The sequence below is a fragment of the Rhipicephalus microplus genome, chromosome 1, assembly GCF_043290135.1.
Source record: "Rhipicephalus microplus isolate Deutch F79 chromosome 1, USDA_Rmic, whole genome shotgun sequence".
Lineage (NCBI taxonomy): Eukaryota > Metazoa > Arthropoda > Arachnida > Ixodida > Ixodidae > Rhipicephalus > Rhipicephalus microplus.
In genome coordinates this window covers 150,073,894-150,291,266 of record NC_134700.1, presented here as the reverse complement: position 1 = coordinate 150,291,266, position 217,373 = coordinate 150,073,894, and the positions used below count along the sequence as shown (strand labels likewise).

The window sequence follows — 217,373 nt, the reverse complement described above, 5'->3', positions numbered from 1 at the left end:
TGCTGTGAATGTGCTTCCACATAATGAGTTGACTTTCATATATGTGCGCACCACACGCGGCTTTCGAATAGTGCCCGCAGCCCACCTTATCCAATCACCTCACTGGTATATACACAAGAAGCCTACCGAATCGTTTTGTATGCGACTATGTATATCTTGTACCTCCGTCCCCTTCTTTCTTTTCAGGCTTTTTTTTTTCGGTTTGTCTTCTATACCTGTTGTTCTGTTAGTGACGCATGAAGAGAGTTTCCGAAGTGAAATAAAAAAGAGAAAGACCTCATTAATTTTTGCAAGCTCTACTTCGTGTTTAATTTATTTGTGTGTGTGTAAGATCCACAATCTCTTGCAAGTAGTTCAAGGTGAAATCAATACATGTCAAATCATGTCAAATGCTGGAGGTTGTGGCACACAGTCAACTGTAAAAAAAAAGAAAAATTGCCAGGCCCCTGGCTTGGGCTTCTTCTCCGACCTTGCCACGTCGAGTGCTAAAAAAAATCAAAGAACGCATGCAGACACGCAAGCTACGAATCTGCATCGTCCACTTTTTATTTGATGTGGTCAAGTGAGTGAGTGAGTCAGTCAGTGAGACTGCTTCACTCACAGGACCACAACAGATGCGAGTAATTTCTACGTCACCTGGCTTTACGCCGATTAGATCTCAACAGCGTGTGTATCATCTGTGCGTTCTGCTGCCACGTTCAACCTGTTTCTAGCTATGTTTGCTCTGCAAAAAACGTACACCATCTCCCACTAAAGGGAACCACGGGTATCATGCGAAGCAGCACATGGGCCACCTCATAGTTCCGTTCATCACGGGCACCTTGCCCGATGTTAAAGCGTCCTTGCAAGTGGAGCCCACCATGAATTCACTGTAGTTTTTGATGGTGTTACTCGGCCCCAACTCTTGTTGAGCACGCCCCGCGGTCTCATCGCCACGCCACGTGGGTTCATCACGCGTCTGCAGAAACTCGTTTACCGACGCTATCACGTGATATCTGAGATTGTAAGGGGGAGGGGCGACAGCGCTTCACCCAGCCCCTTACACAGGCCCGAACGCGCTAGTGCGAGAGCGTGTTGTGGCAGTACTTGGACCAGCTGTTGCACATGCGCAGTGAGGGCGGTCACGCCGCACACCGGATGGAACTCCGCCATAAGCTGCTTCGCATTCTAAAACGCGAACCCAGAAAAAGTATGCTCGCGCGCATATGTCGTAGAATGCTGCAATAAGATCATTACTAAAGAAGAGCCAGAGTAAGTCAGCCCTGCCGCAATGCGAAAATATTATGTGGCGAAACACAGCAAACGTCACAAGGGTTTTTTTTACGCGACATAATGTGCCTCGAAAAAAAAAAACACCGTTTTTTTTCTTCTATGAGTTTCACGGATCCCATTGGACTCCACCGGCTATTTCCGCTGGTTAAAAAAGTTACTTGTTTTATTTCCTGTAATTGCTGTCGCAAGTATTGTTCCTGCGCATGTGAAGGTGTTTTGTTCCGTGCACAGTAATGGGAACGGCGCAGGTAGCGCATGGGTGCCTTCTTTCTATAGCTTCTGAATATTGTTCGACACATTTCATGAAACACCCTTTATACCTTAGGGGAAACATACACGTTGTTCGCTTTCTTTGAAACTGTTCGACCATATGTATGAACAACTGCACGGCATTCCAGCTTAACGGACAACTGAGTAGCCTCCGTGCACGCATATATATATATATATATATATATATATATATATATATATATATATATATATATATATATATATATATATATATATATATATATATATATATATACGGGAAAGAAGTGTATACCTAAGGGCTCGTTTTTCCGTGTTTTGACACCTATATTGATGAGATCGGACAGACAATAATGCCAAGAATGTATAGGAGTGGTTATTAAAACCAATGCAAAGTAAATAAGAAGAAAGAAAAGTGGGTGAAAAGATAACTTGCCGTGAGCAGGAACCGAACGTGCGACCTTCGAATAACGTGTTCGATGCTCTACCACTGAGCTACCACGGCGGCCATTCTCCCAGCCACTTTATTGGTTTTTATATGTGAATTTAAACGTAGGAGTGTCAGTCAGCGCCACCAGTAGCCATGGCCGCGAGTGTGGCACACTCTTTTGAGCCTGTTTGGCGTCATGTAGCTATCACAGGTCCTGTTAATTTGGGAGGCGATCGCCGGGCTAATTCCAAGGGCCGAAGTATCAGCCCCCCGAACCGCACCATGAAAGCGTGGACAATTTAGAAGTGGTCCTTTTTGGCGCGCCAGCGGAAGCCGGCTGTGGCCAAAAGAACAAGTCAGAGACGAGAGTTGATAAACAAAACAAAACTATATTCTCAATAATGGCAGATCAAAAACAATACACAAGTATGCAGACTCCACAATGGTTGAGTACAATATGTCACCAATCAAACAACGCACTACACAGTACAATCAGCCACACTCGAAACAATGGACACAGACAACAATACGCACTACAATGCAGTCGCATGCATTGAACAACCAAGACACTTAAAGACTAAAGAGATAGAAAACCTATTCAGTCCGAAGTTCTTGGAACAAAAGTCTGGATGATACTCTTCCGAGAATCACTCACTCAAAGTTCAGCATTGTTGTCGTTACGCTGCCCCCGAAGTTTCTCTTCCAGGAAACCTCGCGTCTTCACTTGGCCACTCTCCAAGCTTCAAACTTCTTCGCCGGAAACACGTCGGCTTCACACACGCAGCTGTTGCCACGCGTCTTCGCTCGATAGTGGTAGACACACACTCTTGCCTGTAGCTCGAGCCTTCACCCCTCAGGTGGAAATCCTCTTCTTCTCCTCCTTTGTCACGGAAGACAAAAGGCTTCGCCCACAAGGCGGTACACCCCACGCACTCTAGCACATATTTTCTTCTTCTCCTGCTTTGTCACTAAGGACAAAACCTTCACCGACAGACGCGGCGGGGTACCCTACGCACTCTGGCGTTAACTTCCTTCTTCTGCTGATCTCCCATCTCGGCTGCTCGATTAAATACCTTCCGCTCGAGATTCCAGAAAGTTCTCATCATTTCGTCGGCGTGATACGCAGCGAAGGCTAGGGGAAAGGGCGAGACGACAAGGGGGCCGTCCGCGACGGATGACTCAACCCGGCATCACCACGCCCCTTTCTATCGAGAAATTTCCAGGGCTTGCTCGGCCGCCGATGCGAGGAGGTTTCGTCGGCGAACCTACGCTTCCAACGGGAGAAGGACGCGCGCTTGGGGAGTCTTTGGATGCTTGTTTTCTTTTTTTTATCATTGACATCTCGGCGCTTCGTCGCGAGAATTTGGCGGCGCGCCCTTTTTTGAGCGCTCGTTTTGTGACAGTAGCACGTGAACTTATAGCGGGCAGCTGACCAATAGTTTTTCGTATACAACCTAAAGGCACCAAGTGTGCCAGTACGAGACCCTTATTAATAAAATAAGGAAAATAGTAAATGCTTAAGTGCTCGTTTTTTGTATTTTACACAATATTGTTACGTGAGTAACGAGAGGTACTGGGATCGTTACCCAGCACCTCCACCAAATATGTTACGTGAGTAACGAGACAACGTATTGCGAATATATTCGAAAAATATATTTGCAAGAGCGGTTGCAGCACTGGCCAGTCTGGCTCCGAGCTCGAGCAGCCAGCGAGCCTCATCTTCCTCGTCGGGCGCACACGCGCATTCGCACTATGGTTTGTGGCAGCCTACAGGTAGCAATATTATCATGATCTAACAGACAATAGACAGAAATAGGATGAAATAAAGGCAGGGAGGTTAACCATGGCTGAGCCTGGTAGGCTACCTTGCACTGGGGAGAGGGTAATGGGAATAAAAGTTAGAGAGAGAGAGAGAAAGGGAGACAACTGTCACTTATGCCGTCGACAAAACGGCAGTTATGGCTTAACATCACAGATGGTGAGTCACATTCATGTCTTAATCAATTGAGCAAATTCGTTGCATTAACTTGTATACGCGGTTCTATGCACCCAAAATCTTGCCGATGGTGAAGCCATGATGGTGCCGCTTGCTTTCTCAAGCAGCAGACATCTGAAAGCTTGCGAGAAGAGGAGTGATGGTGTCAAGCAGTTGCAACACGCTTTGAGCTGTCGGTGTCTGTATCTTGCTCAGCAGCACGCGCGTAGCACTGACCGGGGTGCTAACCATGGCGATAAGTTGTTTTTCGTCTGTCAAGTTATGAAGTACCGATGAAGTGGCCCTCACTGTCGAAGTCTGGTACTTCTCATCAGGCGCATGTATATTTAGGAGTTCGGGCCAAGCGTCACCTGCATTCCAGGTATAAAGGCATCATTTTCCTTTAAAACGGCTACGTTTTGACTGGGTAGTAAGGATGAAGCGTCAGCTGCACTGCTAGCAGAAGCGCCTTTGTTCTTCGAACCGACAGCGCTAGGCCAGAGTTGGGGAGGTGGAGATGGTTTTGGACGTGCTTCGCGAGGTGACGAGGTTTTGGTGGCTTTGGTGCAGCACCGGTGACGCGATGGCCGTCGTGTAATGGATGCAGCTGCTTCTCGGTATGAAATGTCCTCTCTGGCCCTTTTATTGAGTATTGTTAGCTCCTTTCGAATAAAAGGGTAGTCCTTCGAAGAGACATCATGTGGACCATTGCAATTTCAGCACTTGAGAGTCGTGGCCTGGCACGTGTCCTTGTTGTGATGCCCAGTGCATCGGTAACAGATAGTAGAGTTCGTGCACACACCACATACGTGACTTAACTTCATGCACTTCCAGAACTGAAGTGGTTTCGGTATAAAAGGGTGAACTGCGTGTCGGAAGTGACCCACTTTTACATGTGACGGAAGTGATTCGCCCTTAAATGTAATTCTTACGCATCGTGGTGTCCCGATACGACATATACATGTAGTAATGGACTCTTCCGAAGCTGGCTTAATTAAAACAGGTAGGTTCGAGTTTGTAATGGCTTCGGCAACGTCATATATCACCCCAGTGCTCATTTCTTTGCCCAGCGGTATATGAGAGCGGACCTTCGTCCTATTTAGTTCCGTTACTTCACGCAATCTGTCAAGCGCAGCCACATGATTGACGTCAATCGCTATCATATTCTTGCGGCTATTCACTCTTACTTCCCGTACTTCATTCGGCACCAGTGCCTCTAGCTGTACAGACACGGCTTGCCGGTTAAGGCCTCTCATGTTGTCTCCCGCGAGAACTGGCATGAAAAGGATGGTTAATACCTCGGTATTCCGCGAAGATCGTATGGTGGGCTCACTCGAATTGGGTGACGTGCTCAGAAATCGTCTCTTTCGCTTGTGGTTTCTGACGAGCTCGAAGTTGTCGTCCCCTGATTCATCACTGCGGACGTTGTAAGGTTTGGTGTCATCACTGTCAGTGCCACTGTCGGAGCTGTAGCGCTTCCTGGAAGCAACACTCGCGGTCATTTCGGAGTCCGGTATAGTCTTCCGTAGGGCTCTACCTCCATCGCACACCTGCAGGAAACCGTGTTTGAGAGGCGGAGTGAAAACTATTCACAAAAAAACCATGGAACTAAAACATTCGGCATTTTGCCACACCGGCACTTCGTCGTCGTCCTAACAGACAATGATGCCAAAGAAAGTATAGGGGAAGATATTTGACCGAATAGTAATGTATAAATATGAGGGAAAAGAAGTGGGTGAAAAGATAAGTTGCCGTGGGCACGAATTGGCTGGTGGGTTAGCTGCCGTGGTAGTTCAGTGGTAGAGCATCGAGCGCTTTATTCGAAGGTCGCTGGTTCGGTTCCTGCCCACGGCAAGTTATCTACACAACTGTGGTAAATATATACGCAACTGTGGTAAATATTGACCACGATGTAGCAATTAAGTACTAGTAATCAAATCCCCATTAGCATCTGTCACAAATCCCGTGATAGGGAAAGTAATCACCGGTCTAGTTTCAAGGTTTGATGTATCGGCCCCCCTACACGCACCACGAAAGCGCGGACAATTTAGTGTTGGTCTCTTTGGTGCTCCTGCAAACGCCGGTTGAGCTCCAAAGGTTAAATCATAGCCGAGAGTTGATAACAAACCAGAATACATTTTCGGATAAGGCAATACAAACAACTGAGAAGCATTTACATTCGGCAGTTGTCAAATACTATACCGCTAACACTGTCACACGGTACGCTTATACATTCAAAGTCACGGCCTCAAACAACTCGCACCGGAATGCAATCTCATGCATCAACTATGCGAGAATACTTAAAGACTAGAATATTTATTGAACGTAGTCAGTCCAAGGTTTTTCAAACTACACTTGAATGCTTCTCTCCCACGTAACACTTACTCAAAACCCAGCACCGGTTGTCGACCCGCTGCGTCCGAGGTTTCTCTTCCAGGAAACGCTCTTCAAAACTTCCCCACACCTAAACAACTGAACGCGCTTCAATAACAAAGCTTCTTCGCCGGCATGACCATCGTCCACTGGCGCGCCACCACTGCAGGACTCGCCTTCATCCTCTGGCGGTATCACACACGGACTTTATGACCTCCTCGTCTCCCTCCACCGCCATCCGCGCTCTTCATCACCGCACAGCACTGCCGAAGCGGGGGAAAGAGCGATATCTTTTAGGGGCGAAGCTCCTTATAGCGGCACCCATTCGTCCCTCATAGTCGTAGTAGTAGTAGTGTGTAACCAGTCTTACATTTTGACCTCCAAGGTGGTGTCGGTGGGAGATTTCTTATGTGCATTGTTGAACAATAAAAAGTTCGCAGCGTTCGCGCTAACTAAAAGCCGAATTCTCGTGTCTCTCATTCCCCCTTAGCAGCCATTGGCATGTACATTGAGCACTATCCGACAAGCAAGGGTTGCTACGTTATACTCGCTGGGCGTAACCTCCTTGGTTTTAGAAAGGCTTAGTGAGCGTTGGGCCACAGTGCCATGAATACAGTGAACTAGTATATACCATGAACTCGAGGTGGTTAAAGGTGGTAAGTAGACACGAAGCGCAAGCCGTAAGAAAGTGTGCGTGTGCCTCCTCTTGTTCAGTCCTTGGAATGTCCGCTGGATGGCGGGGCTTCTATATGAGGAATATATGATGAAAAGATGCGAGATGATGGTACTTGGAGTGTTGAATAGGTGGACGAACGGACACACAGACAGATGCATAGAAGGACGCACGGATGGCTGCATGGACGGATGGACGCATGGACGGACGCAGGGGCGGATGCATGGACGAAAGTAGGGACGGACGAACAGATGGACGTGTGGACGCACGAACAGACGCACGCACGGACGGGCGGATGGACGCACGGGTGGCCATGCAGACGCACACATGGACGGACAGAAGCAAGAACGCATTGACGGACGAATGCTTCACCCCACTCACCGTCATTCACTCCGTGGATGTGCTGTCATTTTTTTTTTCGTACTTTCCGCGCCTCGCGACGCAATCCGGGAGTGAGTCACTCTTACGTTTCTGAAAATCACTCGGCGTTTGATCCCAGACAATTGTCGGTGGGCTGCGAAGCATGTTGTGGGGGCTGTAGCTGCGGCCTTTCAATGGGGACATGAGCGTGTGCGCAGCGTCTTTTGACGTTGCGCCGGCTTCTGTCGCGTCTGCTCGGCGCTGTTACAATCAGCGCCTGGGCCGATGGGGCAGCGGTGTTCTTTTTCCTCCAAAGAAGTTGCCGAAGGGCTGCATATATGCCAGCCTATGTCCGCCTTCTATTCTCCTTCCTAGCCGGGATGTGAGGCGCCATGCAGTCAGATGCCGCAAACTGTTCCACGAGACGACGGCAATGGCTTCCGTGGTCGCATCTTCCTGGGAGAGACAGCGGCGTTAGCCATGAGAGCTTGCCCCACTAATTGACTGATGAGTTAGGCGGATCCTGTTCATGCACCCTGTCGCCCGTGCGTTCGACCAGTCACCCAGCGGCATTCACCTGACTAGGAGAGCCCCCTTGGTGCGACTTGTGCAGTGGAGGGCCACGCCCTAATAGTGGACGTTCACCTTGGTGGCTGTGGGCGTCACCGTTGGAAGTGATATGCGTGTGTTCTGCGATGGGCAGCACAATCTGGACCCTTTCGCCAATCTAGGGATTTGGGGAGAACGTACCATTTAAAATGAGCCGCGTACCCAGCTCTTTCGGGAGCACTTGCCATGTACGTAATGTAAATAAATCATCTGTTAGGTTCACCTTCCTGCAGCCTTGGTATCTTCATCCCGGGTCTCCGGTGGCTGCAAAGGCTGGTCGCAACAGCGCCAGGTTTTGACGTAGCCGTTGGAAATCGGAGGCATGGTTTTTCCAGCACTCGTTTATGACAGGATCAGTCATAACACATTGCTCAGCATTCTAGCATGGTTCCAGAATTTTCGCGTTACTATCGAAACTGTCCGAAAGTCTACTACTGAAAAGGTTTTATAGATTATGTCGAATAGGTGAAAGGTGCCCATTTATGGCGGTTAATCTTTCGCTGGACGCTTCATTGATTATTCAACTACTTATCAATGTTACTTTTGACCACACTTTCGGGGAATGTTGAGACAGGGGAAATTGGTCGGGACCCGGAGCCATCCAAGGGTCAGGGCAAAGACGAACGGAGTATACCGAGCTGGAACGTTTATTTATCGTATTTACATGATTAGGTAGCGTCATACTACATGCACAAGAGGAAAAGTGTGGTGTGATTAAGTTTCTGTTCCATGGTAGCCAGTTTCGGTTTCATGTAAAGTATTTTCGCCATCAGAAGGCGCTACCCTGTGTATGTATATAATCTTTTAAAGGATATCTATAAAAGTAACAAGATAGTTATAAAGTCGGAAAAACAGGCATCCAAGCCCACGGAGGTAAAACGGGGGCTTAGGCCGGGGTGTCCTCTGTCACCCTTGTTATTCATGATGTACCTACAGAACCGGTACTCGGTTCTTAGTGAGGAAACCAACCTTAACGTAGATACAATGAATTACAATCTGACGAGAATCATTACGGAGTGTGCTGTGGAAGCTGGAGGCAGAGTAGTTAGACAGGACACTGGCAAGCTTTCCCAGGAAACGAAGAATCTCATTAAGAAGCGTCAAATCATGAGAGTCTCAAGTACAACAGACAAAATAGAACTGGCAGAGCTTTCGAAGTTGATTAATAGGCGTAAGGTATGCGATGTAAGAAGGTATAACATGGAGAGAATTGAACACGCTTTGAAAAACGGAAGGAGCGTCAAAGCATCAAAGAGGAAACTTGAGATAGGCAAAAATCGGATGTATGCACTAAGGGACAAAGAACGCAAAATAACTACCAATATGGACAGGATAGTTAAAATAGAGAAGTTTTACAGAGATCTGTACAGAAGCTGGGACAACCACGACCTTAATACTATAAGAACTAGCAGCAACCCAGATGACACCCCACCAGTAATGATAGAAGTCAGAAAAGCTTTGGAGAGCATGCAGAGAGGCAAAGCTGCTGGTGAGGATCAGGTAACATCAGATCTGCTGATAGATGGAGGACAGATTGTGTTACAAAAACTAGCCACCCTGTTTACGAGGTGTCTCCTGACGCGAAAAGTACCAGAGTCTTGGAAGAACGCTGTATAACACCATCCTAATACATAAGAGAGGAGATGACAAGGACTTGAAGAATCACAGGCCAATCAGCTTGCTCTCTGTAGTACATAAGTTATTTACAAAGGTAATTGCTAACAGAGTAAATAAAACATTAGAGTTCAATCACTCAAATGAACAAGCAGGATTTCATGCAGACTACTTAACAATCGACCAATTCATACTATTCGTCAGGCTATAGAGAAATGCTCAGAATATAACCAACCACTATACATTGCCTTCATAGATTACGAAAAGGTGTTTGATTCAGTAGAAATATCAGCCGTCATGCAGACACTGCGGAATAAGGGCGCCGATGGAGTATATATAAACATTCTATCTTCAATGCTATTTACCGCGTGCTTACAGGAAGTTTTCAGAAGCCTAGAAAGGGAACAGTTAGGGATAAGAGTTAACGGAGAGTACCTTAGTAACCTGCGCTTCACCGATGACATTGCATTGCTGAGTAACTCAGGAGACGAATTGCAACTCATGATTACAGAGTTAGACAAGAAGAGCAGGAAGGTGGGTCTTAAAATTAATCTGCAGAAAACGAAAGTGATCTACAACAACCTCGGAAGAGAGCAGCGCTTCGAGATAGGTAATAGTGCACTTCAAGTTGTAAAAGACTATGTCTATATTTAGAGCAGGTAATAACCGCGGAGCCAAACGACGAGATTGAAGTAACTAGAAGAATAAGAATGGGGTGGAGCACATTTGGCAAGCACTCTCAAACTATGACAGGTAGATTGCCACCATCTTTCAAGAGGAAGGTATATAACAGCTTTATCTTGCCGGTACTTATCTACGGAGCAGAAACCTGGAGACTTACAAAGAGGGTTCAGCCTAAATTGAGAACGACGCAGCGACCAATGGAAAGAAAAATGGTAGGTGTAACCTTAGGAGACAAAAAAAAAGAGCAGAGTGGATTAGGGAACAAACGGGGGTTAAGGATATCATAGTTGAAATCAAGAAGAGAAAATGGACATGGGCCGGACATGTAGCGCGTAGGCAGGATAACCGCTGGTCATTAAGGGTAGCTAACTGGATTCCCAGAGAATGCAAGCGGGTTAGGGGGAGACAGAAGGTTAGGTGGGCAGATGAGATTGGTTAGTTTGCGGGTATTAATTGGCAGCAGCAAGCACAGGACCGGGTTAACTGGCGGAACATGAGAGGCCTTTGTCCTGCAGTGGACGTAGTCAGGCTGATGATGACGATGATGATGAGGATGATGATGATGATGATGACCTACAAGGATTAGAGGCCAAATTAGAGGGAAGTGGACTGGGCTTCAACCTCTCTTTCGTCAAACAAGGAAAACTCATTGAACAGGCACTATCAGCATTGATGTACGCAGATGATATAGTGCTAATGGCCGACAGCAAGGAAGATTTGCAGATTGGTGGACATCTGCGCTAATGAGGGAGATATGCTAGATTTCTGATTCAGTAAGAAAAAATCAGCAGTCATGATATTTAATGATAATGAAGGTAGTGAGCTTAGGATACAGGAGGTCACGCTAGATATAAGAGATAAATACAAATATCTGTGTGTATTGATAACCAGTAGGACCGAGTACTTAAGGGAACACGAAATATACCTAACGACTAGAGGTATTGTCTGTGTCCTCTTTGAGTGTGTGTATTTTCGCGCTTGTTTCATCACGAACTAAATGTAACAGAAATGCAGCAGTGATGAAAAATAGGGCACTGTGGAATTACAATAGGTATGATATTGTGAGACTAATATGGAAAGGGGTCATGGTTCCTGGTCTGACGTTTGGCAATGCGGTCTTGTGCATGAGATCAGAAGTTCACGCAAGATTAGAAGTTAAGCAACGTGGAATAGCTAAGCTTGCTTTAGGAGCTCACGGGAATACACCAAATCAAGGAGTAGAAGGTGATATGGCATCGACATCATTTTAGGCCAGGGAAGCTAGCAGCAAGATAAAACTTGAGGAGCGATTGAGAGAAATGGGGGACGAACGTTGGGCTAGGAAGGTTTTCAGCTACTTGTACATGAAGCATGTCGATACCGAATGGAGGAAGCGGACCAGAAAATCGACGGGTAAATATTTAGAAAGCAGCACGGGGCCAAACCGAAAAGAACTATTGGTTAAGAAGGTGAAGGCAACGGAGATCGATATGTGGATTGAGTGGAGGAGCGATTGAGTGTCCTTCCTAACACTAATGGACATGCTTCCGAACCTTCAGGTTCTCATGTTTCGCGTCAGGGTTCTCCATCCGCAGCTGCAGCTCAGGGACGCTTAAGCGAGTCGTCGGACTCCTCAATGCTTTCAGCTGTGCCTGAGCAGCGCGTAAGCGAGCCAGTATACGCTCATCCTCACATACCGAACTTGCTGCTCCACAAGGGAGCGCTTCAGAGCGCAATGAGCTTAGGCGTTCTAAGCGTTCGCGTAAGAAACTGTCCAGGTTTAAAGACTTCGTGTCCTAAATTCTTCTTTATTACTGGTATGTTGGAGCCTGTACTATGCATGTGCATTGTTGTGTGTATGCTGTGTATTTATTTATTGTATAAAGGTATAAGGGATATACTGTTATGCTGTAATTTTTGTTGTATGTTGACTGTATAAGTGTTTTCAGCCTTGGTGTACAGTTATGCTTGCGAGTCCACACCGAACCTCCATGCCTCTGAAAAAGAATATCTGTGCCAAGGCCAGCACGCGAGCCCGTCTGACGCGAACAACTCAACGCCGTCATCACGCGGCGGTGCCTTTCTGTCGCCCACGCACAGCGAGCCCGTCGAAGCAATCGGCGCCTTCCTGTCTGGTGAGTATGACGCAATGCGTGGCGACGTCACTCGTCCTTGGGTGCAGCCACGTGCAGCGCAGCGGCTCCGGATTCGATGAGAATGACACGGCCCAGCGGCGACCCCATTGGAGGATTCGGACCTCACGGCCAGCGGTGCTTCTGGTTGGACATTTGGTTACTCAAAGAATCCACCCGGTGTATATAAAGAAAGCCCTGCAGTGCGTCGCGAGCAGTAGACCGATGTGTCAGAGGAGAAGAGCTCGGTTGTCCGAGTCTCTAAGCTGTCGGCCCCAGTGCCGAATTTGTAACGCCTCGGTATATATGCTGTACATAAACCTTGTTTAACTCATCGTCGTCTCGTTTGCCCGTCTATCAGCTCTGCGCAGAACCAGTCGCGATCTGAGAAACTTACGCTACCAAACGGCTGGTGACCTTCCCGGCGGAGTTCGAAGCAGTGGCACCTTCGGGACCGTGTTGGCGTCGCCGTCTTTCGCAACAGTGGTTGCAGTGGTGAGATTTCATGGCGCCTTTTGTGACGTCGTCGGAGGCGCGCTTCGTAACAGTGGTTGGCAGCTGCGGGATCGGCCGGCGTCAGCGACATCGATGCGGTGAGTGCCTGATGTTTTCCCCTCCGTTCACCAGACTACTCTAGCACAGGTTAGAGTAGTTTAGACAAGGGCTGTGTGAAGCATTAGAGTAAGCTTTGATCGTTTCAAGCCAAGTCGAAGTGCTTTGAAAGCAAAGTTAATGCGGTGGGGGTAAACATGGTAGTGTTAAAAATTGCTTGCGCGTCTTGCTAGTAGGCTTATTGTGGGTCCGGCAAGTAGATTCTTAACAGGGGCAAACAGCAAGAGGCTGGTGTGAACGATGGAGAACCTTAAAGTGAAGGAACTCATCGAAATGTGTGAGGAACTCGGCATTACCTTGGGCCGTGAGAAACGAAAGCAAGCGATCCTTGAGATCGTGAAGGATGAATGAGTGCCGGCTGCGGAAGTCGATGAGGCCTGGGTGGATATCAAAGCACGCCGCGAGGAGGCTGAAAGGCGAGAAGTTCGTGAACGTGAAGAGGCTGAAAGGCGAGAAGTTCGCGAACGTGAAGAAGCTGAAAGGCGAGAACGCCGTAAGGAGGCCGAAACAGGAGCGCCTTGAGTTGAAACGAATAGAATTGGCAATCCTACAGTGTTCGCAGGCGCCTAGCGTAGCTTCTGCGACAGTTCAGGTCAGCGGTCAGGGAATTCGCGATCAACTGCCACCGTTCGTAGTAGGTGAGGACATGGCGAAGTATCTCGTCAAGTTTGAACACGTCTGTGAGCGAAATGCTTTGGAGCGGTCTCTTTGGGCGCAGAACCTGTTGGCTCTTCTTCCCGGCGAAGTGTCCGACGCGATAACTTGCTTGTCGAGGGAAGCATTTGAGAGCTATGACGAGGTTAAGGAAGTGCTATTGAGGCGTTATACGTTGTCACCCGAGGCTTTCAGGCAAAAGTTCCGGTATTCTATAAAGGGGAATGAGTCACACGTTGACTTCGCGTTTCGTCTTAAAGCCAATTTAATTGAATGGCTCAAGGGCGAAGGTGTTTATGACAACCGCGATAAAGTGGTGGAATGCGTTGCATTGGAGCAATTCTACCGCTGCAATCAAGGAGGATGTCAAACTTTGGCTGTAGGACAAACTTGGTGAAGTACAGCTAAACAAGGCAGCAGAGTTAGCTGGGGAGTATTATACCCTCCGAAAGTTGCATAGCAGGGCAGTGCGCGTTGAAAAGAATGAAAGGAAAGAGTGCTTTTCAAAGAAACCTGATCAATGGAAACCCGCTCCGCACCGTAAATTCAAGAAGCACCCGTCTCTTACGAAGGACACTGTAGGGGAAGGGCAAACGGAAGAGGAGAAATTGAGTGAGGTTCCTAAACAACGCACTGATACCACAAGGGCGTTTGAATCACGGAAGCCGCTAATCTGCTACAACTGCAAAAAGGAAGGGCACATCGCGATAAACTGTAAGCAAAAGTTTGCTTTCGCAACAATTCGAGAATCGGTAAAGAACATGCGGCTTTTGGAGCCGTATCTCCAAGAAATTATTGTGAATGGGAAAACGTGTCGAGCACTTCGAGACTCGGCGGCAACCAAGGACGCTGTCCATCCTTCGTTGGTGTCTCCGGATGACTTTACAGGAGAATGCGCGTGGATTAGGCAAGTCACCGAGGAGCAGAGTGCTTGCTTACCAATCGCTACGGTTGTCATTGAAGGCCCGTTCGGTAAGCCTCGCACCGAAGCGGCTGTGTCTGCCGCACTTCCCAATGGTTTTACTTATATTTTCTCTAACAACTCAGAGCAGCTTCTCAAAGAGCAGGGTAAATCGTTCTTCTCCAACTTAGCGTACATGGCCCTCACGCCATCACAAGCGCGGAATCTTTCGCAGGAGCTTGATCTTGTTCAATGTAGTGAAGCATCAAATGACCTTGGCGGCGAGTCGACGGAACCTCAGACACGAAATTCTCCGTGTGAGTCATTTGAGCAGTCACTCGAGCGGCCCATCGCCGAAGCGACTGGCGCGGTTTCCGTAGCAGGAGGAGAGGACATGGCGCCATGGAGTCAGATGGAGAGGGGTGCAACGCTCTCGCCTGTGGCGGAAAGTTGCAGCGAGCTGCGGAGGGTTCATCGAGAGACGCTCATTCGAGAACAGCGTGAGGACCTCTCGAATAAAGCGCTAGTGGAAATCCACATGAAAGCGGCACAAGTGTTGTTGAAGGAGTACTACGACAAGTCGGCGAAGAAGCGAGCTTTTGAAGTAGGAAGTCAGGTAATGCTGCAGCGGCCGTCCAAAAAGAACAAGCTTTAGGTTCATTGGGAAGGGCCCGCCAAAGTAATATCGAAGCTTTCTGATATCAATTATGAAGTGAAATCAGGAAGGCGGCCGAACAAAATTTACCACAGTAACTTGATGAAACCATACGTTCAACGTCATGCGGTCGTAAATCTGCTGTTGAATGCTTCAGAGGAAGAGGGAGCAAAAATTTTAAATTCTAGTGATGTAATCGAAAAAGGATCGGAGATAATCTTGAGCAGTTGAACCTAGAGCCTAGGTTAAGTGAAGTCCAGAAGGAGGACCTGAGAAGGAATGTTTCTTTTTATGAGAAATCTGGACTCCCATATTGTAATTACACAGCTGTGCAACGTCGGAGGTATGAGCAGCTGTTGTACCACATAGGTGTCGTCGCCTAAAGGTGGCCTGTTACTGAGGTGGAGCATGATACTCCAACAGCACAACTTTGACGTTCGCAACAAACAAAGGAAGGCTAAACGCTAATGCAGACGCATTGAGCCGTGCGTGTTAGTACCTTCTCCACCTTTCGGTTTCTCGCTGGCGATTTGGGGCAAAATTTTGTCCTCATCACGGCCTTAGCTGAGCGCTCTCGTCCAGAATGAGCTCAAGGAGCCAACTTTATGTTCTATTCTATTTCGTTACGTTGTTGTACGTGTAAAAAATGAGTTTTCATTTTAAGAGTCTTGTGTCCCACATGTGCCTCTTGATGTAGAGGGAACGAAATTCCGATAGACACCTAGCTAGGTATATGCTGTAATATACTTTGTCTATTGTTCTGTCGGGTGACCGAGGGCACTTGCTTGTGTCGTGTGTTGTCTGTTGTCAAACCGTTCTTGACAAGTTGCAGAACCATCGACAAGTGCTGAGACCAAAGATCGTCAGAAAAGACGAGCGAAACTGGCCGACAAGTGGCGACAAGCCACTGGAGCTGGGATCCGTCCTCAAAAATGGCATGTGTTCCCGGAACAGAGTCTGGAGCTGCATTCTCCCCATGGCCCTGGAGGCGAACCTGGAGGGACCTGGCGAATGAGCGCGCCTGACATCCGAGCCACGTGGAAGAAGCTCGTCTTTCCGGCGCATTTTCTGGCGACGGGGGGGCTGTTATGCCTGCGAGTCCACACCGAACGTGCATACCTCTGAAAAAGACAATCTGTGTCAAGGCCAGCACGCGAGCCCGTCTGACGCGAACAACTCAACGGCGTCATCACGTGGCGGTGCCTTTCTGCCACGCACGCACAGGGAGCCCGTCGAACCAATCAGCGCCTTCCTGTCTGGCGAGTCTGACGCAATGCGTGGCGACATCACTCGTCCTTGGGTGCAGCCATGTGCAGCGCAGCGGCTCCGGATTCGATGAGAATGACACGGCCCAGCGGCGACCCCATTGGAGGATTCGGACCTCACGGCCAGCGGCGCTTCTGGTTGGACATTTGGTTACTCAAAGAATCCACCCGGTGTATATAAAGAAAGCCCTGCGGCGTGTCGCGAGCAGTATACCTATGTGTCAGAGGAGAAGAGCTCGGCTGTCCGAGTCTCTAAGCTGTCGGCCCCAGTGCCGAATTTGTAACGCCTCTGTATACCGGGTGTTCAAAATTAAGCTTTATGATTTTTTTAAAATTAGGCGCTCGAAGGCACGTGAGAACCACTTGTGCAAATAAGTTAAGCGGCCAGGGGGACAGAAAGTTAGATGATAATTATCGCTGTCAGCAGCCCAATTAACTAAAATTTAATAATTAACTTTTTACTGGCTGCGGTAAGTTGGCATGTTTATATTGAAAAAATGTAGGCAGTGGTGTTTGTACACAGTTTCAGTTGGAAGATTTTTTCTAGCACGCCTGTGTTCCGAGATATCCGGCTCCAAAGTTTAATTGTCTTTCGCACGATTACGCATGCAAGAGGGTGAGGGTCCGCGCAAAGCTCCTCCCTAAAGTGACGCATCTGTTGCGTGTGGTGTTTAGTGTGTGAAGAGGGTGGAAGCGTAGGCATAGGTGATAGCAATTACCCTTGCCCTCTTCGGCCGTCGAAATCAAAAATCGAAGAACGCTTGCAACCAGTGTCGTAACACGCAACTGCAGAGCCTCTAACGATAGTGGCAGATACCATGCCGAGATAATGGTGCGAGCGGAGAATCTGGATGCCAGTGCGCGTGCGTAATAATCACTAGAGAAGCATGCGTGGTCGTTGCCTGGGCTACGCGAATAGCGTGACTGCTGATGTCCGAGTACTGTAACTTTTATTGAAACAAGAGCAACAACTCCACCAATAATAACTGAAACAGTTTTATCCTTGCTAACGCATATTTCCTGCTGCTACATAAGCATATTTCGGTCATGCACAAATCTCATCGAAACTCTTCACCTCTCAAGACGTCAATGCCCCAAAAAGTGTTCAAAATGCCTGCCTTCGGCAGCAACGCAAAGCATGAACCGCTGTCGCGTCGACTCGATGACTCGGCGCAGTACTTCTGCAGGAATACTCGCACAGGCAGATGTTATCCTGTCCTTCATGTCATTAACATCGCTGGGCTCTGTTACGTAAACTCGATCTTTAACGTAGCCCCAAAGGAAAAAGTCGAGCGGAGAAAGGTCAGGTGATCTTGGTGGCCAAAACATCGCTCCTGCGCGCCCAATCCACTGTTGTGGAAAACGTCTGTCCAACCAGTTCTTCGCCCTGGTAGAAAAATGTGGTGGTGCTCCATCGTGCTGAAACCATACTTGGCGCAGGTCATTCAGGGAAAGACTGCAGACAAGATCATCAATGACAACACCTAATATTTCTTCTGTGTACATCTTTCCGTTCAAGTTGTCCTCAAAAAAGTGAGGTCCGATGATCCTGTCCCCGAGTATGCCGCACCACACATTCACACTCCAGCGAACTTGATGCTTGTGCTGCCTCAGCCAGTGTGGGTTTTCTTGTGCCCAATAATGGGCGTTGTGAAGATTAACACTTCCATTTCGGCAAAACCGAGCTTCATCAGTCCAAATTATTCTGTGCAAAAAGTCATTTTCTTGATCAGTTTTGATGAGGCCCCAATTGCAGAAGTCAACTCGCCTTTCAAAGTCCGCCTCATTTAGGTCCTGATGAAGGTAAACGTGATATGGATGGAACTTGTGCTTTCTTAAAACATTTGTGACTGTTCCGATGCTGCGACCGCACTGATCGGCAATCTGTCGGATGCTGAGCTCTGGCATCGAGGTTACGCACGCGACAACGTCGATTTCAAAGTCTTCATCGACGATTGCCTTCCTGGTCCGTCTCGGAAGGTGGACAGAGCCTGTTGTGCAGAAGCGTCGAAACAGGTTTGTGAAAGTGGGCCTTGTTGGAAGGGGACGGTGTGGGTGGCGAGACGCGTAAAGCTCCATTGCTAACGAAGCGTTGCCATTCATTTCAGCCATTGCAAGCACCACGTCTACTTTTACTTTGGTAGAATACCTCACGCCAGAAGCAGCCATATTAGCTCGAAAGGACTCCACGTGGATTTCCTTGGTAGACCTTCAATGCAGAGACGCTGTGCTCTAACCGGAGGCACCCTAGTGCAGGACGGTCCTGCTAACGCGTTCACAAGAAGATGTCTCAGTGTGATCTAAAGTCACGAAAAAACGTCGCGAAAAATGGTCTCCTGTTATCGCGTTCATCAGGATCATGCGTAAGGCTCATGGCGCACCGCGCTGTCACATTTTGATTTCGCCGGCCGAAGAGGGCAAGGGTAATTGCTATCACCTATGCCTACGCTTCCACCCTCTTCACACACTAAACACCACACGCAACAGATGCGTCACTTTAGGGAGGAGCTTTGCGCGGACCCTCACCCTCTTGCATGCGTAATCGTGCGAAAGACAATTAAACTTTGGAGCCGGATATCTCGGAACACAGGCGTGCTAGAAAAAATCTTCCAACTGAAACTGTGTACAAACACCACTGCCTACATTTTTTCAATATAAACATGCCAACTTACCGCAGCCAGTAAAAAGTTAATTATTAAATTTTAGTTAATTGGGCTGCTGACAGCGATAATTATCATCTAACTTTCTGTCCCCCTGGCCGCTTAACTTATTTGCACAAGTGGTTCTCACGTGCCTTCGAGCGCCTAATTTTAAAAAAATCATAAAGCTTAATTTTGAACACCCGGTATAGGCTGTACATAAACCTTGTTTAACTCACCGTCGTTTCGTCCGATCGTCTATCAGCTCTGCGCAGAAGCAGTCGTGAGCAGAGAAACCTACGCTACCAAATGGCTGGTGGCCTTCCCGGTGGAGTTAGAAGCAGTGGCGCCTTCGGGACCGTGTTGGCGTCGCCGTCTTTCGTAACAGTGGAGGTCAGCGGTGGGATTCGTGGTGCCCTTCGTAACGTCGTCGGAGGCGCGCTTCGTAACAGTACATAGCTATGTTTTAAATGCGAAGCGTTTCTTAGCAAACTTCGGTGACCTTGAACGTGTATCTATCTATCTATCTATCTATCTATCTATCTATCTATCTATCTATCTATCTATCTATCTATCTATCTATCTATCTATCTACCTAGCTGCCTACGACTTTTAGCTCTCCTAGCAGTTTCGATAATGGTATCGATACCAAACTTCGTATGGCATAACGTGACTGTATGAAGAACATATTTGACTAGTCATGACATGAAAATCATGATACGTATGTTATGACTGTGTCACAGGTCCCGTTAATTCGGGAGGTGATCGCCGGGCTAATTCCAAGGGTCGAAGTATCGGCCCCCCGAACCGCACCACGAAAGCGTGGACAATTTAGAAGTGGTCCTTTTTGGCGCGCCAGCTGACACTGGCTGTGGCACAAAGAACAAGTCAGAGCCGAGAGTTGATAAAAAAACAAAATTATATTCTCAATAGTGGCAGATCAAAAACAATACGCAAGTAAGCACACTTCTCTATAGTTGAGTACAATAGGTCACCAATCAAACAACGTACTACACAGTACAATCAGCCACACTCGAAACAACGGATACAGACAACAATACGCACTACAATGCAGTCGCATGCATTGAACAACCAAGGCACATAAAGACTAAAGAGATAGAAAACCTATTCAGTCCAAAGTTCTTGTAACAAAAGTCTGGATGATACTCTTCCGAGAATCACTCACTCAAAGTCCAGCGTCGTTGTCGTTCCACTGCCCCCGAAGTTTCTCTTCCATGAAACCTCGACTGCGCCCCAAGTTTCTCTTCCAGGAAACCTCTGTCATTCCGCTGCCCCCGAAGTTTCTCTTCCAGGAAACCTCGCGCTGCTGCCTCCGAAGTTTCTCTTCCAGGAAACCTCGCTTCTGCACTTGACCGTCCTCCAGGCTCCAAACTTCTTCGCCGGAAACACGTCAGCTTCCCACACGCAGCTGTTGCCACGCATCTTCGCTCAATAGCGGTAAACACACACTCCTGCCTGTAGCTCGAGTCGTCACCCCTCAGGTGGAAATCATCTTCTTCTCCTGCTTTGTCTCTACGGACAAAACCTTCGCCGACTACACGGTGGAATCCCCACGCGCTCTGGCGCTTACTTCCGTCTTCTCCTGATCTCTCATCTCGGCTGCTCGATTAAATACCTTCCGCGCGAGATTCCAGAAGGTTCTCATCATTTCATCGGCGCGATACGTAGCGAAGGCTGGGGACAGGGCGAGACGGTTCGAAGGCCGTCCGCGACGGATGACTCAACCCGGCTTCACCACGCCCCTTTCCATCTAGAACATTCGAGGGCTTGCTCGGGCGCCGATGAGAGGAGGTTCGTCGGTGAACCCACGCTTCCGAGGGAGAGAGTCGCGCGCCCGGGGAGTCTTTGGATGTTTGTTTTCTTTTTTTCCGTTGACCTCGCAGCATCACTTCGGCGTTTCGTCGCGAGAATTTGGCGGCGCGCCCTTTTTGAGCGCTCGTTTTGTGACACTGCCCCCCACTTTAAGAATATTATCTCATAATATTCAAAACCACACAAACGAGCGCGAACAGTCCCCACACCCTCAGAGACTGTAACATACTCCGTCACTCATGACACGTCACATTCACAATAGATCACTCAATACAATTGTACATTACAATTCAATTTCACAACACACAGAATATAGACACAGGCACATGAATACAATACTCCATCACATACTTCAAGCAATACAAATGTACAAAGGTCTGTCATTACAATAATTGTACAATACTATACATCACGTCACAGCACAAACACTTCGACACTTGTGACCCAGGATAACATAATAACAACACAGCCAGACGCATTCCGATTTGACCTCAGCACCTATCCTAAGTACTTTAAGCTGCTCTTGTGCCCTTTCTTGCGGTGCTCGCTCGATCTTTTCTTGTTTTTCCTCGTTCTTTTCCGGCGAGCCCTTTCAAACGACGGTATCTGATGCGGCGTCTTAGCCATAGTTGTCACTTCCGACACCGTTAACGGGTAAGAACGTTCAACCGATCCTGTCTCCCGCTTGTTCGTGACACGACATTGCGCCTGGCTGGCCGACTCCGTCATCTTTACATTGTCGGTCAGTTGAGGACGTGCCGACGGAAGTCCAGCTGTCCAGCACGAGAACTCATTAACACGATGATGTTCTCATTCACTGTCTCTTGCGCCCAGGCTTCACCTTGGGCTCGAGTGAGATCCTTCACGGGATTTTTCTCCGCTGTATCTCGCAGCCCCTGTGTCGGCGGGGGCTCCATCTTCGGGTCTTCCCCCAAACGTTCTGGTTCGTTCGGCCCTCGCGCCCCATCGATGTTTCCGATGACGAGGTCATACAGGGGGGTCGTCATGCATAGAGCGTTAACCTTCCCGCTGAAGTACGGGGTTTCAACCTCAATCTCTGCTTCGGGAAGCATCCGAACCATACTGTCAAATAGGCAAACTGGTTTTGTTTTGCCTGTTAACTCACTTTCTCGTACCAAATTTCTCCGCATGATAACAGTGGAGCTGCTGGTATCTTTTAACACCGTAACCGTCTTGCCCGCAACTTTTCCAGGCAGCATTGGCATTCCCTTCGTAACACAGGTTGGCTGTTTTGTCATTACAGCACCCACAATAGGGATTTTCTCCCCATTTTTCAACTCTACGAATCCATCGGTGACGGCATCACCATCGGATTTCAGTGCTGCTAGCACACAAGATACCTGGTGAGTTTGACTCACTCCGTTACGACAAGCGTCTGCTTTGTGCCCAGTCTGACCACACTTGAAACATTTTACTACCGTAGGGCTCGTAAAGTTAGTACGACTGTTGTTCGCGCGATGACCCACTCGGTTACGAGAAAACATCGCTGAACACTCTCCGGTGCACGCTTCTTTTGTTCGGGTGCCGATTTCTTCGAATCTTCGGGACACTACTTCTTGACTCTGGCCAAATTTGTGCCACCTTGCGCTTCCAAGAATTGATCAGCTAATTTAAGCATGTCTTCAAGTGACTTAGCTCTCCTCTCTTTCAAGTACAGCGACAGGCTTGGGTGGCAACTAGTAAAAAATTGTTCTCTAATTAGGAGCTCTCTAAGTTCATCGTACCTGCGCTGTCCCTGAAAGTTCAATCCATCTGTCGAAATAATGGCAAAGTCGGGCGGCATACTGCGTATCCGTCTCACCATCAGCTGGCTTTCCTGTCCGAAATCTGTCCAGGAATCCTTCCACAGTAAATCTAAATCGCTTCAGCAAAGCAGCTTTCACCTTGGTATGGTTGGCTGCATCGGCCGGCGTCAGCCTACCGTACACACTGAGCGCTTCACCACTAGAGCAAGTACTCAAAGCAGTTGCCCATTGATGTCCGGCCAATTCTGGCTCCTTGCAATCGTCTCAAATCTGTGAAGGTACGCGTCAAGGTCGTCCTTCCTTTCATCAAACGCTACGAGCAGCTTGCTTGGGTTCAAGCGGAAGCCGTGGTCCTCCCGTTCGCTGCTTTCAACTCTAGCTTGAACCGGAGTTTCACTTCGCTGTTGCAAACGGAGCCGCTCGAGTTCCATTTCGTGCTGCCGCTGCCGTTCCCTTTCTGCCATCTCCGCTTCTCTTTCTTTTTTCAGCTGTCGCTCCTTTGCCTCTCTTTCTTCTTTCAGCTGTCGCTCCTTCGCTTCTCTTTCTTCTCTCACTCTTTCAGCTGCCAACTTTTCTCTCTCCAGCTCCAACTTCAATTGCCGCTCTCTTTCTTCTTTCGCTCTTTCAGCTGCCAACCTCTCTCTCTCCACCGCTTCTTTCTCCTTCTGGCTTACCCACTTCCGTAGTTTGGCGCCAGAAAGACCCATCTTCTCACAAAGAGCAACTAACTTTTCGAGATCCATGGTGTCTCGCAAATAAAGTCTTGCCACGAGTAAAAAGTATCTGCCTAAATCAGTCTATCGGAACACTCCCCTGCACTCGTTAACGAGAACACTGAACAACACAGAAAATCGTTCCGATAGCAGTATCAACAACTCGAGGCTCTTTCTCACTACTTTGGACACACTGCGCCCCAAAAGGGTCCTGTCGCGGACGCCAGATTAATTGTTACAGGTCCCGTTAATTCGGGAGGTGATCGCCGGGCTAATTCCAAGGGTCGAAGTATCGGCCCCCCGAACCGCACCACGAAAGCGTGGACAATTTAGAAATGGTCCTTTTTGGCGTGCCAGCTGACACCGGCTGTGGCACAAAGAACAAGTCAGAGCCGAGAGTTGATAAACAAAACAAAATTATATTCTCAATAATGGCAGATCAAAAACAATACGCAAGTATGCAGACTCCACAATAGTTGAGTACAATAGGTCACCAATCAAACAACGTACTACACAGTACGATCAGCCACACTCGAAACAACGGATACAGACAACAATACGCACTACAATGCAGTCGCATGCATTGAACAACCAAGACACATAAAGACTAAAGAGATAGAAAAACTATTCAGTCCAAAGTTCTTGGAACAAAAGTCTGGATGATACTCTTCCGAGAATCACTCACTCAAAGTCCAGCGTTGTTGTCGCTCCGCTGCCCCCGAAGTTTCTCTTCCAGGAAACCTCGACTGCGCCCGAAGTTTCTCTTCCAGGAAACCTCTGTCGTTCCGCTGCCCCCGAAGTTTCTCTTCCGGGAAACCTGGCGCTGCTGCATCCGAAGTTTCTCTTCCAGGAAACCTTGCTTCTTCACTTGACCGTCCTCCAGGCTCCAAACTTCTTCGCCGGAAACACGTCGGCTTCCCACACGCAGCTGTTGCCCCGCGTCTTCGCTCGATACCGGTAAGCACACACTCTTGCCTGTAGCTCGAGTCGTCACCCCTCAGGTGGAAATCATCTTCTTCTCCTGCTTTGTCTCTACGGACAAAACCTTCGCCGACTACACGGCGGAATCCCCACGCGCTCTGGCTCTAACTTCCGTCTTCTCCTGATGTCTCATCTCGGCTGCCCGATTAAATACTTTCCGCGCGAGATTCCAGAAGGTTCTCGTCATTTCGTCGGCGCGATACGCAGCGAAGGCTGGGGAGATGGCGAGACGGTTCGAAGGCCGTCCGCGACGGATGACTCAACCCGGCTTCACCACGCCCCTTTCCATCTAGAACATTCGAGGGCTTGCTCGGGCGCCGATGAGAGGAGGTTCGTCAGCGAACCCACGCTTCCGAGGGAGAGAGTCGCGCGCCCGGGGAGTCTGGATGTTTGTTTTCTTTTTTTCCGTTGACCTCGTGGCGTCACTCCGGCGTTTCGTCGCGAGAATTTGGTGGCACGCCCTTTTTGAGCGCTCGTTTTGTGACAGAATGTCATGATTTACATTTCATGGTCCTGCAGCTCTTGCTGCGGTTTCGTTCACATGGCATGTTTCAAAACTGGTATGGTATGACAAGATTGCATGGGGAACACAAGTGACAGACCCTAACATGAAAATCATGACTGGTGTGTCATGACTACAAGCCACGCTCATGATGCGCTCATGGCCGTTTTGCTAGCGTAACATATACCAAATTTGGTATTACAAACCTAAAAAGAAGTTAGTAAAAAGGTAGCAAATGCAAGCAAACATGTAGTAACTGCAGCGGTTACTACCTTACTTGGACCGTTACTACACTTTTGCTACCTGTTTACTACCTACATTAGTAACCTGTTACTAGCTGCTATCGTTACTAACTTTTTGCGACCTGTTTACTACCTACGTTAGTAAACAGTAAATGGAATGAAAGAAGTAGTAAATGCAGCCGTTACTACCTTTCTTGCTCCGTTACTACCTTTTTGCTACCCGGCTGTTGACTAATGCAAAATAGTGTGTGATTCCGATTCTGATTATTTATGAGAGAAATCGTCTCGACGTATTATCATTAAACTTAAAAATGATGCAGAGGATATCTATAGATCAAGAAAGTACATTTTGTTTTAAATAATGCAACTGAGACACGTAAACGTGATTCTGATATTGTTTAAATGCAGAAGTTCAAGTTAGCGAACCATAGGCAAATGTACACGCGTTACAATAGACAATTACAACAAACTTAGTAAATTACAGCGCATAGTAACAAGACCGGCGGATCAAAATAACCACACGGCCGCAATAAGCCCCGAAAACGGCCACAATCAATCCACTACAACGTGTCTCTAAACATTATCGTTGTTTTGGTGCGTCAAGCTCTAAAAACGAATATTACGTTGTAAACGCTGATATATTAGCCGTGTGAAGCATTCAAATGCACTGAGAAGTTCATAAGCTTGTTTCGGCCACTGTCCATAATGTTTTGTGACCCTTTTATAATAAATAAATATATCATACAATTTTTTATAAGTAAGCCTAATTAAAAGTATTGTGCTACGTCTTTTGAAATGCGTAACCAGATAGTATATTATAGTACCATAGACTCAGACTTGTTATAATTCATCCTGAAACACAAGTGCTTCCCTGTACCAAACATGCCCCTGCGAAGTAGGGACTATATATACCCCATGCTTACTTCATATTACGTGTATGCGTATAAAACCTGGATTCTGCTTCTGGACGCTGGTTCGTGCAGACGCAGGATGGAAAGCTCATCCCGAACAGCGACAGCGGCCGACGCCGGCCGCGGTACAGCGTCTCCCCTCGTTCCAAAGGACTACTGGATTATTCTGCCTTCGTTGCCATCAGGTGAAGCGATGCGTCGAGCAGTAGCTCTACACTGCGACGTCAGCGGCCGACCGTACCACATCGACGACTTCAGGAAACCTCTCAAAGATTTATGCGTCATAGAGCAAGTAAGTGGCATCGGAGCATATCAGATGTCGCACGTATGGCTATTGAACATGAAGACCGTGGAAGCAAAGAAAGCGCTGATAGACGCAGGCGTTCTCGAAGTTAAAGACCAGGTATGTCTTGTCATTGACCCGACGCGGCAAGAGGTTAAGATGAAACTGCACTGGCTAGTGGTCGATGTTAGAAAAGACGCTATTCGACGTGCCCTCTATGAATACGGCGACGTCAAGCAGGTGACCGATGACCGATGGAGAGTCGAGAACTTTGAAGGAGTTGAATCGACAACTCGTGTAATACGCATGCAACTACGAGACGGCGTTTCTGTGGATCAACTGCCCTATCAGGTGCGTATTGGCAGCAGTCCAGCACTGGTCGTGGTGCCGGGAAGACCGCCTTTGTGCTTGCGGTGCCGAAGCACGGGGCATATGCGACGCGATTGCAAGGTCCCAAGGTCATGAGCAGGACGAGTGCAACCGTTCATACGCACGAGCTGCAGGGCGACGACCAGAGACTCAACAGAATGAACTTCTCATGGATGAGGAGGAATCTGAACAAGCGTCTTTGCCTGCGACACCGCAGAAGCAGACGACGTCGGACGACACGCCGGTGCTGAACAAAAGCAAGCAAATTTCTTCAGCCCTGGACACGAACGCCGGGCGGAAGATGGGAAGTTCAGTGGCTCCAACGACTAACGAACAGACGCGTCCTGCGCCTGCGATGCACGCCGCGTCGCAGCTGCAAGCAATGTGCTCTGAAACGTGGGCGTCCCAGGCCAACGCTGCTTCGACTCCTCTAAACTCGGCTTCTCAGCAGCACTCTTTGGCGAACGAAACACACGAAAATGAGGATTTGCCTGGTGACCTGGATACCTTAAGCATGGAATTAGAATCGGCGTCTGCAAAACGCCGTCGCGACTCAGACGACGGCGCTCAAGTAGACGAAACGCAAGTAATGTCGGAAGTGCAGTGGAAGGTGGTCAGTGGAGGCAAGAAACGAAACGCTGCCCGACAACGGTCGTCGTCGCTAAAACGCGACGATGGCCGCTCAAACTAAAGGTGAACAACATGGATCCACCCTGGACGACGAGAGCCCAATAAGTGAACGTGCAGGGCTCCCAGCTTGGACCCGCTCACCGATCTCGTCGCTGAGCGGGTTCGTGAAAGCAGTGACGCTCAATGTACGAGGACTGGCTTCCAGAAAGAAACAGGCCCAGTTCTACAGACTAGCCATGGACCAAGACCTGGGCATTATTGCAGTTCAGGAAACCAAAGTGGAGAGCGTGGACATTCACCGAGAGCCTACTGCAACGTTTCACCGGACGCTACACCGCCAGCGTCAGTCATGCAGTTGGTAAGTCGGCAGGGTGTGTGACCTTTTTGCGGAATAGTTTAGGTGCCAGTGTTCAAAATGTCACGTCTGATTCATCCGGAAGGTTTGTTGTATGTGATTTGGCCTTCTTTTCTCTTAATTGGCGAGTGATTTGTTTATATGCACCTCTTAAAGTTGATGAACGGTGTGTAACATTCGGCGAAATTCGTACTTATTGTAAATGCGATCGCATAGTAATCCTTATGGGAGATTTTAATTGTGTGATCAGTGCCGATGATGAAACAAGTACATCCAATTTCAACGACTCAAGCACAGTCGCGTTAACAAATCTAATTTCCTACTTAGACCTTGAGGATGTTCCAGAATGTATTGGTAAAGGACCAACACTGTATACGCATTTCCAAGGCTCAGTCAAGCGTGCCTAGATAGGGCCTACGTGTCACTGGATTTAGTTCTGATTATCAGTGAGTACAATGTCATCCCTATTTCATTTAGTGATCATTGCTTAGTATCATTTGTAATAGGTTAAAGAAATAGACGTAGACCAGTATTTAACTGCGACACGTGGAAGCTAAATTCTGATCTCTTGGAAGACGAAATATTTATGGACAGTGTTTGAGAGGCGTTGATAAACATAGAAAGTGGAGACCAAAAATGTGTAGTGAAGTGGGAACAATTTAAACAGAATATAAAGTTGAAAGCTATAGAACGCTCATGCGTAATAAAACACGGAAAGAGTGCAGAAGAAAGAACCCTACGCTTAAATCTGAAAGAACTGCTAGCAGAGGAAAGCAAAACGCCAGGCTTATTCACAAATGATATAAGGTCAGTAAAGTCCAAATTGGAACCAATTGACGAGAAGAAGTATCGTGGCGCGCAAATAAGGGCAAGGGCAGAGCAAACGACCGTAGGAGAAAAACCGACCAAAAGAATGCTTGGTCTCGAAAAAAGAAACGCTCAGCGGAATGTTATACATCAGATTGAATACATAAGTAACGTTACAAGTGAACAGAGATATATAGAGGATGCTTTCAACGAGTACTACACCACTTTATTTGATAAATGTAAAGTAAATGTAGATAAAATCAAGAATGAATTTTGAAAATTAATGCCGAAGGTTGAGGACAGCAGGAAAGACAGCTTAGAATGTCCTATTTCTGAATCGGAAGTGACAAAAGCAATTATTGCCCTCCATTTGGGAAAGTCCCCAGGACCTGATGGGTTAACAGCCGCATTTTATAAGGAATTCAAACACGAACTAGCACCAATCCTGGCAGCGGTTTTTAACGAAGCCCTAGACATAAAGATTCGGCCACCTTCTTTTCTGCTATCTCATACTATATTAATTCCAAAAACTGAGGACGCAGTTAAATTACGTGAAGTGAAATCGTACAGGCCAACCAGTCTATCAAATATCTACTACAAGATATTGATGAAAGTTTTAGCAAGGAGACTGCAGACAGTTATCAATAACATTGTAGGCGACCACCAGACATGTGGGATTAAAAGGCGTACTATATTCACAAACATTCACAAGGCACGAAGTGTATTGGAGTGCTGCGATGCCACAAACGATCACATCGCGATGATCCAGATAGATTTAGAAAAAGCATTTGACCGAGTACTGCACGAAATTATTTTTCTGTTGTTAGACTGTGTCAATGTTGGCAAAGTAATTCGAGATACAGTTCGAATGGCATATACTGGATGTAAAACTCGGCTAATCATCAACCAAGTTCTTGGGAAACGAATTAATGTCAGACGCTCTGTACGACAAGGCTGCCATTTGTCTTCCCTCCTATTTTCAATTTATATAGAGTCATTTTGCCAAAAAGTCATGAAAAGCAGTAACATAGTGGGGTACAAACTACAAGAAGCTGAAGTATGGATACTGGCATACGCAGATGATATAGCTGTGTTTTGTAAAGATTATGATAGTATCGCTGAAACCATAAAAATTGTGAACCTTTATTATAATGCAAGCGGTAGTTTGGTAAACTGGAGCAAGTGCCTGGGTTACTGGCACGGCGAATGGCCTGTGACTCCACAATTTGTGGCTGGTATTTCATGGACTACTACTCCGGTACAATACCTAGGTGTGCCATTAGAATATTATTGTGATAGTGAACCATACTGGCGGCGTCAGACCGTGGAGCTACGAGAAAAAGCTGAACAACTCAATGGTTTCCAGCTATCGATTTTCGACAGAGCGACCTTTTGTAACGTATTTTTAGTCAGTAAGGTCTGGTATGTCCTTCAGGTATTGCATTGTTCACGTGTGAATCTACAGAAGCTTCATCAAATGTTTGCTGTTTTCTTGGGAGCGAACAAGTAGAACTAACTTATTCAGACGAGTTCGCTCTAGAGGACTTGGTCTTTGTCATTTGTACCTTGGTCAGTTAGTTAATCGGTTTATGTTTTTCCGAAATAATCGAGACCCATTCATACGTACTGTTATACAGCTTAGGCTTGGAAGACGGTTGCCAAAATTTGTGGTAGCGTCTGGTCACATGAAAGGAAGCATTAAAGGTTTTTTAAAAGAAGTTGTTGATTCATGTCTTTTTCTAAAAACGCTTTTTTCATTGGAATACATCAGTACGGTTTCGCGTAAAAAGTTGTACAAATATTTAGTAGAAACAGTTCTTCTGGTTCCCCTATATCGAACATTGTACCGTGTAGGCCCAGGCCAAAATCTCTTAAGCCATGTAAAAAAATGGAGGTATCACCTGGAGCGAAATCCTTTTTCTTTAAATTGCACACTGGGACCTTGCCCGTGAAAACATGGATGCAAGAAAAAGGCTTATTCGTTCCTTGGGGTGTTGACTGCCTTCTCTGCAAAAAGCCGGAAACAATCGAACATGTTTTCCTCCATGGACTGCTGGAATGCAGTCTTTTCTGGGACGTTCTCCAAAGGACTTTGAAAAAGGATCTGCCTCTCGATGCCTATGGCATCAGATTTCTACCAGTATCAAATGAAGAAGGAATACCTTTCGACCTAGTTATGTTACTGGGCCTGCACGGTACATGGAAATCTGGAATGGCGGTGCGCCATGCTGATGTTATTGCGCGTCCGGTTAGGCAATACTTCTTTCAATCTGTATGTTCGTTCGTGGAATCACAAAAGGTTCATCAAGAGGTGCCTGATTGGCTTCATCAAGTAGAAAGCCTTCTACAGATGAAGGAATTTTAAAAAGCCTGTTAAATATGAAGCTTTTAACCTCTTCTTTGTTTCATGTTTCTACTTTGTTTGATGTATATATATTTGCGAATGTTGTATGTACAAAGGCAATAAAGAAAGCAAAAAAGCGTATAAAACCTGAGACCATTGAACGTGTGTTTATTGATTGTAAGAACGCTATTTTCTTTTGGGACGTTTTACAGAGGACTTTAAAAAAAGATTTACCTCTTACTCCATATGGAATTCGTTTTTTGCCATGTGATAGTTCTGTGCAAAATTTGGATGTTGTATCTTTACTTTGTCTTCATTCGGTTTGGCGTAGTATGCTATCGTACAGACACTGTGATGTGAGAGTTCTATCCGTTAATGAGTGTTTCGTGGAAGCTGTTATGAAAGTGCGACATGGGTATAAGACTACCGACTGTGTTGAAGATGTAATATCTTTGTTTGACGCGTTATCACGCATGAAACACGTGTGATAGTGATTGTCATATTAACTTGACCTGTAGTGAAGAAGGCAATGAAGAAAAAAAAATGCGTATAAAATGGCGAACTTTTTAGGTGTAACTATTCTTCGCGTTCATGACACACCACACTTCATTGCCCAAAGTTTTCTAGTGTAAAATATTGATTTGCGAACATTAGCAGCGGAGAAATAATATGCCAAAATAAATAAACAAGGTACTCTCAGGCATTATTTTTTCCTCAAACCTTTGAAAGTTACTACCCATGGGTGGTAATGGCTTGGGTAGTAACATTTACTAAGTGCTGGTAGTAACAGCAAGGGTAGTAACTGTTGCCACCTCGCCGTTACTAACTGCGCTTACTACCAGAGTTGTAACATATGTGACAAACCATTACTACACCAAAGTTAGAAAGTACTACCACCTTTTTTCTAAGAGTGTACCGCACGTGAATGGATGGCGTAGGTATGTGACTGATGCAAACATGATAATCATCAGATGCGCGTCATGCTCATGGATGCGCTGGCGGCCGTTTCGCTAGCTTCATTTATGCCAAATTTGGTATTACGGAACGTGAACGGATGACTATGGTATGATACTGGTGCAAACATGATAAACATGAAATGCTTGTCTAGTAACAATATGACTACATGCTACGCTCATGATGCGCTTGCGGCCGTTTCGCTAGCATCACATGTACCAAACGTGGTATTACGCAACGCGAACGCACGACATAGGTAAATGACACGTCCAAACATGATAATCACGACATGCGTGTCATGTAACAACAGCATGACTACATGCCACACTGATGATGCGCTCGCGGCCGTTTCGCCTGCTTCACATATGCCAAATTTGGTATTACGTGACGCCAATGGATGACGAAAGTATGTGACCGGGGCAAACATGACAATCATCAGATTCGTGTCATGTGAGAACATGACTTCATGCCACAGTCAAGGCGCCAATAAATTTCGACGGGACGCGGTGCGTGTGCTCGCCGGCGTTCATTTCGTCGCGTTACGCCGGCGTTGCCACGCCAGGCGATGGTCCTGCCTGCCATGTACTCGCAGGCGCGCGTGCCGTGCTTCGTTGCTTTGACGCATGCGCGTTTCAGCGCGTTCGGCGTCCCTACGTCACGAAAAGAGGGAGATGCAGTGTTGTTTGGGTAACGCATCGGCACGAAATGCAGCATGTCGCATTTCGCGCTAGTTGTATAGAGCAACATAGTATATATGCCGGTTGCCGTCGAGCCGGCCGACGGACGTTGGTCGCGCCTGGCGTCAGACTATAGAGTTCTTGCGTTTTGCTAACGTAACGTCGCTGTGCCCAGCGTGCGTGCATGTCAACGCTACATTGGAGTATATTGCATGGGCCCTTCATGATGCGCTCGCGGCCGTTTTGATTGCTCCACATATACCAAATTTGGTGTTACGTGACGTCAATAGATGACAATTATATGACTGGTGCAAACATGATAATCCTGACACGCGTTTCATGTAAGAACATGACAGCATACCACGCTCACAGCGTACTCGTGGCTATTTCGCTAGCTCAACATGTACTAAATTTGGTATCCCGTCGCGTGAACATATGAAGAAGGTAAAAGACACATTGAAACATGATAATCATGACACGGAAGTCATGTACGGCATCATTTGCTTCCGCCTCGTAACGTTGTGCTGATTTTAAAGTGACATATCAACATTTCTCATTCGTGCTTCGCAAATCATCGATTACCACTGTACGCGGGATCTGCCAATTTTTTTTTGTCCTTCTCATGCTGCTTCTGTTATCTTCAATTGGTTACATTACGACAAAAGGAGGGGGGATGTCAAGGTTGTAAATACAGAAATTCTATGTGTCATAACATTCTTGTAAAATTGTATAAGGTTACAAAAGTTGTCTTATGTGTCAATAATTATTGTATAAGGATCTTATACCCACATGTCCTTTTCATTTTAGGGGGGATGACGTGGTGTGTTTCAGTTTCTGTTTCATGATTGCCAGTTTCGGTTTAATGTTAAGTATTTTCGCCCTCGGGAGGCGCCACCCTGTGTATATATAACGCTGAAGTGCCTAATGACGAAGGGAGCTAAACACCAGCAACGCACCGGCGCGCCAGTCAGACAGTGCGACAGATGTGACAGATGGTTATACCTCGACGAGGCTGGCTTCCCTGACCTCGCCACGGCCAGTGCGACTTACCCATTCACTTGCAAGCCATGCTTGACAGTAAAAGCCTTACAGACCAGGCTACATGCACTTGAGGCCATAGTAGCAGGTCTGGGGTAGTAAGTAACCGCCCGAGGTCAGGAGGTACCTGACCGGTCTGAGCAGGAACAAGATACCATTCCGTCCACATCAACACCCGAAACCAGGGCGATGAGAACCCCAACATCAGGCTCATCGGGACAGCCCGAGACTCAGCCCCTGGACGGAAAGAGCGCGCCTGTCAACTCTGACGACTCAGCACACGACGATCACAACGAGCCATGCAGACAGGAGGAAGGCAGGGCACCGCCCGAATGGCCTCGAATACACACGAATATGAAGGAGGTTGTAGACAGGTCGACGGGTGAATCACTTCAAGAGCTAGGTACTACACCAAACTCACCTGGGGAAACCCAGCAAGTTGGTGTGAGGCAAGAAGACAACCTCCCAGTCCCAGACAACACAATGGATCTATCTGCAATGGGCCCGGAGGCGCCCCCGAGGCCGAACGACGATGCGATGAAGCAGAAGCGTCGACACTCTAAAGGGTATGCGAAGTCAGCTCAGGCTTCCCGCAATACCCACTCGCAGATTTTGCTGGTGGGAGATGGGAACGTGCCACGTGTCGCAAGAGCACTCCAACGACAACTTGACCCCAAACAGAATCTGCAGACATGCTGGACGCAACATGCGACTGTGAAACGTGCACTGAAGTTGCTACACCAGTACATAGGAGAACCCCAAGGGGAAGCTGGCCGTTGTCGCCGGCTGTGGTGCTGTTGGTGGGAGCAACAGACGCAATTCGGGGGACCCGTCCGGAAGACGTCGTCCAAGTGATACGTGACAGCATGGCCCTGTACGCGGAGAGGCTGGTGATTTGCTCTGTTCCAGAGGTGACTACCCGAGAGAAGGTTACACTGGCTCGAGCTATTACATTGAATGCCCAGCTAAAAAAGATGTGTTCCATACTGAGAGCAACGTTCTTGGACAACAGCAAGCAGTTGGAAGAAGGATGGCTGGTCCGGGACAGCGCTCTCTATGTCGCAGACATAGCCACCCAAGTGGCGACCTGATTGGCAACCATTGCAAACAATTTTTTAGGGAATCGAAAAGGTCCTCGGAGACGCGACAAAAGGGGCCCGAAGAGAAAAAAGGAGAACGACACCGGTACCACTGGCCACGGAAGTCCGGGCGGGTTGACACCTACTGCCTTAGACGTTTGCGGACAGGGGAGCGAAGGTCATCCAGCTCGGCCCCAGGTGCAGCACCCCGTGCTTCTCCGGCATCCACAACCCGGCACCACCAAACACCCACAGGAGCCGACGGACCCCCAGAAAACAGAGCATTGGGCCAGGGTCCCCTGTGGGGCTACTATTCCCGGAGACGCGATCAAACGACGTGATACCACAAGCTGTCCAGCCCCAGCAGTCTCCATACCTAACCCAACCGATGGGAGCACTACCTATTGGACTAGACCTGGCTCGCATGATAGCCGACATGGTCCAGCACTACATGAGGCAACAACATCCCCAATGACATGCCCTCCGTGCCGAGCAGGACATGGGCAGGAGAGCTTTCACAGTGGGGAGTATGGGAGACACTGTGGTCCAGAGGACGTTCGGAAATGTCGATCAAAGTGCCATAGGTGCCGGGCGAAGTGGCAATGCTTCCGATTGGGTTTTCTTAACATGCACGGTGCCCGCCGGGAACAAAAGTGGGGAGAGCTGTATAATGTCCTGAGAGACGAAGAGTTCTCGCTATATGCAATGGGAGAGACCAATTTGCGAGATCTGGAAGAGCCACCAATTCAGCCAGACTGACACTGGACGGGTCAGAACAGATCTGGCCAGAGTCGCAAAGGGGATGGGTCGGTGTGTTATGGCGCCACGACCTCCATTGGCAACGTTTGGATGGGGAATGCAGAGACCACATGTGGGTAACAGGAAATGTGCTTAGTGTGAACACTGCGGTGTGTGGGACAGGGGTCATGAGCTTGATGGGTGGAGCCCTAAGTCCAGGGCTCCACTGGCTGCCGCCGCCTGCCGTCCTTCCTTCCTACTGCGGTGTGTGTTGTATACTTCTCTGTGCAAGGCCTACACGAAGGGAATGTAAGGCTTATTGAATGTGTACGCGAGGACGCACGACGACTGCAGGCAGACAATGAGCTCATCGGTATTGGCGACTTTAACGGGCACCTGAGTGAGCTGTACGGGCACCTGGATGCCAACGGGAAGCTGCTCCTGCAGTTGGCCGAAGACTTAGACCTAGTCATCATGAACCTCGAGCCACAGTGGGAGGGACAGTTGACATGGTGTGCTCGTGGCAGCGCCACAAATATTGATTATGCGCTGGTCTCTCTGCGTTTGCATGCAATGCTACAGAGGTGCGGTGTGGACGAAGAGGGAAAGTACAGTCCCGGCAGCGACCATAACCACCTCAGGCTCGACTTCGGACACTCCTGTCATAAAGGAAAAATAATTTCCAGAAGAAAGAAGATCAAGCGGTACCTACCACACCATTTCATCGAGGCTGTCGTTGAGGACTTCGAGGCTTGTGCCGAAATGCACGAGGCTACCACTTATGATGAGTACATGTTGGCCCTACGACAGGTGGTTGAACCACATATGGTCCCAGACAGACGGTCGACACGAGCGTTAAAGAGTCCGTGGTGGGATAGCGATGTTGAGGAAGCCTGGAAAAGGCGTCGAGAGGCAAACAGGGAGCATCGAAGGATGGTGCAGTCGTCGGATACAGAGGCATGCGCAGCCACCTGGCAGAGATACCTTGAACTGAAGCACGAGGTACAGGCATTGGTGCAGGAGAAAATTGACGAGTACAACAAGAAGCTATTTCAATCTCTGCGCGAAGAGGGCAAGAACGCAGCCCAGAAGTTCTGGCAATATGTGCAAACACTGGACAGGCGACAACAGAATTCGCCCCAATTGAGGGATGCTGACACCAACCAGCCAGTGGCACATGTGCGGCAGCACCTGACACGATACATCAGTGGCAGTGGACTGTTTGGCTCGACGGGAAATGACGGCGACAGGGATGCTTCCGCGGCCGCGACACTGCACCCTGCCCTCGGCGAAAGGCAAGAGGAAGCGGAACCGCGCTGGGCGGTGAGCAGTGTGACAGTCATCCGTGCCTTAGCGCGAATGAGCACTCGAACTGCAACGGGGCCCGACCAGGTGACAGCGCGCCTGGTGAAGTGCCTCCACCCACAGTCTAGGGAGAAGCTTGCAGACCAGCTGTCGAGCATCCTTTCTGGCGCTGAAATCCCGAAGGACTGGCGTCAGGGTCGGATAACATTGATCCTAAAGCAAGGCGGCGCGGCGGACCTGCTGCAGAGCTATCGCCCTATCACGGTCACTATAGCGTGATGTACCGAATGTTTGCCGGTATCCTAAGGGGATGGCTAAGTGGCTGGGCTGAGACGAAGAACTTGCTGACGGAACTACAAAATGGGTTTTGTTCGGGTCGTAGATTGGAGGATAATATTTTCACTCTGACCCAGTGTGCCGAAATAGCGAAGCTTGAAGGGCGATCTCTGCTATGCTGTTTTCTGGATGTACAGAAAGCATACGATAGTGTCCCACAGGCAGCATTGTTTGATTGCATGAACCACTTGGGCCTTCCAGAGATCCTCATCTCGACCGTGAGACGTATGTACAGAGTTACACTTCGGGGATGTTCAGTCTGACCCCGTTGTAGTAGTGAAAGGCCTGCGTCAGGGTTGCCCACTTTCACCATTACTGTATATTCTTTACGTCTCAAGCCTCGAGAGGAAGCTTCTTAGCTCCAGCCTTGGTTTTCGGCTCCACCACACGACCAGTGGTATCGACGAGAGGCGTCGTCTACCGGGCTTAACGTTCGCAGACGACATCGTGCTCATGGCAGAAAGCACCGAGGAAATGCAGGCACTGCTGGACATCTGCCAGGATGAAATCACCCGCCTGGGGCTCTGCTTCAACGTTAAGAAGACAGTCCTTCTCAGACTTGTGGGGGAGTGCACTAAGGAGAGTGTTGTGACCCTGGGAGATGCCGAAGTGAGCAGCTGCACCGACTACAGGTACCTGGGTGTAAAATTGTCAGCATCAATGGACATGTACAGCCTACATGAGGCGAAGACGCGTGAAGCTGGATTACGGGCTCAGAGCATCCTCAGGCGCTGCTGTTTGTGGGGCTGCAACCGGTATTTAATGGTACGTGACCTTTGGAAGCTCGTCCACGTGCCTGGGCTGACATTTGCGAACGCAGTCGTGATTATGTCAGCGGCCACCCAGGGGAATGGTTGGAGCGGCGACAGCGGGAAGTAGGGCGCATCGCTCTGGGCTGTCATGGCATGGTGGCGAACGAGGCGGTCCTGGGGGACACCGGCTGGTCGAGCTTCGAAGCGCGTGAGGCGGCCAGCAAACTGACGTTCCACTGCCGCCTGATGTACATGGCCCGCGAGAGGTGGTCTCGACGAGTTTTTGACTACCTCATGGCGACATGTATGCACACCAAGTGGGTACGACGAGTGTACCAACTTGAGAAAAAGTTTGGGTTTTTCCAGGCGCCACTGGCGGCCGAAAACCAACGGGGGCGCACTAAGGAAATTCGCCTACGTATTAAGGAGGCCGAGGAGGAGAAGTGGAGGCAGGCATAAGTGAACAAGTCAAGTCTCCTCCTCTACCACCAGCACAAGGACACCATTGCTCCAGTCCCACTGTACGACAATGGCCTTGGAAGTGTGCTGTTGTTTGAGGTGAGAGCTGGGGCCCTGCGTACTCTCGTCCGTAAGCAAGCCTACGACAGTGAACTCGTGAGTGTGGTGTGTCACGCGTGTGGTGGGGCTGACGAAACCATCGCACACATCGTGACCGAGTGCCCGCAACTGAGCCCATCCAGTTCGAACACAGATCTCGCTGCCGCACTGGGTTTTTTTGGGACACAGGTGATGTGGTGGACTACGCCGCAGTGAGGCGCAGCAAAACTCGCCTAGAACAATGGAGAAAAATAACTCTCCGGGGACTTCGGGAGGGTTCTTAACTCGGCAACCCGCCCAGTCTGTATTTTATTTTCTTATTTTCTTTGTTTTTTTACTATCGGCTAGGGTGCCAAAGTGTGCCCGCCCGTTACAAAGGGAATGGCCTCATTACCATCATCATCATCATCATCATGCGCGGCATTGTATATAATACCTGTGTCACACGGGCGCGCTAAAAGTCTTTTAAGTAAGCGGTCTTTTACGAAGTTGAAAGACTTTTAACAAAGAGGTGTTTGCGGCGCAGACACACGGCAGCAACGGTCTCCTTTTAGTGTTTTCGTTCGAAGACGCTAGCGAAAGCGTGGCGCTAGCAGTTAAAAAAGAAGCAATGAAAATTAAACGATGTATCACGATGTACAAATTAAAGACTTGTTGCACTGCTCGTTTCTTCAAATAAATTTAAGAATAAGAGATGAAGAAACACCAATGTGAATGTTTTTTGCACTAGATAAGGAAGCATTCCCATAACTAGCGACGTGCACAAGTCCGTCTGGCACCACTGTGCTTTTATTTACCGTATTTGTTTTTCGCTGCTCTCGACTGCTCTTGACACGTTATGGGCGACCGTACGGGAGAAAAAGCGAGGATCGCAAGCCTCACGGCCTGCCTTCTCGCTCTGGAAAGCGAGGCAGACGCTGCAAAAGCCGCCAAGGAGAGGATAAAGCAGCGCAAAACCGAGCGTCACCACGTGATATTGCCGACGCGTTGTAGCTGCTTACGAGACTAGAAAAGGAAATAACCATTAAAAGAGTTCATTACATCTTCTGCAGGATATGAAATTTCTTTTTACAAAGAGTTTTGATGACAGAAAAATAAGCATTCGCTCTTTTTTTCCCACCACTCGAAAATTGCTGGCGCCCACTGGTTTCGAGGCTACTCATTCAGAGCCGTAAAAGAGATCGACGAACGCCGTTTACGAAAAAGACCGCTTCTGAAAATGAGTTCGCTCTGTGCCGTGTGTCTGCTGTCAGGAACTCCTTTTCGGAAAAAGACCGCTTACTTAAAAGACTTTTAAGTGCCCGTGTGACGGGGGTATAATAAAAGAGTTTCTGCGTGGTTACCGGCTGCTGCGTACGACTTGTCGGCCGGCGCTTCAGCGCCATGCCCTGTGTTCTCCGTGTGGCGCGTCCACCCCACGATACTAGAAAAAGCTCACTCGAGCATCCCTGCACTCGTGTTTTTTTATATCCTCCGTCTTCCCAAGCTTTCCTGCGAGAGAAGACAATGGAGTCCAGGACCCTCCAACGGTAGTAAGACTTGTCGGTCGGCGCTTCAGCGCCTTGCCCTATGTTCTCCGTTCAGCGCGTCCGCTGCACGATACTAGAAAAAGCTCACTTGAGTGTCCCTGCACTCGTGTTTTATATCCTCCGTCTTCCCACGCGAGCAAGCGGTGCCAAGACACTGGGGCCATCAGGAAGAGGAAGAAAAAGTCATTTAGGATTCTTATTTTCAAGGAAGGGTGGTGCTTTATAAGTTGGCAGGGAAGCTCGATCACGTCCTGGAAGCATGCGAGTGCTAAGTTTTGGTTTGACTAATACGAACACACTGTAAAAATTATAATGGTAAATCTCTAAGAAACATACTATAAGGCACACAAGCTCCCGCTAGCGGCCGTGTGTTGGTACGTTTTCTCTGAGCCCTTTCTTCTCAGATCGAACGCCTTGCATTCTATGCATCTGGCTATACTTCCAGCTTCAAAGTGGTCCTGTGGCGGCCACGGTAACTATGCAGCTCACGATGCTCGCATCAGCCGATGACCGTGGATTTACGGTTCATGGAAAGACTTCTCGAGTGAAGGGGAATAGAAATCTAGCTGATTTTGAGGCTTGATTGTAAATTACAGGCTGCATGCTGCGGCCTCACTAGGTTCCCAGGAGCCTCGACCGTTCGGCAGCGTTTTGCGACCATGCTCGAAAAGTGTTATAGGGTCCCTTTCAATCGATTCTGCAGCACTCTATGAAATTATTCGATGGTCACCTTGAAAAGTGTTGCGGACCGGAATGTTCAAAAGTTAAATGTTCATGAGTACTGCAGAAAACATTAGGTCGGCAGGGCAACGATGCCAGAATTTCCGATGTTGCTTACCAAGACATTCAAGCTTCCAGCCTAAAACCGGCGCTGCCAACCTGTGTTTGGGAAAGTTATATATCTTGAAGAGTCCAAATCTTCTTATGTCAGAAACATGAGTAAGCTCAACTGGATAGAGTTTATGGACGTTCTCTCTGTTTAAGGAACCGCGATGACCGTGGTTGGAGCTGGTATGCTTTCTTAGGTTGATCACTCTACAAGAACATTGACGCGCAACAAATTTAACCTGGTCTCTCAATGTTCGACCAAATCTTTCTATTTGAAGCTGGGGTGTCTTTATGGTGATTCAACTGTTTCTATGGGGGCAGCCAAGATTGGAGCTGCAGAGTCCAAACCCCCAGAAAATTTTTAATTTTGCTTGCGGGTATACACACGCACGCAAACACACGCACGAACATACAGTATGGTTGAAACCTCCCCGAAAAACATTTCTGGTGATGCCCCTCGACAAATCTGGTGCTCTAAGGCTTCAAGGACTCCCAGTTTCACCATGCATGTGCACGAATGTGATTGGCGCCGAGCCCGTGCCATGAACTACGATGCAGTGCCTATATTCGTATGTGTAATGATTTCTCCTTCGAAACTAGTGGTCATGCGGATGCGTATCCCGAACTTCTCGCTCACACCCACCCTGCATTGAAGAGTAGAGTGTAGAGCCTTGGACAGTGGCACACACCCACGCGGGGGGATTGGCCAAGAACCAGGTAGTTTAGGAAAAAGTCTTCATTATTTGAATAAATGTCGTCCAGTTAAAGATGAAAGTAGCAGTATTGCATTGATTAAAATGTAGTGACCTCCTTTTTTTTTCAGTAGGGCGTAAAGATTTAGAGCACGACCACTAGCATAGCCAGATTTTCTTTTTCGGGAGGGGTTCTACTATACCTTATGTATGTTCGTGTGTGCGTTTATATATACGCAAGAAAAAATTTAAAAATTTGGGGTGGCGTTACAGTAGGTCCGTTCGATTCGCCTGCACCACGTGAACCAGTTCACGAGGTGCTGCACCTTACCATTCGTTTAAGCGGTGCAGCATTGACGACTGCTGAACCCTGCCATTCGTTTAGAAAGGTGCAGAAGAGGTGCAGCACCGGTTCACAACTTTCCTGCACCTCCTTCGCTGACGGTGCCGGCTTGGTGCAGGCGCGCGTGCAGCTGAGCAGACGACGCAGCACTTAGACGTAGGTGGCTTAGGCGCCGTACCCGCCTCTACAAATGCGGTGTGTTTTGCCAAGATGTTTTCGCCTCATAAACTGCCCGCATGTGCGTTTCGCCATAGGTCGGTGTTTGCTGAATGGTGTAAATTAACCGAAAAGAAATAAGGCCAACACCTTGTCGGCACATCGTCATTTTTTTCGGGTGTCGTGCTGTGCCTGCACCGCTGAACTCACGCTGCACGATTTCTGAACTTCGCGTGCACAGCCGTGAATCGGTTCCGACCGGTGCAGGTGAATCGAACGGACCTAGTGCACTAGTACACTCTATTGGCGTGCTGAAACCCACGCCTCCTGGCTACGGCCATGGCAAAGACAATACAATTTGCAAGAAGTGATGAAAACTGACAACAGTCTATGCGCAATCACGCGCAGGAGTTTCCAGAAATTATGGCAGAAAAGCGAACAGGGAAACGAATTCAATGCCTTTTTTATTTTCAGTCTACTGTTACCACTCTCATCCTTCAACAGCTAAGTTCACAGCGCCCGGCGGGTAATGCTTTCTTCATAGCGCCTAGATGGCGCCACATGTTCCATATTGTTTTGAAGCTTGGGAAGCGTTTGCTGTTTCAATGCGAACCGCAGAGACGCTAAAAAGGGGAAAGTGAAGTTTCGTATGCTCGAATTAATCAAAAGTCGAAATCACCGCTTTTGTCGGAGTCCCATCCCGACGTCTCGATCGCAGCTTCGACATCGAAGTCTTCCTCGACGTCGTACTGAAAGTCAGGATCGCCCGGTTTCTTACGACTCTTCTCGAATGATATGCTCATCATGTCTTTTTTCCTGCGCAACGTCTCGTCGTCCAGCTTGTTCAGGTCTTCATTCGGGTTCACCGTGAACTCTTGATTCACTTTGTCGAGACATTCTTGCAACGAGCCGGTGCCCTTCACGTTTTCCTGCAGAATGCGCAACATTTTCTCCACCTGTATGAGTGGAGCGGCGCTTAGAACCGCCGAATGGCGGTCGCGAAGCGCTTCGGCCACGCTATTGACGTCCGAGTTCTCGAACAGGCCCCTCACGGGCATCGTCCTCTTGTGAAGAGTGCCGCTGCCCGTTTCGTACACGACAACCACGGCAGGGCTGTTCAGTCGCACGCCTACGCTCTTGATGGTGATTTCAGTCGACGTCATGCCTAGCGAGTTCACCCTGCCATTGCTTTCGTAGAGAGAAAAGAAAGGCTTTCGCTGATACTGCGACTCTCAAGACTGATCAGTAACTCGCGCTAAAGAACTTACTGCTAGGCATTCAAGCCATTACATAACCTAAACTGAGAAAGAATAAATGCTACTGCGTTTTCGTGCCACTTCGTCACAGGTTGGTTGCGAAGCACAGGCTGGTTGCGAAGCAGACGATGATAGCGTCAACAAACAACGGTAGCGGCGCCTGTGAACCAAAATGAGCAAAATAGAATCCACGCGATAAGCACAAGTAAAATAAGTAAACTTTGTTCAACCATATAAACAGCGCCATATAAAAATTTATTAGAAGATGTTTTTTATTAATACAAAGCGCTTCAGAGTACTTTTTCAAAATGTAGGACACCGGTTGATCGGTTGCGTTTGCCTGGCAACTTCCTTCTATGCATGTCAAACATGGCGCGTGTCAAAGTAGCGAAAGACTGAAATGGTAAGTCGAAGCAATTGCGATTAGTAGACAACGGTACGTCAGGTGAGCGAGAAATCTCTCGCAAACATTCTTGGACAAAACGGCTTCCCGCGGGTGGCCAAAGCGTCGTTCGGGCAGCTGACCGAGGCGAACAAAGCGTTTCTTTTATCCCGTGACCGTAGGGCCTCTTCAAGTTCGTTCACTGTGTTTTGTCACTGGTGCACTCGTTTTTCGCGCTTTAAAAGGGTCTCCCGCTCGTCTCGACGCTTCTCGCGGCGTGCTCGGTTGCCGTGCTGTCCCGCTGTCCAGGAGCCGAGTGTCCTAGTCGTTTTTTCCCTCTCGAATTCGGCACAGCTTCGCTGCGAGCCGTGTCGCGAGAAGAGTTGACCGCGATAATTAGTCGCGTCTTGTTTGCTTCTGAAATGATCGTTAGGCGCTCGGTTCTCGTCGCTGCGAGGCACGGCCATGGACGTCGGCGACCCCAGAACTCGCCTAGGGCGTCGGATTGCGAGTTCCGAGTGCCTTGCGGCCAGGATTTTCGCTTCGTCCCCACCGAGACGACGTTCGGCGAGCCGTTGTTCTCGAACGGCCAGTCCGGTCGACAGCGCTTAGCTCCGAATCAAATCTGCGCACGGGTGCGATGATGTCTCGCACCGTGGTTTGCGCTCCTCTAGGAGGAGCACACCGCAGATGTTCGATTCGCGTTGTTTAGAGACGTGTACGTGAGACGGGAAGTCGCGACTGCTGCTGCACGCGTAGCCAGCCACCACCTCGCTTTCTTTTTTTTTCCCCTGCAGGAAGAAGCGAATTGTGGCGTGAACGAATTCCGCATGCAACGTTTTCTCCCCCTTTTCGGCTTTCACCACTTCGCTCGGCCACCACTCTTATTCGGACGCACGGTTATGCTGCTCCCGCCAATATCAGCATTTTTTGAGAGCTCATAACGGTTCCTTGACGGCCTTTTAGTCGGCTTCGTTTCTTTTTCACCGTAACTGCGATGAAATGTATCGTTACCGTTTGCGCATTATTCACGCGTCAGGTTTTCGTCTCTCCATTGAATAGGCCTTCTCGTGCACACATATCACACTGATATGGAGAGCGAGGAAGAAAAAAAAAAAAAAACCCCTCATTTTTCGGTATAAAGCGCCGCAGCTAACTGAGTATTCAAGGAAACCTATTAGCTGTGCAGCTAGCTTTCCACATGTATGGGATCCTGAGAGTAATCTCCTTTTGTATGTCTTATACCCTACATCATTTGCCGTACAGGTATTGCAGCTACATTTTATAATTAACTCAACACAGCAGTTTCGTTTGTGCTACAGTTCTATTGTTTTCAGTTTGTTCTCGCAACATATCAAAAGAAAGAAGCTATTTTTCAGCTTCATAACCAACAGACACAATGCAGGATTCTCAGTATGCTATAGGGAATGAAATGCCAATTTTCAAAATTCTGGCTTGCTTTAGTCAGACCGCTATACTTACATTATAAGGAAACACACTGTTATCATTCTAGTAATCCTCTTACTCCTCATGTAAATTCATATTGTTTTTGTAGCAAATAATGTAATCACACTGGTCATACGTCACATGCTTCGTGGTGCATAGGTAGTTGAACACATGTGTGTTACGAATCGGGGTTAGTGTACTCAGGTCTGGTGAGCAAAGGCCCCTCACGCCATCAACGTTTACCTTTAGGCCACTTCAGCCGAGCCCAACAGTGTGTGGTAAATCAGTCCTAATTTTTTTTAATGGCGCAGTTTTGTCACTCTTTACTGCTCACTGTCTCTGTCAAGTTAAAATGCTCATCGTTATTCGATCTAGTTTTTATCACTTTACACTTGACACATGCTCGCATATTGAAAATTTCTAGATTTCTTTATTTTCTCATCATTCACTTCATATTCTGCATTAATGTCAAGTTAGTAAATTTTGTACAACCTTGGCTTAGAACCCCATAATGAGCGAGAATGTATTTGTGAGTGTGATGGTTGTGCGGATTTTCATATCCTCTCTGTGTGCAGGCGGCGAATGTTGCAAAAGCCAGTGCAGCCTGGCATTTTATTCTAAAAGCTTTTTAAACAAAGTTTCCCACTTATGGCTGTCTTACTTTCAGTCATGGTTTGCATCTATCATTGAAGCCTTTGGCACCTTTGCCCACCGGCATTGTCCAGAGGAAAAAAAAACGTAAGTGCACTCATTACATAAACACGTCACCATGAAAACATTTTGCTATAGTGATGACGAACCATCTCACTGCCTGTGGTCCAATGAAATAACCTGGAAAACCACAATTACAAGCATTTTGTTAAGTAATATTTATTAAAACTGTGATTTGTTGCACGAATTCGACGAAAAATGAAGCATGAGCAAAAGCTCTAGGCTCCTTTAAGATAAGTATGCCTGCAACTTCAATTGATATGAGACATTTTGTAGGCATGAGAAATAATGGCAAAACGCTGTGAGTGTCTAGCTTACCTTAAAGGGATACTAAAAAGGAAAACAGTTTCTGCCTATTAGTAAAGTGCAATATAGAAATCCCGAAAACACCACTATTACGGCAACATGATGCTTGGGAAGCAGAAAAGCGTGCAAAAAGAAATGCGGGTGCGGAGGTTATCTTAAGATTCCCGCACCAATCACAGGTCTTGAAGGCATCTTCGGAGTCCTACGTAGCTTCTAATTAATAAAAATTAACTATATTATGATTTGTGTGTGTCATATACCTAGTATACAAACTTTCAGAAAGTTTCATCGGACCAGTGTCACGAAAATAGCAAAAATACATTTTGAAATTTCCGATGTCACATGCGATAATTTAGGCATGAAATTATAAATGAAACTTTACCATTAATTTTTTCCATAAATAATAAACTTATGATAATGAATCATATAATACTAGAGTTCTCAGAGTCAGAGTCAAGTTCAGTGTCAGTCTAAATCAAGACATTGTTTCTCTTTAGCATCCCTTTAATAAAGTTTTGCACTGCCCCTGAAAATGTACCACTTAGTGTAATAATAGAATCAGTGTTTTTCTGTACATGAGTAATGTGACAAGTGCTTCAAAGTGATTGAAGGAGCAAGAAAAGATCAAACTTTCTATTTCTAAAAGATGCCATGCATCACATGAAGTTCGAGGCAAAGTGAGTTCATTGGGGCAACTATACATAGTGTTCATCTGATGTCACTTCCGCCGCTGTCGCCATCTCCCGCCATGCCCGGGTACCTCGCTGGGTACCTACAGCAGTTCGCGTGCTGCAGCGTGGTTTGTTGGGCGCTCGTCATCTGTTGCTGTGTTTGATGTTGCAAAGGAAGCATTGTGGTTTTTTGTTGTACCTTAACGAGTTTGTCGGATCAAGAAGGCCTCGCTTGTTCCCTCGATATAAGATCAGAAAATCAAGATGTGCGACATGCATAACAGCCACCGCATACACCGGCTGCCCGCCACGACTTACGAGCGTCCATTAATTACCTCGCTTTCACTACAAATTGCCTGGCCCAAGAACAAGTGAAAACCCAAAGTCTCTCGAGCCGCAGTTGGAAAAGTAGATGAGCTAAGCAAAGCAGCTCCCATCGAAAACGAGTCGTGCAGAGCAAGGCAAGTTTACAAAAGATATAATATTAATATATTGCTGTGGCCCACGCCACAAAAGTAGCAGCACCTCCCCCCCTGCCAGTGTTTTAAACAGTGCTGATGTTGAGCCTCTTTGATTAAAATTTGTGGAAGCAGCCAAGGAAAATATTATGCGAGGCAGATAGAGACTTCGCGTGGTGCGTGCCGCGGTAATGCTGATCATCACTTTTTTTTTTTCCGCGCATGTTTGGACACCTTCTTCACTCTCTATTTTACTTTTATTGTGCACTAATGTTCAGTGGAGCCCCTGAAAATGATGGAGACTGCGTTAGAGAATTAATTGACAAATTTTTAAAAATCCTGACCCCGCAACTCGTATCGATCGGCTATACTTCAAAATAAACTAATATTGTTTTGCATCCATTTTCACAGTTTGTTTCAATACAATACTCGAATTTCCGCGACCGCCGTCACGATTTTAACCGCCCCCATGACACGCTAATTGTGCACGCGGTGGTCGCGGACATGTTTGTATGTACATTATCTTGGTAAACTATCTCTGTTTGCAGATATATAAGTGCTTGGCTATGGCACTTACTCGTAATTAAGTTGCACCTTAAGGCGCAAATATCACCGAGTTTTTTCAAGTAGTTTTTGTTAATCCGTGCCAGCCAAACACGCCAGTACTTTTCGGAAAATCGCAATGTGCGTTCTCAATTTTAGGTAATAACTTTCGGCGAAGAAACACCCCAAAGCTCTGTTCCCTCTTCATGGACTACTAAATCGACTTGCCTCACTAGCAGCTGATAATTCCTCAAACTTGCATCATGAGGCAAAACTAAATGGGCGCAAGCACGAGGAGATAACACGGCAGCGGTAGACGACAGAATCGGTAGGTACTCGGCCATGTCGGTGGCGCATTTCGGAAGTGATGAAGGGGCGCTGCGTGAAGCATGTGCACACTATGTATAGCCAGTCAACAAAGTTTGGCATTGCCACTTAAAAAAAAATCCCTGCAAAAATTGCTTTACAAAGTTTTACCTCTTCTAGCTTGAAGATTTTTGTTTTTCACCTGGTATAAATCATTTATATTGCAGTTAGAGGTGCTTGTGCATGAGCTAGGAATGTGCAAAACTGCTATCACACAATTTCCCTGTCCCAAGTGAGATTTATAGGATAGATTAAAAAAAATAAAACTGTTCTTTTGGCTCGAAACGATTTTGTACTTGAATGTTGTCACATGAAAAAAAAGCTCGGACATGCCACGTGAGCTGCTTTTTCATTTCAAGGCAGCATGTGAAACATTCAGAACTGCAGAGATGATGGTTTAAATGAACTCACCTTAACGAATATAACCACTGAAGTGTTTTGAATTACTCCCTTTTTTTTGGAAGCACAATGCGTGGTTTTTCTTTTTTTATGGAGTCATTAAATGGCTACAGGTTGACTAGTTATTACAAAATGATTGTACATGACACCCAGATTAAGATTTCTATATTGTGAGATCCCCTTTTTAGTTCATGATTTAGATTCTGTATATCAAGAAATTAGGATAGAAGACGTTATATAGTATAAAGTTGCCTTTGAAGAAACAGTTTCGCGCATGTTTTTACACTTACACTGAACTATTGCATACTGTTTTGCGGATGACAAACAATAGTTTGAAGGTGCATTTATTAGCATTGATGTGCCATATTTAGAAAATTGTAGTGTGTCATATGTTGTAATGCTCAGGTAACTTTGCATTAAGAAAATTGGAAAAAAAAAACACTTCCTGACATTCTCACTTTTGAGCTCGGTTATAATGCACAAACGTGTTTGAGGGCTACATCTTGGGAAAAATGAAAAAGGTGTGCATTATAATAGTCTAAATACTGTACATTTCTTGATGTCAAGCAGGATGCTATTCTCTGAAATCCTTATTTTATTTCGTTTTTTTTTCTGTTATTGACCTTACCATTAGTACTGCTATAACAGCATTTCTTCCATGCTCTAGTAAGCTTAGGCTGTTATTATTGGGAGTTATAAATGGCTTGGAGTATCTGTGAACTGAGAGCACATAAAGAGAGTTATACATGTACGTTTGGAGCGAAAAAATACTATGCAGAAAGTGCTACATCATTCAGTGTCCTCGTACTGTGACCCTCCTTGCTTTAACGCTGACTAATCTATGCTAAGTTTTGCACAGTGGTCTGAAGAATTCATAGCTGGGCTAGCTGGTAAGGATACATCTTTTGTTCAAACTGTGCTGCTTCTTTCAAACTGGGGATAGGGCGTGAGTAAAAAAAAGGAAGAGATGAGCGCAGTCTTGTAACCGAATTCATTTAATGTGCATTAGCGCCTTTAGATAGCACCTCTCCAGAATGACACGTTGCCATGCAGATTTGCGGGGAAAAGAACAAAAATATTGAGGAAACGATTTTAAGACATGCATGAATCTGAGCAGAGTGTAGCATCTGGAGCATAAGTACCGATTCATCTTGCAAGACATATTAACTTATAGGTGGCTAATCCACCTCTCTGACCTTTTCTTTATGTGCAACGATTCGATGATGTGCTAATTGAATTTGATCATTTATGACATGAGCGCTGCATTCTGAAAACCTGGCTCTACACATCATCTCGGCAAGGTGCCGCGGGACACCAGATGTAATCTTGGTATCCCAAAAAGACATTACTAGTGGGCCCCTAATTTTAGGTTGATTCACTTCCCTATTTCCCTGATGTACAATTTTCTGTGTGTGAAGGGTAAGTCGTGCAAATTGGCAACTTAGCATTCCGTACGCTGATCTTTATGTCGTATGAAATGCTCGCTATCATGTATCACATTTGCACTCGTTCTTGTTTTTCTTTGACTCATACGAGCACAAATGTTCCACAGCCCTGCACAGTAGTATTATTTTGTATGAAATGTAGTTTTTTGTGTAATGCCTTATTTACAGGCATGATTCTAACACTTTTTTCCACATTTGATTCAGCCTCCATATCTGCAATGATGACACTGCTCTGCTGCAGCATCAGTAGTTCATTACTCTTCAGTTGTGTTTTACAACACTTGTTATTGTACTTTTAGTTTTCACTTGTTTATAATGTCAGTTCCTAATGCTGCATAGTAGTACTTTTGCATTTTTATTGTCTATTGTCTTCTCGTAACAATATCTCCATTGGTCAAATTGTCATGGATGCTCGTCTCTCTTTTTTACTGGCGTCATAGATCTTTTTTACTATACGAACCATTTTTTCTCTTTTTGCATCTCCTTTCCTTGTGCTTTCTCACCACTCAATTGTTTTCGGCTTCTTAAAGGGGCCCTTCACACTTTTTGAGCATGGTCAGGAAACGCTGCTGATCGGTAGTACAGGGTTCCGAGAACACGCAAGCCAAATGTTATAGTGTAGCACGCGACCTGGAATTCTCAATAAATTATCCAAGTCAGCTAAAAATTGTTGTCTCTTCCCTCGCCAAATCACGGAATGTGCCCAAAAATCAAAACGTAGATGACCCATCTATCAGCGATTAGCTGATTTGAACATGGCGCGCTCGGTTGTTGCAGAAATCACGGCAAAAGGCCGTCACTTGTCCACGCATGCACGCACAATTGCACTGAAGAAGTTGTGTATTCGATGAAAAAAATAATAAAAAAGTGCTCAAGGTCACGAGGCGAGCGTGATGTTTTTTGTTTGCCCCCTCCCATCCCCCCCCCCCCTGCTTAGCTTCGAGTGCTTTCGTCGGAACGAGAGAACAGAATGTGATTGCAGCGTGTAACAAATTTTTGTAACTCTGCTGTTACTGAACAGATTGAAATAAGGTGCTCCCGCCTCTTCCATTAAACGTAAAATTTTCGACACCCACTGTATTTAATGCTTTAAAAATTCAAATATGCTTTGTTAGCGTTTGTGCTACTTGCCTCCATGTCTTTATGAATCATTCTATTGAATTTATGCTGTTTTGTATTATCATGAGCTCTGTGGCTAAACTTCACAACCTGGCTCTTGAACCTTTAGCGTGTATAGACAGGCATATGCACAACAGTGAGCCATTGCTTGTTGCTGCCTTTGTTGGCATGAAGACATGAACTGATCGTGCTAGCGATGGGCTGTTTCATGGGCTCATGGCAGATAAGTTTCTCATCATCTCGTTTTCCTTGCAGAAGTCAACAGCCATGTGGCCGATGGTGCTAGACTATACAAAAGATGAATGCCAAAGAATGCTTCGGAAACTGGGTGAGTATTTGCATTCGAACTTTTGTCCTTGCTCTAGTATTTCATTTGTGATGACGTTTATTGAACCGGAGAAGTCGCAACGATGTCGCAACGAAAAATGGCGGTACGACAAGTCTGGCAAAGGCGGCCCAGGTTCTCGTGCAATCAGAGCATGGGGTTTTTCCTTCTCTTTGTAAGGCGCATACACGTTAGTGCATATGCTCCACTACAATACCCCCCGGGTTGAAGAGTAGCCATCCTGGCGACTCAGGGAGTAGGCACAATGAGGGGGTCGTAGTAGGGCTTCAGACGGTCGATGTGTACTGTCTCGCGTCCTCGACGGCGCAAATCTGGCAATTGTGTTAGGTGCTCGATGATGTAATTCACCGGCGAGGTTGCGTCAATGACACGGTATGGACCATGGTACCGGGCTAGAAGCTTAGAAGAAAGGCCAGGAACGTGCGGGGGCACCCGAAGCCACACAAGAGAGCCAGGCCAGTACGAAACGTAGGCGCTATGTGATGAACGTCATCATGTCGGGTTTTTTGTAGACCTTGAGCCTCACTTGTCATAGACCGAGCCAACTGACGGCAGTCTTCAGCGTATCTGGCGACTTCCGAAAGCGGGGAGCACTCCGATGCATCAGGGCGGTACGGGAGTATGGTGTCGAGTGGGTGGGATGGTTCGCGGCCGTACAACAGAAAGAACGGGGAAAAACCGGTAGTCGCTTGCGTCGCGGTGTTGTAAGCGAAGGTAACAAAAGGCAAGACAGCGTCCCAGTTAGTGTGGTCGGAGGAGGTGTACATCCTCAGCATGTCGCCAAGTGTGCGGTTGAACCGTTCAGTGAGACCATTCGTCTGTGGATGGTATGCGGTAGATTTCCGGTGGATAATGTTGCATTCAGCGAGAATAGCTTGGATGACCTCCGACAGGAACACTCGACCCCTATCACTGAGTAATTCCCGTGGAGCCCCATGGCGGAGAAATGAAGCTGCGCAGAATGAAGAGTGCAACTTCGTGGGCGGTCGCTGCCGGTAGAGCTGCAGTCTCAGCGTAGCGTGTCAGATGATCGACGCCGACAATAATCCACCGGTTTCCAGAGCGACTATATGGGAGGGGGCCATAGAGATCGATACCCACGCGGTGGAATGGGCGAGCCGGGCATGGGAGCGGCTGTAACATGCCAGTAAGGTGCCGCGGAGGTGTCTTGTTCTGTTGGCAAGTGGTGCAAGACTGAACGTATTTCTGCACAAAGCGATACATTCCTCGCCAGTAATATCGTTGGCGCAGCCTTTCGTAGGTTTTCAGGACACCTGCGTGAGCACTTTGAGGGTCTGCATGGAAATTCATGCAGATGTCAGAGCGCATATGAGTTGGGACAGCAAGGAGCCACTTCCGACCATCAGGCATGTAGTTGCGGCGGTACATAATGCTGTCTCGCACGGAAAAGTGGGCTGCTTGTCCGCGTAGCACTCTCGTGGAAGGGACAGCAGACGGATCGGTAAGGTAGTCGAGTAACAATGCAAGGTATGGATCTTTACGCTGCTCCGAAAGCATGCCAGTGGTGTCTATTGGTGACAAGGTGGTAAAAAGTGGTGACAAAGAAGCCACATCTGGGGTTAATGGCGATCGCGAAAGTGCATCGGCATCCGCATGCTTGCGACCGGAACGATATACTACACGGATGTCGTATTCTTGCAATCGAAGTGCCCAACGTCCCAGGCGTCCGGACTGGTCTTTCAATGTGGACAGCCAACATAGAGCGTGGTGGTCTGTGACCACGTCGAAAGGGCGGCCGTAAAGGTACGGGCGAAACTTCGTCAAGGCCCAGATTATGGCCAAACACTCCTTCTCTGTCACGGAGTAATTCAATTCAGCCTTCTTGAGAGCGCGATTTGCATAGGCGTGACGATAGTTATAGCGCGAGAACAAAACGACGACACAGAGACAAGAAGGACACGTCTCTGTGTCGTCGTTTTGTTCTCGCGCTATAACTATCGTCATGCCGTACCAACTAGCCCAAGCTGCCACACTTCTAAGTTGCATAGGCGACTACGTATTCAGCTTGGGTGCCTTACCGTTGTGCCAGAACTGCACCAAGACCAATGCCACTTGCATCGGTGTGAATTTGTGTGGCAGCAGCGGGGTCGTAGTGACGAAAAATGGGTGGTGAGGTCAGCAGGCGCGCAGCTGTCGAAATGCGTCGTCACATGCAGGTGACCATGCAGATATACCTTTGCTGTTGGAAAGCAGACTCGTGAGAGGTGCGATGATGGACGCGAAGTTGCGCACGAAGCGACGAAAGTAGTAGCAGAGACCGACGAAACTTCTTAGGGCTTTCAGTGATGTGGGCAACGGGAAGTCAGCGACAGCCCGAAGCTTTTCGGGATCCGGAAGAACACCGTCTCTTGTGATGACATGTCTCAAGATGGTTAGTTTTCGTGCTGCAAAGTGGCACTTCTTGGAGTTAAGTTGGAGGCCCGCAGAAGTTAGACACGTCAGAATCTCGTGGAGGCGAACAAGATGTGTCGGGAAATCAGACGAAAAGACTACGATGTCGTCCAGGTAACACATGCAAGTTTTCCACTTATGGGCACGCAAGACGGTATCGATCATGCGCTCAAATGTGGCAGGTGCGTTGCAGAGCCCAAATGGCATCACTTTGAACTCATATAGGCCATCTGGCGTTACAAAGGCTGTTTTAGGGCGATCACATTCAGCCATTGGCACCTGCCAATACCCAGAACGCAGATCCAAGGATGTAAAGTACTCGGCGCCTTGTAAACAGTCAAGAGCATCATCTATTCGTGGTAGCGGGTAGACATCTTTCTTCGTAATCTTGTTTAAGCGGCGATAGTCCACGCAAAATTGAACGGTGCATCTTTTTTCTTTACCAGAACCACAGGTGATGACCAAGCGCTTTGAGAAGGCTGTATCACTCCACGTTTAACCATGTCGTCTACTTGCTCCGTAATGACGCGGCGCTCTTCGGCGGAAACGCGGTAAGGACGCTGTCGCAGAGGCGAATGTTAGCCGGTGTCAATAGTATGAGTGATAGTCGTGGTGCGGCCCAAAGCAGGTTCTTGAAAGTCGAAAGAAGAGTGAAACTTGTTAAGGAGAGCAACAAGTTGGCGGCGATACGTTAGGGGAAGGTCTGCGTCAATAGCATTGCCGAAGGCTGACAAACTTGATGGCTCAGACGCATGAGTTATTGCGGCAATGTGACATGGCGTTTCGTCGGGAAGAATAATATCATCGATATGGTCGACAGCTTGCACATATCCCAACGTTTCACCACGAAGTAAGCCAATGGGGTAGTTGCAGTGGTTGGTAACCAGCATTACGGTTAAATCAGACGCAATTGTAAAAACAGCAAATGGGAGAACGATGCCCTTGCGTTCAGTAAAAACAGGAGATGGCGTAAACACCACCGTGGCGTCAGGTTGCGCCACACATGAAAGGCTTATAGGGACTGAAGCTTCCGGGGGCAAGGTGATGTCGTCATCAGCAATGAGTTTGCAGAGCCGAGGAGACCGGTCGGGTGGTGGAAATTCATATGTTGGCACAAGGGACACTTCGGCACGGGAACAATCGATGATAGCTTCATGACGTGATAAGAAATCCCAACCGAGGATAAGGTCATGAGAGCAAGATGGCAGAACAAAAAACTGTACGACGTACAAAATGTCTTGGATGACGACGCGCGCCGTACACAGAGCCGAGGGATAAATGCGTTGCGCGCTAGCCGTGGACAGCACCATGCCACAGAGAGATGTGGTCACTTTCTTCAGTTTCCGACAAAATTTGGCGTCCATCACAGAAACAGCGGCCCCGGTATCAATTAACGCTAATGTGGCGACTCCCTCAACATCGACATCAACAACATTTTGCGGCGAAAACGGAGGCCTTGGGAATTGCGCATAAGTTGCAGTTCTTGCCTCCGGAACTGCACTGATTAGTTTCCCTCCTCAGGAGGTGGTCGACGATGCATAGGCGATAGCGATCGGCGACGAGGGGATGGGAAACGAGCAGTCGATGGGCGGCGATCCGAGTCTGAGTGCCTCTGTTCATATGCAGATGCGGTGGCTTGCTGCGGCGTGTAGGTAGGAGTTCCGAAGTATGCGTTTGTAGGTGTGGGGCGATGGCGGCAGAAGCGTGCAATGTGGCCAGCGATGCCACAGGCGAAGCAGATAGGACGATTGTCTTGGGTGCGCCACTCATTAGATCGACGGAAAAAGCGACGTGAGGGCCTTTAAACTGGAGGCAAGACCGGAGGAGGTGGAGCTGATAAGGCGACTGGATGCGGTGGGGGCCGCGCGACCACAGCTGCCTAGCTGAGAGGTGAAGGTGGTGCAGGTGGTGCGTAGCCCACAGCTGAGAGATTAGGTGCTACTGAAGTGCATGGGTAAGGGGCCTGCACTGTGGGGAGGACATCACAAATTTCAGTGCGTATGGTCTGCTGCAGTGTCGAAGGCAGGCTTGCGGTGGGCGCGTCGCTATGCGGCAGCAGGGAGAGCTGTCGGGCGACTTCCTCCCTGATGAAGTCTTTGATCTGGTTGGACAGACTTTCTTGGCAAACGTTGGCATTTGTGAGTGCGACGGCCGAGATCGAATACGGCGGTGGGACACTCTGTCGGGCGATGGAACGCTGACGGCGCAATTCATCAAAGCTCTGGCAGAGGCTTACGAGGGTTGCCACCGTGTTCGGGCTTTTCGCTAGCAACGTCTGGAATGCGCCATCCTCGATGCCCTTGAGAATCTGTCGAATTTTTTCTTCTTCTGGCATAGATGGATTCACACGCCTGCAGAGGTCGAGCACGTCCTCTATGTAACTTGTAAACGTCTCGCCAGGCTGCTGGGCTCGGTGGTGCAGGCGCTGGTCAGTCACGCTTCAGTCACGAGTGTCTTAAAGGAGGACCAGTTGGCGATGGTGGTTTCGCGGTTCGTAAACCAAAGTTTAGCTACGTCTGCCAAGTAAAAGATAACGTAGGTGAGCTTAGAGTCGTTGTCCCACTTGTTGCTGGCGCTTACGCGTTCGTACAAGGAGAGCCAGTGTTCGACGTCTTGCTCACCACTGCCGCTGAAGATTGGTGGGTCCCGTTGGCGAGTAGCGCCGGGGCAGGTAGAAGGGACAGCCGGTGGTGCTGGCTGGGCAGGGATGGGCTGGTTGGCGACTGCGTCAGTCATGTTTTGCAGTGGTCTCGTGGATAACTTGCGAGAGCGGAGCTCCAGGTCTGCTTGGGGATCTCAGCAGCCTCCACCAAATGTGATGACATTTATTGAATTGGAGAAGTCGCAACGATGTCGCAACGAAAAATGGCCGTACGACAAGTCTGGCAAAGGCGGCCCAGGTTCTCGTGCAATCAGAGCACGGGGTTTTTCCTTCTCTTTGGAAGGCGCATACACGTTAGTGCGTATGCTCCACTACACATTATAGTCTTTAGGTGAAGATCGGTTTTTATAGCTGAAGAATAGGACGCTGATTCTACGATTCAGCAATGATGTACTTATTCTACATTTGTTTGGGATACTCTCGTTGCTTTGTAGCCATCTTGCAAGGCTTCAAGTTAGAAGCTGCAATTCTGATTAAAAAAAAGGAAACACTGTTTCTGTGGTACACATACCAACAGACCAAGCAAAGCATGAACAGCTTTTTGCAGATTTATGCAGTTATTAAAGTCAACGACTATACAGCACATCAAACATAGCAGAGCAATAGTCAACACTATGCTTACATCACCGTGCTCGTTATCTTAGCTGAAAATGATACTAACTGAACCAATGCGTAAGCTAAAAAAGTTTTTTTCAAAATCTTTTTGTTTGTGAAAGCAAGTTTGTACATACGTATAAAATCGGTCTAGATAATGGTAAAGTGTGATTGCGAGCTACTGGATTGTAGCAGGAGTGTGATTGCAGCACAGAAACTCGAGAGGCATGATTGTGATTTCAAGCACACTGTGCCGCTTATGCTCAACTGTGGTGACTGTGAGCACAGTCATCGAACGCAATGTGGCTCAGGTTTATTTAGATTTGTTAATGTATCTCTGAGCTTACCTTAGCAATTTCAAAGAACTGTAATGAGAACCAACTTGTTCAAGCCATCTGGCAAAGAGGGATTTGACACATCACCAAAAAGCAGCAAGTTATATTTACTTTATCTTGTGTTCGGAAATAGGCTGTTCACACTTAAAACAGAATCCAAGCTGCGCTGCGAAGTTCAGCTGCACGGGCAAGATGGTGGCTACTGTTACAATAAGCTTGGCTAGGATAGCTGTTGATCAAGCTTTTCGCTTTAAAGTTTGTAGAATTGAAATGGCCATTGTCTGCGAGTGCTTGTCTTCTTGCTGGCATACCTATGTTTGCACCCTATGTCACAGTTATCTATTTACAGTCTTAGAATTGCAGTCTAACAATCTAGTTCGTGCTAATTTATTCCTTCTTAGTCCTCCCAGCACTGTCGAATCCTTTTAGCTACAGCATGATCATAGTAAAGGCTGGGCACTGTAGAATACACAGAAAAAGTGCCTACTCGCACCTCTTACTTTATTGTAAATAATATGATGTGGTCTCATTTGTGGCATTCTGCTGCAGAAACGATTGTTCAAGGGCAGCAGCAGTTTCCTTTTTTTTTTTCACGCACAGTGATGCAACAATTATCATGTGGTGTGTAAGCACTGACAGCTATTCTGTAACTTGAGACTTTCATTAGCTTGAAGAAACAGGAATCACATAAAAGTTATGGGAACAACATTTTTGTTGGACGTTTTGTTGGACGTTTTTGATTATTCAAGGGCAGCAGCAGTTTTCTTTTTTTTTTTTTCACGCACAGTGATGCAACAATTATCATGTGGTGTGTAAGCACTGACAGCTACTCTGTAACTTGAGACTTTCATTAGCTTGAAGAAACAGGAACCACATAAAAGTTATGGGAACAACATTTTTGTTGGACGGCAAGTAAAAGGTCTAATTTTCATCTGCATATGTACTTGCCAAACACGTCAAGCCATCGCACTGATTTTGGACTCTTTCAAGAGAGTGGTGAACTTAGTTAATTGGTCAGTGACATCCCTGAGTCCATCTTTCTACTAATCTTACCAAGTTTTAATTAACGTGTAACTCCTTGACAAACAGCATTAGTTTGGTCAATGGGGCAATTTTATGGCTGCAAGGCTTATACTACATTAGGTTGGGTGTAAAAAGCACTATTTTTGAAATCAGAAATCGAATAATAAAATCTGGTTTTATCAAGTTGGTGTCAGAAAGTGCTTCGCAAACTTCCCATGCAACTGGTTCAGTTATTTCTTGTCTTGCTGTTTGAGGTAGATGTACTGGTGGTGCCAGCTTTGCTCCGTCGGCTTGGTTTTAAAGGCACACAAGCACTCGCAAAGGCTCGCAACCCCTTCCAAGTCTGTAGATAGAAGAAGTTCACAGGTGCCACTTGCAACAGGGTCGGAGTTATACCCTCGCTCGGTAATGCAGTGGCGACAGCATGAGCAAGCTAAAAATAATGCATTCATTCTTGTTTAGTCCTTTTTGTTCGATTGTGTAACGTTTGGCAAGACTGGAGGCCCTTTTCTTAATTGTTTTTCCTCCCACATGACTGTTTCATGTGTATATGCTGACGGTTTCAAGTATTTAGAAGCACGTTTGCTGACTCTTAGCTTCACTTGAAAAGTTGTGCTATTCTGTGAAGTCTTATTGTTTGCATGTGCAGGGCTTCTTCAGGGCTTCCGGCAAATCAGAGGTCACTTACAAACAATTTTTGTTTGTTTAGTCATTATATGTGAATAGTGTTTAGTTTTCGTGCACAGTATTCACTACATTTATGATGCTCATCACTTTTTAATTTTGTCTATGTATACATGTGTGGGCATGGGTATGGCCCAATAATTTTGATACGAGCTCAACTCTTTTGGTTAAAGCATAATTTCTACATGTGAGTTCAATATTTACTTGACAGTTTTTTTTTTTCAAGTAAAAAAACCGGATATAGCTACAAGTTCTGAACATTCAAACTGCATAGCATTGTAGATGTTTGAAATTCAGTTGAAGGTGACTAATGGCGATAATTTGCAGATGCAACTTAAACACTTACATAAGCAGCAATTCTGGCATGCATGTTTTTAAGGTACAGAATAATACCCTATAGTAGGCACTTAAAAGGTGCTTTTCTCTTAATTTACACTTAATTTGAAGACAGTGTAATAATGATTTCTTTTTATTTCTATGAAGTTCAAGGGCCAAATAACACTTTCTTTGCGCAAAGGAGCTGCCCTTTACTTCTCCTCTCCTTTAACTGCGGTTTCTTATTGCGGTAATCATTTAATGTGCTCGTATGTCAAGGCACCGAGTTCCGATGGATAGGCCGCGGTGGCTAACTTCCTCGAGACAAGGGATGGCGTCTGCGTTGAACGAGAACTGATGCTGGGAGCGTCGCTTTTTTTATTTTTTGGCTAGTAGAACTGATTTCTTGCCACTTTGACCACTTCAACCTTTTGGCTGAACATCTGTTTTCCTGTGCCATGAGTATTCTCGCTGTAGAGGTGAAGTTAACAAGAATGAACGAATAAATGAATAGACTTTATTTAAAGTCCGGCAGTTTTACCAGGTGAGGTGGGGAAAGAGGGGATTAACCCCTGTCCCTTCAGACTCTCCTAGTTAACTAGAAGAAGATCTGAAAGAATGCAATTTGTGTCCTTGTACTAACAATATGCACTTGAAGCAGGATGTTAGGTTACTGCCATAAAAAGAAAAGTTAACTAGAAGAAAATTTTTATGGCAGTAACGTAACATCCTGCTTCAAGTTCACATTGTTAGTACAAGGGCAAAAATTGCATTCTTTCAGATCTTAAATTCCTTGATTAGCTTTCATATAGTGCATAAACCTGCACATGATGCTTCTATAATATAGCTTTTCACTTTGTGCATAATATAACTGTTCAAACACTACTGGAATTTCGAAGCTGCCTAAAGGTTGTTGCAACTTTGTTCTTTTTCTATTACGTATGAGTGTGTATACTCGGCAGCAGCCTACCCAGCCCATCCACTTTCCTTGGTTACCCCTCTCTCCCATGAGGGTGAAGGTGTTAAGCCTAGTTAGGTATTTCTGTGCCGAAACTTCGTGCTCATGTGTGCATTTGTCGTTTGTCCCGTACCAGAATTGGAGGCGTATGCTGCTGTGGTGTCAGCTTTTCGTGCTCAAGGGGAGCTGACCAAAGACAAGAAAAAGACACTGCAAGAACTGAGCAATATTCTCTGGTAAGATGGCATCTAAGAATGGAGCAGGAGCGGTCAAATTGGAGTTGTTGCCATGCAAACTCATGGCAGGGCCACACTTTTTTTTTTCCTCGTGGTTGTTGGTGTCCTGACGATGTGTGGCCTTGATACAAGGCTGGGCTACAAGTGCTATAGATTGCGCAGTAATCCACCATATTTTTTCATGGACCACCGCGAAAGTGAATGCTATAGTTTTTGTAATAAATTTATTCACTCATGCACGTTTTTCAATTGTATAAATGGCTGCCCCTGCTTCCTACCGCTCAGTTCACCATTGCAATCATACAAGTGCTATAGATTGCGCAGTAATCCACCATATTTTTTCATGGACCACCGCGAAAGTGAATGCTATAGTTTTTGTAATAAATTTATTCACTCATGCACGTTTTTCAATTGTATAAATGGCTGCCCCTGCTTCCTACCGCTCAGTTCACCATTGCAATCATTGGTTAAATGAAGTCATCTCCTATTCCACCCACGCCGTATTAGATTCCTGGTGGTTTAAAGCTTCCAACAATTGAAATATGTACTTTTGTTGGTGGATTTTTTTTTTCAGTTTTGTTTTTCGAAATCGAGCTTGTAGCTTTCGCGTGAGTCTCTACAGTATTTGACATGGTAGTTGCAGATTAGAGCTCTAGTTATGTAATTGCCATTACATATGATTATACTACATTTGAAGTTAATTGTCACGTAAGTTGAAGGGGTCTTGAATAACTCTGAGCAAAAAGATTTCCTTTAAGCTTCTGTTATTGGACCATTCCATCAGGAGCATTTCCTTGCCAAAATTTTAACGTGCTTGAAAGTTATTGTCGACTAACAGGATCCTGCTGGTGTCAGAGGAGCACATTCTTTCTCTTTTTCTTTTGTAAAATCAATAGAAGCTCTAAATATTTCAATATTCATAACATGTGGATAATAACAACACTGCATTCATTTGTTCACAATGTTATTCATTCAGATTTGGGCAGAGCATGTTAACTTTTATGTCTACTCTTCTGTTTCTTCGTCATTCCATCATTTGTCTGACACGAGAAACCGACAAAATATCTGACGCTGTTAACCCGTGCAGCTAGTTATTATTTTCGAGTTGTATAACCACGATGCTGTATATTACCATTCAGACTGTTTCTTACTGCAGAGAAATGGCAGGAAAAGACCAGCAATGCACACCCGCAAGTAAAGGATAGCAGAGAAAAGGTCGTGCGTGACATGGCTTTTGAGGTTGTGGGCTGTTCTGGTGTCGATTTGCGCAGGCTTGACTGGCCGTTCTGATCTCGGAGGTCACTGTGCCTGTAACTTTCCGCTGTTCTATTTTGCCACATATACGACATTCTGCACCACATGGAATAGGTAATCGTAGTGGCTAGTGTAGACTACAGAGAGATGCCGTGTTCCTGTTAGACATTGAGGCACAGTTTGCAGGCACACAAAGTATCTCGTCAAGATTAGCCACTGCTAGCCGCCCCAGGGGCCAAGCGTTTACGGCACCGAGCTGTTCACTCAAAAGAAGCAACTCAATTCCAGCCATGGCAGTCGCATTTTGATGGAGGCGATGTTCTGCGTTATTTCACTGCACGTTAAAAAATCCCAGGTGGTTGAAATTATGCAGAGCCCTCTGCGTCTCTCATAGCCTAAGTCGCTGTGGGATATGAAACCCCACAAGCCAACCCACCAGCCAGCAGTAGGCTGCCGTGTCTTTCTTGTTACAATAGTTTGCACTTCAGTTTTTGAAGTATCGTGAGTCATGGCACTGGGAGGCAGCTGGAAATGTTGGCCGCCTCGCTTTTGTTGTGTCTGTGCTGGCAAGGAAATTGGGGAAAGAAAATACTGTGAACTGACACTTAATGTTGACATGTTCACGTGTATCGTTTAATATTTCTGGCAATTCCAAGTTCTAGCTGCCGCTGGGGTCCTCTGGTTACGGTGCTTGGCTGAGCTGATGGTTGCGGGGTTTGATTACAGTCATGTCGTGCCAACCTCGGCAGTAATTAATAATTTAGACTCGACACCTGTGTACATTGTGTGACCATGGTTACACCTTCTGGACATCGTAATGCTGTTTTTAGGAGATGTTAAAGCCTCGTGTGCAATGTTTATTGCTAATTCGGGATTTGTCTTGTACAGCAGGCTTATAGAGTATTTGCACGTTTGATGATTGGGCAGCCATCATTGCATCTTCGTTTTGTTCATTATCTGCAGCATATCCTTAGAACGGCATCGTGCGGAGATACGGAGGGCTGTGAATGATGAACGACTGAACACCATTGCAGAGCGGTAAGCATGTTCTTTTTTATTTTCTCAATCACTGTGTTTTTTTCTCATAAAACCCACTCCTGCATATAATCCACCCCTGTGTATAACTGGCATTCATAATTTTCTCTGCGAAAAAAAAAAAAAAAAACGTTCATGTCACTCGCACGTTCACTTCATGAGTTCATTTCTACGTTTTTTTTTTTGTGGGTTGTATTTGAGAAATTACGGTGTAGTTCTTCTCTCTGTTTAGAAACTTTTTATAGTGAGATGCGAAATTGTGTTTTGCTAGAGAATGCAATGAAATTTCACACATGCTTTCTATTGACTGATGTTTGTACCTTGTGTTACATTGGGCACCCATTAACTTGAAGACAGTGCAGTAATGAATTTTTATTTATTTTTGTGAATTTTTGAAGGGCCAAATAGCACTTTCTTTGCGCATAGGAGCTGTCCTTTAAAAAAATGTAGTTCCACTGATTTTTCACTAAAATGAAAAGGTGTGACCAATATCATTAATAATGGACATAATTCAAATGTGGTATACTCAAACCTCGTTATACAGTGAAACCTCGATAAACCGTAGTTGGCCGGAGCTTGGAAAAAGTACGTACTAAACGATAGTACTGCTTAACCGAAATAGCGTCAGGTCGCTCACTTACCTGTCAAAAAGAAACCTTTAAGGAGTGCGATGAAAGAACAAAAAACGTGCAGTAATTTATTAACTTCGCCTGACAAAGTCTGTAATCTTCATTTGACGACGCGGCGGCCTAGCAGCAACGACAGTGGCCTCAAACTCATTTATGTTGTGAGCCGGCTTTCCCGCCAGCCCCCTGTTCTGGGCAAATACCCGCATGACGCTGACGCAATGCGCAGCTTCGGCCACTGTCGGACCTGGATCACCCGTGTTGTCGCTTTCCATGTCGTCCTCATCACTATCATTTGGCGACATTTCGACAACCAAGGCAACAATGGCTTCGTTGGACATGTCCGGAAATGTCTGCACATCGCTGTCTGCGTCTGAGAAGTCGGGGAAGGAAATGCCTTCCGTAACGCCTTGGCGCTCCAGCACTTCAGCTAGCAGAGTTTTGCAAGCTTCGTCTACGATGTCCGAAGTCTGGTCGGTGTCACTGGCGTCATCTGCGTCGCCCGCACACACAGTGAAGCCAGCACGCTTGAAGCGATTTTGAACTGTCGTTGCGTCAACCTGCCGCCACGAGTATTCGAGCAGCTGAATCGCGCCAATCAAGTCGAGGGAAAATAATTTGCCACATTCAATGGTGAGAAGAAATCTGTGCAGCAGATTCTTCTTGTAGAGCTGTTTTACAGCTCGAATGATGCCTTGGTCCAAGGGCTGGGCAATCGCTGTTGTGTTTGGTGGCAGAAACGCCAACTTCACAGCCGTCAGGTTGTCCAGGGCAACGTGCACCGAAGCGTTGTCCAAAATAATAACAACTCTTCTGTTCTTAGCCGCAAAACGACGATCGATGAGGTGCACATACTCCTCAAGGAGTTTTGCCGTCATCCATGCTTTGGTGTTGCTGCGATAGATGACCCCTGATGGCAACCGGGCGCCTTTGAAACATCTAGGCTTTGCCGACTTTCCAATCACGAGGAGCGGAGTTTTGTCGGTTCCAGTCAATTTTACGCAAAACACCACTGATACTCTGTCTTTTGCATGCTTGCCTCCGGTAACGTCTCGCCTTTGAATGCGAGCGTTTTGTCTGGTAGCAGCTTAAAGAATAGCGCCAATTCATCCATATTAAAGATGTCATCAGGTGCGTAGTCTTCCAAGATGTTCTTCAGCTGAGCATTTTGCCACTGCTCCGCGCCATCCACGTCAGCAGCAGCACCTTCTCTCGAAACAGTCCTCGTGGTAATGCTGTGCCTCGCCTTAAATCTGGCCAGCCAGCTATTGCTGCACACGAAGTTGTCATGGTTGAGCTGTGAGGCAAAAACCAGGGCCTTCTCCACAAGCAGGGGTCCACTGATAGGCAGATTTTTTGACTGTGCAGCTTTTAGCCACTTCACCAGCGCCTCCTTTACATCCCAAAACGCCGTAGCCGGCACCTTTTCGCAGTTGCAGCAGCACTGCCGAGCAACTTCTCTCTGGAATTCCAAATTCCACACACCGTGGTTAACGGCAGGTCTTTTTCGCGTGCCAGTGCCTATTTGTTCGTGCCACTTTCAATAGCACGGATTATGTCCAATTTCTCCTCTATTTTCAGCACACGATCCTTTTGTCCCAGCTTCAGCATGACACAAGTACGAAGCAGCACAAGCACACATACACAACACGTGAAAAATGACGCGAGAGCTGTGCGGCACGGATCAACCAGAGTACACCTTTGCACGGCGCCAAAGGAACAAAGAAAGCAAAGCAAGCACACACCGTGTTTGCGTGTTCGTGCAAAGCACCATCGCGTGGACAACACCAGAAGCCTAGCCGGCCGAGTGTTTCTTGTTGCAGAAATATCCAAGAGATGGCGCTCACCAATACAGCCGCCATCATCATCAACACGAACAAGCGAGGCGTGTTTGGATCTCTGGGGCTTGCTGTTCTGTCGGGACGCCCAGTGGGGAACGACATGCCGTGGCGATTGCGCAATGAAAATTGGAAAAACTACTTATTAACCGATACATAGGCGATAAGCTGGTACGGCTTATGCGGATACAAAATGTATCACGTTCAATGGCCGCCGAGTCGGGGATTTGACTTCACTACTTTTCAAATGAAAGTACTGTTTACGCGGGTACGGTTTAACGAGGTTTCACTGTAGCAAAGTTGCATCTCACACGAAAATAAGTTCGTAATATCCAAATATTTGTTATAAGGGGTTATTGCTAGCAATATATCTATTGCAAAGCTATTTTTTATTTACTTTGTTATAGCCAGTATTTCATTATATCCGGGTTCGCTATATAGAGGTTTGAGTGTAATTTTAATGCTTAGGCCACTGTATCCATGCAGCATGTATGAGGGTAATGGAGCTGTCAATTACTAAGTTGTGACCTTTATAGCTCTGATGCCTAATAAAGACTTAGGAATATAGATCTGATGCTTGAAGGGCCCGACAACACTTTAACAATGGTCACATAAAGCTACCGATCGGATGCTTGAAGGGCCCGACAACACTTCAACAATTGTCACATAATACTACCGATCGGTAGTCAAGGCTCCTGCACACTTGTGAGCCAGACATTATTGCCCAGTGCATGGTATCGACTTTAGGAGCCAAGGTAAAATTCAGCTAGAAATCGCTCGCTCTTCTCTTTGTGAATGGTGCTGTAAGTTAAACTTTTACTGCATCATAAGCTCGAAGACGTGGCCATTACCTGAATGGAGCATTGTGAACTGCCGCAACTGCTTCATGGTTTGAGGCTGAGTGAAAAAAGCTAATTTTTCTTAGATGTTGTTTTTTTGGTCTTTGGTTATGTTCATTGCACAATCTATTACCCATAATTTTGCTGCATAAAGTTTCCGTCTATGCAGTTTCTTTCAAAAAATGCAAGCAAGAACATTAGACCACTCATCACCACTGAAACCAAAAGTGAAAGTGCCAGTTTTGTGTGTATCATAAGATTAGCTTGAAAGTAGTGTTTTGTTAATTATTTAGCAATCATATCAAATGTGAACATGTCATAATGCTTTGAAAGCATTGTTATCACATCATTTTTAATGATAAATGTAATAAACTGCTCCCTTGCAATATGCATAAAGTGGTACATGTGTTGTCAGCCTGTGAAGTATCAAACTTGCTTTGTTTGACTACATTTGTCATTTAAATAATTTCAACGTAAGCATATTTGATATTTTTAGGGAATTCAGATTAAGGCTGGGCCCTACACCGGAAAAGAGTGCCTCGAAAATCATTAGCACCGCAGCGCGAAACCACCCCGTCATGGCACTGATGCTGCAAAACAAGCTAGAAAAAAAAAAAAGAGTTGCTGGTAGAAAAAAGGCTCGTAATAGTATGGTCCATGACAGAACTGGCTACAAATATTGTGGATTTTGCCCCTCCTTATTCCCTTGTGTAAGCACTGCACCTGTTTTGAATATTTTTTTGGTTGATTTTCACTGTACCTATATTCCTCGTATCTTTCTATATGCAAACAGCCCTAATTCTTTTGCTAATAAGCATTTTTTATTTAAACTTGGCACACTTACTCATCAAATTAGTAGGCATGATGTGAACCTCAATAAGCAAGATAGTGCTGTGCCACAAAATTTACCTAATATGGCTGCCTGTTTTACGAAGGTGCCGCTAGTGCTAGTGCATACCTTTTGGTTATCTATGTAAAATTTTTTTAATATTCATCATATCTCATTTGTTTTGGTTCATTGCACAGGTCAAAGCTTTTTACATGTCCCCGTAAAAAAGTAAATTTTTTTTAATGAGGGCAACTTTAGTTACGAGTGTTCGTGAAAGGCACACGTCTTTATGAAATTATAATGAAAAAAGAACAAAACATATGACTTGCTTTACAATGGTGACGTGTTCCTAAAAAATGTGTTTTATATTGCAGACTAATAATCTCTAGTGATTATTGCTTTTCAAAAAAAAAAATTCTGTTACTTGGCCTCATACCTTAAGGCCCCGCATTGCGCTCTATAAGGCTAAAATTACACCAGTGTGCTCATGATCACACTGAGAGTGAGCCACGCCTTCAAAGACATAAAAAATCACAGCATATTCGCGGCAGGAATGATGATTGGTAGAGCGAAGCGTTCATCAATCCGTCTGTGCTTCCGTCCGGCTATTCGTTTTTGCTTCCATCCGTTCATGCGTCCATCCATCCGTGTGACTGTCGGTGTGCCCATCCGTTTATGCATCCGTCTGTCCATATGTTCTTCCGTCTGTCCGTTCGTTCGTCTGTCTGTGTTCATCTGTCCTTGTGTCTGTTCGTGCGGCCGTCCCTCTGTCTGTCTTTCCATCCGCACGTCCGCCCCTCTATCTGTCTGTCTGTGCATCCGTTAGTCCGTCCGTCCACCTGTATGTCGGTCCGTCTATCTAGTGGACACTCCAAGTACAGCCATCTCACATCTTTTCATTTGCATTCATCATATAAAAGTGCCACCATCCAACGGACAAACTAAGGACCGCTCTTTTGGGTATGTGCCCCCGTTGGTTACACACTACAACAAGGGAAGCACAAGCCATGCCATAAGGAGCTTCGCCCCTAAAAGAAAGAAAAGATGGTGCTCAAGGTGATTGCGCTTGCTGGCATATAGACTTAGCTTCTCCTCCCCTTGGCATCTAATATGTAGCTTTCAGCATGCTCCCTGGGATGACAGGAGAAAGTGCTGAAAGGTTACGACAGATCCCTATAACTTCGCTTGTACTCGACGAATTCTAAAAATCTTTGTAGCATTCGTTACTTGGTAAAGTATGGCACAGCCCATGTGAGTGCTTTCTGATACCTTGATTAAAAAAAGAAGCTATTTACGAGACTGGTTTTCTGAGGGAAGACGAATGAATACTAAATGCTCTCTTGTTTCTTCCAGCATTGTGGGCCCCAACACGTCATCCAACTGGGCCATGGAAGGAAGACGCTTGGTGCCACTGATGCCCCGGCTAGTGCCGCAGACGGCCTTCAGTGCACTGGCCAATAGCGTCGCGAACAGTTTGGCGAGTGCTCAAGCGGCCAAGAGCGCCGCTGCCTCTCCCACCAGTTCCAGCGTCGCAGCCGCCCTTGAAAAGGAGCTGCTTCAATGTGAGTGGCGGCCATAGGCCAAAGGGGCCTGAAAATGTGGGCAGCTGTTTGGTGGTGGTTATATAGCATATTTGCTACATGTGTTCTTGAACATGTTCTGGTGTGGGCTAGTGATTGTGCACTGAGCCTTGGCATGCCCTTAAGCTACAGGTACCCACTACAAAGAAGAGAGTACACAGAATAACGTTCATATATTGAACCCAGAAAAAGAAAAATTACAAGAAAGTATTCACGCACTCCAGAACAGATACCTCTGAGCATTAAGTGACATTTGCTGTTGGCCACTAATGACCTTGTACAAGCCTCAATATTCCACTGGCTTCTTAGTATTGTTCTACTATACAGTACATCTTTACAACTTTTTACAGTCGAACTCCGCTACAACGAACCTCTCTTCAATGAAATTTCCTCTACAACGGAAAATTCACAATTCCCTGTCAGTAGTGCATAGGGGTCAATGCATAAATATTGTTGCCACAACGAACACTTTTTCATCGATCGTCCCGCTTCAACGAAATTTTACGATGCAATTCCTAACTCAGATACTTATTTCTATGCAGTAAACCCAATCTTTAACATTTCAATGCATTTACAGAGCCTGAAAATGCCTCAACGTAGTCTAAAACACACGTTGGCACCACCAGAAACAGCCGCTGTTCAGCAAGCAATGGGTGCCGCCATTGCTCAATAGTGATGGCAATGAGACTGCCCGACTGTCCTGCTTTTGCCACTGGCTTGCTTTTGAGCCGCAGACTATCCGAAACTGAAGCTCAGTCGCTCAGTTCATGTTTTCCTTCACGCAGCTGCTGGGGGCAACCGCGGAACGATGCCTTTTCTGATTCCGATGCTTATCATTATGTTCGCGCTTGGCCAGTGTGGTAACTAATCAGAGCAGCTGTTCGTCCGCATTATCACCAAAATCAGCTAGCCACGAGTGATAGATGATGAGAATGGCATAGAATAATGCAAAAGTCGCCGTTCCACGATATCATGCCTTCATCTCGGCGTTGTCAGATACCATTGACGGTGAACAGCTGGTGTTAACGTGTTAATGCAACGGTTTGGTTCGTTCACGAAGGCGGCTTTAGGAGTTGTTTCAGCGTTGCCTCGCTATGCATGGGTGAGAATCACGTCGTGACACTGCTGGGAACGAATAGGAAGCAGCGGACATTGTCTGAATTTTGAGAATAAACGTTCCTTTGTCTTGCTAGCTCATATCAGCTATATTTTTTCGATTTCGCTACAACAAAATTTTCGCTTCAAGGAAATTTTTTCCGCGCCCTGTCAGTTTCGTTGTAGCGGGGTTCGACTGTATTGCATGTAGGGATGCAGATTGGGCTGCAAGTTGAGGTGAAATCTCTTTCCAAGTTTCGTAGTGAATATGTGACAGATTGTATGCTGTATTCTTCTATGAGTGCTTCATTGTATGTAGTACATATTGTTACCTCTTTGAAATATTTTAGCTGCCCCATGGGCTGTGACAGCACTTTCAATACAGCATTCTGGAACTGGCTTTCTTTACCTCTTGTCCTTTTCAATATTAATTGATCCAAATCTCAACCTTGTAAGTACTGAAATTCCAATGAAATTTTTTTCAGTTAGTAAAATATTGATAAATTGCCTGGATTTCATATTGACGTCGGCACCACAGTACATAACACTGCAATATCAGAGGATAGAGATTATTCTGAGCCAGCATGAGCAGCACTGAGCACCCTAAAACCCTCGGCAAAGCTGGTGCTAAAAAATTTTTACAAGAGATTCCGGATTGTCGAAGTGCGAATTAGTGCAAGTAAGGCATTTCTCGAAACATTATTGTTTTGTGTCACAGTTACTGGGAACGGCCCCAGCGCTGCCACGCCATCATGTTCGGGGCTCAATGGTCCGACGACGTCGCCCCGGCCATTACAGGCAGCTGCAGTTGTGCGTCCAAGTGCGGCGTGGACGCCACCGACCGCCAGTGGCTCGATGCCTAAGGTGCCAAGCCCAGCTGTTGCAAAGGCAGAACCTCTGCCGAGTGAGTGTACTGCACTTTTGGTGCTCTCTTTGGTGCCCTTGGCATTAACATTTGGCTTTTTTCGATATTAGCAGCTGCTGAATCCACTCGTGATGTTGTGCGTGCAAGTGCACTAGTCTAGCACTTATTATTTTTGAAATACACTGTCTCACTAGGCTTTATCCACGCACTTTGTGTGATGGGGTTAATAAAAGAAGGGGAACCTTTTTTTTTAGGCACAACTGGTGAAAGGGACACTAAAGGAAACTATTAAAAAGATAATGATTGTGGAAGTAGCGGTCCAGTAGTGTTACTTTTGTGCCAAGGAAGGACTTATTTTGTAATAAAATGACGTTTTAGTGGCCCGCATCGAGTTAGCGCACTTCGAATTACCCACCTGAAGAAGCGGACCCTCCGATGTCACTGTTGCCTTACACAACGTTGCCCGGTTTACTGCCCGGCCAACGACACTAGTAGCAGCAGAACGAAAGCAGCGGAGCCACAGCAGCAACAACGGGCATTGATCAATTTCCTGCCATTAGGTTCAAGATGGCAGACGTGTTTTGGTTCAACTGGGCCCCGCTAGATGGCACAGCCTGCCCAGTTTAACCATGCGAAAATTGAATTTTTAAACCACTCGCGTCATTCCCCATAGTGACGTCCAGCGGTTCTTTATTCTATGAATCTAGCAGAAAAGAACAAGCGGCTTTTTATTGTCTCTTGATGCATGGGAGGTTCTTTATTTTGTGCAGCTGGATCGATTACTAGTGATTAATTGTAGGTGGTTCGTCTGACATCATAGGGATCATTTTGAGAATGTCCTAGTGCGGCGCATGTATTCTTGTGCATTTACCTTAATTTCTCAGTAAGTAGGGCACTGCTGCTGATAATATTGTCATTTTAGATATCATACATTGAGCTTTCACTCTGACGTAAATTGTTATTTGACTTTAGTGTCTCTTTAAGTCAATAGATAATGAAGCCAAGGAACTATAGGGTGCGCGGCTAATATACAGTCAACACAAAAAAAATTAGCAGATCCCACGTGCAGTGGGAATCGATGATATGCGAAGCACGAATGAGAAAGGTTCATATATCACTTTAAAGTCAGTAGAACGTTACGAGGTAGAGGTAAATGATGCCGTGCATGACTTCAGTGTCATGACTATCATGTTTGGATGTGTCGTTTATGGTGCATTCAGACGACGGACTGAATCCGGATTTGTCGTGGGCGCGGACAGCTAATTCGTGGATGATCCGTCGGCAGGTGCATCCACACGACAGACGGTGTTCTAGGAGAAAACAGCCGGATTACCCTCGACAGCAGATTCGGCGCTCACCTGCGCCTGCTGGCAGCAGACCGGTTTTAGAGTATTCAAGATGGATGCCCGCAAGAAGCGACGCTTGACTGCGATGTCTGTCGGGTTGTGACAAATGAACAAGGAGTTTTATTCTTTCAGGAGGAAAGAGAGTTGCTGGCAGAATGTTCTTTCAACTACACTGTTCCCCACTTGTAGAACTTCTGAACGCATCTCTAATCCTTTTTTAGAAGCGGCACGTCGCCGGTTGCAAAAATTAGAATATTTCACCACCATGACGGCTAAGAATCTCGCGTGTCAAACGAGGGCGGCGACATTTCCCGAACCACCAAATGCGATTTCTGCGTATTTAATCTCCTGAGAACAAAGCCTTCGGAAACTAAGTAAACCCTGCGCAAGCGTAGATGATGCCGACCAGTCATGCAGCTGTCCGCGAGCCATGGAGGACATGCCGCGAGCAGACGAACAGTGTACTGGTTGCCAGAAACCCCGAGCTAATCCGCTGAAGTATCGGCTTTCTCCCGCCAGAATCCCGATGTGAGGAACAGGTTGGGGTCATCTGTCCGCAAGCCGCGCGGACGAGTCGCGGACGAGGGGAATCGCTGATGTGAGGTCACGTGATGCGCCGTCTGTCCCGCCACATCCGGATTCGGTCCGTCGTCTGAATGCACCATTACCTTCGTGATATATTCACGTCCCGTGATACCAGATTTAGTATGTGTGGAGCTAGCGAAACGGCCGCCAGCACACTATGAGCCTGGTATGTTGTCATGTTCTTACATGACACGCGTGTCAGGATTATCATGTTTGCACCAGTTATATACTTTTGTCATTCATTGACGTCACGTAACACAAAAGTTGGTATACGTAGAGCTAGCAAAATGGCCGCGAGTGCATCATGAAGGGCCCAATATATTCCAATGTAGCGTGAATGCGCGCGCACACGGGGCACAGCGACACTACGTTAGCAAAACGCGAGAACTCTTTAGTCTGACGCTAGGCACGACCGGCACGACCAGCGTCTGTCGGCGCGGCCCAATGGCAACCGGCGCGAAATATGACATGCTGCATTTCGCGCCGATGCGTTACCCAGACAACACTGCGTCTCCCTCTTTTTGTGACGGAGGGACGCCGGATGCGCTGAAACGCGCATGCGTCAAAGCAACGCAGCGGGGGGCGCGCCTGCGAGTATATTGCAGGAACGTTGCCTGGCGTGGCAACACCGGCGTGATGCAACGAAATAACGCTGGCGAGCACGCTCACAGTGTCACGTCGAAATGTATTAACGTGACGCAGTAGTCGCGTGGCATGTAGTCATGTTCTCACATGACACGCATGTCATGATTATCATGTTTGCACCAGTCACATACCTTCGTCATCTATTGGCGTCAAGTAATACCAAATTCGGCATTTGTGAAGCTAGCGAAACGGCCGCGAGTGCATCATCAGTGTGGCATGTAGTCAGGTTGTGACATGACACGCATGTCATGGCTATCATGCTAGTATGTGTCATTTGGCTATGTGATCCGTTCGCGTCGCGTAACACCGATTTTGGTGCATGTGAAGCTAGCGAAACGGCCGCGAGCGCATCATGAGCATGGCATGTAGTCATGTTGTTATATGGCACGCATGTCATGATTTTCATGTTAGGGTCTGTCGCTTGTGACATGACATTCATGACACAAATGTCATGATTTTCATGTTATGACTAGTCAAATATGTTCATACAGTCATGTTATGCCATACCAAGTTTGGTATGGATACCATTATCGAAACGGCCAGGAGAGTTAAAAGTCGTAGGCGGCTAGATAGATAGATACGCACAATGTCGCCGAAGTTTGCTAAGAAATGCTTCACGTTTAAAAGCGTAAGGGGTGCTTACTTATTGTTGACTCTTTTTTTGCACTCTTTCTTTATTTTGATTGATATGTGGGGTTTAACGTCCCAAAACCACCATATGATTATGAGAGACGCCGTAGTGGAGGGCTTTGGTAATTTCGACCACCTGGGGTTCTTTAACGTGCACCCAAATCTGAGCACACGGGCCTACAACATTTCCGCCTCCATCGGGAATGCAGCCGCCGCAGCCGGGATTTGATCCCGCGACCTGCGGGTCCGCAGCCGAGTACCTTAGCCACCAGACCACCGCGGCGGGGCTCTTTCTTTATTTTTTCATTCCAAAAGCACATTATCGACTTTTTTTTTCCGAACACGCCCTTTGGGAAGGCGTACGTTGTTGCTGGCTTTATGTGATGTGTATTATTATAACTTGCCGTTGTGGAAGTAAAACGCTTGAACAGTTGGCTCACACCCACTTTGGGGGATAGGCCAGTCATCGGGTAATTAGAAATATTGTAATTTTCTCGGAATGAACTTGCAATGTATCTTACCTTGTCATCTATGGCATTGTCTAATTTAAATGTGCCTAGCAACAAAATCACTATAGCAAAGTAACTGATCAAATGTTGAATGGTATGAAGTTTGTTGCACTTTGGTCAGGAGCTTTGTGAAGGTCCAAGCTTCTGCTATACTAATAAGCTTTCTCTAAGCATTTGTCTTGGTCTTGACTGGATTATGTTGATATAATAGTGTTTCAACTGCACTTTCACTTTCTTTTTTTTTTCGCAGTTGTTCCTGATGTTTCTTCAGCAGATGAAGACAACACCTTGCGCAAGAGGAAGCGCTCCCTGAGTTTGGACTCCTTGCCATCAACCAGCAATGCAGCGGCTTCAGCGATCATGCCTACATCCCCTCCTACCACGGTCGCCCTCACAACCAACACGGCGGCTGCAGCTGTGCCTATCCCTGCCTCGGCTGCTCCTGCGCCCACTCCCACTGCCGCCCCACTTGCACGGGTTACCACCAACAGCCCTGTCGTAACGAAGGTGGTGGTTCCTACATCACTTCCCAGCACCTCCGTCTCGCCCAGTGTGACGACAAAGGTTGTTAGCCTTCCTGCAGCATCTACAACGCAGCTCAGGGTCCCTGTGGTGCCGCAAAGAACGACGAATGTGCCAACATGCTCTCAGAAGGTTAGCCATAAGTGTTCCTTTACTTGCGAGCTGATGTACCGTTTGTTATCACATAGCTTTGCTGGTCATTATCAATTGTTCTACCATTTGTTACATGCTTTGGGCAAGTTTGGGTCTGCAGTATCACAGGAAAGAGTTGAAAAAGCCTACTCCGTTGTGTGTTGTCTGAAAGCTAGTTTGGAGAATGAATTTTGCTTTGTACCGATGGTGCATCAAAAGAAATCGAGCTGTTTTTAATTGAGCCATCTCACAGTTTACTCTGGAAATAGTGTATACGTAAGGTATTGTCATAGCACGAAACTTCATTTCATTTAAAACAAAACTTAACAGCACAGGAAACCTGCTCATGGAACTTACGCAATGGCGAAGAAAGGTCTTCAAAAGGGTACGCAACTGTGAGGAAGGTTTTTGTGTCTGTAGAACCATCGCTAAAGATCGAAATGCTGTATTGGAATAGTTTATATAGAAATACACTGGAACCCTGCGATGTAAGACTCTTGAAAAGATTACGTCAAAGGATCCAACAATGGTCAAATAACATGAGCCTCAGGTGGCTGTATCTGCTGTTTCAAAAAGGGGAGTTGTTTCTGTCGGAACAAAACGTCGACTTCAGCAGAAGAATCATTTGTTCAAACACTTGGCTACAGGCGGACCCGGCTACGACGAAACTGATGGGGCGCGGAAAAAATTTCGTTGAAGCGAAAATTTCGTTCTAGTGAAATAAAAAAAATATTGTGATCTGAGCTAGGAAAACAAAGGAACGTTTATTCTCAAAATTCAAAAAATGTCCGCTGCTTCTTATTCTTTCCCACCAGCGTCGCGACGTGATTCTCACCCATGTATAGCAAGACCATGGTGAAAAGCACGCTGAAAGAACGCCTGAAACCGCTTTCGTGAACAAACCAAACAGTTGCATTAACACGTTAACACCAGCAGCTGTCTGCCATCAAAAGTATCCGGCAACGCCGAGATGGAGGCAGGGTATCGTGGAACGACGACTTTTGCATTATTCTATACCATTCTTATCATCCATCACTCGTGGCTAGCTGATTTTGTTGATAATGCGGACGAACAGCAGCTCTGATTAGTTAGTACCACACTGGCCAAGCGAGAACGTAATGATAAGCACCGGAATCGGAAAAGACATCGTTCCACGGTTGCACCCAGCAGCTGCATGAAGGAAGACATGAACTGAGCGACTGAGCTTCAGCTTAAGATCGTCTGCGGCTCAAAAGCAAGCCAGTGGCAAAAGCAGGGCAGTCGGGCAGTCTCGTTGCCATCACTATCGAGCAATGGTGACACCCATGCTGGCTGAACAGCGGCGGTATAGCGACAGTTTCTGGCGGTGCCAACGTGTGTTGTAGACTTTTTTGGCGCATTTGTCAGGCTCTGGAAATGCATCGAAATGTTAGAGATTCGGTTTCCTGCATAGCAATAAGTATCTGAGCATGGAATCGCATCGTAAAATTTCGTTGAAGCGGGACGATTGAAAAAAAAAGTGTTCGTTGTTGCGACAACATTTATGCATTGACTCCTATGGACCACTGATGGGAATCGTGAATTTTTCATTGTAGTGGAAATTTCGTTGAAGCGGCATTCGTTGTTGCGGAGTCCGACTGTACTTCATGACTACCTTTCTTTGATGCATCATATCTCTGCAGAGGGACCTCACTGAGGCTTCGTTCTTTCAGTAATAAAAAAGAAAACATCGATGATGCTTGTGAGAAACCTTTCCTGAATCTGTTCAGAAGTAGTAAGTTTGTGTGCATCGCTTGGGTTTCTGAGGTTCTGGCAGCACACCTCTCTTTAGCAATAAAGTACTTTTTATACAGCTTTCAAACACACTGGCTGCTTTCTTCATGACGAATATTGCAAAGCCATGCTGCGTGGTGTCATCAAAAAATGTCATTCTTTCCCTGATTCTGAAACGTGAATTTCTCGCTCGTGAGATCAGTGCCCTTTTATGTAGGGAGGGTGAAATGTAATGGCAATCTCCAAGGGAAGGACTATCTTATGTAATAATTGGTACGCTAACAAGAGCACACTTTCTTGACATTTGCGCACCAACTAGGCAGCAACGGAAGGCAGAACACATGAAGCGAGCATTCATATCATTACGGAAATGAAGTAAAGGAAGAGGAAGGACAGAATCAGCTGACAGGCGTGCGAGTGTGCCAATCAGCCATTGTGATTCTCGCCTGAGGTTGTTCCTCTGTAATTGCGTTTATACAGAAGTCACTGACCCCGTAACATATTGGTGGAGGTGCTGGGTAACCATCAGGCAATGGAGCTTCGCAGCGGACGCCGCATCGGTTTTCCAGCCATGGCCAATGCTGAGCCCTCCGCGTCAACGTCAGTGTCTCCGAAGAACACGGCGTCGCAACCATACGTTTTCACGCCACTTAAGGATTCTGGTACATTCTGCGGGACTGATGGCGTCGACGTTGACGATTGGTTGGCCATGTTCGAACGAGTGAGTGTGCCGAACAGATGGGATCCCACACTTCAGTTGGCTAATGTGCTGTTTTACTTGAGAGGCACGGCGAAGGTGCGGTACGAAAACAATGAAGAAGAACTCACTAGCTGGGACCAATGCAAAGAAAAGATGCGAGAGGTGTTTGGCGAAACCGCCAGTCGTAAGATCGCCGCCAAAAAGGAATTGGCCTGCCGTGCCGAATCCCCAACGGAATCATGCCTCGCATACATTAAAGACGTGCTGGCCTTCTGCCGAAAGGCCGAAAGCGACATGACAGAAGGTGACAAGGTAGAGCATGTCCTGAGAGGGATTGCGGACGACGCGTTCAATCTCCTGCTGTGCAGGCGCTGTTCCACCTTGGACGCGATCATCAAAAAGTGTCGTCAGTTTGAGCAAGTAAAAAGTCGCCGCATTCTGCAAACATTGACCGCAGTCAATGTTTGCAGAATGACCCAGTCCGCACCACAACACGGCGGCGACGGTCGTTGTGGTGCGGATTGGTCGTGGTGCGGACTGAGCGCAGAGTTATCCAAGCGGAAGTTGACAAAATGCTCGACAAAGGTGTCATAGAACCATCAAGTAGTCCTTGGTCCTCCCCTGTCGTCCTTGTGAAGAAAAAGGACGGTACCTGGCGCTTCTGCGTTGACTATCGTTACCTCAACAAGATCACGCGAAAAGATGTATACCCACTACCCCGCATCGATAACGCGTTGGGCTGCCTGCAGGGCGCTACGTACTTCTCGTCTATTGATCTTCGGTCCGGCTACTGGCGGATTTCTGTTGATGAGATGGACCGCGAGAAGACGGCCTTCATTACACCGGATGGTTTATACCAGTTTAAGGTGATGCCTTATGGACTGTGTAACGCCCCTGCCACATTCGAAAGAATGATGGACTCTCTCTTGCGTGGTTATAGGTGGTCTACTTGTCTCTGTTACCTAGACGATGTGATAGTCTGTTCATCTACTTTCGATAGCCACCTGATTCGTCTCGCTGCAATTCTCGCAGTCTTCAGAACAGCTGGGCTACAACTAAACTCCAAGAAATGTCAATTTAGCCGCCGTCAGATTACCATTCTGGGTCATCTTGTAAACGCCCATGGCGTCCAACCAGATCCCGAAAAGATCGGCGCCGTCCGTAGCTTTCCGGTGCCCTGTTCTACATCCGACGTCCAGAGCTTCATCCGCTTATGTTCCTACTTTCATCATTTTGTGAAAAACTTTGCCGACGATGCCAGGCCACTCACAGATTTGCTGAAGAAGGATACCACATTCTCATGGGGCCCTGAGCAGGAGTGTGCCTATCAGCCATTGTGATTCTCGCCTAAGGTTCCTCTGTGATTGCATTTATACAGAAGTCACTGACCCCATAAGAAAATTGTGTATTATTCTCTTCATTCGTGTGTAACTTTTATGTTATGCAAGCACTCATTAGCTCACCCAATTTAGCTTATTCCTATGCGTATCTTGATCCTGACCTTTCTCTTTCAAATTACACTCCAAAAGTCTTTCACCTTTTGGGATGCCTTTCCTTTTCCTGTCAATGTGCGCTCAGTACTTCCAGGTCATGAATGGCATGCTTGCTATTGGCTTGACATGGCATTTTGGATATGAAAGCAATCAGTGCAAGGTTTTTATGAAAGGAAATGTGCGTACACCAGAGGGCAATTATTCTTACTTGAAAGAAGGATATCTCATAGCGTGCAGTTTTTTTTAGTGTACTGAGAGATCAAACTCTTCGAGTGCAAACGATACAGAAACGTACTACACTTGTGCCGACATCTTTCGTGCTTACTGCAGGTGATCCTAGTGTCCACCACGGCAGCACCCAGCCCCATGTCTTCAGGCTTGCAACGTCCACACCTGAGTGTGCCCGTGGTGAAGACAGTCTCTGCACCGGGCACAGCACCACTTGTTCATCAGGGCAAGGCACCTGTGGTCATGGGCCTACAAGCTTCCTCAGCCGCTCATCCTTCTTCCCCTGCCGCCCTGACCAGTGTCACATCTGTTGTCACCACTCCAGGTGTGTGGCTTGCGATTTCGGCAGTTGGGATTTCAATGTGTGTTTTTCAATTATGCAGTCTATCGCTTAAGAAGGCAAGATCTTCATTCTGTGACAGAAGACTTGCACGTCTGATCGATGACTGGGGTAGTTAACTACCATATGAAATCTGGGCTTTTGCAAAAAGGCTACTTTCTGTCGGCAGTCCCCATTTGATACACGAATTGTGCCTGCTACTCTTGTTTTGGCATGCACAGGAACCCGGCACATGTCATTCTTGTTCTGCTCCAGGTTGCTTGTCATCACCGTCTACAATCGGCGAATCACACTGAAGTCAAAATCACCGATTTGGAAATCTTTGTAGTTAAGTGAAATGCGGGTAGCAGCATGTGTTTGCAGCACGTTTTGACATCAGCTACATAATAAGTCAAGTGGTGCAGTCAATCTCTATGTGACCAAAGATTATCACAATACATGCTAACCGGTATGTCTGAGACTAGACGCTACAGTTTAAGCAGTCAGCGAATACATAAGGATCTAAGGGACTTGGTTGGTGATTCACCACTACTACTTTTTAACCTTTAACTCGCTAACTAATACCAGGGCTGCTGTATTCTTTGCCAGAATCGAAACACATCAGTTCAACGAACTTCAACATAATGCTCTCCAATACCGGTGCAGTGCCATCAGCATCCGTGGCAATGACTGGCGAGCCGGGTGTGGTGCGCCTGCGACCACGGGCGGTGACCGTGAACCCCCGCATGCCTGTTCGAGTGCCACGCGTTCCTGCCCCGGTTCCTCCTTCGATGGGTGGTGGGGCTCCACAGCTGCCGTGTCCATCACCTTCATACGGCAAGGCCACCATCTCGGTGCCCAAGGGGGCCATCATGCAGTATCGCCACGAAGGCAGTGAGTGGCTGACCTTTGGCCATCTGCCACCTGCTGGTGGCCTGCGTGCAGACAACGTCGATTGGAACAGACAGAAAAGTGTGCAGTTGAGAGGAGTCCTTGACATTGCGTCTTTGCATTTAACCTCTTTCACCTCATTATGTTTGTGTAGATCGGGGGAACCATGCGTGGGGAAGAATGAAATGATGCAGGTGCTTTGAGGGTGTCCCTGTCGAAAAAAGGGAAAAAAAAGCATTGCTTCCGTAAGCAGCCAAAACTACCTTGTGAGCAGCCCGACAATAGAGCAAGAAGGGTAACGAACAATAGTTCTTGCTGGGTACCAATTGGGCGGTTGTGCACTGCCCATGAGTGTTCTCTGATGTCAACTACACTCACCTTACTCATGGAACGTCACACGGGGCCTCGGTGTACGTCATGCCTGTAGCAATGTCATGAGGAGCTGCCAACTCAGATGAGGACTCCCGCTTACTTCAAAACCAATATAAAATCTTAGAGCTAACTTCCAGCACTAATAATTGATAAGAAGTGCCTCCGTATGCAGGATAATCAAACAACACAAACATCTTGAGGTTTCAATTTTGGTGTCTGGGGTCCTTTAAATCCATAGTGGTAGAATAACCGGTTGCTGGAACTACCACATTTACTCGCGTATAGGACGCTTTTTTTTTTTCTCGAAAAATCGTAGCAAAGTTGTGGGTGCATATACTACACGGGGCAAATTTTATGAAAACTTTTTGAGGATGAGCGGAAAATGCGGTAGTCACACACAAAAAAAAAGGTAGGTCGCTTCGCCTTTTGAAATTAATTTACACTTGAACTTGATATAATGAACCCGGATACAACGAAATATCAATTATAGCAAAGTAACTGAAAAATAGTCTTGCAATAGATATAGTGTTACGAATAAACCTTTATAACGAATTTTGGATATAAAAAAGCTACCGTAATTACTCGCATAATCCTTGCACTTTTTTCGGCAAAAAAACAATGCAAAGTTGGGGAGGTGCGATAATTAAGCCGGAAAAACTTTCCACGAAAACGTACAGAGCGAAAAAGAAAACAAAGTGGCCACAAATCGGGATTCTCACACCAGCAACTAACAGCAAGCTTTGAGAAGTACTAATTAAAATTTACCTCAATAATAAAAGCTGAGGTTCAACATAAGGCAAGATTTATTTGATACACAAAAAGTGCAAGCAAATAGTGCAGAATGAGAATACCATACGCAAAGCTTGTGGGCATTGTGATAGCGTTCATCACTCAACTGGAGACCTCAAAAAGTAAGCATAGGATGTCAGTATTGGGCTGGTGGCTATTTAACAGAATTGTCCTCAGTTTCCTTCTGAAGAAATAAAGTTTACCATCAATCCCAGTCTTAGGCACACGGCAGGCCCAACCTGTCTTGGTGGCTTTCAGCTGCCGTCACCAGTAGCGAACACAAAACTCGTCGACTCCAAAGCGCCTACCGGCGGCCCTGTTGCCGTTGTTTAGTGCATAATCAATCACTTTCAACTTTAAAGCAGCCAGGTAGCTTCAGTATCGCCCCATAACGTGACAAGATTACCAACAAAACATACAAAGCACGCCGCAACGCGCACTTGCCGCTTTGGCTTGGCTCGAATTGGATATCTGTGCAATGATAGTACGCTTGATGCTTAAGAGAGACCGCCAGATGGCGCGTGCTATCATCATCAACGGCTGGAACGAGCAGACAACGTTATTGCGTCAATTTTTGGTGGTGCGATAATTACCCGAGGGAAAAAAATCATATTTTTGTTGGACAATGTGGGGAGTGCGAGAATTATGTGAGCGCGAGGATTATGCGAGTAAATATGGTAATTTTGTGTAAGATGCAACTTTGTTATAGCGACGTTTGAGTGCACGCATACACTGTTTGGAAACAGCTTCTTTGTTTCACTTAGCTCATCTTCGGTAATTGATGGCGCTATTTTTTGCAAGCTGTCTTTGCGCCCCCCCGTACACGTTATAAAAGCATTTCGTGCATATCTTTTCACTTAATTGTTGAATCGCAACAGTGGTATCTGCTGTTATCTCGAGGCGCACCTTTTCCCGTTAAGCGGGTTGATAAATCGCATGTGCGTTAGAATCGAGTACGAAAAAAAATGAATACGGTCATTCTATTGCCATCGGCATTTTCAAAATGGTTGCTCCCTAGGCGTTCGGCCATTTCTGCCCATGTGTTTCCCATGTGCGGCACTTCGTACGTGTGCTGAGGAGTTCGTCATCTTGTAGTGCATTACCATCGACGACATGGAAGGACTGACTCCAAAAACTCGAGTGCACCACGATGCTACTTTTAAAAGGGAAGTCATCGCGTGTGCAGAAACGGACGGAAATCGGGCCACATCGCGGTCGTTCGGAGTTTTTGAAATGTGCGTGCGGGACTGGCGGAAACAAAAGCAGAAGATTGTCGACAGCAAAGCTTCACGCAAAGGCTTCAGTGGACCACAGCAGGGTCGGTTTCCGCAAATTGAAGAGCTGCTCGGCGAGTATGTGCTTGAGCAGCGAGCGGCACAGCGGCCCGTGACGACAGAACTGCTCCAAGTGCGGGCTATGCAGTTAGCCTTAGAAAAAGGTGTAATGCGGAGCCAGTTTAAAGCGAGCAGTGCTGGCTAACTAACTTTAAGAAGAGGAAAGGCTTTTCCTTCCGAAAGTGAACGGGCATATGCGAAAAATTCTGCGGAGGAGTAGGATAAAAAGCTTCACAGTTTTCACAGGTTCGTCCTAAACTTGCGGCACAACAACGGCTACCTGCTTGGGCAAATCGGGAATGCCGATCAGGCGCCTCTTTACTTCGATATGCCTGGCACCGCAACCGTCGAGAAGAAGGGGGCGAAGCAAGTTCGCATGCTGACGTCGGTCCACGGTAAAACTACAGTGACGGCAACCCTCTGTTACACGTCAGATGAGCACAAGCTTCCCCCCGTACCTCATATTTAAATGGAAGACGCTCCCGAAAGGAGTTGTTTTTTCTAGTGGTGTGATCGTGCAAGCCGGCGAGAAAAATGGGTGCGCGTTGCAATCGATGTCATAATTTTTTTTTTTTCGTCGTGGAAATCGGGTGCGCGTTACAATCAAAGGCGCGGTAGAATCGAGTAAATACGGTAATAATGAAAAAAACTGAGGCGAAAGTTGTTTGTTTGCGGGACTGCAGCGGATGAATGTAGCTGGTGCGTTTATTATGTGGGGAAATAAAATTCAAATTTTGACAACTGTAGTTGGGGGTGTATCTATTATGCGAGTGCATTCATTATAAGTAAATACAGTATTTTCATCCGCTACTCAAAAACTACATGCAAGAAGTGCTAGCGTAGCTTTTGACGTAACCAAGAGAAAAAATAACAGCAGTACAGTCTTTGGTTAAAAAGTTTGTTTTCACTATGTGTTGTCAGTGAAATATACACAGAGCTCTGAAGTTTCTCAGTGGCGACTCTATTACCTTGTCCCACCCTGTTGCAGCAGTGAAGATAATTGCTCAAAGCCAGCTGCCCATCTCGGGTGCCAAGCTCGTGACCAAGGCAGGGCCTGGCTCCACCATTGCGACCTCCTCTTCCTCATCCTCCTCCACCTCCCTCAACGTTCCACCACGGGTTTCTACAGTCTCCATTACAAGTAGGTCGCGAGTAGCTGCTTTATATTGTCATGCCCCGAACAGAGTTTATTGAGACGCGCTCAGCTGTGGCGATCTCAAGGCACGTCCTCTTTTTCTTCACCTCTCTTAACCGTAGACCCACTACACACAGGTGCACATACCCAAACTACAATTGTAACATCTCTCTGCGCTCAGACAAAGCCCACCGGGCGAGTCAGTCAGTCTTTCTAAGAATGAACGGCTATAAACGGGCAATATGTGTAAGTTCTGTCTTTGCAGAACGTCGGCCATTGGCGTGAATGGGAGCAGCGCGGTACGTCATGTCACTTAATGCGGCCAACAATGACATAGGGTACAACATAATGCGCCAACAGTTTTTACATAATCGCCGTTTTCGCACTGGAGTCCAAAGCCACATCAATTCGCCGTGTTCAAATGTGATGTGTCGGCATTGTCTGTCGAACCGTACCTTCGTGCGTTGTTGGGAAGCAAGAGTGCACAAATGAGCAAGTTGTCTGGCCTCTTCCGTACGACAGATAGTCTCAGATATGCGGGATCATTGTGATCTAAAAAAAAATGGCAGTATATCCATGGAGTGAATGATGGAGAGTGGGGCGAAGCATCCGTCCGTTCATTCGTTCTTGCTTCCGTTCGTCCATGCGTGCGTCTGTGTGGTCGTCCGTGCATCCATCCGCCCGTCCGTGCGTGGGTCTGGTCGTGCGTCCACACGTCCATCTGTGCGTCCGTCCCTGCGCTCGTCCATGCATCTGCTCCTGCGTCCGTTCATGCATCCATCCGTCCGTGCAGCCATCCGTGCGTCCGTCCATGCATCTGTTTGTGTGTCCGTTCATCCACCTATTCAACACTCCAAGTACCACCATTTCGCATCTTTTCATCATATATTCCTCATATAGAAGCGCCACCATCCAGCGGACATTCCGAGGACTGATCGAGAGAAGGCACACGCACACTTTTTTATGGCTTGCGCTTCATGTCTACTTCCCACCTTTAACCACCTCGAGTTCATGGTATATACTAGTTCACTGTATTCATGGCACTGCGGCCCAACGCTTGCTAAACCTTTCTAAAACCAAGAAGGTTACGCCCAGCGAGTATAACGTAGCAACCCTTTCTTGTCAGATAGTGCTCAATGTACATGCCAATGGCTGCTATGGAGGAATGAGAGACAGGAGAATTCGTCTTTCAGTTAACGCACACGCTGCGAATGTTTTATTGTTCAACAATGCACAGAAGAAATCTCTCACCGGCACCACCTTGGAGGTCAAAATGTAAGACTGGTTACACACTACTACTACTACTGCTACTACGAGGGGCGAACGGTTGCCGCTATAAGGAGCTTCGCCCCTAAAACTGGAAAATTGTGACGAGTGTATAGCGTAGCGGTCTAGCATAAAGAAGAAAGAAGGGACTGTAGCCGGTAGTCTCACGCTGTGCGGTGTTGAAGGAATAAGCAATAAAAGGCAGAACATCGTCCTAATTTTTGTGATCTGATGACACATACCTAGAAAGCAGTTCATGAGAGTTCTGTTTGTGTGTTCAATGAGAACATTTGTTTGAGGGTGATAGAGCATAGAGGGTCGAAAACTTGAAGCACACAGACGAAGCATCTTTTCGGCGACTTCTGCCATGAACTGGAGTCCACGGCCACTAATAATGACTTTTGCAGATCCGTGTCAGAGAATCACTTAGCGTAGCATGAAGAAGCACAAGTCACGTGCAGTAGCCGATGGTATAGCGGCCATCTCATAGTATCGGGTCAGATGATCGGCATACAAAATGATTTAACGATATCCTTTGGAGGACCGGGGAAAGGGACCGAGTCGGTCGGTTCCAACTTGCTCAAATGGAGTTCTTGGAGGTGGCTTAGGACGTAGCCTTTCTGGAGGAGTACTTGTAGAACGCTTTCGTCTTTGACATTCATTGCAGCTAGACACATATTGCTGCATAGTCTGATGCATTTTAGGCAAGTAAATCCTTTCTTGAAGGCGGTAGAGAGTTCTCGTTGCTCTTAAATAGCCGGATGTTGGATCATCGTGCATGGCTTTCAAAATTGAAAAGTAGAGACTCTTGGGGACTACCAGAACATAGCGCGAACCTGTAGTACAATAGTTCTTGTATAGTAGCCCGTTGCGCATGCAAAAACGAGTGGCTGATGAATTCTGTCTGCTAGCAAGAAGTTACTGTAGAGCACTGTCCTTTTGCGGCTCCTAATTGCACTCTTGTCAGAGAATCCTTTCTCCAATGATGCAATGTACCCGTCGAAGTTGTCCACGTCACAGTCCATCGAAGGAAGTGGCAACCGCAAAAGGCAATCTACATCAGCGTGCCGGCGACCACTTTAATAAGCAACTCTAAAGTCGTACTCTTGTAGGCAGAGTGTCCAATATGCAAGTCTACTGGATGGGTCGTGCAGATTGACCAGCCAACACAGAGAATGTTGGTCTGTCATGACGGTGAAGGGGCGTCTGTAAAAGTACGACCAAAAGCGTTGTACTGCGAAGGCCACTGCAAGAGACTCCTGTTTCGTAACAGTGTAATTACACTCAGGCTTCTGAAGGAGTGACTCGCATATGCCACGGCATGTTCTTTAGTGCCGACACGCTGAACCAAAACAGCACTGACACCAACGTCACTAGCGTCCGAGAGCACTTCCGTCGGAGCCATAGGATCGAAGTGTCGGAGAATCGGGTGGGACATCAATCGGAACTTCAGCTCGCTAAAAGCGGACGCACATTCCGCGGTCCATTCCAACTGCACTTATTTTTAGAGCAGACACGTGAGTGGATGCGCGATATTAGCGAATGCAGGAATGAAGCGACGGAAGTTCGAACTTAGTCCCAGGAAGCTCTGTAGTTTTTTTACTGGGCGAGTCTGCTTGAAGGCTTCCACTGCTGCCATCTTCGCTAGATCAGGTCATATCCCCTCTTTGTTCACCAAGTGGCCTAGGATGAGTGTTTTACTCTCTCCGAAATGGCATTTTCTTTAGTTCAGTACCAAACATGACTTGCTTAAACAATTTAGCACAAGGTTGAGTCATGTGTTGTGCTCACAGAACATGCATTTAAAGATAACTACATCATCCGAATAGCACATGCAGATTTCCCATTTCAAATCACGCAAGATGTTGTCCATGAAGTGCTTGAATGTAGCTGGCGCATTACACAGCCCGAATGGCATCACATTAAATTCGAAAAGTCCATCGGTTGTTACAAATGCAGTTTTCCCCTTATCTTTCTTGTGCATCAGTATTTTCCAATATCCTACTCTTAGATCGACAGATGAAAAGTAGGAAGCTGATGAAAGGCAATCGACAGCATCATCGATCCGTGGAGAACGATATATGTCCTTTTTGGTGATGGCGTTGAGATGATGGTAATTCACGCAAAATCCCCATGAGCGCTCTTTCTTTTTAACCAAGATTACTGGCGCTGCCCATCGACTGCACGATTCCTGGACAACATTTTTTTTGGCATGTCACGAACTTGGTCATTGATTACCTTGTGCTCCGAAGGTGACCCATGGTATGGTTGCTGTCGGATAGGCGGATTACATCCCGCCTAAATGCGGTGTTGTATACGAAAAGGGGAAAATGATGGCGGATCGTCCTTCTGGGCAGTCGAACACTCTAAAGTGTTTCGTTAGGATACTCGCCAGTTCACGGCGCTGGGTTGTGCTTAGCGCTTTGTTGATCATAGTCATAATCAGAGTCTGTGGCGTGCGCATTGACTGAACTAGGCTCTTCTGGGGAATCGCGGCACTCTTCAAAGATTACAAGAGAAAATACTCGCTGTTCATGAATCACCGCTGGTTTCAGACCCTCCGGCAGTATCGTGGGTTCATTGGAACAGTTGATGGTCAATGAGCAAGTGCGCCCTTGAACAACTGGCAGCGTACAATAAAGTATCAGAACATTCTTTTTCATGCAACTAAGGTGTATCGGCTCTATCATGGCGTCAAATGTTTTTTTGGTGGAAGGGGAACATGTGATTGGGACACACTTTGCTGACAATGGTGGGACAACTGTATCCATGCGTACGCAAAAGGCACTTTCGGTACATGGTGCGTGTTCCATAAATGCCGACGAAATAACAGAATCTACAATAATTTCTCTCGTTCAACAATCGACATTGACATCACAAAGCTTTAGTAGATCTAGTCCCAGTACTACGTCATCCGTGGCAGGAGGTAGAACTGCGAACTCGGCGTTAAATAAATGACCACCCAAGCTAACTTCAACACTGCATACACCAACAAAATATAGGGGCTCATAATTCACTCCACGAAGCGTATCGGCGCAGTCCCAGCAAAACATCACTTTTCGCTTGAGAAGGCATTTGAACGCGAAACTCATCACTGTAATAATTGCTTCTATGTCCACTAAGGCCATAGTCGAAATGCTGTCTATACACACAGACAGCTTATTCTTAAACATACAAATGTATGGAGGTATTTTTGTAGAAATCGTGAGATGGTCCAGTGACCTCATTTCCAACGGCCGCGTCGACTACCGTATAAACCGGACTATAGGTCGAGTAGTAATATAGGTCGACCCCCCAAGTTCAGGCTACCGAAAAAGAAAAAAAAAAGAAGAAAACAACCCAAAACTGCCGAACCACATTTATTTGCGAATTGGGCGCACTGCATCCCGATCGTCGGAGCTCCCCTCTACCACCATCGCAACTGCTCCTATTCGTCCGACGAAGCACAACTGTCTTCTGAAGACGAGAGTTTGTCGCTGGCCGCCTCCCACAGTGCGTCGTCTTCAGTGCCATCCAGCGAGTTGCTGATGCAACCTTTCTTGAAAGAATTTTCCACCATGGAATCCGGCAAGGAGCGCCAGGCGGAAAGCACCCAGCCACAAACAGTCGCAAGCGGAGGCCTCTGTAGGCGCCCCGTCGGTGTCTTGGGGTTGTTGCCGGACATCCACTCTTGGTATTCCAGGTGCACTCGGTCCTTGAACGGCTTGTTTAGTACAACGTCGAGCGGCTGGAGGGTGGACGTCATACCACCTGGTATCACAGCTAGGTCCGTTTTCCCGTCGCCGAGTGCGCGTTTCACTGCGTCGGTCAAGTGGCCACGAAACACATCCAACACCAGCATGCTGCGAAGACGCAGCAGTGCACCTGGCCGACGGTTCCACACCACTCGTATCCATTCGAGCATCATGGCCTCGTCCATGTATCCCTTTTTGTTGACGCGAACGACAACACCGGGCGGGAACACTTCCTTCGGCATTGTCTTGCGTTTGAAAATGATGAAGGGCAAAAGCTTTCTACCATCTGCCGTGCCTGCCAGCAGGACGGTGAAGCGCGAGTGCTTGTTGCCAGTGGACAGCAGCTTCACATCCTTGGCGCCTCGCTGCGTGATCGTGGTCGACGAAGGCATGTCAAACCACACGGGGGTCTCATCAGCGTTGCCAATCTGCCCCATCATGTAGTCGTTCTGCTCCCGAAGCCGGTTTACGAAGCGCTGAAAGTTTATGAGCTTGTCCTCGAACTCCTCCGGCAAGTTTTGACAGATGGATGTGCGCCGCCGGAGAGAAAATCCTTTGCGTCGCATAAATCGACGCTCTCAAAGTTCGGTGCACGAAACTCTTCTCTCGTGAGCCCAGCTTCCCGAGCGAGTTCCACTGCTTTCTTGCGAATGGTATCCACGGTCACTGGCAGCGAGCGCGCACGAACTTCCCGCACAAAGTCCGCTAGCTTATCCTCCAGCTGCGGATGAACAGCACTTCGTCCACGAAACGACATTTTTCAAGGATTGCACATCTGCAGCTTCCCTTTCTGCGCCCTCCAATAGCGCACGCTTTTTTCTGATACACCAAAGCGGCGCTGAGCAGCCATATTCTCGTTCGCTTCTGCGAACTTAACATCTAGTTTAAACGCAGCTGAGTACTGCCTCCTCAAACCGCTAGACATATTCAGTGAACGAAAAAAATAAAGGCCACTAAAAATGCAGCGCAATGTCAAGCGGAGCGAAAACTCGGGACAGATCGGAAGCAAATCACGAACACAAAAAAAGAAAAAACAGAGTGCGATTGGATTTGGATGCGGATATGGCCGCGTCTGGCTTCACAAGCACATGCAAGCCATATGTTGCCAGACAGCGTCGCACTTTCGGCTAGACACCACTATATAAGACGAGGGGCAACTTTAGCTTATTATTTTATTGAAAATATCTCGACCTATATTCCGGTTTATACGGTAGTTCTCCTGATAGGGCGACGCATATCGGTGCCAACAAGATGGCGATCAGCTTTCACGAGGAGCAGGCGGAGGCGTCAAGCTGTGATTGGAGGCCGGAGAGGGGTTTCGCAGCATCCCTGATTTGTGGTTGGTTGATCTTTTTGTGAACATATAGCCACTTGAACCACAAGGTCGCTCAGATGTAGACTGGTGGTACCTCTGCCGCTGGCGGCGATGGCAGTATCTTGCAATGTGACCCTCGCTGCCACAGCTGCTGCACACGGGCAGAGGACATTCAAAGAAAAGCTGTTGCGAGCGCTCAGCCATGAAGGGTCGTCTCATGGATTGCGAAGGCTCTGTAGTCTGGACTGTAGCTGTCCGTAGCTGTGTGCCGCGGCTGAGACACGATAGTGGTGCCCATAGTGCTGCTCAGATGCGAACGTTTCTCAATGCGGCCACCTTCTTCCTGGTTTAGTGCGATCAGCAACCCACACTGACAGTGGCAAAGGAGCACATGGTGCTACTGGCGTTGAGTACTGCAGAGAATAGGTGACATCGTGCTGCCGGAGTTCTTCACGCACCATTTGCCGAGTAGTTGAAGCAAGGTCGGCGGGCGGACTCGCATGAATGCTAGCGACTGTAGTTACATTTGCCAATCGCCCAAATTTAAGTGCAATGCGGCGGCGGGTCTTCAACGTCTCAAAAGTACGGCAATGACAAAGAACATCCGAGACAGTGGTGAGATCTTCTCGACCTATCAGATAGTTATAAACATCTTCGGCGATACTCTTGAGAATATGTCCAACCTTACCTTCTTCCGACATCCGTGGGTTTATAATCTTGCACAGTCTGAGGACTTTCTCGATATACGTGGTGCAAGTCTCCACAGGAGTCTGAGCTTTTTGAGCAAGTGTCCTCTCAACGCATTTCTTCATGGAGTCCGAGTCGCTGAAACATTTCTTTACTTCTTGAACAAAAAGGTCACATGTTGTTAACGACTCTTCGTGATTTTCATACCACATGAGAGCGGTTTCCGTCAAAAAGAATGCTACATACTCAAGCTTGGAGTTAACGTTCCAGTGGTTGTAAAGGCTCATCCTGTCATAGTGCTTGAGCCACTCGTCCACATCTTCTCCTCCTCTTCCAGCGAACGGACGTGGTTCCATGTAGTGGCGAATAGGTGCATCCGGCATGGTCCTGGGCTCGGTAGCAGCAGGCCCTGTGTCTTCCCCTCGTTATGGAGCATAGAGAAAGTCGTCAGTGAAAGACCGGCAAGGTGACGGCTCTGGCGAAGTTGAAACGGTTGTGGCTCCGTGGTACGTTTACGTCGCGCACCCCTCACCTACACCTCTCTGTCATGCCCCGAATGGAGTTTATTGAGACGCAATGCAGCGGTAGCTTCAGCAATCTTCAGTTTGAACCGAGACTGTCACGATCGCAAGGCACATCCTTTTTCTCTTTTAACCATAGACCCCCTGCACACAGGTGCAAATACCCAAACTACAATTGTAACAATATTGTACTTACAAGTTCAAGAAGTGTTGTGCAATTATAGGCCATTACAAGCACAGTGCCTAAGCTGTGGCTAGACTGCAGGACTGCCAGAGACAAATGGAGCTCTCAGTTCTGGAACTTACTCAAGACGTGGAAAAAAAGCGGAATAGTGAGCACGATATGCTCTCGCATCTTGTGCAGCCAAAGGAAAACATCTGTTTGGAGCTGGTCACTTCTGAGACAACTGTGCTGTACCGTACGCACGCACTTGGCGTGAAAGTTTCAATGCAGTGGTTTTTCTCTGCATCTGCGAAGCACGACACTCAACTCAGCAAGTACAGAAAGTTGCTTTCTTTCTGCAAAGCGCCGTGTACCTCAATGTGGTCCTAAGCAACGAGGCAACTGCTCGGCAGCCTAGTGCATTCAGGTTGTCATTGTTGCCTATCCAAAGCACGCACTAAGCAGGCTTAAGGGGGCAGACTGGTCTTAGACATTTTTTGTTTATTTCTTCAGTGATCTTGATCAAACTGCACAGGATTATGCAGTTTTTTCTGCTGATTTCAAATATTTATTTAGTTTTCCTATAACGAATCTTGTTCCTGAGATAACTTAAGTTCACACCCTATTGTTTAAGGCCGCCATAGAAAAAAGGGCTTAATTAGAAGTGACACATAAGATATGCCAACATAGACTAATAACTATAGATTGAAACTATGGAAGAGTTTTCTGTTTTAAGGCCTTTCTTGGTTATTTTAGAGCAAAATGAACTAACCATTTTCAAAAGCAGTTAGATTTGTGTTACAATTTTGATGAATAATTAATTAAAAGGACTTGCGCTCTAAATTCTGCTCCCATACTTGCATTCTACACACATACAGGTTTCCATTGCAAAAAAAAAAAAAAAAATGCTGTACCGGTCCTAGCTGCAGAGATATTGAGGCCTCAAAATTGAACAGTTGTAAATTTACTTTTTTGAGAAAAATAGAAAAAACTAAAAGCACACAGCTTCTTCAAAAAGCAACAGTCATGGTGCGCATGTTTTGCAATCCTCATAAAGGTGCTCATAAATTCATAGCAGAGCTTCTAACACAGGTGCCGGCAAATTACAAGGAAGCCTCAAGGTCTATTCCTCATTATATTGCATGTTCTGCATGTTAACAGCGCCAAGAATCTGGACAGTTATAATGACATTACAAAAAATTACTACTTCCTGGTGTGTGAAAGTTTGCAGAGAGATAGAAAAATACTTGCAGATACCAAATATGTCAATTTTAAAAATGAATTTTTTGTCGCTTTTTGGTCCCAAAGACCAGTCTGTCCCCTTAAAGTAGCGCTAAGCCATACCTGTGCCCGAGCAGATAGATGACGGTTATAGAGTTGGTGATAAGTCATACCGGCGCACTTCGGTGACACATTCAACTTTTGTGGCACAAAAGCCGTACGCATGCTACGCACGTATTGATATGCCTAGGACCCAAACCACTCTAGGCGATCAGCAAATGCATTGGCTCTATGCGACTTGGTTGGGGATTCTCTGCTACTGCATTTTAATTGTTAGTATGTTTAAAACAGGTACGTGATAACGAGGTCTGACTGTACTTCTAATGAATCATAGCCAAGGCGATCTCTATCGTCAAGAACTGAGGTACTCGTCTATACAGTAGACACTCAGTAAATGGAAATCTGTTAATTAAATGGAACTACTGTTTAAATGGAACTATTTCCTCTGCTATGCTTGGTTTGAGCCTTGTATTCTGCACCTATGTTCTTCTCTCAGTAAGTGGAACTCCCGTTAAGTGGAACATATTTTTCCGGTCCCTTCAGGTTCCATTTAGTGAGAATTTACTGTACTTGGAATTCCTCTTTGCCAGCATTTCCTTCCAATTACAAGGGGGCATTAGCAGCTCCTTAACCCAGTCACAGCTGATAGAATAGCAACATACTTGACAACATGGCTTTCATCATCTGCATTGAATAGCACCCCTGGTCTGACACTTTTTAAATTACAGAGTTAAAAGATCCTTACATCTCTCGTTTATCTCATTTGTTGATGCTTCCGTTTCTAGCAAAGGCAGTACGCCTGTCATTCTATAGAATCCCTATCTGTCAGTTCAGCATGCCATCACCAATCTTGGGGGTAAATCTCCTTAGGACCTAGCGTTGCCCATGTCCGGGGGTGTGCACGCTCATAGCACTGATGTAAAAACATCTGTGAAAACAGCTGTGGTGGCCAACAAAAGTTTAAAAGAACAGAATACAAATGTCAAACAAAAAACAGAAGGCCACACCACCATAAAAGCACCGACATTTACCCACTCCTCAACATAGCTCGGCATACTCACTCATGAGTACACTTCACACTCATTCATACTCATTTGAACATGATGAGTGTGAGTATGAGTGAGTACTGATGAGTATGAGTAGGAGTGAGTAGAACGTGAGTGAGTACTCATGAGTATAAGTAAGAGTGAGTATGAGCGTGAGTGGGTGCTCATGAGTGTGAGTAGGAGTCAGTATGAACGTGAATGAGTATTCTTCGTGTAAATAGGAGTGAGTATGAACGTGAGTGACTACTCTGAGTGTGAGTATAAGTGAGTATGAATGTGAGTGAGTACTCTGAGCGTGAGTGGAATTGAGTATGAACGTGAGTGAGTATTGTGAGTGTGAGTAAGAGTGAGTATGAACTGAGTGAGTACTCATGAGTGCGAGTAAGAGTTTGAACATGAGTGAGTACTGATGAGTGTGAGTATTCGTTAGTATGAACGTGAGTGAGTACTCATCAGTGTGAGTATCCGTGAGTATGAATGTGAGTGAGTATTCATCAGTGTGAGTAGGAATGAGTGAGAGCTTGTGAGTGTGAGTAGGAGTGAGTATGAACGTGAGTGAGTACTCTGAGTGTGAGAAGGAGAGAGTGTGAACGTGAGTGAGTACTCATGAGTGCGAGTAAGAGTTTGAACATGAGTGAGTACTGATGAGTGTGAGTATTCGTTAGTATGAATATGAGTGAGTATTCATGAGTGTGATTAGGAGTGAGTGAGAGCTCATGAATGTGAGTAGGAGTAAGTACGAACGTGGGTGAGTACTCATGAGTGTGAGTAGAATTGACTGCAAAGGTGAGTGAGTTGCTGTGAGTGTGAGTAGCAACGAGTAGGAAAATGAGTGAGTTACTATGAGTGTGATAAATATTTGTAACCATCGCAACGGCGTCCTCAATACGTTGGAAATAACGGGCACTATGGCATGCGAGCTTCCTGTACGTAAAAGCCTTCAGTTACAGTTTGGAAACTGGAGGTGCCATCCTACATCAGATGGGGGGGGGGGGGGGCGAGGTGACCGCGCAAAACTCGAGTTGAGGGTAGCCGTTCATTTTATTGTAATTTGAATTTTCTAGGCTGAATAACTTTGAACTGCCTGTCCTTCCATTCTTGCCAGCTTCTATTCTTGCTGCACTTACTTCTTGCGCTTCAGTATACGCAATGCGCTGATTATACATGTAAAACGAGGTCTTGAGAAGCCCTTTAACGAAAATCACCGCGCGAGTCGGTTCAGAAAAAAGAAATGCTCTGCGCAAGCGACAAAAAAAAAAAAAAAAAAAGCGCTGAAATGGCCCGTGAGAGAAAGCACATTGTGTGCGCTACGCACATTGTGCGCTACGCACATTGTGCGCAGCGATTTTGCAGTTTCTATCTCTGCGTTGTCCCTCAAGTGAAGGTTGCCTTGAACGAAAACCTTAAATGATCTCATGACCTCTCAAGCGTGAAGTTGTGTGCAAACTTCGCCTTCTCAGTGCCCCATTAAGAAAAAAAAAAGGAAAGCTTGGAGGACAGTTGAGCTTCGCCGTCAACAGTATAGTATGCGATAGGGTAATCGGACCCTGTTCGCATTGCCGTTTCAATCTCTACCCTCGCTTCACTTTTCGCCGGTTTATTATGCCTTCAACAGTGCAGACACAATGTGCAATAAGCGCCCAATCACCCTTGATAATTTATTCTATCATTCACATAACGCGGGCTAGTACAAAAACACACATAACGCAACTCGTTAATTACCGTTTCATTCGGCTGTCCGCGATAACCCTGCGTACGCACACTTCCAATCAACCTTAACCGCATCCGCAGATCCATAAATAAGGCCCCCCTGCAATCGTCAGTGCGGGCACGGAGCCAACGAAGCCTCCGCGTGAGCGCGACCCACAGAGGAAGGAAAACATCTCCGAAGGTACGCACAATTTCTTGAATGCAAAACTGCCGTACGCGACGCATTCCATCCGAAGGCGAGGCAGAGAGGGGAGGCGCCGTCTCAACGGTCGCGCAGGGCCACAGAACACCTACCAGTGGCCGGGCGGCCGGGGTGGCCGCGGCGCCGACGTGGCGGCGAAGCCCCGGCGTCCGCCTGTCCCGCTAGTGCAGTCAGAAGGGGCTAGGGGCAGTGGAACGAACGAAGCGGCCGAGCCGGATGGCATGGCAACGTCCTGGGTTCTGGCGGGTAATCATAGCGGCGGCGGTGTAGTATACTGAAGCTGTCGAGATCGTCTATATTTCGCGCGCGTGCGTCGTAGCCTACGAAAGCTCATTTTGAGTGCTTGTAACGCATTACTGAGATTCTAAACGATGTCTCAGCGTCTCCTACGCGTCATGGCACACAAATGAATGTGCAGGTGCGTCGTAATTGCGCTGAGTCATTGCTTGTTTGTGGAGCCTACCGACCCCAAAAGAAAGCGACAATTGTTCAGCTCGATTGTTTCTTGAGTAAGCTGAGTACACGTAACGCAACCTCAATGTTAATATTGATCATCGGCCTGACAACGTCCACTGCAGGACAAAGGCCTCTCCCATGATCCGCCACTCAACTCGGTCCTGTGCTTGCTGCTGCCATTATGTACCCGCGAACTTCCTAATCTCATCTGCCCACCTAACTTACTGTCTCCGCCTAACCCGTTTGCTTTCTCTGGAAATCCGGTCAGTTATGCTTAATGACCAGCTGTCATCCTGCCTACGCGCTACATGCCCGCCCCATGTCCATTTCTTCTTTTTGATTTCAACTATGATATCCTTAACCCCGGTTTGTTTCCTGATCCACTCTATTCTCTTATTGACTCTTAAGGTTACAACTACTATTTTCCTTTCCATCGCTCTCTGCGTCGTCCTCAATTTAAGCTGAACCCTTTTTGTAAGCCTTCCAGGTTTCTGCTCATTAAGTAAGTACCGGCAAGATGCAGCTGTTATATACCTTCGTCTTGAGGAGATAGTGACAATCTACCAGCCATGAGCTGAGAATGCTTGCCAAATCTTCTCCACCCCACTCTTATTCTTCTAGTTAGTTCAGTCTCGTGGCTCGGCTCGCAGGTACTACCTGTCCTAAGTAGATGTATATACCTTTTCCAACTTCAAGTGCACTGCCACCTATCTCGAAGCGCTGTTTTCTTTCGAGGTTGCTGTTCATTACTTTCGTTTTCTGCCGGTTATTTTGTAGATTCCAAGAGAAGGAAAGTGGGAAAGGGGGAGACAAAGTTTGGTGGGCAGATGAGATTAGGAAGTTTGCGGGTATGAAGTGGCAACAGCAAGCAAAGGACCGAGTTGACTGGTGGAACAGGGGAGAGGCCTTTGTCCTGCTGTGATGATGATGAGTATGTGAATGTAAAAGTACGTGGGTGAGTGCGCCTGAGTATGGGTAGGCGTAAGTATGAAGGTGAATTCTTATGCGAGTGCAGAGGTGAGTACTGAGGGCTTATGATCTTGAGCAGGTGTGAGTATGAAGTTGAGTGAGTAACTATGAGTCTTAATTGAGGTGCACGAAAAATTGAAGTACAAAAAGGAGACACCTGGACACAGCGTGCTGTCTCGAGGTGTCTTCCTTTTGTACTTCAATTTTTCGCGCACCTCAGGTAATATGAATTACCAACTCGCCCAGCGGTCCGTGTTTCTCTAAGAGTGTGAGTAGTCGTGAGTATGAACGTGAGCCATGAACAATGAGTGTGAGTAGGCGTGAGTATGAACGTGAGTGACTGTGCATAGGTGTGAGTATGAACGTGAGTGACTGTGAGTAGGCGTGAGTATGAACATGAGTGAGTACTCATCAGTGTGAGTAGTCGTGAGTATGAACGTGAGTGAGGGCATATGAGTGCTAGCTGGCATGAGTGTGAACTCACACTTGTGAGTACTCACACTTGTGAGTACTCACAAGTGTGAGTAGTCGTGAGTATGAAATGAGTGAGTACTCATCAGTGTGAGTACTCGTGAGTATGAACGTGAGTGAGGGCCTAGAGTGTCAGTTGGCGTAAGTTTGAACGTGAGTGAGTACTCATGAGTATGAGTAAGAATGAGTATGAACGTGAATGAGTACTTTCAGTGTGAGTAGAAGTGAGTTTGAACGTGAGTGAGTACTCATGAGTGTGAGTAGGAGTGAGTGTGAGTAGGAGTGAGTAGTATGAATGTGAGTGAGTACTTTGAGTGTGAGAAGGAGTGAGTATGAACGTGAGTGAGTAGAAGTGAGTGTGAGTAGGCGTGAGTATGAACGTTAGTGAGTACTTTGAGTGTGAAAAGGAGTGAGTATGAACGTGAGTGAGTACTCTGAGTGTGACAAGGAGGGAGTATGAACGTTAGTGAGTACTCATGAGTGCGAGTAGGCGTGAGTATGAACGTGAGTGAGGGCCTATGAGTTGGAGTAGACGTGAGTATGAACGTGAGTGACTGTGAGTAGGCGTGAGTATGAACATGAGTGAGTACTCATCAGTGTGAGTAGTCGTGAGTATGAACGTGAGTGAGGGCCTAGAGTGTGAGTTGGCGTAACTTTGAACGTGAGTGAGTACTCATGAGTATGAGTAAGAGTGAGTATGAATGTGAATGAGTATTTTCAGTGTGAGTAGAAGTGAGTTTGAATGTGAGTGAGTACTCATGAGTGTGAGTATGAGTGAGTATGAACGTGAGTGAGTACTCTGAATGTGACAAGTGTGGAGAATGAACGTGAGTGAGTACTTTTAGTGTGAGAAGGAGTGAGTATGAATGTGAGTGAGTAGGAGTGAGTGTGAGTAGGCGTGAGTATGAACGTAAGTACTTTGAGTGTGAGAAGGAGTGAGTATGAACGTGAGTGAGTACTCTGAGTGTGACAAGGAGGGAGTATGAACGTTAGTGAGTACTCATGAGTGCGAGTAGGCGTGAGTGAGGGCCTATGAGTGGGAGTAGACGTGAGTATGAACGTGAGTGAGGGTGAAGGCTGAAAAAATTGGAGTGAGTGTGAGTGAGTAGTCTCTCAAAGTGCCGACCTATGCTCCTCAATCAAAGCATATGACAGAGGAAGAAGTTAACAAGTACAAAATAAAGTCTCTTAAGCAGAAAAAAAATAGGAAACCACAGCCTCATAAAAGTGACAAAGCAGCAATACCAACAACATGTAAACAAACCAAAACATCTGTGAACTACAACGTCATCAAAAGGCTGTTAACCATAACAAACAAAATAAAAAGCCACAGCACTGTAGAAGCACCGACATTTAACCAGCTATCAATCAAAGCATATAAGTTGATATAACAGAACAATACTAGGTTGGCAAAAACAAAATGGAAGGCTGTTTACCAGAGCAAAATAGACAGCTGCAAGTCATAATCTAATGCACATTGCTTCGCCCCTCCTCAACATTCACTTCGCGGATATGCGTGGATTTTTGTTTAGAAGTTATTGAAAGGTGCGACAGTCATTGAAGGTAATCAAACCTCCTCAGCCACCAGTGCTTTCCAACAGCAGCTGATAACATTGACATAGGGGTTAAAGACATAACGGCTCATTACGTACTGCTATAAAAAGTGGTCTTGTATCCACAGGCAGCCAGACCCGGGTGGTGAATGTGATCACTGCATCGCAGCCCGGGGTGGTTCGTACTCTGAGCCGGACTGTGACACCCGGCACGTCAGGTTTGAGCCAGCGCCCGAATGCCTTGGGACTGCGACCCACGCTGGGCTCCGGTGCAAAGCCCAACGTGATTGTTGTGCACAAGGCTCAAGTATGGCCACAAGCGCAGCCTGGAATGGCGTCATCGTCGTCTCATCTAAGCGGGTCTACGGTGCGTTAAGTCGCCTTTTGGTCAGATGTTTTGTCAGTTCAGTATTATGTGTATCGGTGGTAAGCTAACTGGGCAAGAAGCGACGCAGGAACACGCAGAGAAATAAGAGTGCTGCGTGCGTTTATTGTTTTTTTACGCTATTTCATGATCATGAATGACCAACCATGAGCTCATTGCGATGCCACTGCGAAGTCTATTGGTGTTTGCTGTGACATTTTACATGTCTCTTTGCACCTGCTTGAATTTCATGGTGTAGCTGAACTCTGTTTGAAAAGGACGCTAGATAACACTTTGCAGTTTTACCGTAAGTAATACCCGCCACTGAGTAAGCAGTACTTAAGAAGCGCATCAACCTACGTTGCCATGACGCATCTTGTTGTTAGTTATGAAAATTCTTGGAGACTTGCACATTGCACCCTTTCAGAGCTTCTTGTTTTCCTATTAGCTGGCGTGGTGTGTAGTGTCTTGACGTTCGCCCTCTCGCAGGACTCTGTTACATATCTGCAAAGGCAAGACCGACCCAAAACCACTGTGGGGGCCTGTGGCACAGTGACGGTCGTCAAGACGTCGGTTCCTGTTCCCCAGCCCTGCGTAGCACCTGTTGTAAGGATGCCCAGGGAAACCACTGTGAAGACTGTGCCACGCCTGTCCGTACCCACAAGAAAGGTGATGGGTTTTTTTGGTCTTCTTTATTTGGACTCTTCCCACCCCTTTTTTTTTCCAACCACCACATCTCTGGTCACAGTAATTGCATTACAATGGAGGCGAAGTGCCATGTTTTAACATCGGGAGCAGCCCGCTGCGGCATGTCTCATAGCCTGTGTCACTTTTGAATGTCAAACACCATAATTCACTCTTTTTTTTCCTTCTTCGTATAGTGTGTTGGTTTTTCGTATAAGAGATCATGGATCTGTCAGTGTGTGTGAAAGCATTCCTGGGAATCATCTTCCAATGGATTATTGCAGAGGCTGTCTCTTCCTCAGGAGCACTGTGCGAAGTGTCGGTGCCATACTACTGAAGGAAGCATGCACTAGTGAATGTGCATTTTTGAAATTTGATAATCTTGAAAAGTAACTGCCAAAAGATCTATCTAAAATAATGTAGAGAAAACTGCTTTGTAGAAGCATTTGTATCCTCAGGATCCTGCACATCAATTATTAAGGCTGCTTTGGATGAGGAAAAGCCACCTTTCAAGATGTCACGAAAGCTGCAAAAGGCAAAATAATAAGTTTGGTCAAACTTCTAGGACTGCATCGCACCACGAGTGCAGCAGCTGTCTTATCGCTGCCACTGGGGACTTATTCCAAAAGCTTCTTTCCTTGTGTGCAATTTCAATCATCTTAGCATGGCGGGGTTTCAATAGAACGAGAAGTCTGGCAACATTCCTGAAGGGTGATCCTGAAACATTGATTGGATAGGCCATGCTTGCATAAGGCAAGCTATTCGTTTTGTGCTTCCCATTGTGAGGTGCAACCTAACTTAGACGAACATTTTTTGTTTTGTATTTTTGTTGTGCTTACACCACCATTTTTGTTTTGCTGATGTTGTCTTCATTGTTGATCAGCTCAAGAAGTAAAAGTTGACATAGAGGTTAACGCTCTGGTTATGTAGTGTAGGTCTTAAATCAGCACAAAACACTGACGGAACTGAGGTTTAGTTAAGATTTAACCAAAGCATAAATAAGAATATACTAACCACTGTGATGAGTTAGTGGCTTCACTGTGACAGTGCTATGTTCTCGGCGTTGTGTTGTGGGGCCGCAAGTCCGGCACCTATGGGCGCACCCTTCTACAACTGCTGCGCTGACTCTCCTTCTCAACCGCTCCACAAGCGCCCTTGCCGTCAACGCAGCCACACGCCGAAAATTCCACACCTCGGCCATTGCAAGCGATGCAACAACCAGTGATAGTGACCCTTTCTTTGAACGGTCCGCACAACCTTAGAGTTAACGCATCGTTGATCGCCATAACTATAATGCGTTCATAACTTGTCTCTGTTTCACTTAGTTGTTCCTTTTCATCTTTTACCGTTGGTCATAAAGTTATATTTTTCCTGTGTTAAAAGTGGCTTTTCTTTTCCTGCCTTGAAGCTCTGCTTCTTTGAGAAGTACCTATAACACAAAACCTGCATAACACCAAGTCACCCCATTACAACCATTTCTATTTCTGACTGTTACAGCCACCGGAGCAGACGTCGAATTCCAGCAGCACTGGCGGCTCCACTCTTGGAAACAGCGGTAGCAACAACAACAATAGTAGCCTGCTTGCAGAGGTGATGCATGCTGCAGGCATCCTCCAAGGCGAAGGCGGCAGTGGGCAGCCACCGCCGTTGCTTGTTATTGGTGAAGATGCGGTGCCACCAGCTGAAGTTGAAGTTGCCATCGACACTGTGCCTGTGGATGACAACGCTGTGATATTGGACGACGGCCAGCTGTGTGAGTGCTTGAGATCTCTGGCCAAGTTCCTCGCTGCAATTGGTTCTGCAAGTTTCTGGCTGTGCCACTTTGTCCCCCAACATTTGACAATTATTTTTTACTTCCCACGTAGTTTCGCACATTGAGCCCATCGGCAAAGCAATAACAATGATGACTCCATTTGTTGTTTTGTGATGCAGTCATCATGTGAAATGGCACATCAACCTCTAGTCATTGTGTTTAAAAAGGCAGTCTCCAAATGAGTAGACTTGCAATAATTCGAACTCTGATAATTCTTACTTTCAGTTAATTCAAACAAAATTCAATTTTTTGGGTGGCCCTCTATTCTTTCGATGTATTTAGAAGCCTCTTAATTCGAACTCCCTCATTCGGTCAATTCATACTTTTAGCAGTTCTATACCAGAAAATATCTGCTGCTTTTCCACTACAATTTAAGAATTTGCGTGCATATATACAGTCGAGCCTACATATAACGGCCCCACTTAAAACGAACTTTCGCTTAAAATGAACAATATCCGCGTGACCGTCAAATTATACATTGGTTCAATGGCACAAAATCGCACTTATAACGAACGTCTCCGAGCGCTGCTGATCGGTTACAGCGAACGGAGTCAGCGGTCTGCCGACTTCCCAGGAAACCAATTTCGACCACCGATCAGGCATCGGCGAGGTGCCCATACATTCTTATTGCTAAACGCCGATTTCGCCTCCGCGCCCCTCTAGTTGCCACTCTCCCCGACTACTTTTTGTTATGCACCCCTCCGTCCTTTGTCCCCTCCGCTACCCTGGGTACCCCGCATCGCCAGACGAGGCTCGTGTTTTCACACTGCCACCAATCTTTCGAAGACCAGTCGGACATCTACCCAGTTTTTGATCGCTGGTACTGTCGTTGGCGTCGCCGGTTTGGAGTTACCAGACGATTTGCCAACATCGTAGGCCGCCGACTGTATCCGATAGTCTGCGTCTAGTGCACGCGCGTACGCTACCCCACTGACTCTGATAATTTGCGATTAGTTTCGTGTTTAGGACTTGTTTTCGCTCACTTTGCACTCAACTGAGCATGTCTTCCGCGCGCGCGTGTGGAAGCCGAAAACGGCAGTCAATTTGCGCGGAACGAATCGCGAAATATCGAAGTTCGTGAAGCCACGCAAACCCACCGGTGCAACGAAACGATTTTTTGACAACGACCGCCGATTCTTCGAACACCGCCGTGCGCACCGATTCATGCGGCCATGCACTCTTTCCAAGTTTTTCTACGTGTGAGTTTCGCGGACCTTTCAAGCCAGCTACCCAACCTGCCTCCTCTCTGTGTGTTTTGGTTTTCAAGGTCGCCCTCCCGCCGCATCCTCCCCTCTCTTTATCGCAACTCATTCCTCTTCTCTCGCAAGTCTGCTCACCTCTCTTGATCACAACCCCTTTGCCCGTCTCCGCCGCTCCGCGACACCCGCCACGCTGGCTCGAATCAGTTTCGTTTTCTGACTGGAAACGGGCCTAGAGCTGTTCCACCGGCTCTGGCATGTGTGTCGCGTGTGCGTGTCTTGCTCGCTCTTGGTGTGCGCGTGGTCATGATGGCCGACGGGAGGACTAGCACGCTTTTTTGTGCCGCTCTACAAAACGTCGAAAGTGTGACCGCTTGGCTTGAGCGTAATCAGCGCGTTAGGTGCCGCGTTGCGGAGCGCTTGCTCATAGCTATTGACCGCCTGGCAGCCAACTTGCCGCTTCGGGAATCCCTGTATTCAGCTGTGGAGATGGTGAATATTTCGTGGGCGGCGGTGACGACTACATGCGCGCGAAACTGTTTTCGCGAAGCCAAGTTCGTCGACGTCGGGCCCGATGCCGAGCCTGAACTTTACGAATTGCGGCGGCGATTTGTGGCCACGCGTCATCGCCTCCGACCTGGGAGAGCGGGTGGGACATCTGTTGCGATGATTTAATTACGGCCGATGATGATGCCGACACTGCGGAACCATGCACGGATTGGGGCATTGTGAATTAAGTACGTGGCGAAAGCGATTTGGAGGAATCGGATTGCAAGAATGACATAACTTTGGAGCCAGTGCCTCATGCAGATTATGCCGTGGGCCTTGGCGAATGAGCACCCTGCCGTTTTAAATGAACTCAAGACCACCCTTATCGCTTCTGCTCTTCGAAACACGTACATTGCGGACTTTTTGGGGAACAAAGAAAAGTTGTGTTTTCACTCGCAACTTTTTTAAAAGCTGTGTTTCATTTACTACGAACTTCGGGATACAGCGAACGGATGCCGCGTCACGCTCAGGTTCGTTATAAGCGGGCTCGACTGTAACCCTAAATGTCTAAAAAGGAAAAATAAGCACTTCAGCTCTTCAAGAAAAAAGGCGTTTGCTAGCAAACAAATGTTTGAAACAAAGCACACACACGGTAAACTGTGATGCTTCTCAGCTGGTATAGAGAGCTTTGTGCTGAAGGCACATGTAGCAAAGAAGCAGTTGGCAGTTCACGATTTCTTTAAAACGTCTGATCAGCAGTAAATGACCGATAAACTCATGGACCTTACACCTCTGCTTTCTGTTCATTGCGATTAAAAATATTTTATGTCTTATAAAATCGATGCCTAAGCGTAATATGTGATGTAATCTCACCCATAGTCATATATCTGAGAACTTCTGATAATTCAATTTTCTTGATAATTAGAACGAATTTCAGAGGTCTCTTCGAGTTCGAAATAATGAGAGCCGACTACAAAACTCGTGTAGAAGGATGCTTTGGAGTGTTAGTGTCACAGGGTTTTGCAGCTTTTTCTATTTGTCGTTGTAGTGGTTGACAGCGAGGTGGTCAACGTGGTGGAGAACATCCCAGGCGTGGTCGTGGAGGAGGCACCGTGCCTGCTGCAGGACCACTTGGTCTGCCACGAGGTGGAACTGGTAACCCAGCCTGGACCACAGCTGGAGGTAGGGATGCTAGCAAGCTCTGCCAACTACACTGTCATAATAGAACCAACATTTAACGAAGCCAAGGAAGGTGTGGGGCATAATAATTGTACTGTATTAAGTGCATCATAGTAATTACTAAGCTTGTGTGAATGTTTCAAATATTCGAACGAATAGTGCAGTATTCGAATTCGCTTCAAATCGAATTTAAATTATTCAAAATTTTGCATTATTCGAAACAAACGAATAAATGCATATTAATCCACATGTGTCATCCCGTAATGGTGGTTTCACTGCAGTGGAGTGGTGCTAAGCCGTAAAATCACTTATCAAGGTGTATACCATATTTACTCGCATAATGAACGCACTCGCATAATTAACGCACCCCCAACTTCAGTCGTCGAAATCTGGACTTTTTTTCTCCCAAGTACCGTATTTACTCGCGTAATCTTCGCACTCGCATAATTATAGCACCCCCAACATCGCCCAAGAAAAAATACGATTTTTTTTCCTCGAGTAATTATCGCACCCCAGAAAACTGTCGCAATATTGTGGTGTGCTCGTTCCAGCCATTAATGATGATAGCGCACACAATCTGGTGCCATCTCTTAAGGATCAAGCGTACTATTGCACGGAGATTCAATCCAGTTCAAGCCAAGCCGAAGTGGCCAGTGCGCGTTGCGGCGTGATTTGTATGTTGTGTCGATAATTTTGGCACGTTATGGGGCGATACTGAAGCCACACGGCTGCTCCAAGTTGCAAGTGATAGATGATGCGCTAAACAACGGCAACAGGGCCGTCGGTAGGCCCTTCGGAGCCTACGAGTTTTGTGTTCGCTACTGGTGACGACACCTGAAATCCACCAAGACGCGTTTTGCCTGCTGTGTGCCTAAAACTGGGATTGATGGTAAACTTTATTTCTTCAGAAGGAAACTGCGAATGATTCTGTTAAATAGCCATCAGCCCAACACTGACGTACTACGCTTACGTTTTGAGGGCTCCTGTTGAGCGCCGACCGCGACCGCTACGCCCGCAACGCCCACAAGCTTCGCGTATGGTATTCTAATTATCGACTATTTGCTTCCACAATTTGTATCTCAAATAAATCATGGCTTGTGTTGAACTTCTGCTTTTATTGTTGAGGTAAATTCAAATTACTACTTATTAAAGCTTGCTGTAAGTTGCTGGTGTGAGAATTCCGATTTGCGGCCACTTCGTTTGCTTTTTCGCTCTCTGGGTTTTCGTGGAAAGTTTTCCCCGCGTAATTCTCGCACCCCCCCAACTTTGCATCGATATTCTGGCAAAAAAAGTGCGAGGATTACGCGAGTAAATACGGTAACAGACGCAATCCCTACATTCGTCCATGGCAGTCCCGCTAATCGACACCTGGTTCCTCCTTGCCAGTTAGATTTATATGCGCCCAGCATTGCTGGCGACGCCCGTTTCAACTGTCTGGCAGGGATCACTTCTGGCCTTCGTTCACTCCTTATACATGCATTTGATGTGGTCTGTATATAATTTATTTGGGCCCACATCAAGCGGCCACAGCCAGGATGCCCTCTCGGGGCGATGACGAGCTCGTTGCGTGCAAGTCGTCCTGCAGTCACTTCTAGGAGGTGACACTGAAACACGTCAAACTTCAGGCGTTTGTTCAGGCGCTCCATCACTCCTGGACGAAGTCTGTCAATTCCCATTCACATCGGAAAATGTTACATTTTTCGACCCCCAGAAACTTCTCAGGCCTCTGCACATAAAGAGGTCTTCCATCTGTTTCCTCCAACCACAAATGTTTCACTCGTGTGCACCAAACTGCCATCTGAGATCTCTTCGCTTTTAAAGGCAGCCAAATACTGTTTTCATGGTCCTCACATGATGTAAAATCGTGGCCGTCAGGAAGTAGGACTAATGCCAGTGCTGCCTAAAATGCAGAGGCCTGATGAAGATATTGCTGCACAATGCCGAAACCACAACTGCCAACTCTCGGCTGAAAATTCTTGGGGTCTGCATATAGTCAGAGGCCGAAATTTCACATCATAAAAACAAGAAACCTTCGACTATGTGCGGGTTTTTACAGTAATCTTTTATTTGTTTCATTTTACGCTTTGTTCCCCTGGTGTTTGCTACTTTGTATAAATAAAGGCTGCTTGTTGTTTTAATTCCAGGTCGTGTCAGCGTTACCTTCGACTGAAAACAGTCTTGCTCAGTTGACCCAGAACGGCCAAGTTGCTACCAAAGAGCCAGTGAGCCATAAAGCTTTCCCAAGTAAGCCTCTTTGCTAGAATGAATCCTGTTTTGCCAAGAGTGTTTGTTCTTTTTTTTTAACCTTTCTAATCATTCAGACATCATAATCTTAGAATTTTCTATCTTTGCTTGAACTTTTTATACGGGCAAGAATCTCTAAGAAGTCGGCAGATGCACTTCTCAGCTGTTTTAGGAGATGTACATAAAGGACTGTGATAACATTAAAGATGGTATGATGTGTACGGAGAAGGAAATTAATGCCATGGACAACATATTGATAATACATGTCATTAGTAATAGTCCTTGCTTATTGCACTGTAAGGGTGGCCGAGAGAGGGAGTTACGTGACGGCATCATCATCATCATCGTTGGGACTTGGCCGAGAGAGGGCACTACATGATGGCACCATCATCATCATTGGAACTGGTAGTTGTGGGGGTTGCGTGTGTGGGGAAGGGGAGAGTTCGGCCTGGTTGGGGAGACTGGCAAGACGTAGCGGTGTGTTGTGTGCGATTTAGGGTTAGCGCGTGACAAGTAGGGGCTTGTCCGGGATGGCTTCAGGCCCGACAACAGCAGCGGATAACATGCCTAAGGTCCAAGGTGTCGTTAAAGAGCTGTTGCTGGGCACTGACGGCTCCGCCATAGTGCACGAACGAATCGCAGCGGTTGTGCGCGATCGAGTGATGGCGACGCCGCTGCCCACAGCTCTGCACGTGGGAGCATGGACTGTGATCGCTAACACTGGCGCGGTTTCTCAGGCCACCGACGACTGTGCACTTCAGCTCGCGGCTGCGCAACTCCCCCGCTACTCCGGTGTTAGAGATTTGCAGTCGCCGGAGGAGTTTCTTGAACGCCTGGAAAACTTCTGCCTTGTGATGGGGGTCGCCGCCGATAAGCAACTGACTCACGTGGCACCGGCTGCCCTTAAGGGCGGCACGAAGTTGTGGTGGTGGTTCATGCGCGGGTTCGACTCGTCGGAGCAATTCACTGCCGCCTTCCGCTTCAAGTTCTCGTCGATTGACGCGCGTCGCCTGAAGGCGGAGCTCGAACAGTGCACGCAGCACCCGGAAGAGAATCTGAAGGAGTTTATTTATGCGGTCGCTACGTTTTACAACCGCATCAGGGAAGAGGTCTCCAAGCCGAGAAGGTGCAGCGCGTACCGAGGCAGATGCACCCTCAGCTGCAAGATTTGGCGGAGGGGCATGCCTACAACGACCTCGCCGAGTTGGTGAAGGCAGTCGACAGCCTAATGGAGCGGGCTTGGCGTCGCCTCCAGTACAGACCATCGCCACTTCCGAGCAACCAAGTAGCCAGAGATCCGGCGTTCCGCCCTAGCCTGGATCTGTCTATCGCTCGCTGCCGCAGCCGAGCACTATGGAGACGGCGTTTTTTGCTTGGTTTGCTGCTGTCCCACCGGTGCCGTTGACTTATCACTGGCCATTGCATCCAGCTGCACTGGACCCGTCATACTGCCGGGACCGGCAGTACTCTTGCGACACAGCGCCTCCGTTCTCACCCTACGGGCCGGGACCGACGCCGCGGCAGGAGCCCACGAGTGGAGCAATGCGTGTGCAGTGCCATCGCTGTGGTGGATTCGGCCACATTTCTCGTAACTGTGCCACGGATCGACGAATGGGGCCACCCGTTTGCTTCCGGTGCCAGCGATCGGGTCACCTGCAAGCACAGTGCCCAGGAAACCAGTGGCGGTAGGTGCTGCCCGGCGGACACCTACGGCAGTGCCCACCAAGTAGCGACCACAGCCGATGGCAAAGGGCCCCTTATGGAGGTTCGTATCGGGTCGTCGATATTCAAGGCCCTGCTAAACACAGGCTCAAGTGTAAGGTTCTTCGGACCGCACGCTGCGGCGGCGGCCCAAGCTTCTGGAGCGAAACCTAAGGCAGACGTACGCGTGCTGCGTTTGGCATCAGGCTGGTCGCAGTCAACCATGTCTCTAAAGTGCCAGATCGAGTGGGCTGCCGGTTGCCGCAGACAGCAGTTTTTGTGCGTTCCTGACCTGTGCCGTGACGTTGTCCTTGGTAGGGATTTCCTGACGGTGAGTGGCATCTCGCTGCACGTGTCACTTGGTGGCTGGACTATCGGCACACAACCACAAAGAATTGTGCCCTTTGTCAAGGCCGTTAGGGAACAGCCAGAGGTAGTGGATGATTTTGGAGACAGTCTGCGCTGCATTTTTGCTGAGGGCGAGGCCAGTGTGTGTGCCAGTGTGCCGGAGGCGACTGAAGCCTGCAATGTGATTATTCCCGGCCACTCATCGGACCTAGACCCACGCATGAAACACGTTTTAGAAGAGTTTAGTGAAATCTTCACCACCACTCCGGGCTGCACAACCCTGGCAGAGCATCGCATAGACACGGGAGACAACCCACCTGTTTGATGCAAACTGCAACCAGTGAAGCCAAGAAGCAGGCCATCATGGACAACTGCATTCACGACCTGCTGGCACAGAACCTCATCCGCCCTAGCCAAAGTCAGCATGCCAGTGCTCCAGTCCTGGTTGAGAAGTCTGGTGGCTACCGCATGGCTGTGGATTACCGCCAGCTGAATGCACGCACTAAGGTGCCAGTCCACTCCATGCCCAGGACTGATTGGTTGCTGGCACAGCTGGGACGAGCCAGGTGGTTCTCAAGTTTTGATCTTTCACAGGTTTTTTTTCAAATCCCTGTTCAAGAGCAGGATATTCCAAAGACAGCGTTCATTTGCCATCGGGGAACCTTCGAGTTCTTGAGAATGCTCTTTGGAGTTGCCGGAGGTCCTTCCACGTTCCAGACCCTGATGGACCGACTACTGGAGGGAATCAATCACCAGTTTGCCATGGCCTTTCTCGATGATGTCCTGGTGTATTCGGAGACCCTAGAGGATCATCTCGAGCATGTTCGGGAGGTATTGAAGCGGATAAGTTCGGCACAGTTGACCATTAATTCAGAGAAGGTGCACGTGTGATGTCAATACCTGAAGTTTCTTGGCCATGAAATATTGCCCGGGCAGTGTAGGCCGGACAAGGAAAAAGTGCGTGTGGTGCTGGACTATCCTCAACAACACTCGGACAGCTGCAGGCCTTCCTGGGACTAGCAGGCTATTACAGAGGGTTCATACCTCAGTTTTCTATCGCTGCACGTCCACTCACAGAACTCCTTAAGGAAAACCAACGTTGGCGGTGGGAGCTGAAGCAAGAGGAAGCTTTTAGAGCACTTAAGCAGTTCCTGGCTGACGATGTCTAGTAAACTTGCTGGACCTCAACAGACCATTCGTGGTGGAAACAGACGCCAGTGGAGTCGGCATTGCAGCGGTGCTTCTGCAGGAAGCCAAGAGTGATGCTCAACTGCGTCCAGTAAGCTTCATTAGCAGGGTCCTCACTGAGGCAGAGCAGCTATACAGTGCAAGAATGGGAGTGTCTGGCTGTGGTGTGGGTGGTGGACAAGTTCCGACCATACCTTGAGTTCACCGACTTTGAGATACACTGTGATCACTCCTCACTGTCCTGGATGTTCACCACAGACCAGGCCTCACCACGTGTAAAGCGTTGGGTTTTGCGGCTGCAAGGTTTCAACTGCAGGATCAAGCACAGGCGGGGTCTTGCAAATGTGCCAGCCGACGCCTTGAGCACAGCTCCCCTTCAGCACCAGGAAGTTCCAGGCCAGAGTCTACACGAGACGCTGTTCCCTATGGCTGTTCCAGAGCCCAGCCCACAAATCAGCTTTGAGGCTGTTGCTGTAGCGTTTGAAGTGGACGACACTACTGTCTTGAATGATGCAGGGCTCCTTGACCAGGAACAAGAGCAGGACCCCATACTGTCAAAACTACGAACTGTGATGAAGGGAGGGAAGCTTCCGCCCACTGACAGTGATCAACCTTTGATCAAAGACCTGGCGGAGACGACCGAGATGGAAAAGAGTGGGTTGCTTGTACAGCACCAAGGGAACAGAAAAGTACCTTGGCTACCAAACCATCTCTGCAACTTGGTCCTGCGACTGTCCCATGACCACCCGATTAGCGGCCACTCCGGCTTTTTTAAGACCCTCAAACGCATTTCTCAGAATTTTGTGTGGTTGGGTATGCGCTCAGACATATCTAAGTATGTGCGATGCTGCCAGGTTTGTCAGCGCACCAAAGCCCACCGCCAGAAGCCAGAAGGGCTGATGAGCAGCCAATGAGCCACTGCCCCTATGGAACAGCTCAGCGTGGACATAATTGGGCCCTTGACTATGACGCCTCGACGTCACAAGTACCTTCTCGTGGTAATTGACAAGTTCATCAAGTTCATTGAACTTTTCCCATTACGGGCAGCAAACAGCAAGAGTGTGGTGGCCTGCATGATCCAGGTTTTTTGCAGGCATGGCACACCTGTCTCCATTTCATGTGATAATGGAAAGCCCTTTGTAAGCAGGTTGTGGAAGGGCCTCCTTGGGCACTGGGGCATACAAGACCGACACACTGTTCCGTACTGCCCTGCCGGGCAAATGGTGGAGTGCCACAATGGCACTACCAAGCAGTGCCTTAGGGCTTATTGTTCCAACCACAAAGACTGGGACCAGCACATCCCTAAAATTGCTCTGGCCATGCGCACGGCTGAAGGCGTTGTCACGGGCTACACGCCTGCCTTCCTCTGTTATGGCCGGGAGCTGAGAACCCCATGGACACAGGCTGAAGCCAAAGACGACGCGGAGCCTCTTGCGACAGCATACTGTGCATTTGCTACTGAGGTCTCCTAGTGTCTGCAGGAGGTGCTTGACTTCTCCAGGGCACACCAGGACCACATGTGGCGGGCCCAGAAGACTCGCTACGACCAGAACAGGCGGCCACTGACAATACAGGAGGGTGATCTTGTTCTGCTCGAAAGCCACTCCCTCAGCGATGCCACCAAGGGCTTCTCCTCAAAGCTTGCACCCTGGTGTTCCAGTCCCTTTCGGGCAGTGAGAGGTGTAGGACAGAATGACTTTGTTCTAGTGGACTCCAAAACGAGTCGTCGCCACGGTGTGAGACAGGCAGATCAGCTGACACTCTACCATGAAGCTGCAGGCGATGTGTAGTGGTGGCTTCACATTTTGAGGGGGGGGAGACCTGTGAGGGTGGCCGAGAGAAAGCGTTACGTGACGGCATCATCATCATCGGGACTTGGCCGAGAGAGGGCACTACATGATGGCACCATCATCATCATTGGGACTGGGAGCTGGGGGGGTTGCGTGCATGGGGAAGGGGAGAGTTCGGCCTGGTCGGGGAGAGTGGCAAGACGTAGCGGTGTGTTGTGCGCGATTTAGTGTTAGCGCGTGACAGCATAGATGATATAGCTTCACCCCAAAAGTATTTTATCCGAGATAAAATTTCTGAAGTGGCATTTCAGTTTATGGAATGTAACAGCATTTAAAATGTGGTAGCAGATAAACAAGGGCAGGCAAAAATAATATTTGCACTTAAATTTTTCTAATGATGCTGCAAGCTTATATGTAACTTCTTTTTGTGCTACAATGCAAAAAACAACACCGCACTGTCGTAATGCCATCAGTGTAGAGTGCAACTTTTTTCAGTGACAAAAAAAAAAAAGAAGAGAAAAAGAAGGTCTTACTGTACATTAGAAACTCCAAAATTATGAGTTCAAACAGTGGGGGCTCTAAAATGCATAGAGGCAAAAGGTGGGTAGCGGGACGAAGGTGTCTTTTCACTGTAGTCGGTAAGTGGTGTGAATGTTTGGCTGCAGCAGTAGTTCATTCAACGCTTCTTTTTGTTGTTTTCAGGTGCGTCATCATCAGCCGAACAGCCGAAATTAAAAAGCGCAAACAGCGATGGTGCGTTGCCAACACCGGCACCTAAAAAAAGTTCAGATAGGCCTCGCGGCTTGCAGGGGAAACGGCCAGGCTCTGGTGAGTGCAGTTGCTGTGGACATCACTGGGCAGTGCTAGAAGTAGAAGCAGAGTGGCCGCCAGAGGCTTTCCGTACCTTGTGCTTATTTTTATCATTTTTCAAATTGTTTTATCTGGTGATTCAGCATGCCTTTGACTTAAGCTCAGTTTTGTGCTTTTGGTAGAGCTGTTTTGACTGCCATTGGAATTATTTTCTGGATCTGCATTTAGAGCAGCGAACAGATTGGTCATTACTGCGGGTATTGGTGAAGATTGGCCTAGTGTGCGGGTGGTACCTCATGCACTCAACACGGTTATGGGCAGAGTACAGTGGCCTTTACTCCTTGTTATCACTGGCACATTTTCTGTTGCATTTGGTCGTGCTTATAAGAGCTGTATGTCCTAGGTAAGGGTTCTTCGCTTGGGCTCCTCAGGAAGGTTGTAAAGTCTCGTTCACAACACCTGTGATGACTATGTATCATTAGTCACACGACCAAGCTAGTCGCAAATGACTGCATTGGCTGTATAGCAACTGCTTCAGTCGAGTTACTTGCTGCTCGATTTTACAAGATGTCAGCTCGTATGGGGTGATGGCGATGGAAGAAGATGCTATCTGTGAGCATGTCACATGCAGATGTGATTGTCAGTCACGTAAAGTCGCTTCTTGGTCACCAGTCATGAATTGTCATGTGACCGTTGCTAGTTGCAGGTGTGGATGAGTTTTTATGCTGGGTTTATTACTCATTTTTTCTGCGGTAGGAATCAGAAGTGGCCACTAAGTTGTTCTCAGACTGTCGCAACAGTCACTTGATGCACCCTTCCATTAAATCAAGAGATCTTCTTTTTTTCTCATGTGTGTTTACTGTTGCCGAGCGCAGAATTCCTTGCTTGCAGTGACTGCACGCTGCGAACACACATAATGTCCGATGCTTGATGGCTATGTTGACGCTTGGTCAAGTGCCGCTAAACAGACGCAATTAGAGAGACACAGCAACGCAGTAACAACAGCCATGTCTCAGCTACATCTCAATTGCAGTAGCGGAGTAAAATTGGGAAAGGACTAGACATCTGCAACAGTGTGGCATGGTTAAGATATAGGTGCCAGTAGTAACTCTATTCACGAGGATGTATTCTAGAAATTGGGTTAAAAATTAGGAGGAAGGTTTTTTTTATACATATAGTCAATGTACACTTCTCATGAAAGCTACTACGAGCTTCCCTTTTATAGGGAAGTAATGTGGAGCAATATGAGCCATTGATAACTCATAACCACAAAAGTTAATGGCATAGAAGTTTGTCCAAAACGAACTATACTTTACACATTTTCATGGCGCAAAACGAAAACTGTGCAACTTACTATAAACTGACTACATATCTAAAATCAGCATCAAAGCCTATATATACAGCAAAAAAAAATTCATTACCCTAGGCTACAGATAAATGAAACTTTTACGATCGCATCTCCCCATGAGAAAAGGGTGCTGCTGTTAGCAAAAGGAAAGGGCTACCATGGAAGCAAGGTCTGCCAGTCAATGTGGGCAAGATCATGGGAGGCCCACTATGGTTGCCAAAGAAATAATAGCGACTAGAAGAAACATTGTGCTGATGAATTTTTGTCAGGAACTATCATTGTTGATAGGTAGATCGAGCACATTATGTGCGTGCCACAAACCATACATAGAATCATACATAGAATCTAACACCCTAATAAAGAGTCAATTAATAGCAAGGTAATTTTGAGAGCAGAGCAAATCCATCTGCACAATATGTTTATGCTGTCCATGCTAACATGACAAACTAAGGGTAAAAAAAATGTCCTGGCCCTCCTAAGTGGTCAAAGTAGATGTCACAAAGCATGCATTGGGAATCAACCTCCACAGTTTTGACACAGAGTAGATGTCTTCTATGGTGTGGATGGAGGTTCTGTCCTTCGGCTGGGCAACTGTGCCACAGGACGTTGCCTGTAGCTGACTGGGCTGACGGTGAAGCCAGATGACTGTGTGTGTGGCCTTGGGCAAAGGCAGGTGACTGACATAGGAACTGGAGCAGGCAGAAGTGGTGAGCCTTGTAGCCAAGGCTCGTGACCTGGAGGCATTCTTTGGCATCTCTACATTAGCCCCTCTCGTGTCTGCACTGCTGCAGCTCTTAATCAAGTGCTCAGTACGCAGCTGGAGATGTATGTGCCTACGTCCTAGTGCACGTCAGCAGTTCAGCTTTGTCATCCCATCAATTCCTCTACCTTGGTCTCCTTATTTGGTCTTCTTTATACATACTTTACAAGCGTCTTCTTATTGGCTTCTTTTATTCTTTTCCTTCCTCACTGTTCACGGGCTTGCATCACCTGCCTCTTTTGTTCATGATGATTTCACAAATATAATAATAGTATCTTCAATTTCGCATGCCGAAACCATGGTGTGATTTTATGAAGCACTCAGTGATAGAGTGCTCCAAAAATTTTCACCCTATAATGTACTGTAACAAGCACCTAAATCTAAGTACATTGTCCTCTAGCATTTTGCTTCAATCTAAATGTGATGGGCACGACCAGTGTCACACTGGCGACTTTTAGGTCAGCAGATGAACGCTATAACCAGTGTACCACCGAGGTGGACTTTCCACAAATAATTAACCATTTTAGGGAAGTTATTCAGTTAACTTGGCAAATGTAGTCAATGTTCTGCATGACATTTGCACCGTGACCTTGTTCTAAATTCAAAAATGTTAGTCATGTGTGATAAAGCAAGCACTTTCATCCAATGCTTACAGATGACGGAAAGGACGTTCCTGGTACCAGCAATGGTATTGTTGCCAGTGGAGTTGCTGAACGTCTGGGTCTAATGGTAGCGTAAAATTCTTACATACTTGTACTCTTGAAGACATTGTGCTCCTAGGCCACTTCCAGATTATTAAAGCTAGTCATAGAGTCCTATGAGATAGCTTTGTGAGACAGGTTTATTGTGAGCCCGGCATCTTGCTCATTTTTTCCTCCATGGCTTACCTGTTCTTTAGATGGAACACTCTGTCTTGCAGCTTTTGCCAAAACAGTGCGATTTCGTCAGCGGGAACATTTCTGATGTAAAAATGTTCTAGGCAGTTCGAAGAACACTTGCAGGGTCACAGTGTGACACAGCAGTCAATGGATTTAATGTAAAGATGAGTGGAACTTTCAGTATATGCATAATACAGCATTGTTGCGTGGAATTTTTCCTAGGGGACATTGCAACTGTTCCGTGGGGAGAATAGTATATTTTTTGATTTAATCAAAAGGAAGCTCAGAGCTACAAGCGATCTTATCACAGACAGGGAGTCCTTGTTGTCACCCTTTAGTTCAGTTTCTTCTCATCCAATTTATGGTAGTGGCAAAGATGACAATTTAGGTAACAAAAATACCATGTGTTGCAAAATACACTGTTACACTTATTGTAGGGTGTGTGTACGTGTTATTGTGTGTGTGATTTGCCTAATGCTTCTTTGCCGTGTAACCGTTGTCGCTGGTTTCAGATCATTCATTCTGTGTTGTTGCAGGTTTCAGGGGCCACTGGCATTCCAATTTCATCTACCAGCAAATTGCATACCACTGACACTGCCCCAGCTCTGAGACCTGGCACAAATTCAACAGCAATAGGTTCTACCCATGCTGCCCCACCTGCCTCGTTAGCACCTCTGAACGAAGCAAGTGGTCTGTTGAGGCGGACTGATGACTCTGATCTAGCTGTCCCTGGTCCTAGTAAAGTGTCTATTGTAGGTTTAACATGGAAGCACAGTACGAAAACACCACTTCCTGGTCCAAGTTCAGCAGCGGGGCAACACCAGTCTAACGGGCCTCAGCAGTCCGTCGTCTGCATTCAACCAGATCTGCCTGTCGGCATCAGTGAAGCACTGTCTACATCCAATGGACCTTCGAGGGTTTCGCCTGATGCTGATATACTTGGCAGTGTCAATGGAAACTCAAACACAGACATGAGTGACAGTCAAAGTATTAGGCAAGCAAGCAAACATTCGGGCACATCTTCAAATGGCAATGGTGGCCCGACCCAGAGCTCTGCAGAGAACATTGCTGAGGATTCGATGGAAAACTCTGTGGAGAACCTGGTAGAGAACTCCGAGGGCAATTCAGATGACAATACGAATGACAGTTCTCAGGGGAGCTCTGGCATGGTTGGTGGTGAAACTAATGAGGAGGACTCCGTGGGGCCCATCGACCTCCAGGACTCCATATCGAGCTCCTCATCAGCGGCGCTAGTCTACCCTCGCAATCCTGACGAAGAGCAGTCTGCCATAATCAGTTCGTCATCAAATGACCACAGTCGAAGAGACATCCACAAAGCTAAGCGTGCTTGCGATGTGACCAGCTCAACATCTGTGTCTGCGTCTCCATGTCCAGTGACACCAATGCCATCGACATCTGCTGTCTTTGGGGAGCAGAGCTTGCCAGTTGCAAGTTCGACACCATCTGCTCCCGAGCAAAACTCTCCGGACCAGACTAGTGAGGGCAGTTCCACAGCCCATTTTGAGCTGCCTTCGTGCTTCGGCGAGGGCAATGGCAGCAGCAGTTCTAACGTCACGTCAGCTGAGCTGGAGATCGCTGTGGTCTCCTCACCGACTCCGGATGCTCAAGAGTTGTCGGCAAACAGCGCGAGTGGTGAAAGAAATGTCGCTGGTAGCGCAGAGCGAAGGAGCAGTGCCGTCGAGTCGTCCGAGCAGGAGGGTCCGGCGGAAGTCAGCTCCGCGATCGCAACGCAGCAACCTGGCGCTTCGTTGTTGCCTGCTCAGCGTGAAGAGGTGACGTCTGCGCAGAACGGTAATGGCCCATCGTCTGCAGCGAACGGTGAAGTGACGTCAGCCGTTTCATGTCCAAATTTTGACAATGACGATGATGATGTTGATGGTAACGAGGCCGGATCACTAGTGAGTGAGCTTGTTGTCAGTAGTGAGGAAGAAGTGAGCACTGCTGAGGCTGTGTTAGTGCATTCCGAAGGTCTGGCCGAAATCACATGCTCAACTGTTGATGCAACGAGTGCTTCAATAGCTTCTGGTAGTTTGTTTCACCACAACGCACGGCCTTTGTCTGTGTCCAGCACAGAGGAGGCAGAATACCTTGGAGGTAAGTACTCATGCTAAAATTTGATATTATTGATCCTTTGGCACGCTTTTTTACTGTACGTATTCCAGCTTGTATTTAGTTGTTATTGCATTATAGTCATATTTTAAAAAATATAATGGAAAGAAGGCTCCTCAGAGCACCTCATTTCTAAGCATAATACTAATAGCATCCAAAACTAATATAAGATTATGATGCACGCTGTAGTGGAGGGTGTCCTGAAATTTCTACCTTATGATGTTCTTTAAAGTGCACTGACACAGCACTGTATAGAGACCTTTAGTATATTGCCTTCATCAAAATGTGGGTGTCACACTGCATGGGAAGGCAACAATAAGGGAAAAAGGAACATGTCCACCCCAATTCTCATTTTTTAGTGCCCATTGCCTGGTGGTGTAAACAACGGTTATGGCTTGCATCAGTCCTGCCTCCTTTCTTGCTGAAAGCACCTCACTTCATCCTAAATATAAATGCAGTTTCACAATGATATAGAAATTGATTGCACATTAGGTGCGATCTCCTGAAAATGAGCCGCCCAGCCAACAGTGGGCAAAGAAGCTTCTTCTAGTTGCCCCAGTATCACCCAAAACAAGTCTTCAAACGCAGAGCGGCTGTTACTTTAACATTCTCAACAAAGGTGGACGTACATCCCAAATGACAACTAAAGAAGGCAGCCTGAGCTAAATTCAACCTCGAGTGAAGGTGGTTTCGATATTGGGTGTTTTGAGGTTGGTGTTCAAGACTGTGAACAGCATTTCTTGCAGGTTCTCACGGTGGTTCAAAGAGATCACCAAAGTCCCTTTGGTAGACGCTCATGCAGGAAAGCACAGATTATTGTTGATTGATGTGCATTTTTCAACTGAATTTTTCGTCACACCAGCAAAATCCAAGGAACTCCTATACAAGCTATCACCATTTACAAATAATTACGGAAAATATTCAGCAAGCACGAGGAAGCATGTTATGTGTCGGTTGCAGCAACACGTGAATCATCATGGAATAGCAGTGGCATGAGTTCACCTGTCAGCCATTTGTGCTGGCTGGGGAGCGAAGTTGTGAAAACTAATTTTGTCTAGAAACGTTCCACATTAACTTAGGTTCAATTCCAGCCCACAAGGGCTGCTTTATTGCAAAAATGCCTGGGTATTTTTATTTAGAAGCGTGGAAGGAAAGCCCACATCATTAAGGTTAATAAGGGGTCCCTTCTATTGCGGCATACTGGGTTTTTTGTTAGGAAAAAGCACAAAGTTTTTTTTCACTGACATTGTAGCACCCCCATAGTAGGCCATGCATTTGCTCTAAACGTGGTGGAAGAAAGATTACAGATTTTTGTGGTTCTGCAGGATGTGCTGTATTTAGAAGTTAGGAAAGCATGCTTATAAGGCTATGAGACTCCCACATGCAGCTGCTGTCCAGCTGTTAAAATTGGCTTCTGCGCTTTCTCACACCATCCGCAGGGTCCGTGGAAGTAGACTCCCACGAGAACGTTCCAGATGCTCAAGCCTTCAATGATGTGGGCACAAGCAGCAGCTGTGGTGACGGGGGTGAAGCAACAGGAGCAGAGGCTACAGTGGGAAATTTGCCTCCGGTGCCTGACGAAGCATCGTCGGACTCGTACTCGGGTGTGGAGTCGTCCCGCACCGTGTCAACCGCCTGTGACAGCGCCCCTGCTGCCAGTGACCACGGGAATCCAAATGGCACGTCGGATCAGCCAAGCCAGTCCGAAACTGGAGGTGGCTTTTCGGCAGCGTCTGCAGCGGAGGAACCTGTGGAGTCTGGGAACAACGGGGAAGAAGTCTACGAATTGCTGATTTGTGATTCCGGTAAGATTGATCTTGGGCAGCGTGTGTGTTCTCACTTATACAGTTCATTTCGTTGTCTTTTTTAAGTCAAAAGGAAGATGAGGTAAGGTTCATGTGTCTGATAAAGGTCTCTGGCTCTACATATCTCAGTCAACGGTGAACATTGCTGAGAGCATATTGTTCTTATACATTCGGTTTAATCAGTAGTATAACCATGGCACCGTAAAAACTCATTTATATAGTGTATATCCAATATGTGCATACATGATAATATACATGCTTGTACTGTCGAATCTCATTAATTCGAACATACTTAATTCAAACTTCCGGTTAATTCTAACTCACGCTGAGGTCCCGTCAAAGCTATGTGTATTCTAATGGGCAAAAACGCCCTGTAATTTTAATGCGCAAGCACTCGCGACGATTGATTCGGACATACCGCGCTCCGAAAATGCTCTCGGCACCAGGCCTAATCACGCGACGGCACATCCCACATTTCAACGCTGCGCACGAAGGAAAAGAAAAGGAAAGAAAAGGCTGCAGTGGGATGTTTGCTCTATCTCAAATGCCGATCTGCGACGCTCCTGTGCCACACTTCTTCCCACTGTTCGCCACTTAGTGGAGATCAGTGGGAGAAGCGTGGCACAGGCGCGTTCCCTTTCGTCCCTTTTCGTCGAAAAAGGAGTGCTGCTCTCTTTTCCGTCCCTGCCACGTTATGACCTCCTTTTAAGGCCACGTGCGAAGAGAGAGAGAGGAAAAAAAAAGAAAGTTATCGCAGAGTGTTGGCTCTCTCTCACACGCCAGTGTCACGCTTCCCTCGTTCCCCTCCCTGCCACGTAGACCCTTATTCTTTCAACACGACGTGCGGGAAGAGAGCAAGAAAAAAAAAAAAAAAAAGCTGGCGTGGAGTGTTGGTTTTCTCTCTGAAATGCTGATCTGCTTCTTTCTGCCTGACGATGCTCCTCCTTTCTTGTCACGTGCTGGCCACACTGCGGCTGCGGCGGAGGGTAGTAGGTGAGATACTGTCGTTGTTGTCGTCGTCTTCAGAAAGTGTCGGCGCTGGACATTGCCGCGGACAACTTCTTTTGCCAGGAGAATGCGGAAGCTGAAGTAGAAATGCTTTGCAAGCTGCATGCGAAATTTATAAACGTCGGCAGACGTGCATCACCGATTACTTCAATTAATGACGGATGTCCTGTGATTTGTAAGTGTAAGTCTCCTGAAACTTCTCCCTCATGTGTTAGCTCAATGCACATGCGCCATTGCATGGTGAGCCCTCCGTTCATTTAGCTTTCACTAATCCGAACTTCTTTTCATTTGAACAAATTTTCAGGCAATTTAGAGTTCGAACTATCAAGATTCGACTGTATAACATTCACAACTCATCTGCTTTAAAGCACCTAAATAAGGCTGAACAGTGATTTGGGGCCTGTTAACTCAAGCTAAGCCCACATAATGACCACCCGTAGTTATACCACATAGAAAAGACCCCATATAAACATAACAAAAAACCAAATATAGTATCTCCATTCATTTACTTATATCTTAAGTAAGTGGAATAGTAAAGACAGTATAAATTGCATGACCTGTGTTGCTCTGCTGTGAGACAAGTTTCTACTACAGGACAGTGGTAAATTATGGTATTTTTGTAAAGAACAGCTCTCGGAATGGTGGTCGTCTCATCATTATCTGTTAGTCTACTTTGCTCATCTAGCTGCAGTCACTGAGCAAGCTTTTCTCTTTGTTTTGTTTCGACTTTGCAGAAGCGAGTGAGGGAATCACATCAGTCATGGTTGACTCAGTGTCCAGTACTGTGTTCGGAGCTCAGCGAGGAGCTGGCCCATCACCGTCCACATATCATTTAGTCTCCCTTCCATCATGCTCATCGTCTGGCCCTAGCACATCATGCTCTCCTCCCGCAATCGACGTGGCATCACTTACTCTGGCATACCACAGGACTGATGATGCGGCAAACCTCGATGCTTCATCGTCGTCTTCATTATCAAGCAGCAGCGGGCCGCCCATTGTGGCCGACTCTTCCGCCGGCCTGCCATCACACGACGGCACCCCTGCCTCAAATAGTGTTCCCGGCAGCACTTCTAGCAGCAGTCAGCCCTTACAAGTTGACAATGGGAATGCCAGCAATAATGGCAGTGGAAGCAGTAGCAGCAGTGGCACCAGCTCGGACCCTGCGACACCGCAGAATGTTGACGACTCCGAGACGTACGAAAATGGTGCGGCCTCGGCGGCCTCGTCTGCTTGCGATGTGATTCTTGTCGAAGCCCATGCAGCGGGAACATCATCCGAGATTGTGGTCTATGCAGAAGAAGAAGCGGCAGCTGGTGTGAGTGTTTCCTTGGACAACTGTGACAACGATTGCAGCAGTAACGCTGCCCCCGAAGACGTTGGGGGCAATTTGCTGATTGTCAGCTCGTCGGCATCCGTACATGGCCACGGCGGGCTAGCAAATGGAATGCCGGACGAGCATGCGTCGACATCAAGGCTCGCTTTGCACCAAGACGAGGACTCTGCAGCAAGTTCAGCCGTTTCAGACATTGATGCCGTGGTTGGCAACGTGGTGACCGTTGAGACAGTGAGGGACATTGTGGAACAGGTGGTGACCTCGTCAGCCTCTGTGACCCCTGCGTCACTGTCCCAGCCTAGCACGTCAAGAGGTGCAGCAGGGCCACAGCAGGTGCTCAAAAGGAAACGTCGTGTGAATGCACTTATTGACGAAGCTTTGTGTGCCGTGGGACATGTGTCTGGTTGGGCGCGAGCAGCATCAGGACTTCTGGATAGGGTGTGCAAATTTAGAGGTGCCAACAGGTCAAAAGGTGTGCCACCACCAGCGCACTGGTTTTTGGAACCAGGTAAGCACCTTGTTGCTTGTAAGATGATGACATCTGTGGGCTTGTTCACAGTGCGTATCTAGGCTCAAATGTTGTCTTGTGATGTAGCGAGGTATTAACTTCTAAAAGACAAAATATGCTCATCTCGCAGCATTTTGTAGCCTCCTAATGCGGTGTAGGTAGACGAATCTGTCTTGTTGTTAGCTTCAGTTCTTTGTCATACTGAAAACTAACGTTGACATAGACAAACTCTCCTACAAATCACTGCTGATGCTAAAATAAGAAGGGAAGCCAAAGGGTCTTACGTTTGCCAGTCATGGCCATATGAAGTTTGCAGATAAGAAATAAAGGATGCTGGTGTTTTTACCAGCCAGGTCTGTGATACCATTCACCACAGAATCCTTGGTCCACGTGACAGCACATTGAGTTATCATACAGTGCAGTGGTGATCCTACTGGGTAATTTGTGTCGTTTGGCTATTGTTTTACTTGCCTGCATCTTTCTGTATCCCTTCAAATGCAATGTGCGGGAAATGCCCTAAAATTTTCTATTTTTGCGTGCTTGCCGAGTAATAGAGTCGTTTTCGCCCTGATACCAAACGCTCTAACAGTTTTGCCAGGTTGTCGTGGAACTCCTGCCCTCTTTTAATTTCATATTTTTGCACTTTGCCTCGTTAATGTTTACAGTTTTAACCAGAATATCAGTGTGGCCACAGCTGCCTGCAGCCTCTCTTATTGACAGTTGTATAGGCTTTTTTCAGATTGGGAGATCATCGCTCTTGAAGAGGAGCATACTAGCAACTACAAATTTGCTGTTCAAGCCACTTTGCTAGTTAGTTGTAATCTAACACACGACGGCCGTACGACTGCCATTTTAAGCATCTTGAGCCATAAACGGTGCCTTCGAGTGAGGTGTGTGAGATGGCATGAGCTGAGAAATTATTAATGCTTGGAGCATTCATAGCCTCTATAAGCAAAAAGTATATGGAAAACATGTGCAAGTTTTCCATCGGAGATATCGGTGCCTGTGCCTTAAAGAAATAAACAAATATATATTAGAGGATCTGAAATTTTTTTTTTAACAAATAAAAAAAGTTAGACATGATTGTCTCATAGGATTTGAACTCACGACGTCTAGCACAGATGCCCAATACTGTAACCATACATCACAAATTCATGCATCAGTGGCACGATTAGATATGTGCTAGCTAATGAATTTAGATGCTTTAAGCCACTGCAAGGTACTTAACCTTTCTCGAGAAGGCGAAGACGTCTGAAGCCAGGCGGTATTTACAGCTCTAAAAGGCAATTGATGAAGACCGTGAGGCGATCGTCAGCGAAACGTTACAAGAGGCTACACCACAAGAACGCGACAAGACTTAAGGGGCCTTGCAACACAATTCCAAGTAGCCATGGAATGGTTTCTTTTTTAAAAAGCCATGTAATGTATTCTGTAAAGGAGCTTATTGCCTACGATTTGGCTGCCACAATAATTTACAGTATCTGTCTAGTACAAGTGGAGTTAGAAAGTTTGTCGCGCACTGCAATGGTTTTCTCTCTCTTCTCATTCCAATGAAAGCGCTGGAAGATAAGCAGGGAGGGATGGCAGGGGGAACAAGGTACAGTACGGTCGACTGTTAGGGAGAACATGCGAGCGTGCAACCGACGGTCCGCGGGGGGCTAAGTGCTGGCGAGATTTGAAAACGCGAAGCATGCGCACAAAATCGCAAGGGCGGTTCATGCTCTGCGTTGTCTGCTACTTCCTGCCCGAGCACTCGGCGCGCGCTAACGCCCTGCTATGTTTTATTGGTTGGAAGAAGCTGGCTATGCTCGTTGCATGAAACATCAATTTTCTTGTCTGTTATCAAAGGCAGCCGGCTGGTTCGGGCGTTGTGCAAAGCTTACGACTGACATTTCTGTGAGCATTGGCACTGTAGGTTATGCAAGTGATGGGGTTCGTTCTCACTTTCACAGAATTCCTCAGCTGCGGGCGTAATTCATCGCCAAACGAATTTTTTGTGGTGCCAGCTTTTATATGTGGCATGGCCAGGGCACCTGAGGATGAAAGTCTTCTCATAGTGAGCTCTACACTAAAAAACACAGTCAGCCTGCTGTCGCTGCCGTGGTAAACAGACCACTGAAGAGAGCGACGGTGCTAATGTGCCCCCTTGGGTGCTAATGTGCCCCCAGTCGCCTTACTTCAACGTAATCGGTGGTGTGCAATTTCAGAAGTAACATGCCGAGTCGTGCAGGTACTGCAGCTGTCCCTAGGGGTGCTGGCTCACACACGCACCACCTATGTCTGAATGATAAGCGACCTGTATGGCAGAAACAAAAATGAAGAGAAAAAAAAACTGCAGATATCTGAGGCCATGTACGTTTGGGAAGCACTTTGGCCCCTTGCCATTCCTCCTGTGCAGTTACGTTGTCAGCTTGGTTGGATAATGAAGGTACAGAAGCCCTCGTTTCATAAGATATTGCTGCTTGTTCTTTGAGCAGAAAATATTTTGCGGCGTAAGATTCAGGTGGCAACAGCATCCAACATTAAGGTCATCCCATGATAGCTTCAGTGTTGACTACCTTGTATCAGAGCCCTTTTAATATAACAGTTTCTCAAGTTTGGGTTTCATTATTGGATGGCACTGTGACAGAATCATATTGCTTCAGTTTTTAATGACTGCATTTTTTTTCTCTCTCTGCCAGTCGCATTGTTTCATGTTGACACAGGTAACATTATGTTGCCAAGTGACATTTCTAGAGGTACCTTTGACTCCAGTTATTGTGCCTGAAGTGAATCACTGGAGAGGCTACTTTATTGAACTTTTGTTTCTTTCCTGAAAAATTTCTTTCTGCATTCCTTATTCTCACTGTCAGTTTGATATGCTGGTAATTTCTCCCAAATTTCTTGCAGCCTCTGCATTAGTGTCTGCTTGCACTGTAGCACACCTGCTACTTGTAACACATTAAGGTATCATTATAAGTAACACAAACATTTTAGGGGGTGAAGCACCTCGGGGCCTAGTCTTGTTCATTGTGTGTTGTCCATTGTCCGGCACATCACATGCAAAATACCCACTATACGCCTACCATAACTTTAATGAAGTAGGGAAGCACCTACTATGCTATGACACTCGTCATTCTGCTGATAAGTGAAGTACCAACTACACATCTCTAAGCCATTATGCGCACTTTGTGCTGTGGCTGATGACGATGGAGAATAAGCGCGTTCTGAGTCCGCCTCGGTGGATCAGTGGCTAGGGCGCTCGGCTGCTGGCCCAAAGGTAGCAGGTACGACTACGGCCGCGGCAGTCGCATTTCGATGGAGGTGAAGTGGTAGAGGCCCTTGTACTGGTGCAATGTCAGTGCACATTAAAGAACACCAGATGGTTGAAATTTCCGGAGCCCTCCACTACAGCGTCCCTCATGATCAAATCGGGCTTTTGGGACTTAAAATTCCGCTTATTATCAATAAGTGGGTTTCTGACTGCACATTCTCTTTCTGTCATGGATGAAAATTAATATGCTCTCGCTGCGAAAGGCAATGCCGATGCAGAAAACAAGCTAGCCTGGAGGGAAGAATTCGGGAAGCAGCGGCAAAGTGGCAGCGCCAACAACAAGTTGCTACTCCAGGGGTGAGAGCTCGGGAAGCAGTGATCAATCGCTCCATGACTCCCATTCATGAGCATCATACGTTCAATGGTGGTATGTAATCAAAGGTCAAGTGGTCAATGTTCCTGTAGACGTTAAGAAAACAGGGCATTGTCTTCTTAGAAACATACCCGAAGATGCAGCCATCGACATGCTCATAAAGCAAAAGCTGAGAAGAAAGACCTTGTACAAATCTGGCCTAATCAATAAATGAAACATTCGCGTGTGGTTGAACTACCTAGAAGTCTCGCCCTTCTACAAACACCTAAATATTAAGAAAACTGGCATAGATCTCGTGTTTTCCCAACTTCACGCTAGAACCAATCGAAGAGTTATTGGTTGTACATTTTATGGTCTGGATAGCAGTAATAATGAAGGCGAAACAAAATGCAGAACTCAATACAACATGCGAGTTATGACCAACAAAACATTGTATATACTGTAGATACGCGTTGTCGCTCATTTACATGCGCAAGTGGGCGGGTGATGCCCCAGTTTTTTGCCCACCAGTCATTATTCACTCTGCGGAGGTGCGTACATTTTTTTTCATGAGCATTTGATTGTGGTGAAACCTGTGAAGGACCAAGTTTTTGTCTGGGATCATTTTACCTTTGGCAGCATGCCATTCACTCATTTTGTTTATTTCTGTAATCTCTAGCAACGTGAAAGGCTGGCTCTCTCTATGTTTCATTCTATAATAATATGATTTGCAGATGTATAATGGAATTTAATGTGACTGACTTAATTTTCTTGTCTATTCGCATAGTTGATCCTGAAGATGCTCCTGGTTACTATGACGTCATTGATCAGCCCATGGATTTCTCCACCATAAAGAAAAAACTGGAGGCAAGTGTTTGTTGTAGGTCTTGCACTATAGCAACCACAGGATTACATATTTTAAAGTGTAGATGCTACAGATCTCTTATGGAATGTCATCTGTACTTAATGTGAACCTTGTTGTTTTTTTTTATTTTCATGATTCTTGTTGGGTGCAGCTTTTGCATGCAAAAAGGCCTATAATAACTGTTCGCTGCAATCCTTTAGCAGTGTTTCATGCATGTTGTTCAGCGTTCTCGGCACAAGAACACTAAGCCACACAGTGAATAGAGCATACCTAACCACCATTTTACCCGAGTCCGACTCGGCGTTTTCACTAGTACACTCTGATCTCGATATAACGAATGTGGATATAGGGAAATATTAGTTATAACGAAGTGAATGAAGAATGGTCTTGCAATAAATACTGTCTAAGGAACATACATTTAGAACAAATTTTCGAATAAAACGAACCTATATTCGTGTCAGATGCAGCTTTGTTATGACGTCTGAGTGTATAAAAAGTGTTATTGTGGAATACCTACTCACCATATCACATGATCTTTCTAATCTATGTTGCCAGTGGCACTCAGGTAACGCTGCAAATTGAAAGGGACCCTAAAAAAGAAGAGCTCTGCCATTTTAAAAACGTTGTTGCTCTGAGAAATTTGGCATGATGGGAAACATGCAGGAAGAAAATGCAGGTGGGGATGCTGCTTTCAAGTTCTCACACCAATTTACCGTGACATGACAGTCGTTGCTATGCTCTTGGTAGCCCTTTATTGATAAAAATGAATTACATCGTGTTCTAAAAAAAGCCAGGTACTTAAGAATTAAAAGTTTACGGAGGTCTTGTTCATTCGATGAGGCCAATGTTCGAAAAGGGGCATTGAAATTCGTGGCATCACACTGGCACTCAGTGCCGGTGTTTTGGTGAAATTTTCAAAAATGGCACTTTGACTTTTTGTAGTCTAACAAGGAATGTATGGTAATGGAAATTATGACATCGTAGATTTCATATAGTAATTATTTGGTGTACAGGGATTTAGTTTTTCGGTTTAGTGGTCCTTTAACACCTTTATTCAAGTGGTATATATTGAGAACTTTTGTTCAGGAAGTGTTTGTTGTTTAAATTTTTATATTCAATATTTCTTTTTTCTAAAAAACTGTTTCGTTGGGCTCCGTGGTGGGTGGCCGCCAACGCTGCTGAACAACATACATTTAGCATGCATAAAGCATTCCCTTTACTTACTGATTGTGCCTCCTCAAAGCGTGTACGCACCGAAGATATCAATTTTTTCATCCGGCCAAGATAAATCTTTCCTCATTTTCACGTTATACACTGCGAGGAAACTAACAAGCAAGCCAGAACTGTATCTCCCTTTGTAGTGGCTAGGTGCTTAACCGAAACTCTCGGTGCCGGGTACAAGGTTACCAAAATGGCCAGCGGAGATCTACTCCTTGAGATGCGTGACAAAGACCAATTCGATAAACTGAACACCCTCACAACGTTTGGAGACACACTGTTACAAGCTGCCACTTTAGCGTCGCCAGCGCGAAGTCGGCGACGGGAATGACAGCAGGTTAGTTCGTTCCATACGCAAGCAGAGACAGTGAAGAGATCAGAGACGTGAGAAAACAAAACAAACTTTACTCTAGTGATATTGCAGCACACGGGATCTAGTACAACACTTCAATACAACTAACAAAATACATCAACACTTTATACAAAAAAATATATAAACAAAACAATAAATCAGCTTACGAGAAAGAACTATTACAAACTACACAAACTAACAATAGAACTACGGAGGAGAAAGTTCGAAGATATAAACAGGTGAAGGCATACGTGTGATGATCGGCAGCGTTGCGTCCCCGACGATCGGATGCGAGAAGACGAAGAGAGTTCTGACACGACTGCGATGTCGGCGGTGTTGCAACGCTGGTGGCTCCGGGAGGCTAGTGCTTGCAGGTGACTTCGGGCAGGTTGAGCTAAGTTGAGGCGAAGTCTCGATGTCTACGTTGCAGATCTTAATATCGCATCACAACTAGACGAACGGCTAAGTTTAGGTGGCCAGCCGATACAGAGCCACACTAAAAACTTCTAGAAGAGATGCTTGTTGATCTGTTTCTACACCATGTTGGTCAGCGACTAGTCTGCCTAGCAGGGCAAAACCCTGCGTTTAAATCCCCCCCGTGTCTCCTCGCTTGGGGACAAGAGACCTCTACATGGGTCCAATCATGCGCGTTTCCTTGATGGAAACTCCGCCCCAAAAAATATATTGACCCCACCCATTTTTAATTAGGAGAGGGCCCTCAACTAGCGAGAGTGACAGCCTGTTGGGATGTTGTCATACGGCTTGGCCACCAGAGGTTTTCCCACGGTTTCCCCCCGTGGGAAACGGTCAGACTGTTTGGCTCTCAGCCGGTGCGTCCCGTAGTCTAATCCTTGTTCGGGGTACATCGCGGCCTTCCACGATCTTGCAGATGCCGCCGCAGTTACAAAAGGATCAAACGTCAGCGGCGACGTTCCAAGAAGAGCACCCCATTCTGCACTTCTCGGCTCTCTTTTATGCGCCCGCCGTTCCCACGGTCAGTGGGGGAGTACGGCGCCCGTTAATTGCCGTGACGCGGGGCCGCCAAAAATGGCCGTTCGTGACACACACCCATCAGTATTACGCCATACAGGTCCATGAACTCAACTCGCGGGGTAGTATCGGACACAGATTTGCTTGACCTGACCGAAGCTGAACTTCTGGAAGGATGGAAGAGCCAAAACGTGACAAGCGTACAGCGTATTAAGATAAGAAGAGATCAAAAGGAAATACCAACCAAACACTTAGTACTGACCTTTGCTTCGAGTGATTTGCCGGAAACCATTCAGACTGGGTATACAAAGACATCCGTGAGGCCATATATTCCCAACCCCCGCCGTTGCTTCCAATGTCAGAGATATGGCCACGGCTCGCAAAGCTGTCGTGACCGGAAAACTTGTGCTCTGTGTGGAGTCGTGGGCCATGCGTCCGACAACTGCGAAGCACCTGCACACTGTGTGAACTGTGGCGATAATTATGCCCCGTACTCACGCTCCTGTTCTTTCTGGAAAAAAGAAAGAGATCATCAGTTTAAAGATAAAAGAAAACATTACATTTAAAGAAGCAAGAAGGAGAGTCTCGCCATTTTGTGGCCCCACATATGCTGATGCGGCGCGCCAGGGGGAAGCGTCGCACCAGCCCTCGCCACTCCTTCGGCCTGCACAGAGTGAGCCATTGGCGGTGGCGCCTGCCCCCAAGGCGGCAGTAGTTGAGTCTACTCCGCCTACTACTGAACAGAGACCACAGACTCCAGGCTCCTCGGGTCTCAAGGCCTCACCTCGCCAGGCGAGGCCCAAGCTTCGAAAAACCAGCTCGCATTAGCGGGCATCCAGTGCCTCCGAGGAGGCAATGGATACGGCGGCACCCCTGGTGCCAAAAGAGCGGCGCGGCTCTCTGGAGCGTGCCAAGAGAACTAAAAAGCTCATAACAGGGCCTGATAATAGCCCTGTTACTTGAGCTCGACCTTTCAGCTTAAACAAGTCACTCCCTTAACGTACACACAGCACTACTTTACTTCCAGTACGGAAACACAAATTATACATTGGAACGTCAGAGGACTGCTTAAAAACCTCGACGACGTCCAAGAGCTTTTATACAAACACTCACCTCAAGTGCTGTGTGTACAGGAAACACACCTAAAATCCTCCAATAAAAATTTTTTACGTGCTTTCATCATATACCGAAAGGACCGAGATGATGCTGTGGCGTCATCCGGTGGCGTAGCCATTATCATTAACCAAGGAGTTGCGTGTACACATTTACCACTCCAGACATCCCTTGAGGCGGTGGCTGTTCGAGCGGTACTTTTAAACAAACTCGTCACCATCTGCTCTTTGTACGTACCTCCCCACCACCGTCTTGAAAGACGTGAATTCCAGTCTTTAATAGACAAACTGCCTGAACCTTATTTGCTTCTTGGGGACCTAAATGCACATAGTGGACTGTGGGGCGATTCTCGCTGTGATGCACGAGGTCGTCTCATTGAACAATTTCTTTTCTCTTTCGGTGCCTGTTTGTTGAATAGGAAAGAGCCAACAAACTATAGCTTTGCCAACAAACCTTACTCATCTATAGACTTCAGCGTCGTATCACCTTCACTCCTACCCCTACTGAAATGGAAAATCATAAATAATCCATATGGAAGTGACCATTTTCCTATAGTTCTGAGTTCACAAACAACATATGAATGTCCTCTACATGTTCCCAAATGGCTGATAAACGAAGCAGACTGGGAACAGTTCCATAACACTACACATTTAAGTTGGACAGACATATGTAGGTTAAACATAGATGAAGCTGTGCAGTACTTCACAGCTTTTCTAACTGATGCAGCAGCCAAGTGCATACCGCAAACATCTGGAATGCCCGGCAAACAAACGACACGTCCCATGGTGGAACACAGAGTGTTGTAATGCGCGAAAGGAACAGAACAGGGCATGGAGGTTGCTTCGGACCGAAAATCTTGACACCTTCAAGAAAATAAAGTCTCAAGGCAGGAGAACGCATCAGCAGGCCAGAAGAGAAAGCTGGCAGAAGTTTTTGTCAGGGATCAATTCATACACACAGAAGGCTAAAGTCTGGAACATGGTCGGTAGGATAGCAGTGAAACAAGTTCACACACTTCCACTCGTAAACACTCTAGGTGATACCTTGGAAGATCAGGCAAACTTCCTCGGTGCACACTTTGAACGGGTATCCAGCTCGCCCACTATACTGACACTTTCCAAAAATACAGAACAAGAATAGAAAAGCAGAAGCTCGAACACAAATGCACTAGATACGAGGCATATAACCAAGCTTTCAGTCTAGCTGAGCTCCGAACATCTCTAAACTCCTGCAGTACTTCTGCCCCAGGTTCTGACCGTGTGGTGTATGAAATGTTAAAAAAACCTACCAGCCGAAACACGAAAAACCTTACTTTGTTTGTACAATGCTATCTGGTTTTCTGGCACTATCCCTACCTCCTGGAAAGAGGCTATTATTCCCATTTTGAAAGAGGGCAAGGACCCTTCTTTAGCTTCGAGTTATAGGCCTATTGCACTTACAAGCTGCTTGTGCAAAGTCTTCGAAGAAATGATAAACTGCCGACTTGTACATTTCCTTGAAACAAACAATTTGCTCGACCCATTTCAGTGCGGGTTTCGAGAGAGTAGATCCACCACAGACCACCTTGTTCGTATTGAGGCACAGATCAGAGACGCCTTCATCCATAAACAATATTTTCTCTCTGTGTTCCTCGATATCGAAAAGGCTTATGATACAACATGACGTTTTGGAATTCTAAGAGACCTGTCCCACCTTGGCGTGCGCGGAAGAATGTTTAACATAATCGAAAGTCACCTGTCAAACCGGACATTCCGTGTCCGAGTGGGCACGGTTCTTTCCCAAACATTTGTCCAGGAAACAGGCGTGCCACAAGGTGGTGTACTTACCTGCACACTTTTTCTCATCAAAATGAATTCCTTGCACTTGTCCATTCCTCGCAATATGTTTTATTGTACATATGTCGATGACGTCCAGCTTGGCTTTAGATCTTGCAATCTGGCAATGTGTGAGCGGCAGGTTCAGTGAGGCTTAAACAAGGTCTCCAAATGGGCAGAGGAAAACGGATTACGACTGAACCCACAAAAAAGCACGTGTGTCTTGTTCTCCCGAAAGGGAGACATGCACTCAGAACCCGACATTGAACTGAACGGTCAACGTCTGTCTGTTAATGCGGAGCATAAATTCTTAGGCTTAATCTTGGACAACAAGTTGACCTTCGTACTGCACATCAAGTATTTAAAAACAAAATGTTTAAAAGCCATGAATGTTTTAAAAGTGCTGTCACGTACTACGTGGGGTAGTGACAGGCAATGTCTCATGAATCTGTATAGAAGCCTCATTTGCACCCGCTCAGATTATGGGGCCGTTGTTTATCAGTCTGCGACTCAAAGTGCTTTGAAGATGCTGGACCCCGTGCACCATTTGGGCATCCGCCTTTCTACGGGTGCTTTTCGCACCACCCCCGTAGAAAGCCTTTACGTTGAGTCAAATGAGTGGTCGCTTCATCTGCAGAGAACTTACATGTCCTTAGTTTATTTCCTTAAGGTGAAAGCAGACAAGAAGCATCCCTCATACTCTACTATTAATGACTTGTCGAGCTCAATTCTGCTTCAAAACAGGCCTTCGATGAGGCAGCCCTTCTCAGTTCGCCTGAATGGTCTAGCTGAGGAAACTGGAGTGTCACTTGAACACAGTTTAATGGCTCCTGTAGCATACCCGCCACCGTGGCAGTGGCAGACTATAGACTGCAATGTGTCTTTTCTAGAAGTTACAAAACATGCGCCTATTGCCCATATTGGAACATACTTCCTGGAACTTCAACACATATACACACGTCCTGAGTTCTTTACAGATGCCTCCAAGTCTAACTCCTCTGTGTCCTACGCTGCTGTCGGCCCATCCTTTTCGGATGTTGGCCCTCTACATCCAGGCACAAGTATCTTCACAGCGGAAGCTTATGCGACACTTGTGGCGGCTAAACACATCAAGCAATTACAAATACAAAAAGCAGCAATTTATACAAACTCCCTCAGTGTGGTAATGGCTCTGCACACTCTTAAAAAACAAAAAAACCCAGTCCTTGTCTCACTTTACTCCATTTTGTGCACACTCTACACACTCAAACAACATGTTGTAGTGCGCTGGGTGCCAGGGCACCGTGAGATCCAAGGCAACGTGAGGGCGGATCAGCTCGCTGCATCCGTCCACAAAAGCACTGCCCCTACACCTATATCAATCCCGGCCCTTGATCTCAAGCCATCTCTCGAACGAAACCTCAGGGACTACTGGCAGAGCAAATGGGATACACACACACAAAACAAACTACACACCTTGGTCATTGGCTGCCAGTATCAAAATCGCGTCATACAGAGGTAACACTCACGAGACTCAGGATAGGACACACATACACACACATATCTTTTGTCCGGTGGCGATCCACCATTGTGTGACAGATGTGGTGAAGCATTAACAGTCCTTCACATGTTAATCCAGTGCAAAGACTTAGAAACTCTAAGAAAACAACATTTTCCATTACCCTACCGACAACATATACCTTTACACCCTGCAATGTTTGTCGGTAGGGAACCGCTTTTTAGTCATAAATCATTGTTAGCGGTTTTAAAAAGAAATTCATAATTTTCATATATACCCGGGCATTCCGTAGCACGACCTCTCCAGAGAGGTTTTTGCTGCGGTGGCTGCACAAGAAAGCACTTGCCTCACGGCCCTTGGACGCTAGGGTATGAACGAGTGAGGTACTTGTGCTAATGCCATACATGTCCACCATCGTTTTTCATTATCACCAATTTTTGTCACCTATTCACACCACACACACCTTTCACGGCATGGTCATGATTTTATTAGTCGTATGTTTTTACCCACCTTACCGCGAGGAATTTTATGGCCCTTATACAGCCGCTTATCACAATCATTGTCCATATTTTTAGTAAGATGAACTGGCACTCTTTGCCCGTGAAATGGCCCTTGCGCCACAAAACATCAAACATCATCATTTTTACTAAAAAGCTGAAGAAAATATTTGAAGAATGTACTAATCCAGTTTATTGATGCTCATGAGAGAAGTTCAGCTGCCTGCTGGCAATCAGCAGTAAAAAACATTAACAAGTGTTTGTGGGAAATTTTCAACATGATGATGGTTTCATTACACTGACAATTTTAATCACTCTGGCAACAATGAGCAGCTCTTCCATGACAATGGTTTAATAACGCACTCGTCGCTTTCACCATACACCATCTACAAAACATAAGTTGCCCCCTCTTCCTTCTTGTTTTCCTAAAAATTTGAAATGCCTGTTAAAAGAAAAAGAAGTGATCAGGTCAGTGCTGCCATCTGCAAAGCGATACACAAGCTAGCACGCGAACGAGCGTGTCTAGTTCAAAATGTTCGTAAGGAGATATTTCGAGCATAGGAGGTAAGCTTGTCCGTAGCAATTCAGGGACAGTGCAATGAGGGGGATCTAAAATTGTTAAAGGGTTAATGGCTGGTTTTTGCTGGCACATCTATTAACACAATGGAACAGCCGAGCTACACATTTGTAAGGTTTTACAGCATGCTGGAAGAATGTTACATCACAATCTTCTAGCACGCCTCGATGCTAGAAGATCGTAATGTAGACCTTCATGTGCTGTCCAGTTGTTTCTGAAAATTAAACAGCTGCCATGGTGAATTGAAAACCAATAACGATTAACCAGGTGCCCTTCGTAGTAAACAGCTGCTGCATGGTTACTTGACATTTTCTCTCCTTTCCTGCTAATTTATGACCCTCATGTGCACCATTTGTCTTAAACGAAACATAACAGAAGGTTGGAAAAGGGTGTGTTCAAGGTTTGTTCAGAAATAAGACGCAGCTCACATAAGTGTAGTCATGACAAAAAAGTACTATAAATGAAAGTGTAAATGTAGCAGCAGAGAGCAGTTGCACATTTATGCAAAACAGAACACGTGCTAAAGAGAAAGAAAAATGAAGGCGGAGGGACCCAGTTGTGTGGCTGAATGTTTAGTTCTCTTTCCCGATGAATGTGCTGCAGCCCACTAAACTGTGAGAACAGGAATTAGGCAAGTTTCAGACTCAAGCCTATGCAGTTTGAAGACTAGAGCATTGGTAAGCAGAGCTGTGGCAGACCTTTTCTTTTCCTGCAATCGCATGGTCTCTGGATTTTGTTACCTCGTGACTTACCGTATTTACTCGATTCTACCGCGCCCTCGATTGTAACGCGCACTCGGTTTTCACGACGAAAAAAAAAAAAAAGTAAGATATTGATTGCGACGCGCACCCATTTTTCTTGTTGGCCCGCATGATCACACTACTCGGGAAAACGACTCCTCTCGGGAGTGTCTTCCGTTTAAATATGAGGTACGGGGGAAGCTTGTGCCTATCTGACGTGCAACGGAGCATTGCCGTCACTCTTGCTTTACCGTGGCCCGATGTCAGCATGCAAACTTGCTTCGCCCCCTTCTTCTCGACGGTTGTGGTGCCAGGCATGTCGAAGAGGCGTCTGATCGGCATTCCCGATTTGCCCAAGCAGGTAGCCATTGTTGTGCCGCAAGTTTAGGACGAACCTCTGAAAACTGTGAAGCTTTTCTTCGTACTCTTCCGGCAAGTTTTGGCGCATGCCCGTTCGCTTTAGGAGGGAAAAGCCTTTCCTCTTCATAAAGTTAGCCAGCACCTGCTCGCTTTGAACAACTGGCTCTGCGTTAGCCCTTTTTCTAAAGCTAACTGCATAGCCCGCACTTAGAGCAGTTCTGTTGTCACGGGCCGCTGTGCCGCTCGCTGCTCGAGCACATACTCGGCGAGCAGCTCTTCAATTTGCGGAAACCAACCCTGCTGTGGTCCACTGAAGCCTTTGCATGAATCTTTGACAATCTTCTGCTTTTGTTTCCGCCAGTCCCACATGCACGTTTCGGGAACTCCGAACGACCGCGATGCGGCCCGATTTCCGTCTGTTTCGACACATGCGATGACTCTCCTTTTAAAAGCGGCATCCTGATGCACTCGTCGAGTTTCTGGAGTCGGCTCTTCTATGCCGTCGATGCTAATGAACTACAAGATGACGAACTCCTCAGCACACGTACGAAGTGCCGCACATGGGAAACACATAGGCAGAAATGGCCGATGCGCCATGCCGAAGCATGTAGGGGGCGGCCATTTTGGAAATGCCAATGGCAATAGAATGACCGTATTCATTTTTTTTTCACTCTCGATTTTAATGCGCATGCGATTTATGAACTCGCTTAACCGTAAAAAAGGTGCGCGTTAGATTCGAGTAATTACGGTAGGTGTGGTTTTTTTTTTATCATGGAAATACACAGTATTTCTATTTACTAGCCAATTCTGATTGACCAGGCTATCATTATCTCCATTTTTGCACCAGACATGACAAATGCACCACATGGCATTTTACGCATGCCAAGCCTTTTCGTGCACTCATCTTTTTTGGCTCTTTTTTTGGAGTGCTGCCCTTACGTAAAATTTACTGAAACGTACATTGTTTAACTTGAACAGCAGCTTGCATTTCAAAACTTTCAGAGTGGCCAGTACCGGGACATAACAGAATTTCACGAGGACATGATGCTCGTGAAGCGCAACTGTCAGACGTACAACCCCGCAGATCATGAGGCGTCGCAGGACTGTGAAGAAGTTTTTGCCTTCTACCTGCAGGAGTACAATCGGTTGGTCGAGAAGTGGCAAAAGGTGAGAAACTACAGCCACCTGTGAATCAAAACCACCTCTCTTTGCATGTCCAACGACTAGCTAACACATTCAGCTCTCAGCTTTTTGGGTAAGGGCCTAAAAGCACATGCAATTAAGTGTGTGTATATGTGTTTTCATTTTTTTGTGAAACGAAACCTCCAAGCTTAGAGGTTTTTCTGTGGTCGTGCCAGTAGAGAGTGCCAGCTTATTACTTTGATACATCGCACAAAAAAGTGTTTTCAACGAGTGTTTCCTAGCGACCCAGGAAAAACCCACAGCGCAATCAGAAATTCCGGGAGCCCTCCTAGCAGATCTGAAAGCCTTTGCTCCACCACATGTGAATCTTGGTATACTAAAGGAGCACCCACCCTGAATGCTACAAGAAGCACATTTTTCTTGCTTAAAGGGGCAGACTGCTCCTTGGGACCAAAAACTTACAAAAAATCATTTCTTAAAATTGACATATTTGGTATCTGCAAGTATTTTTCTATCTTTCTGCAAATTTTTACACACCAGGAAGTGGTAATTTTTTTGTAATGTCATTCTAACTGACCAGATTCTTGGTGCTGTTAACATGCAGAACCTGCAAAAAAATGGGGAACCAACTTCGAGGCCACTTTATAACTTGCCGGCACCTGTGTTAGAAGCTCTGCTACGAATTTATGAGCATTTTTATGAGGATTGCAAAACATGCACACCATGATTGTTGCTTTTTGAAGAAGCTGTGTGTTTTCAGTTTTTCCATTTTTCTCAAGAAAGTAAATTTACAACTGTTCAATTTTGAGGCCTCAATATCTCTGCAGCTAGGGCAGGTACAACAATAATTCTTTTTGCAATGGAAACCTGTATGTGTGTAGGGTGTAAGTATGGGAGCAAAATTTAGAAAACAAGCCTTTTAATTAATTACTCATCAAAATTTTAACACAATTTCAACTGCTTTTGAAAATGGATAGTTCATTTTGCTGTAAAATAATAAGAAAGGCTTAAAAACAAAAAACTTGCATTATTTCAATCTATAGTCATTATTCTATGTTAGGATATTATAAATATCACTTTTAATTAAGCGCTTTTTTTTCTATGGTGGCCTTAAACAATAGGGGGTGAACTTAAGTTATCTCAGGAATAAGATGAGTTGCAGAATAACTAATTAAATATTTGAAATCAGTAGAAAAACTGCATAATTCTGTGCAGTTTGATTAAGATCACTGAAGAAATAAATGAAAAATGTCTAAGAGCAGTCTGCCCCTTTAAAAAATTTACATCTTTGGTACTCTTCCAGGGTAGACTGTCATTTTTTTTTCAGAGTGGAGAGCTCGCAGACTAATATGTACCATAGAATATAGGCCGACCAGCTAAGCGCCTTAGCAGATAATCTTTAATCTCGTTTTAGTCATGGGAAACCATTCTACACGGCGACAAGCCCAACTAGGTGCAGTGGGGGGAACCAGGTGATGAATGAATTAGGCTGTCCTCCCATTCAATTTCTATAACTTACATGCGAAATACTAAAGTGTTTTCAATCGATCCAATCGGATGTTTCAAGAAAGTGGTGCTTTCAGCTGCTGTGTGCCAGTCATCTCGAAGAAGCCTGCACCCTACCTAAAACCCAGGTGTGCTGTGCAAGTTGTTCAGAAAGGTCTTCATTTCTTCTTCTTTTCAGAGCCACTTGATATCTTCGCCAAAGAGATCGAAGCAGAGCTGAAAGTAACCCAGCCATTTGTAGCAGAAAAACACTTGTTGCCACTACCCTGCCGTGCACCAAAGTGTTCTTCATCGCTGAACCCATCACCAGGCCGAACACTTTCCTGCCTTCTACTTACACGCGTGTGCTGTATATATGGGACCTGTGTGGAAGGAGTGCTACAACGATCATCTGTACATACGTTTCTCAGGCGTCATCGTCATCGTGGTGAAAGCCCCCTCCCCACTTCAACACCTTTATAGTTTTCCTTTTTTGGTGACCTTTCCCAAAGCCATACCCTTCCTTATTGAAGCTGTGTTCCGGTGTTGCGTCGTATATTACGCATGTACAGGAGTTTGTTTTTTATTCATATCTTACATTGGATGTGAATGTTGCTGTAGCATGCTGTTCTGCTCCTTTGTTTGTAATTTGTTGAATCGTTTTTATGATCATTTTATTATACTACGGTATATTGTTGTTATTGTTGACACCATTGCTTATTGCCAAAAGTAAACGCTTGCAGAAGCAGCACTTGGATCGAATATCGTTGTACCTTATACTTACGTGTATCATTATATATATATATATATATATGTGTGTGTGTGTGTGTGCACATTAACATACACAACTGGTGCTCAGAGCTTTGCGTATCATGAAGCAAGATCTTTTAAAATATGCACATAATTATGTGCAGTGCACATTGCAAGGCTGGTTGCAGTAGTCGCAACAGTCTGCCGGTCACATGGGCATAAATGGAGATACATTTTTGTTGATTTCTAGAGGTGGAAAAAAAGAAAAAAAAGGGGGTGGGGGGCTAGTTCGACCTGTGTAATGCAGAAGTTTTTAATTCTTGCTCTATTTTAATAACATGCAAAAGGCAATTTGCAGTTTTAGCTCCCAAGTCCATGCATTGTCCTATTGTTTTGTCTTGCCCTTCTCTCCGTTCCCCCCTTTGTGTGCAAACGAATGGTAATATTTACAAATCATGCCAGTTCACTTGAGAAATTTTGTACAATTAATTGTATTTAATTACTAAGCCATATTGGGGACAGATTGTGGTCCCGTGTGTAAGTTAAATCGACGTGTATATACTATGTACGATATCATGTAATTGTTAAGTTTGTGTGCTTCCCCCATCGTCATCATTACTGTACAGTGTATATATATATATATATATTGTAAGAAAAAGGATATTTTTAAGCCCTTGATTTGTAAATGAAGTTGTGATTCTGCATGGGCGAATTTTTTTTGTAATATTAATCTCTGTGAACCCAAGATGCAGCTGAAATACACTGGGCACCCGTCTTAGGCAAGGCGTTCTTTTAGAAATACTCATCGCATGTACAGATGATGCGATGGAGGCACACGGGGCCTGTACTATTTTTTTTCACTGGCACTAAAGAATCGAGTCTACTGATATCTCATGCTTGAGAAGAATGATAATAAAAACTTGCAATGTTGAATATGTGTGTTGCTTCATTTTACCAATCACATTCTCGTCAGACTGGAATAGTATGTCTGCCCAAGGTATGATGATCGTACTTCACAAACTCGCTGCGCTTTTTGCTTCTAGCCACAGGATGTTCCATTTGCAGTAAGTATGTATATTTTATTGGCAGTTGCTCTTCATTCAGAAGTGTAAACAATCACAGGTGTGAATTACTGGTGCAGGATAGTAAGCACACTGAAAAAGTAATTGATAGTACACATTAATGCCATGTTACTTTCTTCCCAACCATTATTAACATTGCATGAATACAGTTAAAAAAATAATTACTGGAATCAGCTGTCCCAGCTCGTTGTGAGTGAAGTGCGCGACTGTGGTGTGTTTTAAAGTTGGCGCGGCAAGATCGATGAAGACGGGCTACTTACAGCGTGCTACTTGTGAGAACACGGCGAGAAAGGGTGACTAAAAGAAAAAAAAAATGAAGAAAAAAAAAGACAGAATCAAGAACCACTGCACCGAAAAGGAAGAAGAAAAGTTTTGCTGGCGGTTGTAAGAATGCCACTATAGTGCGGCATGCGAGCTCACTGGGTACTTGTACCCGGACTTCAAGGCATCCACCTTGCCGCTGAAGACTTTCACTGGGTCCTGGTGACCATTTTACAACCGAGGCTACTGCAGAGTCTCCGGCATGGTGTCGCTCTGAGTGCCAGAGATGACGATGTCCACCGAGATCGGGAGCGAGCCGTCGGGCTAGGGGCCTGAGCTTGTGCACTCCGGTCACAACATCTTCCTTGCTGGACCGTTCATCTGCATGAACCACTGGTGAGCCGTGCCACTTTTCTTGCGCGTCCGGACTATCCCAACAACTTCAACAGGCGAACTCGAACAACAATTCAGAGTCTTAGAGATTTCCCCCTCGTTAATGAGTGCTGTATTTAGTTCTTGTCTTGTCGACGCATGTTGGATTACCTTTTGGTAACGTAGTGTTTCTTTTCCATGTTTTTTTGTTTGTGTGTGCAAATATATTTTTATGTCTATGCATATCGAACGCTCACCTTCTTCTTTTTTCAGAGAATAACATTTTATGGCAAGCCCGACTGGCTTTACTTAACGAACCTGTTACATTCGTGGAACGTGTCCTCTACAGCCCTTTATTTGCAGCGACTGTTTGCGTTTCTCGAAATTTTCGTTAGTCATCCTTCTTTATTTTTTCATGAAGGCATCTACTGTATTTCACTCAGTGTCACCACCAGTACTATAGATGGTTTTCCACTGCGGCAAACGGGCCCTGCCTTGTTTGAACACTTGATCTAATAGCTTTCTTCTTTCCACATCTTCACTGTTACTGATGGACTACCGATTTGCTGCTGCCACTCCTGGGTTTAAGGCCAGCAAAGGAGGCGCAACGCATAGTCCGCGCCGGCCATTTCTCTTTTTTTCTTTTTTTTTCTCTTAGACATTGCATCGTTTCGCCTTATGGCTGACAGAATATAGGTGCTTTTTTCCTTTTTCAAGAATCACTACCCCGTCCGTTTCTCACCGTAGGCTGCAGGGAAACGTCCACCACACGCCACATCGCAGCCGCGCCGCCGAGGAGAAAGCCGTGACCATGCCATGGTCATGGTCTCGGTCACAATGACATCCGCTCACATTCATACTCACCTGCTCCCGTGCACGCATTCATACGTGGGTCTACTTACAGCATCTGACACTCATTTGCATTCATATTCGTGTGCGCTTATTGTTAACAAGCATTCCCCTTAGCCTCTAGCAAATGCACTCGTTTGTAGTCTCATCTCTTCGTATTGATCAGTGCTCGCATTCCTGCTCAATATTGCTCTCACTAACAGGCACTCGTGTTGATGCTCACTTTAGCAGGTAGTCGCTCATGTTTGTACCAACTTCTCACACTTCTGGGTACTCACTCATGTTTATACTGGTACTCGTGCTTGTGCGTGTTTGTGCTTGTTGCCCTTTGTGGGTCTATGTGGCGTTAATCGGTGAAACATAGCACTGAAATGAGGGGCACAAATTTAGACGCAAGTTTGCAAGCTCTGTCCTCATGTTTAGCGCTGTAGCTTGTCAATTAAACTGTGACCAACCCATGAATGAATGTGCGAAGCTGTGGTGTGTACACTGAAACGAAGGAAAGTGTCGTAACGCATGAGCACCCCAAGCACAAGACTGCAAATGCTGAACTTTGCAGTGCTTGCGTCTGGGTGTACTCTAATGATTGCACGCTGATGCTCCAGTTTGAAGAATGCAGGGCCAGAGCAGTCAACTAAAAGATGAAAATGTTGACTGCAAGTGGTTTACGAAGTTGCTATTAGTACCATTTTAGTAGGAATTGCTATCAAGTCATATAGCAGTACTGACATACATCAGAGCTTTGATACGAACAAACGAATGCAAAGCTCACAGGCTACTCGAGCTGCTATGTGGCATGATAATGATTGTTCTACTGCAGTTCCTGCCAAATTCAGAATGCTCAAAACAGTGCCACCAGTTTCAACTCTTGCTGTCGGTAATTTAACTGGTTGCATGGAAGTGGTAATTACCTGTAATTATGCATAACCAATTTTTATAACACAATAAATCACCTACAATACCTACAAAATATTTAATACTTAATTGGTTTAACAGATTGGTAGCTTCATTGACCTGCCATTCGCATTGATCAGGTCCCAAAATTAAGTAAAGATAAACAAAGCTGTTGCTGAATGTTTGATATGTTGTAGAGCCAGGAGACTTCTTGCAAAATGGAAATGCATGCAAGCATTCGTAGACGTGTACTATGTATACATAATTTCATTGTTCATATAAACTGGTGCTGACCGATCATGATAGTTAACTTGTTGAAGGGGCCCTGCAACACTTTTTGAGCATGGCCAGAAAGCAAAGCTGATCGGAAGTCGAGGCTCCTGAGAACACGAGAGCCAAATGATATAGCGCAGCACGCAGCATGGAATTTACAATAAATTCTCAGTCAGCTATAAATTGCTTTCTAATTTCTTGACAAAGAATGATGCAATCCTAAAAGTTACTCGTAACAGCCATTGTATTAGCCATTGGCTGATTTGAGCATGGCATTGCGCGCTCACTACTGTAGCCACCGTGAAAGAGTGCAACTCGTCCAAGCGTGTGCATGTGATTGCTCTAAAAAGTCGCCTAAAGAGGTGCTCAAGGTCACAAGGCGCACGTGATGTATCTTTTTTCCTGTGTCATCCTTCCTTGCTTAGCTTCCAGCGCTTTCATTGAGACAAAATAAGAGAGAATAACATTGTGGTTTGCAAAAAAATTTTGTAATTCCCTTTGTACTGAACAGATTCTAAAAATTTTTGCGGTGGTGAATTTGTGAGGCAATAAATATCTTTAGTGAATCCATTCCATGACTACTTGAAAAGTGTTGCGGGGATCCTTTAGGTCAGTTATAAAAGTCTGCTTTTGGACTTTAGGTCAGCAGGTCGAGTCTTTTCTGTTTCAACAATTACATCATGCCTAATGTAGTACTTTTGTAGCAAATTGTTTTATTTCAATATTTGTTGTCCGTTGAGATGGGATGCACATTTATTAGAATGATGTGGCGAAGGTAAAAGATGAGCAATTGTCTTCAGTGATTGGGCTTTGCCTAACAGCCACCTTGATTAGATCCCCTACGCCTTCACGTCGCTTCCATTTGAGGCATGCAAGCCTCAAACGTGAAAGCTTAGCGGGTGACGTGCTGCTTGTGCAGGGCAGGCAGGTTGACGATGGTGATGGTGCACTCTTGGCCGCATCTTTCATTGTGTTCTCAACAGTAGTGGGCGAGGTTTGGGTGCAGGTTGCTAACTGGCCCAGTGCCGCAGCAGTGTCAGGGTCGTGAGAAGCAGCACGTACGGGGAGAAAATTGCCGACAGAACTCCAGCACAGTACATGCCTGCAAGTGTGACATGGTGAGCATGTAAACAAATTCACAATCATCCATTCGCTACACTGCTAAATAGGTATAGAAACGTATGGATTGGCAGTTGAACAAATAGAGAGATGCAGGGCACCGTATTGTATTCAGTTGTTGTTAGGTGCTCGCTAACCTAGATTCATGTGACATGTATTTGCTCTGCCTCTGAAGCATGTGTTACCACCTCTTTCTACCAGTGCTTCAGCTTCCTGTTACCAGCATAGGCTTTGCCTGCTTTTCATGGCTGCTTCGAATTACCAGTTATTCATCTGTTTGGAGCTGAGCTGGAGGGCACTGCACTGTATTTGGACATTGTAATTGGTTTCTCAGGCTTGAATACAACGGTGGCTAATGCAGCACCTACATTCTCGAGCTTCTGCTTATACTGCTTGGCACTATGTGCAGAGCTCCGAGTGGAACTTTGTGAAAATACATTTTTAGAAGGAGGAGGGTGACACATCATTAATAGCAAGAACAGATGCCCAAGCATTTACCTTTAAATTATCAGAAATGAATATTAAAGAAAAATGAAGTTTAATCATTTTTCTAGGTTTCTAGTTGTGACCCAACGCTTTAACCTAGCATTTTGCATCTGCAGTAGGTATTGTTACGTGGCAATAACACTAAGTCAGTCCCAAGCTGTACTGTGGCTTGCAACTGACTTAGCGTCATTGCCGCGTAACATTTTGGTAGAGGTGTGGAATACTTTTTTTTTGATAAAAGAGCTTCGCAGCAGACGCCTCCTGCAGTCTACTAGCATGGCTCCAGGTGAAGCTGCACCTTCGCCAACTACGTCAGCACCATCACCGGCAGCAACTTGGTACGTCGCCATAACACAACCCCTTGATTTCGGTACCTTTTCTGGGGAGAGCAACATTTATGTGGATAAGTGGCTCAGTATGTACAAGTGCGTAAGCGAGCAATATGGCTGGGACCCAACCGTTATGTTGGAAAACGTGGTACCTCGCCAAAGCTCCTTGTGTCTGGTTTAAGATCCATGAGCAAGAGGTTACAAGCTGGGACATGTTCAAACAGCTCCATGACCTTTTCGGCAACCCATGCAACAGTATTCTTGGAATCTTGATTTTTAGTATCGACATGTCTCATCACCGCTAGAGATGACTTCTGAAGGCGATCGAGCTTCAACCGATGAAAACTGCTGCACTGAAACTACCGGTTTCATTTCCTCTATAATCTGGGCATAACACCAAATAGCGGGAGCACTCATGCAATCGAGTGTATGTTGTATACTTTTTAGAGAATCTGGACTGTCTGAGACGGCTTCCGAGTTTTTCACAAACAGCTCGTGCTAAGAGATAACACAATAAAATAATCTATAATAAAAGAAAATGGTCATGACTCGAAATATAAAGATGCGGAAACCTACTAAGCTAGCTAGCTGTACAGACTGCCACACACAGCCTTCTTTCACAAACTTCCTCTACAGCTTTCTCCTTTCATTTTACAAGCACAAAGATCAAGCACTTACCATAGTAACTTTTTGGTGTGGTTGTTTTATGAACTCTAATGCACAAAATGCACTGAGGTGCATATCGTAGTCAGTGTTACAACATTCTACTTTTCATCTGTGGCTTTTTGTTGCATTCAATATGTATTATTTCACTTGGGCTAATTGTATAATATATTTGTGTTAGAAAAAACAAATTAGTGATTTACATAATAATAATTAAACATACTGATTTTTCCAAGCACAATTCAGAACATACACCAATCTACCCTGACTTAGGCAGCGTAATTGTACAGCAATAGTGCTTGTTGCAAAAAAGTGCCCTACGACCCTGGGATTTACATATTCCTCATCACTGTGGCGGTAAATTAGCGAACAGTTAAAGCTGACGTCTGGAGGTTGTATATGTGTCAACTGACACATGCAAATAGAAATAGTGTGAACACGCAAAACAATATGCCGATCCTTTTTACTTTCAGCCTTAATTTTGCAGCCTGGTAAACAGTTTAACTCTACCGACAGTGTGACAACATTTTGGTGGATCAGTATGATTTCATGGAAAGCTCTCACAAAGAATTGACTTGGTACAGTTTGTCTGCTTGTAAACATAAATGACAAAAATGCTGACATATGTGGAACTCATGAACCAAAGAGACATGGGTGTCCACATGTTTGCCCTGGTTTCCCTTTTCTACTTTCTCTTTAATCTTTTATAAGCTAGTAAAGTGCAACAAATAAAATCTATAAACTGATCTCACACTGTACCCAATTTCACTGTGGAAAGAAGTTAATATATGTATTTCATGCATGGTTACATCATTCATGAACAAAAATAAATGTTTAGTATCGCTAATTTCAAGTCAATGCAGGATGTTTTTGTTACTTTACCGAAGTCCTAAAAAAAATGAGGATTTTTAGTATTGAGACAACTCAGCTAGAAGTGTTTGCTTAATTCTTATGTTGAAAAATAATTATGTATTTAAAAGGTTTTAAGGCTGTCAGGTGCGACGAGGCTGTAAAGCAACTATCAAGATGTTTTTGTTTACGATTAAGAGTGACAAATAGACTTTTGTCAGGCAAGAAGCTGGGTGAGCTGAAATGCATGCATATTTTGAATCAGTGAGGGAAACAAAAGAAATTTGGGAAGAAGGGGCGTAGCAACTGTGCTTTGAGCAAACACACTTACAGTGTATGAGTATGCTTGAATGTGAGCAATGAGTCGATTATGCAGTCTCTTCATGACCGCCCCTGACAGAAAATCTTCCATGTCTAGCTGAATTACTGAACCGACAATCTTTCCAGCTGGAAAGATTTGTGGTTAGATAATTCAGCTCAAAGCGGATGGCTATCCAGCTGGATCTTTGTCAGTCCTTGGCTGCAATTTGGCCATATTCCAGCTGGATATTCATGAAGTATGAACCACGTTATTGAACGGGAAATTAGTCCAGCAAGAAAGGTTCAATAAACTAGCTGAAAACGAAACTTTCAGTGAACAGTATACAAAGGCCACAATGTTTCCAGAGGCAAACTTACCTTCGTGTTCGATTTCAAATTTTATTTGCTGGGGGTTTCTGCAAAAACCTGCATAAAGAGTGAGAAAAACCGTCTTAAGAAACAGCATTGAGTAGGAGTGAGACAACTGATAGTTAAGTTTGCAAGAGGTGTGTGGTGTGTGTCTTTTTTTAATTGGTACTTTTCGTGCATCTCATGACCACCAACATGAAAGTTGCCGACTCGTGACAATGTGGTGATTGGTCTGTGGAGTGTATATACAGGCATTCGTTAATCTGTGTAAATTTTGATGCAGGCTTCATTTGTTGCTGTACCAGAAATAACTGGAAATCTTTTGCCACAATTCAGTTCTCTGCATTGGTGTGCAAACGTATAGCCACTGGCAGGGCCAGGAATCATTCCTAATGTTTTTATAATGCTCTCCTTTTACAACAATAGTGCATTAACTTAGTGGAGGGTGGAAGAAGGGGTAGACAATTTATTAAATACTGGTCAATTAGTGGCCCTGTAAATCACTGTAAGGTTTATATGATAGTGCAACACAACATGTGCAGTTGTTTCTGCTTCGGATGTGGCTTTTTCCTTAAGCTAATATTTATGCACCTGTTTTGTCTAGCTTCATACTGCTGCTCAAATTGTGCAAGATACTGAAGCCACATTATCCTCATACTCTATAATTTTCAGTACTTGTAGTTGACATCAGAAAAAGCAGAAGACAATGAACACTGTTCCCTGTACAACTTCATGGCATTTGTGAGCTTATTTGCATACCTTTGCAGTTGGCCACATCGAAGTTGATTTGAGGTACATTTTCATCTTTTCCAATCACAGCGTATGTTAGTGGAGAGCAGCTCAGAGGTCCTTCTGCAATATTATTGAGGGAAAAAAATGTTTAAGCACAGCTTACGATCTTTTGTGCCGAAACATAGCTGGAGGACATATTTCTGCGGATTCTTACCCTATCTAGAAGCTCCCAATAGTTTTCAGCAATCGTTGATTTTATGCGAAAGCTGATTCTTGTTGCCGTTCTTGTAGCTATTCAAATATTTTTTTCTGGTTAACTAGTGTATGCTAAAAGCTATTTCTAGGCATCTCCTTAACCATTTTTATCATTCGTTCCGACTTCACCACACTTATAATATGTGTTTCCTCATAGTAAGCGCTTTCTGTGAAAACCTGGTGGCGCTAAAGGATGCAAGAATTGGTATTTGCACTATTGCTGTATATTCACCCAACTATGAGATGATTTGGGTGGAAACAGCACCTTAAAAAAAATTTGTTGTCCTGTCATTGCTTAAAGCTACTTCACCATTGATTCAATTCACCCGCTCTTAACTATAGATTATATTGAGCTGCATAAATTAATCATTATAGCCCTGAGAATATTTGATAATTCTATTACAGCTTGACTGCCACATTAGTGATTAGGTCTTCAAGAAAGCGAATTGGTGCTTGTTGAGTACCGAACGTGTTAAAACTCAGAACTGATAATAATACAGATAATAAGCCCTGCATCTTCAGTAGAGCTGTAGTGTGTCTGTGTTTGTCAGTGCACTTCATAGCATGTTACTGGTTGACCAAGAAGTGTGCAGCGGCAATAATACTAGTAGCGTCATATGGCGTGATGTCTAACCAGAGGTGCACAAACTCGATAAGATAGAGGCATCTATGCTCTATTTAACTGCAGTTGTGAAGTGCTTGTAGTGACATAATCGTTAAGTTCTAGCATTTCATGATTTTTTTTATGTGTATTAGTATGACTGACATAGCATCAATATCTTTTAATCACATTGTAGTTGTGCAAAACATCTATGAGTATCAATACTAGGTTTGCTGCTACCATTCTGAATCTCAATAAGCCAATAATATACATGTATGGTTAGAATTCTATGGACAAAATAAAAGTCTTATGATTAAAGAAAAGTGAAATGCATTGATAAAGAACTTACTTTTGCAAGGTCTTGTGTAGTTGAATGATAGCGTCTTAACTGTATTCAAAACAAAAAAAAAACTGATTAGAGGTAGTGGACTAGGACATCAAGTGATAAACAGAACAGGCGTTTTAATGTTTTTTATAGACTGATGATAGGTTTCTTCTCGACATGATCCGGCAAACGGGTGATTCTGCAGAAATATGCTGTTAAAAATTTACTATGAATTTCGCTGTCGTATGAAGTGACTGATGCAATAAACTTGAGTGAATTCATAGTGCAGTTACAGGTTCTTTTTATGTAGACCATAAACATTGATTTAATGAATAATTCAAAAAACATTTATTTTGATTAAGAGATTGATTTAGACATATTCGATTACACTTTGTTTTTTTATATGGAACACAGTAGAATATATATACAGCTTCATTTGATATAATTTTGCTTTGCGAGATATTCTTTGTAATTAGTAGAGTAGGTTACTCTATGGCCAAAATAGGCCTTAGCATTATATATAGAATTGCATGACAGATACTTCTGTATTTCTTACATCGTGCTTGCCGTGAAAGCAGAGAAAAAAAAAAACTCTAGTCTTATTAGTATTGCCTGCTATATATAAAACGGGGGTATTGACACATTTTTCACTAACATGAAAATGTAATACAGTGTAGTTTCATGTAAATTTATATATTGTTGAGCAACTACACTATTGTGCCGCAACATATTGTGATCAAGTATCTCTGGAGATATAAAAATATCCATTCCCTTGAAACGGGTAGCTGGAGTGCCCATACTTACATTGTGCATTGGTTTCATAGCATCTCAAACCTGCGAGGCTGTCACCAATAACACGGCCAGTGACATCACAGACCCTGAGGTTTCCTCGGTCATTTGTGGTGAACTGAAATAATAAACACAGTTCGGCAATAATAAACATAGTTGGTGCGTATAACTGGGGCAATTTTTTTACCATAAGACATACTCCAGCATGCATGTCTAGTGGTGCGTGTACCGATGGAAGAATTATCTTTTTATGGAAGAGCGCGTGTAATCTTCCCTCGAAAGAAATCTTGTCAAGCTTTATATTTTTTTCATGTTTTTCTGTATATATTTTCCTTTCCTATTGAATAAAAATTCAGTTGCTAGGCAGCACTTGTCTGAGTCTCTTCTTATGTTCCCGTGTTGAATTTACGCTGTTCGTACTTCATTTGGCAATGGAACCAGTAGGTTGTTAGCATTAGCATCCGTGCGTTTCTTGCTTGCATCGGCAATGTGAGAAGGAGACAACACATTCCCTCAAATAAGAACAGTATTTAAATATGGTTGTGCTGATTTCTAGGCCATTTTACGTAACTTGGAAGCATGAAAATTGCATTGCAAGTTGGCGTGTATAAGTGGGGCAGTTCTTTTATCGAAGACATACTCCAACATGCATGTCTTGTGGTGCGTGTACCGCTGGCATGCATGTCTAACGTCTGGGTATGTCATGCACAGACATGCAGAGTCCAGGATTCTGTAAGCAGGATACAGTAAATAAAAAGAGCATGTTTATGCCACGGGGTACATCTAACTGACCTGGACGGGAACAAACAGTAGGTACTGTTTCTTCACAGTCCCATGTCAAGCGCTGTTTGTTCCCATCTTAAATTTTACACAATTTTTTTTTACATGTATGGATATTGGAATTGGAATTTTATCGCTGACAATTATTTGGTAAAATTTGTACACACTGTGTGGACCCTTAGTCATGCTTTCTTTCATTTCTTTTTTTAGTGCTACTGATAGCCATAGCCACTGGCAGGCCTTAGCCAGGAATTCTTTTCCGGAGGAGGGGGGGGGGGGGGGCACTTGTCGAACTCTCCCCTTGAAAAATATCTATGCCTATTAACACCATCCTTCATCCCAATTTCGGAGGGTAGGAGGTGTCCAGACTCCTAGCCCTCCCCCCCCCCCCCCCTCCAGTTACGGGCTTGGCCACAGAATGCTCAATGTCAAATTGAATTAAAAACTACTATGCATATTTTTTTTCTGAGCTATCTTGTCCTGAAAATTGTGAAATAAAGTACAGTACAACAAATAACGAAACTGTAAGTCATGAAAAAATTCGTAAACAGCGGTTGGGTGCTCAAGCCGACAGTTCGACAAGTAGAGTTGTCTTCCAGGCTAGAATATACAGCCTTGAAGGCAAGTCCATTTACTGAAATGTTCCTTCAATCACACAATCCCTGTTTACGAGTTTTTTCACCGCAAGCTTCCATCTTCCCCTTTCTGACGTTTTTTGGATTTCAATTGTCAGGGTTATGATAGCCAGCCATAGTCTCTGAAATTGAGTTGCTGTTTTTACTTTGACTTAGTACCCTCAGTCAAAGTGTGCCAGTAGTTTGATTATACTCATAGGCATGCATACAGGGAGACAGGGAGAGGCAGTGGAATTGCCCCCTTCTGCCGTCCCCCCTGTTGATATAAGAGAATGCCAAGTCAGCTCTATACTTTTACTCCATTGTGCTCTTTCTATCGTTGTTTCAAATGCAGGGTTAAGGCCATGCAGGTTTCTGGTGACAATGGTGGCCAAGGTCACTTAATGTTACATTCAAGAATTTCTTACTTTGCACTTCTACTCCTGGAAAAAAGCTGGGGACCAAATGCAGGCCACTGTGGGAAGCACACCACTGGCTCGTTTTAATTTTTGCATCTGTTGTGAAACTTGTTTTATTTGGGCTCAAACAATTCGGGAACAAGGTCGCTGCAACGATACCTTGCTTCCCCACTAAAGAACCCTGTGCACGCTTCCGAACATAATTCATCCTTGTCAAGATTGAGACTGTTATGCAAGAGACAGGTGCAGCCATTGCTGTGAGGAAAGAGATGCAGACAAAGTCGCACCTTGATTTGGAGGTTGTTGCTTGCAGAGAACGTGCTAGTGCTGTATGACCAATACTGCACCGCTCCGGGGGTCACTGCGCCTTGGAACTTGGTCAGGGCAGAGGACTGCTGTCGAGGATTCCGTTGACTGCAGTACTTGTGCCTCAGGCTGGCTGGCACTGTTAGGCCAAAGAGTGAACGAATCTTGACGATTTCATTTGCGTTTTACTGGTCGTGAATTGTGACATTCGTCAAACCTTGCAACGTGTCTCGCTAAGAGTGTTGTTTCTTATAGCTACAGCTGATGAGAAAACGGTCTATTATCATCATTGATCAGAAGGGGGGGGGGGGGGGTTTGAAGTTTCCATTGTTCAGTTCTTGTTCTGTTCCTTCAAATTCTTTGTTCCATTCAATGATAACTAACTTTTTACAGTGTTTACCATTCAGTAATGCAGCATTGATTGAACAAACTAACAACCAAATTACCTCCAAAATGTAATAATGGGAAAAAGTTTTGCTTTGAATTATACAGTAATACATATATCACAGCGAAACCTCGATAAGTTTAATATTCATGGCCTTATATACATAGCAGTACACATAAAGAAAGCAAGGGAGCACACTGCTTATAGCGCCAGATTTCATCAGCTGACCCACAATTACTTGTACCTTCCAAAGAGTCCTTATATCTTCAATTTTTTTTCTGTGATCTGTTTATGCCTTTGAGAACAAAGGCTTCAGAACATGCAGTGTTATGATGAAAAATGTATGATGCTACGAATTCTTGGATCTAAACATTACTTTACAGTAACAGCAAGAACATTAGATTATTTATCTAGTATTAAAGTTTTATTTCATTCAGTATACTTCTAGCATTATTTTATTTGTACTTAACAGTGTTTACAAAATGTACTCCTTTGCCCATAATTCGACCTTGGTTCAAGGAGAGTCGACCCGCCACTGCGGTCTAGTGGCTAAGGAACTTGGCTGCTGACCCGCAAGCCGGGGGATCGAATGCCGGACATGGCGGCTGCATTTTCGATGGAGGCAATAATGCTCGAGGTCCGTCTGCTTAGATTTAGGTGCATGTTAAAGAATCCCAGGTGGTCGAGATTTCTGGAGTCCTCCATGACGGTGTCTCTCATAATCATATATTGGTTTTGGGACGTTAAACCCCAACAATTAGATTAATATTAAGAAAAATCAGCATAAAATCAATGCACCTCAAGGATGAGGTGTGAAACAAATACCTTGCCTGCTACTCAATGATTATGTGAACAGACACTGATAACTAGGAAAGTATAGGGGATGTTATTAAAGTAATTTAAATGGAAATGTGAAAAAAGTGGACGCAAGGATAACTTGCTGCCGGCGGGTACAGAACTGCAATCTTCGAAGAGCGTGGGCAATGCTCTACTAACTGAGCTATGATGGTGCTCATCTCTCAGTTCACTTTATCGGGCACATATGTGCATTTCAATGTGGGAGTGCAACCCAGCATCACCAGTAGCCATTACGGCAAGTGTGGAACACATTTCTTGCCTGTTAGCGTCACTACTGCATTCTTACTATGTTTTTTCTACTGATAATATCCCCAATACTTTCCTTGGCACCTTTTTCTGTTCGTGAAAATATACTCGTGCATAATGTGATGAGATGGCAGAAGAAATGGTGCATGTCACACATTCTTGAAAGGTGACGTGTTTGTATAACATTAAGATGCATGCTAAATAAAACAGTAGATGGGTATGTATTTGTCCTTGCTTTTCAAATGACAAAGAATTTTTTCACTGTTTAAACAAGAGGAACAAGCAGAAATAGCTCACGCACCTCGACATATTTTCTTTGGAAGGTGAAGGAGGTCCTGGGCTGTTCGCAGTTTTTCAATGTCAGGATCCTCATCCGCAAGGACATTGGTAATGTCCACCAGCGTCAAAGCTCCAGATCTGGTATTCAGTGCATCGATGACATCCTTGGAGCCGATGGCGAAGATGGGCACATCTGAAATGAAATTTATGAATGTAATATCGTACTCAAACATTCAATGTTTAAGAGCTTTGGCTTGTTAAGTGCTTGGTGGTGTCTGATGATTCAAAATAGAAGGCGCAAAGAAGACGACGGACGAAAAGTGAGATGTTTTTCACCTTCTTTTTTGGCATCTTCTTAGCACTTCCTATTTTGAATCGTGCATTACCAACACACCCAGTTGTTCACTCTCACATCATAGAATATTACTACATTTTGACACTTTTAAGCAATGCATAGATATAGAAAAAATTCCATGGGATAACAAAAGTGCATTCCATGATGGTATCAGTATATTTTTGTAGTTAGATGGTTGAACTACACTTTGCGCTTCAAGTATTTCAGAAGCACACATAAAAACATTAGTTCGTGCTTTTCTTGTGCTTTGCTAGCATGCAATTGAACACGTATTATATTTCAGTCCATGCTCACATAATTACATTTACAAAAAGTACTCATTCATAAACCCATATTGGCACAGCCTGACAGGGTTGCCAACTATATGCTAAATGCCGTACTTGCAGGGTATTCTCGGAATTTTTTGGTCAGCGTATGGTAGTAGGGCTGTGGCATAGGGTAGCTTCAACGTTTCGCTCGTCGTTGATTAGGGGAAAATGTAGAAGATCCGCACAACCTATCTGACGTTACAGTTATGGAGTGATATGAATTGATTGATGATGATGATTTGTGGGGTTTAACGTCCCGAAACCACGATCAGATTATGAGAAACGCCGTGGTGGAACGCCGAAAATTTTGACCACCTGGGGTGCTTTAACTTACGTGCACCCAAATCAGCACACGGGCCTACAACTTTTCCACCTCCATCGAAAATGCAGCCACCGCAGCCGGGATTCGATCCCACGACCTGCAGGTCATGAGCCGAGTACCATAGCCACTAGACCACTGCGGCAGTGGCGGAGACTAAAGATAATACATCAAACATCCTTGTGCTAGTTTTTTAAATGTGAAGCATTTCTTAGAGAACTTCGGTGGCTTTGAGCGTATCTATCTATCCATCTATCTAGCCGCCTATGACCTTTAGGTCTTCTGGCTGTTTTGTTAGTTGTATCGATAAACAAATTTGGTATGGCATAACATGACTGTATGACGACCATAATTGACTAGTCATAACATGATTTTCATGACTTGTATGTCAAAAATGTCACGATTTACATCTCATGGTCTTGCTGCTCTTGCGGTGGTTTCATTCACATTAAATGTTGAAAAATTGGTATGATATGACATGACTGCATGGTTAACACAAGTGACAGACCATAACATAAAAAACATTACATGTATGTCATGTAAGTCATAAGTCATGACTACATGTCACACTCATGGTGCGCTCACGGTCGTTTCACTAGCTTCACATGTACCAAATTTCGTATTATGGGACACGAAAGCATGACGAAGGTATATAACTGGTGCAAACATGATATAGTCAGGAGATGCGTGTCATGTTAGAACATGACTACATGCCACACTCATAATGCACTCACGGCAGTTTGGCTAGCTTAACATGTACCGAATTCGGTTTACTTGACATGATAATCAGGACATGCATGTCATGTAAGAACATGACTACATACCACGCTCATGAGTTGCTCGCGGCCGTTTCGCTAGCTTCACATACACCAAATTTGGTGTTCATGACGTGAATAGACGATGAAGGTAAATGACTGGTACAAACATGATAATCATGACATGCGTGTCATGTAAGAACATGACAACATGCCTCGTCCATGATGCACTCGCGGCTGTTTCGCCAGCTCCGCATATACCAAATGTATCACGTGGCGTAAATAGACGACCAAGGTAAATGACACATCCAAACTTGATAATCATGATATGCGTGCCATGTAGAGCATGACTCCATGGTACACTCATAGTGTGCTCACGGCCGTTTCACGAGCTCCATTTATACCAAATTTGGTATTACGTGACGTAAATGGATGAGAAATGTATATGACTGGTCCAAACATAATGATCATGATATGCATGTCATGTAAAACATGCTTACATGTTACGCTCATAATGCACTCGCTGTGGTTTTCCTAGCTCAACATATACCATAGTTGGTATTACGTGACGCGAATAGACGACGAAGGCAAATGACACGTCCAAACATGGAAGTCATGTACAGTGTAATTCGCCTCTGCCTCGTAACCTTGTGCTGAATTTAAAGTGACATATCAACCTTGCCCATTCGTGCTTCACATATCATCGATTCCCACTGTATGTGGGATCTGCCAATTTTTTTGGGGGGGGGGGAGGGGGGGTGCAATTTTCTCTCTGTGTTGTCTCCCATCTGTTCACTGCATGGAGGGGCTTGGTGATGTCTGATGATGGTCAGCTTTAGTTTCCGAGGTGAAAGCTTCAAATGCACATCATACGCGAAAAATGATGGTTGGCCTCTATGGGATCGTTGCACGAAATCATCATGATATAGCAACGCCGTCTCGTGACGTCATTGTGGCAGGACATATTGCCGGAATTCGTAAAGGCATTGTGACGTCACTGTGGCATCACAATGTGACCTGAAGTAATGGTGTCATCAGATATCGTTGTCGCACGGTAATATGTGGCCGATCTGGATGGCACCCCATACAACAGAATGTTGTATAGTGTATGTTATCAGTACGCTATCATTGTTACAAGGCACTTTTTCTAGATATAGGGTAAAACGCAGGGTAATAAAAAAAGCTGCGTAGTGTAAAGTAGGGTAATTTTGACCTTGGTGTAGGGTATTTTCCAAAAAAATTATTTGGAAACACTGCGTGGCCGCTGCTTGTAACTGCTCCAAGTGCAGTCGTAATGAGGCCATCACATTGTTGACTAGTTACAAGTGCCGCTTGTGTAAAAAGTAAAATGATTTTCAAACTGTCATTGGGCATTGCTTTATGCTTGTTCATTCTTACATGCACTTTGCAAAGCAGGGGTGAAGAGTATGTTTACGAATTGCTAGGCCATTTTACTCATACGTGAAAACGTGAACTTGCATCCCTAGAACTATAATAAATGCTTGGACAATGGTAACAATAACAACGTTAATGATAATAATGTCTACAGTCACACTGCTGCATAACAAACACTTGTCAGTGTAATTACTCGAGACTTAGGGAGGGAGGACAGGTGGTGTTAAACATGAAAGAAGACTCGAGTCACGAATGAGAATTAACTGATATATGCGGATTGATAGATAGTTGGGAAATTATTCAAATGCCAATTTTCGGATGGGAAAATTGCTAAGCGGCAGGTTTCGTTTTCAGCTGTTCAATGGAAAATTATAATGCTAAAGAAATTGGGAAAGATAGTACACCTCAAGGGCAACATCAAGCATTGCAGGTAAGGACTGTGCAGTTAAACTTGCAGATAGTTTAACAAACTGATAAGTTTAATGTTGAAATACTATTCTATGCTTACTTTTTTCTAAAGTACACCGTACCTGGATGCGTCACCCTGAACTTGTTGAGAGCCTCCTCAACCTGGCGTCCATTTGAATGCACTCCACCAGCAGCTTTCTTCCTCAGGTTGAGGTACAGCACCACCTGAAGCCCAATAATTGGAAATAGCAGATGGGACATATACATGACCAGAACTGCGGCCTTTTCTTTCTAGATTCGATTACTGGGCAGTCGTGACTTGTATTTAATATGACCTTGCATTAGCTGAATAAAAAAAAGTGACCCTTATGTTTATACAGATGCCAGATAACCTGCAAAGCCAACAGCTGCTCCCCCACCCTCCATGCTATGCCATAAGTGCTGCTTATTCATAATTGGGTAAAAGAAAAGAAATAATTTACATTTCCAATTCTGTGCCGCTGTTGAAAAATCTTTTTTTCGATTTTGCACCTTCGCTGTCATTATATAGCTCTTTCGACCTAGACATTTAACTTGGCCACAATCACCATTAAGCACATACCCTGCTAGCAACACCAGGTCGTTCGTCCATGGTTGAAATGTGATTAGTGACGAGAGTGTTGAGCATGTTGAACACATCCTGGTCACTGTCTGTACCAACAGCATCTGAATCAAAAAGAAAGCACATAAGAAAATGTCATATGAACTGGTTGCTGAAGTTGGGGCTTCAAATAATTGTGTTTGTGCTCGCAGCTTTTCAAGGATATGGTTCTGAAGTTATGATGGCCAGCTGAACTTGTTTGACAGGCTATTCAATGTGTGACACTACATTGTCACGTTATGGAGTTACAGTCAAGTTCAAAACTTCAGTTTCAGGCATATGGGAACTGAATTCCTTTCTTGCACTCGCCACACAGCTAGTCCTTTTGTGACAGAAAAATTTGTTGCACCAATCTACAAATATGCTGTTGGTCCTAGAACAATAGAACGATAATATAATACCAAGAATTGTGCTACAATGCTAGTGTTATTTGCTGTGCTTTTTACCATTAGTGCATGCTGCAAAAAGCATGTTTGGTTATGTGATATTGCTTTTTTTTACATTACATAGTTGTCTTGCTTTCCCATGCACTGGTATGACTTGTCCAATTCATTCAAGTGAAAAATAAGGCTGACAAAGCTATGGTTGACCCATGAAGTATCAATGATGCACGCACTTGTATCTGCATACAGCCTTGGCACGGTGTTGCCCAAGAAGTTTTTAAACAGCCACTGAATCATTTTGGGACAAAAATGCTGGACAAAGCTGAATTCACTGCATGTCACACAACCTGTTGTTTTTAAATGTTTCCACAATAACATTGTTCATTATTTCTTACCATGGTTATTAACTGCTTTGTTCATGCATTATGTATATGGCACGCTTATGTTCAATCGCTTTAACTGCTCTGTGCATGAGGTGGCCATGTTCCTCTTAAGCTGCTCAACGCAGATTTTTCACCTGGTTTTTTTGCAACTTTGTTGCAAAATAAACTCAACTCAACTCAACCTGTACAACTGAGTGCTTAACTGAATCAATTTCCATATTATTTTGTGTTTGTGTTATGAGAATGTAGCACTGCAGAAACTAGTTTATGAAAAATTATACGTCATAGCTTGCTGAAAATACAGGTGCTCACTGCAGCCGACATGTAAAAAAATTCCTACCATATAATAGACATATATTGTCGGACGTTCAAAACAGTTGCACTCTTTTCAGCCATAATCTCAGCAAAACATGGTTGCTTTTTGTCACCAAAAATCTTCCAGTGAAAGACGCAAATGCATAATGAAGTGAAACAGCATGGCACACCACGCATCAATTCAACTTGTATGCCCTGCCAACTCATGAAAAATTTGGGCAGCTTTTCTGTTTTGATCGATGACAGGGACAGTTCTCTGAGCGTCTCTTTTATGAATTCTTTACGAGATTGGCGTGCATGCTGTGGCATGCATGAGAATTGCAGCTCGAAATGACTCACTGATATCGCCTAGGTCGTGCAGATACAGGGCGGCACATCCAGCACATCCTCCAGCACCGCTGTCCTTGATGATGTCACGCAACACATCGCTTTGACGCTTGCTGGCAAACAGGCTTACGGTGCTGATTCCTGTTTGGAACTTCAGCGTCCTTGTGACCATTCTGCAAGAACAAGTGTTGAATGCAGCTTATTATTGTACTTGGACAGATGCACAAGAATTTCTATAAGTTGTCGGTAAAAAAGTTATTTGTGCTAAACCGTTCCTAACGTTTCCCTTAAGGAGAAATGGCATAAGCAATGAGCCGTGTGAGTTGACACAGTATGAAACCAAATGCATAAGTTAGCAGTCAACCGCTGCTGCCAATAAAAAGCACTGGGAAGCTAGGGACTTCTTTAAAATGGCACGCAGATAAAAAAAAATTAAATGGTCAATGATAGGTGCTCCTTTAATACATTACCTTCTTCAACACAGGGATGGCCGTGCCATCTATGATTACATGCAAAACAATTGGAATAAACTTTGTCGCAAACCTGCAAGCAGGCTTGGTGGTAAAGTAATGGTTAGAATTTTAGTTTAGGTGCCAGTTTGCCGTAGATTGCTCAAGTTTTACTGAATAGTAGCAGCATGTAGAGGGATTTGTCTCTTGACACAGGCTGGTGCAGCTTGACAGCTTTCACGTCACTGAGTGAGACTGTACCATTTTGCACTACGTCTATAGTTTTTGAGGAATCTGGTTGGCCCTAAAAGTAAAATAAATAATGAAATATATCAGTATAGTACCACAAAGATTAGACAATCTGTCATCTTTCTGCAAGGTGTATCTGTATGACAGACTTTTTTTCCATTGAAAGTGTACCGTATCACAGATGCTCTGTCTACAATTTATACCTTGCAGTTTATGCACTATACAATAGAAAATGAAAGCATTTTTTTACAGATAGTAAATATGCAGTATAAATTATATTAGATATTAGAAGACTTCTGCAGAGGCCTTACCCATGGATGGACGTATATAAATCAAGCACTTAGATGCATACTCCATGCACAGTTGTCACTCAGGATGCGGTGCTTTAAAGTCTGTCACTGACTGAGGTCACAAATTTTTGATCATTCGTTAAATATTGTTGCTCGCTTTGGAATCTATAGTCTGCTCCTGTCATGCATTTATATGAATAGGTAAAGGACATACACATGTACTCATTTTAAGAAAATGCCTAGGAGCAACTATACAAAAAAAATACTAAAGCTTGTAAGAGGGGACAGACACACTATTGGACGAATTACAACTGCCTGAGCAGCCAAATTTAATAAACAGAAGAAAACTGTTGCTGTTTCATTACTACAATGGCAGGAATATTAAAGAAGCAGCTAGTGCCTGAATACAAAGTTAACTTTGTAACTTTTTAAAGTTTCACAAGTTCAGCTACCCAGGTTTTCTGCCATTACACGGTTATCTTTATGAAAAATTTAAAAAATGAAACATGGCGATGGAAAATATCTTGCAGCAACGGAAGAGTGCAGTCATCAAAACAAGTCTGTGAAGGCGAATTGGGTTGAAATGTGCCTCTGGAACACGATTGAAGGCTCCTAAGCACTACTAAGTCAAGGCTTATTCATTGCCAGCAAGTTTGCTTAGATGTTGCTTATTTGCAGGTTTGTTTATAATATTTTGTATTATTTTATTATCTTTCATGCCTGCATCGTTCGATACTTGTATGTAATTTATAGTGGTGCTACACCTCATACAGTGGAATCTTCTCCTTAAATAACAAAAATATTAAACTGATAAAAAGACTATTCTACAAGCAAGGCCGGTGGTGTTTACACAACCGATATGTTGTCAGTGTCCTCTCAAAAATCCTGAGGCAAAAAGATAAGTAGTATAAGAGCGCTGAGTAAGAAAAAAGCCACAGGCCTGCACGGCTCAGTTGCTGTTTGTGACCGAACATGATGCTGGTTGTGGTTCCCTGTTACCTTATAAGGGGGTGAAATGAAAAGTCACTTGTGCACTGAGGCTGAGATTCACGGTAAAGGGAATTTCAGTACAAATTTGGGAAGACAAAAAGGAAAGGGTTGAGTGACGAAGTTGCCTAAGAGAGCCTTCGATGTTGAGAAGTTTACACACTCAGAGATCAGCCAGGCGATATTTTACTACCAGGTTGCTAACAGAGAGGTCTAAAGTTTAAAATTGGCACATATAGCAGCATTAAGGGCAATTTATTCCAGCAACTGGGCCCATGTGTTGGTCTGCACAAAAATGAGAATGGCGTGCATCTCAGTTGAGACAATGAACTGGCATTCACCTTATGAACAAGTCGTACTGTCATTCACGAGTATTGTGATTGCGTTTCTTAGTTTTCTATCACTTCCAGGAGAACAGCAGACAGGACAACCTTGTGGCATCAGGCAGTCAGGCTGGTAAAGTGTTGTACTTCCACTGTTCAAAAATTTTGCATATTGTCTGTTTCTCTTGGATTCTTATTTTGTCTCTGCATATTACAAGTACAGTCAACTCTCGTTAATTCAAACTCGGAGGGACCTCTGAATTTAGTTTGAATAATCAGAAGTTCTCAGATAGTATATGGCTCTAAGCAAGGTGACACATTGATTTCATCACATTTTTAAATTTTTTAAGCAATTTTAAACCCTAATTTTACCCAATAAACACAAAGCAGAGGTGTAAGGTCCACAAGTTTATTGGCCATTTATTACTAATCAGACCTATTAAAGAAATCGTTAATTGCCAACCGCTTTTTCGCTATATGTGTCTTCAGTACAAAGCTCTCTATACCAGTTGAGAAGTATCACATGTATGTGCATCATTTATAACATTTATTTACTAGCAAAGCCTTTTTTCTTGATGCCTGGGGAGCTTATTTTTTGTTTTTAGACTTTTAGGATTATAAAGCATACAAACTTTGAAGTAGTAGTAGGAAAGCAGCTAATATTTTCCGGTATAGAACCACAAAACAAATGAATTAACAAAGTGATGAAGTTTGAATTAAGGGGCTTTTAAATACATTGAAAAGATAGAGGGCCAATCAAAAAATTGAATTTTGTTTTAATTAACCAATAGTATGAATTATCAGAGTTTTAATTATTACAACTATACTGTAAATATACTTTGTTTTTTTATTGACCATTTCAGAACTGCCTGCCTGTAGCTTATCCACTCCTAAAATGAATGGATGACGTCTCTAGTAGGGTTTTATTGACGCTGCAGTCATCTTTTTCTCTTTGTATGATTGCATTGTGAAGACAGGCTTCTTGTAATAAGTTTTAATTTGTTAAATATACACAGCTCCAAATAGCTGGAAGTGTCATTTGCTGTATAACGGAATAAAGCCCATGAAACATGTTATTTGATACCTTATATTCCATGAATGAATAGTATTTCTACACGCAAAGAGATTATATTTTGATGGTTCTCACATATACTACTTCAAAGTTCAAATGCGCAATATCAAGAAGTTTTTCAACTGGGGAAAACATTGTTTTATGTTTATGATATAGCTGCTTATAAAGCATGTATTTTCTCCTAGTACTTTTCAATAATGCCCTCTGTAATAACTTATAGTCACATAAAACAAATGCCAGATTCACCTGCATATACTCGCATCTTGTGGTCACTAGACATTTTGGTCATTTAGGCTTCTAGTTTCTGATGTGTAATCACATGAACTGATATTTCACTTTCCCATATAGCAGGGTAGGTAGTTGTTCAACTTGGCTAACATAAAACGAGGAAAAGTCACACTTACGCAAGGATTTCACTTTGCAGAGCTTTCCTCTCCTCATCGTTAACGACCTCTGTTGAAGTATCCAGCACTACTAACAAATCCGTGGGCGTTTCACATTCGGCTAAATTCAAAGAACAGGAAAAAAAAATTTGTGAACCAGAGGCATTAGCAGCTGATAATATAGCGAATTATGAAAGGTCATGTGTGTATGCAGTGATGAAGAAACCTGATGCCAATGAGCATTATATGCTACAGAATACAAGGTCACTAACAAACAAAATCTAGCTTTCACATTATGGACACTAGAACCACAATGCTAGCGGAATGTCAGCAAAGTACATTACTAAGGATGTGTCCTTCAATGAGCTGGCTGCTGATACTTTGTCACAAAAGTTCTGCCCGGTAACATATATGTAACATACTGAATGTTTGCCTTTGGGAACATAACATGAACAGTGTGTCATGAGGAGAAGATATACTTACGCTCATTTTCGTTCACACTAACTGGACATGCATCATTGTTCTGGGAATCTGCAAAGAGAAAAACAGCACATTACTACTTTGAGTGCCAAATGAATATGCACTGATTGATTGCATTTAGAACATGTAGATATATGTTATGACTACCAATGTTTGAAACATTTCAGAAATGCATGGTCAACCTGTTTCATCAAGCTTGTCGCCTTTAATTAACATGCTCAAAGAAATTATACTTAGTACCCAGCACAGAAATTTACTTGTGGGCGCTTTTCAATACTAGGAACTCTATTTGCATTCCTGACTCTCTGTAGGTAAAATATTTTTTTTAATATATTCATACTTATTGTTGCTGCGGGCTAAACTATAGCCTCGTTAGTAAAATACTGTTGGAAGCCAAGTGAATTAACCACTGAGCTGTCATACATATAATTCACATCCTTAAAATTTTATTCAAGGTGTTTAAAGACATGTCTGTGAATCACCATGTAATCTATAACATTTTCATTGTTATTGAACTGATCTGGCTTTCTACTCAGCAACTACTCTAATACATAGCCGAGTGCTTTTCACGAAAATGACTTCCAGTCTGGTGCAGAAGATAAATTGATGAACAGCAGGTTGCCGCTTCATGCATGCTGCTCACCCCTGTCGTCACCAAGCTTGGCTTGGAAAATGTTCCAGGTATTTGCCACACGTTCTTTTGCTAAAGCTTCCTTGTTTGGGACGCCAATGACAAGGCCCGAGTGTGCCAGTGTTATGGCAAAGTTGTCGATCTGTTCGCGCAGTTCTCTGCTGCTGCTGATTCTGCCAAAGAGCTCACGACGCTTGCAGTGGGTGGTGGTTTGTGATGCTCCAGTGGCTATGCCTTTTGGCCCATAGTACAGCCTCAGCACAGTGCTCAGATTCCAGGTTCGCATTTCTGGGAGCTCACTCAGTGCCTTGCCTAGGATGAGGCCTGTGCAAAAGTTCCAAGAGATTCATGAATAGTCAATGTCATCTATCCTGAATTGGATAATTCAAATGGTTGATTAACAAGATGTATATGTGCTATGCACATTAACAAATTAATAGAGCTGTGCAAAGAGCAAAATATTGGGTGCAAAACAATTTCGAATATTGAAGTGTCAGTGCAAATCAAATCAAGCATTTTTCGAATATTTTTCGACCATTTCTTACATTCCTTGAAGTAAAAAAAAAAGTTGGAGAGAACACCTAAGCATTCTTATGAGATATCAAGTGTTTGAAGATGAAGTGCTGGTGGGGTGGTTGCATTATTGTATAAAAATTAGGCAATGCAGAGGCTTAGTTGCATTTATGTACATGATTTGGTGCAACCAAAGAGTTGCCGACAACACTTGCGAACAAGGCTCAGACGCTATATCCTCAGCATCTCCTCCTCTTTCAACATGTGTGGAAGCCCAACTGATGTGGTGGTCAAGGACGTGCGCCCTTCAAATTCGTAGTTCCCAATCTGCATCGTAGATGTCAATATATATAAAAAATATGAAATTTCGGACGCCAAAAATTTTAGGTGTCCAATTTTTTGGGCTTCTTGTTTACAAGAAGTAAGCATCTACACATAAAATCAGAAATTTCGCAAATGTGTCTTCCTTTTTTGTAAAGCGCATTGAGGTTCTTTTTGTGTTTCATGATAGAGGGCCTAGCTGTGAAACACTATCCAAAAGATAATTTACTGGTAATGACAAGAATGAGTGTGCACTAGTAATTCCATGCGACACTGGCTGGCAAACACTGCAGAGAAGCTGCCCCAGTGGACGGCCACTGCTTAGAGTGTTGCGCAGTTCGTGCATTTACTTGTCCACACGGAATTCAGTAAGTGAAAACTTTGTTGCATGAGTGTAGTTTGGCAGTATTATAAACATTGCTGCTGAAAGATAACACTTTACCGTGGTGCAAAAAAAAAAAAAAAACTGCTGTGGTTGAACGTGGTCAAACCAAGTTTGACAAGTGATAGCTCAACTCTGCTTGCTGTTGGAAAGGAGGAGACCATTAGTTTAAGAGAGATATTTAACTTTATTGCGTGTTTTGGCTTAGGCAAGAATGATGAGAAGCATACATACTTTGACTACATGCTGTGGCAAGAAAGCCAACATGTTGCATCACAAGACAAAAAAGCCACCTGCATTTTCCCCTGGGGGAACTCGAGTAAATGTGTTGCAGAGTGGTGGGGATATCGCATGAATGTTGCGTGATTGGGTATAGTTTGGGAATGCTTAATTGTTATTTCGTCTTTATTATTCTTATTTGTTGAACGAAGGAGAAGCGCTGCCTCGAACGAGTGGTGGGACGCTGATGTTGGGTAGTTCCCCGTTACAGGTTAAAGGTATCGTTGCTTCCATCGAATCTACTCGAGTCAAGCAAAGCGTCAAGTCAAGTGAAAGCCAAATAAAGATGCCCTTGACTGAATTCCAAATGTGCGATTCAGTGCCTAAATATGGCACTGAATAGTGGCCAGTGAACGGTTGTGCAGCGCAAGCGGTCAATTTTTACAAGCAGATGCTGCCTGTGTCAGCCTTGTGTAACGAGATAGAGGGGGGAGCGACAGCAGGCACAAGACGCGAGCATGCACAGTGGGGGTGTAGACGACACTGCTGACGCCGAATTAGTGAGTAGGTGCGACTTTATATGCCATGCATTCAAAACACAGACACTACTCGCCATTGTATGTGCTTTCAGCTTGAACGCGTAATGAACTTACATACAGCCTGCGCCTCTGGCGGTGGCGGCGGGATAGACTAACTCAGACTTGCTCTTCACGTTTGCAAACACGGCGTGCTTCCATTTGCTGGTAGGTATTTCTTAAGCATTGATCTCAGCTGAGCTTGAAAGAAAAATGTATGCGCACAGGCATTCTTCCTCGGTTTGTACTAGGAGTAGTATACCGTATATATTCTTGTAATGCCCACATGTATTTTCCCAAAATTTGAGTTTAAAAGCATATGCATGACCATAACACGGAGAAAGGGCTACAACAATATCTTTTCGTAAAAATTTTCGCTGGTACATCTCTGTATTGGCTTTCAGTACTCGCTAGCTTTTCAGACAAATGAAAAAAAAAAAATTCCCTTTTTTTTGCTTCTAAGCCACTGTTGGCACATCATTGCATGACGGCAGTGAGAAAAGTTCTTTTGCTTAATGAAGCACCAGATCCATTCATTGTTGGCTGTAAAAGCTCTAACCAAAATGCCTTTGTATTCGTCGATGTCCAACACTTTCATGGACAGTATCGTTGAAATGAAATGGCATACAGTCAAACCTCAATATATCGAACACGGATATATCGAATTATTGCCTATATCGGACGGTTCCTATATCACGCGGGAAATCGCATGCATTATTGATTTTTTATTTCGAACAAAGTTTGACATTTAATGGATATATCGAACTCAGCCACACCAAACCGCCCGCGCTCCATTGACAGGCGGCGAGCTTTCCCGCAACTCTCGAAAGTAGCGGTAGAGCGGTGGGTGTTTACGAATGCTGAACACATCGATGGCGCCGAGAGCGCCCCTTTAACGTAGCGGCAGACACGCGCCGCAGCCTTGCGATAGAGGTTCTTGAATAAGGAAAGTGAAGAGAAAAGCGCGGAGCTGATTTTCTTTCAATACGAAGGCACCGATACGGCTTCGCGCGGGGGAAGGGGGAGCTTCCATGCTCGATAAATGAGGATGACTTGATCAACATGATGGTATGCAAAGGACATGACAAGTCTACAGACTATTTTCACATGAAATAAAGTGTGATAGTTTGTGAAAGAAGTCATCTTTTCTTAAGAATACTGTCAGCAAAGCGTCATGCCAATGCTAATTGAGATTTCTGAAAGCCATTTCAAGAGTTGCAATGCATCAATATGAGCCTAAAACATGCATATTTATTATATCAAATTATCGATATGTCAAGCTATTTTGCATGCCCTTCGAGTTCAACATATTTGGGACCGACTGTATCTACCAATGATGCTATATGTGTATTACTTTATTGACATATATGGGTTTAGCATTTCTGTGTAGCATCAATATTTGCATGTTGCGGTTTTTAAGAAAAATCCGGCGACAGATGCCACTATCTATCCATTATCTATGCACAGGCATGCCTACTGGCTGTTTGCCTTTACTTTCCCTAGCAGGTTACTGTAACTGCAGTGCCGTCTATCAAAAGTAGCACTTACCATCGATGGCACCAGTGATTTGGGCCAGTGTGCATGATGTGTTTGTGTCACCGTCTAGCTTGTACTCAAGGAAGCAGCCATTTTCGAGCCATTTGCCCTTCATTCCCATAGAGTCTCTCAGCTCTGCTCTTGGAACGGTAAGGGAGGCACTCGCCAGTAGCGCTGCGGAAAATAAAGCAAGTTGATGCATTTGTAAATAACCAGCACAGCTTGCTCAAAATAAAAGGAAGCTCAAATATTTTCTTGTTATGTTATCTATAGGTTATGGAAACTGTCTTGTGGTGGAATTACTTTGGCCTGCCCAAAGCTTTAGAAAAGAAGGACAAATTTAAGACGAAAAGCGTTGAGCTAAGCACGAGCACTCATAGCCTGTGCAGCCAGTCGAACAGATTCATTCATTGATTATAGCCTAAAGTCTTTGTCCTCAATCACAAATTGTGCCGTGTACAACTGAAAGGAAATGTCAATAGAGCCAATGTTTAGAGCCAATTGAATATTGGCTCTAAATGAGATACTAATTAAGTATAATTAAGTATATTAGGCTTGAATATGACATGCATGCTTTAAAAATGACAGCAAGATTTTTTTTGTTGTAGAGGCAGAGGAGGTGAGTGTTATAAAAGATGTCCTTCTATCAGCAATACTACTAATAATTGTTAGGTTTTAACATCTCAAAACAACCATATGATTGTGAGAGTATGCCTTAGCGGAGGGCTCCAAAAATTTAGACCACCTGGGGTTTTTTAACGTGCACCTAAATCTAAGTAAACCGACCTCAAGCGTTTTCGCCTCCATTGAAAATGTAGCCGCTGCAGTCAGGATTCAATCCTGCGACTACCGGGTCAGCAGCGGAGTGCCTTAGCCACTAGACTATCCTGGTTGGTCTTTTATGAGTAAGTGGCATTGCTGAAAGAATCTGTAGCCATGGTGCCCCGCTTCAGGCATGCCAGAAAGGCAGTTTAAATTGTGCAGAAATCCTATTATGTAGCATACTTACGCAATGCTCATAGTCCTCTTAACTTCTCACTGCAGCGTGAGTGAAGAAGGCTGAACTACTCACATCCAAGGGTGGCGGCGTAGAGTGGATTGAGGGTTCCATCGCTAATGCCATCTTCCACGTTCACTGAAGGCACACTCTTCAGCACATCTTTTATGGTCTTGGGCTGCAGGTCCGTATGCACAGCTGCGATACCGAGCAGTGTTCTGCCGATTGCCACAACACTGCCATCCTTTCGGCCGGTCACACTTAACACGCCTTCCTCACGTGGTAACTTCTTAAGTTCGTCATCCTCCCTGAAAATGACATTGAAAACGAGACTGAATAAATAAATAAATAAATAAATAAATGGTCAGCAAGCCGAGAAGAAGAATCCTTTTTAGTTGCGGTGAGCATAACTTATTATATATATGTAGCTAGGATTTTATGTTACTCTGGGAAAATGACTGCAACATATGCATTCAGATTCCTAATGAAGGCATAGCTATGCTCCAAGGAAGAAGTAACAGTACACAAGATGAGGGCAGATAAGCGCATGTGAGAAAGCCACCATACTGTAGGCAAAATTTGAAAGTTTTCTCATACAGTGATTTGGGAGTGCAGTGGAATACTTATTAGTCAAGATTAACTTTTCATTATGGCATTTCCAATGAGTTCCTGAATGTTAGCTTGAGACACGAACATTAGGAATTTATTAATAGGTCTTTAGTAGTTTTGCAGTGACTGTCTAACTGAAATGTCAAAATATTCAGGACTGGCAATAAAGGAATAATGTGACCACTATGTGTCAAATTTATAGCTGTGACAGCCTATTTGTGTGGGATAATTACTGATCCCAATGCATGAATACAGTGGGACACCAGGGTGCAATAAAATATTGTAATGAACACGTATAGTGCCGGCAGCTAAAATAACTATTTATTTTGAGTGAACTTGTGCCCGTCAACAAAATACACAGATGTTTTCCTGAGCTCGCTAGTGAAAAACTTCGTCAACTTATTCTTCTAGTATCTCACTGAGTGTCACTCCTTCAAAAAGCCACCAGCTCGTAGTATGTTGACAGGCGCAGTGTAGCGTTGCATGGCGTGTCTTGCTTGTCAGTTGGTGTGGTGGAATTCATAAATGCAGGAAGTGATGCAAGACTACAGTGGGTGTCTAACATGCGGCAATATCATGATTGGTTATGGCGAGCTCAAGTAGATGTTTCTCAAGGTATGTGTGTTGAACAGGTGATGTTCATGTGAAGTGAAACAGTTACAGTGAAACTTCATTATAACAAACTTGAAGGGACCCCCAGTAAAAGTTTGTTAAAGTGAAAATTTGCTGAACCAATATGCTAGTTATGTTTCCACCTGTTATAAAAGTAAAGAAAATATCACCTCACTGAAATTATAGTTGAACTTTTTTTTTGCAATGCTATTTTAGTTCTAATATTTTGCTACACTTTCGCACTTAGGACTGCAGTGATAATGAATTGAGTCACAGGGTCCAAGCTCTCATAAACCTTCTCTGGCATGACGCTTTGCTGGGAAGTGAAGGACTTCACATTTTGCAGGTGCATTAGCTCTTCTTTGGCTGATATTCCTAGTGATTCCTCTATGATGGTTACTTCTTCCTCCTCTTTTTCCTTGGGTAAGATGCTTGTTACAATTTCTTTTGTAGGCAGAGTGGCACATGTCTCAACACAAGAGTCACAGGCGATATAGCAGTCCTCAAAACGTGAGGTGCTGTCGGCAACAAGTATTTCAAACATTTTCCGACCAATAAGACGTGAGAGGCTTAGGATGGTGGCACAAAATAAGTTTGTAGAGCTGAAATGTGCTCTGCACTAATTTTGTTGAACTGAAACACATTAGCATAGGCTTCAACGGCGCTTCAGCAGGGATTTTAAAAACTTTCGTACGACAGAATAGTTCATCTAGCTGACATTCGTTCAGGTGGTATTTTACTGTGCTTAGTTTTTGGAAAGCCTATTCACTTCATTAGTGAAGTTTATTTTCAATTTTTCAAATGTTTAATTTAGTTTACACTAGAATATGGGATAAAAATTTTGCACCCATGTTGGGTACAGAATTTTTAGAACAATATTGAAAATGTGAGAGAGATCAAATCAAAATTCATTGTTTGCATCTTGAACGAATATTAGCACAACGAAGTCGGGGACGGGAAAAGACAAACTACTATGCTGACTTATTTGTGTTATTAATTGTTTGCATTGTTAATTATTAACAGGCTTTTTCGGTCACATCTGTCCTGTGTCTTTCTGTGCTTCTGATGTTTTTATATCTGTAACCATTTGCTTCTGAAATCACGAGGGTTGTGTGTAAAGTGCAAGAAAAGACCCAGTGACTTCTGTGATGACTTTGATGAACTCTTCTGCAAAGCTTGAGCATTTTCTTTTTTCAGGTGTGAATGTTTATGAGTCTCAAACGTTCCTGTTGATTGGACATTTATATTGCAATAAAGTAGACTCTCAGCTATAGTAAACGGAATTTCTTTGAATATAATTGCTTCCTAAATGGAACGACTGCCTTCAGCAGGATTTGTTTTATGCTTGGATTCTGCACCCCTGTTCATCTCTCAGTAAAAGGAGCTAATGTTAAATGAAACACATCGTTCTGGTCTCTTTAGTTTCTATTTAACAAAACTCTATACTTAATACTTGAATTAGCTATGCACTTGTGTGTATTTTTCAATGCTGCGATTAAATTTGTGAAAAGCAATTCATGTGTCACTGTTGTGCTGTTTTGTGATTACTGGTAACATCTCAATTAAAAGTGCTATATAAGAGCCATAGTGCTAAGTAATCAGCCATAGTCACAGGTATGCACCAACATTTTCTTAAACAAATTTGATAAATTCAGAAAAGGAGGGGGGTGGATTGTCAAGTGTTTTTTTAACTTTACAATCTGCATGTCAATTTTTTTTCATGGACTTCACAAATTTCAATGAATATTTCCTTAAGGTATGTACGGATATACAAAGCTCTGTTTATACATCTAATAAAAGTTCTAATAACTTCTCACACAAAAAGAAATCCTTAAAGTTAGTTATGTGCCTAAATAAATCCATATATTGTTAATTTATTCTAGTTTCATTCTCTTTTCACTGTGATACATTTGTTTGCATAAGATTGTGATGAACAATAGTACACACAAGTGTGGGACGTAAACAACATAAACCGAGGATGATGAATCTCTCATTAACCTTTATGCACCACTTATCAAGAGCATATTTGGAAAATGGAGCTATTTTGCATCAGTACATGGCTCGCACAAGTTGTTACTTATTTGAAGCTGATATGAGTGGTTATATGCAGCTAACAGTACTGACCAATGACTTGACAGATCTGAAGTGAATGGCTCCCACTTCAATAGGACTGCCCTAATGCCTCACGCATGGCTCCCCTTTTATGCACTACCACTGAGTGGAATTATGAAAATAGCTTATGGTATGTGCGTAACAGAGCGAGCTGTGTTTACCTTTTGCTTATGCACAGTGAGGAATAAGCAGTGCTAATCCTAACGCTAGATACTTGTGTTTGCTGCTCTGCCCTTATGTACTAAATCTCGATGTGTAAAAATCTGCTTAGAAATTTTAGCTAGATAGCAACAAAGACACATGAACATTTCAAGCAACAAGCTCTAAGTTGAGAAAGAATTGTGCACTAATATATGAAAATTTGTATTTGTACCTGAATGGTAATAGCACCTAATATTTCTTAATAAGTAATTTGGTAGGATACTGTATAACTACCTCCTCAACATGGTCATGTCCCTAATTTATTATACAAAGATTTACTATAACCACTCACTTCACGGAGTATGTGTCAAAACGGTCGTGCCGCACCAACGTCTTATTGACGTTGTGTGCCAGGCTAAACATCAGAAAGCAGAGATCGTCATCCCTACGGAGCGGGTCATCCAAGAGCTCATCAGGTTTGACGATGGGTCTCCCCAGGTTGGCCGTCAAAGCATCCAGGACCTGGTGCAAGACATTGCGCTCCTTGTCAGCATTGTTCACATCCTTGATGCCAAGACCCTCCCACTGGTAGTCGTCATGGAAGAAGCTGCACCGCAAAAATGCAGAGACGAGTCTCTGAAAACGGTCTGCTTTGCATAACCCCTTCTAATCTTTCTAAGTGTGGCTTTATCAGTGCTCAATCATTAATTTAGGAAGTTTTCTGTAACAGACATTGTACTTCTCTAGTGATCACAGGTCGCACTTCTGTAACTTCTGTAGTAATCACTACAGAAATGTGATTGATACATTTTATTTTCGCTTCACTTTTTTATCACTGGCATGAGAACCAATCGATCAATCAATCAATCAGATATTTACTTACATCAATTTATTACAATTTCTAACTAATTGAATTGTGAGAAATTTCTCATCACTAGCGTGAGAATCAGTCAATCAGATTTTCACTCACAATAATTACTTAAAATTTATAACGAATCAAATTATGGGAAATTCATCGTGAAGCAGTTGCCATGCAGCAATTGTTCGAACATTGCACTGAAGCAGTTGTGAGTTGGTCGAGCTCTAACTGCTTAAAGGGACACTAAGGGCAAATATTAAGTGAATTTTGATTGTTGAAATAGCTGTCCAGAATGCATGCAGTGCTACTTCTGTGTTGAGGGAGTGCCAATTTCGGAAAACAAATCACATTTTAGTGGTGTGCATCCCATTAACGCACTTATCACCTGCCTTAGAGCGATTTTTCCCATGTCTCTATTGGGTGTGTTCCAGTTTTTAGATAGCACGTAGACAGTCTACGCAGAGTGCTTAGAAGACAACACCGAGCCCATGTTGTCCGAAAACTGGAACACGTCTGGACGGCGTTTACGTGACTTGGTGTCACCTCGCACCGAGAAGAGAAAGCCAAAATAAACAAATGTAACAGTTGTATTTTCTGACTTATTTCATGTTGAAATCTAAAAAAGTTAAACATTACTCGCATTGAGCGTCTGGAGAAGCATCTGCTTATGTGCAGATGACCATTCAGAAAAGATTGGATCTATTTGAGCGAATCACTGAGCTGCCATCTTGTTTACAAAGCACAGTAGCCTGCATCGTATTTGTCTACGATGCGATCATCTCAGAGCTGTCTACTTTGTCGGTTACGTGAGAGTTTGAATGGGTCTTAAGATGACCGCTGTCCATTTAACTGTCTATTTAGCCGTAAACGATGAGTATTCGAATACACCCATTGTTTTGCCCAGCGTTGCCCCCCTTTACTGCATGGCTGACGACACCAATAGCTAGCAGAGCGAAAGTAGCGGGAGTCGCAGCACGAACAATAGTCATTGAACAATTTTCTGCTTGTTTGCTTTAACTGGACTCCACTAAATGACACCGCCTATCAAGCCTAACCAGGCAAAATGGAACTTTCAAGCCACTCGCATCATTTCTCATAATAATGCCAGGCGGTTGTTCTTTCTATGAATCAAGCAGAATGAACAAGCAGCATTTTAGGGGCCAAGCTCCTTATGGCGTGGCTTGTGTGTTCCTCATAGTACATAACCACCAGTGGCACATACCCGAAATAGCGGTCCTTACGATTTTGACCTCCAAAGTGGTTCCGGTGAGAGATTTCTTCTGTGCTTTGTTGAACAATAAAAGATTGTGCTCAATGCACATGTTAATGGCTGCTAAGGGGGAATGAGAGACAGGAGCATTCGGCATTTAGGTAACGCACACGCTGCGATCCCCATTAGCAGCTATTGGCATGTACATTGAGCACGATCTGACAAGAAAGGGTTGCTACGTTATACTCGCTGGGTGTAACCTCCTTGGTTTTAGAAAGGTTTAGCGAGCGTTGGGCCGCATAGTCATGAATACAGTGAACTAGTATATACCATGAACTCGAGGTGGTTAAAGGTGGGAAGTAAACCCGAAGCGCAAGCCGTAAGAAAGTGTGCATGTGCCACCTCCCGTTTAGTCCTTGAAATGTCCGCTGGATGGCGGTGCTTCTATATGGAGAATATATTATGAAAAGATGCGAGATTGTGGTACTTGGAGTGCTGAATAGATGGACGAACGGACACACGGACAGATGCATGGATGGACGCATGAACGGACACAGGCGCGGATGCATGGACGAACGCAGGGACGGACACACGAACAGATGCACGTACGGACGGGTGGATGGACGCATAAACGGTTACACAGATGTACGCAGGAACGGACGGAAGCAAGAACGAATGGACGGACGAATGCTTCGCCCCACTCCCCATCATTCACTCCGTGGATATGCTGCCATTTTTTTATTACATCCATTGATACACGGATGGTTCGTTTTTTTATTGTTACCAGTTTGATTAGTAGTGATTAATACTAGTCAGATGCTCTCACGTCATCCGGATCATTTACAGAATGTCCCACTCGTAGTGCACGTTGTGTGATACATTTACCTTAGTTTCTTGGTAAGTAGGGCACTGCTGTTGTTAATATTGTCGTTTTAGATGTTGCCATAAACTGATCCTTCATTGTGACACAAATTGTTATTTTCCTTTAGTGTCCCTTTAAGAAAAAAAAAAAAAAAAGGTGCAACACCAGTGGGAGCCATATTTTCTATGCATGCATAGACTGGCCAGTCAACTAATCACATTGATAGCAACAAACTAGTGTAAAAAACATGACATCAGTCGACAGGACAAAATGCTTGCGGACACCTTTGACATGATGCATTTACGGGCGAGTACTTGTCCTGTCATGCTTTTTGTGTTGTGCTTGTTCTAAATGATTCTCTCCATTTTAATTAATACGGTCAACTCATGAGTGTCAAGACACTTAATAATCAGATGCAGTGTAATATAAGATGAATTATCACATGAATTAGCCTGGCTTTAGGTTACTGTGATATTATTGTTTGATCTGAAATAGGACGGATTGTCGTATCGATCATCAGGTTCAATAGCCAAGCCTAAACACAACGAACCTCAATTTGACTAAGTCTACAATTTTAGAATCTTTAAAGGGACACTAAAGTCAAATAATAATTTTTGTCAGATTGAAAGCTCAATGTATGACAACATCAAAAATGACAATATTATCAAAACAGTGCCCTTCTTACCGAGAAATTAAAGTAAATGCACAAGAACACAAGCGCCACAGTAGGACATTTTCAAATTGATCCCCATGACATCAGGCGGACCGCCTACAATCATTCAGTAGTAATCGATCTAAGTGCACAAAATAAAGAACCTCTCGTGCATTAGAGACGCAACAAAATGCTGCTTGTTCGTTTATGTTTGATTTACGGAAAAAATAACCGCCGGACGCTACTATGGGGAATGGCGCGAGCGGTTCAAAAATTCAATTTTCGCGTGGTTACATGAAACGGGTGGTGCCATATAGCGGGGGCGCAGTTAAAACAAAAATGTCTGCAATCTCGAAGCCAATGGCGGGAAATTTATCAATGGCCGTTGCTGCTGCTGTTGCTCCCACTGCTTCGGTTTGCTGCTTCGGTTTGCTAATTTTTGCACAATAAAGCCGGGCAATGTTGTGCATGGCAACAGTGACGCGAGACGATCCGGTCGGTCCACTTCTTGAGGCGGGTAACTTAAAGCGCGCTAACCCGATGCGGAGCACTAAAACGTGATTTCATTTCAAAATAGACCCTTTTTTGGCACAAAAGTAACACTACCAGGTTTCTGGGCCACCATTTCAACAATCAATGTCAACTTAATAGTTGAGTTTAACGTCCCTTTAATTTCCCTTAATTTGCTTAACAGAAAGCCATGTATTTCTTTCTCTGTCTAATGAAGCAAATTTAAGCCGAAGTTTTCAATTATCAGCATTCTCATGAATCGAATACGTGTACCTGATCTCAGCAAACACTTATCGCAGGAAAATCAATCTTTCAAGAATATTTCAGCCTGGAAATGCTGATAACCAGCAAGAACATTAAAAAAAAAAAAACAAAGAAAGAAAAAGAAAGAAGAAAAAAAGTCATCAAGCAAATGGAGTGCTCAGTGTTATATTCATTTTGTTCAGTAAAAGTGAACTGCGCTCCTCAGCTCGCTATGTCGCCAACCACATCATTGCACCAAAGATCTGCAGTCTCATTTGCTGACGCCAGCCGACTAATAATGGATTCAGTGCTATGTATACATGAATTTCTATTCACAATAGTGGTAAAAAACAAATTGCAATGAATGGAATGGAACACACCACTATGCTGTGTCACATTTTTCTCACAAATGATGTGGGCAATACTGTACCATATTGAGTTGCGAAGGCCTACCGACTAATTTACTGGCTTTGGATCTAGTCCCCTCTATGAATGAGCATTGCAAGTGCATTAACATATGATAGTGTGGCCACTGGCAAATGTACAAGTATAGTAATCATAGAATTTGCCTTCAATATAATGACTATCACTTATCACCAACAATTGTATTGCAATAAGGATGTAAATTAAACCATCTACCTGGGGGAATGTGTGATGTGATGCTGTCATAAGTGACCCCATCATAGCGACAACTCAAGCACATATGTTGCACCATTGTTACACAGTTTAATGCAGACCCCTTGCGCTTGGACGGGTGACCAATTGATCGATATGTACACCGCTTGAAGCATTGGAACTTTCACTGTTGCCACATTCGCCCACCAAGACATTACCTGTATTTGTCTCCGTTCAGTCACTATGCAAGCATGTGGAAATCTGGCTGCAACGTTAAAAGACAACACGCTTGCATATATGAAATGCAGCATCAAACGTTTCAACATGAACGCACTTCTCACAAAACTGCTCGGGAGTCGATCTCTATGTTAACTTGTTAATACTTGTGTTATGCCAGTGTTACGCTCTTGGTGAAAGCGAAACTTTAAAAAAATGTTTCGGGGGATGTATTGCTCACGTCCGCAGCATGTAGACAGCCATGTCGACAGCAGTGACTGCATTGCCATTGCTGCGCTCAGTCAGTTTTTGCTCAAGTATTTGCAGCTTGTCCAGGAAGCTCGACATGGTGAAACCTGCAGGCAGCTGCTGTCCCATCCTTAGGTGGTGGTTGTCTTTGACTGGTGGAAAGCAGCGTGGCTTGAATACCTCGCTGAATGCTGTCGGGCCCATCAGGCACCAGCCGACACGAAGAACGCATCCTGCATAGCGCCGCAGTTAAGACGTGAATCAATGCCATAATTTGCTTTACAGATTTGCTCTGCATGAACAATTCAAGTCTTTTCAAATTTTCACAAATTTGTACACAATTGAAAGTGAAATTGGTCTAAGCAGCAAAGCAGCAAATGTCTCATATACAAACACATACGAAAAAATCACAACACCGTATAGCACATGTGGGTGCATATGCGTGTATTCTGACAAAAAATTGCTTCATTTCCTTCTGGTATACATTTATGGAACAGAATGTAGCGTGTCTTTCGCATCACTTTTTGTACCAAAATGCTGGACAAAATGCTGTGTAAACCTTAAACTCATGTATGGTATATCCACGCATGTGTATGCATCAGTATAACTTATAAATTTGTGTAAGAATTGTGGCCAACTTGGCAGGTTGACACAAAAGAAACAAACCCTTGAAGTGATTAGGGTACAGAAATTTTTATCAGTGTGTTCCCTGGGACATTATGTACACCCGACAAATAATTCAAAACTCTCTAGAGCTTTGAGCAAGGGCTTCACAAGGGAAGTGGCGTGTGATGTAGGTAATCACAAGTGATGAAAGTGTGGGTGTCGGTCTCTTTTGTAGGGAGTTCCCCCCCCCGTGAACTAACGAAATTGAAAATGCTTGGACAGTCAGGTCCCAGTCCTCTTCACAAGAAGCTCTCCGCTGAGGCGTAAAAGATTGGTGCACCTGAATTTTCATTGAAATGAAAAATTAACAAAACTATAACTTTTCATTGTAATTTGAGGGCAGGTGCTTGTATGGAGAACTTGTAGGATGCGACAATATGTGGGTGTGTTATTCTCAAGATGATACAGATATTTAATTCAAAAAATCCTATGATAGCGATTAAGGCTCCTTTTTTTGCATACATACTCAGCACAGAGGCATAAATACTTTACCTTCCTTATATAGATGTCTTGTCTCAAGTCAATAATTAAGAAGTTAAATAATGCACTTTTGCTAATTAGGCCTGTCAATGTCATCTGCCACGGTAAAGTATTTCTCCCTTGATATAGAGTTGATATGCAAGAAAGACAGAAGCCTGACTAATACAAATTCTTTACCGAGAAGTTTTTGTCAAGAAAAAAAGAGGCACCTTGTATAACATGCACATTTAAAAGAAACACCCCTAAAATGCATATACTTTTAGTTAATACTCATCGAAATTGAAGTCTCGAATCCCCAAGCATTAAAAAAACACGGCAGTTGTGTTATGTCAGACTGAAAGCTCATGTGACAAACTTTGAAAAACTTTATGGCAGCTTCGCAGTGGTACCAAGGCTGGAGAAGAGCGGAGCTGCATGGCCTTTCTTGTTTGGCTTCATTTTTCTTTTTCTAACTCTTTCTCTCTTTATTACATTTCTTTTTCGTATTAGTTTCTTTCTCACTTTGTTTTTTTTTTCTCTTTCTGGCTGTTTTTGTGTTTCTCGCATTGCTGTTTTTATTTCTTTACCCATGTTTGTCTTCCTTTCCTCCCTTCCTCTTTCTTTCTTGGTCTCTGTCTCTCCATCTATGTTTTTCTCTTTTTATGTCTTTACTCTGTTTATTTCTCTCTATTTCGCTCTTCCTCTTTCTTTCTGCCAATTTCTTTCTCTCCTTGCCTGCTTTTTTTGTTTTTCCATGTTTTTATGCCTCTATTCTCTATTTCTATCTATTCTCTTCTGTTTTTCCTTTTATCGCTTTCTTTCTCTCTCTTATTGTCTTTCTCTATACTCTCGATTGTTCTCTTTTTTATCTTATTCATTCTTTCCCCATTTTTCAAGTGTTCACTTCCACTCAACACTCGCAGCTGCTGCTTGCTCAATTCCTGTGGGGCGTATCCACATGAGAAATTTAGCACAACAGAGTGCAAATTACCGACAGTATAAACAGCTTTGTTGTTTAAAAGGTGCATCGCAGCAGCATCTATAGCTGGTCAGGCAAAAAACGAAATGGAAATACATTACTAATAATGCCAATCACATGTTAGGCTACATACGACGTAACTTTTCAAAAGCACCATCAGCATTAAAATTGCTCTTATATAAAACATTGGTAAAATCTAAACTCGAATATGCCTTTTCTGAGTGGGATCCTTGCTACGATAACTTGATCACTTCACTAGAACTTGTACAGAATACCTCCACCCATTTCATATTGTCCAACTATAATTGCATTGCCAGTATAACTTCAATTAAATCTAATCTGGGCCTCCCTTCACTTGCATCCCGTCGTAAAATATCCCGCCTGGCCACTTTTCACAAAATATTTCATCATCCTGTCCCTCATGACCAACTAATCCTCAATCCTCAGCACCAATCTCATCGCATCGACCATCGTCATAAGATTGGCATTGCATTATGCAACTCGCAGTGTTTTTATCGATCATTTATACTTCGTACATCAGCAGATTAGATCCATCTACCCGCAGACACAGTAACTATTACTAATAACCATCTTTTATGTCAAGAATTAACTAATTTTGTATATTTAAAAAGTGTACAAAGCGTTATGTTATGTATTTTATGTATTATGTTCATATTGTATTGAAGTCGTTGTCCTTACACAGCTAATATTGTGTAATGAGTAGTTTTTGTTTGTTGAATAACTTTTTTTTATGCTGTATTTTGTTTCTTGTAAACTTGTAACCACTCTCCTCCGTAATGCCACATAGACTTGAGGATAAATAAAATGAAATGAAACGAAATATACTAGCTCACTATACTCATGGCACTGCGGTCCAACCCTCGCTAAGCCATACTAAAACCAAGGGGGTTGCGCCCAGCAAGTTCAGCATGTCAACCCTTTCTGGTCAGATAGTGCTCAAAGTGCGTCCTTCTGATGCTAGTTTTTTGGGGCGAAGCTCCCTATGCAGTAGGTCGTGCGTCCGTGGTGTATGTATGTATGTATGTATGTATGTATGTATGTATGTATGTATGTATGTATGTATGTATGTATGTATGTATGTGTGTGTGTGTGTATGTATGTATGTATGCATGTATGTATGTATGTATGTATGTATGTAGTAGTAGTAGTAGTAGTAGTAGTAGTAGTAGTAGTAGTAGTAGTAGTAGTAGTAGTAGTACGTAGCGACCTCTGCGGGCACACTAGAGGGGCGGCACGCGTGCACCCTTTTCAATAGAGGAGGAAACCCACGCACGCTAATATTAAAAAGATAGTTGTTGCTGATGAAATAACTTACAGAGAGGAGTATTGAAGACTTAATTTTCAGTAAAATTTGCCTTGAATGTGATGCTCAGAATGGGAACCTTGCCAGCCTTATCCTTGCTGCCGGACTGCTGTTCGTGCTGAAGATGACTTATTCACTTTTCTCCCATTCGCCCTTCCCGGAGGCGCTGCGTCGTGCTCTCTATACTTGGCTGCAGAAATTAGGCGCCTTCTTCTTTTTCTAACCACTACCACTCACCACCACTACATACTGTGGCGCCACTATCGGCTTCCGTAAAACCAATCCTCTCACCACTAGTCATTCGCTCCATCACCGTATTGCATCCTCTGTCGCCCACCGCATCCACTCTCTTTTGTCCTCCTTAGGTCTATCAATTACTCAGACCGCGACGCCACTTGTCCAGGAACGAGCAATAAAGAGTTGCGCTCTAAAAAAATAAATAAAATGAATACCAACACTTCGTAGAAATGCGCATGAAGACCTAAGAACTTCACGACTTCGACCCCACTTAGAGTTCGCTTGCACATTTCGCAGTTGTATCAACGTACAAGTGCGTACGTGCAGACGGAATTTTTCTACTATGCTACTATTACTACTTCTAGCTGTTAATAACAATAATATAATAATAATGAAAAGAAGGGAAAGGACTTACCAGCCACCAGAAGTGACAGGAAGAGTCTCATATTCTAGAAAAGAAAAAAAAAAGCAGAAATGGGCATTAGTGAGAGCCAAACAGGCTGCATGAACTTGCTGGAACAAAAGCTCTAGTGCGGCGGCATGCATATGATTTGTAAACCCGGTAGTGGATGCTAGTTTGATGCCATTGGCTCAGTTTACAGGGACCACTTGGTCATTGTACTTCAGATGAGCGTGCCATTTCATCTAAATATACACATATGAGTTTATCAACGATGTTTGCAAATTAAGGCACCTGTTCTGGGAGGTGCTCGTTACAATATCGCACTTGCAGGTGCAGAGTGTTTTTCGGCCTGACGCTTGAAAAGGTTATTACGGAACTTTTGGTGCACTGTGTACTCGGGAGTAAAGGAGAGTTTAAACCTCTGAAATATCCCCTGACGAACGCAGTATTTTTTTTTAGTTTTCAATGAATCTCATTAATAGAAACACATTAACAAACATACGTAAAGTATATGCTACCTCTCCCCTGCCCTCACACTCACAGAAATTTGGAAAAAAAAAATTCTTACTTTGCTCCAGCTCTGGTGCTCCTTCTCCAGAGTAACGCAAAAAGAAAAAAAAAGGGTTATATGCAACCAGAAAATGACTACGCACTTGCAAACCAGCTATGTACTCTTTTGGAACAAAGTACACAAACTAGGAATTATTGATTCATTGTTCCCAGTCAAAATACAATGCTTAGCTAATTGATGACGTCAGAACATGAAAAACCATTCTAGGGGTTCCGGTTTCTAGCTGACTTGGCTCAGTACACTTGTTTCAAAGCACAAGTTGCTTGTAACGTTGGTTTACTGAAAAATTCTACACTACAAATACCTTTCATTCGATTGATCGAAGCTGTGGGTGAGCCAACCACATCGAAATTTCAGTCTCATGTGCACTCTACCACAAGCGAGTGTGCCCCGTTCAATGGTGTTTTTCTGTGCATTCCGTAAGTCCTGTTAAGCCCGTTGCTTCAACTAGGTTCGTAAAATATTGCACTATAAAAAATAATAGCTGAACTCGACAATGGCGCTTACAGATAAAGTACAACTTCGGATTAACTTAGCTTGTGCGCACAGCAATGCAGTCACTATGACTTTTCAGTGAGGGTTCGTGGAGAAACTAGATTTTTTCACTCCCAGTCGTTTGTGCGTCGCAAAAGTTCTAGTATGCACCAAGTGGTCCTTTATGTCTCAGATTTACATCTTCGAGACGAGTCCGGTGTCGAATGCGGCTTCCTCGCTCGTGAGAATGAGTGGGTCAATACAAACTGCAGAGAGCCACTTTGTCCATGTATCGCTGTTTAGCACCGCTGTCCAATTTCTCTGCATATTCGCTCAAACAAGCCGAGCAGGCATCGCCCATGGCTGCAGCAGCTTCACAAATAGCAAGTGTCATCCCGTCTAAAGCCAAATAAAGGTCGCTAGAAAGCATACGCGACGTATTTGTGCGTTGCTATAGGTTCATCTGTTTTGTTTTATTTGCTGTATTCAGCTATTTTGTATAGGTTTTTCAAATGTTTGCACCATACCCTTGTTCATTATTTTTTACCGTATTTGTCTTCTGTTTTTAATGTTTTATTCAGGCATTATGCACGTAGCATGCTTCTGTCAACCGCTGTAACTGCTCAGTATATCAAGTGGCCAAGTTCCCCTCAAGATCCTCAAAGCAGTTTTTTCGTCTGGTCTCCTCTCACTTGTAGCGATATAAACTCAATTCAATATAAAACAAGAGCAACGTGCCCGCAGTAACTTGTGTGCGCCTATTGGAATCACCGGTATGGTATGGTGGCCTTCAAAATGGTGGCCACGCGGTTGCCAGCTCAGCTGGCGTACTTTTCGCTACCCCGCCCGCCAACGTGACGTCACGTGAATAAAACCTATATGGTAAAATCAACCAGCTTATGCGCCGTTGTGCCTCCGTTTGCGTATGTTTTATTTGCGGAGCGTTGCTCACCGCCCCTCCATACATCTTACGTGGCATGATGGCGCTTACAATAAAGCGCTCACTAAGGCTGTAACAAGGTCAGCAATGCTCAAAACCAGGTTAGAAGCAAACAAGCATGGTCTAAAATAATGCAGTCAGCATAAGTAACCAAGGAGTAATCCCAATAAAGGGGCCCCGAAACAGTTTTTGATCATGACGAGAAAACGCTGCCGATTCATAATTGTGGGTCCCGAGAACACGCGTGCCAAATAATATAGTGCAGCACACAGCATATAATCTACAATAAATTCTCAAAGTCAGCTAGAAAGCGCTTTACATTCTTGATAAATGACGCTGGAGGCTCAAAATAACTACGTTCCAACATGGTATCAGCCATTGGCTCATTTGAGCATGGCGCCCTCGCTTAGGTACTAAAACCACGCGATCGTACTGAGAAGTCATGCATTCGAAAAAAAAAAAAGACAGATAGAAAATGTGCTGAAGACCACGAGGCAAGCAAAAAAACTCCATTCCATGGCACCTTAAAAAGTGTTGCAGGGGACGTTTTAAAGTCACTAAACGTATCCAAAACATATATGCGACTTACTCCTGTGGCGCGCCAGAGAGGATGCTATCGCCTCAGCGAGGCTACAGTTCCTGTATATGCTACCTAAATGTACCTGGTGGGAGGACTGGCTGACGTCACGGCAAGGGCTCGTCGATGCCAACCGTTGCGTGCCTAAAACATGCGCTTGCTTTGTACGCTCTTCAGTTGCTTGCATTTGTGTTTTTGCTTGTCTCAAGCTACAGATGAATTACGTTAACAGCGTCAGTATTGTTCCTGCTAAAACAATAAAAAAAAGTTTACTTTCGCTCCTGCCTACGGGGCCCGAACTTGGTCATATGAAAATGCAAATCAGGTTTGCTTCATAATGCCAAGAATGGGTTTCACTACCTGCCTCGACAACTGTCGAGGCTGGAAAGCAAGATCACATTTATCTTTCAGGGTGCTCAGATTTGGGTGCACGTTAAGGAAGCCCAGGAAGTTGAAATTTCCGGAGCCCTCCACTACGTCGCCTCTTATAATCATATGAGGGTTTTTGGGCGTTAAACTTCACACGTCAGTCAATCAATCAATCAATCAATAATTCAATAAATCAACGTTTATCCTTAAATACAGCGAAGTCATGCCGTAGTTTTCACCCGCAAGGCACCATGTTTGCATCATTAGCTTTAAGTTAATTGTTAATGACTTGTTTTAAGAGTTATCAGGGTTTCGCAGGCACTGTGGTTATTGATATCGGACGCACCCGCGTTTCTACAGACTGCGTTTTTGCCGATGTGTTAAGCACCGCGCATGCGTGCAGTGTCGAGTCTTGCAAAATATCTCGAGTGCGGTCACCCTAGAATACCGCCACCGCTGTTGTCTGTTTTTCTCGGGTACTTGCTGAGTCACCTTGCTTAGTTTAATTTTTTTCTCAATTGTTTTGGTGCTATTTGTTTCACCGAAATCTTTAATTGATTGATATGTGGGGTTTAACGTCCCAAAACCACTATTTGATTATGAGAGACGCCGTAGTGGAGGGCTCCGGAGATTTCGACCACCTGGGGTTCTTTAACGTGCACCCAAATCTGAGCACACGGGCCTACAACATTTCCGCCTCCATCGGAAATGCAGCCGCCGCAGCCAGGATTCGAACCCGCGCCCTGCGGGTCAGCAGCCGAGTACCTTAGCCACTAGACCACCGTGGCGGGGCACCGAAATCTTTAAGGTTAGGTGCTGTTCAGGAAGTGGGGAAGCTATTATTGCTGTGAGATTGTGTGATCCTACAGCATCGTGTACTTGCTGTACGCTCGTAAGTACCCATTAGTAGCCACTTCGTAAATTGGTTTGATTTACGAATTGATTACCCTTGAGCATCAACCTGTACATGACGCGTGAGACCTGTCGTCACCTCAGAGGGCTGAAGGATCTTTAATTATGACGCCGGCCATGTCGCTAGCTGGGTGCACCATTGAAAAAGTTCATTTTGACCATGACGTTTGTTTTGGGAACGTTGATATCAGCGGTGCTCGCACCTGAAGTTAACATTACTCTTTGGGACGCGGCAGTAGATCGTACCAGTGTTTCATGCTTTAGGGCTTACGACTACACATAATCTCTTGTGTTTATTGAGAAATAGTTGGTGCATAGGATCCGCGTAAAAAGGTTATCTTAGAATTTCTGAAGTCGTTTTAAGTGCGGCTGTATTATTTCACTTAGTTTTTTAGGTATCTTAAATGGTTATGCCAGATTCTTGGGATGTCTTCAGTTGGATATGCGTCATTCTGTCAAATCACCTCGACTTTTGCAGGGGCAGACGTAACTTTCACAGTAAACCATACCGCATTTAGTGAAGTGAAGACGTTCGAATATAATTTGGAATGCTTCAACAGACGTGTTTTAACCCCTAAGTCTATGCCTAGTTGCATAGAAGTTCAACAAAAACCACTTAGCATATTTTCATAGCACCGATTTGGCGGAGTACGCAGTGAAAACAACGAACGTCTTGCTGTCCTCCGCAGAGTGAGTCTCCCGTTTGGACAGAAGTTTGCATACCCTAAGCCATATTATCAAGACCTTCTGCAACCTAAGTAATTTTTAATAGTTATGGAACCTTCCAACTGGTACCATGAAAGATTTGCGTCGCGAAATGAAAAAGTAATCATCACCGTATCGCTAGAGAGCGGGCACACAACGGGCACAGAAAAGGGCGAAAAGCGGCGCAGGCGAGTCCTTGCCCTGACGTCACATCGTTGTGACAGCAGCGACGCCAGCGTTCGTTCATGGGGCTATATACATTTCTCTTTGTAGTTGCATTCCGCGGACGGCTGCATACAGTGTTTTGGCAACATCAAATGCGCACGTACTTGCTGTCTTGCCACAATATACTTGCACTTCATTTGTCAATAATTTTTACAGCAGAGCTAGGACTCGGTAAAGATACTATAAAGCTGTACCACGATACTATACAAGATACAGAGGCCAGAAGTACTTGAGATAAAGTTACTGGATACCACAGAAAAAAAAAAGCCCGACACAAAGCTTGCCACTTGAACGTTAAGATACTTCGACACATTTGCAAATTTATATGTAGACTTAGATGAAGTAGCAGTGACAACTTATATGCACTAAGAAGTCCGCTTCAGTGAGTCCTAAGTGTGATCAATTCTTAATTGACTGAAATGTAGCTTACTTATCTCAAAGGTACTTTCCTTCTTGCTCAAAGTTCAATATTTTCTTTCCAGAAGAACTATCAGCGTTTGTTTTAACTGCTTAACAGGACAACTCTATATACATACTGCTGACAGCGCTAAATTCTTGCATGTAGCTTTGGTAATTGATAGGAGTCGCTATTCATCTTGCCGGCTAGCCCGGCGAGCTGTGATCTATTCACCAAAATCCAAATAAGGAGCCTTCACACGATGGCGCAAATATGGGTGTCTACTGTTAAGTTGTCCGTAAAAGAGCATGTACACAATTCTGGATAATTCTGTATAGGAGCAACAAAGGTGGTAATGACATTGTTTGTGACTCGTTTGTGTATACGTAGAAGACGTTAACCAGCAATGTCTATTCATATTGTTACCTTCTACTCTCGTAAAGTGTTTATTGTCAATATACTCACTAACGTACAATCTTTTAGCAGTTTTTCGTCAATGAAAAAACGTGTACGATCAAGAAACGTCGCAGACCTATTCTATTGTCAAGTGTTAGCGACAATTCAGAAGGCAGCAGTCAATTGTTAGAGATCGGGACGAAACTGTGGACTTGGATTACAAACTGTGGATTACAAGCAAAGCATGCATGACTTACACCCATAGCGGCGATCACAATCGCCGGCCATCGGTTGTCTGATCAACGGCAGGACGAGCCTTACACACATCAGTCAACGAACCTTCCAGCGATATCGTGGCTTCTCGCATAAGCGTCAGAAACAAAATATTGACTGCTGACATCCGGCGCGCATGCTCCTAAGTAACCATGGAGAGCGCCTCACGGATATCCGGTATGCATACGACGGAACGTACATCGGATGTAAAAAGCAAACAAATTTTTAAGTTCGCTCGAGATCTCTCTAGGATAGCCGACACGGACAACACGGACATTGACAGGCCCTTCAGCGGACACACACACACACACACACACACACACACACACACACACACACACACACACACACACACACACACACACACACACACACACACACACACACACACACACACACACACACACACACACACACACACACACACACACACACACACACACACACACACACACACACACACACACACACACACACACACACACACACACACACACACACACACACACACACACACACACACACACACACACACACACACACACACACACACACACACACACACACACACACACACACACACACACACACACACACACACACACACACACACACACACACACACACACACACACACACACACACACACGCACGCACGCACGCACGCACGCACACTACGTTTCGGCCGTACCATGGCTGAAACGTAAATTTATATATATATATATATATATATATATATATATATATATATATATATATATATATACATATTGCCACACAGTTCGACTATCGCAAAATACGCGTGCAACAATTTGCGTTCGTAAAAGCCACCACACAAGTAGCAAGAAAGCCGCGCCATGGAACGCCGTCCTGCACGCGCAACGATGCTATATATATATATATATATATATATATATATATATATATATATACACGAACAGCGACTGCTGTTAGGCTGTTAGCGTCAACACTAAGTGACGTCATCGCATGGCATCATCAATTAGTCAAAAGTCGTGCAAAATCATGTATGTGTGCAGAAAGCTGGCACCGCCTCTGATCCCATAGGATGCGGGAAAGAACGTTATATGCAGAAGGCACTCAGGAAGAAAATCGATAGTATTGATTCGATATAATTGATTGAGATGAAGAAGAAGAAAAGAAGTGGCTATCGCCTTCAAGTGTTATAGGGTGAATTCAAAAGTGCCCCCGTTATTATTATCATTAAAATTGAATTGAAATTATTAACAACAGGGCTGCGAGGGGTGACCCGGCAAGAAAGCTGCATTGAGCTGCTTGAGGACAACTCATACACTTTGCAGCTTCACAGCGCTCAAATGGAAGCACTTGGTATGCATAATGTACGAAATAATGGAAACAGTAAAAAATTAACAAGCATGGTCAGAAATAATCAGCAAGGTTTTGTTAGAACCTCACGAATTAGAGCACATTAGTGCAACCAATTCGAAATGAAGAAGGCGTACTGGCGGGTAGTTTGCAAGCAAGTGCATCACACATAAATGATGAGGATCTGTAATAATTAAGGAACTAACCCATGTATGAAAGATACGTGCTTGGAAGAACATAGAAATACGTCAAGGCAGCAAGTGTCTTTCATAAGACGAGTACAATTATCTAAATGTTGGCTTCAGCAGCAATTCATGTTCAAAAAATTTTACTTGTTTTGTCAACAACACATTCCGGTTACTTCAAGTGGGCTTCGCGCTTCGGTTGATTCAGTTAATTTAGCTTGTGAGATTTACTGGCGAAATACAGAGAGTGAGAGAGAAAGAAGAGCTCTTTGTTAAGAGAGAAGTGTGGCCTTACATGAGTGGTCCCATTGTCCCGGCAATGCATGAGCCAAGCCCTTGCATGAGCCGTCTTAGCTGCGTCTGTTGTTGTGCTCACCCAATGCACCCTCCATCTACACGATCTGAAATGTGATAGTCGAAAGCCTGACAGCCGCAACCTTCCTCCCTTCGTGATATTAGATTCCAGGATGAAGAAATGAATGACACCTGCTTCAACAGCGTCCCTTACAGGGTAAAAAAAGAAGAAGTCCACGCCAGGAAGCTCAAACGCGAGTTCCTTTATTTTACTGCTCAACTTGTGACAATGCTGCCTGCCGATACGGGCGAGTCTTATCGGCATAGCAGAGCGAACCGCCATATCTGCGCGCCTCACGAGCCACTCACTCTGGTTGTGCGGGGCGGCGAATTCCTCACGGCAAGACGTCACACCTTTTTTTCCCCCGCCCTAGCCTTCGTATTCTGCTTTGCGCCTGCCATTAGACACTAGAGAGTTTTAGTACTGCGTACGCTGCGTACGTGGCGGCGTTGCGTGCGTAAGGACGCCACGTTCTGCGTAGTGCGCATGCGCAGACCGCAACGCGCACGTATCGCGTTACGTACGCAGCCGCTAGGTACGCACGCATGAGATGCGTGCGTGCGTACGTATGTGCTGATCGCGCCACTCTCGAACAAGTTCGCGACAGCGCGAGACTTCGTTTTGCAAAATGGCGGCATCGAAGGCAAGCACCGACCGGCTCTGTGGTACCCTATCTGTGGCTTAAGATATTGCCATAATCTGGCTATAACACTTGGATTGGCTCACATTGGCTGTCAACAACACGCGCTTCTATTTTGATCTACCAGATAGCGCAACACGCTTCATGCTCGTTACGTACGCGGGTACTACGGCGTACTAAAAGCCGATTACTGGCAAACGACGCCACGTAACGCAAGGCGCTTGCGTGATGCGTACGTAGCACCATTCCGCAGTACTAAAACTCTCTACTTTTAGTTGGGCGTACGTAACGAGCCCACGTACGCAGCACTGCCACGGAAGAGAACTGGGCATGTGCAGCACGTAACGTATTAATTCCAAGGATACGTGCATACGGCCGTAACGAGACGCTGCGTACGTAACGCAACGCCTACTACGTTACGTTCTCGCTAGACCTCGAAGAAACCAGAACGAGAGCATATGGTTACAGCAGTGGCGTTCGATGAAGACAGCAACAGCGGACCTGATTCAAGGCATGTGTACTCCACAATGAAAGGCGATGTTTTCTTGCCCAACAAGGTAAATTCAAGCGGTGCGTTCCGGCATCCTGATGATTCAGAAGAAATTGCCTGGCGTCTCACGAAAATCCTCAAGAATCGCCATCGATATTCTGTGTGCGGAAACGCATCTTTTTCTGCCAGGCCTTTTGGCGAATGAACCCTCAAATAAAACGGCACCTTTGTACGTACTTTTATTCATAGTGCAACGTAACACGATTTGGTCATTGTGCGACATTTCACGCCTTCAGTGTGCTGGAAGTACATCGTAAAGCCATGAATGTTTTTCGCGCAGATCACAGAGGCCACGTTGTCATTGGGACCTAGCATACTTCTAGCGTGGGTGGCGCTGATAAGCATTCCACACCCTCGCATCTCGAATACAACTGATCTAGTTGAGTGAAGCGCATCAAGGTATACGTTAAACGAAAAGTGTCGTTGCACGCTTCACTTGAGGCGTGCGCAACCTCATTTTCACAGCGTACGCAACTTCCCCGTACGCCCAACTAAAAGTGTCGATATCATTCACCGTGCTGCGTAGTGTTGTATAACCAAGGTCATGTTTTACAGCTGCGTTGCTATACAAAGGGCGATGCGAAATTCATTATAACGCTACAAGCATGTGCGAAAGAAAGCGAATGAATGGAGAGAGAGAGAGAGAGGGGGGTAACGAAAGGAAGCGAAGAAACAACGAGCCAGCTAGTGAGCTGTTCAGTATGTTCAGATGTTCAGTACGTTCGAGAAGGTCACATCATTTCTGGCATTTGCATAATTTATTTCACGTTAAGATATACCGTGAAAAGAAGCAAAAAGGTTTGCATCCATCCGTTCTGTAGCGTTAACAAAGGTAATGAACATTTACTGGTCCAACTATATCTTTTCCTTCAACTCTTTCTTCTCCTTCGGCTCTTCAGCAAAAATCCTGCATCTTATGGGTTTTCAAAGTATGTCCGACATACGATAACACATCGAATCATTAGATGCGACGTTTATAAAAAAAGAAAAAAAGAAGGAAATTAACGCGTCTTTTAGTTTTAAGGTATGTAAAATGGAATGAGAGTAAATTACTTTTAGTGAAGTGAATTCGCTCTCTCTATCTGGCTCAATTGGTGGTCTGTATGATTTACAGGTTGCTTGATGCAAACAGATGTTGAACGACTACCGCCCCCCCCCCCCCCCATTCCTCGTCCAACGAGCAATAAACTCTGACGGCTTCAATTTGCGATATAAGCTGCGTCCAATGACGTAACCCGTTGGGCTTGTAGGATAGATATGCGTACCATCTCTCCCTCGTCTTTCGAAGTTACATCGCAGTTTGGAAAACTGACCCCCGTATTCTAGAACGTTCCTTCACTCAACGCTTCACCTTCACTTGAGAAGGCCGATGGAAGTGCCCTCTCTATAGGCATGGCAAGTGATTGCATATCAGCGATATAGTATGGTGCGATTCTCAAGCATCGCCGCGTCTTTTTCAGCCGAGCAGCGGCGCAGTGCTCAACTTTGTCAAGTGAAGGGTGAAAGTCGAGTCGAGGAGCGTTTGTGAATACGGGGGTGAGTTTCCACGTTAGCGAAATCGGGGCCGCGTTAATGTTACGCCAGTGGTCGTAAGCTATTTTGCCGTTTAAAAAGGATAATGTAGTACTCTAGACGCCAGGCCATGCCACACTTTGTGCATAATTCTCGAGCAAGGGCTCACATCTAGTGTCAACGTGTTTTAATTTAATCTCAGTACGCCTATGGCCTCTTATGGCACTAGCTTCCGCCGATATTATATTGCTCAAGAAACACACCCAAATTTACCCCCCCGCAGCCCGTAGTTGAGCGTTTGATCGAATGTTATGATACCCCAATAAAAACAAGACGTCATATATAAAGTAGGTGAGGTTGAAGATATCAGTTCAATATGATACATATGATGTTTAACCATAAGTTTGTTTTCAGTAAGGGTCAATGAACTGTCAGAATAGTTACTAAAGAATAATTCAATAAGATAATGGAAAAGCGGAGCGCTTTCTTGTGGGTCTATGCAATAAAGATGGCATATATCAAAATGGCGCATTCCCACTACAGAGCAGTTTTCTTTCGCTCAACATTCGATTAGTTTAAAAGAAAGATGATGAGCAAACTGGCCGTAGTGGGTTTTGTGTGTGCATGGAAGTCGACGATCAAAAGTTAGCTTATAATGCCCACTGAAAGTGATGCGACGTTTACTAAACGAAAGGGGGCTAGCACCATTATAGAAGCAAGGTTTGCGAGCGGGCTATATATAGTTGGTATTCCATTTTGTTAACGAAAAGGTAGACAGCTGAAAAACAAGGACAAGTGCTACCTTCCGACAATACGTTTATTAAAGCAACGCATAAAAATTAGGTACCTCTCACATGACATCATAATCATATCAGTGAATGCACTAGGGTGAAAAGACAAACTAAAATTAGTAGAAAAAACTCTTGCCAGAGAATTTAGTTCCCCAGGTAACACCATGCATTTACATTGTTTACGATGAGCCGCCAGGAAACCATCACAACCTTTTTTTTAACTTTTTGTTGTGTTCAAGTAACTTTCTCCGCAGGTCACAGGTACTATGCTCCTCAGTCACATTCAACAAATTCATTTTGGTGCTCGATTTCACACGTATTAGAAGGCAGCCGCGCGTAAGAAGGTGGCTGTGGTTCCATACTTACATGGCATTTTACATAATCTAAATATGGCCGGAGTCTCAGTGGCGTTTTCTGCGCTTCATAATTTGTCGCAGTTATTTGCAAAAAACCAGCCCGCTATGAAGGCCTTCCGATAGGTGTAAAATTAAACACCGAAATGAATTTGTTGAATGTGAGAGGAGCGCAGCATACAACGTACCTTTGACCTGCCGTTAAAGTCACGACGGACAGACAGGCAGACGCCTGAATGTGCGATTACGTGAACACAACCAAAAAGTAAATAAAAAGGGCGTGATAATTTCCTGACGACTAACCGCGCAGAATGCAAATGCATGCCGATATTTATGAAATAACAGGGTTTTCTACTTGACCTAACGATAGTACTAGGCTCATCGATGAGGCGGCGGCCATAGCCAATAGAAGCTGCGTTAGCAAGTCATCTATCTCACTAACAAAACAACAACAACAAAAAAGAACTAGAATAATCACATTCGCCGGCACGTATTTTTCTACGTAGTTTCAGTGCTGCTTCGTTTTTGTTTGTCCCTATGGAAATGTGGTCACCGGGATCAAACCTGCGACCATCAGGTCCGCATCCGAGCACCATAACTGCAGATCTAACGCGGCGGAACTGCAGGCACCTTAAAATAATTATAAACTTTCTTTCTCTCTCAAATAAAGGACTCTGATGAAAATAGGTGCCAGGTAGAAACTAACTTAGCCGGTACGCTGGCCTATTGTGCACGAGTATTGAGTGTTCGCATGGTTAACCGCTCATTAGCTCATTTTTATACAGTTGACGTTATTCTTTCTACGAACCGTATCGTTCTTCAAAGTCGTCAAGATAACGCACGGCATCCAGTTCGAAGTTGCGCTTCGAGAGTTCAACAGTGTCGTAGAGTGCAGACTAACAAAGCGGCCTTTGTGAGCTTGTTTGCCGTCGATAAGAACGACCTCTAAGTGGCTTCACAATTACTAATTCTCCCGGCAGGAACCGAAATACAGTATATCAACCGCCTTGGTGGTAATACTGTGTGCCACGACCTTCACAGGAAGTAAAGGTTTTGCGTAAAGTAAGCTTGATTGATCATGTAATTGACTGAGTGGTTCATTATCGGTGTGACAAAAATGTGTGTTGTGAAACACATCTTCCGTTAATCGCACACGTGAACTGCACGCATAACTCAAAGTTGAAAAGCTAGCGAAACAATGTAAGACACGCGAAACGTTCTCTCTGTTTTGGGAATACTATTTTTTATTTTAAAAACTTGAACACCATTTTGAAAGAAGCTATGCTAAAAAAGGAAACACTATCGGAGGAAAAGTGAGTAAGTCAGGTGAGAGAGATGCCTATTTACTTTGTTCAAACAAACAAAAGAAAACTGCTTCTAAATAGGTAATGTTACAGTACCACCTACAACAACCGAAAGCAAATTTTTCTAGATATGTTTGTGAATTTATGAACGCTGAACTATACAGCAGCACCTTTGTCGTCCCCATACTTTTCGTCTATGCGTTTGTTTTTTGGGCTGCAGAACGATGAAAAATACGCAAGCTATATACGGAATTCGTAATATTCTTCTAGCGGGTCGGCTACAACAATGTATGACCGATACTTTGGCTTACTAGAGCCCCGTAGAATGAAAAAAAAAAATTAACGAGCCCTTAACTTTATTTTTGAGCTCAGTAGGTTAAAACATGAGCCCATCTACAATTCTTGAGGGCAACATCACTGCGCGACCACCTGTGAAACCTGCACTGTGTGTGTTATGTGCAATGTGTATCTCCTCCTCCTCCTCCTCCTCCTCCTCCTCCTCCTCCTCCTCCTCCTCCTCCTCCTCCTCTCTTTCCTGTACTCCCGCATTCTTCTCTCCCCACGTGTAGGGTAGCAAACTGTACTTAGTCTAGTTAACATGCCTACCTTTCTTGTATTCTTTCTCTCTCTGTATCTCTCTCTCTCTCAGTGCGTTAAAAAAATATGATTTTTGTTTGACCGCGTTTATTGCTATAAAAATGGTGCTACATTCAGTCGTAAATCTGATATTTGAACGAGATGGCGTTACAAATGAAGTTAAGTAGTAAAGCAATATCAGATTTATGTGGGATTAGGTGCTTCTGAAGCATGCATGCTGTGCATCTTGTTCCTTATTAGAATAGGGCAACGTAGGGTCGATTCCATATTCTTTGAGGCAAAACACTGATTGAAAGAACTTCTGGCTGAGCACTAGACATACTTCAAGCAGAACGTGCTCTCACTGAAGTACAAAGATATGATGAAAAATGAATTCATGAAGCAGCTAAGAATATGTACCGGCAACGCAGAAGTTAACGTAGGGATAAGGATTCTATGGTATCCATATATTTTTATCCCAGTCAGATGTTCAGTGGGAGGCAAAAACATAGACACCGAAGATAAGTGTTTCCTTACCGTAAACCCGTTAATTTGACGTCATCAAACGGGCCATGCCAGGCTAACCTGAGCGTCTGCGCGGGTTATCACGTCAAGCCCACGCCCATTCCAAAGCGGCCGGTATGGAGGCGTTAAAGGTGCCGCCAACGGCAAATTTTTTGTCTACAGCTTTCTCGATACATCCCTCAAGTAGCCAACCCTCTCGTATCGTAATAGTGTATAGGAAAACTTATTTAGGCAAAGGTAAGTACAACCGTCGACACGGTACAAAGAAGGGCGCGACCGTTACAGGGACGTTTGAAAAGGCGGCGGCTTCGCGCAATGGCGCTGCCAGTCCGTCCCGTCTCACCTCAGTTCTTCTACGGTGTCTTCAGTCCTCACAGAAAGTCCGTCGTATCTCTTCGGCTCGTTTAGGAGCCGTCCGTAGGAAGCACACGCGAAACGTCGGTCACGTCCACGAACTTCGAGTTCGGCGCTTGCTGGGAGGGGTCTCCTCGTAGTACGACGAGGACAGAAAGAAGGCGCGGCGCGCAGCAATCCGGCGAGGAGCACGTAACGCTCGTGCTCCAACACTGCAAATGGCGGCGGGCGTAGTCCTCGAACTTTAGACGGTCGCCTCTCGCGCGCTCACCGTTGCCCCGTGGACCCTTATCGCGAGAGAGATAACACTTCACGTTGCTTCCTTCTTTGTGAGTGTGCGTGTATTTGAAGAGTCGTGTACGAACATACGCCAAAGCCGGCGCTGTCCGTTTCTTTATAAAGGCGGCGCGAAGCAAGACTCGGAACCCTTCTGGCGGCGATGACTAGTGACAGGGCGGCTTCGATTTCTCCTCGGCCACGTCGTTATTTATACAATGTACTCAGCCGATACGGTATCCGGTTGGTCGCTCAAAGCCGATCACACGAAGGTAAGACGTCGGCGTAGGCGGCGCAGAATGGGATGATGTATGGCCAGGTTGTAAAGAACGAGAGCTGGGCTTGGTCTATGAAAACGCTGTGTCAGATATTTACAAGTCGTAAGAGACAACGTGGACAGGCACACACAGTCACATGCGGCGCATTATTTGGGCTCATAAGACCACAATCAAACGCACGTGCCTTGGTATGACAAGTCCTGCAAAAGAAGCCGTGTGCGGCGAACGGGAAACACAGTAACCGGAACTTCGCACGTGATATACTGCTATATTCTTGAGTACCCATGCTGTGCGTTATTTCATGGTGAGGTAAGCACCAAAATACTTTGCAATTACATGGTTGGGCTAGTAGAAATAAATACATCACGGACCGCCTTCATCATTGAAAACCAAACGGCTAATCATGCAGAGTATACGTACGCTCGGGAAGCTCAGTAAACAATAAAGGGGTATGCTGGGCCAGTTGGTACACCATAAAGTGTAAATATATATTTCAATCGTGTTCCTTGTAAAGTGCATTCTACCTTCCTTCCTCCTATCTCATGCGCTCATATATTTCCACGGGAAGTACAGTTTGCGATCGTGGTTTTTTTCTCTTTTGGAATACAACCGAATTAGCATTTTGTATCACTGTTGCAGAAAATTGTTTTCTGCTGAATGCAAACAAGCTTTTGTGTTTTTTGAAAGTTTGCCTAAAATACACAATTTTAGAAGAGGCCTGTTTTTGCGATGCACACCGGTGTTCAAACGTTCCGAGGCCTCGCTGCACGTCATATATGTTTACACGGTATGGTGGCCTGGGACATTTTGCCCAGTCCTGTATACACAACACACTGTCCCTGTGTCTGTAGAGCTATGAGTAATATTCCGGTCGCGCTGGATGAAGGCCCGCTGTCTCAAGGCTTATTGGAATAAATTTTGCCTAAAAAGATGCCACTAAATCAGAACGTGTTTTTTTAATTTTTATTCATTGCGCTTGAACCAGCCAGTGCACAATGAATCAAGTGCCGTTTGCGGTGCCTTTTAACGCGACAACGTTAAAGAGCTCGTTTTGCGAAAATGCCGGCGTCGGCGTCGTTGGTTGTGAGAGAAAAATCATCTTCTTATGCGTGACCGAAAAATCGACAAAGATGCAAGTAAAATAAATAAATCATAAAAAAAAACCTAGAGCAGAGTGGGGATCAGAACAGGCTTGCTGGGATTCGAGCAGGGATCAAACCCGGGTCGTTTGCTTGGCAAGCGGATGTTCTACCACACGGCCACACCTTTTTTGCTTGGTATTTAATAAAGTATTTCCGAAATAAAGACAAAATCAAGCAAACAAAAGAACAATGAAATGGCGACATTAAGCGCTCAAGCGTTACTCATAGACACTCAATGGCTAACGCAGCGCGAGTTCTTCACATCGAGAGTTCTTCACATTGTTTTATGCAAACAAGAAAGGGGTGAGGTCGAACATCCCTCCAAGATGGAGTACCAGTCCGGTCTAAAGTCTAGCTCGTTGTAAATGTATTTGAGGGGAATAATCACATTAATAAAGTGTGTGCTTGAAGAAGTGGTGGGCTCTGCATTGCGGTCCTGCATTCATGTCTTCCACAAGCTGTGCATACCCATGATGAAAAACATATCATATGGTACTTCATCAAGCGATGCTGGTGGAAGGTAATATTGTGTGAGCATTAATGACGAAACGTTTTTTCAGTGCGCGCTGAAGGACATCCCAAAACAGTATGGCATCTTTGCAGCTAACAAAGCAATGTTCAATCGTTTCTGGCACATTACATAGATGACAGTAACATACGGAATGAAGATACCCTTACTTTTTAACCGTGTGTTTACCGCCAATGTTTCAGAGTGGAGTTTATAGAAGAACTTTTTGAATTCGGTGGAATGTACATTTTGCGCACTCGCTTCAATACATCGTGACCTGGATGATTGGAATATAGTGAGCGGTACAACGGAGGTGGGAAGAGAGTACTTAGCAGATCCTTATGCAGTACCTTGCGCGATGCTGTGTACAGGTATTCTACAGAAAAGCGAGCTTTAATGAACTGAACGACGAGGTAACCTTCCTGCATGAATCCCCACAAACACGGGCGTTCGGAGAAGTTTGATAAAACAATTAAGTATAATAAGCAGTCAACAAGTGTAACCTGTAACGAGGAACGCATTACACGACGGAAATTGTCTCGAAAAAAGAAGAATTGCGACACTATTTGCCATAGATAAAAGTGTTTTAATCCTAACCCACCTTCACTAACTGACTTGAATATATTGTCACGACGCGTGGGCTCAAAAGTTGAAGACCATGTGAAAGTAGCGAAAATTCTATGAAATAGTTGTATATAAAATGCTGCGCAATGTTTAAGTTGCAATACACAGTAAAACTTGGTTGTTAAATAGTATTGGAAGCTTGAGCTCTTCCAAAGATTGAAAGTCCATAGAGATCAAATGTCTGGGCCTGTCGTTCAAGCTTAGGGACGCAATCCTTTCAGTAATGTGAACTGAATCTGTATGAATGCAATGGTACACCAAGGTATGTTGGAGGAGTTCTTGTCCAATTAATCCTTGCGGAGTGGTTCGGCGTGCTCCCCCACAAGCCAAACCACAGTCCGAAACTCTTAGAGGCATTTAAACGAGCTTCTGATACTGCGCCAAACTTTTCAATAGTAGAAACCACATTTTCGACACTTGGCTCATCCGTGCAAAAAAAAGCGACATTGTCTGCATAAGCTAATACATTAACTTCACTGCCTAATATACTGAAGCCATGAACACAACTACACTGTATTATGCTTAAGCACAGTGGTTCTAAATAAAGTGCAACCAGAAGAGAGAATAGAAACAGGCTTGGATAGTTGACCATTAACAATCAGATGAGGTGAGGAATTGTTATAGCATAGTTTAACGCCTTTAAGAACAACTTTGCCAACATTGGCCTGTTTGAGAAGATAAAAAAGGAAGGAATGAAAACATGATAAAAGTCTTTTGCAAAGTCCACCTGTAGCATTGGAAGATGAAAACCATGACAGTACTGAAGCACTGTACGAGTGACATGTATATTGGTTTGTATGGATCGACCCCTGATTCCCCATGTGTGATGAGACCCAATGAGGATCGACATCGCAATTTGCAACCTTTTTGATAATACTTTTGTAGTCCACGTTTGACAGCGATATCGGTCTGTAGCGCTCGAAGGAGCAAAGTTTTTCCTTGTCAGTTGTTTTCGGTATTAACACAGTGTGACTTTTGCAAAAATATTCTGGGAGTGTATCGATGTCATAACTTATTTGAAGTTTATCCAGCAATATGCTCCGATTTCTGGTTAACCTCCCTGCCTTTCTCTCATTTTATTCTCTCTCTTTCTCTCTCTCCAGCAATATAGGAGCAAGCGTTTTTTTTTTGAAAGGCTTGTAACACTCGCCTGAGATGCCATCAGGGCCAGGTATTTTCAATAAAAGCAAGTTGTGTACATGCTTTACAATATAACACGAAATATTGCCGTAATAATGCGTGGTATAAGCGCCCATTGCCAGCGGACGTCAGAGTATGTTATTAACTCACAAAGGCTTCGTAGTTAAAAGACAGTCAACTACTAAAAACGGAAAGCACGCTACTGAGCCTATTCTTTTAAGGCCACGTAATGGGTGCATAGCAAGTTCGAAAAGGTTTCATGCACTAAGTGTTTGAAGTATGCACTAGGAACAGAATATCACCATCGCGTACAACTCCTAAAGGCAAAGCTTTAAGGTCCCCTAGCTTTTTTTCAATACGGCTGTAACTATAGTGATAATGAGTCAGTAATTCACCAGAACGTAGTTAAGTTAACACTCTCCACAATCACTCCTTTAATTTAGTTTAAGTAAGTGCTCCTGAACATAGCAAAATAAATAAGTGTAGAAGTAACAAACAACGCGCCATGGAGGATCGCACTGTTTAACACGGCAGTGAGATCCTGGCTTCGCCAAAACTTTGACATCTGCCATTTATACCGCGAAAGTGTTCCTAAATTAACGGAAATTGTGAAATGACACATGGTATGAATAATGATTCTGGTGCATGCAGAATGATTCACCCTTTAAAAAAAAATGTGCGAAGTAGCAGGTGGGGCATAAATCCAACTTGGGGGTCCTGAGGTTAAGTATAACGCCACTTGTGCACGAGGTCTTATATTTTGTTTTTTTTCCTGTTCCCTTCCACGTCTTCTAAACAGGATAACGGAAGTTGTTCTAGGCCGTGGTCACCCTCTCCTTTTTACACCACATGTCATCTGCAGTTTGAAGTAAAAGCAACATCATCATCTGTCTTGTTACACTTAATACGACATGGACTTAGGCAGTATTCATATGACTAATCTTTCAAAGCCCCCCAAAATGCGTGTCCCGTTCAGGTGCAAGCCTGTATGTAAGGCACAGCGGCGTACGCAAGTACTTCATTATGTTTTCTTTATTCCAATTTTCGCTCATGCATGAACAACATGATGTTTGCCCAATTCCAATGACGGTAAGCTCCATCTAATTAACCCTGCTTTTTTAACTTTGCAGCCTCACATTATTCTTCTATGCAGTACTATACACCAAGATCCTAGCGGGGTGTACGATCACACACTGTACGAAACATTCTCACAGTTTATTCACAGCGCATTTATTACATTGTGCGTATAAGGCAGTTTGCCATTTGGAGGTGCATTATAATAAAGAATAAGCAAATGTACGATTGCGATAAGAAGGATTAAGTCAATCAAAACATTGCTGAGGTAGTTTAAATAAACATGCATGTTTAGCGGTGTTCCAGTGGTACGTTTAAAAACAATGGTCACGTTCCAATATATACCTTCTTTCTGAAGAATATTTTCTCATTTTTAAACTGCCGATTCCCACGAGTACTTTCCACACAGAGGTGTGCCGTTCCGTGCTGACACGACTATACGTGAGTCCATAACGGCACAGTTTTGCGCGGACAAGACAACATCTCTTAGTGAATCTATATACTAGCGGGCATGCACTATAGTCTACATTGAATGACGCAGAATAAATGCTAGGTCCTAATGATTGATTTGTGGGGTTTAACGTCCCAAAACCACCATATGATTATGAGATACGCCGTAGTGGAGGGCTCCGGAAATTTCGACCACCTGGGGTTCTTTAACGTGTACCCAAATCTGAGCACGAGGGCCTAGGTTCTCCTATGCCGTTGTGTGTGGACGCATGTGTTTGTAAGGGATGCAAGTTACCTTCACTGCATGTTTAAGCAGAGGAAGTTATTTTCACTGCATTTCCAAGCAGACGCATGGCTCTGACTTGCTCACCACGAAAATGACGCGAGTTCGATCCTCACTCAGACCAAAAATAATTTCTTAATTATTTTATTTGCATCTTTCTCGATTTTCAGGTCACGCACAAGATGACGATTCTTCACTCACAACCAACAACGCCGGCACCAAAATAACCGCGGAACAAACTCATTAACGCTATCGCGTTAGAATATGTAGCTGGCTTTAATGTTTTCAGTGACCATTACTCTCTTGTGTTTTCAGTGACTATTGTTGTGCGGGTGTGCATTTATTTATTTATTTATTTATTTATTCATTTATGTATTTATGTATTTATTTATTACTTACGGTGGTTTTAATGTGCCGCCATAATGAATCGTGCGTTACACGCGTGGTTTATTGCGCGCCAGCCACATGATCCGGTTACGCGATGTAGGGGCGGCGGCACATTAGAGGTGATCTTTATGGGCACCTTGTGGTACTATCAACAACAACAACAAATAAACATGGTTCATTCCTGCGTCATAGAAATCAGTGAAACACGACAGTGAACCGTGTCTTCACAGTTGTAATTGTTTATTGCACATTGATAATAAGATAGCATGCGCAATGTGTGTTTGTGTTTGGTAGCACCGCTTGACATGGATGCAGCTACTTTGGCGCCTAGTGACGCATCTCAACCCCGACGATTAACGCTAAAGATCGTGAGTTAAGCCTTGTGGTTGCTGAAGTAGTTGACATGCACTTGAACCACATTGTAAGAAAACCTTGACATATCACATGCCGAATTGCGATCAATGATGGCATGAGCCGGCACAAAACACTGGGTACCCTACAAGTAGTGGTCCAGAACATCGTCCTTTATGGAGCGAAACGCTAAGGTGTGCGCCCAACAGGGTAACTACGCCTGTGCTTATGCAGAGTTGGTGCATGCGCAGGTGGGGTGTGGACGGTCGTCGAGGGATGGACACAGCCCCGAGCAGAAGCTACTTCGCAAGAGGAGACGTTTGAACAGCGAAGCTGGTTCGTCTTGCTTAACGTGGTCTTTACTTGGCTAAAACAAAGTACACTCGAACCACAGCATGTCATAGGCCATGCAAGAATGTCCAAACTCCAGTGCTGCAGCTAAAGCGCAAAGCTGACTGTAGCACCCTCTTGCCGAAGCGCTGGCCTTTCACCGCTCGTACTCCGCCCGTGCAAACTCGGCGCGGCGGCTTCTCGGGCTGTCTCCGTCGGTGGGCGCGGTTGATGAGTAACGGCGCGCGATGAGTCACAGATTGGTGGGTTTTTCTGCAGGCTTCCGACGTTTTACTTCGAGCTATAGGAGCTGCGCTCTTAAATAACTATCGACGCTTCCCTAGACTTACGAAATTCTTTACGAAAGACACAGCGAGAGATGTCGGTGGTTCTGCTTCACCCTGCCACTCGGAAACAGCGCACCGAGTGTCCGGCAGCTGCCGCCTCACACCTTACGGTACTCTCCTCAATTGGTTGTGGTTTCTTGTTATAGATAAACAAAGGGCGGTGAACTTAAAGACAATAGTGTAGCGTCATCAATACTGCAATGTATGCGCCTCCTAACAAAGAAATCGAGCCCTCCCCGTTCTTCATTCATTCATTACGAGGGTGTCGTTCCAGCAGACTTGATGCGTTCAGGTTTTATGCGAAGGATTATTGGTCAGCTGCAAGCTAGCATTAAGATTGTCTTCTCTGTGATGCCAGCGGGCGAAAGAAGTGCGTTCCACACTCACCGTCATGGTTTCGAGTGGTGCTAACGCTACCAGGTTTATCGGACGAGTCATTCACATATTATTGGACGCGTTATTCGTATTTGGCAGGTTCTGCCCTGCTTGTAATAAGTTGTCTTTTCGTCCACTTCAATTCCTCCACATTTATCTCAAAGTTACCACAACTAGCATACCCTACACTTTCCTTGGCTTGGTTGTCTATTGATTGTAATTCATTGAGTGCCCAACGAAGAAAACCAGACCTTAACTTTCCAGCATTAAGCAAGTTGGGGCATTTTAATTCCTTTAACGAAAATGTGAAGCATTTCAAAAAGCATATAAAAATTCGCAGTGGTGTGTTTTTGCGCCAGCAGTTATATGTATCTTAGAAATTATCTGCTATCTTTTAGCGCATTCTAAGCTCTACTGATGTCCGCTTCACCTACAGTTTTTAGTCGCCGCCACTTCAGCCGCGTCCATCGCCTTGGCCATTAACTTAACAACAACGTATGCAATTATCCCACTGTTAAGCACAATGTGCGCTATGCGCTTTTATTTTGATAAAACAACACGTCGAATGAATCATTGGCGTTTACCTCAAACACGATGACAAGCACGGTGACGCGAAATGCACATTCGGTATTTGAGGCAGCACAAGAATCAAAATTCGCGAAGTCTATCTCAGATTGCTTCCCATTTTTTCGCTTTGAGTCATAGTTGCCATAATCACAGAAGACAGCGAAGAAACCTGGCAGCGAAAGTTTCGTAAAAAAATTGCGAACAACCTATTGTTGTGTGAATATTGCCCCCTTTTCATTTTGTGGGGCCGCAAAAGTACATTTTTTAAGTTTTATTCAATTCGTTAAATGTGGCATTGTTTGTTTAGTATAACCTCACGTACCGCGCAGAAACATCGCTTTCGAGAGACGTGCATTGCTTCTTCGGGGACCTCCGAGGTAAGCGCAGGGGGGGGGGGGGGCGGTGCGATTCAAACAACCGATATATTGCAAAGCTGACGCGGAAGTCCACGCCTTCTTAAGTTTATTTAACGAGCTTAGGATTCCGTATTTCAACCCCAATCCAGTATTGTAAGGTAGTGGTTGTAAGCGTGAAAACCATGACCACTGTTCAGAAACTATTGTCTTTGTAGCGCGGAGGCATGGAAAATAAGGGCAATGAGGCCTCGTGGGGGGAGCATATATTTATTCTTAGGTTGTCACCGACTATAGTGGCTCCCCAAAATACTAAACTCTACTGTTGTGTACAACTCTAATTCGACCAATTATGGAATACGCGCTTTTAATATGGAAACCTTTCCAGAAAAATGATTTTTATAAGACAAGACTGAGTCTCCATTTTATATGTCGTAGAGATGGTAGAGGTTTTCGCCTTCCTCTAACCTTTCTAATATTAGCCTTATACTACAAAGTGAATACGTCGCGTAACCCATTGTTTAATGTTTCTGCATGCTCTAATTACCTTGTCACCCCTGAATCATTTAGACAAATATGTCAAGTTCGCTGGTTCTTTCTGTACCTGTAGCTCTACCAAACTAAATCTTTAATATATTCAAACTAGAAGTTATCCGTTCACTTACAGTTCTTTGCCTCAAAAATAGTGGGAGGAATGTTTTACCAGTAAGCGCTCGTGGATTGACATGCCATGGCGTTTTGTCTGCACTTGATGTGTGGTGTGCATTTCCCGCGCCTGCAATATAGCCTCAACGTGGCAGCCAGCATTTGAACGATGAGCCGAAGGTGGCATATCGCCTGGTCTTTTCGTGTGAAATGGCTTTGTGAATTAGCTCGCCAGTGATAACATGAAAAAATATATTACGCCATAAATACAACAATTACGCATCTGCGCGAACACTAACTGCTTTACTGTACAGAGTGAACTGCGGTTTCTGAGCCTTGGATCAAGATAAACGTTTATCAGTGCCATGCATGTGCCTGCACTGTTCTGTGGACATGGTTGCCCTGTTAATGCTTGTCTCTTCACTCTAAGAAATCCTGATATTCTTGCGCCTAAATCACCACATAATTTTGAGACTCGTCATGGTGGGGGCTCACCAGATTAGTTTTTATTGGTGTTCTTTAAAGTACTTCTGATGTTACCCGGTTAACCTGTTGTTCCCCGGTTTTTTGAAACCCGCCTAAACCCAAGCACACGTGTGCTTTTGAATTTCACCCCATTAAAATGTGGTTGCCGTTGCCGGAAATCAAACCTGCTCACTTGGGATTATGAAAGCAGTGCCTCAGTCACTAATTAGGCGGCATGACGGGTTGTCTTCGTCTATTTTCATGTCTTTCCTCTTGCCTTCACTCTTCTCCCCCCGTACAGGTTAGCCAACAGGAACTACCTTTGTTCGCCCTTCCTGCATTTGTATGCGTTAAGGAAACTTGAAATTTGGTGAGATGGTTCATAGCTGACGTGAATTTTGAGCGCGAAAAGCACATTCGTAAGAACGAGGAGACAGGAAGAGTGCCCGTATTGTGTTCTCGTTCTTGGAAATGTGTGTGTGTTTTTTGTGCTCAAAATTTTCTAGAATGCAATAATTCTTTCTTTTCCCTCTTTCTTTCAGCCTCAAGCGACAAAGTGAAGGGACCGAAGGCAACTTCTTAATACCGTTTTGAGTGATGGCACGGACGTTGAAATAATGCTTAACTTGATTGTGCGAGAATGATCACATTTGTAAATTTTTGTTGCAGTTTTTTTGTTGGGAACCCTATGGAAGCATAACCATACTGTGACTTTAGATGTCTGCTGTTTAGAACTTGAACTTCACCTGAAATAAGCTAAGGATCACTGCCAGTTGGGCGTGTTGGTAATGGTTTATGATGAGACAAGCGCAAAAAATACACACACTCAGAGAGGACACAGACAAGCGCTTACTAGCAACTGAAATTTTTATTTCGAAGCGAACACTAATAAATACATCACACGCTGAAAACAGTTTTTCAGCTGAAAACAAGTTATCAAAGATTTGTCCAGCAGTGGAAAGGCTAGTTAACAAGAAAGGAACTGGAGAATCGAAAAAAATGCAGCATAAAGCATGACAGGAGGTACTTTCAGTGCAGAAAAGATGTATACGGAACTCCTTTCACATGTGGAAAGGAATACGTTGGTCAGACGGGTCGGTGCATAAATGTGCGCCTTCGTGAACATGAGAGTTCACTAAAGGGGGCCCCTTACTCACACTTAGCGGTGCACTGCAAGGAATGCACATGCCAACCGAAATTTTACGACACACGAATCATTGACAGGCACAACAAGCGGACGACGAGAGAAATAATGGAAGCGTATAGAATAAGGAAAGGAGGGGACAGTTGCGTCAGCCAAGCGTCAGTTCTACTAACAGATGCGGAATTTGCTTTTTTGGACGTCACATAACCCAGTGTTTTTCTCTGTGTCACGTTTTTTTTTTTAGTTCTTGGTACGTGTTTGTTTCCGATTATGGGCGCGTGCACATTTTGTAATATCACGTTTTTGATGATGACAAGGGAAGTTGGAAGTGACGCACATGCGTGTGATGTATTTATTAGTGTTCGCTTCGAAATAAAAATTTCAGTTGGTAGTAAGCGCTTGTCTGTGTCCTCTCTGAGTGTGTGTATTTTTTGCGCTTGTCTCATCATGAAATAAGCTTTTGGGCCGCGTGAAGGAAACGTGAGATAATGGTGATAATAACAGGGATTAGACGTGAGAAGTAGCTAAAAGAGTAAAGCCACGAAGGAGGGAGAGTAGGGCCGCGGTTCTGCCCTAGCATGACCCGCTTCTTCATTTCTACGTTCGCACGGATTTCTCTAGGGTAAAAATAGCAATGTTTACGTCTGTCGACTAAAGTGTGGAGCACTGAGCGGGAATTTCTTATAGCTTGATTTGATATGTAGGGTTTAACGTCCCAAAACCACCATATGATTGTGAGAGACGCCGTAGTGGAGGGCTCCGGAAATTTCGACCACCTGGGGTTCTTTAACGTGCACCCAAATCTGAGCACACGGTCCTACAACATTTCCGCCTCCATCGGAAATGCACAGCCGTAGCCAGGATTCGATCCCGCGACCTGCGCGTCAGCAGCCGAGTACTTTAGCCACTAGGCCACCACGGCGGGACATTTCTTATAGCTCGCACGCGCAAAAGGCTGCCCCTATGGTTTACGATAGGGAAAAGAAATTGCGTTTATGTCACCCGTAAATTTTGTCGCGAGGGCGGAACGAAGGTGTAAAAGAAAAGCCTTGATGCTTTCCTCCTGGGATTATGATCGAGCAAGCCCACCGGGTGGGTCTCTTGGAACGTTTACCTCTAGGCGTAGGCGTTAGTCACTCAGTCGGTCATCGTAGGCCGGATTTTGTCTGGGGGGTTTGCAAGACCGTGGTGTATCGTAGCAGGGGCTGGTGGGAGGTGGGCTCTGGTGAGGTTTGATGGGTTACTGATGTAGCTCAGGGAAGGGAAGGGGGGAGAGGGTAGAAAGGAAGTGCCCCTCTACACTCACTTGCACCAGAGGCGTAGGCAGTTTTTTTTTTTTTTGCGATGGGGAGGGGCACTTTCTTGATCTGCAGTAGGGGGCCGGGCATACAAAAGGGCTGGTGGCGGGAACGGGCCCTGTGTACCACCCCTTGAAAACGCGACTGCCCCCACCCCTGATATCGCCTGTGCAGATGGGATAGTCAAGAAGGAAGTTCCGAGCAGTGTTTAGCATCCCTAAGGATGTTGATAGACGAAAATGATCTGAGTAAGTGACTCTTATTTGTCAGGTGTGTCTGTGCGCCTATGCCCTATAGTGGCCTAGCCACGGAGTGGATTGGGGAGGGGGTGAAACTTTTCACCGAAATATTTAGGTTTTGGATTTGTGTGCATACGCACTCGCACGACCACATGTTAAAGGAAAAACAAACCCTTCTGGAAAAATATTTCTGGCCATGTCATAGCTAGGCAGTTCATTTGATGACATTTTAACTGATGGCCATGGTGAACTTTTTCTTCACTGGATCTTGCGAAGTGGAGCTGGTTCAATACCGGCCGCGGTGGTTGAATTTCAGTAGTGGCGAAATGCTAGACGCCCATGTCCACATTAGAGAGCACCACATGGTTGGAATTTCAGGGGCCCTCCACTAAGGCGTACCTCATTATCATATCGTGGTGTTGGCACAGAAAGCCCCATATACTATTATTTTATATTATTATTGCGATAGCACTTATATGGACACTCCGGAACTCTCGGCTGGATTGTGCCGCCAGCGTTACCGAAACTCACGACCGCAAGCGGTACGTCTGTGTCGTGAATGCGAGGTGTTAACCCCTGGGCAACCAAGGAGCACGTCCTGCAACTTTCAAACGGCAAGCTATTTATATCCACCACTTACCTCTGCTGACGGGACTCAAAGCGGGGGGGGGGGGGGGGGGGGGATTGTGCTTTCAGCATTACCAGCAAGATGGCGCAATGAGCCCGAGTTGCCAGATTGCATGGCAGCGCGCGTTGATGTTCCACGCGTACTTTGGCCCGCTTAGAGCTGGGAGGTGAGGCTCCCTTACGCGCCCTTATCTCGCGGGGAGGATCGTACGTTTTGGCTGGCCTCCTGTTTCACCTGGAACGATTCTGTTGTAGTTAACGGGCGCACAAAGGTCACTGCGATCATTGAAGTCTTCATTTGCGAAAAGCGCGCGCTTTTAAGTCACAGCGAAGTAACAACTAAGACGCTTATTAGCGCGCGCATCTGTACCTGTGAGTACGTTTCGTGCGTCATACGCACGGGAGAAACACAGGACACGTTTCGATCTGCTTTCCATTCTGCGTGTGACCTTCCGATATGTTGCTATCGCGTTCATTGCATTGCATTTGCGGCAAAGCTGTGACTTTCTCATCATCATCATCATTCCAACACACATACATACACACACATACGGGTTGCCACTTCGGCTACATTAGAATACTATCTATCTATCTATCTATCTATCTATCTATCTATCTATCTATCTATCTATCTATCTATCTATCTATCTATCTATCTATCTATCTATCTATCTATCTATCTATCTATCTATCTATCTATCTATCTATCTATCTATCTATCTATCTATCTATCTATCTATCTATCTATCTATCTATCTATCTATCCAGGCGCTTACGTTAGGGTGCTCTTGAGGTCACCCTCTTAACTTGGCGCAAACCAAAATCAGCATGGGAGGGTAAAATGGCTTGAAGAATGTGGCACGCTGGCCAATACATGAATTATGTCACAATCCCTTCACGTACGTCTTCAAACGATTTCCGTCAGACAGTGGCATGTACCCACACACGGGGTACGTGCCGCTGGTATTCGGGTATGTGCCACAGGTGATTGAAACTTAGTATCTACCAAGGAACGACGAGAACAAACATGGGCACTTTTAACGCGCGAGCGTTAAGAAAAACCCGACATCGGTAGCGTCGACCTGACGAATGCAAAGAATAAATGTAAGAGTCCCCGCGGGAATCAAACCCAAGTATTGTGCGTGGCAATTAAGCATTTTACCGCAGGGCTACGCCAGGTCTCGGAACTAATTTTCAAATAGACGCTAATCTTCGTGAAACGTCAATAGTGGTTGCAGTGCTGCCTACCCAATTTTATAAACATTGCATATGTACTCTTTTGATACAGTTAACGGATCTGGTTAACGTGACTTGTGGTTAGTTGCCATGCGTTGAAGTTGATTTGTGTAGCAGTGTCCAGGGCCAGCATCCTCATCAGCGTCAGCCTTTTATATCAGCTTCAGGTGTTGCTAATACGCATGTTCTATAGTTGACATCGTTGCACAAGTGCAAACAACTGGTTATATAAACATCTGCAACTCATCAACATATGTCTGTGCGTGCAACATTTGTACATATATTTAGCGTCATTTAATGACGTGTCGCTCAATAAAAAAATGGCAGCATATCCACAGAGTGAATGATGGAGAGTGGGGTGAACAATTCGTCCGTCCATTCGTTCTTGCTTCCGTCCGTCCATGCGTCCGTCAGTGTGACCGTCCATGCGTCCATAAGCCCGTCCGTGCGTGCGTTTGTTCGTGCGTCCGTCCCTGCGTTCGTCCATGCAGCCGCCCCTGCGTCCGTTCATGCGTCCATCCATGCATCTGTCTATGTGTCCGTTCGTCCATCTATTCAACACTCCAAGTACCACCATCTCGCACATTTTCATCATATATTCCCCATATAGAAGCACCGCCATCCAGCCGACATTCCAAGGACTAAACGAGAGGTGGCACACGCATGCTTTCTTACGGCTTGCACTTCGGGTCCACTTCCCACCTTTAACCACCTCGAGTTCATGGTATATACTAGTTCACTGTATTCATGGCACTGCGGCCGAACGCTCGCTAAACCTTTCGAAAACCAAGGAGGTTACGCCCAGCGAGTATGACGTAGCAAACTTTTTCAGTCAGATAGTGCTCAATGTACATTCCAATGGCTGCTAACGGGAAATGAGAGGCGAAGAATTCGGCTTTTACTTTCTTACGGCTTGCGCTTCGTATCTACTTCCCATTTTTAACCACCTCGAGTTCATTCATGGTATATACAAGTTCATTGTATTCATGGCACTGCGGCTTAATGCTCGCTAAACCTTTCTAAAGCAAAGGAGGTTACACCCAGCGAGTATAACGTAGCAACCCTTTCTTTTCAGATAGTGCTCAATGTACATGCCAATGGCTGCTAATGATGATCGCAGCCTGAGCGTTAACTAAAAGCCGAATGCTCCTGTCTCTCATTCCCCATCAGCAGCCATTGGCATACATTGAGCACTATTTTTTATTGTTCAACAACGCACAGAAGAAGTCTCTCACCGGCACCACCTTGGAGGTCAAAATGTTATACTTGTTACATTCTACGGGGGACTAACGGGTGCCGCTATAAGGAGCTTCGCCCCTAAAATTGCAATACGGTCACCTTCCCTCCGCACGCTTCACATAACGTCAATTCCCAGGTACGTAGGATCTGCCAAATATTTTTTTATGGACACTGTTGACAGACACCTACAAAGTATGCCAGTTTCTCAAACAGGTCAGTTCTTGCCTCTGCGAGCAGGATATGCAGAATGACCGCTTAGATTCTGCTTTGGTGGTGTGAACCTATGAATTCTGCCACTACTGAAGCTGGGCATCTGCTTGGAAAGCTAGTTTAAAGCAATGGTAAATCAGAAATTCTTACGGCACTTCACTCAGCCTTAAAAAAAAAAAAACAAACATGAAACCGCGTGTGAGTCCCTCTGTCTTTTCTTGTTATTTTTTTAATGCTTTGTTGGGCTCGATCTGCTGTGGTTACCACTTGTTACGTTGACGCCTTCGCTAAATGCAAGATTAGGAGCTGCGCTTGCAAGGAAGCCAACCAATTGCGGCGCGCACATCACCCGCACACATCATTTTGTTTTATACGGGATACTTTCTTTCTTTCTTTCTTTCTTTGTTTCGTGCTTGCTTGCTCACTTGCTTGCTTGCTTTGTTTCGTTGCTCCGTTTGTGAGTCATTCATCCTTTTTGTACGAAGCGAAACGACCCACACAAGACATTGCAAAGCGATTGCACTGATAACCTCAACGGTCTTGCATGTATACCTTCGGCTAGGCGAGATAACGAAACCGACCAGCACGGGTCATCCAGCGGGAGTGTACTTGCTCCTTGTGCCCGATAAGGTTGCCGCCCTTCTATGGTGCTCCAGCCACCTCGCCAACGTTAGGGTTTAACACTGAACGGAACCTGCAGAAGACGCATTATATGACAGATCTTCGCTTTCTCGGCTGTTTTGATCGAGTCGCTTTTTTCTCTTCATTGCTGGAGTACGTCCAATAATAATAATAATAATAATAATAATAATAATAATAATAATAATAATAATAATAATAATAATAATAATAATAATAATAATAATAATAATAATAATAATAATAATAATAATAATAATAATAATAATAATAATAATAATAATAATAATAATAATAATAAAATATCCCCGTATCTGCATGTTAAACTGCAAATGTCGTCGAAAGACGATAGTCTTCCGTCTGGAGAGACTGAACAAAATGTTTTTTTGATGTTCTGCGCTAGAAAATCGCTGAATGGTATTTTGGAGGCGCTGCGTTAGAGTTCCTCGAGTGTGCAGCGGAGCTGAACGAGTGCATCAAGTCACGTCACACGAGAGACATCAGCGCTATCTGGCAGTTATGTTGAAAAACGAAGCGCGCGGCGTGAACGCCCGTCTCAGAGGCAATAAGGTGTAGAACGCAAGGCGACGGGTAGGTGCCACCACCGTGTCATCGTAGCAAAGCGTTGGAAACACTTGCCTTTTCGTGCAAGCGTTGCCTGGTCAGCCCAGCGTGATAAACGCTACGGTCCTTAGAATTACTTATGTATGCCTTTTCTAGTAAAAGACACACATACATAATATTGACGTGCTGCCATCGTGCCTCAGATGTGCGCAATAATTGCTTTTTAATTGACAATTGCACAAGTATGAACGCTGAATCTTGACCAATATTGGTGGGCACTGCGTATGGAGTCAGCCGTTAGGCGTATCTTCTAGTGCCTTTTAGGGTACCGTTAAGAGCAGACCAACAGACAAATGTACAGACAGACAGACAGACAGACAGACACACAGACAGACAGACAGACCGAAATTTTTTCGTCGAAGGTCTCCAAGAAAGACTATCGTCTTTAATAGTAATAATAAATTCACTGCGTATCCACGAAGTGAATGATGATGAATGGGGGAAAGCGTCCATGCCTATCACACTAACTGAGTACCCGTCGGATGGACGGACGCTTCGCCCCATTCATCATTTCAGTCCTAGGATATGCTGGCTACGCAGAACGAAAGGACGATTAACAGGTAATGCTATAAGAAGATTCGCCTCTAGTAATAATGTGTGGAGCGTTAAACCTTCCAGATTCAAGATATGAGAGACGCCATTGTGGAGGGCTCTGAAATTTCCACCACATATGATGTTCCTTGACGTGCATTGACATCACACAGTACACACACCCGCGGCGTTTCACCGAAATTTGACCAGCGCCGCCGGTATCGAACCCGGAACCTTTAGGTCAGCAGTGGAGCACCATAACAACTGCTCCACCGCGGCGGACACGAGCACGTGTAATGAAAGGGAAAAAGAATTGGCAGATCCCACGCAGTGTGAGGAAGGTTGATATGTCATTTTAAAATCGGCAAAACGTTATAAGGCGGACGTAAATTATGCCACACATGACTTCCATGCCATGGTTATCATATTCGGATGTGTTATTTACCTTCGTCGTCTATTAAAGTTTCCTGATACCAAATTTCGTATCACGTGACTTGGTATGCTTAGCTAATTGGTTGATGATTGATATGTGGGGTTTAACGTCCCAAAACCACCATATATGTTTATCAGAGACGCCGTAGCGAACTTCGGTGACTTTTAGCTCTCCGGAAATATCGACCACTTGGGGTTCTTCATCGTGCACTCAAATCTGAGCACACGGGCCTAAACATTTCCGCCTCCATTGGAAATGCAGCCGCCGCAGCCGGTATTCGATCCCACGACATGCGGGTCAGCAGCGGAGTACCTTATAGTCACTATACCACCGCGGCGGGGCCTGATATGTTTAGCTAGCAAAACAGCCGCGACCACGCTATGAGCGTACCATGGAGTCTTGTTTTAAATCACACACATGCCATGATTATCATGTTTCCACGCGTCATTTATCTTCGTCGTCTATTCACGTCATGCGATACCGAATTTGGTATATGTGGAGCTAGCAAAACGACCGTGAGCGTGCTTTAGGCTTAGCATATAGTCATGTTTTAATGATACGCATATAAAATTGGACGTGTCATTCAGCTTCGTTGTTCATTCACGGCACGTAATATCAAATTTCGTATATGTCGAGCTAGCGAAACGGCCACGAGCACGCTATGAGCGTAGCATATGTCAAGTTTTACATGACATGCGTATCATGTTATCATGTTCGGATGTGTCATTTACCTTGGTCGTCTATACGCGTCATGCGATACCAAATTTGGTATATGTAGAGCTAGTGAAACAGCTGCGAGCGCGCTATGAGCGTAGCATGTAGTCACATTTTACATGGCATGCATGTTATGATTATCATGTTGTGACGCGCCATTTACCTTCGTCGTCCATTCACGTCCCGTAATACCAAATTAGGCGAAGCTAGCGAAACGACCGCGAGTGCACCATGAGCGTGGCGTGTAGTCATCACGATTCATAATATGAAAATAAGACATGCATGTCATGATTTCCACGTTAGGGTCTGTCACTTATGTCCACCATGCAGTCATGTCATACCATACCAGTTTTGCTAAACGTTATGTGAACGAAACCATCGCAAAAGCAGCAAGACCATGAAATGTAAATCATGACATTAATTGCATACATGTCATGTTTTTCATGTTATGACTAGTCAGTTATGATCGTGATACAGTCATGTTATGCCACACCAATTTTAGTATCGATATCATTATTCAGATGGCTATGAGAGCTAAAATTTGTAGATATATAGACAGATGCGCTCAAAGACACCGAAGTTCGCTAAGAAATGCCTCGCATTTATTAATAGGACAGTGGTGTAACCTATCCGATGACTGTTTTGGTAAGTTTTCAATACGACGAACAAGGGTGATGCTTTTGAACAAGTGCTGACAAGTGAACGGAAGGAAAAACAAAAACAACACACGTTTGAAAAAAAAAGGCAAGAAAGAAAGCAGCCTATACTTGAAACTGGGACTCAGTGGGAGTGAGGTTAACGATTAATGTAGTTGCGGCGTTTTCACAGCCCCAAGCTTGGACCGCACACTGCGAATGTTTCTCGCGAGGCGGCTCCACTGACCATAACAAGACTTACTGCTGGGCGAGTTGGCTCACATATACTTGCGATGGAAAAAGGATTTCGTTGATTTGTGGGGTTTAACGTCCCAAAACCACCATATGATTATGAGAGACGCCGTAGTGGAGGGCTCCGGAAATTTTGACCACCTGGGGTTCTATAACGTGCACCTAAATCTGAGCACACGGGCCTACGACGGCAGAGCGTGACAATTTATTTACCGTTGGGGCTATGTAAGTGAGTGTTTGTATATATTAATAATAGTGTCAGGAAATAAATTTAGTTAGACGTTTTGGCACTCACCCATGTCTTCTGCGCCCTTGTGTAGTTTGGCCATGCTGCCATTTTTCTTCCCTCAAAAGACCCAGTTATACCTCGCCTCGGTGGTAGAACCGGCTTAGGTTGGCAGGCAGAACTTCTGGCAAAAGAGTCACCTTATCTCCCATCATTAGTCATCCGCTACTGTCGCCATGCGCTACACGCCCTTCACAACGCACAGAAGGATTACCGTTTAGCTACATACTAAACTTGGAAACGTTTTACGCTAGAACCTTATTTAGTGAGGCAAGTCTAGCTGTAGTATTGGAGGAGCTAGAGGGTGTTAAATGGGATATAATAGGGCTCAGTGAGGTTAGGAGGACAGATGAGGCCTATACGGTGCTACAGAATGGGCACGTCCTTTGCTATCGGGGTTTGGCTGACAGAAGAGAACTTGGAATGGGGTTTGTAACTTACAGAAACATAGCTGGCAACATAGAGGAATACTATAGCAATAATGAAAGGGTGGTAGGTATGGTAATTAAACTCAATAAAAGATACAACATGAAGGTGGTACAGGCTTACGCGCCTACATCCAGCCATGATGACGCTTCAGTTGAAAGCTTCTATGAAGACGTGGAATCGGCAATCAGTAAGGTAGCCCCGCCGCGGTGGTCTAGTGGCTAAGGTACTCGGCTGCTGACCCGCAGGTCGCGGGTTCGAATCCCGGCTGCGGCGGCTGCATTTCCGATGGAGGCGGAAATGAAGGAGGCCCGTGTGCTCAGATTTCGGTGCACGTTAAAGAACCCCAGGTGGTCTAAATTTCCGGAGCCCTCCGCTACGGCGTCTCTCATAATCATATGGTGGTTTTGGGACGTTAAACCCCACATATCAATCAATCAATCAGTGAGGTAAAACACAGTATAACACACTGATGGGAGACTTTAATGCAAAGGTAGGGAAGAAGCAGGCTGGAGACCAGGTAGTAGGAGATTATGGCATCGGTACTGGAAATTCCAGAGGAGAACCACTAGTAGAATTCGCAGAACACAATAATTTACGTATTTTGAATACCTTCTACGAAAAACTAGGAAACCGTAAATGGACGTGGAGGAGCCCTAATGGCGAAAATAAGAAATAGACTTTTTAATGAGTGCACACCCAGGCATCGTGCAGGATGTCGAAGTGGTTGGCAAGGTACGATGCAGTGACAATAGAATGTTA

The 217,373-nt window shown here is 45.1% G+C and overlaps 3 protein-coding genes across 3 annotated transcripts; 1 reads left to right on the top strand and 2 right to left on the bottom strand.

Moving 5' to 3' along the window:
• Positions 1–42,242: 42,242 nt before the first annotated feature.
• On the bottom strand, positions 42,243–43,197 carry LOC119178404 (centrosomal protein of 19 kDa). The gene has a single exon (XM_037429606.2). The coding sequence runs from the start codon at positions 42,958–42,960 to the stop codon at positions 42,460–42,462; it is 501 nt and encodes a 166-aa protein (XP_037285503.2). The 5' UTR covers positions 42,961–43,197; the 3' UTR covers positions 42,243–42,459.
• A 218-nt stretch (positions 43,198–43,415) lies between these two features.
• On the top strand, positions 43,416–140,700 carry LOC119178625 (uncharacterized). Its single transcript, XM_075887472.1, has 23 exons — positions 43,416–43,456; positions 51,155–51,227; positions 60,365–60,464; positions 62,682–62,756; positions 68,239–68,447; positions 70,279–70,464; positions 74,391–74,794; positions 79,070–79,292; positions 79,953–80,180; positions 83,661–83,813; positions 99,310–99,548; positions 100,035–100,214; positions 101,727–101,982; positions 104,779–104,912; positions 107,054–107,153; positions 112,883–113,008; positions 115,754–115,827; positions 116,513–118,091; positions 119,546–119,911; positions 121,654–122,760; positions 127,153–127,232; positions 137,392–137,556; positions 139,217–140,700. The coding sequence occupies exons 1-23, from the start codon at positions 43,454–43,456 to the stop codon at positions 139,256–139,258; spliced, it is 6,102 nt and encodes a 2,033-aa protein (XP_075743587.1). The 5' UTR covers positions 43,416–43,453; the 3' UTR covers positions 139,259–140,700.
• A 3,491-nt stretch (positions 140,701–144,191) lies between these two features.
• LOC119178794 (uncharacterized) lies at positions 144,192–183,421 on the bottom strand. Its single transcript, XM_037430047.2, has 19 exons — positions 183,400–183,421; positions 182,168–182,201; positions 178,080–178,320; positions 173,024–173,278; positions 169,273–169,505; positions 168,213–168,374; positions 164,667–164,978; positions 164,027–164,074; positions 163,565–163,664; positions 159,803–159,963; positions 158,344–158,447; positions 157,865–157,967; positions 154,225–154,395; positions 152,416–152,573; positions 150,331–150,433; positions 149,551–149,589; positions 148,373–148,465; positions 147,623–147,670; positions 144,192–144,600 (listed from the first exon to the last, which is right to left on the bottom strand). The coding sequence occupies exons 2-19, from the start codon at positions 182,196–182,198 to the stop codon at positions 144,509–144,511; spliced, it is 2,454 nt and encodes an 817-aa protein (XP_037285944.2). The 5' UTR covers positions 182,199–182,201; positions 183,400–183,421; the 3' UTR covers positions 144,192–144,508.
• Between the last annotated feature and the right edge of the window lie 33,952 nt (positions 183,422–217,373).

What these genes read in the sequence shown, in the direction of transcription:
- LOC119178404 (XM_037429606.2), bottom strand. Translation starts at nt 42,960, where the DNA reads ATGACGTCGACTGAAATCACCATCAAGAGCGTAGGCGTGCGACTGAAC.
- LOC119178625 (XM_075887472.1), top strand. An exon ending in CTGAACGTCTGGGTCTAATG is followed by an intron (nt 115,828 to 116,512) that starts GTAGCGTAAAAT and finishes GTGTTGTTGCAG; the next exon opens with GTTTCAGGGGCCACTGGCAT. An exon ending in GCACTGGTTTTTGGAACCAG is followed by an intron (nt 122,761 to 127,152) that starts GTAAGCACCTTG and finishes CTATTCGCATAG; the next exon opens with TTGATCCTGAAGATGCTCCT.
- LOC119178794 (XM_037430047.2), bottom strand. Translation starts at nt 182,198, where the DNA reads ATGAGACTCTTCCTGTCACTTCTGGTGGCTG. An exon ending in CCTGTCACTTCTGGTGGCTG is followed by an intron (nt 178,321 to 182,167) that starts GTAAGTCCTTTC and finishes GGCGCTATGCAG; the next exon opens with GATGCGTTCTTCGTGTCGGC. An exon ending in CTATGAAACCAATGCACAAT is followed by an intron (nt 149,590 to 150,330) that starts GTAAGTATGGGC and finishes TTTTGAATACAG; the next exon opens with TTAAGACGCTATCATTCAAC.